Source organism: Carettochelys insculpta, chromosome 13 (assembly GCF_033958435.1).
Source record: "Carettochelys insculpta isolate YL-2023 chromosome 13, ASM3395843v1, whole genome shotgun sequence".
In the NCBI taxonomy this organism is placed as follows: Eukaryota; Metazoa; Chordata; order Testudines; family Carettochelyidae; genus Carettochelys; species Carettochelys insculpta.
This window is the reverse complement of record NC_134149.1, coordinates 2,706,718-2,950,510: the sequence shown is the minus strand read 5'-3', so window position 1 is coordinate 2,950,510 and position 243,793 is coordinate 2,706,718. Positions and strand designations below refer to the sequence as shown.

Here is a 243,793-nt window from a genome sequence, read left to right as displayed (position 1 = left end):
CTCTTGACAAAACAATGCTCTTCCTCTCCCCTGTGCTAGATTTATCACAAATATTCAAGCTCATATTCCGACAATCTGAAAATGTCTTGTTTGGGAACTTTTGTCCAATAAAATTTAGAAAAGTAGTAGAGTGATTAACAAAACTGCAAATAATTGATGGATAAATCAAAAATCAGCCAAACATGGGATTTCTCACAGTAAGCAGACTAATGAAATCTGGGTTAGTCTCCCTACAGATTCCTCACCAGGCCACCACATCGTTTTTTATAAAATTGTGCAAATGAAAAACAAGCCTTTTGCTAGAAGGCTGATATGACCAAAAGCCAGGGAGAAGTAACTGCACCAAGTATATTAAAACAGCCAGCTCCCCTGTGGAGGTGCCCATCACCTGAAGCGGAGAAGTCTACTCAATACCTACCTATGTATTTTGTTTATACCGTTCGGCACTTCATTTTATGTGTGCCCTTTTAAAGTGCGTTTGTTGGTTCTGTGCATTATAGTTGGGAGCATCAAATAAAATATTTTTTAGTAACAGTTTTTGTTGGTTCGTGCATCAGGCAGTAACCAGGTTGATGGCCAGGCATATTATTCAGCCATTACTCTCAATGAAAGGGCTATAAAAGCTTTTACGGTTGTAACCCCAGAGGCACTGAGACCAGTAGTAGGGAGAGTGAAGTCTCTGCTCTACAGCCTTGGCTGAGAGCCAGCTGGCCTTTATCTCATGTGGTAGAGCACAGGTCTTTAGCCTTAATGATAGCAGGTTCAATCCCTTCTGCCGATGACCCAGGTCTATTGGTGTTGCACTCTGAAGAGTGATGGACCAATGTTAGGAAAGAGGGATGCCTTGGGGACAATGAATTCTGTTGTTGTGAGAAGAGTTGACATGTCTGTCTGAAACACACAGCTTTGGTTTTATCTGAGTACTAGATTCGAAGATCACAACCACTAGGATAAGTATCAGAGGGGGAGCCAAGTTAGACTGTATCTTCAAAAACAGCCTTATAGACTAAAAGATATTTTGGAACAGAAGTTTTCGTGGGCAAAGACCTGCTTAGCCTTATGAGTCTGTATTCTAACAAAACAAACCAGCAGTCATACAGCACTTTAAAGACTAACAAAATCATCTATTAGGTGATGAGCTTGTGTGGAACAGACCCACTTCCTCGGATCACTAGGATGTTTCAGAACCAGATCCAGAGTCATGCTTTTCGCTGGTTTTCCCTGCTTCCTTCATGGGCTAACCCAGACCTTCAGCTTCAGTCAACTCTGCCTTTTAAAAACTTGGTCTGAACCCATCACTAATTAGAATGTTTTGTGTTTCTTCATAAGTGTGTGTGTATCACACTGGGTTTTCTGATCACTTAGTACATTTCATTGTAAACAATTTCATCAGTCATTTGATAATGTAATAAGCTTAGGGAATTTGCACACAGTGCAAATGTTCTTGTTGGGGAAAGGCTCAGAAGGTTATTTCTGATTTCGGCTAATCCTTAATGGGGTTTTTGCCTTGTATAATTCTATAACAGTTGATATGAAACTGGGTTATTATTGTTTTAGGCTCATGTTTGAAATGATCAGTTCCATTACTAATTATGTATGAAACAAAACTATTATGTAGAACCACTTTGAAGTTTTTATAACTCTGTCTTAGAGAGAGAATAATAATAGCCTAATATTTCCCCTTACTTTGAAGTTATTAAATCAACATCTAATTATGAAGTGATTAAGACTATAATTCACCATTTTATCTCCCTTTACAATGTATCTTTCAAGCAAAATAAATATGTACAAAACATAAATTATAAACTTAGATGTTTGATGCAGTGTGAACACTGAGAAACTATAGGTTGCTTTTCAGTGAATGAAAACCATGTGAAACACCAGAACCAAATACTTTTTATTGTGGAAAAGAAAGCCCTGCCTTCTTTATAAGGAAAAATCAGTGACAAAAAGGGCACCATCTTAATTGCTTTTGCCCAAAACATTTTTTCCATTTTATTAGTCATTAATTTATATTTTGTAGGCTTAATAGACATTCTGCTTTTAAAATGGGCTTCCAGGGACAGACCAAGGTCAACAATTTCATTTTTATTTTCATTGTGATTCTTCAATTATTGAAAGTTAAAGCAGTTAATGATCACTCAGAAAGAGAGAGAACATAATAGATTTTGGTGGAGGCTTGATTTTAAAATACTTGCTTTGAATAACAATTGTTCATCCTTACCATATAAACATTGTTAAGCAAACAATAAATGGATTATGTTAAATTATACCTAACTCTGGTCAGCTTTCTCGAATATAAACTGCATTAGTATAATTCTAAAACTGCAGGCATGTCCTGCACAGGGAGAAAATGAACAGCACTGTGAATTTTTATTTCTCTGTATTAGTGCTCACTCTGTGATCCAGCTACCTCAGGAGCCACTGAGCCAGATCAAGTCAATTGTCCAGTGCCTGACTAGCTGGAGGGGAGACTTCACCTATTTTTGCATCCTGTTATAGCTACTAAGGTATCACATTAAAACATGGATAGCGCATAGTTTGTCACTTGGGTTGGACTTCAGAGTATAGCCGAAGTTCTTTTGTTGCAGCATTTACCTTTCTCTGTAATGATGAGTATCAAAAAGGAAACTGCTGGGCAAAACTTTTGTAGCAATCCTTGGATTGCAAACGGTCATGAAATGGGCTGTACCTGCTAAGCCTCCGACTGGGGAGGGTTTGGTAATTCTGTGTGGAAACCAGAAGGAACCTACTCAAATCCTGCAAAACTTGGGTATCTTGGGGTTTGTTCCAATGAAAGCTGAAAGGGGGAGATGGCCAGCTCAGACAGCCTCCTCTCCCACGCAAGCAACAATCTGCTTCCCACCCTCCCACTGCCATGGGGTGGAGGTCGCTCTTGCAGTCTGTTCTTATGGCCAACCCTGTGAGCTGTCAGGCCAGGATGGTGGGGAAGGGTGTGCAGAGTCCCAGTATGAGAAGGGCTCCCCTTGAAAGCACCATACAGCTGCATCCTTCTCTACTAATGTGGCTTCAGGCCCGGCAACTCTGCCGATCACAGCTGTGAGAAAGCAGCATGAGAGGAGACGTGTCCCAGGCTGTTTAGGAATTTCTAGGCAACAGATCAACAGCTCATAAACGCCGCACAGAGGAACCCAGAGGCAGCCAGTACAGGACCCAGGGGCTGTGTGCTTATGGCAAGAAACTCCACACAGTAAGCCAGCCACGTAAGCTGCATCAACTTCTGTTTCTGTACTGGGTTAACACACATCCCTCTGGGCAGCACGTTGCAGTACCTGAGGTTTGAGGTAACACAGACGTGAATCACAGCAGTACCCCGAAGGGCGAACCCATTTCTAAGCCAGGCAAGGATGAGACAAGCCATCCAGGCCAGTACCACTCTGTTGTAATCCAGTAGCAGCAGGGAAGCCAGCAACAACCCTGGACTGCAGACCCTCTGAACAAGCAATGGGACTTCACTCACAACACAGCTGTGGGACACTAAGTCGATAGAGCCATACTAGCTCGCTGCCGCCTTTCTGAGGATGAGCGCACGACCTCACCGCAAAGCAAGCCTAGCGCGGACACAGCTCTACTGGAGAAGAAGCGCTCCACTCTGATAGCAGAAAGCAGAACAGGGGCCTGCTTTGGTAGCATCACAGCTCCTGCCATGTCGGCTACAGATCACCTCTTCTGTTCCCCCACCCAGTTTGTGATGCCAGGAGTCAGGTGGATTGACCTGGCCCAAGAATGACACACATGGACCAGGCGGTATTTTTCTGGCCGCCCCCAGTCCCGCAGCATGGTGTCACCTCTGTTTTGTTCAGAGTGAGCGTCCTCCCGTACATCCAATCCCCTTTGGAGGGAGGCGGGAATATATGCAAACCCCGTGCTAGAGCAATAGGGGTTACAGAGCGTCTCTGGTCTTAGCAGGCTGCTCCACTGCATGGGAAGCGGAGGCCTGAAAGGGAGAAGCCATGAAAAGGGGAAGCTGTGCCCAGCAAGAGCCAAGTGCCTGTTTGCCCAGGAACATGGTACAAGGCTGGAAGGCTGAAGGGCCCTGGCGTGATAACAGGGCTGGTGCTGCTCTTTATTTCTGGCAGTTTAGTTTTCTTTCCTAGGCTGTGGTAGGAGCTGGATGATGGGATGTGACCCTCGGGCAGACCTCTGCCACCAGAGTGAGTCCCCTGAGGACTAGGGGGCTGGGTTGTAAGTCTAACAGACCAGTGTGTTTATACAGCAGGTCATCAAAGCTCTTGGGAGCGAGACCCCACAAAGCTACCTCATGGCAGAAGGCTGGCTGGTGAACTACCTTGCCACACACCCTGTGACTGCAATGGCCGTGTCAGGTAAGAATGGGGTGGCTGCTATCAGCCCGAGGAAAGTGCAACAAACTGGGGAAGTGTCACCTTTCATTGTGTGGCAAGTCCAGAGGAAGTGGGTCCCCCTCCTGGTGGGGAGTGTGTGTGTGTGTGTCTGACTTTGTAGTGGGCCTTTCCTGGCTGCTCATTGTGGTGTTAGAAGCTAGGACGGGGCCCGTGGTCATTGCAAAGGCAGAGGAAGTGCTTGACTTATATTGGGAGGAAAATGTTACATTAATTACAATAGTTAAATGGTATCTAGACACTGAAGGGATGGTGCCCTATAGATAAATGTAACAGACTATCCTCCTTTATGGGAACTAGGCAGAAAAACTGGCTCTCTTAATGAAATTCTAATCTCTAGTGTTTTCCCAGTCTAATTACTTCTGTCTCTTTCTCTCTGTGAGGAGCGCCTCATGGCCAGCACACAGTTGTAGGCAGTGTGTAAGTAGCACAGGGCGTGTGCCAGATTTACTTTATTAATAGCAAATTTATCTGGTGTTTCTGGGTTGCTTACATCAATAATGCTGTTTTTTGTAGAAAATAGAAGGAAAATGTGAATGTTTTATTTAGATCAATGTATTTCCCAAAATCTGAACCCCCCCACACTCAGCCCCCTGCCCTGAGGCCTTCCTCACCCTTCACCCCGACTCCTGCACCCCAACCCTTTCTTGGGACCCCCCCGCCAGCCCCTTGCCTTGACTCCTGCTCTCCTCCACACACACCCCAGGCTCCTGCCCTCCTCACCCCCAGCTGCTTTCTGTTCCTCTTCCTATCGCTGTGAGTGGTCGAGAGTAAAGGGCACAGATTGCCTGTTCCTGCCCTCCCCAGCCAGAGGGAGAAATGCAGCAAACCGTGCGCTTTTCCCTCGCTCCCTGACAGTGAGGAAGGGAACAGCAAGCAATTAATTGGGGGTGGGTGGGAGAGCTTCTGTCCTCCCCAGCCCAACCAAACCACGACTGTAAGTTATAAGAGGAAACTGTGTACTGAAGAGGGTGGTCCTAGCTCTAATCGTTTGGAAGTTCTTGATCAATTAACTGTGTGAACTGTGGTGCAGACAGACTCCCAAACTCTCTCAAATATACAGTAGATAAGATTCTTATAGGTGCAGTGTCTTTTTTTTTTTTTTATTGCTGTTCTTTTCCTTTTCTTTTTCTCCGTACAAACTCTGGCCAAATATTTGTAAAGGTCTCTGCTATGGTAAATCAATATTTAAACACAAATACTTTTTTGATATTTGCCTTTTCAAAAATCTTCTAACTTCTAGGGAAGGCAAATCCTCCAGGCAAGTGAAAACACCCTAGCTGCATCTACCCTAGGGTGCACTGCGTCCAGGTGTCCTGGAGCCTCAGGGCTGGGGACAGCCACTGACAGATCTCCAAGAAGGTCTGCTGCCTCATCCGGAAATGTCGGAGCCACTGGTCGTTGTCCTGCTCCTCCATGACCAGTTGCTCCCACCACTCGGAGCTAGTGGGTGTAGCTCCAGAGCCGGCAGAGAGCCCGGGGTAGGGGTGTGCCCAGAGGACCCCAGGGTCTGGGGCATCCCCTTCTGCCCCTGGGAGGAGGGGTCCCCTGCTAGGAGCTGCAGGGTGGCCACCACTGCTGTGGCCAGCGTGGTGACCGCGCCACTGGTGGCAGCCAGCAGGGTGTTGAGCTGCTGCTGTTCCAAGTCCGTTTCTGTGGGCACTGTGTCTGTGGGGTTTGTGGGAGCTCTGCAGGCCTCATGCTGTGCAGGCGGAGGGTGTTGGGGAGGGGTCCTTTAAGGGAGCGGCTTGCTGCAGCCCTAAAAGGGCTTGGCCACCCTTCAATCCCATCCACGGCATTTCCTGCCCTGTGCTTTGGAAACAGGGCATTGGTGTGTGTAGATGCTTTCTTTCGATGGCCTGGATGGCCCATTTTGACATGGTGGGTGGCCCTTTTGATGACACTCATTGATGGCCCCAGCCCACGTGTAGAGGCTTCTCCTTTGAAAGGGCGTCTTTCGATTACCCTCTTTTGAAAGAGCTCTGTAGTGTAGATGTAGCTCCTGTGGTTTTTTCTGTGTCAGTTAGTTTTCCTGTTGAGTAGAACAGGGATGATCAGGCACAACTCTCGTAGCAAATGGATTTTTTTTCTGATCCACTTGTTATGGATTCAGTTCAGAGCCATGTTGCTTCTGCAAAGTATTATCAAGATTAAGAGAGGAGCTGTTACCAGCCACCAGACTGGAATGATAAACAAGTCTCATCAGCCGCTTTTCAGGGTTATGGGTTAATAGGATCATAAATCTGGGAGTAATTTCTCAGAAAGCAACTGTCTTCAGTTTAATATGTCAGCTTTATGGTGAATCTACTGCCCGTCTGAGATACAGAGTTATAGGCAATTTGTGCATTGCGCAATAAGGCTAGGGCATGCCCAATAGCATGTATTAAACTTGTGTATAACTTTTTTGCATAATTACTAATGCACATAAGCCACTTTATTCTCATGTACAGCTCCATTTTGGCTGATTGACATTGCTTTGCTAGCCCTGCCAAGAATTATATTGGGTAATATCTTCTGATAGATTTAGTGCGCTGTATCTCTGCAGGGTAGCAGGATCCTTAAAATTTATGACAAAAAGATTGAGGCAATAATAAACAGTAATATCTGTTGGAAATTAAGGTTGTGATTCCAACACTGGCATTTACTCAATGTTATAGTCATGGACATATCATTATCTGTGCCGATCACATAACAGTGATACTGAATGATTGATTACATCACAGCCATTAGACTGTGTTATCTAATTGGATGTGTAAGTGACATACTATTATTGGAATGAAATACTGGTGGCTGGACAACCAGTAGCAGTACACACTTCTAGATGGAATATAACCAAAATATTTCATATCCACTTCTGACACTTCCTTACTGAAAAACAGTTCTATTGTTTTTTGTTTATTTGATTTGACCTTACTTTACAGTGTTTAGCACCATGAAAAATAGAAGTAAACATTATTGAACATCTTGCTATGCACTGTCTTGTTCCTTATAGAAAAGCCAAAATTGTTTCTTAGATATAAACATTACAGCTGCGCAAATGACTTGTTGCTAATTAGCATGAGTGAGCTTTGGTGTTTTTCAGTTTTCACCATGCTTCACAGGCCAGCTGGTGAAGGGTTCATTAGTCCATATCAGCGACACTTCTCAGGACTCACAAAGCCACTGGGCACAGGAACCAGAGGTGCGGGTCAGTATTCCATGTAAGCTGAGCACTTGGGCAGCTGCCCAGAAGAGATCCAAAGGTTGCTCAGTTGATTAGCAGAGTGCCTGCAGTCACCCACAGCCAGCAGCTTGTGTTTCTACTGGTGGTGCCCATCATACATGCATTGATATGTAACAAAATTTATTCCATGCATGATGGAAAAAATTTGCTGGAACACTGGTGGTGCTGGGGAGCGTTGCAGCACCACTGGGCTCCCGGCCACCTTCTCTGTGCTGGGGTTTTGGCTGCTGGTTCTGCTCTGCTGGGGGCTCTGGTTCTAGCCCTGCATGATGGGACTTTTGCTTCTGGCCTCTGCAGAGGTGGAGGGTGGACAGAGCTAAGGGGGCTGGATTTCAGCACCTCCACTCTTAAAAATGTTCCTACATCACCAACAAAGCTACTATGCCTAACTTAGCACTTTCATTGTATTTATGCATAAATAGGGTCTTGGATGGCATCTAAGGAAAGCTGGTGTTATGCTTGTCATGAATATCATTGTGAAATAGATGTACTGATGGTGCATAACATTTGTGTATTTACAGAAAAGAGATCGTGAACATCTGTATCAAGGGCTGAAGCACCAGCATAGAGAAGCTTTCCTGTGGAGACAAGGTATGCATGTCTCATCTGGCTCTGGTATAAATTAAGCACTGTAAAGCCAGCACAAAGGAGCTCCACTTACACGTGAAAGTCGATGGGAAAAGGAGGCCAATGAGGGGGATCTGAGACAAACAAGATCAAGGCTAGATCCCTTGGACCCAGCCTTCCTAGAGGGAAGCTGGAGTGTTACTTTATGTTTGTGGACCAAACAATGAGATTTGGGCAATACAAGGAGAACCCAAAAGATGCTGTAGGAAGCGGGACTGGGGAAGTGAAAAAGAGTATGAACTTTGATGGATCCTGTTTTTTGGGGCTACTTACTCTGGAAGGTTGCTTTGTGCAGGGAACTTCTTGGGACAAAGATTTTATCTGTTCCCGTTAAATTTAGACTTTAAGAAGCACTTTATACCCTTTTGTTTTATTTGTAACCTGTGGTTAGCCTTGCTCGCTTTCTCTTAAATCTTAACCATTGTTGTAAACTTACATGTAGTTTGATCTGTGTAGATGACAGTGCTGGACCAATCTACTTTTTTCCATCCAAGTGCAGAACAAATTTTGTTATGTGAACCAAGGTGTGTGTGGAGATGCACCACCAGCCAAAACACATGCTGCTGGCTGTGAGCGCTGTGGTGTTTAAAGAGCTGGGCCACACTCAAACCTCTCCTGGATGGTCACCCGAATGCACAGTGGCCAGAGAACACGGGTGCTGGAATGTTATCCTGCACCTGATCTGGCACTGTACCAGTCAGGTTGCTCTCTGGGACAGCTCACAGGCTAATTACTTGGTGTCCACGGTATTCTGGGGGGAGTGCAGGGGGTATCCTGGGGGCAGTTTCTGAGGTGTTTGGAATTATGTAATCCGAAGAGTCAACCTGCAAGACAGAACGAGGGATGGCAAAGCTCTGTGGATAGTGCCTGAGGGGCTGGCACTGCCAGGGAGCTGGCGTCCAACTACCACAGAAAAGATGTCCTGCAGCTGGCAGCAGAGGGTGACACAATGACTCAGTCCTGGATGCCTCATGTCAATGTTGCACGTGCGCACCCGTGCTCCAGTAATGATTTCTGTAGATGCACTTGTCAATATCGGAGGAGTTTTGTGAACCAGTCTCAGTATGTGGATTATTTGTAAGTTGTTCATCTCAGCTGTTCTCGCTTTGCTGTGGGGGATGTATAATTTTTCCTCTAATGAGGCTGTTTCCACTCCCTGAGTGGATTTATGACACTTTGAAACAGGAGACAAAAGTTGGTGTGTGTGTGTGTGTGTGTGTGTGTGTGTGTGTGTGTGTAAAATGAATAATAGACTGGGGTGGGTGTGTGTAAAATGAATAATAGACAGACTGTTATGAATTTTTAGATGAATAATCATTTCTGCTCAAATTTGTTATATCACATGAGGTCCATCTCCTATGATGCACTGTGTTCATATGGTTCCCATGATGCATCGAATCAGTTCAGCCAGCGGGGCGACCAATGTGCGCCATGAGAGATGGAGCCTGGCCAGTAGAGAGGAATGGGTGCCCGAGGAGCTGAAACTCCAGCTCCTGTGAGGCACTGCAGGAACATGGATTAAAGCCTCGCTGACCTGAAATAAAACCTTCGATTTGGCTTGACAAACCAAAGTGTTTCTCTTCAGACCAATGCAACCCCAAATGACATCTCAAGTTTCAATTTTCCAAATTAAGATTTCTCAGGCGAAGCTAACTTTCCGTAGGAAAATTGTTAAAAGGAAAATTTGCACCATCCACAGCTAGTGACAAGGGCAAGTGGGGCAGCAAATGTATCAGAGGGGTAGCCCTGTTAGTCTGTATCTTCATAAAACAAAGCAAGCAGTCCTGTAGCCCCTTAAAGACTAACACTTTTATTTAACGGGTAGCAAGCTGTTGTGGGTACTCCTGAAAGTTCATTACCTGTTAAATAAAATCGTTAGTGTTTAAGGGCTACAGGACTGCTTGCTTTCATTCAAAATGATTAGCCTGACGCAGAGAGATTCAGTGACAATATCTGATTGTTAGACTGAGTCCTTGTCAATCTAATCTATGTGACTTCAGCTATGCAAATAGCATGGCTAAAGTTGAAGTACTCCCTGCTGTGTCTTCTCTGCCATAAGGTTGGTGGGGGCTGTTCTCCCATCAATACCAGCCATTCTTCTCGTCCTGGTGAAGTACTGGTATCGATGGGAGAGTGCTAAGAGATCGATCTAAGCAGATGCAATAAATCAGTGGTTGGTGGATGAATCACTGCAGCGTCGATCCAGCACATAATGGAGACAAACCCCAACTTCACCTGTAATGACATTTCCAAGGAGTGCCGAAACACTTTTGTCTGTTAGCTCACATTCCCTTTTGTTGGTGGTTTCAAGTCATGCGCTAAAGACATCAAACCGGCATGATGGATCCCTTTGGGACTAGAAACTTCATCTGCTTTTCTGCTTTAAAATGAGGGCTGGTGGGGAGACATGGACATCTCTGCTTTGAACTACTCATGGTTTGTGGAGAGGAGACATTCCTTCTCTCCGCCTGCCTTATTAGCAGGCTGAGAGCCTGCTTAGACGATGTCTTTAAATAGGCCCTTCTTCCATCCGCATCCTGTGCTGTACACTCACATTGAATAAGGGGCTGGGTTACCAAGCAGCTGACAAAGAGCCCCACCTAGTTAGGGGACTGCACCCAGTGTTCCTCCTTGCCGGGATCAATGCATCGCTACTGGGCAGCTCTCCACAAACAGGCTAGAGAAGGGTCAAGGACAAAATGAGGTAGGAGTCAACTATCCTATATTAACTCCAGTACAAGAACAAACAGAGGTTCTCAGAGCCCTGCAGCTTTTTCCTCTTCAGAATCAGAAAGTCCCTGTTTCCTTATGGCTATAATGGAAAGGTGTAAAGCAAAGAAAAACCTACTTGTTGTTTTCTCCTGAAAGCCAGGTTCATCTCACAGCCTGACAAGAGCACTAGCGCTGCAGGATGTGAGAAGAATTTTATTTATTTATTATTAAGAGGTTATTTTCCTCCTCCTTCCTTAGAAATGTGTTCGTCTGTTGTCATGGTAACCTGTGAATCTTACGTGTGGAGCGGTTTTAGTCACGTACAATGGCAACGACAAATTAACCATTAGTAGCCTGAATTTAAGGGGCTCTTATTTTAGTTCTTAGTCATGTTTTGTTAAAAAACAAACACACAAACAAACAAAAACCTCCCCCGAGTGCCGGTGTCCTCAAGTGTGTGTGTCTGCTCCTCTAAGTACCCGGCATTGCAGTGAGAGATTCAGGTGCTGCCCAGCTGATTAGCGGAGCGCCCATAGTTGGCAGTGTGTATTTCTGGTGGTGGTGCACAGCTGCACATGCCTCAGTGCACAGGAAAAATTTATTCTGCCCATGGGTGGAAAAGATTAGATGGAACATCGGTCGTGACATTGGCAAATGGAGGTGTTACCAAATGAAGAGCCGTGCATTTCCCGTCTCATCTGTATTCTTGCTCTTTTGGTGCTTTTTCCTCAGTTATTTTATCCTTAGCGGGTTTCTTTTAATCTGCATCTCTGACTTTTACGTCTCTGCCATGACTTAAGGCACAACCTTTACTACTTCTAACTTGGCATCGTGGCTGTGATGCAAAAGCCTTCAAAGTCTCCCAGTGCCGTGATGCACAAATCTCATTCCTTTCCCTTTTTGCTTGCCCCTTTGTGTCAGCCACCCAAAGGCAGGGCACTGCACAACCTCTCTGAAGGCTGGAGCTGGCCCCATCAGATGCCCACAGTCCTGGAGTCCTGGTTCACTGGGAAGATCACGCTGTCTCTTCTGAGACTCCGTCTGTTGGCTGGGCCCCTTCCCTTGCAAGCACTCTGCCAAATAAGGTAGGGAGCTGCTCAGCTCCTTCCCTGCAGGGCCACCTTAGCCAGCTCTAGGTATTGCAATAGTCTCCCGCTGGGCTCCAGGGAATCCACCACCAGCCCCTGAAGCTCCCTGCTCAATTAAAAGCCCCACAAGCACTCAGCATCAGTTTCTGGCTTTCTAGCAGAAGTTCCTGGCCTGTGTTATGATTATAAGAAGCACATGGGATCTTTTTCAGGGGAAAAGGCAATACACCTTGTTTATTGAGAACACAGTAGAGAAGCTGTTCGCATATGCTTTATAAAGACACACACACACACACACACACACACACACACACACACACACACACACACACACACACACACATATATATATCCTGCAGATGGCACATAGTTACCAGTCCATGGTGGCTCAAGTCAGTCTTGCTGGCCAGGCAAAGCTGACTGAGTCAGGGATCCTCTCGGACTCCTCCCAGGCTTGGCTTGCAGGAGTGAACCCCGAGTCCCATGGCAACAGCTTCTCTTCTTACACACTTAGGTTTCCATTTGAGTTTGAGTTTTGCAGTGTCTTGCTGCAGTCACCCACCCTTACGAGGTGTTCATCTGTGTTTTTCAGAGTTCTCTTTGATGGTGGGGGTCAGGCTGCCCACCCTTGCCTCTCACTCTTGCGGGTTTTCTGCCTGTTTCTAGTGTTCGTCTATGCTGCTAATTTGATTTAGCATCAAGACACAGTGTATGTTTCCTGTTATTTTCAAAGTTTCTTCCTGTTGTCTTTAAAGTTTCCACTTCTTGATCACCTGAGCATCTGTGATGGCTTTTACTCAGACATTCTTCACTCATGCCAAACAACTGCATAGAGTTTCAGACAAGATCGGTAATTACTAGAGCACACAACTTAGTTTGTGATGTAGACAAAAGATAGAACTCAGTTTGTAATGCTAACAGGGAGAAATACAGTAAACATTATCTAAACACGAGAGACAGAGAAATAGAAGGTACAGAACTTATAAGCAAGTTCATAATACATGAAATTATACATCATACTTAGTTTTACAACAAATATTAACAGAGATGTAGCCATGTTAGTCTGTATTCTAACAAAACAAACCAGCAGTCATGTAGCACTTTAAAGACTAACAATAATTTATCAGGTGACGATCTTTCGTGGGACAGACCCACTTCTTCAGATCAAACAAATACGAAGTAAGATGCACATGTTTTGCTGCACCTGGATAGAGCACCAATGACAATCTGGCTCCTCTATCCAGCCAACTGAGTATAAGTGAAACAAACTTCATTCCCCACAGGCAGTCAGGGAACCAAAGCAGACAAAAATAATTTGCTAACCTCTGAAGTGGGATAAGGGTCCTGCACCACTTGCTGGGTGGCAGACAGCAGGTAAAGATGAGCAAAAAATCTGACACCCTGGAGTCAGCCATTTCCTGGCTTGTCCATTTTGCTTGTCTACCCAGCTCTGATACTTGCTTGTTTTTATTTATGTTATGTTTTCCTTCTGTTAATGCCAGTCAAACCCCTCTCTTAAGAGGTGCTTCCTCAGCTGTCTCAAATTGACATTTGTGCAAAGCAACACTCTTTCCAAATGAGTGGGTGACATTTCTCTTCCCATCCCCATCCCCTCCGTATGATCCTTCATTAGCACAGTTGGACTAGACTCTTATGCTGCAATCAAAAGCCCATTATGTAGCTAACAAATATCTTCTGTGTAGACTCTGTATGAACTTTAACCAGGCTGTGAGTGTATTTAAAAACAAGTTTCTCAAGTAAATAAATAGGAGATAGCATGTCACCCCAGTAAATGTAATTCTTTGCTGGCAGTAACTCAGTCTTTTGCACATAGATAATCCAGAAAGAACAAAGAACCTTTTGCCCCTGCAATTTCTGATCCCACTGAATATTGCGAGTACCATGATGGAATACCAGCTGAACAAAAGCACTCTTGGCCAAATCCTGCAATTACATTTCTTGCCTTGCTCTTGCTAAGTGAAGATGTATTAAACAGTCCCTAGCATGCCTGCTTAACCTGTGCTGTCAATGTCTTATTAGTTCTATAAAATGATGGGGCTGGAGTTTCAGAAGGAAAGTGATCAAAGCCTGTAAATTCTAAAAGTCTGAGGAAAGGAAGTGCAACTGCAGCTATTTTCAAGATTTCCCCTGATGCTTACATGGCAAAGCAAAAGAACTGCAGAACAAGTCATTTGTTAAATAGGGAAAATTATAGTAAGATGGCTCCTCCTAACCCCAGAACCCATACATACTGAATCAGCTGTCAGTCCACCCTTTTTCCCCCTTACAGCTGTGCCATTTATCAAGTTAACAGGGTCATAATAAGTAATGGATTATAATGGATGGCCAATCTTCCTGCATCTCGCTTGGGCACAGCACAATCCAAGCTGGAGTTCAGCACCTTGTGCCACATTAATAGCACCCCTAACGTAGTCTGTCATTTTCAGAGTATGGTTCTGTATTTTTCTTAAGTGGCTTTACATAAATACATACTGTGTGTACACAAACCTTGTAAGTGCTGGGTATTGCTTGGTTTTATTTTACAATTTTATATTTATTAGATTAAATGCAAATGAACTAGGTAAAGCTATTTTATTGTGATCATTTAATATTTGTTCTCTAACCAAAATGAAAATGTTGGGGTTAAGAGAATAGTGGGACAAAACTTCCAAGCACATTCATTAAAATTCAAAAATCTGCTGTGACTTGACAATGCAAATGGATCAGTTTTGAATTCACTTTCTATGAGCATTTGTGTGTTTAAACTCTGCTATCCTGAATACTCAAACAATCCCATGTTAACTATTTACAAGAAGTCTCTGCAGGACAGTTGTCTTAGTCTGTAGCTTCACAAAAAAACAAGCAGTCACCTAGCCCCTTAAAGACTACAGGTTGAACCCCTCTCATCTGGCACCCTCAAGATCTGACCAGAGCCAGAAGAAACAATATGCCAGACAACAGAAAGTTAATATTTTCTCGCACATTACCAAAACTTCCACTGCTTACTGGGCTCTTAAAAGATATTTAGGGGTAAATCACAGCTAAATAATATCACAGAACAGAGGGAGCCAGGACTGGTGATTGTAAATAAATTATATGGGACCATGGAAAACTTGGGCACACCCACGATAAATGGTTGTCCGGCTGATTAAAATCATGCCAGATTATGGAGTTTGCTGGATGAGAGAGTTCTGGACTAGAGAGGTTCAACCTGTAATTCATTTATTTATTAGGTATTTATTAGGTAGAAAATTATTAATTCTGAAAAAGTGGGTCTTACCCATGAAAGCTCATTACCTAATAAATAAATCTGTTAGTTTTTAAGGTGCTACATGTTTGTTTGCTTGCTTGCTTGCTTACCAAAAGTGACTCTGGACTTCTGTATTTCCCTGCAAAATTGAATTGTTTAGTTACATAAGGCATCCAGAGAACAGAAGTAATCCCACATGACTTCTGTAACTCCCAAAGCACAACATGGAAATATTTGCAGTTCGCCATATGTGGATGCTCAGAATACCACTAAATATCTGACAAAATCTGCACAAATTAAGGATTTGTAAATAGAAAGCTTACATGACAGCAAAAACAGAGAAAATTATCAAACATCATCTTGTTGCAAGTCATTTTTCCTCAGCTTTTGAAATACCACTGCCAGCAAAGAGCTGAGAGATTACCCCGAACAAGAGCATTCTGATCATTGTGTTGTTCAGTTAGTATCTGGATGGAGGAATGTGCTTCATGCAGCTGCCGGCTGATATCTTTGTCTGCTTAACACTTGAGGCAAGATTTTGCCATTAATTTGCAGTTCAATTAGGGGTGTTGCATTATTGTTCACTGAGAATTGCATTATTTCCTTGTTTACATGTAATAGGAAGGCACTGAACAACTTAGTCTAAACTCATCTTCAGATATCTCTGGGAGTCCCTAACATCTGCAGCCTGCTTACCTTCCTTACATTCGCCGTGCAATGTGCACACCACATCACCCAGGAGGTACTAGGTCATTCCTTTTTGGCTTTTTATTGCCTCAAATGGTTCTCCTTTATTGCACACGTCAGTTTCAATTAATGAAAAATTAAGGCTATCATACACAACCTGGGTGCACAGCTTTACAAGTTGGATTGATAAAGAAAATGGAGTTGACGTAATAGACTTCTGAGAGGCACTTAATTTAGTCCTACTTGGCATTCTGCTTTTTGGTTTTCAAAAAACACTATACAAAATTCATGTGACCCATATTAATTGGATTTAAAATGGATGAAGTAGTCAATTGCAAAAGGTACTGTAGCTGAAAACGAGAAAATGTCATCCAACAGAGGTATTTCTAGTGCTTAGGGGTGTCCCCTGGGATCTGTTCTTGGCCTGAGGCCATTTAATATCTTTGCTGATGATATGGAAGAAAATATAAAATCATCAGTGGTAAAATAAGCAGACAACCACAAACCTGATGGAGCTGGGAGCAATGGCAAGGAAGGGTCATTTACAGAGTTGAACCTGATAGGATGTACTTTAAACCAAATTGGGGTCTTTAATACAGGCAAAAGTAGGGTCACACATCTCAATAGGGCTCATCCTTACAGGATGGGAAGCTGTTTCCTGCAACGTAGTGACTCCTGAAACACCTAGTAAGTCACGGCACCCCAACTGTTTGAGCTGCTGGGATGCTGTAGCTAAGGGAGTGACTGCAGCCCTTGAATTTAGAAATGGAAATATCAAGTAGGGGCATGAGGTGATGGTACCTTTGTCCACAGCATTAGTGAAACCATGGCAGAAATTCAGAGTTCAGTTCTGGGGTGCACACCTCAAAAGGGCATATGCTGCATGGGGCTCAAGATCATTGGGGCTTTAATGAGCATGACAACTCCCGTGGTAGCAGGTCATTATCTTTTACCTAGAACCACCCCACATAGTGTCAAGCTCCATCAAGGCCATATGTCTGCCTTGGTGCTTAGAAGGATCAGTGGAGACTTAACTGATCTTTTAACTTAAACACCTGATTGGTGTTCTGGAGCTGTAGATTTGCCCCACTTCAAATCAGAACTAATGCATTTGGTAGATAAAACTTTCCATGCTTATTTTGATCCATCCTGGAAATAGGGAGGTGTCTGCAAATGCTAAAAGAATTTTCTGTGTGATGATCTATATAGCTGCCCTCCAAGTGTGGGTGGGTGCGTGGAACCCCCCCTACCCACATTCAGCTTTTAAGTACACTCTGTTCAATCCAGTGCGGTATTGCTATATGAGAACAGTCGAGAAACAAAGCTATAGCTCATTAAATGCAGAGGGTTGTTGTGTAGGAAATGTTTATGCATATCTTACTTTGTGTATCTGATCTATTACTTGTGTGTAAGAAAGTCTAAGGGATGGGAGAAGTTGTGTCCATTGAAATTTCTGATCTCCTTTGCTCCACAACCTTGCCTGTATCTTGCAGTCTTTTTTCCAAAAGCCAAGGAAAAGACAGTGGTGTGATTTTTAAGCAGCATCTGTCTACAGTAGGCTGCAGTCCCTTGTTGTCTCCTTAGCGTTCTGTGAAGTCAGCTAGTGTCAGAGTATTTTTTTCGAACTCTGTATTTTATTGCGAGGACTAGTGCATAGGCAGTCCCCATAGCCTGTCTTTGGAGCCAGCATCTTGTAGAGCCTGTAGGCCAGTGATGTGATCAATAATATATCAAAATATATTTGTAGAACACAGCTATGCTGTTCCCTTCATCACATGCTCGAGGGAATGGCCTAATGACTTTAGAGAACACAAAACACTGCCAAGGTCTCTCTTTGATGCATTGTTGTGGTTGGCAGAGAAACTAAAAGGAGTAAGTGAATAATGAGGAATGATAAAACAATAGCAGGAGCGACATACAATTCTGCCTAGAATCATAGGACCAGATAGGATTTCCAGAGATCTAGTCCAGTCTCCTGCACTCATGGAAGGACCCACCAACTAGCCTATCCCTGACAGACATCTGTCTAACCTGTGCCACCGATGGACGTTCCACATCCTTCCTGGGTAATTTTACTCCAGTGTTTAACCACCCTGAGAGTTAGGAAGATTTGCCCAATGTCCAACCTGAACCTCCCTTGCTGCAGTTTAAGCCCATTGTTCCTTGTCCTATTAGAGGCTAAGGAAAGCAATTTTCTCCCTCCTTGTAAAAACCTTTTATATTGTCTTGTGCCCTCAGTCTTCTCTTCCCCAGACTAAACAACCCCAATTCTTTCAATCTTCCCTCACAGGCCCTAGTTTAATTTGCACACATCTTTACTGAAAGGTGTCCCCCAGAACTGGACAGAATACTTCAGCTGAGGCCTAATCAGTGTGGGGTAGAGAGGAAGCATTACTTGTTTCTTCCATACAACAATTTTGACAATACATCCTAGAACTGTTTTTTGCAGTAGTTTTACACTGTTGATCGTATTTAGCTTGTGGTCCACTATGACCCCCAGGCCCTTTTCCGCAGTGCTCCTTCCTAGGCAGTCACTCCCCAGTTTGTATATGTGAAATGGATTGTGGAGCACTTTGCATTTGTTCTTGTTGAATTTCATCCTACTTACCTCAGACCGTTTCTCCAGACAATTCTGAATTCTGTGAAAGCTGTTAGAGGGTATGGCACACGTGGTATCATAATCATGAAGCTCCATGTGTGTCTCTGTGTCTGACCTGGCATGTTGACCACTACAGTCTCTTGAAGTCCCTGGAAGCTCACAGCCTTCCATCAGCGCAGGGGGGAAAAAAAAAACCCCTGCTGAAGGAGCCTGGTCATGTGCCTATGATCCACCACTATGGCTGGGAAGAGTTGAGTTCTAATTCTAGCTGTGCCACGTATCCCCTGTGGAGCTTGGAAGGATCTCATTCTCCCATCATAAAATAGGGACAATAGTGTTCCTGCAGGTGTGAATTCAGAGGTGAACACCTGATGGTAGATTTCTTACTATGGGCCACAGAACACTGGCCAGCCTGGGTCCTTGATCTAACTTTAGGCCTGTGGCTGCTACTATAACAGAGATGATAATAAAGGAACAAAGGCCCCTGTAAATGTTCTGGCAACATCCTCTAGGTTGCAGTCCAGGCTGATCCCTCCAGGTTGAGATGCCTGAATTAAAAAGTATAATTTCTGGAAGTGAGAAGCCCTCTAGCCCCCTGGTCCACAGGCTCTGCTCACCTCCCTTCAAAATCACTCATCTTGGATATTTCTCTCAATGTCTCGTTAGCATTTTATTATTTATTTTTGAGTTTTGCTAGAAATCCAATTTCATCCCAATACATCTTGCTGGGTGATTCCAAAATCATTAGATGCTCATTAAAATGGAGTTGGCGTACATGGACACAAAAATCGATCTTAATGCTATACCTCTCGTGCCCAATGTGAGGCATACTAAAGTATCTACACTTTAAATAGTGATTTGCTATTGATTATAAAAAGAAGCCCTCTCCTTGAGCATCTTTTGAATGACTGAAAAGCCCCTAGCATCTACCATAGCTAGTGGGACAAGTTTCAGTAAGCTCCCTATTGGTAGTCCTCATTTGTTTTCCTATGAATATATTGAAATTTTAATTCAATTTATTACTCCAATGAACATCACAGTGGTAACTAAGTGCTTTATAATGCTTAAGTGATAGTTATGATCTTAATAAGAAATACCAAATATGCTGCCATGCTTTAAAAAGAACAAATGAGGAAACCAAAACTTTAGTCATATAGGAAGACAGATTTTTTTTTAAACATGCTGTAATGGTTTACTAGTTATTTACAATGATAAAATATGATTCCGGCCCTGTGCTAGACCTGGGAAGATGATGTACATGGAAATATTTTGGCTGTGGAGTCTAACAACTGCATGTCTAATAATGTGGTTTAATAACAGAAGATATGTACCATAAGTGTATGATATCGAAAAGGCATCAGATGCTTGCGGCATACCTGCAAGTTGTTCACAGAACACCAGTGTTCAGGAGAACATAGTTTAAGAAACATTGTTATAGTGAACTAATCACATTATTCTGGAAATATATGTATTGCTCATGCCAACTATCCACACTCAACTGGCCAAATAGCCACATGTGGCTGTTGCCAAGTGTGCTGGGCACTACAGTTTTAAAGAAACCCCTGGTTTCTGCGCTGGTTTCATTAGTTGCTGGAAACAGTTCAGTAGAAACAGGATCAAGTGTCATGAGTGTGGCAAAACAAGTCTTGCTTTGCTAAATTCTGGTTCTTATGTAAGTTTGTTTTGTCAGGGCTGTTGTCAGACCTGGGAGAACACAGTAGCGCTGCTGAGATCCAGAGGGCAGATTAAGCCACTTTCCTTTCAATGCATGTTTGCCTCACATCTTTCCACGGCTCGTGCATTTTGTTATTGTGCACTTTCTAATGAGCTGCATTATGAGACAGGCCTGGTGGCAGCTTGGGCCATGTCTGTTGTAGGTTTGCGTAATCACCACCCTGAGGTAGCAGGCAGGGTCACATAGAACTAATGTGGGGAACTGTGTAGCCTTGGGAGTTGCTAGGGCTTTTAAAGGGAGTCCAGCATTTTATTACATTTGTGTGTTGTGACAGTCAGGCTGGAAGGCAACAGGAGAGTGATAGAAGGGAAAGATATTAATCCCAGATTAAACAGGTCACTGTTCCCAGGGTAAACTAACAGAGGCTAATATAGAACTAATGGGACCTTTCCAGAATCAGTCAGGCAATCAACCCAATTAAAGCACCTCGGGCCAATCAGGGGGTTTCCAGAGGCAAGTGAGTCAGACTATTTAGAATACTTGGGCCCAATTAAGAACCAGTTGAGACTGGTTAAAAAGGGTTCCTCTGCTGGTGGCTCAGTGCACACAAGGAGCTGAGGAGAGAAGGTGCAGTGGAGGATCTGGGAGGAGCAAACACAAGCAGGTACCAGAGAGAAGACCCTGTGGGTAAGGAAGGTTCTGGGGAGGGTGTGGGTAAGTGGGTCAGGGAATTGTAGCTGTCATATGACTGTTACTGGAGGCATTTGCAGGCAGCTGCTTTCACAGGGTCCTTGGGTTGGAGTCTGTAGAATGGGGTGGGCCTAGGTGCCACCTACCTCCCCCACCCCATTACAGTTTGGAAATAGGACTAGTCTGGTAAAGGGGTGTGTCCTGCCCTGTACCACTTGAAGGGGCCACAGGGACTTACATTTGGTTCCCCTCTTTTCCCCATGCTGGCCAATGGTGAGAGTAACTCAACATGCAGCAAGCTGATGCCCTAGAGAATGTGCCTGAACTGAGGGCTGTGGTGAACCTCTGCGTGAACAAGCCACCTAAAAGCACGAGACTCAACAACAGTGAGGAGGATCTTTACCCTAGTGTTTGCTCAAAGGTATTTGGATTTCATGGAGGGCGGAGGGACAGCTCATGTGAGCACCGTCTTTGTACAGCGATGGCCTGAGTATTAACAAACTCCTTCCACTGCTCTCACTGAACGCGGGGGTAAAACCATCATGGGCTTCAGTGGGGGCAAGGTAGGGTTGGCGTTCAACTGCCCTCGAACACCAGTCCGGAGCTGGGTTCGACTCCACTGCCTAAACGAGTGAGCTGTCAGACTACTTCTCAGAGGCTTTGGCTATTTATGACCTAGACCTCTGGGACTGATTCTGCAGGTTAGTTTAAGTCAGTATACATCACCTGAGGGGTATGCATCAAGCTGTGAAGTCTGCTGTGGGCTCTTGCTAAAACATTGGCCGGGGGCTTCATCAGCTCAGACTTTTCTCTGTATTTTGGTCTCTCCAGCAGCTGGCTAGTAGAATGCCACACACCAAAGAAAGGCTGTGACAATGCAGTGACTGGATCCACTCACAATGGACTGGTGAACACAAGGTGTGAGACTGGGCCAGTTTGTAACCATAACAATACATTTTCACCCCGTGATTACATGGTGCACTGTATCAGGGCCTAGCATGAGCATTAGGGATCGCTATCCGGCGCCTCCAGGTCTGGGTATATTAGCATCAAAGTTCCTCCTCTGTAGAAAGGAGGCTAATGTTTTCCAGGCTATTGTGAGACTGCCCCTCCCAGGGAGTCAGTTTGGTTTTTTTTTCAATTTTTTCCATTAATCAGAATCACACCCACCCTCCTTTTTCCCTTCTAGAAACAGGAGTATTTTCTTCTTCTTCTTAACTTAGTGCATTTCTTAAGGCCACCTACATCCTCTGTAATTGTCTGTTTAAATTATTGTTCATTCATTTTGACAAGCTTACATCATATTCCAATAGAATCATGCGCTCCTCCACCTTCCTGATACAGATATTCTCTTTCTTCTGCTCTTGCCTTATGGAAGTGTCTGCCAAGGGGTGTTCACCATCAAAGAACCTATTTATTTGCATAGCATGGCATGGAACAGAAATAAGCGTACTGTACATCTCGTCTTACGAGTAACCGCAGCCTGAGGCTTTAACTCCTGATTTCTTGCTCCTCACTGGCAGTCCAGTCCAGTCCAGTCCATTAATGGACCCTCCTCTCCCGCCCCCTCAAAAAATGGAGAATTGAAGCCTTGGTTTATAAATAATATTGCTACTTCATTAAAGTGTGTGTGTGTGTGTGTGTGTGTGTGTGGGCATGCGCACATGCAAACTGCAATTCCACCCATATACTAGAGGTAATACATGTTTTGGCACCTTCACTTAGTGACAACATAGGATGTCCACTGTTAATAAACAAACCGTGTGTTGTCAGCACTATGGATGAGTGATAAAACCCACACAGCCAGGCAGAGCTGCTACCACAGGTTTCCTGTTTCCGTCAGTAGAGATTGATAGCAAGCCTGATGGAAAGGTAATTCTTCTGTGATTCCTAATCAACAATCAACCCACCAGCTGCTGAATATATATGAAAAATGATACACCATCTGCATGCAGATTCAGACAGCCTCTTTTGCATTATGGATCTATAAAATATGGTCTATTTAGATGATAGTGTCTGTACCTAATATGGGACCAATGTGTGAAATTATTACTACTGGGTGTAAAGGTTTCCTGAGGGAGCACTTCTATTCTTTCAAGGAGAATTTTTATCTGAGTAAAGTTACATGTGGGATTTTAAACCATAAAATTATTAATGCAATCATGCATAGTCTAATGTTTTTGCAGCACCAAACACTATTTATTTTCCATAAATAATCATGATAAAACTTGAATGTACCGAACAACCAAAAAACAATTAAAGGCAATAATTCATCACAGAAAATAAGGGTCATTGTTCAAAGGTTTCATGTAACTTTTGTTGACATGAAAGTTTCAGGCTATCTGAATTACTTGTCTACCAAGCACCGATTTCAGTAAATGACCCCCCTCCCTTTTTTTTTTTAAATGACCTCTTGGTTAAAAACAAATGAACAAAGAATATCACACTGGAAAAAAATCCATTTGGAAGCCAACTCAATGAAACCTGCATTTTTTTCAGAAATTCTCCTTTCATTTTTTGACCAGCTCTGCTCATTTAAAACTACACCGCAGGGAACAAATGAAATCAGATAGTGATTGCACAAGGAGTGCTGCTTCTAGCAATGCTCTCCATAGGAGTTGGATTCTTCCCCCCCCCGTCCCCCCAGTAAGCATTGTTAAAGAGTGGTGATGAATTTGAGGTAGTGATCTCAGTCACATGCTTCCTCTGAATAATTTGTTGGTAACAAGGCCTTTAGTACATAGGGGTCCTGTCAGTCTTCCTAGCGGCAGGACTTTAGCTCTTTCTTAGCAGCTTGAATAGAAGGTGTTTGTTCCCAATGAAATCATCACACTCTATCTTAACATGTTACCACACTTACTAATGTACATACTGAGATGAATGCTAGAGAGCTTCAGGCCCCTCCGAGAGGCCCAACGAATACTGTAATAAAATGCTTTACCCCCCCAACTAAGAGCCTTTCACGTGGCTGGCTCTCAGGAAGCTGTAATTTCTGGATCAATTAAAAAGCTGAGTTGTGAAATAGGAGCTCACGGGAGCATAGGTTTGCCAGCTCTGACTGAAGCTACTCTAGAAGATTTTTTTTCCCCTTAACATGATGTAATGCCATTTTCTTAAAATATCCTATTCAAATCTCTGGGATGGCTTTCAATAGTCTCTGGGATATGGAGGCCAATTCAGCGATTAAATTTCTTGATGCCTTAAATGACTGCTTCTTGGAGCAGCTAGTACAGGAACCCACAAGGGGAGAGTCGATTCTCGATCTAGTCTTGACTGGAACGCAGGATCTGGTCCAAGAGGTAACTGTTACTGGACCGCTTGGAAATAGTGACCACAATATAATAACTTTTAATATTCCTGTGTTGGGAAGAACACCGCAGCGGTCAAACACTCTGGCATTTAATTTCAAAAAGGGGAATTACACTAAAATGAGGAAGCTAGTTAAACAGAAACTAAAAGGTAGAGTAATTAAACTAAAATCCCTGGAAGCTGCATGGAAACTGTTTAAAGACACCATACTAGAGGCCCAACTTAAATGTATACCCCAAATAAAAAAACACAGTAAGAGACCTAACAAAGAACCACCATGGCTAAACAGCCATGTTAAAAAGGCAGTGAGAGAGAAAAGGGCAGCTTTTAAAAAGTGGAAGTCAAATCCTAGTGAGGAAAATAGAAAGGAACATAAACACTCCCAAATTAACTGTCATAATGTAGTAAGAAAAGCCAAAAAAGAGTTTGAGGAACAGCTAGCCAAAAATTCAAAAAACAATAGTAAAATGTTTTTTAAATACATTAGAAGCAGGAAGCCTGCTAAAAAAGCAGTGGGGCCCTTGGATGATAAAGATATAAAAGGAGCAATCAAGGAAGACAGTGCCATTGCGGAGCGATTAAATGATTTCTTTGCTTCAGTCTTCACGGCTGAAGATGTTACAGAGGTTCCTAAATCTGAGCCAGCCTTTTTAGGCGACAAATCTGAGGAACTCACTCAGATTGAAGTGACATTAGAGGAGGTTTTGGAATTAATTGATAAGCTGAATAGTAACAAGTCTCCAGGACCAGATGGCATTCACCCAAGGGTTCTGAAAGAACTCAAATGTGAAATTGCGGAGTTATTAACAGTGGTTTGTAACCTATCCTTTAAATCCACTTTGGTACCAAATGACTGGAAGACGGCCAATATAACACCAATATTTAAAAAAGGCTCTAGAGGAGATCCTGGCAATTATAGACCGATAAGTTTAACATCAGTACCAGGTAAATTAGTAGAAACACTAGTAAAGAGTAAAATTGCAAGGCACATAGAAGAGCACGAATTGTTGGGCAAAAGTCAGCATGGTTTCTGCAGAGGGAAGTCGTGTCTGTCTAATCTATTAGAATTCTTTGAAGGGGTTAATAAACATGCGGACAAGGGGCACCCAGTGGACATAATATACCTAGATTTCCAGAAAGCCTTTGACACGGTCCCACACCAAAGGCTTTTATGTAAATTAGGTGGTCATGGGATAGGAGGAAAGGTCCTTTCATGGATCGGGAATTGGTTAAAAGACAGAAAACAAAGGGTGGGAATAAATGGTAAATTTTCACAATGGAGGGGGGTAACTAGTGGTGTTCCCCAGGGCTCAGTCCTGGGACCGATCCTGTTCAACTTGTTCATCAATGATCTAGAAAATGAGGTAAGCAGTGAGGTGGCAAAGTTTGCAGATGACACCAAGTTGTTCAGGACAGTCAAAAGCAAAAGGGATTGTGAAGAACTACAAAAAGATCTCAGCAAACTGAGTGAGTGGGCAGCAAAATGGCAAATGAAATTTAATGTGGGTAAGTGTAAGGTAATGCATGTTGGAAAAAATAACCCAAATTACACGTACTACATGATGGGGTCAAATTTAGCTACGACAGATCAGGAAAGGGATCTTGGAGTTATAGTGGATAGTTCTCTGAAGACATCCACGCAGTGTGCAGCGGCAGTTAGTAAGGCAAATAGGATGTTAGGAATTATTAAAAAAGGGATCGATAATAAGACAAAAGATATCATACTTCCCCTATATAAAACGATGGTACGCCCACATCTCGAGTACTGCGTGCAGATGTGGTCTCCTCACCTCAAAAAAGATATATTGGCATTAGAAAAGGTTCAGAAAAGGGCGACTAAGATGATTAGGGGCTTGGAAAGGGTCCCATATGGGGAGAGGCTAGAGAGACTGGGACTTTTCAGTTTGGAAAAGAGGCGATTGAGGGGCGATATGATAGAGGTATATAAAATCATGAATGGTGTGGAGAAAGTGAATATAGAAAAATTATTTACCTTTTCCCATAATACAAGAACTAGGGGACACCAAATGAAATTGATGGGTAGTAGGTTCAAAACTAATAAAAGGAAATTTTTCTTCACACAGCGCACAGTCAACCTGTGGAACTCCTTGCCCGAGGAGGCTGTGAAGGCCAGGACTCTATTAGGGTTTAAAAAAGAGCTTGATAAATTTTTGCAGGTCAGGTCCATAAATGGCTATTAGCCAGGGATAAAGTATGGTGCCCTAGCCTTCATAACAAGGGCAGGAGATGGATGGCAGGAGATAAATCACTTGTCTTCTGTTCTCCTTCTCTGGGGCACCTGGCATTGGCCACCGTCGGCAGATGGGATGCTGGGCTTGATGGACCTTTGGTCTGACCCAGTATGGCCATTCTTATGTTCTTATGTTCTTATGAGACTCCTGGAGCTTTTTCGTCAGACCCTGATTTATAGCAGCTGTTAGGTGAGTGCAAGTACTGTACCAGGTGTTTGAAGCCGTGACCTGCTCCAGAGTGCTGGGGACCTGCAAGATGACACCAATGCTAACAGCAGGAAATCTCACCCAGGTCTTGCCTTACTGAAGTGTCTGACTGGGCACAAGCTGCTGCGATTATCACCTAGTGTTTTTCATCCAGGTCCCCGGAGGGGCCGCAAGCTGGTTTCAGGAGGCCACCAACCATTGCTGGCGTTAGACTCACAAGGGGCCAAGACAGAAAGCCAAAGTCCACCCATGCAGGATTGCAGCCTGGGGCTCTGAGCCAGGCCACCCAGGACTGAAGCCAAAGCCTGAGCAATTAGCTTTGCAGTGCAATGGTGAGGGGCACCGAGCAGTTGTCCTGCTTGCTAGCCCCTCAGGTCTGTCCTGGCTTTTACATACAGAAGGATGGTGGTTGTGGGAGGTGAGGTTTTGGAGCATGCTGGGGGGAGCGGAGGTCTCAGAAAGAAAATGGTTGAGAATCCATGATGCAGCAGCGCAGCGCAGCACAGCACAACCAGGACACAGGTGTGTGCTTTTTCCTTTGCGTGTGTGGCTATGCACGTGGCTGTAGACACACGGGCACTCCTCCTCCTCCTCCTCCTCATGGGGAACTGCCCAGGACAGGCCCTGAGAATCCTCTTCAGCCTCAGTCACCCCCCACAACAATTCTCCATCTCCTTCACACCCCCACCCCCCAACACTCGTTGCATCTTCCAGCAAGAAAAGACCTTAGTGTTGTTTTCAGTCCAGAATCAGATTCCCCACTTGCTGCTGGAGACAGGTATAGTACCAGCAGTAGCCAGCCCTGCACCCTCCAGCAGGCTCCCTGCTCTTCCATCCATGCTGTCTGCTTACAGGTATCTGCTAGGACTCCCAGCTGGGGACGGGGGTACTGACCCCTTCCCAACCCCCTCAGTGGCAGCTCTATTCAATTAATTCACACCCTGGCTCAACTCCCTGCCTTCCAGCTAGCAGCCAGTTGTTATGCCCAGGTGGTAAGCTGAGCAGCAGAGACCCCAGTGAGTTCTGGATTCAGTATGTCCCTTTTCCACAGACCCAGAGCAGTTTCTGTACATGCTGGATCTCTGTGATAAGGATGCCTGCTGCAACCCAACAGCCTGCCTGCGTGTGGCTGGGTCAGGTGCCACTTCCTATAGCTGCCTTGCAATGAGCTGATTTAACCACATGCTAGTGAGCAGCAATGATTGCTGCTTAATTGGGACAGCGTTAATGATTGTTCCACTTAGGGAGGATTCATTCAGCCAGGGCTGAGTCATTAAGGAGTGGTTAACCATGTGTTAAATAGGCCTGAAATTCTGTGTGTCCATCATTTAGCACGGATGTTGCTAAATAAAGATGACAAGACAGGATAAAGATCAAGGAGAGATGAAATACGCTGAGTGTTGTTCTCAGGCTGGCTTCTTAATGCTGAATGTTACTATTGCACAAAGTCTTTGACTGTGTTTTGCCATGGCCACTTTCTCTTCTTCTAGCTACTCAGCTGCTCTTGGGCATGCCAGGTGAGGCTGCTGCAATGCCTTTTTTCGTCCCTTAGGCAAATGTTTGAGGTAGCACAAGCTCTCCTGGGTAGGCTGAGCTGAGGGCAGAGGAGCTGTGCTTTCCAGGGTTGGGCTAGAGAATATTCTGTGGCAGTAACAAAGCAATGCTCTTTGGAAGAGATGATTGAAGCCCCTTCGGTGGGTATGGATGTGGCCCTCCCAGTGAGAAATCTGCTCTGGGGACAAAAGTAAGTGGAAAACTCAATGGCTTTTGGCTTTGTGCTCACAAACATTCTACTGCATCATGCATGGAAACCACAGCCTGAGCAGCCATCTCTCTTGAGAGCCGCTGGGTAACATCTGCACACAGCCCCAGCCTGGTGTCCCCCTCTGGCTGCAGGGCCCCATCTAGCTAGCAAGATACAGGGACAAGTTATCTCCGCGCAAGTGAAGTAAGCATAGAGCAGAGCATTAGGTGCATCCATCAGAGGCAGGGAATTCACCACAATTTCCCTGCATTTTGTGGCAGGGTTTTAATATGGTAGGTCTGATGTCTTGTTTCTCACCGCAGCAACTGGCTGGGGTAGTGCCAGCCAGGTCAGTCACACTCTGTGTCAGGCTCTGAGACAGTCCAACAGGTGGAAACCCCTGGGGCAACGATCACTTTCAGAGGGATGGAAAAGGAGGGACTCCAGCGAAAGGATTTGACCCTTCTATTCCAGCACCTTGTGCAGCCAGCTGGGCTGTCTGGGAAGATGAGTCACATTCCCTGCTTATTGATGCAGTTCATACCATTTAAACTCAGGGTCACCAATGTTTTGTTCACCAACTCTCCCCCAAGCTGTCCATCTCTCGCAGGGGGCCAAATTCCCAGCCCTTTACTCTTTCTTTCCTGGTTGTGCGGGCGGTTCCCCTTGTCTGTTTATTCATTAGCATTTTATGTCATCTGACACCTCATCAGGATGAGGGCCTGTTTGCTGTACGCAAATAATACTTGAGTTATGCATGAATAATTACACATTTGCACTTCAGATTCCTGAGCTGGCATATTGCCATATAGAATTAGCTTCACTTGAAAGAGAACACAGGAAGAAGCAGACACCATCAAACAGGGAAGCCAAGGAAGCCTGAGATGTACAAAGGCATTAAGCCATCACTGGGAACAGGGGGAGGGTGAAGGATATGGTCTGACAGGTGCAGGCATAGGCTAAGATCAGCACAGAATACGTGTCATGGAAGAGGTTAGCTCTCACTATGCAAAGCCATTTCTGCCTCTACCTCCCTGCCCCACCCTTCCCCATTCCTTGCACTGTTCATGTTCAGAATTGGTTCCCATTATTCACATTCATGCAAATGGTTTTATTTAAACAAAAAAGCAGTCAAGTAGCACTTTGAAGGCTAACAAAATAATTTATTAGGTGATGAGCTTTCGTGGGACAGACCCACTTCTTCAGACCATAGCCAGACCAGAACAGACTCAATATTTAAGGCATATTTACTGTTTTTGGTTCTCTATGCCTTGAATATTGAGTCTGTTCTGGTCTGGCTACAGCCTGAAGAAGTGGGTCTGTCCCACGAAAGCTCATCACCTAATAAATTATTTTGTTAGTCTTTAAAGTGCTACTTGACTGCTTTTTGTTTTGATAGTATATAGACTAGCTCGGCTCCCTCTCTGGTTTTATTTAAGGATGACAGACCCCACCTTAGACTGGTCTGTCATTGGGTGACGTGCTGTACAAATAATAAAAAACAGCTCTTGTGTCTGAGCATACAGTTAAAACGGGCAAGAGTGGAGAAGGGCTGTTAGCCCTGATGAGCTGAAAGAGAGAGTGAGAACAATTTGCCCAACACCACCAACGTGGCAGTGGAGTTTATGGGCATAGAAACCAGATTGTCTGGGGTGCCTGGCCATAGCTATAAGGCCAGCTTTCCTCAGCATGAGTGTGAGAGTCATTGCTCCATATGCAAGGAATTGCCTTCGCCATAGAAGAGTTCTGGAAAGGTCCTAAAAATGGAAGCAGAGAATCACTTCAATTATCAGCATTTGAATTCAAATCTTTCCCTATGGCTTTGTTCAGGTCATGGCCCCAGGCTGGAAACACGTCTCATCTGGGTCCCAGGTTGGTGATGCTGAAGGATTCCAGGCACAGCAGTTACTGGAGTGTGTATGTTCTATGGACTCTGTGGCAGACCACTGGCTGCAGGCTGCAAAGTCCTGATGGAAGACAGATATATGCGGAGTTGGATTAATGCTTTTCTGTTCCCTAACTAAGTCCAATTAGAGCAGGCAGATGTGGCTTCATTAGGAGCCAGCCTGCAACAGGGGCTAATCAAGCACCTGAGGCCAGCTAAAGTCTTTGGACTTCCTATAAAAGGCTTCCCTTCAGCCAGCAGGAAAAGAGAACTGGGAGGTGCACCAGGAGAAGGCGGCTGGAGGATGCAGAGCAGAGCAGCAAGGTACCAGAGGGACATTGGGGGTGAAATGGCCCAGGGAGTGAAGGCTACGCTGGGGCAGGGGCAAGAGCCCCACTAACTGCCTCCCTGTTCTAGAGACTCTTGGCCGGAATTCAGAGTAGTGGGCAGGTTCTGGACTCTCCTTCCCCCATCCCCTGGAAAGTCGCCCTGCTGGACCAACAGGAGCAGCCTGAAGCCTGTAGAGAGGATCCACCTCACCCACACTCAGGACTTGTCTGTGATGAGGATGGCTTGGTAAGCAGAGGGCCCGAACAACAAAGGGGCCACTGCGGGTCTCTAAGGCGCACAAGAAAACTGCCAGGAAGAGCAGAAAGCCCAAGGGGGCCACCAGGGAACCTGTCACAACTCACACAAATATGTGGTGGGCCAGGGTGTGTGTGTGTGTGTGTGTGTGTGTGTGTGTGTGTGTGTGTGTGTGTGTGTGTGAATAAACCATGGGCTAAATAACAGCAGAACCCAAAGATGTGCTGCTTTAGTGGACAAAGGCTTTTTAAAACAGGAATTATTTACATTCCACTTCCCTGCCATTACAGTGGGCTGCAAAATCTAATCCTGTATCTTTGTACATCTGTGAGTCCGTTTGTTCAAGAACTCCTCCTAAAAGGGAAGAGCTAGGACCACCAAACTGGATATGCAGCTCCCTCTTCTTATAACTTAAAGCAAGGTCAGGATTTGGTTATGCTGGGACAATGGGATGTGCATGGAATCCAAGTGTTTCTCAGCAAGGGGAAAGAAAGGGGTGAGAGAGCAGAGACCTTCAGAGACTGCATAACCAAAGGGGGCAGCAAGCTCCCCAGTGATCACTCACTGGCCAGCAGCATGGACCAGCCATGCTGTGAGCTGGCCATGGGGTGCACTGGCAGGTGGTTTCTGTGTCCCCTGCCACTTCTGGGCTGTCCCTGGGGAGCGCTGGTGGTGGGGGTCTGTGAGGCTCCCCCTGCCCTGGGCTGGCCCCAGAGAGAAGCTGGTGGGTGGTGTGTACAGTACACCCTGGTTCCAGGCCCACTCTAGAAAGAAGCCACAGGGCAGAGTGTACAGCCTTCAATCCTTCCCCCCATGCCCAGACCTGGACCAAGGCAATGCTGGGTAAGCCTGCTAATTGTAAATAACCAGTCTCTGCTTGGCTAGATAAATCCACCTGTATAAAGTATTTAAAAAGCCAAAAGCTCTGGTTTTCTCTAGTAGTAGGAAAATATATCCTAAAGCCACTGACATTACTGTCTAAAACTCCATTGTTGAGAAAGCTTTGAGAGACTGGCTTGCGGTAAAGGGACAATGAGAGAAGGGTATGTTTTTGCAGAGGCTTCACATAAGTGCACAAGAGCTGAAGCTCTTCTTTGCATTTCTTCTCCTACATCATGGGCTACGTTTGGGGGAGTTGGAAGAAACTGATATTCAGTCTTTGTTGCTGTTGCTTTATTTCCCAAAGCCATCGCTGAGAAAGACTCCCCCTCCCCCCAGCACTTTCAGAGCACTACGCATCACGAGATTCACACTCTTCTTCCCCCTGCCCCACTCCCGTGTGCAAATCTGGAATGCTGCAAATCAGCTGTTTGCGACTGTTCCAGATCTGAGGGTGGGAGTGGTAGGAGCGGGGACGTGCGGAGGTTCATCACCATATTGTGTGAGCAGTGCATGGGAAAGGGAAACAGATAGGGTGTCTGCGGGCTGCAGGTGGTACCCCAGGGGGCTGCTGCACCCCACTCACTCTTACCTGGTGCAGAACCTGGGCTATAGTGATCAAAAAGATTGCCCTCCCCATTTTCAGTTTGCTGGCAAACACCTCCCTTTCGCATAAAATCCATTAACTCCTGTAATCACACCCGTTATTATCCTAACAGGCTTGTCGTTCATTAAGCATGACCAGTCTAATCATCACCTTCCATTTAAAAAACAAAAAAGGCCAGTAGGGAATGGATATACTTTTATTACTTTTGATGCGAGTCTGGCTTCTCAGCAAATGGAGCTGTTAGGCGTGCTTTGTCTCCCTTGCCTATTGAAATAGCATTTCATCAGAAGCCAGTGATGTCTGCAAAAGTTTAACTGTCCATTGCAGAACCCAGCAAGTATTAAAGACAACTTTACATGGATCTGAATGAATCCAAATCAGCGGGGAAAGGGACAGGAGAGTTTATCCACGAAACTTGCAGGACCAGCCCTGATATACCTCATGTGATATTTCCTTAACCTATATTTATTCTCCCACCAGTTTTAATGATCAGGATATTTCAGCTGGATGGCTACTTTTACCTCTGTTCATACTCCCCTGCTTCCATCTTGCTTCCTCATTGCCCATCTTTTTATTCAGTGTTTTTTCCAATGCTGAGCACCCTCAGGTCCAAATCCAGTGCCAGGGCTCCTATGTGCTTCTGCAACACAAATAATGAATGTCAAAGTCAGTGATGCTATCTTCTGTGTAATCTCTCTCAGCCTCCTCTTAGCCCTCAAAACCCATTCTTGCTCCGCTGCATGTTAGCTTACTTGATGATGTGTATAAATCATTCCTGCGGATGATTGTGTTTTCTCAACCACTCTTGGGCTGGGAGCTGCTTGCAACACAGACCCACCTCCCTTTTGGATACTGTAGGTGCTGTGCTGAATAACATTGACTCTGCAGTTACCTTCAGGAGGTACCTTCAAGGTGACAACGAGAGTTAGCTTCACGTGAGTAAACCACCACGGGTCTCTCATGCTGTGTTCTGAGCCTGCTGCTCAATGAGTCGGTTAAAACGAGCTGCTTGACTGGGAGAGATGACAGAGCTGGAAGCAGAAGCTCATGGAACAGCTCTGGAGATGGAAAGACCCGGTGGCTGCAAGGAAGAAAAGAAAAATGTGGCATTCAGTTGGATGACTCAGGCAATAGGGGGAAGAGCATTAGTAGCCAGTCACTGGGGAACCTAACTCAAGCCAGTGGTGACCAAAGGCTCTCTGGTGGCTAATTAGCATCTGTGTAGGAAGAGCTGCCATTCTCTGTTGCATCGCAAGAAGCTACATCAGGCAGAACCATGGGGATTCAGAATGGCATGCTCAATGGAGATGGTTGAACATGTGCATTCCTGGATACAAGGTCAGATTCTGATCTCCATCAGACGGGTGTTCCGCAGCAACTTTGCTGAAGACAAGGGGGGAAGGCAGCATGAAGTCTTTGTAGCTGAGGACACAACCTGGCTCCTAACTCCTTCACAACAGAGAACAAGAGGATTGGTGGGTCACGTAGGGGGCACAGTGGCCAACATTGCATTTTGGCTGTGCTTAACTAGCAGAACCTGTCTATCTTGGGGGACCTCAGCCTGGAATCCAGAGCAAGCATGACATTTGCCAAGCTAAACAACCCGGAAAACACCAGAGAGTTTGGTGATCTTGTGATCAGAAGGGTTATGGAACTGTACTGCCTTAGAGAGGTGGCTGCTTTCTATAACTGAACAGGACTACAGGACTCAAACATTAGCAGAGGGGAGCACTGACAGAGAAACTAAAGTGCCCATTTGCATAATAGCTCATTCTGCCTTTATTGTTACTAGGGTCTGTTCCTGCCTCTGGGCATACACACTGCTTCCTCCTTGTAAGTACCTGTCTCCCGCCTAAGCCCTCGAGCAACCCATAATCCAGACCATGGGGTTTGTCTGCCTGACTTGTGATGTGGTCCCTGAGCTGGGAGGTGGGCTCAGATGCCACCAACTAGATCGGGTCCCTAGCGGTGAGAGACCCACACTCCAGCCCCTCCCAGGTGCAATGGCCATTTTCTTAGTTATCCAAAGTGGACTGGCTTCCCCAGAAAAGACTGGGACCCCCGCATCAGGCTATCTCAAAGCTCAGCCATTAGTACACTCACCTGGGAGGTGGAAGGATTTGAATCGGGAGCCTTATCTTTTGAGGCAGAAGAGCAGATTGAATCAAGGTCCCTCATGTCCCAGGTGTGTGCACTAACCACTGGGCTAAAAGGCAGAAGGTGGGTCCAGGCCTCAACCCCACCCCACTGCTGTGCACACTCAGGAAGGCTCTAACTCATTTGCCCAAGAAACACCTTGACACCTCAGCCACCTCCCTGGTGCGGAGGGTTCCCGGCTGTGGGTCACTAGCGGACAAAGGCAGCTGCGTCTGTCAGAAGAGTGGGATTCGCCGAACTTTCCTCTCCTGATACTCTCCTTCTGGCCATCTTTGGCAGCTCCCAACCTTGGTGCTGGCATCTTAGCTCACGCTAGGTGGGGCCTATCTTGCACCAGCTATTGGCAAGGGTGCCCGCATGCCTAACCTAGTCTTTGTGGATTGCAGTGTTATCCCAGTGACATGTTTTTTGTTTTAGGCACCTAAAAGATTGGTTTCTTGATGTCTTGGTCCCTTGGTGGGTCTGGGTTTTGCAACTCCGTACCTGAGTTACAACAGAGCAAAGAGCACAGCCCTACTTCATACGGGTGATGCGTGAGATGCTCTAATGCTATAGTAAAGGAGACTGTAAGCCCCTTAGATTCTGCTGTGGCTCTCATGGGGAGCAGTCCCCATTTCCATAGCACAAACGTTAAGATGGGCCAGAAAAACGTGTAGGAACGTTGATTTCAGGAGGAGGAAGAAGAGATGTATGCTCTGTGCTAATTTACATTACAATTAAACATTGGTTTGGTGCATAGGAACAGCTCCTCATCTGATGTGAGCACACACTGCACTGGCCCACAGACTGCTGGTGGAGAAATAAGGAAAACAAACAGCCATTTGAGCTTTTCTGAAAACTCGAGAGGTTTTTCAGAACCAAAATATTCAGCCTATTCTGCTACTCCTTAATCTCTCTATATTTTCTAAACTTTTCGTAGGCTGTCTCTTACTCTCATCCTGACAATAAAAAGCATGGCACCAGCAATGCTGCTCTAATGGAGCATCAGATAAAAGAGTAAAGAGCATGCAAATAAACTACCATAATCACTTAGAAGCCACTGTTTCTATTAAATATAAGCACTTTCCATCTCAGCTCTAAAATGTGGGTGGATTCTATTAAATTTAATCATCTTTCCATGAGGATTGTAGGGTAAAAGCACATGGTAGATGTGCAGTTTGTAAAGGATGGTCACTTCTTAAAATTGCTAGGGAAAAGTGCAGCTGATAACTATGTATCTGAAAAAGGCACACTGGTATTGCCTCAGTCCATTTTATCTCTTTTTTTGAAAATGGTCCTCCCTTGAACTGGCTTTTCTCCAGTTTCCAGGTCCTCTCAGCTGCTAAAAATGTTTCAAAAGTAACTGCAGGGGTTATATTAACATTTCCTGATTCGTTCCCTGCTCAACCCAGGAACCAGCTGTACCTCCTGCCTGTTGGCCCAAGCCAGGTCTCACTGAACTAGCACTTTCCAGGGTTTGAGCCAGCACTAGTGAACGTTTCCCAAGCCCGCTTCTCTAGGTAGCTCAGCCACTCCGGAGTCACTCATTGTTTTCCCTCAAAGCAAAAAAGCAGTCCAGTCGCACTTTAAAGACTAACAAAATAATTTATTCGGTGATGAGCTTTTGTGGGACAAAGCTTTAAAGTGCGACTGGGCTGCTTTTTTGTTTTGATAGCTGTGCTAGTCCACATACTATCTCTACTATTGTTTTCCCTCCTCACCCTATGGTAAAGGACTCATTATTAGTTCATTCTTCTCTTTCAGTTCCTTCCCTCACCTCAGTTAACTCCCTCCTTTGTTCAGTTACTTGACCCTCTTCTTTTCCAGTAGATCTGACATTTTTCTCTCTGCCTTTATTGACCAAATGCTGGTCTTTGCATTGCTGGTTTTCAGAGGGATTGTAACAGGCTGTGCCTTTATTATAGTATCTTGACAATTTACTAGTTGTCTTACATGTGACTGTATTTCATTCTAGTCATTAAAGTTATGATTTCTCCACATATGTGTTTTCTGCAATCCAGTATGGTTATAGCCATGTTCAGGGCTTTTTTCGTGCCAGTGCAGGATGGTATGCTGTACCAGCACCTCGGCGGCCCCAGCCAGGATCTGTGGCAGGGGGACCCTGCCAGCCCTGTGGCTGGGAGCTGGTGAGGGCACAGAGCCCTGCTGGCAGCCCCAGCCCTGGGGAACCATGTAGAGGGCAGGGGTCCCCAGCAGCCCCCCCAGCAGGGAGTTAGCTGGGGCACAGAGCCCTGTGGGCACCCTGGGGAGGGGACAGGGTTGGGGAGGGAGCGGGGAGCTGGCTGTGTAACTGTTGACTTGTATGTGATTGTAAACCCATTCTACACTAGGGTGAATTCAAATAGCTCACAGATTTAAACTTGTTGATGGATTTCCACATAAATAATATCCATACATGGCTGTACGTGTTACTAATTAGGCTGGATTGATTAAGCAGACTCTAAAGTGTTGCATTTATATTGAACTAAGAAGATCCAGCATCTAACTTAATTTTGTGCCAGTCAAGCTGGTTGTCGTTTTCGTAGGGAAGCCATTGTAAATGTTATCTCATATGCACTGATGCATATAATCAGGTTTGCATTAGCCCTGTGAAACCATACATATGCACTCTTAACTGAAAGATGTGCTCTAGCAGACACAGATACAAAATGACTGGAAAAATCTGTCAGTCATAATTACCATCAAACTATGTCTTACCTGAAAAAATATCAGGGACAACACTTATTTTTAGCCTTAGTTTTTACATTGGTCTGATAGTGGTTTATAAAATCCTGACTGGTGTGGAAGAAGTGAATAAAGAAGAGTTGTTTTCCTCTTTCCCATAGTACAAGAACCAGGAGTCACCAAACAAAATTAATAGGAAGCAGGCTTAAAACAAACAAAGGGAAGTATTTCTTTGCACAATGCCCAATTATCTTGTGGAACCGCCTGCCAGAAGATGATGTGAAATCCAAGACTATAACAGCATTAAAAAAGAGCTAAAGTCATGTAGGACAGGTGTATCAACACTTATTAGCTAGAATGGGAAGGATGGGGTCCCCAGCCTCTGTTAGAGGTTGGACATGTGTGATGGGGTGGGATCACTTGATGATTACCCACTCTGTTCATTCAGTCTGGGGCACCTGGCATTGGCCACTGTCAGAAGACAAGATATTGGGCTAGATGGACCTTTGGTCTGACCCAGTGTGCCTGTTATGTTCTTATACAATCTTATGTTACTTGCCAGTAACTCAAGACACATTTTGTATGGGTGTTAAAATGTGACTCTGTTATTCAGATCATAGTGGTATCTCAGTGCTTCACAGCAGCACATGCCACAGCACTCAGCTAGCTGCAAACTCTTCAGAGGAATGTGGGTGTGGCAGACGGTCCCCAAGAAAGGATCATTGGCCCTAGTGGGCTCAGGCTGAGTGGATGGTGGCTGGCACTGTGAGTAGCACCGGCTCTACTGTTGACAGCCGGCGCCGTGTGGAGGAGAGGTGCAATACACTACAGAACACACTGCAAAACGCAGATGTCCCATGGTGTGCAGGCAGTGGAATCCTGGAGGTTCGCCACCTGGTTACGTGGCAGTTCAAGTGTGTGGGAGTTCCAGGGCTCTGAAAGCTGTTCTCTGCCTGCCTGGTCAGTGGTCAGGCGCTGTGCAGCACAGGCAGGGGAAGAAGTTGCAGTGAGTCTGGTGGCCACATTTTGGCGAAATACTGAAATCTCAGCAAAGCAAAAGGCTTTGCCCAAAGTAATGAAAACCAGCTAGTGACTGAGAGCTCCATGGAGGCACTCTGAGGAGACTGGGTTTTTTTCACAGAGTGGGTGCTCAGCCCCTTGGAGGCCCCTCACATCGGACACCTGAAATCACTAGTCACTTCTGAATACCTGGACGTTTCTCCTCGTCTCTCTCTCATGTTCCCTTTAGCCCTGGGCACTATAGACAAAAGCCACAGGCCTGACTGTCCTCTCCTCTGGCTGTTGTGAGCCTGCAGCAACTGCTGAAATTCGTGAAGTTACAGTGGCTCCCAAACCTGGCCCGGTAATGGGCAAAGGAAGCAGTTGCCCCAGGGCCCAGTGATTCAAAAGAAGTGCTCTGGTTGGCTCTGAGGGTGGTGGTGCTGACTGTTGGTTGCCTGCAGCCCTGCCCCTTCTGCCCAAGGTCCTTCCCCTTCTCTGAGTGCGCAGCTGATGCCCCCCTCACCTTGCACAGGGGTAAGCATAGCTGGCTGCAACCCTATTTTAATGGGGTCACCAGAGCTGGCTTAGACTTGCTGGGTGCTGGGGGGCTGAAGCAGAAGCCACAGGCCAGTGGTGCTCAGGTTACAGGCCCCCTGCCTGGGGCTGAAGACTTCAAGCATTGATCCCCTGCTCAGAGCAGTGTGACTCGGCAGGGATCAGGTTTTGATCCCTGTCCTGGGTCTGTGTAGTAGTCATCAGGAGGAGGTCTCAGTGCAGCAAGGTTTGAGAATTGCTGTTATGCTGGTGGAGAACAGGTGTCTGTGATAGGAGGCTCATGCCCCATCTTGCCTTTAACGCATTTGTAAAGCACTTAAGAGAACATAAGGAATTTCCACCGCTTTATAGTGAAAATGGAGGGATCCCTCATCTTGAGGACTACAGGGACTATAACAGGCGTCCATCTGGGTATATAAAGGTATGAGGAGAGCTGTCAGGGGTGCTTCCAAGTTTACCATAACTGATCTCATTTCTGCTGAGTGAACAAGTGAGTATTCCAAGGGGACTTTTTCTAGGGCAGGAGGTAACACTTTCTTTTGTCTTTGGGGTTCATCCAGACCTTTTCTCTTGGGCAGTCAGTAGTGCGAGGTCAGTGTATTTTATTGGGGGATATGCTGCAATTTGCACTGTTGTATGTGTATATAGTTTTCATTCTAAGCAAAGCCAAGGTACTCCTGAATGATTTCCGAGGAAGTTTGTAACTATTTTACCAAAACACCAATAGCACCTGGTTGTTTCCTAGAGGACCCACACCCTGCTAATGACCTTTGCCTATTGTTTTGCCCAATAACAGATGGCCAGATGCTGCTGCCGCTCTACCCTATGGAGATAAATTCAGTTTAGTTATCAGTGCCTGAGGCACTAACTGTTCTCGATATCCAAAATGCTGCTCCATGTCTCAAAATATAATTCATGGCAGAAACACCCATTTCAATAGCTTTTAATTTTCAGCTTAGACACAACCTTTCTTCTGGGGTGTGGCTCAGTCCATCTTGGAGAGATTGTTTAACTTTCAGTTTTGTTGTAAGAGTCTGTAACAAAATGGCCTTATTCCTGGCTGCTTTGTCCTGTTAGCAGAGTTCAGAATTTCAACCACACTGTGAAGCCTTGATCAGCCACAGTGTCCTGGGTGTAATCCAGGAATGATGTAACCTGTGCCATAAAGGAGGTTGGACTTGATCATAATTGTCCTTAACTGTACACTGTAAAATAAGGCCTGCTTTTTCTTACACACACACACACACACACACACACACACACACTGAGGCCACCTTACATATCAGAAAGTGTAAAAATATCAAACTCCTACCTAGAGATTATCAACTCAGCTCTTACGTTGAGCTTCACTGGAGATGCTACAAGCTGGTTGTGATAAAGAACGACTAACATGGTCAATGTCTTCTGCATCTCCGATCTGAAGACACTTCAGCAAAGCTCAGTTAACCAAAGATCTGTTAGAAAAAAGCTCTGGGACAACTTTCCGTTCAGTAAACAAGAACATATATGGGGATGTGGTGGTGCCCTTTGAAAGGACCGTCTGATGGAAGAACCCTGTAAGTCTGATGTAAGCTAAGCTTTCAGTGTGCCAGGATGTTCAAAAGGTTATCAACTGATAGATGTGATAAGTGGGGTGGGGACAGCAAGAGCCGTATTAAATATATGTAGCATAGACACACAGAAAAAGTACCAGTGCAGCCCGTTGAAACACATAATCATTAAACTTTAAAGGATTAATTCTGCAACCCTGACACTGAGTATTACTTAAGGACATGTATTGAATTCCATGGGACTGTATGCATGAGTGCTAGGTAAGAGCTAGAATTGCAGAACTGGGGCCTAAGGCAAAAGAACGGTAAAACGACAGAATTTTGGTATGAGGAGGCTATGTAAGAGGTATCCAGTTGTATTGGAGCTGACTTATTAGTAGCAGGGCCCTCCTGGGTGGGGGCAACCCCCTACCTGCCCCCTGCACTGCAGGCCTGTCCCTTCCCTGCTCTGCCCATATCCCCTTACCCGCTCCCCCACCAGCCTGGCCGGGGATTACCTGGGGCAGGGCGTGATTGTGGCTGGTGGCGGCAGCATCAGCAGCAGATGGTTGCCTCCCTTCTCACTTCCCCTGCACTCACCATGTGCCACGAATGGCAGCCTGCTCTGCTCCATTGTGGCCTCCCGGCCTTTGCCTCAGGTGGCAGGGAGTGGTGGCCTCTAGCATGGTGAAGCCAAGCTTGGCGGGCCAGGAGGCCATGGCAGAGAGGAGCAGGCTGCCTCTTGTGCCAGGTGGGTACTGTGTGTGTGTGGGGGGTCGGCGGGGGGGAGAGGTCAGGACAAAAGAGGGGAGATGATCCCCTGCTGTTGCTGCTGGCTTCCGCTGTGCACCCCCTGCCCCAGGTAATCCTCCCACTTCCTGTCTGGAGGATGGCGTGGGTGGCCACCATGGCACCTCAGAAGAGCAGGGTCTGGGGCGGATGACCCACCTCACCCTATGGATGGGACAGCTCCGATGAGTAGCTTGTTCTATACCACCATATTCAGGCTTTTGGATCAACTCCAGCTACCCTCTGGGCAGGTTCTCTGGGCCCACTTGAGCAAAGCAATGCATTTTTGTGAGTGTAATCAGCCCACACAGTTTGTTAATGTTCACCTATCCAGCTTGCTCAGCCTTGTCAGCTTAATTGGCACTGTTAAGCTTCCAAGGATGAGGAGGCCTCTGACAATAATGCAAATATGGAGATATAAACATCCTTCAAATATTTAGAAGTACATCAATTTGCCTTTGAATGAGATGTGTTAGTAAAGCATATGGCCCACATAATGTAAGCTCTCATTACTTTCAGCAGATAGTGCCAGAGGAACTGCATGAATGGAGAAGATATGAATTTTTAGTATTGCTTTTGCTTATGTTTATTGCTTTTTTTGTCTGTAGAAATATCACAATGTTTTAATTTTGCTATCTATAAAGCTTATCTCATTTGAAAACTAGCGATCTCTTTGTTTAGACCTTGCAATGAACAGACCAGATATTTATAGGTGTTCTGTGTTCCTCTGACTCTTACAGCTATATTTACAAATGTGAAAGAGCACATCATTTTGCCTGAGTCATAAGACAACTGCTGAAAGCTGTTTGTTATTAGCATGGCTATACATAACCATACAGCAAGTCAAAGAATGCTCACATGGTCCTTTCTGCATGAGCTCTGCCCTCTTCTATGACACATTGCGCTCATAGCGTGATCTGAAGACCACAACATACACTGCCGGAGCCATGGCTGACTGGGTCAATAAAACAAGAGACTGGAGAGTGGTTACACAATGCTCACAGCTATTACTAAAACTAACAATAGGCATATTGATGTTTGGCAAATAGTCTCAGCAGTTTCCATATTCTTCCTCACAAGGTGACTCCCTAGAAGCCATATAATCAAGAGCTGAAACTTGTAGTCAATGGTATTGCCAGACAGGCTGCTACCTTAAAATCAAAACAATCACAAAGGACTGCTATAGAAAGTGGAAACTAGGTCAAAGTGAAAAGGATGAATGTGTGCGCTTAAAAAAAAAAAAACCTACAAATATATAGGGGCAAAATTAGAAAGGTGAGCTCATTTTGTGCCTTCAATCTAGCTAGAGACAATAAAGAGAAACAAGAAAACATACTACAAATGTATTAGAAGCAAGAGGAAAACCAAGAACTAAGGAGGTCCATTGCTCAACGAAGAGGTGAAAAAGAGTAACAGAAAATGTGGAAATGGCAAAGGTGCTTAACTACTCTGTTTCAGTTTTCATTAAGAAGCTTGGTGGTGATTAGATGCCTACAATAGCGAATGCTGGAGGAAAGGAGGTAGGTTTGGCCGTTAAAATAGAAGAAGAACAAGTTAAAATTACTTTGAGAAGTGAGATGTCTTCAGGTCACCAAGGCCTGATGAAATGCATCCTATAATACTCAAGGAGCGACTGAGGAAGTATCTGAGCCGTTAGCTATCATCTTTGAAAAGTCATGGAATACAGGATAGATTCCAAAAGAATGCAACAGCACAAATATCGTGCCCATGTATAAAAAGGGAAATAAGGACAAACCAGAAAACTACAGACCAGTCATCTTAACTTCTATGCCAGGAAAGGTTATGAAGCAGATAATTAAGGAATCCATCTGCAAACATCTGGACTATAATAAGGTGATAAATAACAGCATGGATTTCTCAAGAACAAATTATGTCAAAGTAACATCTTTCTTTGATAGCTAACAAACCTTGTGGATAAGGAGGAAGTGGTAAAGGTGGTATACCTAGACTTTAGTAAAGCATTTGATAGTGTGGAGAAGGTCCAGAGAAGAGTAATAGTAATGACTGAAGGCTTAGAAAACATGACCTATGAGGGACAATTGAAAGAATTAGATTTGTTTAGTATGGAAAGGAGAGGGCTGAGAGGGGACATAAAAAGGTGTTACAAGGAGGAGGGAAAAATTATTCTCATTAACCTCTGATGACTGGACAAGAAGCAATGTGCTTAAATTGCTGCAAAGGAAGTTTAGGTTGGACATTTGGAAAAAGCTTCCTAACTGTCAGGGTGGTTAAGAACTAGAATAAACTGCCAAGGGAGGTTGTGGAATCTCCATCGCTGGAGATATTTAAGAGCAGGTTAGATAGACATGTACCAGGGATGGTTTAGATGGTGCTTGGTCCTGCCGTGAGTGCAGGACACTGGAATCAATGACCTCTTGAGGTCCCTTTCAGTTCTATATGATTCTACGACCAATGCCTTTCTCAGCTTGAGACTAAAACCCCTATTGCTACTATGCAAACTTTTGCCTATATCTGGCACCATTAAGGCCCCTCCAACTATCTCAAGGCACAGCCCAGCTACCAGCTTTGCTCTTCCTTTCTTTCATCCCTAAACATGCACTTGGATCTATGAGAGGGCAATATGGAGAGGAATGCTGTAAGTGCTTTCTCAGTAGTGGAAGAGACGCCAGGGCTCAAACATAAGTAATGGTGCCACTGTTCTGCTTAATGAGCCCTGGCATAAATTAAACTCTGAATAGTGTCTATTAACATATAGTTATACATACACATTATGTTATGTGTACACCTTGCATATCCTGAATCTCTGCGCTGGGCTCTGCATCTAATTCAGACTGAAACGTGGTGGGCATGATCTGTTCCAACATGCACTGTTGTGGAGTTCCTCTGGGTTTGCAGAAATCCCCTTCAGCATGCTGAAGTGGATCTCTTTCAGTGGCTATGTCTGCCCTAATCCAGAAGATCAACTCACTCAGGGTTGATCTTGCAGGGTTCGATTTTGCACATCTGGTAGAGACGTGCAAAACTGACCTATCTGGGGTCAGCATTGACCCCTGTACTCCCTGCAATATGCGAGGAGTAAGGGAGGTTGATGGGAGAAACTCTCCTGTTGACCTTCTTCAGGTCAAGTAAGCAGATATGTTGATTCTAGCTACGGAATTGCTATAGTTAGAATTGCATATCTGCAGTCGACTTATTTTTCTGTATTGCAGACGCAGCCAGCATATGCACAGCACTCAGTGTAGCACTTGACTCTCCCTAGTGTGCATTCTCTATGATGGTACAGTTTACTACCCTTTTACAAATGGAAGAGTTCTGAGTGGAAGGGAATCAATGGATATATGCTTGTCTTTGTTGGTGAAGGTTTTACCAAAAAAGGTGGGATGTGTGGTCACAGCTCGTTGTGTGAGCACGCTAACAAGGCTCAGTAAATCATTATGCTCACAGGGTTTTCTAGATTAAAGAATGATATTTAGTTTGGAAAGTCATGTCCTTGAAAGTTAGGAAATGCCAGATTTATAGCGGCCTCCGCAGCCTCTTGTATGCCACCCTGTGTATCGTGTGAGGTAGGCTTCTGATGGGGAGTATAGCATGTGATCATGTAATTTAAAACCCTAACATAATGCACTGCCTACCAGCCTAAAGACTGCAGGCCACAGTGAACCTAGATCTTTGTCACATCGCAGTATAGCTTTGAAAATATATGAACTCATAGGCTTCTTTAAAATACTTTGACATGTTTCCTCTTACCCCCTTTCTCTCACCTCATGTTTAAAATGCCAAATCTGTGAAAGACATTTTCCTTGTTTTGGAAAATGTCCACCTCTTTGAGGAAGAAAGCAAGGAAAGAGGTTTTCAGGTCATTGGCTGTCTACACCAGCACCCCCCTTTCAAAAGTGCGATGCTAATGAGACACTTTGGGATATGCTAATGAGGTGCTGCAATAAATATGTAGTGCCTTATTAGCATAATAGCAGCCATGGCACTTTGAAAGGATCCAGCACTCTTCAAAACCCCACTTGTGCCTATTTGGTTATGCATTGCAGCACCTCATTAGCATATCCTGAAGTGTCTCATTAGCACCCCCCTTTCGAAAGGGGGATGCTAGCACAGACACAGCCTCCATGCCTGTATCTGGTTTTTGCTTTTTTGCAGAACCCAACTACTTTTGTGATCATATTTTTTTTCTTTATAGGTCTGGAAATATCAACATGCACAAGGCACATCTTTATCTATGTATCTGCCTGTATCTATAGATATGGCTAGATATAAAATCAGTTTTAATATAGCTAGAGTCAAAAGTGAAAGGTAATGCTTTCAACATTTGCACTTTTCATTCATTCCAGTCTTAGTAATGTGATTTATTATAAGGCTGATAACCATCCTAAATTTCCTCCTTTTACAGCTTTTTATTATAGTTCTCTCTACCAGGCTGATGACGACATACAAATATATTAAGATTACTTTAAGCATTTTTAGTTGATTCTTATGATACAAAACTCTACTTATCGTTTGTAATATGCACTTTTTCATGAGTTTACTCTTTGATGCCCTAAATAAAAAACCAATACAATGACCCTCTTGCTCCCCAAAAGTGCTGCCATGACTGAACAGCAGAGTGAAAGAGATGGTTAGAGCATCCGTTTAAACAGTGGTTCCCAAACTTTTCAGCATCACGCCCCCCTTTGGATTTCTGAGAAACTCTCACACCCTCCCTCTCTTTTTTACCACTGGCCTGCCACCTCCGAGCCCCTCCCCACCTCCAAAGCCAGGCACCGCCAGCCCCTCATCTAACTCCATCCTCCTCCCCCAAAACCCACACTAACTCACCTTTGCAGGAGGCAGCTAGCTCCACATGAGCCTTCGCTGGCTGCCCGCTTTTTATAGCGGCTGCGCCAGGTCGCCCACGTGAAATGGCAGGGGCTGAGAACTGGAAGCAAGGGACTGGCTTTTTCTTCAGGTGTGGGGAATGATGGGGGTGGGGGCTGGGTTCATGCCCCCCTGGGGGACACACCCCCCAGTTTGTGAAACTATGCTTTAAAGATTGGAGGTCAGATTCTCCTAAGGAAAGCAGAAGAGACCACTGCGAACTTTCTAAAGCGTATTTGCAGCCTATTGGTGATGCATATTAATATTGATTTGATGGGGACATAACTCTTCAGTAGATTTTATTTTCTTTGGCTTTTGCAATCACATGCCTTGACACAATCAGTAATACACACTTTTTACTGCCATCTAATAATCTTTAAAATGTAATTAAAACACCAATTATAAAAGCTGCTTACCCAAACAGACAAATCAGTCTCTCTCATGTTTATGGGTGTAGGTTTTAGATTATTGCCCACATTTACTTGAGCTGTTTTCAGCAGCTGAACCCACAGCACATCATCTACTTATTATGTATATTTGAGTAGTTGCCATGTGTTTCCAAAGTTAGTCCACTAGTGATTGTGTATCGGCTGGTGGGTGTGTGGGGGGAGAGGTGGAGGGCTAAGTCTACACTACGGCAATCTTTTGAAAGAGTGCGTCCACATGCAAGAAAGTGGATCAAAAGAGTGATCTGCTCCTTTGAAAGAGAGGATCCACAAAGCCCCTGTTATTTCAAAAGAACAGGCCAGGGATCGAAAAATCAGGCCCTCTGAAGACTGCTCTTTTGAAAAAAGGGCCTGTGGAGCACTTACACACGTTTTCTTTCTGAAGAGGCTTTTGAAAGCAGGTGCTGTTCCGGAAATGGGACAGGAAGAGAGATTTTTGAAAGGAGCACCACATTCTTTCGATTTACCTTAGAAACAGTGCTTTTTGTGTGTAAAAAGAACTTGCTAGTGTACATGCAGGCTGTGTGTGTGTGTGTGTAACACGGTCCTCCGCTGGATGGAATACCTGGACTCCTACACTGACAATCTAGTGACTTGCACATATTTGGGACACAGACAGCTAAATAAAGGGGAAGTTGAAAGTCTGTCAAGTCTTGTCACAAAAGTGACATTTTCAGCCTGTGAATGTCTTGTTTAGTCATATGGAAAGTCATCAGCACCTATTGGCATACTGACATTTCATTGCTGTAAAACCCTTTATTCAATGCCTTACACCATCTACTGCAACCAAATGAATAGTCTCTCCCTCTTGTTGCCCATGGAAAGGTCAGCTGTATTTGTCTATTCAACAAGAGGAAGTCTACGTGAAGTAAAGTAACAGAAATAGTGTTCTCCCTTTTCACGCTCTCTGTACTCTCAAGCATTTGCATTCTGTTTCTTAAGCAAATAAGTTTTGTCAGTTTTGTCCTCTGTTTTCATGGGCCGGCAGAGCCTACAGAAATCTATTAAAAGGGACCCACAAAACTCTGCAGGGCCTCCAGCAATGTGCATGACCTGGCTCAGTGCAGCTGAGAGGTGTTACAAACTGGAGTTTACAAGGTACACGTCAGCACTTTGCTGGAAAGCACTGTACTGCTGCAACAGGACTGGGTTCAGCTCATTGTATTTTAACACGCAGACTCGGCACACTGGCTTACTTGATGTAAAATATATGAGAAGACCCCACATTGTCAAGAAGACATTTTTTGGTGTCATTTGCTTCAATAAAGAACCACCGAGTTCTTCTGCCAACACTGAAATCGTGCCTAAGATAAATCCCCTGTTCCAATGGCTTCCAGAGAAAAAAGTCCATGAGCCCTGTTCTTACAAATGCTAATTTCCTTTAAGGCACCTCAGCCATGGTTAGCCTCCTCTATTTGCTCTTTCTTAGAACAGACTGAAGTTTTCAACGTTGCCACTATATAATTCATAAATGTGAAAATGTTTGCCTACATTTTCAGATGTGAGTAACTAACATTGGCACCTAAATCCATATTCAGGCACCTAACTGAAGTCATTGGGATTTGCAGGTACTTACCCCCCTGTGAAGACTGGATATCTTAGGTCCCTAAGAATGGATTTGGGCATCTTACTTTGGATAGCCATGATGGACAATTATAACTGTAGGAACCAGGCGAGATTTGTCTTAACTTCTCTTTAAGTATATTTTATTTTCCTTTTTTCTTAAGGGTATCCTTGATCATAATAACTATATTGTACACAATGAAGATGAAAACGGAATGCCATCTTTCAGGCTGCATCTACACTTACAAGTTCTTTCAGAAAATCAGGCCTATTGTTTGAAAGAACACACAGAGTCCACATAGAAGAGCTCCTCCAGGCCCTTTTTGTCAAAAAAGCAGTCCTCATGGGCTCCGGATTTTTTGATCCCAGGCCTATTCTTTTGAAATAGCTCTACAGATTAAATTTCGGTTAGAAGAAATGACAACGGAAACACCCTTTACTATTACAATTTCTTTTTACAATGTACTCATTCCAGCAGAACTACTCAGTATTCACCAGTCTAGCAAATATTATGTTTGTAGGCACAGGAGAGTCATTTAGGGCAAAATAAAAGCTGATGTAAGGTGCTAAATAAACTTAACAGGTCCTTTACAATTAAATTTTACCTCAAACTAATGGATATACTTGTAAATTTCTGGACAATTAATTCAGGACTCAAAGAATAAGTACTGCAATTATGAGTGAGAATTTGCTCTATATTTAATTAATGATGATAATAATAATGAGACAATCCTAGGTGCTGGAACCAGGGTTTCAGGGGTGTGTGATCACACCCTGGCTTGCAGTGGTTTCCAGCATTCTGAGGTTACAGCATGGTACAATGGCTCTCAGCTCAGCACCCCCAACAATACACATTGTTTCAGCATCCCTGGATTGAATCCAATCATTAAATACAAATCTTGACTCATTTATAGCTATGCAGTCATGATGGGATCCTCCATCAAAAAGGCATCATAATATTTTCATTATTATTATTATTATTATTATTATTCTCCATCTTTTTTATGTCTCCTAACATCATCTTTGCTGTTTTTAACCCCTGCTTTACATTGAGCTGAAATTTCATACGAAAGCAGAATATCAAAACTGTTAACGCATTTTTATCATGTCATCGAATGGAAAAATCCTTACTTCTGCACCTTTGGATTTACATAAGCATCTAAATGTTGTCAGAAGTTCATTAAAATTATGCATATAGTTTAATAATATGTATGCATATGTTTCCTCATTTTGGCTTGCTTATTATTATGTAGATTTTCCTACAGTAAAACCATTCTATCGCTATTAGTTTAATTCCACATTGTCATAAATTAAATGTATGTTCTTATTGAAACACAAGGAAATACAGATAGGTCTGTGGATTCACTTAACTATAAATCTGAACTGGTCATTCTCATTATCAACTGATATCTGTAGTTTCCTTGAGGAAATTTACTAGCTTACAATCACATCACCTACAGGGATATATCCTTTTTTGCAGAATTAAGGGATCTAATATTAATGCCATTGTACTGACAGAATCAAGCAGAGTTGGAAGATAGCTCCTTATGAGATAACTGTAATGATGTCTGTGTAACTGATGCACTGCATACAGATTTCAGGTCCATATTGCAGTACTCTGGAGTGGGCGATTAATTTTAATGTGAGCACTGTCTTGGAATCAGTTTACTGACAATGAAATAATGACAGGAATATTTAGGACACACTGATTGTAGAATCCATAACACAATGTTGCAGCTGTTGGAAATGGCATTTCAAATATGTCTCTTCACATATAGATAATAAAACTATAATGTATGCTATACTATTATATTAATAAATGTTTAACTTTTGCTTTTATTTTTTTGCTATGCCTGTCCACTGGGCAGCATATAGATCAGGTGTGAGAGTTCTTACTGAATTCAAAACTCAAGACTATTTGGCTGCGTCTACATTAGCAAGTTCATATGAAAAAAAATGGGCCTTTTCTGAAAGAACCCACGGATTGTCTACACACACAATGCTCTCTTTCGATCTGAAATCGGAAGAGCGCAGCACATTTTCTGGTGGCCCTCTTCCTCTCCCAGAGGAGGAAGAGCACCGTTTTTTTGAAAGGTTCTTTCAGAAAAAAAATGTGTGTAGATGCCCCTGGGGCCCTTTTTCCGAAAGAGCAGTCCTCATGAAGCCAGGTATTTCGATCCCCGCACTGTTCTTCCAACAGAGTGGGGGCTGTGTGTGGATGGTCTCTATTGAAAGCATGGATTGTGGGGTTATTTTTTTTTAATCTGCTTTTTTGTGTGTGATCTCAATCTTTTGAAAGACATTTTTGCGGAAGAGATCTTTTGGAAGAACTTCTCTTGAAAGATTGCTATAATGTAGATGTAGCCTTTGAGTTGCTGTCTCAGTGTTTTCAAACTCAATCCCTTCTTTGCGAATGCATTGGTTGTCTGAAAAGGTTCGAAGAACAGCAGAAGTGAGCCCGGGGTGAGTGACAGATTATTTACAAGGCACACAGTGTGGGTATTTTATATTCAAATTCCCAAATAGGACAACCAAGAAATGCAGTGAGCTGCTCACAAGCATTGTACATCAGATACGTACATTAACATCGGAGTAATGACTTTGCCTTTGGATACATGCTGGCAACCGAACCACACCGATAGGTCTTAATTCGCAAGTGAGAACAGGCATCAGTTAGACCAAATCAAACAGAAGCTTTTAATGGTCATGAATAGACTTGATCATGCCCTGCTCCTCCAGGATTCCACTGGCTAGAGTAGCTGGCGGTTTTGTTTCCCAGGTTCAGCATATCTCCTGTAAAACATGATCAGTATCCTTCCACAACTGTAAGGATTTTTCTGACTGTTTTTCTCCCCCAGGGCTGCTGAGAGTGGAGGGAGTATGTGACCCAATAGATCTGGAGCCACAATGAAGCGTTAACTGTTTGCTTATCTAATATGTGTCTGGCTGCCGTGTAGTCTATAAGGATACGTTAGCCTACATGACATATAAGCTTAGGCTACAAGAATAAGATATTATATATCTGCCGCTATCTGCTGTTTCCTTCACCTTTCACTATTTTATTCCATTTTAGCAGTAGTGCAAGAGGCCTACAGGGTCATTCTCTCTAAGACCATAGTTTGAGCTGGGGGGTGTGGGCAGCTGAGCAGTTCCACACAGATGCGGGAGAGTGCCTCAGCATTCTCAGGCTGCAGGTTAGCTCATACACAGCATTTTTTAAATCTTATGCAGTGCCAGGAAATTATGGCCCTGTCAGATCAATCGCCCTGTTCATTGCAAGGTGAAGTTGAGCTCACTGAGGCTGGTAGGGTGGTATCTTGCACCAAATGCCCATTTTCGAGGTTGTTAATGAGGCTGGAATGTGACAATAAGAGACTGTTTAAGCAGTGGAGGATTCCTAGGCTGCAGAAATGCACTGACCCCATCTTTTCCCCAGGACGAAGCCTTACCCTAGGGCTCTGGGGGGGATTGGCTGGACCCCTTAGCCTACAGGCATAACCGTGCTTCCCACCTGGTCCCCACCTAGTGGATTCCACTGACATAGGACCAGTCTGGAGGCGACCCGTTCACCTGTCTCGGCAGTCTCTGTGTTAGAATGGGACAGGTGTGACAGCAACCATCTTGGCTACCACACTGGGGACTGTCAGCAACGTGAAGCATGAGTCTCTTTACTGCTCAAGGTAGGCTCTGCGTCGGGGAGATGTCACTTACTTGTAGCATCTGTGTTTTGGGCACAAAAGGGAGTTGTAACTCTCACACTGGTGGGTTACACATGGGAATCTATCTTCCCTCCTCCTGCTGCTTATCTGGCAGCATCAATGCCCCTTCCCTAATCTCATTCTATGGAGCCATGTCCTACCTTTAACAAACTGTAATGGAGGGTTTGCAGTGTGTCCAAATGAGCAATACAAAACCCACCATCATTTCTTAAACATGGAAGGCCCTGGGCAGAAAAATGAGGTTTCAGGCTTCTCTGACTATTCCAGAGGAAAGGAATTATCTTTGTCTAAATGACAAAACAATGTGAGCTGCTAATTGAGTAGGCTATTAGGTAACCAGTGAAATTCACACGGTATCTCTTACTCTGCTACTTGAGCTGAGAATAAATGTAAGTCTTGTGAAACGAGGTGCAAAGACATTCTCCAGTGCCCCGTTAGCCCTTTTACAAGAAGCTACAGAACGTAAGACACTGTGTGTGCAGGGAATTAAAATTCTGGCTAAATGAGGCTCAGTAGGTGTTTGTTCAGCAGATTGTTTAGTCTTTAATCACGGTTAAATCGCTTAGTTAGATAATTGTTCTGTCATCCAATAATATGAATTGTATTGAAGAACAATGAGCTAAGCCAACTTGTGCCAAAAGAATCAATGACATCAGTTCTGAATCCTCTTGGGTGTACGCTGCCTCTACGTCCATGCACCAGATTGTATTTTTCATTAATGAGCTTTAGACTAATGCCTTAATAGCCGTGTCTACACGTGCACGCTACTTCGAAGTAGCGGCACTAACTTCGAAATAGCGCCCGTCACGGCTACATGTGTTGGGCGCTATTTCGATGTTAACATCGACGTTGGGCGGCAAGACGTCGAAGCCGCTAACCCCATGAGGGGATGGGAATAGCGCCCTACTTCGACGTTGAACGTCGAAGTAGGGACCGTGTAGTCATTGCGCGTCCCGCAACTTCGAAATAGTGGGGTCCGCCATGGCGGCCATCAGCTGAGGGGTTGAGAGACGCTCTCTCTCCAGCCCCTGTGGGGCTCTATGGTCACCGTGTGCAGCAGCCCTTAGCCCAGGGCTTCTGGCTGCTGCTGCTGCAGCTGGGGATCCATGCTGCATGCACAGGGTCTGCAACCAGTTGTCGGCTCTGTGGATCTTGTGTTGTTTAGTGCAACTGTGTCTGGGAGGGGCCCTTTAAGGGAGCGGCTTGCTGTTGAGTCCGCCCTGTGACCCTGTCTGCAGCTGTGCCTGGCACCCTTATTTCGATGTGTGCTACTTTGGCGTGTAGACGTTCCCTCGCAGCGCCTATTTCGATGTGGTGCTGTGCAACGTCGATGTTGAACGTCGACGTTGCCAGCCCTGGAGGACGTGTAGACGTTATTCATCGAAATAGCCTATTTCGATGTTGCCACATCGAAATAGGCTACTTCGATGTAGGCTTCACTTGTAGACGTAGCCAATTTCTTATAAAAGCCCCAGGAATACACATTTTTGAGGCTTACCTTCAGTTCATGGCTAAAAATCATTATAACCAAATGCCTCGAGAGAATCCAGTGGATAAGGGTCAAAAGTTTAGGTTCCATTCCCAGCTTGTACCGCTGTTTTCACCACATGAGCTTAAGCAAACCACTTACTATTGCTGTGCCTCAACTTCCCATCTGACACATGGGGGTCAGACTGCTTCTATTGTCACAGAAGTGCTTTGAGATCTAACCTGAGGAGCATTAGGTGTTGGAGCATCACGAGTATTCCTTTACCAACACACTACAACCAAGATGCGTTTCTATTTTTAAAATCATTGTAATAATATATGGTGGCTGGTTATAATGCAAAATCATTCAAGCAATGTCATTGTACTGTCACCTCTTTTTTGATTAAATGCAGTCAGCCATATCAGCTCCTTTAGAGCACACGGTCTCTTCCTATCAGGGTGAATGTTACTCTTTATGCCATACTATGTTATATTACATTGTTCGTGTCTTATAACCTGAGTTGTCCAGTGAGAGGCAAATGATACTATTGGTACACAACACAGTGCTTAGGATTCAGGAAGTTTAGACTTTGGTGGCCTGTGCTGAAGCATGTAGAGCATCATATTGAAAACGCTAACCAATTGGTGACATTATTTTTTTCCATGCAAACCCACATATAAAATACTAAAGTGAGCGGAAATCAAAGTACTCTCATCACAACCCTTACACACTAGTGCCTTATGTTGCAAGTGAAACCTCCATTTTCATTCATTGGTCTCCTGAGGTTTCTTTAGTTTGTCTCTGGCTTGCAGAGTGGGCGGGGGAGGGGGTGTCCTGGAAAAAGATTTGAGGATTATTTAAAAACTTTGATTATCACCCATACCTGTCTGAGGCCAGGACTCTCTCAGGGCCTGCTCTTCCATGCAACTGGGATTGGCCGTAAATCTGAGAGAAACATGACAGTAGGACAAATATAACAGAGAGAAGGAAACCCAATAAAAGGGAGGTGGGAAGTTAAGGAGGTGACTATGGGGGGTGTGAGTGTGTGTTACATGCCTCTGAGGAAATAATGGAGACACCAGTTTCATTCTGTGGCACTGACGATTGTGGCGAAGAGCATTTGTCATCAGCATGTCAGTGCTGGGTTAAGAGGTGTCCACCCATGGGGCAGTGGGTAACACAGGCAGGGGAAGGCCAGGCCTTTCCAAATGGCCAGGTGTGGCCCAGCCCACACTCTGCCATCAGATACCACCCTTACAGTACGGGTCCCTCCAGTCTCATGGGGCTGCTAAGGCTTCAGATGCTCTGACCTACAGCTGTCCACCTTGCTCATGCTCTGGTACCAGGGAGGCTGGCTGGGGGCGGTGGAGAGGCTTGGGGGCCTGCCCCTAGAGTATGGAGGGCCTCAGGTGGAAAGGGAGGGACAGGGAGCTTGCCTCCCCCAGCCCTACGTTCACCCACCGCCCATTTGCCCACCAATGAAAATCCCACTTCCTTCCGCTTTATCAAAACCTTCCTGGGCTTGTTTCATAAATTCTGCACAGGTTGAGAAGGTGGGGACAGCACTTACCCAAGTGCAAATGCCTCTTGCTGTCACTCTGGTGTTTGATTTGGTCTGTCGTTGACCGGTTAGGCCTATGATGAGCCCCGTGAGCTGCTTTGGAATCCCCGTGGCTGCCAGGATCCTCAAGAGATGGTCAGGTCGACAGCAGCCAGAGCTTTGGAGTAGACATTGAAACTTATCATTCATACATTGTATCAATCAATACGTCATTGTCCAATGATCTGCTCAGTACTGCCAGTTTGACTAGTGTGCCTCAGGCCTCAGCCCATTGGGGTAGGCATTCTATTCATTGCATGTGACCCAGAAGTACATAGAGCTGCGTCTGGGGGCAATATCAGATAGAGGGTACAATCGTTACCTTGTTGGACCCCCCCCCCCAGGTCAGATAAGCATGTGCAGGCTTCATTTGGGGTTAATTCCTGTCCTCCTCCCACAGACCCATGAAAGGGAATCAATGCACTTGGGCTGAGCAGCCGGCAAGTAGAGTTCTTTCAAGCATGCAGCTTGCAATTTGGAATCTATTTAAGAAACTTGGGGGTGTCCCCTTCCCAGGTGAGTGCATGAGACAGAAACACCTGTGGACAGGACAGGAAGCCACTAAAGTAAAGATTAAAAAGACTGGGACTTTTTAGCTTAGAAAAGAGGAGACGAAGTGGGGACTGGTGTTGAGAAAAGGAAAAGTTATGTACATGTTCCCATAACATTAGAAGTAGGGGAATACGTTAATAAGTAGCAGGGTTGAAACAAACAAAAGGAAATATTTCTTCATGCAGCACACAGTCTACCTGTGGAACTCCTTGTTAGAGGATGTTGTGAAGACCAGGAAATTAACAGGGTTCAAAAAAGAACTAGATAAATTCATGAAGGACTTGTCCATCAATACTTACTAGCCAGTATGCGTAGGAATGGTATCTCTCGCCTCAATTTGTCAGAGGCTAATAATTGGTGACAGGGAAGGGATCACTTGAAGATTACTTATTCTGTTCAATCCCTCTGGGTCATCTGCCATTGGCCGCTGTTGGAAGACAGGATACTGGACTAGATGGACCTTTGGTTGGACCCAGTATGGCCATTCTTGTGTTCTTACCAGTAGGCCTCTCTGAGAGCCCCTCTTCTCATCCATTAGCATCCCTAATGACAAGATATCCTCCTTATTCACTGTGCACATTCTCATCCTCTGCAAGAGCTGCACAGACCCCACTGACTTCTGCTGTGGCACTGCACCTAGGGCCTCCCTGGTTGAACTTGCTGTGCAGGAGGGTGGCACAAGCTCCTTTGTCATGATGTCCTGATTTAGCTGAGTAAATGGTGGCACTTGGGCTTCAATCCTCAAAGGGATCCAGGCACCTCCATTTCTAAATCTGGTTTTGGATGGGTGCCTAGCTACCCCTGAGGATCTGAGAGACTCAGCAGGAGAGGGAATACCGTTTATTGGACCGTCACCTATTGGTGGGGGAGACAAGCTTTTGGAGCACACTGATGCAATCCTGCATTTCCCCAGATTTATTACCTAATGATGTCAAAATCCATTAAAGACACAGCTTGGGAGGTGAACATCCAATTGGATGGGTGGTTTGTTTGCCAATCTGAATTTTTATGCCAGTCTGATTTCAAATGGCTGTGATAATACAAATCCAGATGGAATTGCTAATGGAAACATTGTCTGAATTTAGCTAATGCAGTGCTGCAATAGTCTATCATGATCCTCATCCTCATTATTAATAATAATGTGAGTTCCAGATCACTTTAAATTCAAACATCCTCATCCTCTGAATTCTTAATTCCATCTCTCCTGTGCAAAGCAAGGTAGCCAGTTTCTGTAAGCGCAGTATGCATCAGGCTGGCAGTCTGATGCAGAGTATAACTATAAGTTAAACATAAGAAACCTGAGTGCCCCATATGGTCTTTTCTCTGACCAGTTTGTAGTCTTAATAGAGCTAATAGAGAGAATTTTAAAAAGGAGCAGGGAGCAAATCAAGAAGCTGGTAATGAACATAAAATTACTAATTGACTATGCTTGTGTCAGCTAATTTCAAACCTATGCAGTTGTGATTCTTCAACAAAACTTTTTTTTCTTTTTGCCATGCTGGCCAATAAAACACTGTGGTGCATGATGCTACAATAAAATTAATTGCTTACCTCAGGAGAGCACTTCATTTTGCATGTTTGGCTCTTATAGCACAGCACATTCAATTAAACATAGCATTCGTTAGGTGGTGAGCAGATGCAGTCGGCAGTACTGTACAGAGAAAGGGACCTGAGCAGGTGTAACCTACACTTTCTTCTGGCTTCTGCCACAGGATGTTAGGAACTGCCACACCACCAAAGGGTGTTGGTGCATCATTGACTCAGCCCCATTAGCAGAAGTCAGGGATGTTCCTGAAACTGCTGTGGTCTGGTGGCTGACCACCAAGCGTCCTGACTAACATGCAAGTGGCAACAGGTTCAGATTCTGGCTAATCTTGCTCACGAGAGGCTGCTGATGCCAGTAAGTCCTCACAGGATGAGAGGCAAAGTGTTGTCATGAATCAGAAATTGAATGAGAATCGGAAAGCAAAGAGTAGGATTAAATAGTTGTTTAGGTGAAAAGGTTAACGCTGGTCTGGGGACCTCACAGTTTTAGTGATGGTTTAACACATTGGTTTGGAAAGGCGGATGAGCAGACAGGTAGCAAAATTTGCAGATGACAAAGCTGAGAGTTGTCAAAACCAGAGCGGGTTCCACAGAACACCCAAGAGACCTAACTGGGTGTATGAATTGGCCATATGATGGCAAATGAAATTCAGTGTCAATAAATGCAAAGTAACACATGCTAGAGGGAAAATTTTAGCAATTATACATTTGCAAAGTCCCACAGTACGGGTATCCACTCAGCAAAGGGATATGGGCATCTCTATGGACAAACCAATGAAGGCCTCTGCTCCTTCTCCAGCTGCAGTTCAAAAAGCTTACCAAAAGTTACATTGCAAAAGGAACAGGATGGTGAATACAGAAGACATGTCAATGCTATTATATAAATGAGTGGTGTGACCTCACCTGGGTAGTGAGTGTGCTACTGGTGGTTGTATGCAGAGAAGGATTTTGGCAAATTAGAGAGGATTGAAAAACATGATGGAAAGAGTGAGAGGCCTGGAAAATTTTGGGCCCTAAGTGAGCTTGGTGAAAGAGAACTTGCCAAAAATGATGACTAGGGAGAGGCATGATAAAAGTACGTAAAATAATTTGTGCCACACACAATGTAGATCAGGAGCCTCTCTGTCCCTGTCTTATAACACAAGACTAAGATGCCAGTCAATGACATTCAGCTGAACCAGGCCACCATTGAGCTGCAGGAGCTGATTTCACTGAAGAAGAACCTCTACCGCTAGCAGGCCTGGTCGAGCCAATTTCATTGCCCCAGGTCCTGGCAGCTTCAGACCTGGTGGAGTGGCTTTCAGGGAACACAAGCTGGCAGTCTCAGATGAAAACAGGGCCTGGTGACACGGACTTCAGGGGACAGGAGCAGGCAGACTGACCAGAGCTGCCATTTAGTGTCCATTTGGTCTTGCAAATAATTACACACACGCTTAAATTTCTGCATGTGAGTAATCGTGTCAGTTACTCATGTACATGAAGTTAAGCACAGCCATATATGTGTTCTGCATCAGGGTCTTAATCTGGGAAAAATGGGCTTGAGAAATTCTTGCCCGTACACTCTAGGTGTAAATGAATGTCCAGTCCACCAATATCTAGAATGGGGTTGTGGGGGTTAGGAATGGGGATGTGTGCCTATGCAAAAAATTTCAGTCTTCCCCTTGATTTTCCTGTGCTGAATTTTATAGCCTTTCCTTTTTTTTCCACCCCCTTTTTCACTTTTGAATTTTAAATGCATCTTTCCATTTCCAGGTTTTAAAACTTTAAATTATTTTATTTTTCAAAAATGAGACAGTGAGTGAGAGCACTGGCTTTGCCCTATGAAAGTAAAGAGACAATCAGTGAAACATCAGACGGCAAGTATGCACCACACCCATAAGGCCCTGAAAGGGAAAATTACTTCTGTTGCATATGATGATTGACTTGACTGAAATATTTAGTATCTTTTTTTATTTTTATATGAATATTTACATAATCATGAATATAACAAGAAGGAAGTTCAGATTTCTTTCTTTCTTTTGTTGCTTGTTGTTGAGTAGAAAATTTGAATTAGCCCCATCAAAAGCTTAGCTATTTTTGCTTTTGATAAGTAGCATGTGTCACCTTGGTAGACTGGAAATTTGTACAGATGCTGGAGCATGGCTGTGAGTGGCTTCATGCAAAAAAAAATCCTGTTAAATGGACAGCCAGAGGCAGCTGTATTCAGCTCTTGCTGCAGTTTGAGTATCCTATTGAGTCAGGAGCCCTGTCAGGAGCCTATTGGAATAATGTTTTCTGGAGAGGAGTACCACATTTGAAAGCAAATCAGCAAAGCGGTGGCAAGTACATGCCCAACCAGTCTCATGCAAGTTGCAAGAGTTCTGCAAACAACTCATTCTGCTGCAATCTAGTTTACAATGTGTTGCCACATTTACTTTAAGTGTGATGGGTGACCTTGATCTCTTTTGGGAAGAAGGGTACTTTCAAAATCAGGGCACCATTTGGAAGGAACCCTGGCTACATGGCTATTTTTAGTTCGAAGTCAGCACTTTCGATGGCCCAGGTGTCTGCCATTATGCAAATGAGGTGCTGAATATTCATACCAGCCCCGCACTTGTATTTTCAAACGGCTGCATTTATATGCCCCTTCCGAAAGGGAGCGGTAGTGTAGCCACAGCCTTGGAGTTCTTGTGAAAAGGGAACCTCTGTTGCTTCAGGCTGCCCAAAGAGGGTTCATTAAGTTTCCCCAGGTTTCTGGAGTAGTTGAGCTGGGTTAGGTCTTTGTCAAGAAGGAGAGAGGCATGTTGAGCCCAGCCCTTCTTACTGTTGGTTACCACCTGGAAGAGGCGTTATATGGATTGTGATGGTATCGATGGCCTGAGAACATAGACCACATGCTAGGGAGCCCTGAGTGTGTAAGAAATCCTCTACTCATGCTACAGAATAGAGCTCATCTGCTCCACTGCCACTGCTGAAGCACACTGAGGTTGGTACAGATTGCCTTAGCAGCATAAGTCTTCAGACTGCAAATAGTCACATGAGTGACTTACAGGGCCCCTCATTCACTGAGTGTAGTGGTTGGGGAGGGTGGCTTTGTTTGCACTCGTAACGTTGCAGCATGTTAGTAGGGAGAGCAAGCATTGAGAGGCATCACCTAGAGCACAAAGACTTGGAGAGTGACAGATGAAAAAGCATCACATAAGTGCACTATACTCGGAGGGAGGTTTCCAGAACAACCGACATAGCAGGGCACCTGATGTTTGTGACTGCTGTCCTGCTAAAATCCAGTTATTGCCTTGGGCCTGTACTGAGAAATAGCTTCTGTAGAAGACAAGCCAACAAAGGAGCCTGCCTAGAAGAAAACCAAAAATCTGGATTATAGCAATGATTCATTCTAAGACTGTGCTCTGGGGAACAAAAACCCCTCAGTGCAGAGGAGGCCTGCTTTTGGTACAGCTGTCCTGCACAAATGAACTGTCAAGCCTGTTTCTAAAGTCAGTAATAGAGCAGACGCTTCCTTACATCCCTATTGATCTGGTGTGTATGTTTAGACAATATTATGTGAACATATCGGCTCTTGTAGTCAATAGTTCGCAAAGCTCGCTGATGTCTCTTGCCCCATTTAACTCCGATGAAATTGATGGCAGACAATGGGAAACAAGGGAGGAAATGGGAGAGAAGCTCATGGGCGAAAACTAAAATAGTCGATGACGACATTCAAATGAAACAAAAATGCATAGTGTTGTCCTGTTCTAGTCAGAGCCCACTGAGTTCAGGAGGGCTGGCCATTCAGCTTTTGTAGCAAGACAGTTGTATGTGGTATCTGGGAGTGTTCCATTAACTCATTCAACCTGCCCTATTTACCTTTAGCCCCTTGCCAGGGCCCTGCAAGCTTTGCCTCTGCTGATTTCTGTGATGCAAATGTGGGGAGAAGTGAAGTCACTGGCTGGACTGCGGTGAGAACATAGCCCATGGGAAGTAAACAAGAGTGAAAGGGCGATGGTAATTAGAGCCAGACATTCCATGTGCCTCCAGACTGTTCTGAGCTTGCCCTGGCCGGTGGATGACAGAGGCTGTGCATTACTAGCCAGAGACGAGAAAAGGACCCTTTGTGACATCTTTGTACTTACCAATCAGCAGAGGCGCTGATTTTAACTGGCAGCGTGCTGGGAGGAGCAGGTGTTGATGCTGGGGATAGGGCCCAAAAGGGGGTGGTGAGGCCTTAGTGTTCTGTGCACAATGAAAGTGCCAGAGAGAGCAGGGTTAAGAGGGAGAGTAAATTGGGGTTACCTGTGAGCTGTGTGGGGAGAGGGCAGATTGTTCAGAACTGGTTGACTGATGGCCTGCGCTCTGGACTGAGGCCGGCTATTTCCACCCTTTATGCAGAGTTGGTGTAGCCATGTCAGTCCCATGATATTAGAGACCGGGTGGGTGAGGTCATGTCTTTTACTGGAGTATTTTCTGTTGATGAGAGAGACAAGCTTTAAAGCTACACAGAGGTCGTCTTCTCCACGTCCAGGCTCTATTTCTAAATGGAGCTTGGGGAAAGGTGTAACTTTTGGTAGCTAAAAATATGCATGACTAGTTTTGGTGGGAAACAATGATTCTTTTCTGAGCTGGTTTTAAATATAGGTTGAACCTCTCTGATTCAGAACTCTGTCATAAGGCGACATCTGTGGTCTGGCATGACTCTAGTTTGCTGGATGACCACTTATTATGGAACAGCAACGAAGGGTCCTGTGGCACCTTATAGACTAACAGAAAAGTTTTGAGCATGAGCTTTCGTGCTCAGGAAAGCTCATGCTCAAAACTTTTCTGTTAGTCTGTAAGGTGCCACAGGACCCTTCATTGCTGTTACAGATCCAGACTAACACGGCTACCCCTCGGATACTTGACACTTATTATGGGTGTATCCAAGTTTCCCACGGTGCCAGAAAGTTTGTTTCCAGCCACCAGTCCAGGCTCTGTGTATTCTGTGTTGTTGTTTATCTATAATTTACCCCTAAATGTGTTCTAAGAGCCCAGTGAGCAGTGGTAGTGTTGGTAAAGCTGCTAGACAATATTGACCTCCCATGGTCTGGCAAATTCTCTCACCCTGCCCCAGGCAGGTCCCAAGAGTGCCAGAGAAGAGAGGTTCAACCTGGAGTTTTTGACATTTTTGAAATTGTTTCAACATTTTTGTCTTTTCTTCAGTCAATATTCAGGTTTTGTTCGTTTGTTTTGGTGAGAAAAATCAAAAGAATGGAGTTTTGTTTAGAAATTAGGTGAATTTTCCTTGGGTTTTCATGGTGGCCTATAAACTGAAAAATCAATTATTTGCTCAGCTCTATTCCTAAATTCATAATCCAAAGCCCATGCTCAGAGCTGATACTTCCTCTTGAAACTTTGGGTCAAGCCCAGTAGGTCTCAAGCCTGTGTCTGGAGAAGTTGCCAGGTAGCAAACACTACCTATATTGCTCACACTCCCCTGCCCAAAGCCCATTGTGGGCACAGATCCCACAGAAGTCTCACCTCAACGGGTTTGACGGACAGCAGCCTCCTGGCACCTGATTGGCTCCCCACCCAATGTAACCCAAAAGATATTCCAGAGAACCTCCAGGCAGCAATGTAGATCACTAACTAGCTGCCATGCCCATCCTAAATTCCCTGTTCCTGAGCTTCTGGCAGCGACCTTTGACTGGTCCTTGAGTCTTGCTGGAACGCCAAAACATCTACACATGCCCTGATACTTAGTGTTAACCCTTGGCCTGATTCTCAGCCAGTCTCCAGGTCTGCTCTAGAGCCTCACCCTCTGTTTGACCATCAACCTGACTAGACTCTGGACCCTAGTGGCTGCCCCAGCCACTTAGCTTCTGCTACTAGTCCTGCCTACCTTTGCCTGGGATCTGCCCTCTGGATCTGGAAATCCCCTCCCCACATGTGTTAGTATTCCTGAGACTTTGGGGAATGGTGTTTGCAACTTATGAGGATTAGCTTTCGTTCACCTTGGTAGCTATCGGCTGTTTTTCTTTCTTTTTTCCCTGGTGCTGTATTCACAAACACAAAAGCCCGAAGAGCCAATTTATTTACTCCCCTTTTATTTGCATGCAGAATAAAATATCACTTTTCTATAAGGGACAGGTGTTTGCAAACTGTATTTCTCATTCTGGAGCCATCAGATTACGGGAAATGGAAGTGAAAACTTTAAAAAAAAAAAAAACAAAAACAAAAAACAAAATCAGAAGTGAAATGAATATTTGCAAACCGTAATTAAATATTTATTTTCTATTATCAGGGAACACCATGCTGGTTATAATGGCACATAAATGACCCCTATCTGCCTTCTCAAAACACAGGAAATGCTACTGACAAGCAGCACCCGGGGGAGTTAATTGCTCAACAACATTTAACTTCTGTCAGGAATGAGTTACCTGCTGTTCAGGGTTAGGTTTTTCTCAATAACCAATTTTCCACCAGAATATTATTAGACAATGAACTCAGGTGAGTGGGAGTGATTTGTGCAATTAGCAGGTAATTGAGGCATCTACAGCTGGTGTAAATGAGATAATAAACTCAAACCTGACAATAAATGGCCTGGAACTGGCACCTCTACAGATTGATAACAATACTACTCTCTTACAACCTAACAACTCAATGTTCATTTCTCTTTTTATTGGCTTTATCATGAGACAGAAGTCTGTGTTAAAATATTTAAAAAGAAGTAGTGTAATCAATTAAGTATAGGCAATCAAATAATTTATACTGAATATGGACCATGTTTCCTATCCGAGCCAAAGTGTGGGTCCTGTTAAATGGATTGTGATGACTGCTTTTGTGCTTTGGGATAATCTAAACACACAACATTTGTGTGTTAATTGCTCAATCAAAAAAAAATGGAATTTAGTTGTTTCGTTTCTTAAAGCCCAGCATATTATTTAACTCTATTTCTGTGCTATGCACGCAAGTTTCTTTAAACTCGTCATCTAGTTGTCAGATGTAGTGAAGAATCTTTTCAGAGGGCTTATTATTAAAAATGGCAATTTTTGGATGCTTTCTCAGGAGCTACCATCTGTCAATTAATTACTTTTGAAGTTGATTACGTTTTTTTTAATTTTATTTTAGCTCCACTTAATCCCATCTTCCAGAGCTGGTGACATTTTTGAAATAGTTTCTTGTGAGGGTTAAAAATGATTTCAAAATAGAACCAACCAACCAAAAATAAATAAAATAAATTCAAGAAATAGGGCCCACTTGTTTTTGCTAAATAAGTTTTCCTATATTCAACTTCCCATTTAATTTATTATAGTTGTGAATAAGAATCTGAGTGACTGAGTAGGATTAATCTGATTTATGTACAAATCACACTTTTTCATCCAGATATAGTCTGAAAGTAATTCCCTCTCCCACCACTTTATTTCAACACACATTCTCCTACTTTGTCATCTAATCAAGGTGCAATTTTTTCAAATTAGTATCTAGAAGCGTTTTTTTCTTTTTTTTTGGTTTGGTTATGGACCTATTTCCAGAAGCATCATGAAAGATGGAATGTGAAGACAGTCAACCAATCATTTTCGTTTACATGGGGTTTTTAATGTCAAGGGCCTCTGACTGTTCTAAAATAATAAAAATGAAATGTCAAGCAAATAAGGTCTAATTAAAAGCACAACCAAAAAGAATTAATTTAGTCCTTAAAACAGCCCAGGATACATTCAGCACAGCAAAGAATTTCCCTAACATGCAGCATAAAGCACTACCAGCTTGGGGGTGCAGGTGTCACCCCGAGGCACTTGGCAATTTTCAGTACCCCAGACAAAGGCAAACACCGAGGGTATCATACAAAGGGAGTTTGGGGAAACAGCAAGGCAGGCAACAGAGAAAGAGAGACATTGAAATGTTGCAAAAGATTAATACTTTTAAATCAACAGAGAGTAAGTGAGAGGGCAGACGTGTTCTAAAGTAATATAGGAATTAAAGGCCAGACCCCACTGCTACAGAAATGGATGGAAAGACTCATGTTGCTGCTTCTTCTAAGCTTAACCCAAAGACACTCAACTAGCTTTTCTCCCTCCATATACTGGAGCACTGAGCATTCATGCTGCTCTCTTACAGCGCATCTCCTCCTCCTTTTCTCCCCTGCCTGTCCTTCCTGAACAGCTTATACCCTTCCATGACTGTGCACCAGTTATGGGAGTCGTCCCACCAAGTCTCCATTATTCCAAACGCTTCATATTCCTTTGACTGCCAGGGCCTCTAATTCTTCCTGTTTGTTTCCTAGGCACCTTGCATTTGTGTACAAACACCTTACATAATTAGCTGATTGGCCTACTTTCTCCTTTTGAACCAGGAGTCCTCCTTTGTTATTCCTTCTTCCTTCCCCACTTACCTCAGGACTTGTCACCATCCCCCAGCGAACCTAGTTTAAAGCCCTCCTCACTAGGTTTGCAAGCCTGCCCACAAAGATGTTCTTTCCTCTGTTTGTTAGGTGGATCTTGTCACTTCCTAGCAATCCTTGTTCTCAAAACAGAATCCCATGGTCAAAGAAACCAAATCCTTCTCTCCAACACCACCTGTGCAACCAGGCATTTATTTCCAAGATTCGATGATCTCTACCTAGACCCTTTCCTTCAACAGGGAAGGTGGACAGGAACACCACTTGCGCTCCATATTCCTTGATCTTCCTTCCTAAAGTTACATAATCCACAGTGATCTGCTGAAGGTCATTCTTTGCTGTGTCATTATTTCCTACATCTAGATCTATGAATGATGCTGCCCAGAACGAACAGCTATGGTTAATGGATATGCTAGAGGAGATGTTTTGGGGCAATTCTCTGACCTGTGCTACATAGAGGAGGATTGGGGGTCAGAATAGATGATCACAATGGTGCCTTTCTTGCCATCCAAGCTATGAAGGTGGAGATCCGCTCTTAGTGCTGAAAGAACTGCGGCCCAGGAGAACCCAGGATTCAACTGCAATTTTATGCAACTATCATTTCTGCTGAGCAAATACCAAAGAACATGTTCTCAAAGGGGCCATTCACAACAGTGCTATGAATTAATTCATTTCCATGGTGAGATGTGTAGGGGATAGAACTAGCAATCACTTTGTCTGGGAGAGTGGACAGTATGTGGTAGCACTAAACAGTAATCTACTTTTTTGAAGGCATAGAGAAACAGGAGAGAAAAATAAATGGGGGAATTAAGTGAAGTCAGATAAGAAGTGTACTGTAGTAGTACATCTACTCCCTGGGCACCCACAATTCCATATGAAGTCAAATAGAAGAACATTTAACAAGAAAACATTAGGTAAAAATGGATGTCAATCTGGTGTGTGCTAAAACCAGGACCTCTGTATTTACACACAGAATTTCACCCTTCTCACATTCAATGACTTGTCTACATGTAAGCTGTGCAAATTTAACTTAAGTTGGGTTGAAAATCAAATTTGTTAAAGTGGTGTGACTCTCTGCATGGCCACTCTTTGTTAGTATAAAGCTGCCTTGCATCTGTTTAACTAGTGCCTGGAAAATGCATGCCAGAAGCAAAACAGCTATAATCTCGGTTTATATCAATACTAACATGTCCACAGGGGTTTGCACCATTCTGTTAATTGGTTTGAAATCACAGGTTTGGTTAAATGGGTGCTGCTTTGTGCATAGACCAGGTGTAATTATGAACAGATATTGCAGTGAGTTGTGTGCCATCTTATCCCCAGGTCTCTTCTTTCCACAATTCACTCCTTCAATAGTACATGAAGGCTGGTTTGCTGGCAAGATGTTATAATGCAACTCTGTTTAGATTCTCATTTTCTTCATTGGCTGACTGCCTTATTCAATTTATATGCTACAGCAATTCTCTTTTCATGTGGGCCTGCTATAAATTCCAGAAAAAAAAATTCTGGCATCTTTGGCATGTCAGAACCTGTGGGTGTGTGATGTTCCATTAGACAGCTGGATTGCCTGAATGCCGTTTCCTTTTAACTTGACTGAGTTTCCTAGAACTGATGTGAGTATGATCTGCTATACAAGCATGCACTTTTAAGTATGTTGTTCATACGCAGACTTTGCATGGAGTCATGGGTGTGTCAGCTTACAGGTGTGTCTGTCTGTTTGCTTGGAAAGCTGAGGTGGTCATGCTGCTTTTGTTCCAGCTGAGCCTATCAGTATTGGGTCTGGAGTGAGTTGGGTTGCCATATTTGAACTTTCAAAAAAAAAGGGCACCCCTGGGAAGCCAGTTTCTGTCAGCAGTCTTATGCTTGGGGCTTTATTCAGCCTCCTGATGGTACAAACAAGTATGTGACTTAATGAGGCTTCTGTATGCTATGCACAGTGCTTTTTGTTTTCTGTTTTTGTCCCGCCTCTCTCCCATGTTCATCTCTTCTAGCCACTGTTGGGTCCTGTCACAAAACTAGCTTATGGGGCAATTGCTGGTGTTTGTGTTGTCTTACCCAAAATCTAACCCAATGTAACACAATCCTTTATTTGTACCCCTGGGTGGGACTTTTACCAAAAAATAAATAATAATAGTGAAGATGATTTGCATTCCTCGCTTATTTTATGCTAAATGAGAGAATCTAACATCTTAAGGTGAATTAGCAGGGGAAGCTATTAAATCCAGTTCCACGTTAACTGGATTTATATAAGGTGTTCTTTACCTTTGACCTGTTCAAGTTGGAGTGCGTTGATATCACATTGTGTTTTACTGGGTTTCAGAATGACTGATTGGAATAACATTAATTCATCCCTCTTAAGTGGCAGTAAAGGGTTAATCGTTTCCAGTATGCTAGGCACCCTCTCCAACTCCGTCTGTACAATTCTGAAGCTTAGCTGGTTGGATGAGAACTGGCTACGTACAGCACATGTCAGGTTATGTCTCTAGAAACCTTCTAATTTTAGGCTTTAGTAATATAATGACTGGGTTAAAAACTGTCACTGATTAAATTAAATGCTCTCTCTCTGAGCTGACCTAATTTGGAGGGTCAAATCATGCAGCTGAGGCTGAGCTGTCTTTGTCATACTTGGAGATAAGAGAGAAAATCAGTGTCATCAAGAAGGTAGGCTTCATCCTGGTAGGGGACTTTGTTTTCAGAAATAATAATATGACCAAAATAGCAGCATGGAAGACCCTTAAGGAATCAATCGTGGTTATGCCAAGCTCACAGAGTGTGTCGCTGCTGGACGTGTTATTTGCAAATTTGTGAATGGCCATGGTGTTATCTTTCATTTGGATAAAAATGGGACAGAAGCTGAGATTATGTGTAGGCCAGGAAGCCAGCTGTATAAACTCATCTTTGATTGACGTGAGTGCTCTGCCTTTGCATGTCCCCTGATCTGAATGTCACCTGTTAACAAGGAATCAGAATCTTGCTCATGCTGATAATGAGCAGGCGGGAGATTCTCACCACAGGGCCTGCGCAGCGTGCCTTCTCAAGGACGCCCTGGGAGTGGGCAGGCTTGTAACTAATACAAAGACCTCAGGCCAGATTCTTCTCTCTCATGTGCCCAGGGTAAATCCATTGACCTTAAATGGAGTTGCTTCCAGTTTACACTCTTGTCAGCCACAGGAGACAAGCCCCCACTTCTAGTTAACCTATGTGGCTGTGGTCTTTTACTTCCTTCCTTAAACCCTTGCATTCCGAGTGGCACATAGCTCATCTACAAGTCTCCTCCACTTCACCCTGTGCTCTGTAAAGCTATTCCGTTCTGCATGGGGAAAGGGAATTCAGATTCTCCCTTACCGAGTGGATTCTCTTTCATTCATTGCAGGGTTCGCTTACCCGCCTGTGGAAGGAACGAGGCCAGTTGGTGCAGTAGTTTATTTTTGTGACGTATGGTTTGAGTTGTTGAAATGTCCACTTGTCTTTGGGACTGGACTTGGAAACGCTCCATGGATGGAGTCAAATTGGCATATGAATTCCAGCTCAGCAGATTCATGCTACCATCTGTTTGTGAAGTTTTTTTTGCTCAAGAATGGCAACTTTCCAGTCTGTAGTTGTGTGTTTCCAGGGAGGCCCACTGGCTTTTGTATGTTCGTGTTCTTGATGTCTGATTGGTTTTCATTTATTTTTCTACCTAGAACCTGTCTGGTTTGTCCAATGTGCATGGCAGATGGGCATTGCTGGCCATTGATGGCACATATCACATTAGTGAAGGTGCAGGTGAATGAGCCCCTGATGGTGTGGCTGATGTGGTTAGGTCCTGTGTTGGTGTCCCTTGGGTAGATGTGTGGACAGAATTGGCAGTGCGGTTTATTGCATGAAATGGTTCCTGGGTTAGTGTTTCTGTTGTGGTGCGTAAGGTTGTTGTTGGTGTTTCAGGCTGGGGAGCTGTCTGTAAGTGAGGACTGGCCTGGCCACCGAGATTTGCAAGAGCAGGGGATCATTATCTGGGATAGATTGTAGATCCTTGATGTGTTGGGGAGACGTTAGTTGGGGGCTATCGGTAATGGCGAATGGCATTCTGTTGCTTTCCTTGTTGGGGTCTGGCCTGTAGTAGGTGATTTCTGGGTATCCACCTGCCTCCGTCAATCTGTTTCTTCACTTTCCCAAGTGGATATTCTAGTTTTATGATGGCTTCATAGAGATCATTTAGGTGTTTGTCTCTGTCTGATAGACTGGAGCAAATAGGGTTGTGTCTTAGGGGTTGGCTGTAGAAATGGATTGTAGGTGACATGTGGAGGGAGCACAGGCAGCCACAAACTCATCCCAGTGTCACCCCCCTCCACATTCACCATCAGCACTACACCAGTTCCAATGAGGGCAGGTTACTGCCCTGGAGTGGAGAAGCCTGAGACCAGTGTGAGCTTCCCAACTCATGCTGCTCCAGGGGCACGTGGGGTGCGTGTAGGGGGGACTGTCCCACACTCACTGGAAGCAGCGGGTGGGGGTGGAGCATGGGCAGAGCAGGGGAAGGTGAGGGAGGGGCTTGGGCAGAGGAGGGGCAGGGGCAGGTGCCCCCCAACATAGTCCCTGCACCAGTCACCTGCAACGGCTCATGCAATGTGTTCTGGCTACAAGCTGGAGGCGTAGGAGTAAGTTATGCTGTTCGCAGATGACACTACTGTCATGTCACACACACAAGACCAGCTTCAGAAGCTGCTGGATCGGTTCTCCAAAGCATGCAAGGACTTCGGGCTTTCCATCAGCCTAAAGAAGACAAATGTACTTGCTCAGGACGTTGCTGATTCTCCATCAATCAGCATTGACAACTATACGTTAGAGGTCGTCCACGAGTTTGTTTACCTCAGGTCCACCATCACTGACACCCTGTCCTTGGAGACTGAGTTAAATAGGAGGATCGGTAAAGCAGCCACAACTCTGTCCAGACTCAGCAACAGAGTGTGGAAGAACAACAAGCTGTACACTCACACCAAAATGCAAGTCTACAGAGCCTGCATCCTCAGCACCCTCCTTTACAGCAGCGAGACTTGGACCCTGTACGCCTGCCAGGAAAAGAGGCTGAGCGTCTTCCACTTGCACTGTCTCAGGTGCATCCTTGGAATATCATGGAAGGACAGAGTGACCAACGCTACCGTCCTTAAGCAAGCTGGAATCCCAACTATGCACACCCTCCTCAGGCAGTGGAGGCTCCGCTGGCTTGGCCATGTCCACAGGATGACTGATGGAAGGATCCCAAAAGACATCCTGTATGGCGAGCTAGCCTCTGGCAAAAGACCTCCCGGATGCCCCCAGCTGAGCTACAAAGATGTTTGCAAGAGAGACCTCAGGGAAGCAGACATCAGGCCAGACAGCTGGGAGGAGCTGTGAGACGATCACAGCAGATGGACGCAGGAACTATACAAGGGCCTTCAGAAGGGTGAGTTGAGGATCAGACAGCTAGCAAAGGAGAAGCAAGCCCACAGAAAGCACAGCAAGGACCTGCCAGACACCCATGACATATGCAACAGATGCAGCAAGGACTGTCACTCTCGTGTGGGTCTTCACAGTCACAGCCAATGCTGCAAATGAGGATGCCAAATGGAACTACGAAGGGCGTGATCCATAGTCTACGTAGACTGAAGGATGCTACTACTACTACTACTAGGAGTAAGTCGAGTGGTCAGCAGGTTTCTGGCATGGAGCAGTGTTTTTTGCGATTGCTTCTTTGCATTGGAGTGTCCAGGAAGTGACTCCCTCGTGTGGACTGGTTGAGGCTGAGACTGATGGTGGGGTGGGAATTATTGAAGTCCTGGTGGATTTCTTCAAGGGCCTCCTTTCTGTGGGTCCAGATGAGGAAGATGTCATCAATATAGCACAAGTAGAGGAAGGGCGTTTGGGGGATGAGAGCTGAGGAAATGTTATTCTGTCAGCTGTAAAAATGTTGGCCTGTTGTAAGGCCATGCGGGTGCCCATAGAAGTGCCATTGCCTTGACCAATTCAGATGACCTCTCACTTGTCTCCCGTGACTGATCCAGAGCATTGCATCATCCATCCTCAAGGCAGGAGGGCCGAGTCCTGCAAGTCGGATGTGGTCATTGGTGCTCACTCAGCTGGGGGCATCTTTCCTGGCTGTTGAACAGTCATGAGCATCCACTGTGAATTAGTGCCCAATTCTCCTGTATTTTATAGGGGCCAGTTACGTTGTTTGTTCTTCTCTTTCCCGCCTGGGCTACTCGCCTCTACTCATTTCAGGACTCATCACTAATACTGTTGTTGGTGCTGTCTCCTGGGCTCTCAGCTGAATATCAGAAGGTCTCAATGCTGACTGTGGCTTATACTGCTTTCAGATTTATTGGTGCAATTTGCATATGGTTAATATTTGTTCCTCACTGATGTAATACTTCAGTTGTGACTGGCCTTTATTAGCATTTTTGTGGAGGCCATTAGATTTCTTTATGGAGATGTTTAAAATCTGCAGAACTTGACGTGGATGTTTTCACTGCATGCATAAAACATGTCAGTGATATCGGAGTAAAGCTTACCGAGTACATAGTACATATCCCCCTGTTCTAAGGATATTGATGACGTGTGGTGCATTTGCTGATGAAGGATTCATGCTTCAAGGAACACTTTTCCATTAGTCACCGCGTGGCTCATATGTGACACAGCCTATGTGCCTGCTATTCATCTTGATGGGTAACATGATGTGCTGGGGGGCCTGCAGCCCGTGGGCCAGTATGCACCATGAGTGAGCTCAGCTCAGCACAGCTGATCCGGAATGGAAAGGGGAAATGCACTGAACCAGGAAAAGGGCAAGGCAAGTCACTGATTTCATGCTAGCACTGGGAGTCAAGCTTCAGTCCCTGTTCTACTTCCTAACTGAACAGCCACCTTCTCAGCCCTGTACTCAGGTCACTTGGAAGGTGCCAGCCTAGCCTCATAACAGCAGGGGAAAAGGAAATCAAACACAACGTTTCTGCTCCCCACAATGTTCTGCCTGTGATATTCTCCCTTTTATTAGAGATGTTAAATAATTCTTCTTCTGCCTCTATTTAATGGCAACTAAAGGGAAACCACACAGAGACATTAAATAGTGAAGGCAAGTTCTTTCTTTCTTTTTCTTTCACACCTTGTGAAATGAGGAGAGGATGTACAAAGACACAGAAGAGCCATGGGAAAACATTTACCTCTGGCAAATGCTATATAGCCAGCTGAACTGACCCATGACTTCCACGTGTTAGGGACTTAATTGCATGCAAAGCAATCTCACTGAGCCCAGTGGGGTTACTTGGGATGTGGGCATTCAGCTTGCTGAGTTCTGACTGGTAGGCCAAGGATGTGATTATTCTAGTGGTCAGTCCAAGATTACATGAAAAGCAGCAGAGCCAGGAACAGGCCCTCTGTTCTTACTGTGTCCCATGGGGTGGAAATCTGGAAAATCTTTGTAGGGTTGCAACACAGCAGTACTTGGGTGGGACCTGCGGTCATTCTTCTGCAACTCTTATCAGGTAAACATGCAAGAGGGATGCTGTCAGCTATTCATCTGCCTTTCCATGGAGCCTATGGGCCTGATCCAAAGCCCAGCCGACATCAATGGAAAGGCATCCATTGACTTGAATATGTTTCAGATCAGCCTTTAAAAGCCTGTCTGGTCTGGGTGGAGTAGAGCCATGGGTTAAGGAAAAGACAAAACCAGAGGGGGAAGGTACAAACTGGACCAGCAGGAGTCAGCAGGGAAAAGGGAAAAAGCAAAAGAAGGAAAATCCTGGGACAACTCACCCCCCAGACCAGCACTGCCAGACCCTGAGGTGCAGCAACCAGCATCCAGAGACTGACTGTGACAGGGGAAGTCTGCCTGCCTTGATCAGGACTGGTGAGCATCACACTGTGTGCTGAGCATGTATTCTGCTTTCTTCGCAACTGTAAATAAATAGAGAATAAGAATGTTACTGTGTAAGGCTTTTTCAGTGGCACAGATCCTGCAGACCTGAAGGAATTACGCCCTGAGCCCTAGGCATTGGGTAAGGGTGGGAATTTAAATGAACAGGATCACACCTTGAGCCCTATGGATTGGGTAAAGGTGTGTGTGTCCTTGAAGTGTGGAAGGGATAAAGACATTTGTGTTGGTAACAGTCCTGCCAACCTGTTTAGGGGCAGTGTCACGGCAGGGTGCCATAATCTGGGAGAGTATGTGCTTTCCTGTGTGAGTCTTGCACTGAACAGCAATGAGGATTTAGCCCTTAATCTGTGTATACCTGGCTCTCCTGTGAAGTTCTTCTTTAATCAAGTCAGATGGGAACAATCACAAATACAATGGGCCAATCACATTTGATTTTCAGTGGGCTGGGTTGTAACTCAGAATAAAGCCATGATATTCTGACAGTTTAATGTTTCCTTCAGGCTTTGAATTCAGCAGGAAGGGAATGGCTGTATTTATTTTATAATCTCTGAAATGTGAAACGCTGTTAATGTTCAAGGCGAGAAGGGACCATTGTGATCATTTAGTCTGACTTCCTGCATAACAGACCACAGAACATCTCCCTAACAAATTCCCAGAGCAGATCTTTTAGAAGAATTTTCAGTGTTGATTCAAAAATTGTGATTGATTGGAGAACCTACCACAACTGTCAGTAAATAGTTCTCATGGTTAATTGCGCTCAAGATCAAAAATGTACACGTTACTTTCCAATCTTCTTAAGGCACATCAAAAAATAACACACAAATTTATTGCCCATATATCTGATATGTCATGGAGTCAAGTAATTCAGGATAGCTCTACCACCCAAAAGAAATGATCAGTCAATTTAAATTGAGCTTGCACATTGTTAAAATATTAAGAAAATATTGTCTATTATTTCATGTTTCCATCCATTGGAAAGCTCTGTTAAGGACACAGCTTGGAATAAAATACATAAGGAAGGTTCCATTTGCAGTATGCCCATTTTTTCACTAAGTAATAATAGTTCCCTTTGCTTGGATATTTGCTGTACACAGTATTATGTGCCTGCATCTTTCACTTCTGTGTGTTACTCATTTTGCAGCCAGTTACCTGTCTGCTGAGAAAAAGGATTGGTGCCTGAAGAGGGATTTTCGCAGAAAACTAGAGGTTACTCTGCAAGTGGACAGTGCTGATAAATGATAAAAACTTAAAAAAATTAAAACCTTGGACATCCATGTCCTGTACAATCACCTGCTGTAATTGTGTCACAAAATAAATAAAATACAATAACTGGAGTATGGGCCTGTTGCACTTTGTCATTTGGATTAGATATAACTCTGAATAGAAGCTCTCTCTTTTTGAAGAAGGGCTATTCTCTTGGCTTGTGTTTGTACAGCATCGTGAATGTGGGGCTGTTAAGCAGTACCGTGATACTAATAACGGGGGCTCGTTGGACTTAAACCAAAACCCTTAATTCAAACATTCCCATTGTTTTTGGAAATTACAATTTTGCAGTTCAGTTATTTGGCTTGGCCACATCTGGTATTTGAGTGATATGAGCATTGTCAAGCATAGCAGGTTTGTATTTCTAGCAGTTCCCAATCTGGGCCATTTCTGTTGATATCAATGGAAAGTTTTTGTTACAAATTTTTGATAGAACCCAGCACTTGGATATAGGGTTTTGTGGGTATTTGAAAGTTGGTGAAACTGAGCTGTTTTCTGGTCTCAATCTAATTGCCTCCTTGGGAATGAATATGCGTATAGTGTAACGGTAACAAAATGTCTGATGTGTGTATCCCTGAGGGTCCTCTCACTACACCAGTCCAATCAAATATTAACTATTTTACTTGATTTCGCTATTGACATGAGACAAACTGATGGGCATGAATGAAGAGCAAGCCTCACTTTTTTATGTGAAATGACTTTGGGCATAAGCTATGCGCTGCTCAGTGCAGGGTGCAGGTTCTTTTAGCTTTCTGAGTCCTGCTACTCCGAAACACCCGTGCGACTGAGAACATTTCAAGTGTCATTTGCTTCATTGGCCAGTTCTCTTTTCCCTTGTTAACAGGCTCAGAGAGCATTGGAAGCAGAGGGAGAATGGGCAGTCTCCCAAAGGAAGCACTTGAGTAAATGTCAAGCATGAAATTCGGGCAATGTAGGCTGTCTCGTAATGAAGAGCTTATTTTGAATGGGAATTTGCCAAATAGTCACAGTATGGATAGAGAATGGGTAGATGATGTAGTAGATTGGTAGGGAGCTAGTCTACAGAAACTAAGCCGCTCTGCACTGGACAGGGAAGGATGGAAGGAAATAGTGAGAGAGGCAGCAGACACCAACGGGCGCTGAGCCCCCGGTTATTAATAAAAGAAAGAAAGTTTTTCTTCACACAGCGCACAGTCAACCTGTGGAACTCCTTGCCAGAGGATACTGTGAAGGCCAGGACTCTAACAGAGTTTAAAAAAGAGCTCAACAAATATTTGGAGGGTAGGTCCATAGATGGCTATTAGCAAGGGGGAAGGTATGGTGCCCAGCCTTTTGTTGAAGGCGGGCGATGGATGGCAGGAAACAAATCACTTGATCATTGTCTTCGGTTCACTTCCTCTGGGACACCTGGCAATGGCTACTGTTGACACACAGGGTACTGGGCTAGATGGACCTTTGGTCTGACCCAGTATGGCCGTTCTTATGATGATGATGATGATGATTTATACTACAGTTGTAAGACTGAGTCTTTTTGATTCCTCTTCCATGGATTCTACACTAATAAATGTAGCACTATTTTGGGGTCTGACCACTCTTTTTTTTTTTTTTACAGCTAGACCAAAAAAAAAAAAAAATCCAGATTGTTTACTTCACTCAGTAGCTTTAATTCTTTCAGGTATCCGAAAGGGGTATTTTCACTGAACCTTGATGGTGTCTAAACAGAGGTGCCCTTGAGATATTTAATCCCAGATATGTTTTAATGATATTCAAAGGCTACACAAGCAGTATTCAGGCTGACATGCTCTGGGAGCTATGTATAGTCACTAAAAAATAAAATAGGACTGGGGAGGGGACTATATATCTTAGTCAATCTCAGATCTACGAGTTCAAAATGTGCTCATGAAACTGAAGTGTTTTAGTCAGGAAAAGTTTGTAACATAGTCTGACTGTAACCTAGTATTTGGCTGTGAAAACACTCCACTATAAAGGTTAATTTTCACTGGTACCAGCCCTCCAGAGACAGAAAGGCAGGAGTGGTGCAGAAGAAGGAATCATTTGGAAGATAAAAAAGGATGGAGAGAAGGAGCTAGAGAGGTGCAGTGAGCATGGGGTAGGTGAAGAGAACAGTCATTAAGTGAAAGAGAGGCACAGAGAAAGGAAGTGGGGCAGGATAACCGAGTACCATGGTGAGTCAGGGAGGCACGGACAGAGAGAGACAGGTCATCGGAAGTCTAATAAAATGAGTGTCCGTATGGGATCTAGTTCTTGGGGTGAAATCCAAGCCACAAGTTTTGCCACTGCCTTCAGTTTCAGATTGGTCTTCTAAGTTGCCCTTTTTATAATAGGAAGTGAGACACTTTTCTTCTGGGCCACAGTAACTGGTTAAAGGTTTCTTTTCAGTGTTTTTCCTCTCTGTGATGGGATTTAGGTTTAGAGGCCCCCCTGCTGAAGGTCTTGCGTCCTACCCTACCCTCACTGGAGAGAGAGTGGAGTGGAAGAGCGCCTGCCAGCTGGCCTAGGGTGGCTAAGAGGATGCAGCCAATCCGAGAGAGGCTGCAGATAGCAGCCAGTCAGACTCCGGCAGGCTCCTATAAAAGCATCTGCTGTACAGAGCAGCGTCAGTTGCTGGCTGGAGCTGGAGGACTGAGGATGATTCTTGGCTGGTTGCAGTATCTTGACAAAATTTTGCCGGCTGGGACTGGTGGAGCAAGGAAAGTGCTCCCGGCTGACTTCAGGGACCCTGAGATCAGGATAGAGATGAAGGGCTGTGGGGAAATGACCCAGGGAACTGTTGCTTTAGGGACACAGAAGATGGCTGCTGTCCATAGGCTCTGTGGATTGGGACCCAGAGTAATGGGCAAGCCTGGGTCCCCTCCATTTCAAAAACCCCATAGAAAGGGAGTGTAATCAGTCCCAAGGAGCAGTCTGAAGACTGAGGAGGACAAGTATTTGTGGACTTTGATACCTCTCCCACCCCTGGAAGAGGACTGGACTGGACTAGTGGTCCAGCTGGAGAACTGGGACCACTCAGGCTCACTAATGAGCAAAGAGTCTCCAGGGAGCATTGCTCCATTCCAGTGCATTCTCCACGCCTTTGGAGAAAGCCCAGAAAAGGTTTGAAGCAGGGTACCATGACAGGCCCTATGGACTGGCTAAGGCTTGAACCCGGGGCTGCAGTTAAAGAGACTGTACCTACACCACAGAGAGAGGCCCTGTTGGACTAGTGCCTGGGAGGGAACTGTTGTGTTTCACACAATGATACTGTGCATGACTTGGCCGGGGGGCTGAGGCACTGAAAACCCAGCAGAGAAGTTAATTGCCAGCAGAGATAATGGTAAGCAATGCAACACAGAAACACAGAAAATGTGCAGGTGCAGGTGTGTCTGATTGGTAGGGGCAGCCACATGAGGTGAACAGGTCAAATCAGACTCTCCCATCCTTAAAAGCAAAGGCCTAATCTCTGTTCTAATCTCTTCCAGGACATTCTGATTTATGCCAGAGCTACAAATAGAATTCCACAGTGTCCCTCTGGAATATGCTTGGATACCTCGGGAGCAGCTTTTCACTGGTTCTAAATCAGCTGACCCCACATTTTATGAGTTAGATGGTTAAGCAGAGTACTTGAATGGTGACATGTGTTAGGGTTATTTGGTTATTTAAATATTGTGTTGTGATTTTAGAGCTGGTTAGGGGTAGCTCAGTAATTTGAGCATTGGCCTGCTAAAGCCAGGGTTGTGAGTACAGTCCTTGAAGAGGTCAGTCAGGGATCTGGGGCAAATAGATTAAAACAAAAAATCTGTCAGGGATGGTGCTTGGTCCTGGCAGGAGACTGGATTAAATGACCTCCTAAGGTCCCTTCCAGCTCTATGAGATGTGTAGCACTGTATTTTTTTTAAACTATGTTTTGCAAAGGTTTTTTAATCAAACACTGGCTTTTTTAAGAATAAAATGTAATTAACAGCTATATTTGTTCATGCAAAAATTATAGATGTAAAAGTTTTATGATTAATATAGCATGCTACTTTTATTGATACCACTCTTAAACTCTCAGTGAAATAATAGAAAAGTTTTCTATAGCAAATTCGGAAGAAAACCATGGAAAATGTCAATGACAAATTGGTCCATATTGAGGTATGCAAAACAAAAACAACTTTGGAAATTCAAAATGTTTCAGTTTCTAACCAGCTCTAGCTACTTTCTATTTTAGTATTTTTTATTATACATTTCTCTTTGGAAAACATTTGCAGAATATGCACTTGTTAAAAAGAGAAGAAAGGAATAGCAAGAAATAAAAGGGGGCTGTCTGTGCTTTGGTCATGGGCTGCAGAACATGCCCAGGCTTTTAATGACACTAATGGGGTTTACTGGGTCACTCTTGAGATCTGGTTTTGCTTGCATAATTAACCTTTTGGCTACTTTTCTTTCCAAAGAAGAGTGATTGTATCTGTGTATACCCAAGAGACCTTACTAAAATTAGTGGCACACTTCGGAGTTATAGTTGGGAGTTAAGTTGTTTGCAGATTGCATACCTAGAATCAACTTATCTGCAATTGATTTACTTGGCCATCTTCAGAGAGGGATGCTGACGGGAGAAACTCTCCCCTTGACCTCCCTTACTCCTGGCGATATTGAGGAGTACAGGGGTTGATTGCTGACCCTGATAGTTCGATTTTGTGTCTCTCTACCAGGTGCATGAAATCAAACTCCAGAAGATCAACCCAGACTGGGTCCATCTTCCCACTAGTGTAGTCGTACCTTGAGATGGATAAATATTTAGGAATGGTGAGTGTGTGTTAGGTATATAAGTAAAGCAAGATTGAAATAGGAGACCTACAGGGGGAGGGGACCTCTAGGATTTTCATTTAGCCACACAAGGCTAAAGGCAGCTTGATAGAAGTGAGTGACCTATGCCAATAAAGTCATAAGATCCCTGGAAGGAGTGTGCCAATAGGTGATGTACCAGAAATAGGTTGTCATGCACCTGTCAGGCAGCAGGCACCTGACTGTAACATCCTAGAATGTTCTGAGCTGACTGCAAGTTACCATGGGAACGTGTGTGTGTAAATGCAAGTGAGGTGCTAATAAGAAAAAGGGGAACAAAGAGAAGAACTTGGGAAAATGGGAGCACCCAGAAATTTAAGGGAGGACTAAGAGGCTGGACCTTCCTGAATATGCGTAGGGTGTGAGGTGTGCTCAGGAGAAGCTCGAGGAGGTGCTCTGGATGGGCTACAGCAGGAGGACTCTGGGGGAAGGACTAATTGGGAAGACCCCTCCCCTACTCCCAGGAACTGCCCTTCTGTCAGTGACCGCCTGTGGACTCTGTACTCCTGCTGGGAATGTGAGGATGAATATGGCATTGGCTATTGGCTAGGCTCTCTGTGGTTGCATAGGTGGGCCTGTGAGTGTAACATATAATGCAAATGAGATTTGTTTTTTGACTTGTGCCTGTGTTTGCGGTCACTGTATTCCTCCTTGGTGTGTACCCAAGAGTCTCCAAATCCAAGAGATTCTTGAAGGCTCACTCAACCCACTGATCTTTAACTCTGGCTGCTGGGGAGTCAAGCTCCTGCCCTGGGGACACCTAATTTAACACAGGCTATCAATCAATTTGAAAAGGCTCGAGGTTCCCAATGTGTGTTCTTGGCAAATAGGACCAGATGTATATCTATGCCCATACATTTGGTTGGGTGCCCCTTTGGTTTCCCCACAAACTAACACAAGTGTTGTTCACCTTACAGCAGGCAACAGGGTTTATAACTGACCTTTTCAGCTTTCCACCCGTTCAGGACAAACAAACAAAAAAATAGAGGGTTCACCTGAAATGCAAAGCATTTGATGTTTTTGGCTAAATAAAGTAAATTTCAAAATGAAAATATGGTTGTAAGAGAAAAATCAAATTCTTTCTAGCTTTTAAAAAAAATGTTTTTCTCCCCAAATTGAAACACTTTGCTAAATTTGACATGTATTTGAATTTTTTCAGTTGAAATTAATCTGCATTTTTCAGCAAAAAAGCAAAAGGTGGAGGGGAAGCTTTAGTGAGCAAGATTAGAATTATGGGGAAAATGCAAAATCTTATGCTGAAATTACAAGCCCCAAATCTGCCATAGACATAGCTGGAGCAGAAAATGTATTGCTGCCTCGAAACTTTCTGAATTCTTCTTACCTTATGTAGGGCTCTTTTAATAACAAATGGCTGACAGCTCAGCAGCACTAGGGAGCCAATCAATATGGATTGCACCGTTTCACTGCTAACCCTGCGTCAATTAGAGGCCTGTGGTATACCTTGCTGTTTAAACTAAAGACATTTCCCGGGATGGCTTTTTTGCTATATTTCCCTGGGCAAACCAGAACGTGACATGCTGTTTATTGCACTTAGTTGCACAAGCTGTTGAAACATCCGCTCATTAAGCTTCCCTCATATATACCTCCAGGTGAATATAAAGAAATAATTTATTTCCTCTGTGTTAGTATGAATTGTACTGGGTTTATTTATCAAACCACCTTAATTACTTTTGGGCCTCTGACCCAGCTATAAAATCTCTTGGAAGGAGAGTGATCCCTCCTTTGCTTGATGCCATGCAGTGTGTGACAAAACCAGCTCAGATCCCAGCGTGCCGCCTGGGACGAAACCCAGGGCAGGATCAGATGAAAGATGGGAAGACTTGGAAGCAGACAGAGAGCTCTTACCCACCTGCTTGTCTCAGAAGCTAGCTAGCTGCTGCTTATGCTAGAAATTGAATAAAACTGCTGATATTCCCTAAAAGTGCCTAAACTCCCCTTGGCTTTGGTGGGGGTACCCACAAAACTGATGATTAGAGCCAACCACTTCCTTCCTGTTCTTTGGGCAAACATAACCCTGACTGCTGGGTTCCAAAGATGCACAGGGAACATGCTACAACTGCGAAAAATGAAATTTTCCTGCAAGTTTCTGGGAAGCTTTAGAAAACTCACTTTGGCCCCACTCTTGCCTATTATGTCAGTGAGGTGTATGGCTTTGTACATGGCCAGAGCTAGTTGCTAGATCCAATCCTAGTGTACAAGAATGTGCAGCTTTGTTTCTGGGCTTTGTGAAACAAGAAACTTACTGTGCATTTCACTCTCCCATCCCTCTCCACCCCCGACAAAGGCTGGCCACAGGTACAGTTCTTGAGCAAGGTTGTGTGCATGGACGGCTCCTAGTCAGTGCAACTTGCAACGCAGCTAACCCCAAATGGAGGTCACAGAGAGCTGGGGGACACGGAGACAAGTCAATGGGACATACTCAGGGGCTTTAAAGGGAAGCGCGTGCTGAAGTGTGGTCCTGAACTAGGGACGTGGTCTGACATAGGAGACTCTCACTGCAGGTAGCTTTTGTTCAAGCAAACTGTTGTTTCTATCTGTGGATGTGCAGCTCTTGTTTGGCTATTCAATGTTGATGTATTTCAGTTCTCTGGATTCTATAGAGGAGAATATTTTCTTTCAGAAGGGGAGACAGGCATTGTCTGAGCTGTGCCTTCCAAAAACTCCTAGCAGAGCCATGTTTCTTTACACAGCATGGAAGGAATTTTTCTTTGACACAAGTTTATCTGAATGTAAAGGTTAATTGATAGCTTGCAGGGCACTTGTGTTTTCCAGGCTGTTGTTTTTGCTCCGAGCAAAAATTTACTCAGCTGATGAGAATATTTTGACAATTCTGCCCATGCGCATTCAGGAACTGCAGTTCAGTGTGAATTTTCTGGGTGCATTGACCCACTTTTAAAAGCTAAAAGGAACATGCTCCACATAAATATGACAATACTGTACTTGGTGAAATAAAACCAAGATAGGGAATAAACAAATGTACATTGCAGAAACATGTAGCAGAATTTGCTAATCAGGTGCTAAATTATCTTGTCCTCACACTTTTGTCCTTTCATTTATTCCAGGAGCTACGATTGTTTTCTTTTTTTCAGATGTTCCATTTGACTTGTAGAGATTAATATTTTGACCCAGTTGTATCAGCAACAGTAGTATATTTTTCAGCAAATTACCCTAGTTGTAAACAAACACAAATAAAAATGAATGTGCCAAATCAAATAGAATTACTTTGCAAGAGAGGAAATATGCTGCTTTGTTTTTCCTTTGTGTTCCTGGAAATAATAAATGCCCCATTTAGAATTCTCTCTCATTCATATGTAGGGGGGTTGGTATTTATTGGTGTATGTAGGCTTATTTGTTGGTAAATGAGGGACTGTATTTTAGGAGTAAAATTTGCTGGTTTTGGGTGTTAAAGTATTGGTTTCTTTGGGTTTACAACATAAATTAGCTTCTTCCAGTTTCATGCTCCTGGGATTAAGCTCCCAGCAAGCATGGAATTTGTTACCAGAACTCTATGAAGAGTTCTAGTCTAAAAGTGGTGTATTTCTACAGGTATTGTGTGTATACACAGGTGTTGTGGGTTGGCTGGGTAGACCAGTGCAGGTACTGTGCTGTCTAGGACTCTCCTACTCTGTCCAAAAACATTTTCTAATGCTACAAACATTGTTCATGTTGCTATATGTTTTGTACCTTACACACACAGGAACTGGTGAAAGCATTTAAAGAGGTCCCTGACAGTAGTAATGTCAACGGGCATGAGAGAATTTATTACTGTTACCCACAAAACCATAAGGAACTGTTCTCTGTCTTGGTGTTGTATTGTGCTCCACTATTTGACTATAAATAAAAATGCAGCTACCTAATAGGAAAAATATTCCCTAACCCCACCATCAACCTTGGAAGTAAAACCAGCTGAGTTGATAGGCCATGAAAGCCCAGCTATAAAGGAACACAACCAAATCAACCATGAAGCTCTGTACTCCTCCAGGAAGTGTTGTTTCCCAGCCTACATTGTTGCACTGCCTTGGTCGGGTCAGTTGTTATGCGTGGGTTACCTGTACTCTAGTCTCGTCACTGAATGAGAATTTGAGCCTGATAATTCTTCACTCAGTTATCTGGGGAGGGAGCAGACAAATGTGTATCTCTCTTCCTTGGAGCCTGAGTATTACGCACAACTCCAGAGAATGCAGAATCTTAATGGAGAAATTCTCAGAGCAATGGGATAAGCCTAGCTGCGCTGGTTTCTGTGAGATGGGGCTGTACTCAGATAAGCTGTTGTTGATTGGGACAGACACTTCTCACAATGAAAACTACCGAGAAAGTTGCTTTCTGACCTACGAACTAATTGTTACAGGATGTGTTGTAACTATCAATCCCTGCTACTCCCACTGCATTGGAGATGACTCTGCTCAAGCCAAAAGCCTCCGTTCTCTGTGGAACTCCCTTTAGATTGGAGTGAAATTGGGTTTCCAGGTGTAGTCTGTCTGCCAGTGTTTGTTTCTGGGATGAGGCACAGGTTGTATATAGAGGCGCTGAAGAATGCTGACACAAAGTGCTTGCCAGGCTCCTGCATTCTGATGAATAACTCTCTGATGAGTTCAGTTTGGCCCGCGAAGTTGGCTGTTAATCCCATGAGTTTTCACAATGGAGTGGGAGCCTACAAAGGCAAAGGAGTAACACTGGCAACTGAAGCTGCTCAAACACGCTGTGTGTACTACGTGTGGGCGTCAGCTGAGCTCCTGCAAATAACTGTGCCGTGCAGAAACCGGTTACTGAGTGAGGAGCATGTTTCAGATGCGCTTGCAAGGAAAGAGACTGACAGTGCTCTTGGTTTTTTTCTAAAAGTTTAATGAGGAGGACTGGCAGGACAGAGGGACTGAGGAGCTCAGCTGGTAAATGTTCTAGGCAGAAGCTATCGGAAACGTTCCTCTGCTTTGGGAGAGAGATACTACAGAAGAGAGATTTATAAAAGAGAGATTTAAATCTGTACTGGTCATGATGGCCAGAAAAAGCTATTGGCGTGCTACAGGTGTGCTTAGGGGCAGACTTTGTCAGGAAAATAACATCTCAGTGTGCTTGTTTGGGGACAGTCCGTTGCACCTCCAGCACTGCAGCCTTTAGAGAAAGGTGTTTTCTCTGCTGGTGTGGTGTCAGTACAACAGCCCTGCCTGGCTGTGGATGTCAAAGAGCAGACAGATTTTTCGCTCTGGTCAGTTACTGTTCTGGCTTTTGTTTTTAAAGCACAGTAGCCAAGTCAGTCTCGGTTAGGGGAAAATCAGGTTCCTTCAGCACTACAAGGTACGTGGTAAACACAAAACTCCACCAGATCTTCTTCACTTTGCCTCTCTTCAGAGCAGCCTGGTAGCATGTCTGGGTGGTAATGAGAGCAGGCCGGTTCTAGAACGGTCATTCCAAACCTCTTGGAATTTCAAGGCAGGAGATGTTTGGGTTTGGACTCCAGAATTTGTTCCTGTCTCCCTGGCTTCCTTTTTAAGGTCTGCGTCAAAACTACGTGGGCCTAATTTACTGGTTCTGGTTCCTATTCAATCACTACCTTATGTGAGCCGTGCCCACAGAATTTCAAACCCAAGACAGTACGGGTGACCTGAAACCAGATAATCTCAGGGCTTTTCCGCCATTCACCCTGGCAGAATTTTTTTTTTTTTTTGAGGCTGAAATCTCATGGAGAGATTTCAACACTGCCCCAATTAAATCTGAATCTGGCTCCAATTTGGCCTCGCAGTCCTCAACTCAAATCTAACCCTAAATGTGATACGCAGCGGGAGGTGCAGATGAGCCAGCCCTGGTCTCAAATTTCCACGTTTTAGTTTGGATCCAAATTGTTATCAGCTGTTGACTTTGGGCTGAAGAGTAGAACTCCTTAAAAAAACTCCATCTGCTTTGTAGATGGCAGAATTTTTAGTATTTACACTATTTAAAATTGTATTATATATGAACATTGGCGCCTGTTCTGCTGTCCGTAATGAAGCACAACTCCCATGAAACAAACAGGAGTTGTACTACTGTACCTCTCTGTGGCAGTAATAGATTTGGTGAGAAAACATCCCCTGCTCTCCCCACCCCGAAAATGATGATGAAAATCTCCAAGACCAGATCTGAAAATATTAGTTTAATAACTGAAAATTTAAAGTTTTGTTCTAAAAGTTTTCAACAAAAATGTCATTTTTTACAGGGATCAGACCCTTTGTAGAAGATGTAGTCCTTCAGAAACCCAAATCCCAGGGAAAAACTGTTATGAAGGAGTCATAGGGCTGGATTGAGACCTTTAAGCTCAAGACAGCTGACATGGCCTAGCCATGGGTGTGTAATTGCAGTTTAGACAGACCTGTTGGTACAGAGAGAAGGCAGCTGGTCTCCATAAAGAGGAAAAGAGTGGTGAGAGAAAGCTGGAGCAGAGACTGCAGAAGAGCTGTAGTGAGCAAGAGACCCATGATCTGAGACAGGGTCTGGGCCTGGGAGCAGAGAACTGAGGAAAGCAGCCTCTTGGTGGGAAGAAAAGAACATTCCAGCATGGGAGGGCTGGACAGGATTTACTAAAAGCAGGGAAATTAGTTGAACTTCATAAACTTTGAGATTTTAGTTCAATTTTGATGGTAACACGCCCAGAACCAAAGACTGAGTGTTCAGTCAAAGGCTGCATGTGGAGATCATTGAGGATCCCAGTGAGGGGAAACTGAGCCCAGGTGCCCCAGCACAATGCCAGAGCATGAGGTGGAACTCGGGGGGTAACCGACTTTCTCCAAAACTTTTCAGCCTGCCTCATTCATTAGACAAACCTCTGAATTCACTACACAGTGGCTCCAAGTCAATGCTGAAAATATTTTAAGATGCTGAAAGTTATGTATTTTAACCTATCATTTGACTGTCACACAGAAAAAGTCATACCAGCTGGAAAAACCCTGAGTTTATTGTGCTAAACATGGGAAATATTTCTTTAGGCTTCTTACAGAACAGTTGAGATTTAAGCCACAGTTAGATTTTGCTTTTGTTTTCTATTATGAGTAGTGCCTACGTCAGTATTTCTCCACTAGAGCCCATCCATAAATAATTCATGGACTTTTTAAATAAGTTGCAGCTTTCTTTCCAGTTGGCTTGGGAGCAGCTGTTCTTTGCTAGATCACTGCGTGCAGTTGTAGGAGCTTCTGGTTTTGGATTTGTTTATGATTCATTCAGAACGCACCAGTAAATCAAATTACAACAAATGTAACAGCCGGAAGTTTAATTAGGTGATAATCATAGTTCTGCATTTTTCTAAACTAAAGTATCTTATTTGTATCCTCATCTGATATGAATATGTTTCAGAGGAAGTGACATATAGAAAATATTTATAGATTGGTCCTTATCGAATGTAATTGCTCCTAGGAAGCCATCCTGAGCCTTCTGGAGAACTGTGCAACTCACCTGCAATGTGGCCATACTCAGAAATGGGAGAGGGAACCATTCATATTCATTTTCCCAGATTCCAGAGATCTTAAGGCAGAAGGGTTCATTGTGGTCACCTCATATCAAAAAGATATTGTGGCATTGGAAGAAGTTCAGAAAGTGGCAACAGAAATGGTAAGGGGTTTGGAACAGGTGTCGTGAAGAAAGATTAAAAAGACTGGGAATTTTTCAACTTAGAAAAGAGGTGACTAAGGGAGGACATGCTAGAGGTCTATAAAATCATGAATGGTGGGGGAAAAAGTGAGTATAAATTCATGGAGGTCAGGTCCACCAATAGCTACTAGCTAGATGGGTAGGAACGGTGTCCCTGGCCTCTGTTTGTCAGAAGCTGGAAATGGATGACACCTGATAATTTCCTGTTCCGTTCACTCCCTCTGGGTTGTCTGGCACTGGCCACTATCAGAAGACAGGACACTGGGCAAGATGGGCCTTTAGTATGGCCCAGTATGGCTGTACTTGTATTCTTATATGAGGGGCAACATCATAATATAAAGGTTTACTAATGCTGCCCCATCCTGCCTAGGACAGGCCATGGAACTCTTCTCAGACATCCTAGTGTGAAGCCCAACAAGCAGTGGATGCACAAAGACATCTAGTCTTGGTTTAGTAACAGAGAGGGAGCCGTGCTAGTCTATATACTAACAAAATAATTTATTAGGTGATGAGCTTTCGTGGGACAGACCCACTTCTTCAGACCATTGCCAGACCAGTACAGACTCAACATTTAAGGCATAGAGAACCAAAAGTGGTAATCAAGGTTGACAAATCAGAAAAATATTATCAAAGTGAGCAAACCAGAGAGCAGAGGGGCAGAAGGGGGCAGGGAGTCAAGAATTAGATTAAGCCAAGTATGCAAAGAGCCCCTATAATGACCTAGAAAATTCACATCCTGGTTTAAACCATGTGTTAATGTGTCGAATTTGAATATAAAAGAGAGTTCAGCAGCTTCTCTTTCCAATCTGCTGTGAAAATTCCTCTTCAGTAAGCTGCAAACTTTCAGGTCGTTAACAGAATGGCCCACTCTATTAAAATGCTGACTGACCAGTTTGCGGATCAGGAGTGTTTTTATGTCTGTTTTGTGCCCATTAATTCTTTGTCAAAGAGTTTGAAGTCTGTCCAGTATACAAAGCAATGATGCCCAGATGCTTTGTATATTGGACAGACTTCAGCCTCTCTTAGGCTGGTCTACACTAGCCCAAAACTTCGAAATGGCCATGCAAATACATGTATATAGTCATACGCCTCATTAGCATGCAGGCAGCTGCGGCACTTCAAAATTGCTGCGGCTCATCCAGACAGAAGTCCTTTTCGAAAGGACCCCTCCAACTTCAAAATCCCCTTATTACTGTCTGCTCTTAGGAATAAGGGGATTTCAAAGTTGCCGGGGTCCTTTCGAAAAGGAGCCCCATCTGGACGAGCCTCGTGGCGGAGAGCCACAGCAATTTCAAAGTGCCGTCATTGCCCGCATGCTAATGAGGCGCTGAATATGTATTTCAGCGCTTCATTAGTAAACTTCGAAATGGCCATTTTCACGGCCATTTCGAAGTTTTGGGCTAGTGTAGACGTAGCCTTAGACAAAGAATTAATGGCCACAAAACAGACACATTAGCATGTGGTTTGAACCAGCATGGGAATTTTCTAGGTCATTATAGGGACTCTTTTGCATACTTGGCTTAATCTAATTCTTGACTCCCTATTCCCTTCTGCCCCTCAAGTCTCTGATTTGCTCACCTTGATAATATTTTTCTAATTTGTCAACCTGGATTACTATTTTTGGTTCTCTATGCCTTAAATATTGAGTCTGTTCTGGTATGGCTGATCTGAAGAAGTGGATCTGTCCCACAAAAGTGCATCACCTAATAAATTATTTGGTTAGTCTTTAAAGTGCTACTGGACTGCTTTTTTGTTTTGATAGTCTTGATTTAAAGACTTGGAGTGATGGAGTGTTTACTTTATCACTTGGTAATTCATTTCCATGGGTAATGACCCTCAATTTTAAAACTATCTCATTTTCTGTTTGAGCTTTATTGACTTCAACTTCTGTTATTTCCATGGATCCACTTTAACTTGCCTTGCTGTTGTTGATTCTACAGTATTTTTAACATTATAATGAATGTGACAGAAGCAGCTCATCCTTTTCTTTCTCTGTATTCACTGACGAGGCTGTGGCTAGGCTGTGGGGAACTGTCATAGATTTTGCTGACAGTTGTGTTGGGAGAGGCTTTTCCAACATTTGTCCCATTGACACGGGGCCAAATGCCAGAAAAAACTCCACTGTTCAGACTTCCCTTCTTCCTCATGGAACAAGGTGTACAGGTATGTTGACATAATGCTCTCCACCGACAGATCTCTTCTGTGAGACCTGCAGTCTGGATGTGTGCTCCAGTTTTGTCGACAGAAGCCTACAGTCTAGACATAGCCTGAGAGACACCACCCTTTCATTAAGCTCAGGCTGAGCTGCCAAGCTAGTGAAAAATCATCATAATCCCCATGGAACTGTCCCCTAGAAATGTGAATGACGCCAAAAGTCCAAACAACCTGTAAAATCTCATGCAGTTGAGGAACACCAGGAAGGGTGCAAAGATTTATAATGTCTGAGACTTGAGTCTGCCTAGAGCTCAGTGTGGCCATCTCTCTAAATGTACAGTTGACCCCCACCTTGCTGCTTGAGCCCCAGCTGGTACGGGGTCATCAGTTTCACCCCCATGGTAGCTCTGCAAAGATCAGTGGGGAGGGGAAATTAACAAAATCTCCCTGCACACTTGGACAGCCCTCATGGCACACCGGTGTATCATGGTGCGAAACCACTGATCCAGAGCATTCGGGAATCCAAGAGGGAAAGCAGCTCACTTAGTTTTATGAAAGGAAAATCACTATTGTTTCTGAGGCAACAGCCCGGCGTTGGCAGGAGGAAGAGGTGGGAAGAGTTTAGCAGAACATGAAGTCGTTGCTAGGAATGCCACATGAGAGAATATGCTTCAAGGTCAGCAAGTGCAGTCTGGAGGAGGGAGCAAGTTAGCAAGATGAAGACTCCTTGGGGATGAATGAAGACAAACCATAATTGCAAGTGAACAGGACTGGGGTGGAAGAAAGTGATTTGAATGCTGCCGTTTAGGAGCAGTGGCTGGTGGGCTCATTTTCTCATTGTATTTCACTGACTTGGACAGGCAAGTCTGCAGCAAAGCTAAAAATGTGCAGGTGGTGCAAAACTGAGGGAAATAATATTCAGAACAATAGAAACATCAGTGGATAAAAGGGTCAGACAACTCACACATGAGAATGGGGAATGGTCATAACTGAGAGGAATGTGTACTCCACCCTGCTACTGCAAAGCACACGGCTCCAGAGGTGTCCAAATCTCTCTCTCTCTCTCTCTCTGTCTCTGTCTCTGTGTGTGTGTGTCTTGTTCCCAGTACTCCTCCTAAGAGAGACAACATGACAATTAGAAATCAGCTCAGCTCCTTTGCATGTTGGGATCATTGTTCCCTGTAAGCTGAGCGCTTGGGCAGCCGCCCAGGAGAGAATCAGGTACTGCCCAGCTGGTTAGCACAGTGCCCGCAGCCACGCACAGCTGGCAGAGTGTGTTTCTATTGGTGGTGCACTTCTGCACACCTTTGCACGTCTGTGATGCCTTGGTGCACACAGCAAAATTTATTCTGCCCATGGATGGAAAGAAATAGAGGAAACACTGGCTGGGGTTCCCCATCTGGGTTCTGCACAGATCACTATGGAATTTATATATATAAAAATAGCAAATTAGAAACTCTCTCTCTGTCAGACACTGATACCTGGACACTCTCAAGGCATCTCTTTTCTTACACTGAAGTCTCCCATCAGGTCCCACGAGTCCATGTGAAGAAGCATAGACTGGAGAGCCAGGATGATGATGGTTTAAAAGTCAAATGCAAACGAATGAAAAGCAACTATGAATGACTTTGGTCTGAGTCCATTTTTGACAGATGGAGCCGCATTTGCATTTAACTATTTGGTTTTGTTTTGTTTTTTGCCTTGTCTTCTATCATGGCAGGCATAATAAGCACCATCCAACTCCTTCTCTAGTCATAGGAGTGCTGTTTAATTATCTCACAGATCCAGAATCAGCACCTGCCCCAACCACTAGCAGAGCTACCAGCCTGACCCAGATGAGAGATGCTGAGCCTGACTGGTGACCTTCTGATTCCAGGCAGCTTTCCAGCAAAGGTCTCTCTCTACCAAAGGGGAATGAAGCCTTCCAAGATGCTATGCAACTATTCCCTTTCAGAGATCTATCAGAGAGTTTAAGGCCAGAGAGGACCACCATTTAGTTTGTCCTCCTGTGGATCATGGGCCCAAGTATTCCCTGTACTCTGAGTACATGGGTGGCCACCCAGGAGAGAGTCAAATGCTGCCCAGCTGATTGGCAGAGAGCAGTGTGTGTTTCTACTGGTGGTACACATACTACATGCCTTGGTGCACGTAACAAAAATTTATTTCACACAGGGATGGAAAAAATTAGAGGGAACCCTGCAGGTCACCTCCACACCCAGGCCCACAAAGAATTACACCCTGAAAGCAAAGAACTGGAGAGACTCAGTTGTCACCAGTGCACAAAAATCTTCTATCTGGGACCCAGTCCAGCATTCCTTGCACACTCCAAATGCTAAAGTCATTAAGCTGCACATACACAATGCAGGTTTGGGACTGGGCAGAGATGAACTCCAGCCATCACATATGAAAATGGATTTTAGCCCTCCAAGTTCAGAGGGGATAGAATCTGGGTTCTGGGGTGAGTCCTATGCAAAGATGGAGACATTTTGAAATCAGGACGGTGGGCTGGGGTGGACAGTTGAATCCCCTCCTTAAACCATGTGGGGAGCTTGGACAGAGCCAGGCACACACTATGTTACACGTGTGTTAACCTGTTGCCTTAGGGGAGTAAAACCTTAAGGACACACTTCAAGAGAAACCTATTGAGTTATCTGAGCCCGGAGGTTTGCTGGGGTTTGATTTGTTTGGCAGAAAACGTGCAGTCTGCTGGGAGGAGGATTTCACCAGACTCTGGGTTGGGAAGCTGACAGTGATTTGTTATATTTTTCACGGAGCTGAAACGATTGCTTTCATGTGAAACAGTTGTTTGACTAGCTCCATTTCAGGGGGAACAATATGGCTTTTATCTCTGCTGGGACATTGTAGGCACCTGGCTTGTGCAATTCTGGTGGTGCCTAGGAAAGGTCCAAGCAGAGCTGCCCGTGCTTCGTGCAGATACGGGAACAGAGGTGGAGTAGGGCCCGGTGACTCGCTGCTGCTCGTGCCAGGCCCCCAGTCAGCCCCCAGGGTGCCCTGGACTCCACATCCCCTGAAAGTGGGGGGCTCCCCAGAACAGGGGGCCCCGGGTAGTTGTCTCAGTCCACCCCAGGGACGGGATGGTACTGGAAATATAACTCAGACGTTGGTGATGGGACCTGCTTTTCTGTAGGTTGGCTGAGCAGAGGCACCACATACAACTCACCCCCTGAGCAGGATGTCACTGCTGACCGGGTGGTTGTGCAGTGCTGGGTTTGCTTTCAGGATGTGAGATTAGCAGTTGCTTTCTGGCTATTTGTCCCAATCTGAATGACAGGGGGTTGCTGAGAAGCAGCTCTGAAGGGCAGGCCTCACACCCGGTGCTCACAGCTACAGCTTGTGGCTGTGCTGCTGTCAGGTGGGGTTTTGTGGACTGTGCCTTTAAATCCCTACTTGTTGGCTGGAGCCAGTTGGCACTTTGAGTTCTGTCTGGAAAGGGCCCAGTTCGTGCATGCCCCTTGGACACTGTACACCAGCATAGGCCCAGAGTGGGCATAGCCACCCAGCAGGTCCTTGGGAAAGAGGGAGGGGCCTGGCTCCATGCTCTCAGAAGGGGTGGGGCCTTGGGCTGAAGGGTGGGGCTAGAGGCAGCCAGTTCTCAGCGCCACCCAGAACTTGGTGCGCCCTCCCTTCCAGGCAGTGATTTGAAGGGCTGAGGCTCCAACTGCTGCTGGAGCTGGGGTAGAGGTGGCAGTGGCCAGAGCCCAGGCCCTTTTGAATTGCTGAGCCCTGGGGCAACTGCCCCATTTGCCCCTCCCCCTCCCCCTCCCCCTCCCCCTCCCCGGCATGCCTGTAGTCACCCTTCTGCTGTGCCCCATTGCAGAAACTGCTGCCAATGGAGGAGTTACAAGGGCGTTCCCTGCAGGAAGAAGCTATGGAGAGGTGCCTATGTGCTGGCTATTCCTGAGTGTCAGGCTGGCTCTTACGGCAGCTGGGCACCAGCTGGGAGAGCCTCAGTATCAGGGGTGAACTTGTCCCTGCAGGACTGGGTTCCTCTCCTTGGTTTCTAGGGCAAACCCATCTGCTTCCCCTCCTCTGGAGGTGGGAGAACCTCTCCGACTTTGTTGCACTCCTCAGTTTAAATGTGCTGTTTAGTCTGCACCCTTTGGGTATGGAAAGATATCAGCTTCTCTCGCTTGCGTGACGCAGCCTGAGTTTAATCTCCAGGACACAGAGCAAAGATCATGTTTGTTCCTGATGTGCCTGAAGTCAGAGATGTACATTTCTGTTTACTGGAGCCAGTCTCGTTAGCTGACAATTGTTAACCTTTTCCGGTGGTGTTTTAACATACGTTCCTGCATCAAAAATATTTTGCAAGTGGAGAAGTTTCCCACTCCACAATCCCCCCTGCCATGTCATTAAAGGGAAAAGAAATCTGCAGACTTTCAAAGCAAGTGCTGCAGAGCCGGAAATATTTCAATTCAGCAGTGTTTGTAGATGGCATAATTAGAGACCAGAAACCCTGATTTTTCTTAAGCAGCTGGGTACTGCAGCATGTTGGAAGGCAGGGAGCAGCACAGTGCATGGCTGGATGCAGTTTACAAGCAGCAAGCTCTCACTGCTATGTTATGGTACCTACCATTTATTTCAGCAGCTTTGTCTGTCTGTTGTCTGTAAGGCAGTGTGTTCAAGGACTCCTCCTAAATGGTAAGAGCTAGGACTAGCAAATTGGTTTGCAGCTCCCTCTTGTTATAGCTTAAAGCAAGGAATGGATTTGGTTGCACCAGGGCAATGGGATGTTCCTGGAATTCCACTGGAGATCATCAAATAGAAAGGAAGGGGTCTGGTAAGAGGAACAGTTATACTGCAGAATGACCACAGGGGGCCAGAGGTGGAGAAACAGACAGTTATCTACTGTGTTCTTCAGCGAGTTTGTGTGTCTGTATCCCTCCCCTCGCTGTGCCTGCTGTAGCTGCAGTAGCCAGGGAGGGTGCTTCTCACCTGGCTCCAAGCTTTTGTGGTGGGAGAGAGGGCTGGGGTACTCCTCTCTCCCTGGGCTGCCACATACTTAACTCCTCATCCCCATCCCCATCCCAGAGCAAGGATTTAAATGAAGAAAAACAACCCTTAACTGAGTCAAGGACCCAAGCAAAGCGGAGTAAATATTCTAGTGTTTCGCTAGTGGGCTAGTGTAATTGTCAAATAACATATATCTGTGCAAAAACAACACACTGATGAACAACACTCAGAGTTGCCTCCAACTTTTTCCATCCATGGAGGAATAAATTTTGTTTTGTTGTGCAGATGTGCACCACTCTAGAAAGACATGCTGCCAGCTGTGGGTGGCTATGGGTGCTCTGGTGATTAGCTGGGTGTTACCTGAATCTCCCTTGCACGCTGACAAGGTGGAAGAAAGTACATGGAAAGGAGCCTCAGGAAAATTGCCAGATTAAAAACCAGAGAGCCATCAAATGCATCAACAGCAAGTGCTATAGGTCCTGTACCTGGAGCTGTACACCAGTGCTAGACCTTGACTGGCCTCTCGAGCGTGACTTTCTTTACCTCACAACACCTTAGATTACTAATCAGGAGAGACTGGTGTTCCCTTGCCTTGGATAATATGACTGCTCAGCCCTTTTGTTTGCTTGCGCTCACAGGACACGAATGCACTGCTGCAAAGCTGGAGTTAGAGTCTGCAGAAAAATGTTGTTCCAAAAGAAACTGTTTCCAATAGAATTTGCTTTCAGCATTAATGGAAACATTTTTATTGCAGGGAGGTTTTTAAAAAGGGCTATATTGCTTTCAACATCTTTAAATAAAATGTAAATTGATCTCTAAACTTGAACTGACAACATTTCATTAAATCCTCCCAAATCAAAATTCAAATAATCGTTATTCTCTGAGTCTGCCCCTACCAGGAGGAGCATATTGTCTTGAGTGACAAAGTTCTCTTTCCTTTACTTTATTTCTGGGTTGAATTCAGGGTGGAGCTGCTCAAATCTAGAGGATGCTGACGAGTTAGCGAACACGTGGAAATCTGACATTTGGCTTAATAGTGTGCTGCCATTTCCAACACGATGTAAAATGTTCATGTGAGCGTGGCCGTTCTGATTGATTTATTTGTGTTACAGAAATGAAATCAAGGCCCCGTTGCGTTAGGTGCGGCACATACAAATAGTGAGGGAATGCTCGTTCCTTGCCGGAGAACCTACACTTTCAATGAACAGGCAGAAGGAGCGAGAGAGGAAATATTATCGCGATGGAAAACTGAGCCAGAGAGTGATTAGGGGTCTTGCCTGAGGTTTCACAAGGAATTTGAGCAGAGTTGGGACCTGAATCCAGGTCTCTGAAATCCCAGCCAAGTGCTTTGAGCACTAATCCTCTTTTCTCTTGTAGACTATCTTGCTGGTAGCGCCTCCAGCAGCTGTCCATACAAAAATCTCGTGGGCTGAATTTTAATGAGTGTGTCTGCTTAGCTGGTTGGGGCTTTATTTTATTTTTTAAAGGACTACAATAGTCACACACTGAAAACAATCTTGTGTCTAAATGCTGGGCAGAAAGGCTGACGTTCAAAAGGAGCCTGAGCACTCAGATAAATAGGCCAGGCCCGCCCATGAGCAGTGTGATCTGCTCCGACAGTTCCCTTCCGAATGAATCCCAGTGCCTGGGGGTCTGGTCATGCTTTCTTATTGCAAGGGTGCTTTTCTGAACATCCCAAAGCTTTTTGCAGAGTCAGTTCTGTTTCCTTTCCCTTCATGCATATGATCGCAGGGTAACCACCTCTTCCAGGCTCGTCAGGGCTGGTAAGGGGTGGTGTCTTTGAGTGAGTTTATAGATTTTTCTCCTGCAGTGGTGGTGGGGGAGAGGGGTGTCCCTCAGTGCTTTTACCACTGTTCTCTGCTGGAGCTGACTGGAGAATGATGGTTGGCTGGACTGTAGCCAGCTGACTCTGTAAGACTCCCTGCCCTGGCTGGCCTGGGAGCTGGGGACACAGCTTTGGTCCTTTGGTTCTTAATGTAAATGCCATTTGCCAGTTCAGTGCATGGCAGGTGCTTGTGTGCATGGCTGGTCTGCCCAGCTCCCTGTGAATGGCAATGGGAGGGTGCTACTGGGATCTGCGGCTGTACATAAACAGCAGTAAGGGTCAGGGAAAAGGCCCAAAGGAGAAATGGGCCCTGGAGGAATCTGCAAGAATCTATTTGCAAGTGGCTTGGGTATGGCGCATTTTCTCCTTTTGCTCCTGAGTGTAATTCCTGCAGCCGGTGCTGACAACAAGGGCCCCCACTGCCGTTCTCTCTTGCTGCTGTCCCACAGCTTTCAGCCAGGTCGTGCTCACCCTCAGCCCCTCCTCCTTCCACGGAAGCAGTTTTGTGATGGATTTCACAGGGCTGTTGGAGGCTTCCATGTCCGGAACCAGGCATAGCCCCTTAGCCGTAGTCAAACAGGAGATAAAAATGCTCCGCTGTCCTCGTCTGCTGGGGGGATTAACCTCTCCTGGAGGCAGGGTCCCAGCTGACTGGGTAGTGTCATGGGGTTTTCTCCCCTGACCCCCGGGATTGAATGGCTCAGAAGGAGTGACTGGACAGGACAGCTGCACTGGGGTGAAGTGTGGGCTGGATAGACAGCACTAACTGAAGCTGAAGCCAGCAGGGCAGGCTGAGGTTGGGCTGGTATAAGGCCAGGGAGGTGAGAGCAGAAAGGTGCTGCCCTAAGGGCAGAGGGCTGGCCGTGTCTCCGAGGGTTGAGGGAAAGGAATAGGAAGAAGCCTGGAGAAAACAGACGCAAGGGTGAGCCCCCTGGATGTTAGCTGCTGAATGTAGGGTCTCTAGGATGGAACCCAGAGCAATGGGCTCAGGCCTGGGCTGTCCGGCTAGCCGCTGGGGAGGGGCAGAAGACACGACAAAGCGGACTTTGAAGCCTGCCAGCAGCAGTTTGAAGAGAGAGCACAGCAGCTCGTGCGCCATAAGAGAGGCAGCAGAGTGAGAGGTCGGGATAACGGCCAGAGACACTGCAAGAGGATGCGTCAAACCAGGGGTGATTTACTCCCTGGATGTGCCACCGCACGGAATGCAGGAAGGCAGAACACAAAGAGCTCCTGGCAATCACCCGCCCAGGAAGATGGTGATTATGCGCAAAAGAAATGTCTCCCCACAGCCACTGGGGTTTGAGAAAGGCCTATGGAAGGGAATATACCGCAGTTCTTTGTACCATGGGGTTGGGGACAGAAGGGGTGACTAGGTCCTCATGTCACAGTTCTGTTGCACTGGCCTAAACTGAGGCAAGATACTTGCATATCAAGGATGGCCCAGTGCAAACATATCCCTGCAGGGCTCCTGTCCCTGAATCCCTGGGGTTCGGAAGGACTACAGACTTCCTACAGCACAGCTCATGCCTGAGTCTGCTCAGCCTCTGCAGGAGGCTATATGAGCTTGTGTCAGACTCAAGAACAAGGGGTCATGATCCTTTTGTCCCTGGCCCCATAGGCAGCAGACAGGACACACCTACAAGCAGACAGACTCCCTGAGACTGGTTATTGTCTGTGTGCTGGGAGCTGGTTCTGGCCCCTTGATTCTCTGCTCTTGCTACCTGTTCTTTCACAGACTCCAAGGCCAGTAGAGATCACAGTGACCATCTGGTCGGCCTTCCTGCAGCACTCAGATAATCCCTAGATTGTCCCTAAACAATCCTCAGCGCAGAGAAAAACACCCAGTCTTGATTTAAGTACGGCCAGTGATGGAGAACCCAGTGTGGCCTTGGATGAGCCATTCCAATACTCAGTTATTGTCCTGGTTCAAAATGTGCAACTTATTTCCCATCTGACTGGGTCTAGCTCCAACTTCCAAACACTTGATTGTCTTACAACTTTGGCTGCTAGATTGCAGAGCCCATTGTTATCCATGTAGATCTTTGTCGTGCCCCTGCCCCCTTAATCTTCTCCTGGATAAAACTGCTGGAGCTCCGTCATGCTAGGGCAGATGTTCTAACCCTTTCATTGTTCTCAGGACTCTTCTCTGAACCTTCTTCAGTTTATCAACAGCCTGCTTGAATTGTGGCCACTGGAACCGGGCACCGGATCTCCGCAGCGGTTGCACCAGTGCCAAACCCAGAGGTAAAACACCCTCTCTGTGCCTACCTGAGATCCCCTGGTTATGCCTCCAAGTACTGCATTCACTCTTCTGGCCATGCTGTTGTGGTCAGCTCATTATCCACCACGACCCACAAATCTATCTCTGTCACTGCTTCTCGAAATGCAGCCTGCATTTAAGCATGGCCTATATTGTTTGTTCCTAGCAGTACACTTTTGCACTTGGCCTGGTTAAAATGCATCGTATTTGCTTGTGGCCAGTCTATGAAGCTGAACCTGTCCACTTCAACCCTGTGTTTAGACCTACCACTTAGCCAATTTTTAAATGCATTTAACTTGTGCCTTGTTAATTTTATATGAGTCTTGTTTTTTAGTCAAAATGTTAGGGTGTTACTAAGTCAAATGCCTTACAGATGTTTAAGTGGATTACACCGGCACTATTGTTTTATTTACTAAAGTTGTAATCTGATAAAAAGAATCTTGGTAGTTTGACAAGATACATTTTCCAGAAACCCATGTTGATTTACATCATTTATATTACTCTCCTTTAATTCTTTATTATCTATGTCTCATATGAGCGACTCTGTTATCTTGCCTGGGATCAGTGTCAGGCTGACATGCCTGTATTATCCTTGTCTTCCTATTTATTCTATTGAAAAACTGGCCCAACCTTAGCTTTCATGATGGCTTCTCCAACTCCCCTAGTGCACCAAGACTCTGAACTGTCCAGCCAACGCTTTTGAAGTTTATGGATGCAAGTTATCAGAACCTGCTGATTTAAAAATGTCTAACTCCAGTAACTGCTGTTTAACATATGACATGACTCATAATACCCATAATTTTCTGCTCAAAATGCTGAAGTGCCCAATAAATATTTCTGCTCTATATTATTATTATTATTATTATTATTATTATTATTATTATTATTAAATAATTAATTTTCATCTAGTAATGGAGCAATACCATTGTCAGGAATCTTTTTGTTCCTAATATATTTTAAAAAATACCCTAATTCTGCTGGCCAAAGAGCCTGCCTTGTGTCCATTGACTTCCCTTAGCAATTTATTACTGTTCTTAAATTATGATTTATATCCTATATTAATTATCAGCTTTAAACTGCACCAGTTGGCTATGTTCCCTTGCAGCCTGAGCAAGCTGACGATTTCCAGTGTCTATTATGCACACCCACTTCCTCCTCTGCCACTGACATTTCCTTAGCAGGGAAGGAGACAAAGGAGTTGCTTTGCACCTCCACACCAAGATACCTTCTGCGCCAGAACATCAGGAGATTTCCAAATTTTTTCGCTGTCTGTACAGCACAAAAGGAACAGACCAAGACAGAGAATCGGTTTCCTTCATCCCTTTTCCACACAAAGGCAGTTTTTTGGTACCTTTGCAAAACACAGTTAAAAACCAATATTAAATATGCTGCATACTGTGAGTTCGTTCCAACTTCAGTTAAAACATGGCACTTCTCAAGGTGTACTTTATTGCTCTGTATACATTTAAATATCATTCAACAGGGTAAAAGCTTATCCTCATCAATTATAAAGGCTTATGTTGGCAGCCACTTAGTTCCTATGGTTACATCTCTAAGAAATTGTAAAATAGGCCCTTCAAGGCTCTGGGCAACAAATTGACTGTTATTGAATCCATGACTGCTAACAACTCATTTACTTATAATGCTAATGAATAATTGCTCTAAAATAATTTACTGCAGACTTAGAGTGGATTGGGTATTGAAAGGTCAGGGCTGTTGTTAACTCTCTGTTACAGCCCTAATTTGAAAATAATGCATCGTAGATATCAATTAAAAATGCTTCAGGCTAGTCACTTTGTAAATGTGTGATCTAGCCATTCCATAATGTTAAACCAGGTGTGTGCTCGCTAGCCCCCAGCATCCACTTGCTAAGTCACATATTGGTAAGTTACTGAAAAACCCTGATTTTTACAAATCTTATGGAGGTACCAGTAGGAAAAGCAGGTGCTGCCTTACTACATCAGATGGGTCCCACTACTCCCAGTGATCAGCACCCGATGATGATGGTGGTGTCACCGCTCTAGATACATGTTTAATAACCTGTCCCTAGGAAAGTGTTTCTTCCTAATTCCCATGTGAAGAGCTGGAGGCTGTTTGATATCGGAGGGCTCTTGGGGTGTATCTGTGTCATGCTGCAAGACTGCATGTTGGATGTGGGGTTTTCCACCACCTGTGTTCTGAGACAGTCCAGTCAATAGAGGGTCATTGACTTAAGAACTCACTCACTGACATGGAATCCCTCTAATTCCAGGATAAGCTGGCTCCTGCTCAGGAAGGTGGTGTATGGGGGGTGGGAGAGGTGATCACCAAGCAATGACCGTCACTTGGGAAGCATCTGGCATCCCCGGAAGAGGGATCTGGGGGTCACTTAACCAAGAGATGATGGGCTAGAAAGGGCTTCAGTCGAGAAGACAAAGAGCCACATAGGCAGGACAGGGGAAGGGGACAGATCAGCCAAGGGCAGGGGAGGCAGGCAGGTGGGGTAGGGGAGAGAAGGCACCGTGTTTCAGAGCCACAGCAGAATGAGCCTAATGGCCTAGCCCCTAGTGCAGACAAGGCTCTGAAGTGGTGAAGAAATGGAGGCAGGAAAGTGCAAGTAGCATTTATTATTTTTATTCCCCTCTGTATATTTCTCATGCTATGAGAAAAGGGCACAAGCGTGTTAGAATCCTGTGCACAGACTACCTGCCGTGTGAGACACCTACCACATGCCCCAGCAGAGGTAAACCGGAAGGTGTGCCTCTTTGGTGGGGTTCTGGGAGGGGGCCAGCATTGGTTCTAGGGGCTGGGCAGTGGAAGATCAGTACCCCAAGAGTGGGACCAGAGAGATGGGTGCAGTGCCTGCACTTTGTTCAGATTTTGGAGACTTAAAACAGGCACTGGGGAGGCTCAGGGGCTGGCTTGGTGAGCACCAAGAGAGGATGCTCAGTGAGTAGGCAGCACGGAGCCTGAGCCCTGCACCCCCCCGTGGTGTTTAGTTCTGTAGAACGTAATGGCGACTGTTCTTGTGAGCACATTCTTCTGAACGTTCTGCGGGGTCCACCAGGGCCTTGTGGCAGGAAGGGCCACACGTAATTCATTTATTAGGGCAAAATGTTTTCCTCTGATCCACTTGCAGGGTGCTAGCTTTTCATTTCCTTGCTCAGCCTCCTCCTCCTGTGTTAGAAGGAAAGGTGAATAGATGCACCATTTTCCTTCTCAAGGCCGTTGCCTATTATATGCTGTCGTCATATTCTCTCGCATTTCTTCTTTCTGTATCCCTAACTCTCAGACCCTTCCTGCTCACACATCTGTTTCCGTGACTGTGATCACATTCATTTCCTGTTTCTGGCATTTCCCTTTGGAGGTGGCTCTCCACAGCAGAACATGGTATTCAAGGTGTCAGAACCTCAGCCACACATAGGACTGTGTTTATAATGATGTCAGTATTCCCTATCTGGGGACTTATATATCGGGACATTTTACTTACTTTATAGACTGCTTATGAGCGTGGAGCAAAGGTTTTCACTGAGCAATTTCATAATGCTGCCCAGCAGCTGCAGTTAATGCAGAACCCAACAACAGGTGTAGGAATGGGTAATTTGAACCTTCCCAATTCCCGTAATAAGGTGAATCAAAAAACATAAACCAGATGGTTGGGTGACAAATCAGTGGCTATTTTTCTCATCATAAAGTAGCGATTTCGTGTCTATACCAAATAATGTGTTCCACTAAAGCATGAAGCAGAATAAGATTACCCAGTTGTCAGTGACTTGCATAACAAAAACTAATAAACAAATGCAACTCTCAGCAGCTTAAGTGTAAGGGGATGACATTTATTAAAACCTGCTGCCTCAGTGCTGTGAAATCTGTGACAATGCTGGAATCTGGAAACATAATATAATGGAGGTGCTGTAGCTACAGAGACAATAACAAAGCCTGGATACAAACACTGAATTCTGCCTGGGTTCCAAAAGTTCAGTTCCCTGGCTCAGGTTCATTTATGGCTATTACTGTCTCAAGACTGGAAGAAAAAAAAAAGAATTGGACATACATTCATAAATATTCATAGATTTAATGTTACTCACCCTAACGTTTGACTTTGTTCACAAAGTTTTTACTCTAGTGTGACAAAGCTTCTCCTCTGGCTTGGTGGGTCCCGCACTTTTTGGCAGATTATTTACCTCGGAGGCTCACAGCAGCCCTCAGGTTAGACACCCACTAGCTGTTTCGTGACCTACTCTCATCATTGGCTGGCACAGGGAAAAGAGGGGAGAGTGAACACCATAACCTCTTCTGCCCCTCCAAGTGCTTCAGGCAGGGCAAATCCACAGCTGGCCAGTGCACTGGTAGCGGATAAGTAGGGCTCAGCCCATTCCTGCCAGCTGCACAGGAGAGGGAGTAGCCAGGCCCGCTCAGAAGTCCAGAGAGACCTGGCTGCTTCCAGCTCTGGAGCCCCCTGGCCATAGTACAAATAAAAAATGAGAACATACATAAGAACATAAGAATGGCCATACTGGGTCAGACCAAAGGTCCATCCAGCCCAGCATCCCATCTGCTGACGGTGGCCAATGCCAGGTGCCCCAGAGAAGGAGAACAGAAGACAATGATCAAATGATTTATCTCCTGCCATCCATCTCCTGCCCTTGTACTGAAGGCTAGGGCACCATACTTTACCCCTGGCTAATAGCCTTTTATGGACCTAACCTGCAAAAATTTATCAAGCTCTTTTTTAAACCCTAATAGAGTCCTGGCCTTCACAGCCTCCTCCGGCAAGGAGTTCCACAGGTTGACTGTGCACTGTGTGAAGAAAAATTTCCTTTTATTAGTTTTGAACCTACTACCCATCAATTTAATTTGGTGTCCCCTAGTTCTTGTATTATGGGAAAAGGTAAATAATTTTTCTATATTCACTTTCTCCACACCGTTCATGATTTTATATACCTCTATCATATCGCCCCTCAATCGCCTCTTTTCCAAACTGAAAAGTCCCAGTCTCTCTAGCCTCTCCCCATATGGGACCCGTTCCAAGCCCCTAATCATCTTAGTCGCCCTTTTCTGAACCTTTTCTAATGCCAATATATCTTTTTTGAGGTGAGGAGACCACATCTGCACGCAGTACTCAAGATGTGGGCGTACCATAGTTTTATATAGGGGAAGTATGATATCTTTTGTCTTATCATCTATCCCTTTTTTAATAATTCCTAACATCCTATTTGCTTTACTAACTGCCGCTGCACACTGCGTGGATGTCTTCAGAGAACTATCCACTATAACTCCAAGATCCCTTTCCTGACCTGTCGTAGCTAAATTTGACCCCATCATGTAGTACGTGTAATTTGGGTTATTTTTTCCAACATGTATTACCTTACACTTACCCACATTAAATTTCATTTGCCATTTTGCTGCCCAATCACTCAGTTTGCTGAGATCTTTTTGTAGTTCTTCACAATCTGTTTTGGTTTTGACTGTCCTGAACAACTTGGTGTCATCTGCAAACTTTGCCACCTCACTGCTTACCTCATTTTCTAGATCATTGATGAACAAGTTGAACAGGATCGGTCCCAGGACTGACCCCTGGGGAACACCACTAGTTACTCTCCTCCATTGTGAAAATTTACCATTTATTCCCACCCTTTGTTTTCTGTCTTTTAACCAATTCCCGATCCATGAAAGGATCTTTCCTCCTATCCCATGACCGCCTAATTTACATAAAAGCCTTTGGTGTGGGACCGTGTCAAAGGCTTTCTGGAAATCTAGGTATATTATGTCCACTGGGTGCCCCTTGTCCGCATGTTTATTAACCCCTTCAAAGAATTCTAATAGATTAGTTAGACACGACTTCCCTCTGCAGAAACCATGCTGACTTTTGCCCAACAATTCGTGCTCTTCTACGTGCCTTGCAATTTTATTCTTTACTATTGTTTCTACTAATTTTCCTGGTACTGATGTTAAACTTATTGGTCTATAATTGCCAGGGTCTCCTCTAGAGCCTTTTTTAAATATTGGCGTTATATTGGTTGTCTTCCAGTCATTTGGTACCAAAGTGGATTTAAAGGATAGGTTACAAACCACTGTTAATAACTCCGCAATTTCACATTTGAGTTCTTTCAGAACCCTTGGGTGAATACCGTCTGGTCCTGGAGACTTGTTACTATTCAGCTTATCAATTAACTCCAAAACCTCCTCTAATGTCACTTCAATCTGAGTGAGTTCCTCAGATTTGTCACCTAAAAAGGCTGGCTCAGATTTAGGAACCTCTGTAACATCCTCAGCCGTGAAGACTGAAGCAAAGAAATCATTTAATCGCTCCGCAATGGCACTGTCTTCCTTGATCGCTCCTTTTATATCTTTATCGTCCAAGGGCCCCACTGCTTTTTTAGCGGGCTTCCTGCTTCTAATGTATTTAAAAAACATTTTACTATCGTTTTTTGAATTTTTGGCTAGCTGTTCCTCAAAATCTTTTTTGGCTTTTCTTATTACATTATGACACTTAATTTGGGAGTGTTTATGTTCCTTTCTATTTTCCTCACTAGGATTTGACTTCCACTTTTTAAAAGATGCCCTTTTCTCTCTCACTGCCTTTTTAACATGGCTGTTTAGCCATGGTGGTTCTTTGTTAGGTTTGTTAGGCTTTGTGAGGATATATGAAAACAAGCTAAGGCACCAGAAGACATTATTTAAACATTTTGTATTTAACAAATGCTTTTCTAGCCTTTTCCAGTGCAAATGCACTAACTGTGGCAGGAAAATCTAGTTTCTGTGTGATGACATGGTTGATATTAAGCATAGTGAGCCTGTTCAAACACACTTGTCCCGGAGTTGAATGGGGATGGTTCTTTACCTGCTTCAACATGCTGATGCTGCGAAACATATCAAATGCCAAAAACTTAACCAGGGTCTAAATTTGAGGCCCCTTTTGAGCTTGAGGCCAAGGGAGTAGCAGACCTACAAACCAGCCTCCCCACCTTGTGCCCCTGCACTGCCTGCACAGAGAGGCATTAGAAGTTAGATAGAGTTTGCAGCACGAGCAAGGGCTTGTGGCTATGGCATGACTCGGGGCAGCAGGAGATGCTGGGTCAGCTACAACCCCCCCAAGGGGCTCAGTTTCTTTATGCCACAGTATCCTCCTCTGTGAAATGGGGCTATGCCCTTCTCCTTTGCCAGGGCGTTGTGGAGTGTGATTCCCTGAGATCCCCTGGGGATCATAGCTATAGAATCATAGAACACTAGAACTGGAAAGGACCTTGGGAGGTCATCAAGTCCAGTCCCCTGCCGTCACAGCAGGACCAAGCACCTCTAGCCCATCCCTGATAGCTGTCTGTCTAACCTGCTCTTACATATCACCAGTGATGGAGATTCCACAACCTGCCTATGCCTGTGGAGAGGGTCTTTGAGAAATTCCCCTCTTCTGATCTTTATTGGCAGGGTCTGGTAGCCTCTCCTCCTGGGCTCTGAGGCTGCCATTGGCACTGCCACCTGCCCTGGGCTGTAGCCCTAGAAAGTACAGCAGTGTATGCTGGGATCCCTTGCACTCCTTTGTCCTGGCTGGCTGTACACCCATGGCCTCCACAGGCTGCCCCACAACAAGCTAGCCATGCAAGTGGTTTAACAGCCAACACTGCTTTGCCCTGCAGGGTTATCTCCAGCAAAGCAGCTGGAGTCTGTAAATGACAATAATTCTAGACACAATTTGTTTAGTGGAAAAATGGCATTTAAAGAGGTGGAAAAACTAGAAGTTGGGGACACACCAGAGTGGTGGTTGGTCAGAGGGACTATTGCAGCCCCACAGGCTTTCTGTTGTTTTTTGTCTTCCACTTCTCTCTTTATATGCTAACATTGGCCAATAGGTTTATAATTTGGCCCAAATGGGATGTGACCTTATTCCTTATGTCGCTTCCAGCATTAGCAGAATAAAGAATAGTATTTGCTCCGCTTAAATTTAAAAGACACTAAACCATGAATCAAACTTACAGTGACATTTACCCCTAGCTGATGTTTGTGAGTGGTTGGAGGGACTAATGAATACAGTTGTTTTCATGTGGCAGACACAGTTCTTGGTATTTCCTGACAGTTCATAAATATGTTACTTCTTCTGGTGCTAATTTCTACGTGGAGCTTTTGAAAAAATGCATTTTTTTCGGGGGGGGGAGGGGGTTGACATTTGGCAAGTATTCTGATGGCAATAAATTGAAGTAAGAACTGAGATGCGGTTGCCATGGTTTTCTTGCCCTGTGCTGTACACGGGTATAGGAGATTGTGGTGTTTTCATTCAAGTACTAATCCCTTGTTTCTTCTGCTGTTTTTAGCACAATAAAAATCCACAAGATTGTATTAAATTATTCTCCCCTGCCCCCAGCTCTTTGACTTTCAGATCATTCTCTGAGGCCATCATGGATTCTCTCTCAGCTCCACAGGAAGTCCCAGGGCTAGCTGAGGAAATGGTGCAGCCTTCTCCACCTCCAGTCTGTATCCCTGGATCTTGAGTCTGAAAAAGGCTTTCAGCTGGTGCCAGCTCTACAAGGAGCTGCAAAGCACGTCATAGCAGGCCATTGTGAAACGGGCCTGGAGCCAGTGTTCCCCAGAGGGAATAGTGCCGGTGAGGGAGTTCTTGGGGCACGTGGCCTGCCGGCACCAACCCTTGGAGGCAGGAAGTGACGGCGCTGGCTGTGCCTAATTCGCAGTCTAGCTCCGCATTGCCCTTGTTTAATTTCATGTGTTTATTAATTTTGCATCGTGTCAGCAACGTTCCTTGTAATTTTTCCATCTGTGTGCAGAATAAATTTTGTTGTGTGCACAAATGCATGTGTTGATGTGCACCACCCATAGAAACACAGGCTGCTGGCTTTGGGCACTCTGCTAAACTGCTGGGCAGCATTTGATTCTCTACTAAGTGGCTGCCCCAGAACTCAGCTTACAGGGAACACTGCATGTCAGGCACTTGATAGACCAAAAAGCAAACATCGGGCCTTGCCCTGGCAGTTGATGTGTGCATTGTTGGTCAATTGCCCTTTAAGGGCATGTACAAAAAAAAGTGATTTAAAAAGTATTATCCAAAATACAGTCACTGTGGCCACTGCTTCCTGTGTGCTGTTCTGCCTGGAAAAACAAGTCGGATTTGTCACTCAGGTTTCCAACTTGCACCGGGGCTCACCTTTGTTGCTGCATTCAACACCAGCCTTGTGCGGTGAAAGTGACAATTAGGGCCCTTGCCTTGGCTGTGAACTTGCTCTGCGTGGTACTTCCCTGCTGCTTTAACAGCCGTGATGGGCATCGCCAAAAGCAGGTGCATCTCTCAGACAAGTGCTTTCAACACGTCCCTGACCTGGTCTGATCTGTGGCACTGAGATGTGTTCCTGCCATGTTCTGAGCACTCAGAGCTCCCACTGAAGTCAGTGCTTTCAGGATTGTGCCCTTTAGTGCAAACTGATGGGAAAAATCATTGGGGCCCAATTCAAATCCCTGGGAATTCCATGGGTATCTTTGTGTTGACTTAGGGGGTACACTGGCACAATCCATGGATACCCCAAAATGTGTAGAGTACCAGTGGCTATCAATATGAGCTGTGTTATAGTAGCTGAAAGCTGTGCTGTGTGATAAACATCTGTGCAAAGGGGTTTGAGTCCATACCTGTGGTAAAGAATCAGGGCCACAGTGAGACAGTCCAAGTCTGTGACCAAGAGGCAAAGGGCAGGAACATGAGATGTAAGGTATAAGCAAACTGATTAAAGTGGTTATACATGTATGCCAATTAGTATATTTTTATGGACATTTGTTGCCATCTTCTTAAATGTCATTTAGAATTTCTCTTCCCTGTTCTAACCTCATTTTTAAAAAAATATGTCTGTAACGGTCCTGGCATATTTGGCTTTATATTGTAGCAACCATTTTTCATTGCACAAGTACCAAATCACATTCTAGCTCCTTCCTTCAAAACAACCAAATCACATTTTAGCTCCTTCCTTCAAAACGCTTAACCTTTTCGCCACATTCAGCTGCTGCCCTCTCTCCTGTTTTGCCCCAATGAGGTATTTTTTACTCAAGTATAAAGTTTTTTTTTTCCATACCATTAATTCCCTGGGCATCATGCCATTTCCTAGGTATTGTGCTCAAAAATTTTACATTGCTCTGTCTTAAAAATGTTCAGAATAGTCTTAGCAAAAATAATAGGGAAACATAATTCACATCAGAATAGCTGAGGTCTCTGCATATTTTCATGATAAAATTATATTTTCAGCAGGATCTATATTGCTGGGACACTATACACTGCCATGGACATTTTCAGCTTGCAGGAGTGAATTTATTTTTAGCAACTGGGTCAAAGAAATTGGTTTGGCTGGAGCAACTCTAAAATGGCTCCATTTCAAAACAGACGTTTTGACAGTGACTCATCAATCTAGAACAATACAGGGCCCTTCGCTATTTCCCAAACTAGGTGTGGGGGTGGAACTTCCATGAGTTGAGTGAGCTTTTAAAGCCAAAACATAAATGTGGGATAAATAAGCAAGAATCAAAAAGTCCAAAGCAGTGAACAAATGAATGAAGAGACTTCCAGAACATGTTCTTCACAGTATAGTCAGTGTCGCACATTTAATGTGGTGACGGCCGTTCCTCAAACGTTATGTACATCTCAAGTGGTTTAGTTGGAATGATGGCCCTAGCCCACATAGGATGGGTCCCTTTGCTCCCATGGATCCCCAATGTAGTCAGTAGGCTCTGCCTGGGCAGAAGCAGCTTTCTTGGTGTTTTGATGGGAGGCTCAGGATCTCAAATCAACAAATAAACACTGTAATCCAAATAAAGGCACTGCTTGTCCCTTAGCCATTTCTGCTCATTCCCCTCCCCCTGTTCAGATCCCCCAAGTCTTTCCAGAGATGTTGGACCTCGATGGGGGTCCTGTGACTCCAAAAAGCCTCCTGGACCTGTCCTGCTCCAGGGTGGTGATGACGCTGTGCTGTGAGGTACCTTCCAAGCAGTCACTGTCCCTGGCTCACCCTTTTATAGCCAGAAGGAACCATCTCTTGGGGTGGGGGAAATGAAAGGTTCTGGCAATAGCGATGCTGGGAGCTTCTGTCGCTCTCCCTGTCTTGAAGGGGTTTCTGTCATATCCAGGATTTAGAGTTTGGCTCAATGGCTCTCAGCAGTGGCACCCCACTACACAATTCTTCCAATATCCCTGGGGAAACTGTGCAGAACAATGCTGGTGCCATCAGCAGCAACTTACATTAAAGTTGGGCAAAAGGTAACCACCCTTTCAAAAAGGAGACTCCCCATTTACAGGTAACATTTTCAAATGGACTTACAGTACTTCCACTTACTTCAGCCTAACCACTTGTAGCCTTATATTTTTATTGAAAGTAAATCTAGTGATGTTGTAGTGCAGAATTTGTGGGCTCACCTCTACCACCTCATGTTCGACTGCATTATCTCTGCCCGTTTTAGCCTGGATGCTCATAGGAAAACGTGAAGGCCAAGAGAAGCAACACAGACAATCACACATTACCACCAGTGACAGAGAGATAGAATAACAGAACACCACTTGTCATTACCTACAGCCCCCATCTCAAACCACTGGCATCACTGAAGACCTACAACCTACCCTAAATCATGATGCCATGCTTCAGAAGGCCCCAGGTGACAGGCCTGTTCTTTCCTATAGGCAACCTCGCAACCATATGAGGATTTTCACTAGCAACCACAGGCTATACAGTACCACACTAATACTAATCCTGGAACTTTTCCTTGCAACAAACCCCCATTGCCAACTTTGTCCACATATCTAGTCGGGAAATACCATCATTGGAACTAACCATGTTAATTACAGAATCACGGGCACATTCTCCTGTTCCTCAACTAACATCATATATGCCATCATGTACCAACAATGCCCACCCACCATGAACATAGGAGAGAATGTAATGCTCTTCACCAAAGAATGAATGGACATAGACCAGACATCAAAAAATCTCCAAATATGCGCACCTGTCAGCCAGCTCTTTAACTGAGTGGGCCATTCTGTCAAAGACCTGAAAGTTTGTGGTCTACTGAAAAGAGACTTTAACAACCGTCTATAGAGGGAATGCTCAGAAGTAACATTCATATTCAAATTCAACACATTAACACCTGGTTTGAACGGGGACAGCAATTACCTGACCCATTAGAAGGACTCTTTTACATACTTTGATGTTTTATCTAACTCTTAACTTCCCCACTCTATATCCCCACCCCTCCTCCCTCTGCTCTTCTGATTTGCCAACCTTGATAACAATTTTTCTGATTTGTCAACCGGATGAGATTTCCCAAAACCAGATGGGAAGAAGGGGCTTTCAAGATCAGGGGGCCATTTCAAAAGGCCCCTGGCCACATGGGCAGCGTGCATTTGGAAACCGGCAGTTTTGAAGCGTGTGCGGCTGTCATTATGCTAATGAGGCACTGCATATTCATAGAGGTGCCTCATTAGAATATCTCGAAGAGCCACATTACCATAGTCCTTCTGAAAGGAGGGGCTAGTGTGGCCACCGCCAAAATGTATGTTGAAATAGCATTTCCGGACACATAGCACTATTTTGAAATAGTGCCATTGGAGCCCATTATGGCTTATTTCAAAATAGTGCTATTCCGTATCTTAATAGTGCCTATTTCAAAACAGCAGTTTTGAAATAGGCATTATTCCTCCTGCACTGAGGGTTGCCAAGTTCAAAATAATGCACCTGCTATTTTGATTTTGTTTCGAAACAGTGTGCGCGTAGTGCAGACACTGGCAAAGTTATGTCAAAAGAACTCTGTAGTGTGGATGTAGCCTAAGAGCCCACTTCTGAGCGAAGCCCCGCGCGTTTCCTGTGCTTTGCCGCGTACTACCTGGCTCCTCCACCCAACACTCACAACTACTTTTGAATGCAGAAGGAAAACCAAGATGTGATTCCAGGGCTGCTTTTATAGCATCACCTAACCCCCCCTGCTTCGACTTGGACTGAGGAACAAGGCCGTGAGCTGAACGAGAGCTTTCCAAATGCACTGGGGACTCAGCTGGCACCTGCCACCTGGGAACAGAATGTTCAGAGGTGGCTTAAAGCAGAACAGACTGTAAGCCAGAGTGCTCCTTGTGCTTCCATTGAGAGTGACACAAAGCACTTGCTCTTGACTCGCATTCTGTTTTATAGCACTAACTCTCTGTGTCAGGGCAGGCTGGCAAAAGCCTGCCGAGGTGGGTGTAAATGTGGCAGTGCCTTTCAGCTGCCCCAGAATGCCTAAGGGGGCATAAGGAACCATAGGCTTGCAGCTGGCAAGCCAGCAATGCCAGGCCACTGTTCCATCCCCTCTCCCTACTGCCCACCCCACCCTGCCTCCTCGCTAGCATAGTGGAGCTCTCTTGGAGGGGGTAGAAATCTACAGCAGCAAAAGGCCCTGTGTAGACTCACTCCCCTGCCCCCGCCCCGGATTTCAGGGGAACAGAGTCTGAGTAGTGGCAGGTTGCTGTAGCTTGGCGTTGGTGGCTAACTCACCCAAAGAAATGCAATACTCAGCATGTGGCCAGTGGCAGCATTAGGGGGCTACTCAGCATTGTGCTCTCCTCTCACGGACAGGGATGCTATGGTGATGCAGTTGTTGTTTTCCTTGTGCTGGGATCCAGTCTCTCGGAAGGCTTGAAGTGACCTGCCACTGGTTCCTTGGCTGGGACTAAGCACAGCCCTGAAATTCGATGTTTCTGAATCTTCCTCACCGGAGGGACATTGATATTTTGTAGAACTGGCAGAACTTGACTTGTATTTTATTTATTATAATTTCTGTGGAAAGTATCAATGATCATTTTTAGGCAGTTTTGCAGGTTTTTAAAATGGATTTTAAGTTTTCAAAGCTGAGTGAAATGATGGATTTTCAGCAGGGTTTTTTTGTTTTTTATCTGTTCAAATTTTCACAGTTGTGGTACATTCTGAGGGGGATGTCAGCCAATAATTATTATTTCCAGATGACAGCATGTTTTATACGCACTAAAGTGGGATGCTAATAAATTCTCAAGAAGCATTTTTTTTATTTTGCTTCTTTGTGAGTTTAGATTACTCCTGACAGAAATATTTTGGTTGGTTTGTGTGTGTGCCGAAAGGAACGTTTCTCAACATTTACTGATGAAAGGCTAATCGCTCTCTCTCTCTCTCTCTTTCTCTCGATTAGCTTTTCAAACATAGTTTTCTATATACAAAGTAAAAATCAGGTGCAAGATGAACCCATGTGCAATGGGCCATCATTGAGCATATAAAATAATGATTAGCTCAAATGGATCAGAAAGCGTACATTAAACAGTGTCTTGGAAAAGGCAATGCAGCTTATATAGAGCAGGAGGTGTCTTCTTATTTTGAATTGTTAAACCTCTACTGTGTAGTTGCCATATATATTTTATGATAAATTTGGCAAGTAAATGGCAAGATCAAGATTGTTATTCCCTGGGTGTAATATTGCTTTATCAAAAGAGGGAATGAAGAACAATATTAAAAAAAAAAAACCAAAATATCAGCATTTAGCACTTTGTTTTGGTCTTGCTGCTCCATAATACTCCATTTTTACACAAAATTTGCTTTGCCTTTTTCAGTAAAAAGAAACTGTGATGCTTTTGATTTGGAGAATTACTTCAGCATGTCGGCCCCAATCCCTAGCCCGCTGACATCAATACAAAGGCATCCTCTGACGGCTGGGACCCTTGCGTTTTGCAAGTAATTCAAGAGATGAATTCAGTAGTGACTCTCGGCTCTGCTTAGAAGCTACCCAGGTGCATTTCTGTTGTTGGGTGAGTGGGGGCAAAGGGGAGAGACCAAAGTGTTTCAAATGTCAGAAATATTTACATATTCTACAGAAAAGAGGAACTGCAGCAGGTGGACAGTGCTCCTGTATCCTGAGGGCTTACAGGGATGCTCAGGGCACTACTTCTCTTGGCACTTTTTTAACTACGGGGTGAAATCTGCCAGTCTCTTTAAAATCTGCTGTAACCTGACACTTGTGTCAGATTTTATCTGGTTACCTGGGTTTGCCTTGGATCAAGTGATGCAATGTAACCAGACATAACCTAGTATTTAGTGACGTGCACAACAGGCGTTATTTGCCTCCATTGCTGGGAAGGGGAGCCGGGGGGTGTCAGATGTCACAAAAAGCAGAATATTCTCAAGTGTGTCCTTCGTATTTTCTTATGCAGGGCAGTGAATCTAAGGGTGTGCAATGAAGTGTACCAGCTGAGCCAGTATTCAGGTACACCTGTTGCTGAGCTTCCTGTATTACTTTGCATGGGCGACAATCACCTCCTACCTTTTGTGAGTAGTCACTTGTGCTTTGTATCTGATGCCAGTGTTTTGGGTTTTCTTGTTTAAGCCAGTCCATTCATCAGCCTTTTCCCCCAAGTCTCGTTAGGGACTGTAGCTGGGCGAGTGCTATGGCAAAGAAAGGGATAAAGCAGACTGGAGGGAGCATGCACAGCTCCCTCAGCCAATGAGTGAAGGGCTCCTTGGAGGAGCCAACCACAGGGCAGCTCTCTGGAGTAGCCCAGTATATAAAGAGCTGCTCCAGCAGAGCTGGGTCAGTTAGGTCCTAGCCAGGGAAGGACCAGCCCCAGCCCCAGCCCCAGCCCCAGCCCCAGCCCCAGCCCCAGCCCCATGTAGAGCAAGCACCACAGTAGAACAGTGCTGGGCAGGCTAAGGGGGCAAGGGAGAGACTCCAGCCAGATGCCTGCCAGACTGCTACCCCTGAAATAGAGGCCCAGGTGGTGCGAGGGGGCTACAGGGGAAGTGGCCCTGGAGCAGGGTACCGAAGGGAAGAGAAGAGGAGGGCAGAACAAGGCTACTGCCAGAAACTCCCTGGGCTGGGACTCAGAGTTGTACTGCACCTAGCCACCCAGAGTGGCCCTAATGGACTGTAGTCCACCCCTGAGGTGAGGGGCCAGACTGAGGCTGCAGTGGACCACAGTGGTGGGTGCCCTGAACTGAACCAAAAGAGCTGGGTCCCCTGGAAGGAGCAAGGGACTAGTAGAGCAGGAAATGCCAGAGGGCAGTGTCCTGAAGATGATGCCACAGGCTAGAGAGCAATGTGGATCCAGAGAGCTGATTGTGGGAGAGAACAGGCAGCCAACAACTGACCCGTCAGAGAGAGGCACTGAGCTGGAGACCAAAATGAGCTAATTCCTCTGTCGACCAGCAGGAGGCACCGTGATGGTGAGATGACCTGGTTACAGGACCTACAAAAGGAATTGTGGGTGGAGTGGGTCATCCCTTCATTTGAGTTTGTCCACTGATAAGGCCCAGGTTCTGATACATCTGTTTTGAGTCACTGATTTCTGGTTCCAACTTTTCTTATTGACTTAACGCAGCCCTTGAATCATAGCTGGAGGCCTTTTGATTTGCACTATTTCCACCTATCTCCTTTTTCTCCCTTTTCCCATCAGCATTTATTGTAATGGTTTATTGTAATATTGGATGAACTTACACTGATATTCAGGAGTTGAACTCACAGTTGGGGTAAATTTGTAGGCCCAGTACTGACCCTTTTTATATCGTCAAAGCTAATTCAGAAATAATGATTGAAATCAAAGAACCATAGAAATGTAGGACTGGAAGGAACCTCAAGAGGTCATCTAGTCCAGTCCCCTCGTCCAGGGAGGCAGGACTAAGGTGTTTGTTTCCAGGTTTTTAAGCACAGGTTAGAGTCTACAACCTCCCTAGGTTGTTTGTTCAAGTGCTTAACTACCCTGACCAGAAGATTTTTCTCTGTCTGTCCTAAATTTCCCTTGCCTCAGTTAAGCCCCTTACTTAGGTCCTGTCCTCAGAGGACAAAGAGAACAATGTATCACTCTCCTTTTAATAATAATCTTTTATGTGCTTAAGTCCTATGTTCTCCCCTCCACACACCTTAGTCCTCTCTTCTCCAGACTAAACAACCCCATTTTTAAAATTTTTCCTTGCAGATCAGGTTTTCTGGATCTTTATTAATTTTTGTTGCTCTCCTCTGGACTTTCTCCAGTTTGCCCACATTTTTTCACAAAGGGCCATGCCCAGAACTGGACGTAGTATTCCAGCTGAGGCCTTTATCAACCCTAAGTGAAGCAGAAGAATTGCTGTCTTGCCTACAACAACAGACAAGAACTGCTTTCTTTTCAACAGTGTTATGCTGTTGACTTATTTTAGTTTGTGATCCACTGGAATCTCAGATCCTTTTCTTCCATATGCCTTTCCAGGCATCCATTTCCCATTTTCTATTTGTGCAGTTAATTATCCCTTCTTAACTGTAGTACTTTGCCTTTGTCCTTATTGAATTTCACCCTAATTTTTTCACACCGTTTCTCCAATTTGTCCAGATCATTTCCAAATCTAATCCTGCCCTCCAAAGCACCACCTTCTCTATAGTGCTGCAGGCCCTTGTGGACCACAAGGGCCACTTCACAGACATTAATGTGGGATGGTCAGGAAAGGCTCATGATGCACACATCTTTTGGAACTCCTGCCTCTTCTGGAAGACCCATACTAGCATCTTCTTCCCTGACCACACCATCAAGGTCAGGGAGGTGGACATGCCCATCGTCCTTCTGGGTGACATGGCCTATCCCTTGGTCTCCTGGCTCGTGAAGTCCAAGCCTGAACCCCAGCAAGGAAGACTTCAGTGCTAGGCTGAGCAGGTGCCACATGGTGGTGGAATGTGCAGTGTCTCCTTACCCGCCTGGACTTCAGCAAGTGCAGCATCTCTTTTGTGGTGGCAGCCTGTTGTGTGCTCCCCAACTTGTGTGAGAGTAGGGGAAGCTTTGCTTCTAGTGGGTTGGGCTGAGGCATAACATGTGGCCAGGCTCTATGAACAGCTGGACACCAGTGCTATATGCAGAGCACCTCAAGGGGCTGTGCTTATCAGGGAGGCCTTGAAGGATGGTCTCCTGCATGGCTACTTCTGAGACTCTCCCAGGTGCCTCTCCACAAGGAGCCTCTGCTATCACGTGTGCTTTTCATTCCCCATCCCTCCCTTCCCCTACACTCTCTTCCCACCATCCCCCACTCCCTGTAGAACAAAATAAAAACACTTCCTGCAAGAAAACAGAGTGTTCATTGTGAGGGATATGCAACAGGGAAGGGAAGGGGACAGGAAACTAGAAAGAAGGATGCAGGGGGGAATGAAGGAGGTAAGAGGGCTCAGGGATGGGTCTGGCAATGCTGCCTGCCTCCAAGTGGTGGGGAGGCTGCAGCTGCCTGGGGGGTTCCACTGCCCCATCTTCTGGGGCCCCTGTGGAGATTGGCATGGTAAAGAGGCATGGAGGTGCAGGGATGTGGCTGGTGGCACCAGGCACTCCACTGCTGTGGCTGCTGGCATATCAGGTAGTTCCAAGCAGTCTGGCAATGCTCCTGCTCTGCCCCCTCCTCCTCCAGGCCCTCCATGATGGTCTGTAGGCAGGTCATCTGCTCCTGGAGTAGCTCATCCAGGGAGTGCTTCCTCCTGCAGGTCTATCATCACAGAAGACCCCTGACACTGAAGCCCTTGCTCCAGATGCCAGTGTTGTGCTTTGAACATGGCCATAGGTTGCCCAGAGGGCAGGCATTGTCTAGTGGGGGCACAGATGTCCCAGGGAGCATTACAGCACTCACAGTCTGGGCATGAACAGGCATGGGAATGAGCCAGCCAGGCCATGGGCCTGCAAGTCGCACACATCCAAGGTCTGGTACTCCATGTGCAATGGAGGGGGCAGTACATGTGAACGGCAGACACTGCTGGCTGGGGAATTGGCCACCGGGTTCTCATCCTTGGCCTCTCCATCCCCAGTAGGTTCCTCCGTATGACGTCAGTCTCCCCCACAGCACCATGCTACACTCAGAGCAAGTGCTGCCTGTGTGTGGGCTCGACCCTGGGCCATGAGCAGCACTGCTATGTGGGTCATTGATCTCGGATAACATGGTGGCTTGTTGTGGGAAGGTGTCCTACCACAGAGGCCAGAATAAGGCAGGCCTCTTCAGGACCTTGTGAGACGGATTCTGGAGTCCCTGTGGGAGCATGGTGGAGCTGATTGCTCTGGACTGGCAGGCCACATGCAGACAGGTGACTGAGCTGTTCTGCAACTCCCAGGCTGTGTAGGCCACAAAAGGGTTGCACCACCCTGGCTGCTGCCAGCCCGCTAGGAGATAGAGAAAGGTTTCTAACTCAAATGGAGTGTTCTTGCCAGGATCCTGGGGGATGTCCTAGGAGTGGGGGACCAGTTCTGGGGTCAGCAGGACCTCCTGGCTGGCAGGCATGGCAGCGTAGCTGGCCTCCTTCTGCTCCTCCTCCTCTTTATTGTCATCCTAGGGCACCTCAAGTGTGATGTTGGGCATATCCTGGCTGGCCTGCACAACTGCAGGGGAGGAGAGCGATGCACCCTCCCCTCCCAATGGCATCCGGCTGTTCATAAAAGTAGCACCTGTGAGGTGCCACTCCAGGGTGGCTCAACTCCTCTAGGGCCTTGTGGTAGTCCTGGTGCAGCTCCTTCATCTTGTGCCAGCACTGCGCCAGGGTCCTGGTATGCCCCTTCTCTGCCAGGCCAGCAGGGGTCTAACGTAGACCTCGGCATTTTGCCACCTGGTGTGGCGATCCTGGAGAGTTCTCTTCTCTCCCCAAATCCCTATGAGGTCCAGCATCTCCAAACCAGGACAATGCTCACTTGAGACCTGGGGCGCTAGGTGATGTGGGAGGACTTCCGATGGTGCTGTCAACCATCTGGGGCTTGCCTGGAGCTCTGGCCTGGTTCATGGGTCCCTCTGATTACCCTGCATTGCATCTCAGGGCTTCAGGACAGGCCATGTGCAGCCAGCCCTTCTCCCTGTGGCCAGTGCTTTAAGGCTCAGCAGGGGAGTCAGCAGCAGAGTCGGCTTCAGGTGTGCCTAGAGTGGTCAGATCTGAAGCTGTGCCAGGCCCCTGGAGGCCAATTACTTTGAAATAACCTCTTCAGCCTATGCACACTGGCTCTATAACTAAACAGGTATTTCAGCGTAGGTGTTTACGCCTTTCAAAACCAGGACTACATTATTCTGCATTAACTCTCTATTATTTCAAAATAATAGGTTGTCTACTGTGCACCAACAAACTGTTATTTTAAAATAACCCCTCTAGTGTAGACCAAAGAGAGGCTTGGGCTGATGTGGCTGTATTTATGGACCATTCTTTGTGCTGCTTTTGTAATTTGCAATTCCTGGGATAGGTGCCTAAAAATGGGGTGGCATTTAGAGTTGCATATTAAATATGGAAATACATGAAAAACTAAACAGCTATAATTGAAAAAATTAAATTGCAACACAAACGTGTGGTGTGTGTATGAAATAAATTAAGTGGAATTTGTGGAATAAAATAGTTTCTATTTTTGACCTGCTGTAGCTGTGACTACAACAAGAAGTCCTGTGGCGCCTTACAGACTAACAAGTTATGGCAGAATAAGCTTTCATGGACAAAGACTCACTTTGTCAGAACTGTAGGGTGCATGAGAACCAGGCCCCTGATATTTACGGTCTGACAGGCTGTTTCTTACACCACAGTTCAGCAGCACAGAGAGATCATAATTCTCTCCTAATTGAGCAGCTGAGAATTTTCCTGGAGTGAAGGAATTCCCAATTGGCATAAAACTAAACAAATGGGTGTAAGGGGCACAGGCAAACTGTCCTATGCTCTTGCCGTCCGAGGAATAGTTTAATGGGCCTTGGCAGATCATCACAATACCTTCAGAAATTTACAGCTGCCCTGAGCTTGCTGTAAGTTTCATGGTGAGTGAATTAGCCTCCAACTGCTCTGAATAACTAGAAATGATTTTTCTCCTCTTGTGTTGGAATGTGCTTACTGATGGCGTGTATCATATTTGTTTTGCTTTTACCACAATCACAAATACACGATTGCATGGTCTCGGTTCTTCCAACCATATCATCACTTCAAAGTGTTATTAAAAGGGTCATCAGGTGTTCTGTTGGTGGAAAACAAGCTAGAGTATCATAATTGTAATGAAGCTTCTCTTCTGAATTCTGAACTGCATTGCCCTGTCTTTATGAGATGAATTTTGACACCCTGAACCTCTTGTTTCAGAGTTTGCGTAGACTGACAGCATCCCACTTCTGGCACAGATGACAGGGCCAATGGGAGAATGCTCTCACAGCAGATATTACTCATAAAGTAACAAACACTAGGCTTCCAATTGTCTAATAGGAAAAAAAAAAACATTTGAGCTTCATAGATTTGGTGCTGGAATTGCAGCAAGCAAATGTGCATCCTTTATGGAAGATCACCTCATTTCCCTCCTTCCTAGAACTTCCAGTGAAATTCCAATAGCTTGAAATTTGCTCAGATGTAATAATCATGTCCCTGTAGTTATGGAGAATTTGAGAACCGGTCTCTGCCAGAGACGCTGATAAAATACCATGCTATTGCTGCCAGGAGAATTCATAGTAAATGGAAGCCCATTGACTGCATCAAGTCCAAAAGTACGTGGCTTTGCAAAATAATAAAAAGCCACCTCTTCTTCCATTCTGCATTGCTCCTCACAGAGACCTGAAATACCTGATTGTGGTATCACGCCAGAAAAAAAGGCACCTCATCAACCAGCTAAATCCATTGCTGAATGCACCACCAAGGAGACAATTTCAAGGTTCCATGGGTCCCAAAGATGAAAAGCAGAGCAATGGAATGGCCATATCTAGTACTCTGCTCAGCATATGATCATGGATATTTCTCATTAAAGTTAATGTGTACTGTTGTCATAGGAGTTCTCCTGAGCATGTTCATCTGCGAAACACCTGGCCTGCCTTCATAAATATTAAATGGTACATTCCTAGTCTCATTATGGGAGTCTAATCAATGGAAGGCTTTATAATTGATTTTATAAACCAATAGGTGGGAATATTGTTTTCTGACTTCCATGGGTTTTTCATGTACAGACAGCTTCAAGATTCAAGCTCCAAATGTGTCATTCCATTCAACCCAATGACAAGAGAAGGACACAGAATTATTTATCACCAGACAAGACAAATGTTTAGTTCACAATGTGAGGTCTGATCCTGCAGGCTTTGTTTGCTTAATTAAGTCTTAGTTAAGTGAGTCGTCTCATGGGTTTACTAAGGGTAATTGTGCAGGTAATATTTTCTCCCAGGAATAAAGATTTGCAGGATTGGGATCGAGGTTACCAAGGGCCCAATCCAACTCCCACCGATGTCAGTGGTGCCACACATATTGACTTCAAAGACAGTCTGATCAGCTCCAGGTGTCTGTTACCTTCTGAAAGGTGCTACAGAGTACCTCACTTCTTACTGACTTACTGCAATACTGTAGCTATGTTCTGACCAGTGAGCCAACAATGACAATAAAAAGGAATAACATCAACAATAAAAAGACCGTGTTGCAACACTAGTTAGCTTTGGAGAAAAGTTTTCATGGTCATGGTATGTCTTTATATACATAATAAGCTATGAAATCTTACTTATAGTAGGCCACTGGCATTTCTATTTGCAATTAATAACCCCAAAGTCTTTTTCTTTCAAAGTTGATTAAATGAGTTACGTAATGGCTCTAGGTCAATAGCAATAATTAAAAGCAATAAGAAAAGCCGCCCACCATTCTTTGGTATGTGCACAGCAGTTTGAAACATAATCATCTACATCTGCTAAAGTGAGGGTTTAGCTCATGTAACATTTCTAAATTACCTTCATGATAGAGTGTCAATGTCACTGACAGAACTTTGCAGGGTCTAGTATGTGTAGAAAGGGCAATACCTAGAGACATCAACTCTTCCAGGCTGTGGCATTAACTCTGGATACTGCTCTAACTAAACCAGGTAGCCAGGTTGTCTCATTAGATGGTATGGCAGAGAGCAATGGGGAGCAAATTAGAAAACAAGGAAACTACATTTCAAGCTCTGTATTTATAACCACTAACTGTTGCTAGTTTGGGGATATGATAAGCAACTTGCAAGGTGGAAACACCTTGCCTGTCCCCTCCATAGACTTTTGTAAGTTCTCCGGGTGGCAAATGGCGGGGAAAGGTGTTTATTCTGTCTATTGGTGGCTCTCAGGGGGCCCCCTGAGATCAAGGTTCCCTTGTGCAGAGTGACTAGGTCTGCACTACGAGTGAGGAGGAGTGAGTCCCAGCTCACACTGTATTCGCTCTCATTGACTTAGCAGGCTACAAATAGTGATGTGATCAGTGTAAACTGGGAAGAGCGGTGGTACAGGCCGGTTCCCCCAAGTACATACCTATGGAGTTCAAGTGTATTTGTACTTGGCCTGGGTATCCTGTGCCACTCCATTCCTGTACTGCCCTGGCTACCCTGCTCCCTAGTGCAAGTATCTCCATGCAAGCTGGGAATTTTCCCACCAGCTCCAGGGGGAGTTATACCTCCCGAGAGTGAGCAACTCCCTGCCCCAAAGCATTTGCAATCTGAAGTGAGAAGAGGGAGGAAAGTTTAAAGATGGAGACAGGAGTGAAGAGCTCCTGTTCTTCAGAGGAATTCAGACTCCCAGTGGTCTTGAGGCTCTGGGCCCAGAGGACTAGATGAAAGTTCCCAGCCCTGAAGGGACATGGCAGATCCAGGGAATGAACTTGGCATCCCAGGCCAATGTTATCGCACAGGGCCCGAGACCGCTCCTGTTTCACTTGGCGGAAGTTGTAACGAAGCAGAATTACTGGTACATCCTTTTGCACCTTCGCTAGGCACAACCCTGTGAGGAAAATATTCCCAGTTGGCAGTGCTGTCCCCTTTTAGTCCCACTCTCTGCTTTATCCAGTTCTGAATTTTTCTGGTACCTCAATTATGGAACAAGTACCATGCTTTCATTCTAGCAGGTATCATCACTAAATGTTTCTCTGCTTTCAGGTGCCCTTTTCCACTCAAGGTTGACTATTACCTTTTACAGTATGGTGGCCAATACATATCAGTTAGTTGTACTGTACACAACATTAATGGGTGTTATGCACACAGTACAGGTTGAACCTCTTCTGTCCAGTACCCTTGGGACCTGACCGGTGCTGGATGAGAGAATTTGCCGGACCCCGGGAGGTCAATATTGTCTAGTACATTACTGACACGTCCACTGCTTACTGGACTTTTAGAAGACATTTGGGGTAAGTTACAGCTAAATAGCAGCTCAGAACACTGAGAGCCAGGACTGGTGGCCGGAAACAAACTTTATGGGAGTGTGGGAATTTTGGCCACACCCAGGATACATGCTCGTCTGGCTAACTGAAATCATGCTGGAGCATGGATGACAGTGTTCAGGATTAGTGAGGTTCCACCTGTAATACTGTACGATGCATTACTTATCTGTAAGTGTTAGGAGGCTGGGTTAACTGACTCTGTGTTCTCCCCACAGCTCTGTATAGCCATGCCACGTGTGCCAGTACGTTTTGTTATGCTGAAGTCCCTTTTGGGATTAGGTGCTAGGCAGCCTGCCAAAGGTACAGTGCACGCATGGTTTGCCTTTGCACAGGCTGGGCTGCGGCTCTACGCCCCACTGGTGTGCAAAACAGAATATCAAACCAGGGCCCTGGAACAAATGGGGCCCTGGTCTTATCACTTGGAAAACTGGGGGAAAGAGGAGCGTGGCCTTAAGGCAGAGGGGCAGCAAGAGTGCAGGACCTCAAGTAGAAGAGGTGCCGCAGGGGCAGAGCCTTGAGGGGAAGGGGTGACACAGGATGGGGCCCCAGTTTGGACACTGGTGAGCCCCCCCCCCCATTTTTAGGCTACTTCTGTCTCTCCTGTTTAAAACAAAGGTAAGAAACAGAACAAAACCACAAGGAGGGTTTTTTAATCAGGGTTCCAAAAGGAACTAGATAAATCCAGAGACGTCAGGTCCATCAATGGCTAGTAGCCAGGACAGGTAGGAATGGTGTCCCTGGCCTATGTTTGTCAGAGTCTGGAAAAGGATGTCAGGAGAGGGATCACTTGAAGAGTACCTGTTCTGCTCACAGAGGATACTGGGCTGGATGGACCTTTGGTCTGTCCCAGTGAGGCCCGGCTTCTGTGAGGCGCTGTTATGAATGGCGGGGTTGGGTGTCAGTGCTCTGGAAAGGCTTTTGTAACTTGTAAAATCACACTACAAATGTGACTTGGCTGAAGTGCGTCTCTCTGAAGCTCTGCTTCTGTGTAAGGTGAACATGTGGCAAGATACGAGTTGCTTCCTGGGAGGCAGGGGTATGTATAGCTCCTTGCCTCTGCGCTGCTTTCTCTTTAGGGGGTAAATTAGGCAAAGTTCAGTTATTTGGTCTCTTACGCATTTTTTAAGAATGAATCAGGAGCGTAGTGAAACAAATGGTTGTACATTTCAATCACCAAATAGTCAGTGATCAATTTTTATGCATCTGTCACTTTTTCATCAACTTACAAGTGTCATTACAAGCACAGTTGTGATATTTAATTAATGCAAAGTGCAGGAACTGCGCCATTTTTTGTATAAGGCATTGCTCAAGCTGCTAACATTTGAAGAGACATTTCATTAGCCTCAGGGCTCAGTGGTTTTCAATAGGTCTTTTCTCTCTTTTTCTTTTCTCCGGAGACTGACTTTCTGTCCCTAAAGACCTTACAGTTCCACTCCACTCAAATAGTTTGTGATGTCTTGCTCAGATCATCTCGAACTGTCTTAGGACTCTACCAGTCTGGACCATGCCTGACAGTTATCAATAAATAAGCCCCAATTCCTAGGTTCCCCAGAGGGGTCTTTTTGCAGTTTTCAGTCCCTCTCATTGGACAGCCACAGATGGTACTGAGTTTGCTGCCTCCACAGAGGCAGAGCTCTTCCATTGACTTAATTACTTCAGCCCCACAAGTGCTGGTAGCAGTGTGATTCGGAGACACTCTCCTGGGGATGGAGCCTGTGTCTGTACCAGTGTCTTGTATGGCTTATGTTGTTTGTGGGGATGTGTGTGATGTACACACACCCCTGAGTGACATAACTTATACTACTGTATGCTGCGGTATATACATCACCTAAATTGTTGTCTACCTAACTTCCTCACTTGTAGTCAGTCAGTTTGTTGGTTTTCAGGCCAGGAGAACCCACTTTTCATGACCTCAAAAAGCTCTGCTCACCCAGGCTACATCTACACGGCACCCTAAACTCAAAATAAGATACGCAATTTTATTTTGAAATAGGCTATTTCGAAGTATCCTGTACTCCTCCTGCTATGAAGACTACAAGAATGCCAAACCAGCACGCCCATTATTTCGAAAAATATTTCAGAATAATGGGCGCATTTCAAAGACGCAGAGTGGCTATTTTGGGATAGTTCTGCTGTGTAGCCATAGCCCCATTGTTCCCAAGAGAAGGAGTGCCAGCACATCTGTCTGCCTTTGCTCCTATCTTCTATTATCTCTGTTTCAAGAATCAGGAAGGCTTCTTTGGAGTGCAGGCTCCACCTGCTGTCATCGTCACTCCACAGTCTTTCCACCACTTGGTTAGCTTTGTTCACTTTATACGTAGATACACTTTTCAGAGTCCACTGGGATATTACTGGGCTCAGTGCACACTGGAGAAACAGGAAAATGGATGAAACAAGATTCGTTTTTGTTGCAGTGCAAGTGTGTGGTAAGCAGTGCATAAACCCAATCTGGTCTAGAAGAACGAATGTTGTTTCACCTATTCCCATTTATTGAATACTGCAGTAGTGTGTCCAGTTCTGGGCCCCCCCAGTATAGAAATGATTTGGATGCATAGGAGAGGGTCCAGTGGAGGGGAACAAAAATGATTAGGGGCTGGAGCACATGACCTTTGAGGAGAGGCTGAGGGATTTGGGCTTATTTAGTTTGCAGAGAAGAGTGAGTGGTGACTTGATAGCAGCCTTCACCTTCCCGAAGGGGCATTGGAGAGAGGCTGTTGTCTGTAGTGACTGATGGCAAAACGAGTAGCAATGGTCTCAAATTACAGTGTGAGAGGTCTAGGTTAGATATTAGGAAAAATGATCTCACTAGGAAGGTGGTGAAGCACTGGAATGCGTTGCCCAGACAGCGGGTGAAATCCCCATCCCTAGGTATCTTTATGTCCTAGCTTGACAAAGTCCTGGCTGGGCTAATTTAGTTGGGGTTGGTCCTGCTTTGGGCAGGGGCCTGGACTTGATGACCTCCTGAGGTCTCTTCCAGCCCTAGGTTTCTATGAAACACCTTTTAAGAATTTATTTCCAGCACACATTTACAATACCTTACACATGTCCCATACACACTTCATGAGCTAATATTAATGACCAGTAAGAGAACAATGTGTTGGGGCAATGAATATGCTAGGGCATAGTCTGCCCTCTGCCAGCTGGCACTATGGGCTTCCTGGGTCTCACAGTCCTGCACAAATACCTGCCTACATCCTGCAATATCACTGTGGTGAACTGTTTGGTGCATTACTAAATGACTGAGCGGAACGGTCTCCTGCGCTTTCTAGTTACTGAGAAATGGTCATCTTTGCAAGCCACATGGGAAAATAAATCTCGTGTATTTAGGAAGGGGTTGGGTTTAGCACATGATCTGAGGCAGCATTTTGAAATTGCAGGCAGTGAGCTTTGCTGGGAAAGGAACTGAGAAAAGCATAATGTGCTATGTGCTCAATTGTTTATTTAGCAATATTTTGCTAATTGTGGCACAATTGTTCTGACCAGGCATGCCATTTCTTAAGACTGGATGCGTACAGCTCTTTGAAACCCCTCACCCTCACGCCTGTCTCCTTTGGGGGACTAGCCAACCAAAGAGCAGCTAATGAAGTCACAAGTCTATAGCGTCACTTAGCCAAAGTTCAGGGTCTAGTTTTTTATGGTAATGAAATGAGCTTTTCTAAAGGAAGGGGCAGAGTTCTTCTCACACACACCATTTTTCATGAGGGTTAATTTTACATTAGGGTTAACTGCGCCTCCATTTTGGGTGCTCCAGCAGTAAACAAAGCTCAAAGGCAAAGCAGAGCCAAGTTGGAGCCTGCTCTCCCATTGACACTAATTTCTGATTTATATATTTATGAAGTCAGTTGTAATAAGTGCACATTTATAAGTGTTAACTTTTCAATTCAAGCATTAGATTCACTGGGGGGCAAAATCTATCTAAATTAACCCCACAAGGCAGGGAAAAGTTGCCAGCTGATGACTCAGCTTGTAACACAGTGACTGCCATTAAGAACCAAAATTTAACAGCAGTTACCCCTGGAGCTATTGCAGTTATTCACTATTCTAAGTGAAATAAAACTGAAGAATTGCAAAAGACACTAAGTGATAATTGTGGGCAAATGTTGTGTTTCCAGTGGCCATCAGCCTATCTAGGTATTGCAGCTGAAAGGATGTATAACAAGAGTATTGTGAGAAAGACACACACAGTTGTTCTTCTGCTCTGCTCTGTATTGATTAGGACTCACTTGGAGTACTGTGCCCAGTTCTGGCACCACATTTCAAGGAAGATGTGGAGACATTGTAGAAGGTCCAGAGAAGAGCAACAAGATTGATTAAAGGTCAGAGAACATGAGCTAGGAGGGAAACCTGAAAGAATTGGTCTTGTTTAGTTTAGAAAAGAGCCTAAGAGGGGATATGATAGTGGTTTTCAGCTAAAAGAGTGTCACAAGGAGGAGGGAGAAAAATTGTTCTTGTCTTCCTATGCTAGGACAAGAAGCCAGGGGCTTGAACTGCAGGAAGGGAGATTTGTGCTGGACATTAAGAAAAATTTCTTAACTGTCAGGGTGGTCAAACACTGGAATAAATTACCTCGGGAGGCTGTGGAATCTCCATCACTGGAGCTATTTAAGAGCAGGTTAGGTAGACACCTATCAGAGATTGTCTAAATGGAGACTAGTCCTTCCATGAGGGCAGGGGACTGGACTTGATGACTTCTCAAGGTCCCTTCCAGGTCTAGTGTTCTGTGATTTTACGATTCTGTGCAATCCCATGCTCTTTCGTTCAAGACAGTGACTGGGATTCGGAATAGTCCTGTTTCCTGCCCTGCATGTTTAATAAACAACTTTTCACATGCAGCAAAGTTCTGTGCAAGAAGGGCAGCCTGAGGACCTAAAGAGGAGTGAAGCACACAGCAGGTGGACAAGGTAATGTGCTCTACAGTGTAATGGAGTTTGCGAAAATTGACATCAAGTCAGCATAAAGCATGTGAGTGAGAAGACATTGGGACAAGATGGCCTTTAGGACTGATATTTAGGAACAGACCAGGAGTGACCAGGCTTGCCAATCGGGATGGCAGGAGCAAAGGGGGTGGTTGAGCCTGGCATTTCAAAAGGGCCCTAAGCTCTGGCTGCAACACATGGTAATGTAACTGTGACAGTGACTGGAGCTACAGGCCCCTTTGAAGCACCCTGGCAGCACTGTGTTGCTGTTCCACACTCCATGAGCGAGTGTGGGGAGGGGACCAATGGCTGACAGCCCTAAGCCCTGTCCCTTCAGCCTTTGGCCCTGCCCATGCTGGGGGTGGGGATCCAGCCCTCCCACCTTATCTGCTGGTCTGCAGTAGCTCTCAGTGCGACTAGGGATGACAATCACTTCAGAGAGTGCTGCAGAGACAAGGGGACCCCACACACTGCTCAGGAGTCTGGCAAACTCAGTTCTCCCCCAGGTGACCAAAAGCGTCTTGTTCCTCTTGGGGGCGAGCATTCCAGGCTCATCCCCTCTCCAGATTCCAAAATGAAAGTGTTCTCACCTCCGCCTTCCTGGAATTACCACCTCTTCCCCTGAAATAATCACACTGTCTGCCTTAGACACTGACTGCAACTTGCAGCATTATTACAACTTGTCCCTTGTCTGCTCAGTCATTCTCAGAGCCTGAGAATAGCAGTTAAAAGTGTCATCTCAGGTTTGAACCTGCAACTGAACACGAGTTTTGGAACTTTGGTTTCGGGTCAAGCCATCCCTGATTTTTGACCCTGGAATAGGAGTGCACACAGCTTGATTGTAGGAAATGCATGCACTTGCTTGTTTTTATCTATGTAGGGAGTCAAGGCTGAGAAGGAATTTGAATGCACATAGGTTGAGATTTCCCAAGCTAAGTGATGATTTAGACACAGCTGCACAGCTAAGAGCTTTCAGAAACATCTTTGTCTTGTAATTAAAGATGGCCCAAACCTCCCACCTTGAATCTAGCTTCAGGTTCAGATTTGGGGCTGCCACTCTAACATATCTGGAAGCTGCTGCCACTTAACCTTTCAGCGACAGCAGACTCCAGAGCCCTAAGAGGAGTCAGCAGTGGCAGTGCTCAGGCCACAAGTGGGTCTTTAAAGAGCGGCATACGGCTCTGAGCTGTGACCCCCCAGGAAGACATCTGTGACCCCCTTGGGGGTCACGACCCACAGGTTGCAGGCCACTGTGCCACATGACTGCTCTTTAGTTTTGTGAAGATACAGACTAACATGGCTACTTCTCTGTGACTATTCCTCAGTAAATGGGCAGTTCATTAGGTACCTAATGGCTGGTGGTTTGTTTCCATTGTTCTCTCTCTTCTAGGCAGACACAACCGAATGGGGATGGCAAGTTAGCTGGGAAATGCGCTTTGACTCACAGTGTAAAGCAGAGGTCAGCAACCCTCAGCACGAGTGCCAAGAGTGGCGCATGAGCCGATTTTCATCAGCACGTGAGGTGGGAACTCGGCTCCACTCCTTCTCACTCATGCAGCTGGGAGCTTGCTCAAAGCCAGGCCACCTGTGGATTTACAAAAGAGCAGCTAATGCTGCGAACCACCACCTAACCGGTAAAGCTCTGCCTCTTTATTTATTAATGAAGTAGGACTGTCAGTGACTTTAAAAAGGATCATTGGTGCTCGGACTGTACAAGGAGGTCAAAAGGTCAAATTTCAGCGCTCCACCTCAGAAGGTGGTGACCCCTGGTGTAAAGGAAGCATAGAGTGGTGCCCCAATTCTAAGCAAACCTGTGGAGCGCAGGTTGGTGGTGAAGTCTGGTGGCTTATGTGAAAGGAGTCTTTGGGTCTTTAGCCAGGATGCCCCGCAGCCAAAGGTGTCCCTGTTACCTTCTAGGCAGAGACTCAAAGGGTTTGTGTGCATGGCACAGAAAACTCCGGAGCATGGAAATCCCAGAGTCTGTATTAGTGGACTCAGGCTTCTGGGGCTAAAAATAGCTGCATAGGTGGTCCCCCTCAGGCTGGAGCGGGGGGCCTGAAACCTGGCTGTGGTGGGTAGGTCTTGGAGCCTGGGCTGCAGCCCAAATGGGAAGGTCCCTACTGCAGCCTGAGCCCCACAAATCCAAGTCAATGGGCCTGGGTTGTTTGACTTAGTACTGTGCATTTTTCTTTGTATCTGGATACACCCGAATTGCTCCCTTTGGTTAGCTTTTTCTACAGAAGGTTAGAAGGAACAAAAATGGGATAATAACAGAGGTCTCCTCAGACTAGCAGACAAAGGTGGACCAAGATCCAGTGGCTGGGAATTAAAGCTAGAGAAGTTCAGATAGGACTAAGGTCTAAATCTTTAACGGGGGGCAGGGCAGGGCCCAGTGGGAGGGTCTGGCTCCAACCCCCTGGGAGAGGCAGAGCCTGAGGCAGAAGGGGCGTGGCTGAGGACTAGACTCCCCCAGCCAGGTTTTCAGCACTGCCAGACGCGTGCCTCTGGGGGTCCAGCAGCCATTTTAAGGGGTTGGCACTTTGACTGCTGCTCAGGTAGTGGTGGTGGCGGCCTGGAGCCCTGGGTCCTTTTAAATCACCCGGCCCCAAGGCAGGCACCTTTGAGCCCACTGGCAGCATCATTAACCATTCCAACAACCTACCAAGAGCTGCAGGGAATTTGAGATCACTGAACATTTTAAAACCACAGTGGAGTGTTCCTCAAATTCTGCTCTAATTCTCACAGGCATGAATGGGGGACGTCTTATTGTGCTGTAACTGTTTTCAATTACTCTTTTCAGAGAATTGTTACTGTGGGTTACAAAACCAAAATGGGAGACCTAAATTAACCTGGTAGCATCCTCTTAAAATAGTGAGAACAGTCAGACAATTAAACCATCTGCCAAGGGGACTTGTAGGATTGCTCTAATTGGCTATAATGATAATCCTGTGCTAGCGATGCTTTGGGAATAAGAAATCAATGAGACAGGGACTGAAATGACCCCCAAGAACTCTCTGACTCCAGTGATTCAGTCATATGATGTATTTACATGAAAATTCATTTCATTTCATTTAACGTTGCAGCTGCATTAAAAAACGGCTTGAGGCCCAAAGCACAACCTGCCCAAATGAATTTTCTGATGTTACTTTTATTTGCTTATCATAGTAAATTTCAACCGTTTGTCTCCTTTCTTTTCTAAGCATTATGTTAAGGCATTTTGAAAACAAGTTCCTTATAAAGTCTGAGCTTTTTTGGCTGGCCTTTTAAAAGATCAGTTAATTGGGGAAAGAGAATAAAATAGAAATATGTAATAAACTAACCAATAGAACATTTAAAGCCAAGTTTTCAAGTGGTTCATCTGAAAGTTAATGGCTGCCTGGAGTAGCAAAAAAGAAAAAAAAATTCCTTCCTTTGAGATGCATTTACATTTCCCTTTCTTCTTTTGCACAAAGAAGAACCTTTTTGATCCTGAACTTTGCAAAGTGAATCTGAGTCAGGTTATATATAAAGATCCCTGTCAGAAAGCACTTGGTTTTGACAAGCCTGACAGAATTCCCTGTTGCTTGCAACGGCAGAGAAATGAACAGGGCTGGGAAAATGAATAAAGCATCTTTTAGTGACATGAATCATAACTTATCCATTGGCGGGTCTGGCAACGTCTGTACTGATTACAGGGGACCTGGGAAGTTGTCATAGACACAAATATGATTATCTGTGTCTTGCTAAATATGGGCATCATAATAAGCCTGAGTCTTCAGCATTCAAATGCACATCTGCCCCACTGAATCCAAGGGGAGCTGCAGTTGGCTCTGTGGGTTTGAAATGCAATTTTAATAAGCTGCCTAAATATGGACCTTGTGGCCTCACTTTGGGCAACTGTTTGTGAAATTCTTGGCCATCTGTGTTTTGCACTGGTGCACGATGTACCCAATAGCAGGTGTTCAAGGGTCTCAAAAGCATGTAACTGGGAGGGCGCACCAGGCATTTTTCAAACTACACCCTGGCTGCTGGGTGTAGGCAACAGCTGTGGGCAATGAATCATTTCACCTTCCTTTTATTTGAAGTGGGGGTTTCTGTTTGTTTTTCCAGTGCTGGCAAAGATTTGCTTTTCCACTTCCTGTCCTTGTCTGTCCCTTGTTCTGTTCCATCTTTGGCTGCTGAAAAGGAAAGGCTTTGTTTCTACCCTTTGGCTGCTTTATGGTGTACAGAACTAGCTGTTACCCACACAAAATTCTGTCATTCACACACTCTAGGGACATCCATGCTTACCTGTGCCTAGGGCACAGGCATAACCTTCTCAACAGAGGCATCAGCCTCACCCCTTTGTAGACTCAGACAACCATCTCGCTATGGCTGTGTCTACATGTGCCACTTTTTCCGGAAGTGGCATGATTTCAGGGCCCTCTTTGTTCTTCAACAGCTGCAAGCCTGGTGGGACGGTAGCATCCTCACACACTGCCTCCACCCCCGCATAATCCCATCGGTTGGTTCCTGGCTAATGGGAGCTTCCTGTTTGAAGCACTCTTTCCCCTCCCCTCTGGCTCGCAGCTATTCAAAGGTGCACATGTCAAATAGATTATCTATCTATCTATCTAATCATACGCACGTACTCACACACATACACACACAAATCTAATTGAAACTTTTCTCCGGCTGGAAATAGGACTAATTGCTCATGATAAACAGAAAAAAATCCATATTTATTAGGGTCATCCCATTGCTCTGATTTCTCCTGTTTTGGTTCCAAGCTGGGTATGTGATAGGAATCTTTGTTGGTGTATGTGATACCTTTAAAAAGCTGGATGACAGAGAAGCCAGAGAAAGGAAATTTTCCAGTTATCACTTGTAGCCACAGTACATCAGCTCCCTAATAATTAATACAATTAGTGTTATAAGATCAGTGATACAAAAATGTACTTTTGAGAGTTGATTGCAATGTTTTCGGGCGTGCAGTCATGGGAGGAGCATAGGTTCAATTATTTGAAATGACAAAAATCAGATAATACGCTCATAACTGTTAACCGATATGCAGATGGCTAGATGTTATTTTACTTTTTGTTTGAGAAGATCTACAAACTGAACAGAAATAGTGAAAACAGAAAATATTGTTAATCAATGGACATAGGACCCAGACTTTAAGCCTGATCCTGGATAGCATGACATACAGTTCATACCTTAAGGTAAAACAAGTAACATTGTCAGTTACTGAAATAACATAAGCATCTGATTGCCAGAACAGAAGAGCAGAAGCGCTGTACTAGACAGAAAAAAACCAAAATTCTTTAACACCCTGTGTTGGGGGGCATGGAGATGAACTATGTTGAGTTTCTAAAGTGGGCTGCCTGTGCCAAACATCCTTCCTGTTGGAGGACAGTATTTGCATTTGACATTTGTTGAAGGTGCTACATCAAAGCTTTCTTTATTCACTCATGAAAGGCTATAATTAGGACTGTGATATTTGTATTTTTTCAAGATTAGCTGGCTCTTAGGACATCAGGTAAATGCACAGCTTCTCTGAGATGTGCAATACAGTTACAAAATCCTCCCAATAGCCCTTCAGGGCTCACTTTTATACACATTAACACAACCTATTGAACACAGAGCCCTGTTAGCGTGTTCCCAGCTCTCAGCACAGGCTGGTCTGTTATACACAGAGTTGAAAACTTCCAGGCAGAACCTGCCACTTTACATGTGGTAGATTTTGCCCAAGAGATTGGCTCAGACATTCACTTAAATAGTCACAAAGAAAAGTCAGTGGCACGAACAAGGGGCACACTGGGGGCTGTGTGGAGGTGGATTTAGCAGACATCATTTACAGCTGTGGGGAACCATTTGTCATGCTGGTCACATTGTTTGCAACCAGATTTGTTTATGAATGAAGGTCCTAATCCTTCTCCAGTAGTAACCTGTGAGTGAAACTAGCATTTAACAGATCATGATTCTGAGAACTGGTGAGGAACTTTTATTAACTAGACCCAAGAGTGAAGATCATTCCTGGCCTTGCAAGAGCTGAGGTTAATCAGCTTTACTTATGTAATGCAGTCAGCAGAAGAGATTGAACCTGTGACCAGAGGGATAAAGCCCTGTGCTCTACCGCATGAGCTAAAGGCCAGTCAGCTCTCAGCCAGGGCTGTAGAGACTTACTCAGTGGTCTCAGTGCCTCTATGGCTACACTGAGATAGGGAATGAGAGCCAAATTGCAACTTCTTAGCAGCCACCACAAAGAATTGCACATTGCAGAGAACTGAGCCAGTTCGCAGGTAACCCATGGCATTGTCTCACACCTGCAGTCTGCTAAGGCACGTCTTGCTGGGAGCTCTTTCATATTCCATGTGAGAATTAGCAAAGGGTTCACCCTGTGCAGTTCAGACAAGGGTGAAGGCCTCAACCCAATCAGTGATCCATCTTTAGCTGCTTCTATGCGATTCTACTTCATGTTCAGCGCAAAGGGCGGGAAGCTGCCTTACATCACCACGGAGAGGTATTCCATTCAGTTAATCAGCACATATTACTTGGCAGATGCTGGTGTTTCCACTTAATTCTCTGGGTGATGACTCTTTTGAAGACCAAGGGGCAGACACTTTGGTCCTCCTTGACTTTAAGAAACCCAGTGATGCCAGTGTGGGGTTTGCTGGGACATGACCCTTCACTAGCTCACGAGTAGAAAGAAGTTTGCTGGTCTGATTCTCATGGCCTCTTGGGGGGAATGGGAAGGATTTTTGAGAGTACTTAGCCTTGGCCTAGCTTTGCGCCAGCTTCTCAAAAGGCATTTCTGTGTCTTGCAGGCTTGACAGGCCCACTAAGTACCTTAAGCCTCTGGGGGCCCTGCTGTCACTGAGAGGCAGGTGCCCCAACCTGTTCCAGGCCCTCTAGCTCCCACTAGGTGCCTTGTATCATTGGGTGGCTAAAGGGATTTGACAGCCTGGCCTTCTGCTCCCCTTGTAGTCAGTGGCAAAATTCCCATTTAGTTCAATGGGAGCAGAGTTAGGACAACAAGAAACCCCAGAGCTTACATTCCACAGAAACCAGGGCCCAGTTCATCAGGGAGTGCAGTGCCCTGGCATAGGTCTGGTGGCTCCTTCCCACTCCTGTGCCATCTGCAGCACCCTGATATGTAAAGGTCACATGTGCACAGTGATTTCCAATGGGCAAGCAGGGCTTCCTCAGACCCCACACAATGTAAATGTTCCGAGGGGGCGTTCCTGGGTACCATGGAACTTGGAAAAGGACAATGAAGCCAATGACTTGAATATAGAGGCCCTAATCTCTCCTTGGTGTATCTCTCCAGCTCTCTACAGCTAAATCTGGGAAAGACTTTTCCTTTCCCTTCACATTTAAATATTAAAAACTGTATGCAGCCATTTGGCAGCATGAATTTCATTCATTGCCTTGGTGCCTGTGCTCCATAGCTTCTGCACAATATTTACCAGGGACAAAGAACCCTGAAGTGCTGGCTTTGGTGCTGTTAAGCTCGCAGCAGTTCAGAGGTTTTCTCTGTACTGCTTAAAAACAAAAAAGCGGTCCAGTAGCACTTTAAAGACTAACAAAATAATTTATTAGGCAATGAGCTTTCGTGGGACAGACCCACTTCTTCAGACCATAGCCAGACCAGAACAGACTTAATATTTAAGGCACAGAGAACCAAAAACAGTTATCAAGGTTGACAGATCACAAAAATTGTAATCAAGGTGGGCAAATCAGAAGAGCAGAGGGGCAGTAGGAGTTGGGGGAAGTCAAGAGTCAGATACAAGAAAGTATGTAAAAGAGTCATATAATGACTCAGATAATTGGTGTCCTGGTTCAAACCATATGTTAATGTGTCAAATTTGAATATAAAAGAGAGCTCAGCACTCTCTCTTTGCAGCCAATTTGATAACTATTTCTGGTTATCTAGACTAGCACGGCTTCCTCTCTGTTACTATTCAACATGCAAGGCACTACATTCAGCCGCTTGGAATGGAGATCCATCAATTATTTTTGGTTCTCTGTGCCTTAAATATTGAGTCTGTTTTGGTATGGCCATGGTCTGAAGAAGTGGGTTTATCCCATGAAAGCTAGTGGGCCCAGTCAGAAGAAGATTAACTATGTCCTGAGATAAGAACAACTGTTTAGGGTAAGAATTTTCATCTAACAATTGTATTAAAATTAGCTGGGCTCTTTTGCATATTTTAACTTAGAAACACACTTTGATCTCTCTGTTTTCACTCGCGGTCACTTAAATTGTACTGTGGCTTATTATCAAACCCAGCAAAAATAATTGCTGTCTGGGGAGTAAGGGCACAACCAATGTGCACATCTCTCTGTCACTGATAAAAGGAGGTGAATATCATTATGGGCTTTCTCACGGTAGAAGTTTTACAGGGGCTACGACATTTCTATGTGGGGTTTTGGTCCCTTTTGCGGGGTTGTTTGCTGGATGCTGTCAATGGCCTGATGGCTAAACCCGCCCGGAGCTGAGCTGGTTCAGACTGTGTGTTGCTTCGCAGGCGTGGGAGGGTGGGGGTCGTAACCCTGACTGTGTATCCGGGGGGAGACCAGAAGGACTGGCCCAGCAGGACAGCATTGTGGAGTGCCTCAAGAGGCAAGAAAGCTGGCATCAGTGGCTTGATCAGCACACTGGGGGACAACCTCAAGGGGATTTCTGTGATCCAACCCATCACACTGATCTCAGAGGAGGAATGGTTGGGGCTGGAGGTAGACACCTTCAGCAGTCAGGTTATTTATTTTTAAACAGGCTGCCTCTATGGCTGAAGATCACATGAATAAAGAACAAAAAATTGAATGGCTAATATGGGACTTGATTAATAAAGAAGTATGAGAAAGTAATATAGTTAATGGCAATCAGTGTGGGTTTATGGAAAATGTATCTTGTCTAATTAATTTGATGTTGTTGGTAAAGGTAATTATAATTATGTAATTTACTTTGACTTCTATGAGGCATTTGACCAGGTACTGCATGACGTTTTGATTAAAAAACTACATCTATACAAAATCAATACATCCCGTATGCAATGGATTAAAACTGCCTAACAATCATTCTCATGATGTAATTGCAAACAGGAAACCATTGTCAAGTGGGTCTGCTTCCAGTGGGGCCTGTTGAGATTGGTTCTTGGGCCTCTGCTATTGAATATTTTTATCAGGAGTCAAGTATCGGAGGGGTAGCCGTGTTAGTCTGGATCTGTAACAGCAACGAAGGGTCCTGTGGCACATATAAGGTGCCACAGGACCCTTCGTTGCTTTATCAGGAGTGTGAAAGAAACCCTCAAGTCATCACTGATAAAGTTTGCACACAACACCAGAGGCTGGGGGGGAGCTAAATAATGGAGAGGCCAGTTCACTGACACAGCAATCTGGGCTGGTAAGCTGGGTATATGTTTCAGTATGGCCAAATCTAAAGGAACGAATAACAAAGACCGTCAGCCATCATACAGAATGGGGAACGCTATATTTGGAAGCAGCAATGATAAAGAAAACTTGGCTGTCTGGGAGGAGAACCAGCTGAATAGGTGGCCAAAAGGCTAAGGTGACCCTTGGTTGTAGAAATAGGGCACTCTTGAGTAGGAGCAGGGAGGTCACAGGACCACTCTTCCTCCTCCTTTTGCTCTGTTACACCCCCTCCCTGCCACCACTGGGTGTGCTAACACTGGGGCAATAGGGCCCAAGCATATATGAGTCTTGACATCAAGCTTAGGGGTGCTGCTGCCTGCTGGGGGAGTGATTCTACTTCCCTTGCTGTAAATTTTCTTTGCTTTTTGAAGCTTTTTAAAACAGAGTCATTGCAAAGTTTCACTGCTTTGCCCTGCGCCTGGCCGAGATGCAATGAGGTACTCTGCCTGAATCCTCCGTCCCTCGTAAATCTCCACATGCCCTGCAAGTAAGCTGGGGTCTGTCATCTGAAATGACATGGTTGGGACTATCATAAGTGCTGACAGGGCTTCATGGCTCTGTCTGGGCTGGTCACTGCGATAGTGTATAACAGTTCAGCTAGTCCCCAGAAGCTGGAACAACCAGCTGTTATCATACGGCAGTTTGCCAGGAGAAGATCTATCCCTGCTTTGCTCGCAGGGGGAGGGTGCGTGTTTTCACTGCCTCGTTGTGCTGTTTACCCTGAATTTGCCTTGTGTACTCCAGCTGCTTGCCAGGTCTCTGGTCCCCTTACGCCTGCTTTTCCAGCACACAGGGTCTCTCGCAGTCTGGAGACAGGCTTCTATTCCAGAATGGCCCCAAGCTATGCCTGCAGCAGGGCCCACAGCCACCATGGGTCCTGGGGCAAGGAGGGAGTGGGGCCCAGCTCTGCGCCCCTGAAAGGAGCAGAGCCAAGGGCCAAAGGGGTGGGACCAAGGGCCGAAGGGGCAGGGCCAATAGCGGTAAGCCCTTAGCACCACTCAGATCACAGTGCTGGCCCCCGACTCCCTGCCCATAGAGCCCCACAGAGTGGCAGAGCAGGGCTGCCGCAACACTCCACAGGGGCACAGAGCAAGGGCCCGCCTTAATGCTGGCACATCACTGGCCTGGCTGATGCTTCTGCACCCTCCTGAGTTCTCCATACAGTGAGCCAGCAGAGGGTCTCCTAGTCTTGTCCAGTTTCTCTGTTTTCACGCTCCAGGACTGTTCTGGGTGAGACGCCAGCTGCGTACATTCTCATCCCTTTCTTGTACTGTACATGTAAAGTCACAGCACTACGTTTTCAGTAGCATGCACTGATGGCATCTTAGGGGCACTAGCAATGCCTTTTTGAAAATGCTCTCTAGCTGGCTGTGGTCCCTCTCTCTCCCACACTTGACAATATCCCTCCCACTTTTACACGCGAATGCCATTGCCAGACATTCCCTGTCAATTTGGACATATGTTTAGTCCATTGGCAGCAGAGATCTTGAAGTGAAAATCACTGCCTATCCCCAGGGTAGGAAAGATGCCCTGAACCCCATCTCACTGCATAAGGTTGCCTCTTTGTTCACATCACAGGTTTTCAGGCTGAGCTCACTGGTCACCAGCTTCTTGATACATGTGTAGACGGCTGCATCATGCTAAGAGGACAATGTCCCCACTGATTATTTGTCCAGTGGTCGCTCAGGGATCACACACATTAGAGAGGCTTGGAAGCAAGTGTATCAGACAGCCCTAAGAGTCTCTGAATGACTTTTAATATATGGCCCTGTGCAGCGTTGCTCTTCCTGGTCTGGAGTCAGGTTGTTGCCTTGGGCAGGTGTTCCATGTATGGTGGTGTAGTCTCTTGCAATTTCATTTTGTTTTTATTTAATTTTTGGTGAACTACCCTAGCTCCTGCTGTCTCTGCATCTGTATACATGTGTCCTCCTTTGTGAGGCTCATCCTGGTGAGTCCTGTCAGTGTATGTTGCTGGTGATGCTGATAATCTTCCCTGGCAGTTCTGACGCCATGAGGCATTCTCAACTGCTATCTGCCGGTGGCCACAAAGTGCCTAGGTAGCTGCTTTCCTCACCCAGGAGCATGTACCAAAATCTATCTTTGGCAGCGAGTGCTGAGGGTATTTCTGCCTTTGCCAAGTTAAGTTATAGGTCATATTTCTTCTGCTGCAGGCATTTGGCAGTGAACTCTTCCTAGTGCTCAGTTTTGGTTGCCTGGGTCTATGCAAACACACAACTTCTTAATGGCTGTCATGCTGTTTACTCAGCTTCCCATTTTCTTCTGTTTTATTCCTCTCAGCCCCTCCTTTGCCTTCAAGTAATGGGCACCCTGTGCGGCAGACACTGCACATACTGCTGGGATTGTTTTATTTGTGTCCAGGGGACACGTCAGTCCTCCGAAAACCTCATGGTAATCTTTCTGTGGCTTTGCTATCGGCATGCGCCATGCAATGGCCACTGTGGGTGTGTTTTTCATTTTGCTCATTTGTCCGTTGGATGGCTTGTTTGTCCCAGAATCAGTGCCATGAGGTTCACAGATTTATTCGTGTTAGCTGAGAGCAGCCTTCCTGTTTTTGTGTGACTTGACATTTCAGCCGATGTGCTTTTCCTTGGCATTCTGCTAGTAAGTTGCATTGGCCTATGATATAACAATCAGGTCATCATGTAATTTTCATGTAGCTTTGTTTGCTTGACATTTCATTTTTATCTCTTGGCTATGGTGGAGAAGGTCTTTGTATCCTAGCGCATTCACTGCCTTGTTTGGTGGTTGGTTTCCAGTTTGTGTGTTCCTGTTTTATGGTGGCATCATGTGCTAAGCTGCGCTTTGCAAACCATTTTATTTTGCATAGCATTAATGTCACACACAGGCAAAAAGCACATCCTCTGAGTCAGCATGATTCCTGCAAGTGGCACATTTTTCTTTGCTTTTCTTTTTTGGAAGCTTTGACACAAGGACATATTTTGTCAAATATTGCAGATCTCCTGATATCACAGCATTCCCCATTGTCATGTTTTTCTCCACTGTACCCACAGATCTTCCTCTGTATTTTATCTCCTCTGCTTTTTACATGTGTATTTAAATTTTACACAAATTTTGATGTAATTTTCATTACGTTTTTATACTTTCTCTGTGCTACTTGGCGAATTAGCTCTATATCCCAGTTCTGCTCTGCATTTAGATGTGAACTTGTTTATAACCTTTTCGTATGTCTTGAGCTCTTGGTGTTGGTGTGGGCTCCCTGTGAATTCTCATTTGTATTCCTGCAACCTTTGTTCTTAGAACTAATTTACCACAGATTAATTAACCTTTTAAGATGTGATAATCACAGAAGCCAGATATTCTGTCCTGTCTGGCATCATGCTGATCTATGATTTTTCCAGGTTCTTAATTACATTTATTGGAAAAGCTACCTTTCTTATACAACATTTTTTGTAGGACAAGAATTCTTTTGGAGCATTTTCTAGGATTTTTCATGGATCCTGCAGTCGGCGGCTGACAAAGCCAGATGCAATTGGACCATATGGCAGGTTTGCCCATTACAAAGAATAACACAGTTGCTTTTATTTTGTTTTTCTATTTTCACCCCTATTGCAATTTCCAGTTTTCCCACTGTGAGCTATATACTGTCCAATTGATAAAGAGGTGCTCTTGCTTGTCCGTCTGCTCAGGGATAGAAACCAGATTTGCTGCCATGACTGCTGTTTGCTCTTTGTGTGTTTTTGCAAGAGTCCTAATTTCTGTTGAGCTTCTGACACCATAGTCGAAGGGTCAGGAACCCCTGGCATGGGTGCCAAGAGTGGCGTGCAAGCCTATTTTCATCGGCATGTGAGGTGGGAGCTCAGCCCTACCTCTCCACCCACATGCAGCTGGGAGCTTGTTCAAAGCCATGCCGCCTATGGATTAACAAAAGAGCAGCTAATGCTACCAACCACCACCTCAACGGTGAAGCTCTGCAGCTTCATTTATTTATTAATGAAGCTGCTGTAGGTAGCACTATTAGTGACTTTAAAAAGTATCGCCAGCACTCAGCCTGCACATGGAGGTCAAAAGGTCAAATATCAGCACTCTGCCTCGGAAGGGTTGCTGACCCCTGCCATACTCCATGTTTGACCTGGGGAGGAGACAGAACAAAGATGAGCAACATGCAGGTGTTACTCCTTCCTCTGCATGGCTCTCCTACCTGAAAGACCAGTCCTCTGAGTGCCTGTAAATACGTTCTTAGTTGGGAAACTATTGTAACATGAAAGACAATAGAGTATGACTGTGTGGGACATCAGAGAAGCAGAGATGACTTTAAATTCTTTTGAATGTGCAGCTCATGGGAAGAGGTTTGAAAAACCAATCCAGTGCTCCAGGGAGATCAAGAAAATAATCCTTTCAAAACGGGCTGCAGAAGAGCAGCCCCTTCAATCTGTGCCACAGTCACACAGGGCGAGAGAGACACTTTTCCTTCCTTCTTGGATGAGAGAGAAACTACATGCTAGGAAGAGGGCAGTGAGCCTCAGGCCAAGTGTCTGGGAGTGGCGGGGCTAAGAGAACTGTGTGGTACGGAGGACAGAGGGAAAAGAAACAGAATACACAATGTTGTACGTTGATTATGACCCCCACGGCCTCCAGGCTGAATTCCAGCTGCTCACCCAAAGTGAATGGGGACTGGAAGATCCAGACACTGCCTCCTTAGCTAGTCTCTGCACAGAACATGGTGGCTTTTCACATGGCATCCATCTCCCACTGGTCATGGGAAATTTGATGGGGACTCAGAGATGGAAAGGAAGCAGAGATCTAGCACCGGCAGAAGAAATGATTCTGTCATGTAAAAGTATTGGCCTGACAATTAGACTCGTTCTCCTGGTGAAATATGCAAGAGGTGATTTACCAATGTAAAATTATATTAGCTGCTTTTTAAAATAGAACCTGTTCTATTCATGTCCTGGTCCATCTGCAACAAAGCTCATCTACAGCAGCAGGTGCTTTCATTAGGGTAGTTTGACAGGTTATTGCATTACGGTCAAATTCTGCCCACAGAAAATTGTGAGAAATGACTTATCTTTTCAAATGTACTTGGCACTGGACTGATTTTACTTGCCTGGACATCAATGATAAAATTCCCATAGAATTGGAAGGAACCGCAAAAGGTCAGCAGATCCAGTCCCCTGCTCTCATGGCAGGCCCAAGAGCATCTCGCATGCTTTTGAAAGCTTCTATAATTTCTTTCTACACTAGTGTTTTCACAGAGCTGGTCCAATAATGACACAGTTTTCCTGGAATAACTTATCTGACAATGAATACAAAGGCAAAATTCAATAGGGAAACTGGTGACAAAGAATAATTTTAGCAGTTTGGGGGCTGTAATGTGTATATACATATAGCTAGATATAGATATAGGTATAATAGGAAATCAATTGTTGTAGCAACCAGCTTGGAACTCAGAGCTAGGAGCAGTGGATGCAGGAGGGAAGAGGATGGAAAGGCACCAGACAGCCAGTCTGTGTGCATATGGTTGGGATGTTAGCTGCAGTTGCACTTGCTCTGAAAATAGTTTTCTGAATAAAGATCCAGTTTGAGGAACAAGGAGGCCTCTCATGTTATTACCCAGCACACAGTATCCAAAATACTCATCATGGGGCGGATTCAAAGGCATTTGAGTCAATGAAAAGACTCACCTTGTTTTTGGAACTTTTGGATCAGATATTAGCAGAATTTCTCAGGCCTTTTGCAGTTCTAGCAACGAACTGCCATGGAATAAGGAAACTTTTAACAGTTCAACTATTTATATTTACTTCCTTATCTCTACTGGCTGCCTCCAGCTCAAATATTGACAGCATAAATGATCTCCCTGATATTCACTGACATGCAAGTATTACATTGTTGGGTAACATCATAAACTGGCTAAGCTAGGTTTCATTAAGAAAGAAACCTGATCTTGATTGTATGGGGCTTAATCTGTCTGACTTATAACCTCTAGAATCAGTGCCAACATCTACAACAATACTTTGAAATTGTGTGATCATCAAATTATTATTTCATATGGGGATGCATTGAATTTGCCAAGTGTTCTTCAGGATGTACGGAAATCAGTGATGGTTTAGATTTCATAAAGCTCGTAACGAGAATCATGTGGGAACATTAACCTTGAAAGATTTTATAGCCAAGCAAGATGTTAATAGTCTTGTAATACTCCTTGGCTGGTATAGCTGAGCCCATATACTTCTCTTTTGGAGTGAAACCTTTCAAATAATCTAATAAATACATGGCTCTAAAAATATTCTCAGATCACTGCAGACATGAGGTCTCATTCTGTTTTAAGAGCCGTTTGGATCCCGTGTTATGAAAATTGCATGCTATTTTTTTTTAACCATGTGTGGTTGTTTCCAGTGAAATTCACGCTAGTGATTACAGGAGATGAAATGTAGATTGACATGTAGCTCATTATCGCAACAAACCACCCCAATTATCTTCTTCAGGACAGGCATTTTTCGTATTGCCCAAGTCTCCTCCCAAAAGGAGTGTGGAATGGTGACTCATCAACTCCCTGTCCCCCAGCCCCTGCCCTATCCTGGTGAAAGTGAGTGATGGTGCAGGAGAGAGGGACGGGGGGTGGCGTGACAGGGCAGGGCCGCAGAGAAGGAGTGGGGCAGAGGCAGGGCAAGAGTCTTTGGGTGTATGCACTTAGAGTTGGCAACCCACCTAAGCAGTGGCCATGTCTGCCTTTGTGACAGTGACAAGCGGTCCCCAAGCTGTTCGGGGGTCAATGAGTTGGAGGGATACCAGAAGGCAATGGACAATGCTCCCATGCAGAGTGCTTTGACCTGAGCGGATGTTTGCTCACAGACTAAAGAGGTGTGTGGGGAGGGAGGGAGGATGTGCCTGGGATGAGGCTCTGATGGGCTCAGAGGTGTGTGGGGATGTTTTGTGCAGGAGTAATGGGTATGTGGGAGGATAGAGAGCGAGAGATGTGCAAATGTGGGCCATCCCCGGCAGCTCCTCTGAGCAGGACAGGCTGGTCTCTGTCCCCAGCACCGGCAGCCTTAGGTTCTGAGCCATGACTGAGTGGGCAGGCCCGGCCTCAGTGCAAGGGGAACAAGGCGGTTACCTTGGTCTTCTCACCTTCAGGGCTCCAGCTGACTAAAACATCCACTGCCCACCAGCTGGGCCCTGCTGTCAGCTTGTCTCCTTGGGCTCTGCTCGCCGGCCAGGCCTTGCTGGGCTGGCTGTGTGTGTGGTGGGGGAAAGGTTCAGACCCCAGTCTCCCTCTATCAAGCATTCTTGGGAAGGGGCTGGGCCACAGTCCTTCTCTGGCCACTTTTTGGCAACTGTAACGGCTGCAGCCCTGAAGACCATCTGCTGAGTGCAGGGTTGGGGCTCTGGCCCTGTCAGACCACAGCTCTGTAGTCTGTGTTGAGACACACACATTGCAGAGCCCAGCCAGACCCCTCTCCTGACCTTCTGTGCAAGGGGCAACTTGGTGATGTTGCCTCTTACCACCCAGGCCAAGCCCATCCCCAAGACTGGAAGCATGTCCATTGCCCCACAGTGAGGGGCCAGGCCTCTCAGCCCAGCCCTGTGATGGGGGCTGCGGGAGAAGGTGCACTGGGGCCCCCAGAGGAGATGTGAGCAGCATGGGTCGGTTTTGTGCAGTGGACACAGGATCACTGTGTGCTTGTGTGTATGCAGCATTCTTGGCGCTCCATAAGCCCCAGAAGAATGTCGTAGCAAATCCTGGGACATGGCATTCATGGCCTCCAGCCGTTCAGCATCTGGGTGTGCAGGGTGAAGAGGGCACGATACTGAGGCCAGCCATGCTGCTGCTCTGCTTGTGGATCTTCTGCCGGTGATGGTGCAGAGCCCAAGGCCCCAGCATGCAGTCAGATGACGTTAGCCCCCTCCCTGATGGTCCCCCGCATTGTCACAACATTGGGTGGCAACACATTTATCCCAGCAGTGAATGTGTGAAGTGAGGGACAGTTCGCCCGCCGCTAACAGGAGCGTTAGTAGAAGGAGTACACAACGGTGGCAGAAAGCTGGCTTAGTCCAACCAACAAGGGAGAGGGCTGCAGCCCAGGGGCCATGACTGATAAGCATAGGGAGGGTAGAACAGGAGAGCTACGGACCAAAACTGGTGGGCTGGAAAGTCCGCTGAGCTGGTGACCGTGGTAACGAGGGGGTGGCCTGTTCCAGCCACCATCCTTCTTTGGGTTCTGTACAAGGAAAGCGATGGCTGGACCGCTGGGATTGTCTGGGCCCAGGGTGACAGGCCTCAGCTTTGTTCCAGAGACTGTGGCACTCACTGGTGATCCAGATCATCGCAGGCGTGTGGCCAGCATGGACCCTCCTTCCACCCTGCAAGCTGATACAGGTGAGCTGCTTCTTTGGCTCCCCTCCTGCTGCTCCTTTCTATCCTCTGCTGGCTTCCTCCTGTTCCCCAGCCCTTCTCTTGGCCTTTTCACCTGAGTCTGAGACCAGCTGCCCTGCATGGCACCAGGCTGATAAGCCAAGAAGGCACATGCAGCTCTGTACAGCCTGAGAGGGCCTCATGGACCTGGCTAGTCATGCCAGGCGGTGTCCCAAGAGGTGGGGCAGGACCCAGAGCAAAAGCAGTCATGGCTGCCCAGCCAGTCCAGAGCAGCTGTCTGTCACTGCCCATTACAGCGACCATCTGTCCCATATTGGGTGGGACGGTTCCATATTTGGGACACCAAAAAGGCGTCCCGACTTATTTCTGAAAAGGGACCAGGCCCCCATGTGTTGATGGCTAAGGTACTTTATACACAAGAGGGTTGAAAGGATGCAGCCGAGGCGCTCGCTTTAGTTGTGATGAAGGCATGCATGTTTCTGTCTGTGTGAGGGCTATGGAAAAGGAGCTGAGTTTTATTTATACACTGGCTTCTGCAGTGTCATGGTAGATTACCCTGCAAGGCAGCGATACGACATTCTTGTCTCCACAGTTTTACAGAACTGGATTGTGACTCATCAGCCAGCGTAAATTTCAGCTGTGAAAACTAGCAGCTTCATGGTGGGAGTGCAAATCCGATTTTCCTGTTGGACTCACTCAGCACTGTAAGTGTGTGGTGCTTGCCGAATGCAGAAAGGACAAGATTCAGCACCGAGGATAACAGCTGTAAAAATATACCTCTATCCAGGACAACGTTACCAGCGAGATGCATGTCAGTTTCTTTTGCAGAGATGCTGAGTGCTGCAGCAGAAGAATTTTTCTTGCACTGAGAGAGACTTCACTGTTTCCTGATCAGCAAACTGCAGTGTGCTCAGCAGCTTCACTGAAGGGAAAGACAGGCAGATGGCATCACACGGGTCTTTAGCTGCATCCCGGGATACCACCTTGCAAACAGTGCACTAATGAAGGTTCGGGCTGCTCAAAAAGAGGACGCAATGCTTTCCCCCCCATTGGCATTTCTGTCAGGGCCTGTTTACAACGGCGGACGCAGAGGGACTCCAGAATGCAAGGACTGCATGAAAAATAGCATTGACCACCACACTGGCATGATGGCTGGAAGGGCCATGACCCAGGTGCTGTTGGTTTCATGGCAGTGGTTCTTAGGTGTCAGCTGGGGCGGTTTCAATGTGGCCTTGTTTTGCAGCATACACACAAGTTTCCAGAGGTTTCAGGGACTTACAGAGAATTCAGAAAGTGGTGTGCCTGAGGTGACACAACCAAAGCAGGAGTGAATCAGGGGTGTGGTTCTTGGTGAAGTCCTGAACCATCCCAACCCCATACCAGCTGAGAAAGCCGGGCTGACAGCACAGGGCCTGCTGGTTGGTACTTCCACTGTGGCTTTGGGCATAGTGCCTCAGTCAGGCTCGGGAGTTCCATAGGCTTCTACTGAAGCAATGCGGCTTCATTCACTGTAGCCGGGTGATGGTATTACAGTTTTCATCCGGGTCATTGCAGATGCAGTGTGCTGGGTTTTTTAGCCAGTTCTTGAAAGCCCCAGCCTATGGCGGGATTCTGTGCAGTCAGTTTGAAATAAGAAGCCACACTGAATGCCAGACCCTGCCTGTACTGCTCGTTGTTCTAAGGTCCAGTCTCACTTACTATTAGATGGGAGATTTGTGTCTGGGCGAGAATTTCACCAGCAGTAGCACCCCACGGAGGGCGTCACCACTGGCTCCAGCAGCTGTAAAAGCAAGTGAGGCTAGCCTACCTTCTGCACCAAGTAATGGTTTTGCAAGCCTGTCTGGCTGCACATAATGCTCTTCCAGATGTCAGGCATTAGTGAAATGGGCCAGAGTTCCAAGGCAGCCACCACATCACTCAGAGAACAGAACAAGCTGTCATAGGCGCTGAACTCCTATGATGCCATCCCACACTCACATGACATCAAGCAATTAAGGAGCAACGTTCCTGGTAGCGCATACGAGCCATAAACAGCTTCGGAAGGTGATTAAACACCACAGCAGCCGTTTGTCTTGGCTAGATGAGTGTGTGGACCTTGGCTGCAGCTGCCCCACATCCTTGGGGTAAGGTGAGAGTTGTATGTGGGGCCGGGGGATGATTTCATGGCAGTGGACTTACTCATTGGGGCTTGAAAGTTGGCCTCAAAAGTCAAGTGAAAAAAGGAGCAGAGAGAAGAAAAATTGAATGGCAAAGAGACATATGGGTATAAGCAATTGACTTGCAGGCGTCTCAGCTCTGGAGGGAACCCAGCCTTCTATCCTTAATATCTATAACAATCTTGCTGCTAGTTATGACAATATATGTTGTTTAAATGTAATCACCCAGGAGTTTGAAAAACACCCATCGGGCAAGAAGGGAAATCATCATGAATTCAAGCTAGTTTTTTACAAGCCCATAAAAAGTAGTTCATGAGATTTGCACAACCTCAAATTCCCTCCCCAGTGGTAACTGTTGAAGCAGAATTTAAAAGGAGCCTGAGCAACAGTAAATTCCAGGGCTAGACACAATATTAAGGGCTGAAGCAAAACGCCAGAGAACTGTGAAAGCGGAGAATCTGGAGAGGAAAAGCAGAGGCCTGGAGGTGGGAGGGGATTTGAGATGGAGAAGGTGGGCAGGTGATCCGGGTGCCTTGGATTTGGCACAGCCTTTTCAAGGGTCATTAAAGGGTCCTTTGCTTTATTTGAGGCCGGTGGCTTTCAAAGGAAATGTAACTTTACCAAAATATTTTGAACTCCACATAGGAGCCTGTGCTGGGCCAACAAGTGGGATCCCAGTTTTAAAGACACTCCTTCTGGGCTGGCAGGGGAACAGCAGGCTTGAAAAATGTGTTAGCTCCTCAGTTCCACTTTTCCCCAGTCAAACACAACTCCAGTCTCAGAGGTGTCTGTGTGGTGCGCAGTGCCAGAACGTCAGAGGGACGACAACGTCGCACTCTCCTCTCAGCTAACATGGCAGTTCAGCTACCGCCTCTTCCATAGTGCTCTTCGAGGGCCATTTGCGATGGCAGGTTTTAAAGAAGCCATTGGTGTGAAAAGCAAAGATTGCTTTCCCTGCAGGGAGAAGAGCGAAGGGTCAGTGGAGACTCACCCACTGGCACCTGGCTGAGCGGTGCAACATTCTGGGTAGATTCTGACCATGCCAAAATGAGTTCTCCCATCTGCACAAAAAAAGATCTGGAGACAGGGCTCAGGACAAATCCATGACGTGGAGGAGGAAGAGGCTGATTCTACTTCTCTGGACTTGTGCAGACTTATGTAAGGCCAGGCCCATGGAGAGCAGCACAGCAATGTAACGTGGGCTAGTGAGAGCATAAGAGAGCCATGACCATGAGGAAAGGCAGCAACAAGGTGCATGGCGGACTCCAGGTGAGGTGAGGGATATCTCGTACACCCAGCGCACTGCTGCTTTGCTTTGCACAATCCATGTCTGCCCCTTGCAGGAACTCTGACTGCCAGCTGGTTGCAGTCTCTGATGTCTGGAAATGCAAGTGTTCACATTCAGCTCTATTGAATATCCAAGAGGAGTTTTGGTGAGGCAGAGAGAAAAAAAATATACAACCCTATGCAGCAGAAGGAGGAGTCTGCTGGCTTACAAAGGCTGCAGCTCTGCTAACATGTGGGCTTATTTCTTACCCACATGGACTAGTTGCAACCCTTCCACTAGCCCTACTACGGTGGGACTGCTTCCTGCACCTGTGCAACCTGTGTTTCTCTGAAAACATCTGGGCAGTGTGCAGCAGCAGTCAAAAGTCAAACAGCATGTTAGAGTCATTAAAAATGGGATAGAGAATAAGTGGGAGAGTATCTTATTGGCCTTATATAAAATCATGGTACACCCACATCTTGAATTCTGCATGCAGATGTGGTCTCCTCATCTCCAAAAATATATATATTGGCGTTAGAAAAGGTTCAGAAGAGGGCAAATAAAATGCTTAGGGATTTGCAACGGGTCCCCTGTGAAGAGAGATTAAAGAGACTAAGACTTTTCATCTTAGAAAAGAGGAGACTAAGGGGGAATATGATAGAGGTGGTCTGTAAAATTACAAGCAGTGTGGAGAAAGTGAACAAGGAAAAGTTATTTACTTGTTCTCATAATATAAGAACTAGGTGACACCAGATGAAATGAATGGGCAGCAGGTTTAAAACAAATAGAAGGAAATTCTTCTTCACACGGCACACAGCCAACCTGTGGAACTCTTTGCCAGGGGAGGCTGTGAAGGCTGGGACTGTAACAGGGTTTAAAAAAGAGCTAGATAAATACATGGAGGTTAGGTCCATTAATGGCTATTAGCCAGGATGGGTAGGGAATGGTGTCCCTGGCTTGTATTTGTCAGAGGCTGGAGGTGGATGGCAGGAGAGAAATTGCTTGATTGTTACCTGCTTTGGTCCACTCCCTCTGGGGCACTTGGCATTGGCCACTGTCCAAAGACAGGATACTGGGCTGGATGTATCTTTACTCTGACTCAGTATGTCCAGTCTTATGTGGTAACACTTAATAAAGTGAAGGTGTACAAGCCTAGAACATAAGGATTCTTCCTTTCATTCCACAGTGAACACACTCACCTCATTGTTTTCCCCATGAAATCAATGATTTTGCTTTCTATTGATCCAGAATTATGTTTCCTTGCTTGAGAGTTTTAAACCTTTCATTCTGCTAGACTGGCGCATACCTATTCTATTCTGCTGCAAAAAGACATTTAGTTGTTTGCTAAGGTGCTTGGTTGTTACATCAGCTCCTCCTGACCTATCAGTTTCTAGCCATGCACCTGCATGTGTATTATTTGCACTGGGATGGGAGTAAGAAAGAATCTATAATACCCTCTGCTTCAGTAGTGTTCAGCAGGAGTCAGGGCAAATACCAGCTCCGTGACTGAAATGCATTCTGTCAGTTAATAGACTTGTTGGCCAGAGTGAAAAGCTTGCCAACTTCTGAGATTTTTGGAAGGAAAAACTAATCAAGCTTCAGCGCATGCAAATAGGGAGTGGCAGAACTGGTGAAATCAGATGAATGCAGGGGGTCTATGCTCCAAAACGACTCCAAAATGAAAAAGGAGGGCATGTTTCTTTTTTTTCGCAAGGGCTCGGCAGCACAAATCATTCAATAAGACAAACAAGAAACTTTGCAAACTGCTCAAGTTGGTTGGAATAGCCCCAGACACATTCTGACTCGCCGCTTGCATTCAAAAGGCAAGGCTGCTGTGCATTGCTAGCGTAATAACACCCACACAGTTTCCTCCTCAAAATGCTAAATCATTAAATTTTACATAGTCTATTGTGCTGTGAAACCTGGATGGTTTCCAGGTGCAAGTGATTTGAAAGTAAAAATGGGTCTGTTCAATAAAATGAAATGACTTGAAGAAGTCTGAGTTTATTGCTCTATAAGTCTTAATTGGCTTTGCGAGTATCGGAGGTGACCTTGGCCTGCTCAGCTTAGCTATTACGGCTGTATGCTGGGTTATTACAAGATAATGACAGAGTTGTGTTAATCATAGTGCTTTCAGCCATGCAGAAAAAATGGACACAGACTAAATCAGCACTAGTGGCAGCAGAGAGGAGACAGTGACGAGAATAGCCAGCTCTGCTCCTGAAAGGACGTGGAGAAATGTCCCAGTGAGATGTGAAGATTGAAACTCTCTCAGCCCTGCGTGGTCACTGTTTAGAATGCACGAAGCATTCCCCCTCGTGCTTTGGGTGTCTCACTTTCTGAGGTGTGCCTGGCTTGATAAGTTCACATCTCTCCCCACCTGGCTTTTCTGGCTCACAATAGAGATGCAGTAAATCCAGCAGGCTGGTCACTTTGCTGCAGCTTCCCAATTCCTGGGCTCTTTACACTCTGAGCCCTGCTTTTCCTCGCTCGTTTCTGGCGTGCACCAAAACCCATCTTTCTGAAACCACCAGTTTGCACCCTTTGCCCTTGACACCTCTCCCAGCTCCTGCTGCTTTGTACCGCAGCCCTTGCACTCAGCCGCCAAGGGTGGAGCCAGACTTTGATTGTATAGCTCAGCATAGCCTGCTCCGGACTCAGCAAGCCACCAGCAGGCTTGTTCTCTTTCCTCCTCCTGCTCGGTACGTGCCACCACCTATTCGCCATCACGTTCACTCTTTCTACAAAGTCAGATGGTAATGTTCTCGCAGGGCCAATTGACAGGGGAGGCCCATTTGGCCTTGGCCTTGAGCTCAAAGGGGCCCTCAAATTTAGACACTTCTTAATTTGTTGGTATTTGGTATGTTTTGAAATGTCAACATGTTGAAGAAGGTAAAGAATGATCACTGTTCAACCATAGGACAAGAGCGTTTGAATGGGCTCACCATGCTTAATGTTAAGCCGTCCTGGATCATCTTAGCAACAGACAAATGAATTAGGTCATAAGCTCCCATAGGTAAAGGAAGTGGGTTTTACCCTCGAAAGCTCATGACCTAATACATTGTTAGTCTCTAAGGTGCTACAGGACTGCTTGTTATTTGTGATGCTACAGGCTAATATGGCGACCCCTCTGAGACTATTTACCATGCTTAATATCAAATGTGACATTGCACAAGAGCTAAATTTTCCTTCAATAATTAGTGCATGTGCCCTGAAAAAGGCTAGGAAAGCGTTTGTTAAATAACAAGGGTTCAGATGATGTCTCTCTCTTTTTGGCGCCTTGTTTTGTTTTCATGGGTCATCATTTTTTATTTTGATTGTGCCTAGGAGACTCCTCCAAAGCTGGAAACGGCCTGAGCCTCCGACGACCTGTGCAAGGGACTGGTGCTGAGTCACCCAGCCCCACAAATCTATTCCTTAGTCACCAGTACAGCTGCATGACACTCGGAGAGTTCTGTTTGCAGGGATTCTCAAACTCCAGCATTACCACTGAAACTCAGCCAGAAACCAGCAAGGTCTCACTTGAAATCTGGGTTAGGTTCACCTCTGAATCATCATAGGTTTGCCTGTGACATAGACTGGGTTCACCTAAAGACAGCCTAACGTTCTGCTAAATTTGCCCTATACTCAATGTCTAATAGGCTGTAATGCTAATCAGCCTGACCTGCTGCCGTAGCAGGCTTGTGTCTGGCAAGTTCCCAAATGCATCAGTTCTCTGATCTCATTCCCTGGCTCACTTCACATTTTAGTAAATCCATTTGAGTTTGTGATTTCCATTATTGTTCACTTGCTGATGCAGGAGATCTGCAAAAATTTGATCATTTCAAGTCTGCAATAAGAAAAACAATAATGCACAATATTATTTGTCAACAATAGCCAGCTACTTATAAGAAAAGGGCAACTGTCGATCGAAAAAATGGCACCATTTAAACCATGTTTTCCCAAACTGAGTAGCATGCCTCCCTGGGGAAGGCGTGAAGAAATTCCAGGGGAGGCACAAGGCAACCCCGCCCCCCGCAGTCATTCTCCACCCCCGAAGAAAAAGCTGGCTCTTGCTTCTGGCTCTCAGCCCCTGCCATTTCATGTGGGTGACTGGTGCAGCTGCTATAAAAAGCAGGCAGCCAGCAAAGGCTCACACGGAGCTAGCTGCCTCCTGCACGGGTGAGTGAGTGTGGATTGTTGGGGTAGGAGGAGGATGTGTTTAGATGAGGGGCTGGCGGTGCCTGGCTTTGAGGGAGTGAAGGGGCTCAGGCAGGTGGCTGGGGTGGCTGGCCCACAGTAAAAAAGAGGGTCAGCAGTGTGAGGGTTTCTCAAAATCAAAAGGGGGGGGCGTGATGCCAAAAAGTTTGGGAACCACTGATTTAAATAGTCAAGTTAAGCAAAGCACAAATGAAACACATCTCACTGGATTCCAACCTTCAAGCATTTAATCTAAAACTCAGTGATTTTATTCACTGTCTCGAGACATCAGGGTTAAATATCCAGACTAATTAATTTCTTTCCAGGAAGGGAATAGCCACTGGATGTTTGTAGTAAATTGGCCAGTGCAGGTAGTCCATAAAGGTTTGGTGATCACAGTGGTATTTTATAATAAAATAACGAGCCTACTAAGGTGAACCCAGCCTGACACTCCCTTGTCATTTCAAGAACTTAGGCAGGAGAACTGAAAGGACTAGACTTCATGGCAGCCTTCTCTGAGATGCCTCCAGTGCTCCGTGCAGGACCAGGTAGCCAGGCAGGATTGTGGCGTTTCAATGAATGGAAGAGACAGTGGTGTGGGGAGGAGTATTTTAGGTTTATTAGGAACTGGGGAACCTTTTGGGAAAGGAGGAGCCTGTACCCAGCTAAACCAAAAAGGAACCAGATTGCTGGCTTGTACAACTAAAGGTTGTAGAGGCATTTTTAAGGGCTGGGGAAAGCCAACAGTCACAGAGGAGCACGGGGTGCGGACAGAGACCCAGCAGCTTAGGCTGCTAGTGCCTGTGCAGGCAGGGAGTACAGGGAGAGCCAGCTAGAAGGGTAGGAAGGGGGTACCTGGGCATACACTCTGTAGCAATTAAAAAATTGGCAGGGGCACGGGGTGATGCACATCCTGAGCAGGGTTCCCTTTAAACTGAGCACCAGGGCAGCTGCCCAGGAGAGATTTAGGTGCTGCCCAACTGATCAGCAGAGTACCCACAGCCAGCAGCATGTGTTTCTATGTGTGGTGCACCTCTGCACAGGCCTTGGTGCACAGAACAAAGGGTATTCCACCCATGGATGGAAAAAAGAAGAGGGAACCTGCTCCTGAGGGCTACCGTGAGTCACCTGTGCCGGTGAGGATCTAGTAACCAGGCTTCTCTATAGCCTAGCAAAGAGAAGGCAGAAGCTGATGAGGTACATGCAGGAACTGAAGAGAAACAGCTAAATGAAAGCGTCCCATCCAATTACATCGCATGGAAGCAGACAACTACAAAGTGACACATTTTGCAAGTGTCTGTAAACAAGCACAGGAAGTCTAAATACTGAAGGTACAACTTCATTACCGGGAAGAGGGTTGCGGCCACGGTCGATTTTCCAGAGTTCAGTTTAGTGTGCGTGGTGGACATGCGCTAAATTAAACTAACAGTGTGCCCCTTTCCCCCACCATTGGCACTGCTCGTCCTGCTGCTTGTTAGGAGCAAGGGAAGTCAATGGGTGCATTCGCTCCCCTCAACCGCCCACAGTGGAGGTGGAGGGGAAGTGCAGATTAAGGTACTTCAGCTCCAGCTACGCAATTAACATCATGGGAGTTGCATATCTTAATGTGACCTCCCCCTGTCATGTAGCTCTGGTCTAAGTGGGGTGAATTTTTATGCCAGTTATTAAATGAGGACATTGACGTAATGGTATATGGGAATGACAGCCATAGGTTGTGCTGGCAGGGAAGTGGCACTATGCATGAAAGGACAAATAGTCAAATGTAGGAGAAATCTTAAATGGATCAAACTGTGCCATAGAACTTCTCTGGGTGGAAATTCCTTGCCTGAATAATGAGTATAGCAGTCGGGATATATTACAGACTGACCATGTGACCAGGATGGTGACAGGGATACTGAAATGCTCCAGGAGGTCAGAAAGAAAACTGTAGGGATGTCAATTAATCACAGTTAACTCATGATTAACTCAAAACATTAACAGTGATTACAATTGATTAATTATTTTATTACATATATTTGCATTGTACAAACAATAAACAAAAGAAATCGTGTTTTTCAGTTCACCTCCTACAGGTACTGTGATGCAAGCTCTTTATCACAAATGCCCAAGTACAGAGCACACTATTCTCCCACAAGGAGTTCAGTCAACATGTAATTTATGCATTTTTTTTAATGAGGTTCATCAGCCTGGATGCAAGTTCTTTGGACTGGTGGCTGAAGCATGAAAGAAAGTGAATCTTTAGCACAGCTGGCATTTAACTATCTTGCAATGCTGGCTACAACAATGTCATGTGAACATCTCTTCTCACTTTCTGGTGACATTGTAAACAAGAGGTAAGTGGTTCTGCTTCCCTACAGCGCTAGCTAAGATCCACCAAGCTTTGTGCCACCCAAAGTTACCAGCTCTCCACCACTTGCAACTTTGCAGTTCTTATGCCAGAGAAACTTTCCTTTGGCTCCCACTTGACCCCCGGCTGGGAGTTTGAAATGCCTTGTCATGTTTGACTCGGCCTTGCTCTGTTGAGGTGTGCCTGATGGTGCTTTGTTGTAAGTTGGTGCTTCTGGGATGGTCAGGCACTAGATGTCAGCATTCTGTGCATGGAGCACTTGCAGGTTCATAGCCTATAGCAGCTGTGCTCTCTTCTGACACAGGCTAGCAGTTCTTAAAAAGCAACAGTTGTCCTATGTATTGCCCTGAAAATTCATTTGGTGCCTTCCTCAGCTTGGAAGCGCGTTCGGCACCTATCCGTGCCTGTCACTCTACTGTGTGCTGAGAGTCTAGGCTCCCCAGCCAGACTAGGGCATCTCTTCAGCTTTGAAGAAACACTCTACTAAGTTGACAGATAAGAGCCATCCCAAAGGAGGACTGGAATAATCAGACTAGTGTAAGTGATGAGGGCATGTTGAGTTCCAATGCAGTCTGCTCAGAAATAATTTCCTGCATCTTCCAGTAAAACTACAGTAGATGTTCTCTTGTGTTAGCCTGCTAGAACTGTAGGCAGGGAAACATTGTCAGAGGCTGGTGGGTAATTGCTAGCAGCCCCCAGACACATTCCCCTGTTATTAGGTGCTTTGTTTCTATGAACAAAGACTTAGCAGTGTGTTCCTACTGAGAATTGTTGGAGAAGTTGCAGCTCTGTGGAGCCCAAATGCCTATTTCCGTTACGTTTCACAAGAAATACTCAAATCACGCAATTTTTTACAAGTAACCAAAATCTCTTCCCAGTGCTTGCTTGTGTGCACCATCACTGCACAAGTAAAATGGGCTCCTCTAACAGTGCAGGCATTGGCAGATTGTAAAGGCGCCAGCCATGATTTTCTTTGTACATTCTGAACAAGCTGAGAACCTATTTTATCCTCAGTAGGGTTCCCGGATGTGTTCTTCATGGAATTTCCTTCCAGGGTTTTCTCTCTTCTACTCCCTCCCACCTCCCTGCTATCTGTGATGGAGATAACAGGTTGTCCCTGGCACTCTGGGGCTAAAATTCTGCCCCCTAAAATCATAGCTTGTTACTGCATCACAAATAGATTTTTTCTGTACGTACCCTGAGCTATTCGAAGAAAGTTCCCTGAGGGATTTATTGTGCAGATCTCCAAGGCCTGCGCTGCAGCTGGATTGACACAGTACTAACTTTCATTGGCTCAGTGAGCCAAATATTGAGAGTTCCCTGAGTATCTCTTGACACGGGCTGCTGCACTGTCTCTGAAGGAGCTGTTTCACTCCCCTGTGTCAAGCCCCTCTATAATTCTTTGCAGGGCTCTGACAGTCCAACAGCTTATTGACCCATAACCCAAAATCTCTCTCAATAGGTTTTGCTGGGACAGACCTTCTGTGCTGTGGAAAGGCTTTGAGTATTGCTCATTCCAGCTGGAGATTTTGGATGAAAAACTACTAGACCTGCACAGAGGCAGGCTCTGCACAGACACCTGACTCACAAGTCCACTCCTGCATTCAGTGGTGTTTATGATGTGAATAAGTCCCCCATTAGGGCGACGCATGAGACAATACAAACCGATTTTCATTTGCAAATGGAGCCTGGCAATCCAGGAGAGGGAAACACCACAGAAATGGATTAAAATCCTGCTCCCAGCCCGAGCAGTTTGGGAACTCCAAGGGAAGCAGTCAGTCCCTGCCCCTAGGGCATGCAGCAGCACTCCAGCTGTTACCCTGGTTTCATAAGGACAACAGCCTCCAAAGCCCTCATGACTATCTCTGTAGATGTCAGTTACAACCCAGGGTTGAAGAGCCATTGTGAGGTGAGCACCAGCCTGTCCAAGATGAGGCAATGAATGATCCAGGGCCCAGGGGCAACCCTGAGCCTCTGCACAGTCGCTTTTGTATTTGGGCAGCTGGCAATGCTGAAAGATACCCGAAAGACTTTCCAAGAACACATAAGCAGCTTGAAGCTGTAAGTCCCATCCTGTCCTGCAGCTCTCATCTCAGACAAACGGAACACTTATCTTATCCGGTCAACACTCTGCATGGATCCCATAGGCCTCTTCTAGGCAGCTCTGCTGCCCCTGCAGTACTGACCCAGACTCTGCCCTGGCTCACACTGGTGCAAATCCAGTCACTCGTGATGGAACTTCCATTGAGCTACTTCACCCACATGAAGAAACCAGGCTGTGGCAGCCCCCTTCACTCCCCCTGCTACTGCCAACCCCTGACAACCCACAATTGTCCCTACCTAGTGATACCTTCTTGCCACCCTGCTTTGGTGTCCTTGACTGATGGTGAAACGTGTCCCCTGCCTAGTGTCTTTGGAAACTTAGCTGCTCCCAACAAGGCTGACAAAACCTTTTTCCGTCACTCCTGAGTGGAATGTGTGGAAGCATTGTCATATTCCCACCATGTTATGTTATATGGCACAATTCATATAGTTTTCATTTTCTTCAATGCGACAATAGCATTGCTATGAAATTTGTAGGCTCTGGGAGCACTCAACCACCTAGGAAGGAGTGGAGTTTATTTATTTATTTAGTTAGTTGTTAGTTATTTTTGCTTGAATTTTCATGCCTTCACTTCTGCAGAGCTCTAGATACAAGTCCATAAATCTCCAGTGAAGCAGTGGTAACTAACAGCAGCCCATAGGGTCAATTCCAGAACATTATCTTGTGATAACTAGTCTCACCTTCCTATCATGTATTTATTGTTTTAGCAGGGTCACCATTACAGCCCACCAAGAAGGCTTTTATGGTTTTCACTTCCTGTTCACCTGCGGAGTAGCTGGAAGAGCTCTCTTCGTCCTGCTACGTGTCCCTCTCTGAAGTATGATATAATTATTTCTCATGTTCATCTCCACACAAGCTATAACTTTTCATGAGCAAAGATGGATGTGGTGAGTAAATCCCAGGCAACAGCAACATTTATCTCAATTTAGCCTGGGCAGAAAAAGTATCTGCGGATGCCATGCTGAAAGCAAAGCTCAAATGAATTTACAACAGATAATAAAATACAGTAGGGGAGAGAATTTACTGCAAGGGGATGCAATAAGGTACTGTGTCACTACTTTCCTTAAAAACTATGCTAATTATTATTTTTTTGTGAATTACAATGATATTTGTAAGCCAACTGGCTGCTGTCATCTGGCTCTGAACGAAGCCCTTCTTCATTTCTTCCACGTGCGGCTAATGATGGCATTTGGTGTGTCTAAGGGCTGGGCTTGACAGCAGCTTTCTGCCTTCGAAGTGGGATTTGTGCCCCTCCAGATGTGTTCATGGCCAACAGACAGCTCCATTGCTGGCAATCTTATGGCAACAGCACAGAACTGTGAGGTCATAATAGCCTCAGTTGTTCCCATGAGGCCCTGGACACGCACTTCGGCCCAACTCACCACGCTCTAGACCCGGTGCAGATTCCCTGTTCTCTCTGCAGTCTCCCCAGTAGGCCCATGAGGCTGTTCTGAGACCCTTTTCTGACAGCACATGCTGCAAGCTACCGTGGTACCGCCGGGTAACTGAATGGAGTCTGTAGTAGGGACACTCCATCAGACCATGGTAGCTGGGACACAGTGGGGGCAAGATGCTCTCTGACTCATTTAGCACTGGTTTCTGCTGTGCCTACCAAGGCACCAATCCAACAGGCCTTGCGCAGATTGTTTGAGTCCAGCTCTTTGGAATTCTGTCTAACAGCCATTGGCCTTTCTATAGCAGCCTCCAGCTGAGGATGTCAAAGCACTTCACACGAAGGGGTGTGGGGTGGGGACACTGTTTAGGACCTGAAGGGAGACGGGAGGAAAGGAGAAGGGATACCAGCGAGGAAGGGGTGTGACTGGGAGCTAGTAAGTGCCGTTATCAATGGAGAACTGCTGCAAAATGTGGAGCACTTCCCAGATCTTCGAAGCTACAGTCAACATTGGTGCTTTCGCTTACCCGAGACAAAGGTTCTTCGAGAGCTGGGCATCTATCCCAAGACAAAGCTTCTTGTATACCATGCAGTGGTTGCGCCAGTGCTACTGTATGCATGTGAAACCAGGACAATGTCCAAATGCCATTTGAAGGCACTTGAACAGTGTCATCAATGCTACCTCAGGAGAATCCTAAACATCTGTTGGGAGCACAGGTGCACAAACACGCGCGTCCTGGAAGAGTCGAACATGACCAGCTTTGAAGCCATCATCGTTCATCAACAACAGCTTTGTTGGGGGCCAGCGAAAGTGATATGAGGACATGCTGAAGGCACACATGAAAAAGTGCAGCATCGGTGTCGACACTCGGGAGAACCTTGCCAAGACCATGACCAGAGGTATCCATGAGGTGGGGGTGGCGCAATTTGAGAGGTCCTGTCGCAGTGCAGATGAGGACAGGGGGAGGAGGGGAAAAGTGTGTCAAAAACTGCCCCGCATTCCTCCAACAGCTAATAACACCTGTCCCCTCTGTGATAACATCTGCAGCTTGAGAATCAGGCGGATCAGCCATCAACAGACTCACAAATAGGAGGATGACATGAGGATTCCAACTCATTATCACATGACCACCAAGAAGAAGGAAAGTACCATTGTCCTCAGGAGTTTGTCTGAAGGCTGAGGGAGAGGACATGACTTATCCAGCTCCTGGAGGAAAGTCTAGCTCAGAGACAGGAAAAACACTTTATTTCTGAGCCTTCCCTGCTGTCCAGCCTGCTCCCAACACAGCAGACTCCTAACAGTGCTCCAAATGCTGCAGTTAGTTGAGCAATCTCGCATTGTGTCATCTGAAAACAATGGAGGGCTTTTTTTAGCATGAGTTAAAAAGGGAACAATTTTGCATAATCAGCAACAGCCTTTAGGTTCTTCCTATGCTTCTCTCTCTCTCTCTCTCTCAATCTGTTTTTCTCCTCCCCCCTCCAGTTTGGAATGACACCTCCGGCAGCCGTGAGAATGCACCAGATACAGGACAGCCGTAAACTATTTTGGTTTTGGTACTTTGTTGTTTTTCTTTATGGAGGAGAGACATCAGATGGCTGCAGTTATCCCATGGTTTTTAGGCAGGCTGGTAAGTGCACTCTTCCAAGCAGAGCTGTGCCGGGTGCCAACACTTCTAAATGGACAGAAAAAGATCACAATCTGAAATCAAAATGCCCAGTGGAAATACAACCTAAATTCCTGTTCCTGAGCCTGGCCAGTTGCACTGGTTGATGATCCGCAGAGGATAGTCTTCCCACATCAGAAAGAGAGCACTGGAGGCAGCAAACTCTGCTTCTCACTCAACGTGCTCTGTTTACCGCTCCCCAAAGGGCTCAGGAGACTAATGTGTTCACCAGTGATTAAATTAAATCGTGTCCTTGAAATAGACACTGGGCCAAGTCCCTTCCTCATAGAATTTCAGGGACACCCGGGGAGCTGCACCAGGGAGCAGCCTTTCCATCTGCAGGGCCTGTTTGCTCCTGCTGTGCATTCTCAGGCATCTCCACCCTAGCACCAGCCTGGCTGGCTGAGCTGGAGAAGGAAAGGCTTTCCCCAAGCCCTGGAGCAGAAGCAGAGCCCCTCCACAGAGCTTGGCCTCCTGAGAGCTAGTGCCATCCCACCTTCCTTCAGAGGCCTCTCCAACCCTGCCTCTTCCCAGCCTGCCTGCCTGCTAGGCACCCACTGCCCAGGTACAGCCAGAGAGGGAAGGTCAGGGTTGGCTCTTAGAGAAGGACTAGAAAGAGAGAAGTGCCTGGCTCACCATTGTCCCAGGCAACCATTTACACCATGCAAAGGTCCTCAAGATCTAGTTCTTCTGAATATTTTATATTTGTGTGGGTTTGCAGCACAGCTGGTCTAACATAATGTTGCTTTCAGCTATACCAGAGCAGATCCAGAGTGACTGCACTAGAAGCCAGGAAGTCAGCGGAGAAAACGAAAGCAGAATTTGGCTCCAAGAATCTTTTCATGAGAGCAGAGGAGAGAGGGGGCTAGGGAAAGGGAGATCACAGAGCACATGGAGGGTAAGAACAGAAGTGAAGAGTCTATCCCTGAGGGATGGGCAGGGAGAGAATGGAAGGTTTTTGGTCTGAGAAAGAGGGGCTGGTCAATGTTCTTTCATCTCTTGACCTTTCACATTAGTTGCACCTTGGAATTACTTCCATCCCCAACAGGCGCAATCCAGCAGCAGGGTCCACTGCTGAAAAGAAGTTATTTGGTGACTGAGCCAGAAGAAATATTGAGTTGGGTGAAGTCCAAATAGAAAGAGCCCTTCAAAGCATAGCGGTGAAAATTCTCAGCCGGGGAAGCATGCTAGTACCCCACGATGGGCCAATGGGATAGCAGGAAGAGCTCCTTAGCAGAGCATTTTCCCTCTTTCCTATCAAGGTGAGTTACAGGAGAAATTGCCTATGGTTATTCCAGTGCAAGAGCATCTAAAGAAACACCATATTGTCGCAGGTCTTTGCTACCACACCAAACTAATGAGTTTCTGCAGACGTCAAAATGATGGCCCTCACCTGTGGGCTTGATGGAGCTGCTCCCAGGGCAGGACCCCAGGACTTGGTCAGGGTCTACACTAGGAGAAGATGCCAATACTGGAGGGCTTTTTAACTGGTCAGAACAAAATCCTGTGGCTGAAAGTGGAAGCTGGACAAATTCAAATTGGAAATCAAGCCTGTTTTTAACAGTGAGGGAAAACTTACCAGGGACAGGATGGACTCCACATCCCTTGAGCTCCTTAAAGAAAGATCATGGCCTTCTGAAAGATCTGGTCTAACGCAACCAGGCTATACGGATGTAAGGCAGAAGTTGAATTCGCAGGAGATCAAATGTGATGATCACAATGCTGCCTTCTGCCTTTAAATTCAATCAGATATTGAAAGAGCAGCCTCCAGGTTGCTGTCAGTGACGTATTTCTCATGAGCTTTGTATGGAGCGTCACACCCCAGATGTTCAGCCTTAAATTCAGTTCCTTTGGCTCTGGGAGCACTCCCCGCATGGGTCAGAGACTGAGAGTGATGTTACTTTCAGATTCCCTGAGCCTTTATCTCTGCACGGTTCTTAACGTTCAAGTAACTCTGCATTTTAAAGAAGCACATTAGCTCACTCCTAGCAATGACTGCTTGGCAGACATTAGAGATTACAAAGTGCAGCTCCAGAATTTTCAAGTTGGATGAGGCTACACACCATCATGACTTAAATATGCACCCCCACAGGGAGAGGAGTTGCACACATGTAACTAATGGCAGAACATGGAACCCCAGTCTCAGCCTGCTTGGATAACACAGCAGCAACAATGGGAGTTTGGGAGAGTAGAACCATGCCTCAAATTTGTTCCTGATGTAAGGCCACTGAGCCAAGAACAATGACATTGGGAGCTCCAGCCAGAGGTTTATCTTCTGCTCAACCCCTATCTTCTGCTGTTAAACAATAGGAACAAAGAATGGGAATAAGGGGTTGATTTTCAGAAAGGACAGAGGGAATCGAGTGGTGTCCCCAAAGGGTCTGTGCTGGGTCCAGTGCTATTCAGTATTTTCATAAATGATCTGGAAAAAAGGGTAAAACTGAGGTGGGAAATTACTCACAAAATTACTCATGCTTGTTGGATCCAAAGCAGACAGCAAAGAGTTTCAAGGGTACTTCAGTCATCTTACGTAACTGACGGAAGAAACGGCAGATGAAAGTCAGCATTGGTAGGTGCAAAGTGATGCACATTAAATAACATAATCTCACTGTATAGATCAGACGATGGGAGCTAAATTAGCTGTTACCACTCAAGAGAGAGATCTTGGAGTCACTGTGGATAGTTGTCTGAAAATATCTGTGCGCAGAAGCAGCAGTCAAAGAAGAAAACAGAACGTTAGGAACTACTAGGAGAGGGATGTGCCTTGAATGTTGTTTACAGAGAATGGCAGGTCAAATACATAGGGGTATAGAATGGCTCCTGTGTGAGGGGCGATTAAGAAGACTGGGACTTTTCTGTGCCTGAGACCTCCTCTGGGGTGAGTGAAGTTTCTGCTCTACACAGTCTTAACTGGTGTGTAGAAATGTTATTTGCTCCTTCACACAATAGAAGAACTAGGTTCTCCCAAGGGCATTAATAGGCATCAGTTTTAAAATGAAAGGAAGTTACAGGTGACCCTCTCTGGTCCAGACTCTCTGGTCCAGCAACATCTGTGACCCAGCATGATATGTGGTTAGATGGATGTCCAGTTATCATGGGTGCGGCCAAGTTTCCCATGGTCCCATAAAGTTTCTTTACAGCCACCAGTCCTGACTCCCACTGTTCTGTGCTGTTAGTCGTAAGTTACCCCAACTGTATTTTAAAAGCCTAGTAAGCAGTGGAAGTGTCGGTAACACTGCTAGGCAACGTTGCCCTCCGGTAGTTTGGCAAATTCTCTGGTTTGGCACTGGTCAGGTCCAAAAGGTGCTGGATTAGGAAGGTTCAGCCTACGCTGCTTCTCCCAAAACACAGCTGACCTGTTGAACACTTTGTCAGGTGATGGTGTGAAGACCAACCATATAGCAGGCTTTGAAAAAGAGAGCTAGATAAGTTCTTGGAGGATAGGTCCTTCAGTGTCTATTGGCCTGGCTAGGCAGGGATGCAAGGGCTGTGTTTCTAGCCACTGGCTGCCAGAAGCTAAGGATGAACATTAGGGGATGGATCATCTGATTTCCTGTTCTATTTATTCCCTATGAAGTTCACCCCCTTGGCATTAGGCCACTGTCAGAAGACAAGATGCTAGGTAAAATGAACCATTGGTCTGACCCACTGTGGCTGTTCTTGTGATGATCCAATCTAGCCTAAGGGGTTTATTTTAATGTCCATTGTCCAAATCCAGATGCCACTGAAGTCCATGACAAAATTTCCACTGATTTCAAGGGGACTAGGATTTGGCCCAATGAGGGTTAATAGAATTTCAAGATCATAATATACATTGAATGTAGAGCCCTTCCCTGGCTTAGCCTAATTCTAGATCCTGCTTACTCTCCATCATATGTTCTAATCACTGCTCTTTTCATTTAACACTCCCCATCAAAGAGGAAACATCTTTATAGATTATCTTAGTAGAAAATTTAATTGCTGATAATTCGTTTAACAACAAAAAGAGTAATTTGCACATTAGCTTTGAAGATGATAAAATTGAGCTGTGTTGTGAATGAGAGAGAGGATGGTAATACCATGGAAACCTGTTCTTGACAGGAGCAACAATACCACCGAGCTGTAGTTTACCAGTGTGTTAAAAAGTCCATTATTCAAACTGCCTGCAAGGGTGGCAGAGAACAAAAGGCCCAGTCCATGGGCTGATAACGTGGTTTGCTTCAGTTTCAATGTCAGCTGTATAAAGATTTCTAAAACTGACATCCTGCACTGCACTGAAGGTGGAAAAGCAGGATGTGCGCTCCATAAACCACTACATAGTTCTGAAATAACAACCCCCTCAAAGCTGTTCTCATGGGAGCACTTATTTAGTTGAAATAAATACTAACAGCTTACTTCTTTCCCAAGCATTGTTGCTCACCAACATCAACATCAACAGTAGTTCTAATGCCAGGCGCTTTCCGCAATGATCCCAGTAACAAGATATCACTTCATTCTAGTGTGGGGTGCAGATTTCGTTCCTGGCATAGTTCAAAGAAACTCTACTGGCTGGTTTGTTGCCTGCCAGCCAGAGGACTGACAGGAAGCGCAGCTGAATTCACCTCTAGCTGGATTCCTCTTCAAGCTGAACGCTACAGGCCAGGGACAGTGCTTGCTGTAAACATAGACAACAGAAGGATTCCAACTGGCTTCAGCAGGACTTTGGCCCAGGCCTGTAGGATTACAACTCCACAGCTGCACCAGTGGAAGTGGGCACACACACAAAGCAGGCCACAGGCCCCCATAGCAGCAGGTTTTCCTGGAGCAGTTTGAGGTGCACAGAGCATACAGCCCCCTCTTTGCCAGAGACCGTCCAAGTGTGCTGACCTAGCAGCTCTTCTGGGAGGTGGCTGGTGGGCTCCCATGAAGTAAAGATACCTGCCCACTCCAGGGCCACTGCTTATGCTAGTGCCACATGGTGTGTTTGACCCATGGGGCCCAGGTCCATGAGGTGCTGCACACATTCTAGGGCAGGGTCCACCCTCCAATTACCAGGAGGATGGTCACTGGCCCATAGTGCTCACCGCTGTGCAGGATCAGGCGCTATAACATTTAAGCCTCTTCTTGGGGGACCGCAGGACGCTCTCAGTTTTAGTTGCAGGCACAAGACGGAATCCACGATCACACGAGCAAGTCACATGCCCTTTTGTGCTTTGGGGACTCACAGTAGCAGCCATTATCTATATTCTGGCTAAAGCACCCACAGGGAGGCTCACAGGGCAGACACAAGCTTCTATGGGCCCTTGAGAGAGAGCAGCATTACTCAGTGGGCCATCAACTTGACAGGTCTATTCAAAATGGCTCGCTAGACTGGAAGTAAACGGCTTTGTGAGTGTGGCCCAGGAACACAGTGCATAGCTAGGGTGGCGGTCAATATTTATAACTTCAGAGACAGAGCTGATGCGTGCATGTAAACAGGACAATCACAGACTCGCTAGCTTGTCACTTTTCCATTGATGCCTTCCATGATGTACTTCCTAAAAACGTTGCCGTTGTCTGCACTGGCACTGTTAGTGACATGAATGACTATGTTCCGATCACACCGCGTCACAAAGTTCCATTAAAGTCAAGCCCACTGCTGCAGCCACATAGTCACATGGACTGACAACAGCTGAGGACCTGGCGCTTCAGCTCCTAAACTAACATGCCAAGCACACATCCAGACCATTAGGGGCCTGGATGCCCCTTTGGAGCCTGGCCTGGAGTAAGGGGCAGTGTGAAGCTGCCCCTCATCTCACAAAGAGTTGGAAGGCATTTGGGTAGAAGAGGTCTGGAACGCCTGGTAAAGCCTGGCAGGATGCCCCCTGCTCACACACCTCAGGGAGGGTTAGACTATTACTCTGCTTACATATGGCCATTAGGACCATGACCCTATTTCCTCCACATCTGCCCTGAGGTTCCATGTGCAAATGGAGATGGAGTTATCTGCACACAGGGACTGGAATCCTCCCCGGCCCATCTGGGAACCACGCAAAGGGGCAGGATCTCCTCCACACTTGCGTCCCACACAGACATGAGCACTGCACTAAGTAGCAGGCAAAAATGGCTGAAATAGCAGGAGGAACCAAAGAGAAACTCAGGAAGTTGTTTGACCTAGGAAACAGGACTATGATCCCATAATTATCCCCCACTTCGAGGTCAGACTAGCAGCCACAGGCATGGCCAGCTTTGTGTACAATATCTATTTTAACGACAAGGTCAGTTTATTTTACACTTTATTTGTGCCTTAATTGGCAGGACATGCATTAACAGGACACATGAATTAAGGGCATTATTTATAATCCATCTCATTATTAAACACAGCTTGACATTTCATACAGCCGTTAATTCTTTTAACCAATTTCCTGTGTTGGAAATAAAACCAGAGTGCTTCATCTGTGATTCGTTGGAAGGGGGTCTCATTTGTTTTAATTTTAAAAGCACCTTTCAAAGGAAGGCTCTATGCTTGCATGCCGTGACTAACTTGAATTAGAGTCTTGACTATGAAAATGTTGCTGTTGAATGTGATGTATGTGATGAACAAATTACATGCTTGATTCATTTGCCTTGTCTTACTTTTGATCTCTAGTATTAGATTGTTATAACTCTGTGTGCGTGCCTCATGTGTATATTATTGATTGTGTTGCTACAGAAAATTTGAAATTTCGCTCATTGGTTTAAAAAGAATGTTTCCCTCTTAGCTCTTTCATAACAAATGTTTTTATAACAAATGTTTATTATTTTTAAAATCAATGTAATGCATAGACCTCTCCCTTCAAAGCAACTGCCGTTGTATTACTTCCCTGTCATATGCTTCTCTTTTGAAGGTGACACTGAGCTGAAAATGAATTGCCGGCCAGGGCCATAGTAGTTGTATGAGCTTCAAAGGTTCTAAAGCCGAACTCTGATGCAAAGGTTTTTATTTCAAATTTGGCAACTTTGGTATAACTGTGTTTCATCAGAAGGTGAGAAAAGAAACAAAATGGACTATGATAAACAGTGACATTTGAGTCTCTCGCTCTGGTTATGTCCACACTACTAGATAAACTCAAGGGTATTAACATTAATTTTATAACGCTGGGTTTTTTACAGCTGAGTGGAGAACTAGCTCAGTAGTTTGCGCATTGGCCTGCTAAACCCTGGATTGTGAGCTCAGCCCTTGAGGGGACCATGTATGAATCAGGGCAAATAGATTTAAAAAAAGAAATCAGTCAGGGCTGGTGCTTGGCTTTGCTGAGAGGGCAGGTGACTGGGCCCAATAACCTCTCAAGGTGTCTGCCAGTTCTATGACACAGGCATATCTCCATATAAAATTACATGATGCCAGTGAAATCGCTGACACTGAACTTAGAACGGAAACAGGGATCCAAACTGTCCAGCCACCCACTGTCCCCTGCATTTTTCAGAGGACCAAGCCACGAAGAAAGAGAATGGGAAGAATTAGGGAAAAGATTTGGTAACTGAAATATCAAAGATTTTGCAAAGTGCAGCAGGTGTCTGCAATGGGCAGCAGGTCCCTGAAAATATTTTTGCTGGCGTGTGGGGGGGGCGGTCTGGGGTCTGTGGCTTCAGAGCTGGTTCAAATGTTCTCTCACCCCTGAAAATCTTTGCTGCTGGGGGAGACTTCCCCCCCCGCCGCCAGTGGCAGCAAGATCCCGAATGCATATTTGGGGGAGGCGGGTCTGTGGCTGCAGAGACAGTTGAAGGGGTTCCTGTGGCATCTGCAAGGCCCTGCAAGTCTTAACCACCAGGGGAGACCCCCCCCTTGGAAGCTTCCCCCCGAATGTATATTTAGGGTGGAAGGAGGGGGTCAGTTGAAGAGGTCCCCCTGGGCAGCAGCAAGCCCCCAGAAATCTATCTCACCCTTGGAGCCCTCAACATGCGCAAGCCAGGACATGGTGCTGCCTGGCAGCATGGTGCGCGCTGAACAGCAGGCACGTCCTTTTAGCAGTCAGGGGCTCGCCACGTGATGTGGTTGTGCGTGGGAAAGACCCCGACTGCATGGCCCTTGTGGGGGAGGGGAGGGAACCCTGAACAAATGTAAAGGGCAGAAAGGAAGTTTCTCAGCACAACCCCTGCAGGAAAAAAAACAAAAATGAAAAAACAAGCGCTCAGCTTGCAGAGGCAGAGACAGAACCAGAGCTGAACTAATCGTACAGACAGGAAGACGTTTCCCAGCCTCTCCTTCAAACATGATCCCACAGCCATGGGCTTCCTGGGGCTGAACCCATTCGCGGGCTTCCTGTTACCTAATTCCTGCGCACCTGGAGAGCAGCGGAGATGGAAGTGGACAGTGCGAAGCACCGTGGGGCATTGTGGGATACATACGGGACACCTCTGGAGGCTAATGAATTTGGTTTTAAGACATAGCGCTTCCATACTGGCCTTCATTCAGACTTTTAAACTGGAACTTGACTCCACACCCAGCGGGTGCCAATGATGTTATGATATCGATATTAGTGCTCCCTAAGGCACGAATGGTATTTACAATAAAGACAGTCACATTTTAATAATCGAGCTAACTGCCTTAAATTCGAATTTATCTTGTAGTGTAAATGAAGCCTCTCTCCTCCTGGCCCCACCCTATCAGCGTTCCATCTCCACTTATTGCCAGCCTGGGGCAGCAGTGGAAGGAACCAGCCCACCATAACAGGAGTACAGTGGGAGAGGGATGAATCCCTTCCTGACCCCTACAGGTAGCCCTGACACATGAGCATCTGGAAGATAAGGCATGAACCAGAAGGACAGGACTGCCAGGTCCTGCCACCTACAAGCAGCTGTGTCTCACTAGCCCAGTCCTCAGTTCATCCAGTTCTCTCTCCCCTCTTTAAGTTGTTTGCCCCAACAACTCCATTTGGGGGCTGTTCCAGATGCTCACCCCACCTTCTGATTTCCGGCTTGAATTTATTCATGGCTGGTATATAGCCATTCCACCTTGTGCCAGCATCGTCCTGCAACTTAAACAGCTCCTCAGCCACAGCCCACCTTACCCCCGGGATGTGTTTATGGAGAGCAAGCACCGCTTTTCTCTGCCTTCTTTTTTCCGGGATCACACACCAAGTTCCTCGAATCCCCCTAGCCAGCCTAGACGCATTTCCGTGGGCCTGCTCTAATTCGCAGCCCTCTTTCTCACACATGCAGGATGAAAACGGTACTCAGAATTCCATCTCGGGGCCTAAGACTGGCCAGACTGGGTCAGACCAAAGGTCCAGCTCAGCCACCTTGTCTGCCTCAATGGCCAATGCCAAATGTTTCACACCGAATTAAAAGAACAGGACAATTATCAGGTGATTCATCCAGGCCAGCATCTGGCAGCCCAAGGCTAGGGACACTCAGAGCAGCCCCGACTATCTTGGCTAAAAGCCATTGCTGGACCTATCATCCATGAACTCAGCTCATTCTTTATGAACCCAATTAAAATTGTGGCCTCAACAACATCCACAGGCCGACTGTGCCTTGTATGAAGAAGGACTCGCTTTGGTTTGTCTGAAACCTGCTGCCTATTAATGTTCACGGCTGCATCCCAGTTCTTGTGTTATATGAAGGAAGGGGTAAAGAACACGTGTTAATTTTTTCCACACCAGTCCTGATTTTATTGACCTCTTTTTCAGGGGACCCCCTTAGCCGCTTCTTTCCTAAATACACCCATTCCAGTCTCTTTACTCCCTCCTCTGTGGGCACTGGTCCAGATCCCTCATCATTTTTATGGCCCTGTCCCAGGTTTAATATTTCTGAGCAGAGCCTGACACGATGGCTTTCCTACTTCTCTCTCTGTACTGGGTATGCCTGGCCTGATCCATCCTAGGACCACATTCATCTTTTTAACAGCCACACGATGGTGGCAGCTCCTCCTCTTACTGTCATTGGCCAGCACACCCAGGTCTCTTTCCTCTGCTGAGCTTGCAGCAGAAAGTTGCTGAGGGCACCTCGGCAGCTGTTGCTTTGATTTCAATGGGATCATGTCCAAGGGGAAGGTATTATTCATAGTGTGCAAATACAGGCGGAACCTCTCTTAGCCAGCACCCTCAGGACCTGACCCTAGCTGGATAAGAGAATTTTCCCAATGAGGGAAAGTCATCTTCCCTCAGCCCCGCAGCTCACTCCTCACTGAGGGTGCAGGTCCTGGCAGCCAGGTCCCAGCTTCTGGCTGCCCCTGGGTCCAGCAGCCACCGCCCACCGTAGCTCCACAGGTCCTGGCACACTCCAGCTGTTCACAGCCACCAACCCTGGTTCCCTGAGGTCTGCCCCCTCAGCTCCCCACAGCTCCGCACCACCCGCCAGCCCCCTGTAGCTCCCCATGCCTCCCTGCCACCCACCATCCCCCGGTGGCTCCCTGCCACCCATGGGTCCCATCAACTAGCTGCTGACAGCAGGCACAGGCGTTTGGGACCCTCAGGTGGTAGGGAGCCCAGGCGGGTGGCTGACAGAAAGTGCAGCTTCTTGGGGGCTGCTGCACCAGGGATGCTGCTGGATAAGAGAACTCTGGTTAAGGGAGGTAGAACCTGTACTCCTGCACCTGCATCTGAGGATTGGTCCTGCTTTGGGCAGGGGTCTGGACTCAGTGACCTCCTGAGGTCTCTTCCAGCCCTAGGGTTCTATGATTCTATTATTCCAACTGATTAGGGGAAAGACAGTCATGGCCATGTCCAACTGTGCAAAGAGCAGAGCTGTGTGCTGATGAAAGCTTCCCTTCACCAATGAGCAATGAGTGCCCTGCGACTAAGAAAATACTCAAGGGGAATCAATTAGCTCAGAATAGAAGTGCAAATGCAGTGGCTGGGAGATGCAGCCATTGTTCTAATGGTGCTAATGGAAAGGAAGTGATTACAACATATGGTAATGCTAATGGAGATCCTTCTCCAGAGGGTTCACGCACTGGCAAGTGCCATAAACAGGACACCTTTTCCCATACCTTAATTTATTTTCCTACATGACTGAAGGCCAAGTCAGCAGTTTGCATGCCCGAGACATGCTAAGGTAGAGTAGAAAAGGAGTGCAGAGTGGGCTGCGTGCCTAGAAAGATGGCCAAAGCTGGAATGTTCCCAAGGAGCCACATCCAGCTCCTGGGAAAGACAAAAAGCTCTTTGAACTCCTAGAGCTCCTGCTATTTTGAAGGAACCTGAGAGCACCAATCAGCTGTTTCTCATTGACTAGCAGAGACTCACTCCACTAGGTAGGTTTGCACTTACTTGCTTTTACCAGTTAGGCCTTAGATCTGTCACTGCAAAGCAGAGGAAAGCACAACAGCCGTGATGTGTAATCTCATGGTTTTCCTAACAAGCAAAGGTTGAAATAGGCAGGTGCCAAGAAGTAGCTGCCGGGAATTCCCCAGCCCTGCCACACGGCCAGCCAGCGGCTCTCTACAAAGCCCTGTGGTGAAATAGGCTGACACTGGCTGGCTAACCCTCAGCAGTCTTTGTTTCTTCTTGAGCCCCCTCTTTAAGCAGCCTGCTAGCTAACTTGGGGCAGAGCCGACAAAGAGATCCTTCTCCAGTACTTGATCCCTGCGTGCTCCGCCACTAGGAAACCCTCAGGGCACTCTGCCGTAAGCAGCTACTAGGGGAGGGGGCTTTAACAAAACCCTGGACTCTGATGCTGAACTGTTTCAGGTTAATAAATGAAAGGAGCCTGTTACTAAGGCTCCCTCTAACTTTTCCATCTATGTGCAGAATAAATTTTGTTAAGTCCACCAAAACACGTGCAGAGGTTCACCTTTGCTAAGCAGCTGGATGGCACCTGAAGCTGTCCTGGGCGTCCACCCATGCACTCAGCTTCCAGGGAACACTGCCTGCTGCAGTTGCTCCATTTGAGATGCCGGAACGCTGGCAATACTCCACGTGGTTATAAAGGGGGCTTAGGTCCCAGTGGGACTGGCTATATGTCTCTTCCGCTCATAATTCTTTGCTGTGAGATAATCTTTCACTTCGGTATGACCAGAGGAGAAGCTGCAAAGTATGAACTGATCACACTTCATTCACTAGCCACACGACAGGGTATAGGCTTTACTGGTTTGGTGGAGATAAGCCATTTAGACACATTTATCACTCCTCTTCCTCCTGCCTCCAGATGGCCCATACTCTCCTCCTGACAATGGCTCTGTCTCTGATTAGCCACGAAACAACGTTGGGTAGTTTAGGAGGTGCTGAGGCCATGAGGAGCACTGCCTCCAGAAGGAAAACCAAAGGGTTTCTTACCCCAGTGTATTTGTGTATGGAACAGAAATGTTTGCTACATGCTGGCAGCTGAGGTACCACCAAGGTATTCTCATCACATCCAAAGTACCATCCCAGCTAGAGGTGATGCCTCAGAATAGGGCCCTGCACTCAGAGCTATCTGGTTGTTTTAAAAGCATTCACCGTCTTAAATAACCTGAATTACAACCTCCTTCTTCCAGGGAAATGTTTGCAGTGGATACAATGTCTTGCTTCTTGAACATAATCTTCACAGGCTTTCTCCCTGGCATGTCCTGTCTGGTAAATAAACAGTTACAGAGAGATTAGTTCTTTGTGTCTACCTCACAGCCCTCCTAACAACAAAATTCTTATCCTGCTCCAAGTAGTGATTACCAGCTGAGAAGCTAATTAGCGTGCTGCTCTCTCCAAGAGTGCAGAGATATACTTGAGGAGAACCGTAATTTTACGTGACATAACGAGTCTGGTTGTTAATAATTAAATCTCAGACAGCTACGGTAATGTTAGGGGCATGATGTCATCATGGAGCCCAGGAAATGCAGGGTTAATGTTGAAAAGACACATTCTACTGCTACCTAAACATTGAGGAGCAAATATTCCACCCCTGGGGTTGTCTCCAAGTGAGCCTTGGCAGGTGGCGATTCACCTCCTGGGTCTCTGAGGTTTTGTGTGGTGTTACTCTGGAAAGTGACTCTGCCAGGTTACAACCACTCCCAACTGAGTGGCTCTGTTCTGAGGGCATTTTCAGAGCCCATCAGCTGACTCTGGTGATTAAGGCAAGCAATGATTCCTCACAAAGTCAGCCCAGCAAAGGCCTGAGCTGGAATCACTCCTTCCTTGTGCACGGACAACACAGTCATTTGCTCTGGTCCAACCAGCTACCCCTGTGCAAGCCTAATGGCGGTGCAGCAAAATCTGCACTGCACAGTCTTTGTTATCAAAGAGGCGATATCAGACGGGGGTTGGAGGGTTAAATTAAAGAGCCTGGCCCCTGCTTTGCACAGAGCCTCCAAACCTCCTTGTGTTGTGTTAGCCTGTCCCTGCCTTGCTCACTCCCCACTCACCTGTTGGTCTCTTCCTCTCATGTATCCTCTCTCCCTTGGAGCAAGGAGGACTGCTTGTGAGATGGTTGTGCTGCACCTTGCACAATGAGGCCTTGCCTTTCTTGGCCTCTCGGTGACACTGCTCCATTGGTTCCTCATTCCCAGCTGTTACGTCTCTTGGTTGGGGACCTGTCTTTCTCTCTCCCTTCTGACTGGCCTGCACAGCTCCTTGCCTTACACTGTGATATCCCCAGCAAGCCAGACTGCCTGAAGGCCAGCCCCATGCTTAGCTTTCTCTTGCCTAGACTACAAGGAGGGCATTGCCAGAGGCTGCAGCTTACCACTGGGCTCTTTCTGAACAAGCACCTTGATTCCTAAGGCAAAGGTATTGCAGAGCAACTAATAGCAGTGCCTGTCCACATGCTAATAGCTTACCAGAGATAACCCATCAGGCTGATGGGGTTCTGGCAGGCCAGTGCCCCGACCCGCCTGGGTCTGCCACCTCACCACTGCCAGTGCGTCCAATCCCCCTGGGTCTGCCAGCACACCCATAGCCAGTGCTCCTAATCCCTCTGGGTCTCCCACCATACCCACAGCCAGTGCTCCCAGGGCTTTGTTGCTAGAGCTGAAATTGACCCATGCAGCACACCAGAGAAAGGCGTGATACCACATGGAACAAACAGCATCATGTCAGGTACCCAAGGTAAGCCCCACATCCTGTGGGCCAGGAGCCTGGCTCGGAGAAGCCCTGGAAGAGATGGGAAAACCCATTAATCCATATGGCCAGCGGGGTCACTTTGGCCTGGGTGGCCTGCTGAGGCCCCAAGTGGTGCTAGAAAGGTCAGCTGCTCCCCAGCCCCCCAGAGTTCCTCCCCAGAAGGAGGGACTCGCCCAGACAGCACACTGATGACATAGAAAGTTCGCACAGAGCCATTCATGTCCCCACTCTCCGTCCACAGGTCCTGCTCAGTGTTCCTTGCGAGCTGTGTGCTTGTTCAGCTGCTCAGGAGAGCTTCAAATGCCACAGCTGGGCTTTGTATTTCTATAGGTGGTGCACTCTAGCACATGCCTTGGTGCACAGAGAAATTTATTTTGCACATGGAAGGAAAAAAATCTGTGTGTGGATGGAGAAGATGAGGGAGAATCTGGGTCCTGCTGCACCTTCCTAGGTGCAGATCTGTACAGCCCCAATAAGAACATTCATCGATTGTGATCAAATTTCCCCCTCCCCTGTGCCGACTCCTCTTTCATAAGCTAAACAAACTGAGCTCCTTGAATCTATCACTATAGGGCACTTTGCCCGTTTCTTTATCAACTCCATTGATATGTTAATACCAGCACTGGGCACAGTGCTGCAGAAGTGGTCCCAGCAGTGACAGATAATCAAAAATGTTTTTAAAGTATCCGTGAATTACTTCATGTCCTGGATACCTGTTATTAACTGGAAAAACACAGGTTTGGTAAATGATAAAATATATATAATGAATTTTTAAAAACATTTTAATTAAACGTTGGTAAAAAGTATCGTGAGAAAGTTCATTTGCTGTGGATCTATTTGGGAACTATTTCAGTTGTAGTACCAGGGCTGACACTAATACGTACTTTAGCTGATAGCACTGTTCAAAGCCCTTAATCTGTATGAGTTGTTTTCTCTTAGCAAATTCTCTGCATCTTTTAGGATTGTTCCCTACTACTGGATGTTTCATCTTTGGAAACATAGCCCTTTTGATGAAACTAACCGGTGTGAAATAGCAAAGCAAATCCATTGGCTACGATTGGAAATGGCTGGATTTGTTAACTATGTGTTTTGGTGCTCGCTGAGATACACGGCCAATACCGCTGAAATTGATGGTGTCATCTAAAAATAACAATAACCACTGAGGATCTGCCCATGTACATAATTTATTTCTAAGGCTCTTGCTGGGCTAAATAAAGCGGTTCAAAACATCACGCTCAACATCTCTGCATCCAGCTTGCTCAAACTCCCACAATTAACTCAGAAGTAGCACCAGGAATAAGATGTGGACAATTATTTTGCTCAAAAAGTATAATGATATGCATTGAGCAAAACCAATACGCAATTCCCGTTTGCCGAGTTCTCTTTGAAGTTCCCCTGGGCTTCATACTTGTGGTTTGTTGTGTTGTGCAGTAAGCTACATCGACACTAGAGATTTTGTCCACAATGCATTTTGTCGACAATCTGTCAACAAAACCCAGCACTCCCTCTGGCTGCATTCTGCCTCGCTGCAATGAGGAATAACACCTTTGTTGACAGTTTCTGTGGACAAAAAAGCTGTGTAGATACTCCACTGGGCCTTCTTTTGATAACCTGGGCTTCTGGTTCACTGGGAAGCCCTGTTTGCTGAGCTTCCAGTTGGCCATTCTGTCAAACGAGCGTCTAGGCAGTTTGGCTGCTCTCTGTCAACAGAGTTGATCATTTTTCTGATCCACTCTTGTGCGTGGAAGTAACCTGTTGACAGAAGTTTTGCCTGAAGATCTCTTCTGACAGTAACTTCTGTCAACAGATTGCTGTAGTACAGATGTAGCCTAAGAAGGCTGAGATGGAGGAAATGTCAGTGATCATTATCACTCTGCGTTTTTCACTCTTTGTCTGTATTCATTAGCATGTTGTGTAGGAAGGTGCCTGTGTAAAATATATGTGCGGGACAGAACATGGCATATTCCTCCATTGATGATGATGATGATGGAGTCTTCTGCTGAGTTCCATAGATCTATTTCAGCAACAAGGGAGTTATCCTGACCCATGCTTAGTTGCTGGCCTCCATTCTTTGCCTCTGATATTTTTGTCACCTAAGTTGATATTTATATTTTTCCCTTTCTTGGTAGATGGATTAAAAATGCAAACTATGAACAAACATTGTTCTCATGCATTGAATAGTTCTGCTGTGAGAGTTCAGTAGCTTTCATCTGAAAAACTGGATTCTGCCTCTGAGTCTGGTAAAAAGTTGTGGTTTTTGCTTTCCTTGGGTAATGTGCTTCCAGCACCTACAGATTCAGGTCAGAGCTGACTTCCTTATGAAAGTTTGATGGCATTCTCATGTGGAAAGCTGACAAGACACTGAATTCCAGATTCAGGAAACGTTCAGCTCTATGATGTGTTTATAATTAAATTTATTTCCTTTGAATGCAGCTGTGAGTCTCCCTGGCTTATTGTGCTAGGCAGCCACATGTAAAGGCTTATGCCTGTGGAATCAAATAGATTGAGGACATGATTTAGGAGCGAGCAGGAAAGATTAATAGAATTAAATGTAACTCACACTATTTGCCCTAATCTTCATAAGGAAGCCTGGCTGAATTCACACCTTAGCTATGCTCCAAAACCATGTTTTTTTTAGAAAAGATTGTTTTTATGTAGTTTATTCAGAGCCTTAAATATGCAGTACATTACTCCTCTTTGCAGTGTAGGTCTGCACCATTTATTGTCTCATCCCTGTCTTGTCTAGTATGTTACTCACTTCACTGGACTATTAATGAGCAGAGTCATGAGCCTCTGAACGTTCAGCAAACACAGCTGACTCCAGCCAAAAAGGAACAGAAGGCAGCTGGGATTCCACATTGAGTTACGCTGTTAACTCTTGCATTGGATGTGCCTTTGCAATACGGCACAGACCATGAGCCCAGATAAAGTAGCATTGTGCAGACAGGTAGAGGGGGGAGAGGCCCCTCTGTGTAGCTGAGGCCTCTACTCAGGGCAAAGAATGGAAGAGGGCTCTGAAGTGACTTAGATGTCTCCCTTGGCACATGTGTCCCTCTTGGAGTCACAATCATGTGAGGATGGAGTTTGGCCCTGGTTTCTGAGCAGTCAGTTAAGTTCCATTCAGCTGTGTGAAGTGACTGGTAAACTAGTCTCAGACTCAGAGGCAGGCACTTGCCTTTTTGAGATTGATATCCTGCCAATCCATTATGGAGCCTTTTTGACTTTCCTCACCAAGCCATGCCCCCTGGTGGAAAGAGTCTGGCCCATGCAATAGACAATGCAATGAAACGTTTATAGACACCAACAGCGAAGTCCTGGCTCTGCTGAAGCCATTGGGAAATTCCCATGAACTTCCAGAGAAGCCAAATTTCATCCCCACTGGAAATCTATCATGTGGTGGGTTACAATTTCCTCTTGCAAGATAAAGTCACGCGTATGTTCCAATCAAACAGTGCATCTAAAACCTTCCGGATGTTACCTAGGCTATAAATATTTCATCTAACTTCTAAAGCAGCTCAAAAGCCATTATTCATCAATTTATCCAGAGCCTTTCAAAACTACCTGGCTGCTTTATAGAACTACAGATATCAACAAGTCTGTAGCTCTACAGCTGAGTCCACCTCCTTATGCTAGAATTCAATTTGGCTCACACTGAATGCAAGGACACAGGAATTCATCAGCTGTATCAGCCTCATGGACTATGTCTCTGACAGGGCCAGCACAAGACACTTCACAAATTTTACATTAGGCAGATGTAGGCTATTGTACCCCCCTGTGCAGGAATCACTTCACCACTGCTGAAGTGTTCTGCACAGAGCTGCTGGGTTTATGTTTAATGAGGCAGAGAAGTTGATTACACACTGTCATAAAGATATCATAAAATACAATGCATTCTCATTGGCTATCGCCAAAGATGCAGCACATCATAACAACAGTTTGCATTATTAACCTTCACGGTGTAGTTTCACGCTACCTCTGTTACACCTTTGTAACTGGTCATTCTATGTCTTGTTTCTTCTTTCTTGGAGGTCAATCAATAATGAGTAGGACATCTTCATGTCACCCTCCTAGGTGTGAGTCCATTGATAGCTGATCAGCCTAGTTCTGGAGCCCCAGCTATTATCACAGAGAGGGAAGAGTTTGGTAACTGTTGGAGGGATGCAGGGCAGTTTTTGGCACTCTTTTCTTCTTCTCCACCTCTCTTTATCTGCACTGTGATGGGACCTATCTAATTGTGCCACCTCCTCACAGATTGCTGCGCTGCACTGGGGACAGTCTTGGGCAAGGATCTGCCCAGTGTCAACACCGATGCTGCACTTTTTCATGTGCGCCTTCAGCACATCCTTATATTGCTTCCACTGGCCCCTCAATGCTCCTCTGTCTTTCCTCCAACTCGGAAAAGAGAATCTGTTTTGGGAGGCGCTGATCAGCCATCCAAACCACATGACCAATCCAACGAAGTTGTTGATGACCGATGATGGCTTCAATGCTAGTCATGTTCAGCTCTTCCAGGATGCTAGTGTTCATGCACCTTGCCTCCCAAGAGATATTTGGGATTCTCCCGAGGCAGCACTGATGATATTGTTCAAGTGCCTTCAAATGATCTTTTATGTTGTCCAGGTTTCACATTCATATAGTACCGTTGGAACAACCACTGTACAGTATACAAGGAGATTTGTCTTGAGATAGATGTCCCAGTTCTCAAAGACCCTTTAATCTCAGGCAGGTAAAAGCAGAGCTTGCACCACTCAGACGATGCTGGATTTCTGTGTCACTGTCGACTTTAGCAGAAAGATGATGAAGGTTTCACCAGTGAGTTCACCAGTGAGTAGTGCCACAGAAGGAAAAGGGTTTATTCCAGATTTACACTGAAAGCAGAATTTGACCCATTGCCTCTATAAGACACAACAGCTCTCAATGAAATTGTGTCTAATGTATTTTGTAGCCAAGCCAACTAATTTGGAAACAACATGCTGAAGCTCAAGTTCACCAGGGTGAGCAGACAGACCAGCTGATGAAGCAAAAATTTTTTTCAATATTAAATTAAGAAAATCGAAAAAGCCTAAGACTTGGCACAGCTTATGAAACATGTATTTCATAGGAGACAAACCTGAACTTAGCTACAAGGCTTATGTTGATCTTAGGAGACTTGCCTCAGAACAATGAGCTAGCCAAAGCCATTGTACTTTGGGTGGGACTAACAATAGGGGAACAAAATTCCTGTGCATCATCAAGCCATCACAGGCTGCCCTTCCTTTGGCACGGTAGAACTGGAGCAAAGAAACAAAGTCCATTTCTGAATGGAGTGTATTTGGAGATCTCCCTGCTGCCAGATCTGAATTTTCTGTTAGGCCCTGCCTTGAGAATGACTGATCACACCAAAGCCCTGGAGCCAAATGTCCCTGAACTTCAGCCTTTGTGAAGCCCAGCTCAGAACTGAGCAGTTGGAGACATCCCCGGATTCGACTTTGTGTAGGAAAGTAAGTCCAACGATTACGTTGCAAAGTATTAAGGAGAAGAATTTTCAGTCGTGTGTAAGGCATGCGTGGATGGCCTTGAGCAGCTTTTCCTTCTGCAGCCTCTTGGATTGTAAACATTTCTTTCGACAATGTAATACAAATTCTGAAACCAAGCATTTGTAACCAGGGATTGTACAGAGATTTTTTTTTTTTATTCTAAACTGCAGTTGCCAACAGCAGAATTTAGCGCTATATCCTGCAGAGCCGAAAGGAGGAACTTACACTGCACAGCTCCAGGCATGATCTGGCTCCCAGCTTGATCTTGCCCACGGTGCGGGATAGGGCTTTCCCCCTGCAATGGGGTGAGCTGACACTTGCACTCCAGCCCCACAGTGAGCCTCTGAGCCTCAGCGCCCCTTCCCCCATGGCTGGAGCGTGAAGGGAACCCTGGCACCCCCAGTGGCATGTGGTGAATGTCTCTTTTTCTCCCTCTCACATCAGAGCCTTATCAATGAAGGGAGCTTTTTTATTCTTACATGTGACCCCCCCCCCGTGATTTTTCTGTGGGTCGGTGACCCCCCACCATGATGTAAAGCTTTGGCCGGCACGGGGAGCCACATGACTTGACTGGGAACGCAGAATTTCTGAGGGACAAAGGAGTTGGTGGTGTGATCCAGGCACATCTCAATGTGTATTTGGTAGGAATTTAGCTACTCCATCCTAAAAGGTGCTAGTCCAGTTTATGCCAGTATAAGCTGACTCCCAAGGCTGAGCAGTTTATTCGGCTGAATGAACTAAACAATAACCAAGGAGAACTGGTCACTGGGTCTCCAGGAGCCACTGCTCTACAAAGGGCATTCCCGTTGCGCTCTCTGTTGGTACCTGGCCTGGGCCCAAAATGCTAATGACCCATCCAGCAGTTCTAGTGACGAGCCTCGGTCATGTCCACCTGGGGCACGTTGGGCACAGGCGAAGGAGAAAGCTGCCCTATGGCAAATGAGCTACAAGCCTCTGCTCCTGGACCTGGCTCAGGCGAGTGTGTGTGTGTGTGTGAGGGAGAGAGAGAGAGCGTGAATGCATCTCCCCTACTCTCACTTCCCCCACCACGCCAGCTGCTCCTGGGTGCTGCTTTCATGTCTCTGCTGAGCGCTGCAGGGTAACCAGGAGGGGGGCTGCAAACTGCATGCACTGAACCTGTACATGAAAGGCTGTGAAACCAGCAGCAGCTGCGCCAGCAGGCACACTGAGAAGTGATTAGTTTAATCATAACTAGGGCCCTAGCAAATTCATGGCCATGAAAAACACATCAAGGACCATGAAATCTGGTCTTCCCCTTTGAAATCTGGTGGTTTGTGTGCTTTGACACTGTACTACATGGATTTCACAGGAGAGACCAGCATTTCTCAGACTGGGGCTCCTGACCCTTTGGGGGTTGCAGGGGGTCACAAGGTTATTTCAGACAGGATAGCAGTATTGCCACCCTTACTTCTGTGCTACCTTCAGAGCTGGGCTTCAGGCCAGCAGCCACCTCTCTCCAGCTGCCCAGCTCAGAAGGCAGCACTGCCGCTGGTAGCAGCATAGAAATAAGAATAGCAATACCACAACCTCATCTACAATAACCTTGCGACCCACCCCTCCCGCCGACCCCCACAACTCCTTTTCAGTCAGGACCCTACAATAACACCACAGTGAAATTTCAGATTTAAAAAGCTGAAAGCATGAAATTCACAATTTTAAAAATCCTATGACCAAGAAGATCACAAACATGGACTGTGAATTTGGTACACCCCTAGACATACCTGAGAAGTTTTCCCCATCTGACCTCAACAGACAGTGAACAGGTTAATGAGTTTGGAGACAGCCTTGTCCAGATGACAGTTCCAGTCAGGCAATGGCACCAGTAGCTCAGGGTGCCCTGATGCCCCATACCTCCAGGTGCTGCTGCATATTCTCACTGTCATCAGTCACTTGGGCTCCCCAAATCCTAGTTCATGAGCTCCTCCAAATGGAGGAGCTACAGGGTTGTGCATGGGGTGTGCAGGGGAAAGGGGAAAACTCCCTGTCCCAGACAGAATCTGGCCCCTTATTTGAATAAAATGTGTTTTTCTCCCCCCTCCAACCCCATCCATTCACAGCATCAAACCCAATAACATCCCCCTGTCCCCTCACCAGTGGTCTGTTCCCCATGGTTTTCATTCTAGCAGTCATGGTAATGTTAACAGAGATGTTTACAGTTTCACTGCATTGTTGGAGCACCCTTGGTTCAATGGACATATGTTCCAGTGTTGTTTTCATCTGTAGGAACATGGCTTTGTTTTTTCTACAGGGGCTGCGGAAGCTCCCAGTACACAAACAGCGGTTCTGATTAAAATACCAAATCAAACCCAAATTAAAATGGATAGGTTTCTGTTGAAATCTATGCCCGTAAGACAGAAAATGACTTCCCAAAGATCTATTTGTACTCCTCTGGCATCTGTCTCAGCAAACACAACCAAACCAAAGGTAGCAAACCATTCTTTGCCCTTGATTTAGATGTACAAATCTTGCAGTATGGGTCAGCACAATACTCTAAAATGGGAAGATGCAGAGGCAGCCTTTGCAGAATTGCAGGTCTGGTGAGTAACCTCTCTTTTGGCTACAACAACACAGAGACAGTAGACCTAACCAAAGCCTGGCCCATTGTTCAGTGCAGCTGGTAAGGACCCAAACCTGTTGGGATAAAGACTTGCCCTTCTGACTGTGGGAATTGTCAAAGGCTTTCTGAAAGTCCAAGTACACTGTGTCCATGGAATCACCCTTATCCACATGCAACCTTGTGGGCAACCTCAGAATTCTAATAGATTGGTGAGGCATGATTTTCCCTTTACAAAAGTCATGTAGGATCTTCCCCAACATACTGTGCTCAGGAATGTATCTGCCAATTCTGTTCTGTACTGTACAGTTTGTCTGGTACTGAAGTCAGGCTTCCCAGCCTATCATTGTCAGGATTGCCGCTGCAGCCTTTTTTCAAAAATCAGCATAACATTAGCTATCCTCCAGTCATCTTGTACACAGGAAAATGTATCTATTTATTCCAAAACCTCCTGAACTGGCAGCTCAATGTAGAACATGGCCTCAGGTTTGTCACCTAAAAAGAACAGTTCCAGTGTGAAATTCTCCCTCAGAACCTCTGCAGGAAAGATCAGTGGAACGAATTCATTTAGCTTTTCTACAGTGTTGTTGTTGTTGTCAGGTTTTGAGTATTTACTTGTTGCTCTTGAAATTCTTTTTTGATTGGCCTGAGTTTAGAATTGCCATAGAGTTAATGTTCCTTTCTGTTTTCCTCAGTAGGCTGGTTCTAGTCTCACTTCAGCTCCAGTCATGCTGGAATGTAACAGACTCGTAGCACAATTGCAGCCATTCAAATGGCTCCCTTTTTTCAAAGCTACAACAGCAGGGCCCTGCACCAGTTCGGGCGGAGGCGGATTGCCACAGGCTGTATTTTGGCTTCAGTTGGAATGCTGTGAACCTTTTAGGGCTATGTTTTAAAATGTGCGCTGGGCCTATATTTGGGAGCTCAACCACTGTTCAGGCACCTTAAGAAGTGTTCAGACTTTCAAGAGAGCTGGGTTAGCACCCTGAGGATCCATCTCTCTTAAAAAGGGGTCACAGTGGGAACTGAGCTTTTTGGAGAATCCAGGCCTTATGTTGGTACTAAAAAGCAGTAAGGAGTGCTAAGAAGTCTGGCCCCTTCATGACACCATCACTAGTAGGGGATAAAAGAAATCAAAATCTCCCCTGGGAATTTCACCCGGACCTGGCCTTGTAACATAGAGAAAGGTTATTTGATTTATGCAGAACCTTGGGTTTTTCACCCTGCTCTCTGAGCCCTGGCAATTTCTCTGATGAAGATACCCCTGGCAGCAAAAGTGGCATGTCCGACTCAAATAAAACCATCCTGCCAGCTAAGTGCACTTAGTCTTTAATTGGCTACAGCAGAATACAACATTTTAAATTACGCACGTTAAACATACGGGTGCTAGCAGGACTGCAGATGGTCACTGGCACAACAATCGGTGATTCTGAAGGTCAAGTACCATCTCGTGCTTTACCACCCATGGCTCCTCTGGCCCCAGTGCTGCCCACCTCCTCTCAGTGTGGCGTGAGAGAAACTAGATGTAGCAGAACTGCTGCGGTTGTGCCCCGTGGTAGGTGCCGTGCCGGGGAGGCAGGGCAGGAGACAGGAGACTCTGTGCTTCCTGGGACTGTGTTTCATGCCCACTGTTTGCGCAGTGCATTGTGGGAGGTCTGGGCATGATCAGGTGTCTGAGCAAGTGGAACGATGGGCTGCCGTAAGGACGGCAGTGGAACCTGGGGGCCACTTCTGTTCACGAGCAGGAAGAGTTACAAGGGATCAGCTGCAGGGAGGCTTTGGCCCGAGCCAGGACAAGGCCAACTGGCAAAGGGGAGGGGAGAGAATTCCCTAACCCTTTCCCACTTGTACATGCCCTGTGTGCAGCTTCTTTCCAGGGGCTTTGCGAGAGGCAGAGAGGCAGCCTTCAGCCTCAAACTTCCTGCATTGTCATAAGCAGTTTTTCAGGAAACATACAAAATATTTTATAAATTCCAAATACAATGAAATTAAAGAGTGAGGCCTGTAAGTGACAAGTACCCTGTGTTCTGCGAGCCAGACAAAGGGATGCCAACACCCTTTTCTGCTGCTTTACCTGTTCAGGGCCTGGCCATCTACTTTTTTTTTTAATTTGGTCAGCAGAAAGCCCTATGCATCCTCTTGTACAGGTTACACATCCTGCAGGAGCCCTGGAATACAGGGACTATCACTTGTTCCCTGACCTGGGACAACACATTATAGTATATTTGCCCCCCATTGGCCACCTACATACACTGCAGAATCTATAGAAAGCTGGAGTGGCAAGTCACAGTAATGCCAGAGACTAAAATAGTGTTTTGGAGATTAATCACATCGTCCAGTGAGCAGCAAGAACTGGATACTGCCCTGTTGTGACTGACTGCACCTCTCCATTCACACCCGACACTAGTAATAATCAGGGTACAAAATATGCCTTGTGATGGATCATTTGAGAATAGTGCCGAGGCGATATGTGCGTAGCAACATTCTGATGTACGGTGAGGAAGATAAGCTGAAATTAGGACTGAAACTGTTCACCAGACAAGCTAATGTCCCTCTGCAGGTGTCAAAGTTGATTGGCAATCAGCTGGTAATGCCGTTTTTGGCAACAGGGTTGGGGGTGCAGAAGAAGATCATTTTCCATTTTAACAACTACCCACATGGGACAGCAGGGCCAGGTGTGGCGGCAGCTCCCTTCGTGCCCTGCAAGGGGCAGAGCCACAGGCAGAGGGGATGGGGCCAAGGGCAGTCAGCCACGCGAGTGGTGGAGTGACTCTCCTGCAGCATTTCAAAGGGGCCCAGTGATTTCAGACATCACCACAGCTACTGCAGCAGCAGCCAAGAACTCTGGGCCCCTTTGAAATGTTGGGGCCATATGCAGACCCCCCTTCACTGCTGCCCCCCCATCGGTGGGCCTGACATGGGATCTCTTTCACCTCAAGACCCCATGTCTTCCCCTCCTAGTGAGAAGAAACGTAATCCAGGGGAAACCCTCAGGAAATGCATTTCAAGGGGTGACTGGATGATAAATGCAAGGGGAAAACCAGCTCAGGTGTTCTGTTGCTTTCTCCCCCTCTTTCTTTCACCTAAGAAAGCCAGAGAACCAACCCTTTGACTTTGGGAAGGGGCACCCTGACCTGAGCATGGGGTCAGAAATGTTGCTGGGAGTATGTGATAAGGCTTTGACCATGAACCAAGTGTAGTTTAAGTTTTAGCTACTAGAAACCTTGTTAGCTCTACTTCTCCTGCAGCCACTTTAGATTTTGTTGCCTTTTACTTGTAGTCACATAAAACTGCTTTGTTGTAAAATAAACCTATTTTTGTTCTTTAGTCAACCCTGATCCAGTGTTGTGTTCAAACAGAAGGAGTTGGTAACTCCCATTAAAGCAGCCCCCTTTGAGGGACTGCAGACTGCTAGTATCTGGCTAGTACAGGGTAGAGCTGAGAGGGAATGCCCAGGTTCAGGAACACCACCCCAGGAGTGATAACCAAGGCTGGCAGGAGGTGCAAAGGGACTGGAGTGTGCTGGACCTGGGCTGCAGCAATACATAGCACTAGTATTACGTATTTGTTAGTAGGAGAAAGTGTATCAGTGAGAAAATCAGGACCCTCTTTATTTAGGAGGGTTGTGAGAATCATTAAATACAGCTTTGGTGGAGAAAACAACCGCCTGTGTGCCCCCCAGCACAGAAGTTCAGAGCAATGGGCATTTATTCCAGTTGGCACTACACTCCCTTACACCAGGGCTGCGTTTGGGCCCCGTGTTCTGAAGGAGCCTGTAGCTGCAGGGATCTTTCTGCAGCATTTCACCTTTAGAGAATAAATGGCCCTGAGAAATTTGACATTAAATCAACACAAAACGTTGTGCTGAAAATACATCATCCCCAGCTAACAAGCAGTAGCAGCACCTGTAATCACACTTGCCTCTTCATCAAGGAGTCACAGCTCTAAAAAGCTTCAGAACAACCTTGGTCTTTTCAGTGCCCTTCATGTTGCATCATTTTGAAGCCCATATTACGGACAACCTTTTAGCTGTCAGCTTCCTATTGTAACACTTACATTAACACAGCTGCACTTCACAGCTTCTTACCACACTGCAGCAGGAAGGGATTTCTTGTACGCATAACATCTTGCGCTTTTTTCCTAGAGCCGTGCATAAAGGGAAGGGGATACTGCATAGACCATAAAACACCAAGCAAAGAAGAAGGTGTACCACAAAACTGGGGCATCCCTTTTGGAAGAAGGCATCTGTATGAAAGGTTTGTTTACAACCCTGGAATGACAGAAGAGTACAAGGGTAAAGCAGGACTCTAGCTGGAAGATTGCATTACTGACCCATCCCTAACGATCCCACAGCTCAGCTGCCCAGCAGGGCGCCTGTTGAGTCCACAGAACTGGAAGGCCCTCAAGAGGTCATTGAGACCAGTCTTTAGCACTGGCTGCAGGACCTAGCACCATTTAGATCATCTCTGACAGATGTTTTTCCAACATGCTGCCAGCCAGCTTGAGACAATAGTACAGGGCCAAATTCAAGGTGTGTGCTCTATTTTGCAACAGTGTCACACTGTTGATTATTATTTAGCTTGTGGTCCACTGTGACCGCCAGATCCCGTTCTGCAGTACTGCTTCCTAGGCAGTCCCTTCCCGTTTTGCGTGGGCGAAATGGGTTGTCCCCACCCCAGGGGAGTGTTTTGCATTTTTCCTTGTTGAGTTTCATCTTATCATTTGAGAAGGACCATTTCTTCAGTTTGTCCTGATGATTTTCAATTATAATCCCATCTTCCAAAGCACTTGCAACCCCTCCCAGCTTGGCATCATGCACAAACTTTATGTGTACACTTTATATCGTTATCGAAATTGTTGATGAAGCCACGGAACAGAACCAGTCCCAAAACTGATCCCTGCAGAACCCACTTACTGTGCCCTCCTAGAATTACTGCAAACCTCTGAAAATGACTCTCTGAAAACAGTTATCCAACCAGGTATGCGTCTGCCTTATAGTAGTAGCTGCAGCTAAGTTGTATTTCCCTAGTTCATTTATAAGAAAAGTCATGTGAGAAAGTATCAAATGGTTTACTAAGGTCTAGGTGTACCGCAACTACGGCTTGTCCCTTATCCAAAAGGCTTGTTATGCAATAACGGAAGGGTATCGGTTTGGTTTGACATGTTTTGTTCTTTACAAATCCAGGCTGACTGTTACCTTGCAGATGTTTGTAAATGGATTCCTGAATTATTTGCTCCATTATCTTTCCAGGCACAGAAGTTAAGCTGACTCGTCTGTAGATTCCTGGGTTGTCCTTATTTCCCTTTTTATATATGGGCACAACATTTGCCCTTTTCCAGTCTTCTGGAGAATATCCTGTATTCCAGGACTTTGCAAAGATGATAGTTAATGGCTGAGATATATTTAATCTGTCAGCTCCTTGAATATTGTAGGATGTATTTCATCAGGCTTTGGCCACTTGAAGACATTTAATTTGACTAAGTAATTTTTAATTTGTTCTTTTCCTGTGTTAACTTCTGAATATACCTAATTTTTTCTGGCATTCACTCTGCTAGGTGTCCAATCACCACCAATATTCTCAGTGAAAACTGAAACAAAAAAGTAAATGATTTCCCACTTGGCAATGCTTCTCTCCTGACTGGGTTTCAGAGCCAATACTTTCATACTTACTGTGCAAACAAATGTTACCCTGTGACCTGGGCTAGAGAGCTCATCGGTGAGCTGAATGCAGGCAATAACCCTCAGGCATTTCATGAAGCCTGAGGACTAAACACATTGCTATCAATCGAATACCAATTCCCACCCATGCATTTATCAGTGTTTGGGGAGGTCTAAGCCTGGGTCTGCCAACATCACAATATGTATATAGAAGTGTAACAAATAAAGCAAGGAAAAATAGCTCCTCCATCGTTCCATATGACAACAGCAAGTTTCCTATTCCCCTCACAGAATTCACCGCCACCACACGAAGCTTGAATTCATACTCACCGTACAGCCTGGGAGTCAGAGAAAAGCACCTCCCAAAGATATGACACAATGAGCCCCTCAATGCCCTATAGCCAGCTGTGGCAGCACAAACAGGCATTGCAAGGCCAAGGGCAAGGTGGGAGGGGCCCAGCTCCCTGCGTGGAAGGGGTGGGGCTTAGGACAGTCATCCTGGCCCCGCCCCCACAACCTCAGCATCATCTCAGCACTTCACAGTGGCTATAACGATTGTGGCATCGGCTAGAGCTCATGGCCACTTGGAAATACTGGGCCCAGGAGCAACTGCCCCCTTTCGCCCCACCCCCACCCCCCCCCGTCAGTGCGCCTGGCCAGCTGCTTTCTTAACCAGGGGGCGTTGTATAGCTTGTGCTTCCTGAAAGGCATCCCAAGTGCAGTTCTGGTCATATTAGAATCCCCTTTGTCAAATGCTGAAAACGTTTATGCCTGTTGTATTACATTATGGATTTCTAGTTCTAAAGAGTAATGAGTTCTGACATTACACTGGGCATGATAATTGAACCTAAGGGCCTGTCCTGTTGTAGCTGCTACTCTCATGGGCCTCTGTACCAGGGGAGGCTTACTTCGGGTTAGAATAACCTCCAGATGGCATTAGAATTATTCAAAAGAAAAAACTTTGAGTTGTAGACTGAGGAGGCACCAAGGGAGAGGTCTAATTACAAACCCACTCTGCTTTACACTGCATTGCATGCACTGATTTTAAATGGATTCTAAGAGAAATACTGAGCTAGAGGATTCCTCTCTATCAACTGCACCTCTGTAAGCACTCAGAGCAAGGTGCTACTTGACGTGAGCAAAGACGGCAGAACCGTATCCTGCAGTTTGATTCTGGACCTTTTTGTCCTTTATTTGTTGAAATTTAAGCTCTGAAAAACTTTAAACATCTCACCTACATTCTTGGCATTTAGTATGAAATGATCCTGTATTCAGCACTAAACCATGTATCGAAGGGCGGCTGTGCTGATCTTTAAGCTTGAGAAACGATCCTTTCATTTTAGAATATGTCAATAAACAATAGGCGGAAGCCTTGCACATTTAACAGCATCTCCCAAACATTTTCCCTTAACAACTTGTCAGCTTTCTTGAAAGAGTGCATAAAAAAAAATCATCTCTGCTCATCACATTTAGCAGAAAAGTGGAATTGCTGCTAACTCATTTCGGGAGCCAAAATAGTATCTCAGCTAACAACAACAATAGATTACGGAGCTTAAAATGATGTCTTTCTTGTGCAAGGAGATGAAATATAAAAACCCTTGTCTGACAAAGACGCACTCTCTCAGCCATGCTATGAAGCTGTAATGCAGGGCATGACGGATGGGAGGGCTTCGAGCCCTTTTCGAGGCATTCCAGGAGTCAGTTAACCAAACTGCCTGTAAAGGAATAAACCCAGAGGTCCCTGAAAATCTCAGGGAGTGTTGGCAAGGATGCAGGTGAGCCAATGGGAAGAAAGAGAGGGATTTTTGAACTGACACAGTGATTTGCCAGGTTGGTTCTTTGCGTGGCCAGAGAAAAGACAGAGAGATGGATTAAGTCTGGAACCAGGAATGGAAGTTTTCGGGGGTTTCTGTAACTTTTAAATCCCAGGGAAGTAATTCTCTGTGCTTATATCTTCCTTTCTGAAGTTGTTCTATAATACCTATCAGCAAAGTATACTTACCAAGTACGTCATCTTTGTTTTGTTAATAAAATCCCCTTTTAAGACTATGGACTGACTCCTGTGCCCTGGAAAGCAGGAGGTTCTGGTGCAGTACCTGTGACTGAAGGGTCAGCTGTTAAGAAATTGCAGATTGTTTTCAAGCTTCCTCCCGAGGGTGGGCTAAGAGCTTGGGGTTACCCCACAGGGAGACATCCCAAGTGCATCTTTCTGGGCTCAACAAGAGGTTTTTGAAGTGGGTGATGGCAGTGTATCTCCTAGGGTAAGGGAATCTCTGAGCTGGGGGAGCTTTTCTAAGCAGAAGCCTTTAGCATCTGTGTACTTAAAAAATTCCTGCAGGCCCCCATCTTCCAAGCACCAGAGTGAGGATCAGCCGTGACACATGGTTTCTCCAAAGAAGAGATAATACAAGCAGAGAACAGCAGCAGATAGTAATGTAAGGAACCTGCAAATCAGAATAGTGATCAGATCACACCCAGGGACTATTTAATGCAGTCACTTATGACTTACAATGGTGACAGTGACATAAGGAACTGGAGCGCACTGAAATAGCATTGAGTCCACTGAATTTCCTAAGAACATTTTACAGTAAAACAATATTCTAGCAGCATACAGAGGTGGGAAAGTACCCAAAAAGTACAGCTGCTTTCACCTCTGGAGACCTGGGTACAACCTAGATGTGATGTGTGTGCGTGCGCGCAGGTGCACACGTGTGTGTACTTTTACTCGAGTAGTTTTCCAGAGGCACACCAGTGGCTTGTACTTAAGTACACCCCCCCAAGCAGCTGCGTTTTTACTCAAGTAACTTTTTGGGTACCTCTCCCACCTCTGATAGCATATTGCCTTATGGATAAGGGAAATCCTGGAGTTACAAATGCTCAGTAACACAGACCCGGTAATTTCACAGAATGAAATTAGAAATTAAGACTTTTTGGGAGCTGGGTATTAAATTAAAAAAAAAAAAATTAAATTAAGAAAAAAATAAACTTTAAAGACAATCAAAAATTTTAAGGACACATCCCAGACGGGCGCTTAGTAAAAAGAAAAGCTCATGTTACAAGAACTGGGACACTTAATTTAGCAGCTACAAGACTAAGGCTGTGTCTACACTACCACCTTCCTTTGGAGGAAGGATGGTGATGAGGCTGATCAGAGTTTACTAATGAAGTGCTGCCGTGCATAGGCAGCACTCCATTAAGCAAAGTCCTCCCTGTGGCAACTCCATGCTGGCACTTCGAAGTTTAGAACTTTGGAGTTGCCACGGGGGGAGAATTTGCTTAATGAAGTGCTGCCTATGCACGGCAGCGCTTCATTAGTAAACTCTGATCAGCCTCATCACCATCCTTCCTCCGAAGGACGGTGGTAGTGTAGACACAGCCTAAGAGAAGGTAAACAATTGCAAATACATTACCGCTTTTTATTTAGTAACACACACACACTCCTTTCATGCTAGAATCATTTTCTGAATTCTCACCAGTGGTTGGCTTTGAAATATTTCAGTCTTGTTAAATATTCTAACACTGCATAGCTTGCAGATATCCATCTCACAGAGAGAAAACTTGCAGATGTGAAACTTGCACAAACTTTGAACAGATGGTATGCTGGAGGATTTCTAAACACTGACAGGCCTGTAAAGTAAAAGGGAACTTTTATGAGCCCACTGACAAGCATCTGTGGGCACAGTTAATTCCAGGTACCAGAGTTCATTATAAATAGAGTGATGCGCTTGTTAAAAACAGCCACATGCCGTGGTTTTGTACAGCTGGACAGCAGAGGGCTTTAGCTTCTATCCCTACAAAGTATCGGAGGGGTAGCCGTGTTAGTCTGGATGTGCAACAGCAACGAAGGGTCCTGTGGCACCTCATAGACTAACAGAAAAGTTTTGAGCATGAGCTTCCGTGAGCACAGACTGTGCTATCCCTACAAAGGAAACCAAAAAGAGCGGAACTGTCTTGCCTGGGGTGGGCGCACTTGCCTCATTTGCTCTTCTTAGTCCCGCATGGTGGAGTCAGTCCATGTGAAACTATCCTCAGGTGACAATGAGCTTCATCTGTGGGCAAAAACACAGAATGGGACCTCCAGCATGATGGTTCCCAGCCCCTATAGCACTGCTGAACACAAAGAAGGAGCTCAGGGTCTGGATGGCTTGGTGGGACCTCAGCCTCCTTCCACAAATACCTCCCTGTAGGGGGATCATTTCTCCTCAGTCCCTGGAGCCAAAAAAGCAGAAGAGTCTTCTCAGGCCAGAGGCTATTAGAAGAAAGTCCAAGATTTCCCTCCAGATCTTTGGCCCCATCAACCTGCAAGGGGACAAGATCTTTTCGAGGGAGGTTAAGAGGGTCCCTTGGCCAGGTGCCTGGTATCCTGTCTGATTCCCACTCCTCCCAGAAGGAGGATGGCCAGTCCACCAAGGTTGTCCCCCTATGCTCCCTCTCTAACTACACATCAGATGAAAAGAGTGACAGCAGTCAAAGCTCCTCCACAGGTTGAGAAGAAGAGGGAGGGATCATCTAGCAGAGAGAAGAATCCTTATTCTAAACCAGAACAGAAAAGCACAAGGCAAAGGCTGGAGAGCTTCTCGGGGCCTCCTCGTCTTCTATGAGCTCCAGAACCTCCTTGCAAAAGGGGAAGGGAGGGAAGGGAAGAGCTTCCATCTTCTGACTAACTGTTTGGCAACTCCAAGACAGAAACAAGAGAGGGTCTTGACTGCCTGTTCTCTCTGAGACCATTCAAGCCTAATAACGCAAGCCAAGGAGCCCCAGCTGTGTAAAGAGGAAGGAGGGTTTAAACCCAGCGTTAAATGAATCCCGTCCCAGCTCAAGGCAGAACTCATAATCCCTTGCCAGGCCTGCTTTCAGGAAGTCACTGAGCATGTACAGGAGACTCCCGCTTAAGAGGAGATGGCTAACATTTAATATAGGTTTGGACCCATCTCAGAAAGGGCACAATTATCCCCATAGAGAGGGGTTGCTTCTTCTTTCCTTCATCCCAGTCAGAAATGTGAGGCCCCTGTGGTATCATGGGATTAAAATACAATGCAGGTTATTGTTGTTACCACTGTTGTATAATTATAAACCTTATACCAAGTGTGTTAAGTAAGGTGTCAATGCAAAAGCTAAGGTTTGCTGAAAATGATTGTCATATTTATATGCATACATCATTTTTGTATCTGAAAATAAAGCAGACCATCTGACCAAAGCTTAATGCACTAAGAAACTGGTTACATGTAATCTCTCTTACTACGAGCTGTTCTAATAGGCTTCATCCACAGACTGGGAAGCCTTCCGCCTGGGCCCCATTCTCCCTCCAGTTCATTCGGAGATACTTCCAGCAGTTATTTTTCAGGGTTTGGGGGCGGGGGGAGCCAGAAAGAACTGATGACCTCACTCTCATCCTTAAATAGGTGTTGAACAAAGTAGAAATACTTTGTGTTCAGTCTTAAAAGTTCCACTGCTCTTGTGGAGAAACACAACATCCAAGATGGACCCTAGCATCAGGTGACATGGCAACGTGTCTGGGTAGAGAACACCATAGCCCCTCCTCCCAAGATTATGAGAAAAACAAATCTATTCACAGATCATTGCCCTGAATATGGGGCGATGAAATTCTTTGAGTATTACTAATGGCCCTCACCAAGCATGACTAAATTAGTGGCCATAGGGTTATACTTCATATTGCTAACTTCAAATACAGAAATGTTACATGCCTACAAATGAGATAATCCTATTGAGTTGATTAGAAGCTTTCCAATGAATTCTCACAAGAAGTATCTCGCATGAAGCAAAGTCCAGTTACGTTTTACTCATAAGCATATTCTCATGCAGACAATGGAATGCCTCATCACACTCAGCTGGTCACTTATCTCCTTCGTGCCAGTTCACTCCTGCCCAGCATATAGCAGGCCTCCAGAGAATGGTGCTGAACTTTTACTCTACAGTGAGGTCATTAACTCCAAAAGCATTTTGTTTCTGGCCTGTGTATATTAAGGAGTGAATCAGCCAAATGATGGTTTTATTTTAAATGTCTGTTGGAAAAGACTTTGCATACATTAATAAAGGTATCATTATTGCCTTACTGTAATTGCCTCTTACATATTCATACGTTTGGAGCATGCTGAAAGTAGGAAATCTACAGCATTAGTTCCTTTCCCAATGTAGCACATGTACAAATGGGGATTTATGAACCTTACCAAATTATTGAACAAATTCAATCCATATTTCATAACATCCCTTAGCAAGCTCCCTGCCTTGCTTACATCAAAGCAATAAAATAAATGCACTAGTGCTGTTAGTTTTATATCAGTTGTGTCATCAAACGGCATGGGTACCACACTTGCTTTACTTCGATTAGTTCGAGTCCCCAAGGAAACAAAAGTAAATTAGACTCATGAAATGTTACTTAAGATATGACATCAGGATATCTAGAACAGTGGCAAGTACTTAGCATAGTTAACTCTGGAACAGAAATAGACTTTAACAACAGAATATACCAGCTAGAAGTCTGCTACATTTATTATCTTTCAGTCAAGCAAACAGGTAAATTATCATAATGTCCTTCCATTCCAATTTTAAATGGTTATTTATTCTGTGCAAAGTCACATGTAATGCTGTGCAGCCATTAAATAACATTCTGATATGGCATTTATTCTGATTGCTGGGCTCCACATTACCTTGAACAAACACACAATATTCTCAAAGCACTAAGCACCTTGAATTTTCAAAGTTACCAATTGGAATACAAGCAAAATTTCATTTTTCTTTTTGCACCTCTGTTGCTTTTCCTAACCAAGAAGATCTGAAATGCTAAAATGGGAAAAGGAAAAAAATAAAATAAAATAAAATAAATGAAAGGGAAAGGGGCATATATATTATGTGGCAAAAAAGGAGAGAAAAAAAAGGAAAAAACAAAAAAATCAAAATGAAATTAATTTATTTGTTTCATTTCCTGCTGAAATTTTTCAATACAAATAACTGAGAAATGTCAGCAAAAATTAAATTTTCAGTAGCACTCCATTTTTTCAGTAGAAAAGTTTTTCAGCCAAAAAAAAAAAACAAAAAAACCCCCAAAAACCCCAAAACAATCAGCCAATCAGCCAGCTGCATTTACAAGCCAATGTTTTAAAAATATATTATTTGCTCATATTTCAGGACAAATACCAAGAACAAATTAACCAATGTGATGAGTAAGACACCTAAACTAATAAAAACAGTCACTATTTCTGAGATGAAGACAAAGGAATGCCAATGGACACATCTCCTGCTTCAGGTTTTAAGCTCCTTTTTGAGTTTGTTTAAATTTTGAAAGCAGAAACGGCAAGCACAAAATGAAAAAATCAGTGTGTGCTATGCATGAATGTCATCTGAAAAAGATGATTGATTAATGACAGCTGTGGTAGCATGTCCCTTAAATCAGGCTGTGGTTTCCTAAGCCCTCCCTCTCCTCTCAACCATATTAATCAAAAACACAACAAAATGAATTTCTGAGGAATAACACTATCTCGATTTTTCCACCCTTCAGTGTTCTGTATGAACTCATTTTCCAATCCCCCCAATTCTCATATTATTTCTAATCAGAAATTCTATCCATCTCATCATCAACCCAACCCCTCCGCTTTCCTACTGAAAACCAGCTTGTTAGATGAAAAGTTTCACTAGTGATATTGGAAATGGGTTTGACAAAATTTTACACTAATTTTGGTTTTTAAAATAAGACAGCTTTCAAAGAGGAGCAGTACTGATAATATTGATGTTTTTCCTGAAAAGTTTCTTGTTAAGGAAAAAAAAGGTTTACTAGCTTTGGCCTTGGCCTTCTCCCTGCCGTGCTCCCTGTTTACATGGGAGATGTCGCTGATGTGCATTACTTGGACAGCCTAGTCCTATGATCACCCCTTGTCTCAAAATTATTTTTGTGGCTTCATTCAGGGTCTCCTGGCAGAACATCTACCTCCAATTAACCAGACCTTTGGGCTTGTCTTCACTTACTGGGAGACTGATGCTATGGAGTCTGATCTCCTAGGAGTTAATTTAATGGGTCTAGTAAGGACTTGCTAAATTGACTGCTGATGACACCTCCGTTGATGCAGGGACTCCTGAGTCACATATCTTAGGTCAAGTGTCAGGGGGTAGCCGCGTTAGTTTGGATCTGTGACAGCAACGAAGGGTCCTGTGGCACCTTATAGACTAACAGAAAAGTTTTGAGCATGAGCTTCAGTGAGCAAAGATCACTTCACCATACCTTAGGTCGACTTTCTTGGGTAGCATAGACCTGGCTGTTGAAAGTGCCCTTCAGTCTTCACGGGCAGATTCAGTAGGAACACCTGTCTCATCCTGCATTTCTTAGCAACACATGCCACAAGGTGGGCAGCAAACTGACTGAGGATTCTCTGAGCTATGGCAAGACAGCCATTAAATATTGTGAGGTTGAACCAAGTCCTTCCGTCCTTACACAGGGGTGGCCGTGGGGTGGGGGAAAGACACAAACCCCGTTAAAATCAATGGGAAATTCTTACGGTTAGAGCCTATGTTGAAAAATTATAAAAGAAACGGCTAGTCTAACCTCTGTACTGACTTCCTAATTCACCTATCCAGTACAGATATGAACTGGAATCCTATAGGTTATAATTATATTGCTAACCATGTGACAGCATTAGATTGTATTCTGGTACCTTGCATGGTTGCTTCCAAGATCAATACCAATTGAGACTCAAAACAACAGGCACTCATCTCTCTCCCAGCTGCTTCTTTAAATACATCTAATTAGCTAATTAATATTAAAATATTATGTATTACAGTCAATATCTTAATTAGATGAAAGAGTTCACAGTACTGAGACAATCAAATCAAACAGCCTTCATTTGATAAGAGACTGAACAAATACTACGCATTTCAATGCCTGTTTTAAAATTCCCTAATTAAGTTAGCCCTGTCTAATGCTTTGGAGAACAACAGTACTTCCACACTGCATATGGTGAGTTATCCAAGTCCTTAGAACCACTAAGAATTCATCTCTAACACCTTGTCAGATCAAAACCTTGTGAAATTCTAAATAACTAGAATTGGGTATTCCCGCTGCAAGACAACTAGCACCTGTAGATCACAGAAGCTAAACAAACATTTCCTCTGTGTCTCAACAACCCTTATGTGAAAATCTTTGTAGCAGCAAACTAATTCATCACATAATCACTGTTTGCTCGTTATCTTTCAGCAGCTGTCAGTTTTCTTTTCACAAGGAAGGTGGACATTCCTTGATATGGGGCATTGTTATTTCTTTGATAATGAGGTCATGTATACAGGCTGACATGGGAGACTACTGAGCACCTCACCAACTGGAGTCACTACCCAGTAATTGGTGAGGCTATTTCTATTAGTTAGTTAGGGTACTCCTAAAGCGGCGTGCCAGTTTCCTTTGAGGACTAGAACTGATTGATCGGTTACAGAAGTGATCATGCTTGGAATAGCGTTTGTACATGGGGACACTGTAGCTGATCTAGCTCAAAAGGAAATACACACAACCCCTTAGAAAAGGTGGGGCTTGGGACTCTGCTCATAACACTGCTGGACACCAAAAGCCAGGGACTTAACTGGTTTTATGGCTCATTACAACAATTTGTCCCACACCCTACTGGCTTCTGCCCTTTGTCCACTTCAAACCTCTTGTGGAAAACAATATAAGCCCCTGTTGTCCACACCATTTCAAGGAACCTCCTCCAACATGTGTTTCCTCTTCTGTAGAACAATGTGTCCTAACCTGTTTGAGGCACACACACTCTGCTTCCTTCCCTAGCTCCAAAGAAGAGCTAGTTGTGGCTCAAAAGCATGTACCTTCCACCAGCAGAAATGGAGCCCATAAAACATATTGCCTCACCTGCCTTGTCTCTCGCTTCACTACAAGAGCACTGGAAACGTGTTAGAACCTGTGCTGCAACCAAACCAAGCCCTGTGGCTCTCTGAGACCACGTGAACAGCCTGTATTACATTTTTTGCTAGTGAGGCAAATCAGGTTATCTTTACACTACTACTTCTTAATACTACAGCTGTCTTGGCACATCTACTGCTATACCGCCTTAATTTGCCTAGGCTAGAGCCACACTATCCTGGAAGTTCAACCATCTGAGGATCAATCTTCTGAGGTTATGTTGCAGAGGGTTTCTTAGTGAGTGGCAACTGCCAATGGTACACAATGTAGCAATTTAGTTAATGAGAAACTGAAGGTGCAATTTCCTCCTCAAAGCAACTCAAGAGTCCAAAGCTCTCTCCTGTACCCTTTTTTTATGATTAATGGCTTGGGCTGGGACCCTGGATGGAGGGATGTGTGTTTGTTTCGTTTAAAGGGCAGAGTGCATCATCCCTTATTTAATCTGCAAGCAGCAATCAAGTGAGCGTCAGGTCAGGCAGAAAGGCCATGCATATGAAACTGTGGAATATGGTTGAGAACCAAACAACTGGAAGGTAAAAGATCCCAGTGATGATTGAACCTGGTGATACTCAACTTAAAAAAGCTTTCAACCATGTAATGGCTGTTTCCATCACTCCACATTGAGCCACTGGCAACTCTCGGCTTCAATGTGAGCTTTGGGTTATTGTGCATGGTAGTTGTGTTGCTCTGTGTCTGTAAAGGGCTGTGCTGGGAGATCTGTGTTGATGCGCACAGGGTTACGCTCAGCCGCAAGGGGTAGGGAGTGGTTGAGGTGCGTTTAACGTTACAGTGTGTGCTGGTTAGGGGGATCACTTTGTTGAGCTGTGGTGGCTTCTCTCACACAGCCAATGAAATTGTTGAGTGGAAATTAGCTGTGGTGTATGAGTGGTTAGTGACTGTTACCTCTGATGTCACAATGGCCTGGCCCAGATTCCTGCCTTAGTCATTACCATGCACAGCCTGAGTACAAGTTAGAGGTTCAAATGGGTTGAGAACTTACAAACTGGACTGCATAACAGCGTGACAGTTCCTCCTGGGGATATTTTGAACAGAAACAGTGATCCGCCATATTTGTGGCTGCGTCCATCACTTCACTCTGACACAGACATTTTAGGTTTTTTCATGTCACCCTGAGAGACATCCCTGGAATCTTATGACCTAGCCTGCATGTCCTACCTTTCCTGCTCTACCAGCATCCTGGTATGAGAGCCCTGCCCTCTTTCACTTTACCTGTTTTATGGTTCCTTAACATCAGCTGCAACTTCTGCTCTTTGAGCTGGTCCAATAAGTTGTGTGACACAAATGGTTAGCCTGATTTGTTGCTATTTGGAGAGGCAGGAGGGTCACATAATCAAAGGTTCTTGAGTCTTCCAAGATTACAAAGAAGTGTAACAGAGAGGTCACCGTGTTAGTCAGTATTCTAACAAAACAAACCAGCAGGCCTGTTGCACTTTAAAGACTAATAAAATAATTTATGAGGTCTGAAGAAGTGGGTCCATCCCACAAAAGCTCATCACCTAATAACTTATTTTGTTAGTTTTTAAAGTGTTACAGGCCTGCTGGTTTGTTTTGTTACAAAGAAGTGGTTATGGATCTAAGTTTTGTGATTGTTTACCAGAAATCCTATTGGATGCACATTAGGAATTTGCATGCATTATTCATTTTTTTGTAAATTCATGGCTTGAAAAGTTTGCTACCCTAACTGCAAATGATCTGAGCAGATGAAAACTAAAACCAGAAGAAATCTTTATTTGCTCTGTCAGCAATCACCACAAAGCAGAACTTTTCTATCTTCCACCATCACTACACATAGGCTATTTCGTGAGCAGCAGAGAAGACCGTGATTCTCTTTTTCACCTAGTTATGCTAGCTATGCATACTACCTACCCTGCTTTTTCAGCACGATTTCAGAGCCCGGACATAACCAGGTCTCCTATCCTTCCTCTCTTTCCTAGGCTGGCATTCTGCTCTGCCTCTCTCTCAGCAAAGGCTGCTCCAGTTGGTAAGTTCCTGGATCCACACTGGGCTGTTTCAATAAAGTTTAACTTTCTGTAAGGGTTCTTTCCCTGAGACAAACATGTGCACCACACTGCCCTTGAATGGCCACACAGAATTAGAACTGTTCTGGCATTGGAAAAGAGTAGGCCTACAGCCAAGCTCTCCTGAAGCTCTGCGTGAGTCTGAATGCCACTCACACGAGTCATATGGCCCAGGTACTGCAGGCCGAGCACAGCCGGCACTCAGTGGCTGTTCTGGCAATACTTGCATTAGCCTTAACAGCCCCTCCTGAGCATGCAAGGGTCAGTCAAGCACAGCACAAAGAATTCCTACGGGAGGTACCCAAGGGCAATAGATCCACAGGTCCTTCCCCTCTGATGGATAGGCTTTACTCTGTCCCTCAAACCCAGGTGCATGGGGTATAGGTCGAGCTCACATGGCTTTGGGCAACACGGCAGGCAGGGGCTGAAGACTGCTCATGGAGCCCTTTGTATGCTCCTTCTCCAGCAGGGAGCTGAGCATATGTCGACCGGGGTGGGGCAAAGATTTACTCGATAGGTGCTGGGCATTTTGCCCAATGAGATCAGAGTAATAGGAAGGGGATGGAATGGGAGTTATGAAGCAGCCTGGAGGTGTGCCAGATTCCTGGGAGCACTTCATTCCTTCCATACCTTCTCCTTGGTGCACTTTCAGTGCGGGGGTCCCCTTTCACCAAGTCCATCTGCCCATTTCCAGGAGGGATCTCTAAGCAGTCCGAGGGTGGGTGAGTTTCATTCCCGGAGGCATTGCTAGGAAATTACCTCTGGCTCTGCCAGCTGCTGAGAGGGCCTTGTCCCCAGATGCCAGGTTAATTTAGGAGATAACTCTGAAATTGATGTCGACAGGAGCTGACAAATGCTTCGTGCCCTGAGGAGGCAGCTCCCTACCTTGCTTTGTATCTCACGAGCAAACTCATCCATTTTTCATATTCAATATTTTGTGACTTTCAGCATTTATATTTGAGTTACCAACATCTATTACTATTGAAAAAAGAAAGGCAGATATGTCACTTTAGTTGCTAGGGAACCTTAGAATGTAAATAATCTATTCCTTGGGCATAGACATTACTGTCAGGCCTGCTTTGCAGACAATTAAATTGCAAAGGAGTGAAATATTTGGCCACATGCTGGCCCATTGCCGATATCCACTAGGGGAAGGTTGGCCTCAGGAAAACCCCAGGGCAGCAGCGATCATGTCTGGATATATAAGGACTCCACAGTTTCAGACAGATAGATTTCCTCAGCAAGCTGATTTTCAGTAATACGGGGATTGAGATGGACAAATGCTTTGCTCTAGCTCTTTCCATTATAGACCAATGGTTTTAATTTGGCAAACCTTATTAAATATTAAAGCCCTCCCCGAACCCTTGTTGTGAAGCAGTTCAGTTCCCCCACCCCCACCCACTCACGTATCCCCGACAAACTCACAAACACGAGGGAAAGTAAGACGTAAATCACCTACAGTGGGGCTAGTAGCCCCACCAGGTCCCTGAGCAAGGTGCGGGGGGTGGCTCTGTTTCCCCAAATGGGGAGGGGCTGGGGCTAGCTTCTCCCAGACGACCTCAGCACTGCCCATAGCATGCTGTGCCTACCCTAGGCAGCCCTCAGTGTTATCTGGGGCACACTGCGTCGGGCCCTAACGGCAATCCAAAGAGCCCAGGGCTCCAGCCACCTCCACTCTTGCTACTATGATGTCAGCTGGAAGCCCCATGCTCTTTTGAATCACTGGGCACCAGGACAGTTGACCCCTTTGCCTTGCCCAGAGGTGGGCCTGGACTTCTAACATTATATACCTTCTATTACTCCACCCACAGGACGCCGGTGAAAGCCAACATGTGTTTTAATACAGCCAAGGGCACACCTAGGGGAAGAGATCACACACTCCATGGGAGGCACTCAAATGCAGTGACACCAAAAAGGACTGCAGGGTCTTGGTGGAACGCCAGCGGACCTTGAGCTCCCAACATGATCATGCAGCCAGTGCTGGACGGCTAAGCAGCAGGATTAGCAAGGAGAAGTGTGGAGTGGTGTGTCACCTCTGTCTAGCATTACTGAGGGTGACTGGAATACCAGGGACAGGTCTGGTGTACCATGCTCATTTTATATTGCTTAAGGGCTACTTCTACACTAGCCAAAAACTTCGAAATGGCCATTTGTTTACTAATGAGGCACTGAAATACACATTCAGCACCTCATTAGCATGCACACGGCCGCGGCACTTCGAAATTGACGCGCCTTGCCACCATGCGGCTCGTCCCGATGGGGCTCCTTTTCAAAAGGACCCCGCCTACTTCAAAGTCCCCTTATTCCTATCTGCCCACAGGAGTAAGGGGACTGTGAAGTAGGCAGGGTCCTTTCAAAAAGGAGCCCCGTCGGGACGAGCTGCGTCAATTTTGAAGTGCCGCGGCGGCCCGCATGCTAATGAGGTGCTGAATATGTATTTCGCTGCTTCATTAGTAAACTTCGAAATGGCCATTTTCATGGCCATTTCGAAGTTTTGGGCTAGTGTAGACACAGCCAAGGTGTTTTAATCAAAAAAGCGTCCTGAGGTACGAGCTGAAACATCTTAAAAAAGTCTAAGTACCTTTCGGCAACACTCTTACCTTCCTCACCCCCAATGAGTAGCCTCATCTCGGGCTAGTTTCACCTTCCTCTGCAGCATAAAGTGCAGGTCACTTGGCGTCTTTCACTTAAACATTTCCCCGCTATTGTGGTGCGCTCCAGGCACGGTGCACCTTGGTCCCTCCTTTCCTCTGCCTGTGGTCCATAATAGCTTCACCCTCTGTGGGCTGCAAGACACTGGCCTCACTTTTTTTGCTGAATTGAATGGGGTAGATTGCACGGGTGGCCTATGAAGTGCAGAAGGTCACACTAAGGGAGCTGGTGTTTAGTTCTGGACCAGCCTGTGACCGCTACCGGCCAGACAAAGAGGAAAGTGGCCCTGTCTAAGGTCAGGACTGCTGATGTGGGTGCAAGGGGGCAATTGCCCTGGGCCTGGCATTTCAAAGGGTCCATTTGAATTGCTGCAGCAGCACTGTTGCATGTGGCTGTGGCTATGGGGGAACCAGTGCTGCAGTCCAGGTGGTGCTGAAGGCTGAATGCACTTGGCCCCACCCCTTCTGCCCTTGGCTCCACCTCTTCTGCCTTGGGGGCCTGTGGCCGCTGCTGGCACAGCTGTCCAAAGTCCCTGAGAATCATTCCTTGCTCTGACCAGCCTCAGCACTTGCAGGAGCTGGGTCTTGTAGCCTGCGCCTAGCTTAGTTTAGTTATAGTATATGGTTTAGGTCAGACATTAAGAAGCCATGATAGTCTAGCTAACTGCAGCCTAGAAGGATTTACGCCTACCTATTGTTTTTGTTAGCAGTAATGCAAGGGGGTCTGCCTGTTACACAAGGCATGAGGGGGGAAGCTTGAGCAAAATAACTTTTTGTATGTAGGTTTAAGGTCAGGTTAGTAATGGTGTGTATATCGGTCTGTGCCATTTAAAAATACCGTTTAGACACCAAAATACACCCAAACGTTTTCTTACTTGAAGGAAATAACGTAAGATTATTTGATAAATGTAGGTAAAGGGGCCCAGGCGGGAGTTTTTTTCTTGAGCTTTTTTTGGACCAACAGGATGGATAGAATAAGATCATTGAAAACATGGGGGGGTCTCAGCAGGTATTTAAGATGTGATGAGATTAGACCCTAATTTAGTTAACATGACGGAAGAGGGTATAAAACCCTTTGGGAGAGACAGACGAGCCGTAGAATGCTCAACGTGATGCGAGTTAAGTTGTGCCAGACAGATTTGCACCAGTGGGGTGCGTATCACCCCAGGTTTCTTTCTTTCTTTTTTTCCTCTCTTTTTTGTTATTTCCTACTCTTGCTATTTTCCTAGAACTCTCTGCTAACTTCTTCCTTTTCTCAACTATTGCAATCACTCCTTTCTGACAGGCAGAAGTGAGCTGGTCTCAACTTCTAAAGAGCTCAAAAGGAGTCAGTGAGTATTGCATCCTGTTTACCTAGCAGAGGTTTAAACCATAAGTGCAGTTCGCAAAACAATAGGTATAGTTTAGAAATATTGTTAAGTAAAAGCTTTTAATTGTAATGCAGTTGCTAACTGCAATATAGCTAGAGAGAGAGTAGTGTGTGTTGGTTAAGTACTGCATATATACCACTGTGCTGTTAAATAAACAACCTGTAAGTGCTGCTAAAATCATTGTCTGTGTACTTAATGGAAATCCCGAAAACTCACCTCCGGCTTGAGCCTGAGGCTCTGCCTCATACTTTACCGTTAACTCAGGGGAGGTGCGAACCTATAATCTTCAATTTTAAGTCAGATTGGCGAGCCTGCCCAAATTCGTATATCCATATATCTTGCTGCCTTTCACCTCAGTTAACATTCTTCAGTTACCAGCAGGCTGAGACACCACCTTACGGCTGGAAGGGAGACTATGGCCCTTGGGCTGGAGATCTGTGGAAGAGCCCAAAGCCTCTGTATTTTCTTGTTAGCATGTTTCTTACTGGAAATAGGATTTTCGAGTAGCCTAAGCCTCTGACAGTAGCCTGTGGAGCTGAGTTTATTCATTTATCTGAGACTAAAATGATGTGAAAACTCAGCACAAGCCTGTGCTATTGTTGCTCATTAATCCAAGGTAACTTTGGCATGGATGATGGGGCATGGGGTGCTTGTTGTTACCCAAAAGCATGTTCAATATACCCAGGAATGGCTTTAAAATCCAGTGAAAAGACACACGTTCCTGAGTGCCTGCGTCAGTTTATGTGAGGGACAGACAGCTTTCTGAGAAGCACAGACTGCAGTGAAACAACGAGGAAATCCATCTCTAGACATTGTGGATCATGCTCAGCTGGAATACCAATGAGGGTGTGGGGATCACCATTGCCCGGCGGCGAGGTGAGCGCAGCGGCTGGGAGTACAGCCGGAAGTTGTGCTTCCTGACGGAAGTCAGACTTGGACTCAGGGACCAGCGTCTGACTGCATTCGTCCGACCTCCTGAAGGACACACACTCTAGGCCGTCCCTGAATGAGGGCAGAACCTGGAGAAAGCCTCAGCTCTGGATTTAGAAATTGCCCCAGGATGATGAACCCACCAGGAGCCTTAGGACGTTGTTCCAGTTGTCCGCTATGCAGGGAAACATGACAAAGTCGTGCAGGCTTCAGCCCACATTACGCAGGACCAGAGGGGTTAGGGAAGGAATTACGGTCAATGCCGGGCAGATGCACCAGAGGACTCACTGCTCCCAAGTGTGCTGGTCCCAGGAAAGCCACAAAAAGCAAGACTAAGTCACAGGAAGACCCCTCTCTCTTGGGCTCGGTGGGAGGCTGTGTTGCTACAGTTCAGCCTTGTCAAGGGCGACCCTTGGGGTGGAGTAGGTTCCATACAGCGCAGGCTGGAGAAGGGATGTGGAGATCACTAACCCAGACCTGGCTCAGCATTCTCTTGAGCAGGGACAAGGGCACAGAGGAGGGCAAACACTCCTCCAGCATCAACCTCTACCAGGACCTTCCAGGCCGGAATGGTGCTGTACAGTGCATTCGCTTGTGTTTCCTTGGCTATACAGGGCTCCCACATGGCCTCTTAGCAAACTGCATTGAGGAGCACAGAGGGGAGTGACTTGGCAGCCAGCATCAATGTTCCTGCTAATCTTTTTCATCCATGTGCGGAATAAAGTTTACATGCACCAAGGCATGTGTAATGTGCACCACCCATAGAATCCAAAAACCTAGCTGCTGGTGTTCTCCCAAATCAGCGGGGCAGCATTTAACGGTCTCCTGAATGGGCGCATGAGTGTACAGCTTACGGACAACACTGGCCAGCCCTGATTCAACTTGGCATGTGCCCAGAGCACAAGGTCAGACACCAACGTGTGCACAGGTGCGTCAGCCCCAGACTGCAGCGGATCTGCATTTGTCTGAGGCAGGGCTGTGATGGGGCCTCTAGTTTTCCAGTCCCTTCACAGGCCCTTCAGGGCCTGCACCTGCTGTCAATGAAGTCCATGGTGCATGGTAACGAAAACGAAATCCACACCCACTTAGCCCTTGCGCCGGCTCTGGGAAACAAACGGCAAGAGGAGATTTCTCCTCTTCCCGCTGCGCAGCTGGTGGAATGATGAGCATGGCAGAATATCTATGGCTGTGTCACCGGGCAAGATCTGTCTTGCATAATAAAGCGTAAAACACATGCCCAGAGAACAGGCACCGACACCAGAAACATGGGTTCCAGGGATCAAATAAATTCATTAACTGACTATTTAACTGCTCCAACTCCATTTACAGTCATCCGCTGTAAGACAAAGAGTCCTTTCTGCTGCCAGTAAATGCATTTACCAGGGCAGGTCACAGCAGGGAGAAGGCAGCCCAGAGAGAGCAAAAGACTTACTAATCAGAGGTGGAGTGCTGCAGCACAATCACAAGCAGCTGGCAGGGAGCTGTCCCAGGCAGACTGGGGCTGGCTGACTCCACTTCAGACCTGCCAGGGTCCTTTGAAAGCCTCTCCAGTTAGACAGGAGACGCAGCAGCAGCTAGACACGTAGGAAATACCAACAGCTATAGGGCTAGAGACCACAGGGGAGGGAGTCCCAGTAGGAGTGGCTGGACTCGTCACCCCAGAAACCAGCTGTGAGCCTGAACCCATTGGCAAAGGGGAAGGCTGCCAGCCCAAACTCTGGTCGGGGAAGGGGGCCCTTGCCACGCTAGCCAGAGGAATGGGCCAGGCCTGTTCTAAGCCTGCAGGGATGGGATCTTGAAATGGTTCAAACAAGGAGCTTCACCCTGGCAAAAGCTAATCAGGTTTTTATTCCATCAGGCCCAGGTGTACATGGCTCTGTACAAACACAAAAAAGGCAACTCTTGCCCTCCTTTACACTGCCCCTAATACCAAGATGTTCCGAGGGTCCATCCTCTTCCATTAGCATATTCAGTTCAACAACAGAGGTTAATTAGGCTTACGTATGATTTTATGGGTCAGCTAAAACCATGAGAAAACATAAGTGTTTCCTCTCTTAATCAATTCAGGGTGTCAGGAATATGTTTTACAGTGGGGGCAGGAAGGAGAAGAGAATACCAAGGTCAGAAATTCCTAATAGCTTCCAAGTTCCCTGTGTCACTGATCAGTACAGTCTGTGTGTTCACTCAGGGCTGACAGCTTTCATTTGAAGTGTAATAACTACTTCATGGGTGAGCAAACGGAAGTGAACTTTTAATGCTATGTAAGTCTGGTACAGACTCCCAGAGCTCATGGAAATTGTAAAGTTTCTCATGCTAATCCTGCTCATTCAGATTAATACATGGCAGACCACTATTAGCCTGATCAAAATGTAGGCCAGTCTTGAGGATTTTTCTTTAAAAGGTGTATCATCAGATTGCATCATCACTAGAACATGAATTTACTCGAGGCAGCTGGACTTAAAGACATCCTGAGACTGTTTAACCAATCATGGGATAACATCAGGCAGAATACATCAGAAATTAATCTAGTATTTTGTAGGAATTGTAGCAGAGGGAAGTTAGGAGTCATTCCAGCTACAGGGTCTGAGCTAATCAGAAAAGTATTAAGAGCCTGGATTAGTTCTGAAGGGACAAAAATATGTTAAATGCACCAGTGAGAAGAAATCACTTCACAGGAGAAATTAAAGGTGCAGCTTAGGTTTTCTTCACGTCACTTACTTTGATGAAAGTCCTCCAAAGCTAGGTGGTCTGATATCTGAAGATGCAATTAGCAGCAGTCAGTTATGAAACAGAAGCAGGGGTGGGGAGGATCTCTTTTTCCAGGGGAAAAACAAAAGAAATGGTGACTTAGAAATAACTGAAGTTCTGAAAAAGGTGAAACAAGAAAGAACTAAAAAGCAAGACTCATCGGCTTTTCTTTTACACAGTTACATGGGAGCACAAGCACCAGCTGAAATGGTTCTAGTTCTTAGTCTTGGGAGATGCTCATATGTTAAGGAAACAGAATGTTTTTGTGGCTTCCCTCATCTCCCGCACCCTAAGCAACAGATATGTTACAAAATGAATAAATGTCCCACTTGCTTTTCAGTTCGCTTCTGTCACGGTGCTAAGTCTTTTAATGATTTGGAGCAGAAGTAAACAAGACATTTCCCCCAATGGTGTATTGAAGGGGGCGGGATGTGGAAAAAGACGTTCTTCTGCCTGGGTCCCAGAATGGGGAGTGAGGGCTGAAAGAATGGGCACGTTTCAGAGAACTGCTCCACAAATTTGGTGTCTGCTCTCTCTAAAATTCAGCCCTTTTATGCCTCCTTCTCCTCAGCTGATTTTCACATGACTTAAATCTGGCCCATCTCACACCTCCAGAAGACAAAAAATGGCAGAGATTTTGTCTGCGTCAGAGGCATTTCTATGAACTGTTTTGAACCATTAATTTTTTAAAAGAAATTAATTTGCTGACAAATGTTTTCAGCTGAGACCAGATTTGGGAGGATGTGCAAAGCTGCCTATTTGCTTTAGCAAAGATTCTGTTGATGCCTTAGGTTTAGGTGGTTACTTTAGGCAAAGCACAGAGCAAGTTCTGGGTCAGCTGCACAGGGTGCCAGGCAGATCTTGCCCTGCCTTGTGCAGATGCATGATCCAAGTCTCCCCTGAGTCCCTAATTCTCGAAGAGCTGAATTGAGGTGGTTTGAGGGGATGGGTGTCTCTCCCATGGCCACAAATGGTGCAGAGACCATAAAGGACCAAGGTTCCTTTTGAGCATGAGGAGCCTGATCCAAAGCCCACTGAAGGCAGCAGGAAGACCCATATCAACTTCACCGGTTTGAAGCAAACCTTATGCTACTGTCATCGATTAGTGTTCCAAGTGGCCATCATTGCTCCAGAAGAGACACAACCAGGCACACTAGAGGACTGGCCAGTTCCATACCCACTTGTGCACCTGCTGATGCACAGATAACTGCAGGTATGTGGACTGTATTCTCCCTTTTCTGTAGGGAGGTGTAAGTGACACTGCTCAGCATGCTTCTCAGAGCCTCAATGACAGCCTGCTGTTGGACTTGACCCTGCAAAGCTGTGGAAGTGTCTGGCGAGTCAAGCAAGAGTAACAGATGTTGGGTACGGTGCTTGATGACTTGGCTTTGTCTACATAACGTCTCAGGGCCAGGAAATCCTTTTGGTGTTCAGAGCTCGGCAAAAAATACAGAGAGCGTTTCATGTGCATGAACGTGAACTGCACATCAAATTCACGTCTGATACATTGATGCCTTTTTGCATTTGTCTTCTATCAGTGTGACTGGGTTTTACAAACATTTTACAAGATGTTTGGAGAAGTTGATTTAAAGAATGCACGCAAGAGTTGCACCAGAGCTGGTTTACAAGAGTAGCACTCATCCCATCATTGATGGAAAAATAGCATGCAACGTACCTAACCAGTCACAGCCGCATGACACAGTCTGGCTTCCAAATGAGTCAGAACATTTAAAATAGATCTGGAAAAAATTTTCAGCAGCTAATTGGCAGTGATGGATAACATAGGAAAAATGTGGCAGTTGCTGGCACGGGTGCTGGAAAACAAGGGGTGCTGCTGCAATCCCTGGCATAGAGTGGTTTCCATCAGTATGTGGTCTGGTCCATAGCTCTCAGTCCCCTGGGTATCCCTAAGAGGGAATTCACTGAATCAATTGTTCGATACAAAATATTCGCTCATTTATATCAGTGGTCTACTTGCTTAGATGCCTAACTTTACACAGCTGCATCCCTCATATAATCTTGTCTCTAGCCTTTGTTTCCTTTTGCAATCTTTTACTCCTGCACCTTAATCTGACTAATGAGCCTAAACGTTTTTGCAGAAGTGTAATGCACATCAAGGAGACTTATTAGCACTCAGTTGCACACAGCAGAAATTCACGTGGCCAATTGCACAGACAATAAGAGGTTTTCCTTCATCCTTTGGACTTCCCTTGTAACTTTCAAGATATGCCTAGGTGCCCAAATATCTCTATTTTGTATGTAAGCAGCTCCTAACTGGGGGGAAAAAATCATCAATTCACCAACACAAAAACGAAACCAAGATGTTTCAAAGTATTTGTATGTCTTACATTTGCTGTGCTTAAGGCAACACAAAAGATGTCTGCTAAATTGGGAATCCAAAGACAGGCCTAAACTGTAGTTAATTACTCTGTGAAATTACACTAGACCCTGCATTAGGATAGTCTAAAATAGTTAGCCCCTTGTTTCCAGCAACTGCTTCAAAGCAGTCCCTAGATTTTCTGTATAATGGTGTCTGAGTTGCAAAGACCACTTCTGCCTGGGGTTCGTTTTTGGTGGTACTTGCATTGATAACTTGCAATAGCTGTCACTGTATTTAAGCCAGTTCACAGAAAAGAACTACAGAAGCTGTACAGCATTCAGAAAAGGTCATTTTTACGTGATAGCAAGAACGTGCATCGAGGTTGTGCGTGAGAAACTAAAACAAATTTAACAGCATTGAGGAAAAAGAGTCATCTAATCAAGTACTGGATTTTTATTGGTTGATTTCCATTTTTAAAGGGACGGAAAGATTTGTGTACTTACGGAGCCTTACACAGTCAGTTCAATCTGTCCCATGTATTTATTTCACTCCAAGGGAAGAGGAACTCAGTAGCAACATGTTTTTAAAGTTACCACAAACAAGTGAAAAGCAAGATGTCAGGCCTTGTCTTGCTTAGCCAGTGGGGAAGAGAACACTCCTTAATGAGATTTTCATTAAGTAGGTTGGAAAGGGTGGGGGACGTGTTATGCAAAACAATAAATTGAGGCTAAAAGGAATCATACCTCAACTTCTGGGCCCTCCAGAATGTACCTTCCACCTACATTACAGGCATCATAATGATTCTGTGCCTAGATATGACTGACTAATTTTCAAAGGTTCCAACGGCCTGCTCAACATTTAAAAAAAAAAAAGTTTGGCTTATTATAGGTGCCAAAACGAGTTTACTTTTGACCCCTACACCTGCTCTCTCCAGCTTATGGACAGATTAGACTGGCCTCTTCCCACCCTAGATTTTCTGATGGACAGTAAATGGATGTTTGAGTTGGCTATTACTGTCTCTCAAGTTAATAGCACCACAGAACGCTCCAAACCACAGTGAAAGGGGCAGGTCATGCTGCTTGTATGGCATGTGATGACGACAATGAAGCTGTTCTACATGCACAGAGACAGCAGGAAGAGGGTGAGGGTGCTTGGGACAGCCACCCGTTAAGAGACAGCACACTCTTTCTTCACCTTACCAACCTTACAGGGAGTCAGTTTCTATTCAGCTCTCAGTCCCTACGAGCACAACCCTGACCCTGCTGTTGCTCCCAGAGCTCAGACAAGTGCACAGCTTTAAAGTCACCCAAAGAACGTTCTGGGTAATGTACAAAAATGTGTTGCAAGCATGAGGTGGGCACTGACTGGGGGTATGGGATGTTTCTGTCTGCTGGTGAAACTCTGGAGGTGGAAGGCTGTCATGTGTTGGCCTCTGCATCTTCATCATCATGCATCTGACGAAGCAGGTCTTTGCCCATGAAAGCTTATGCTCCAAAGTATCTGTTAGTCTATAAGGTGCCACAGGACTTCTTTTCGCATCATCAGGTAGATCTTACCCTGTGCTGATCCTGGATCCAGTCTCTCAGACAATAATCTCTGGTGAATAATGCTGCTAAAAGAATGGCAGAGACCGTGGGCTTTTTGGTGGGGCAAGCTGACTCTTCCAGCTCACCCACTGGGGAATGGTAGGTCTCACCTGAAGAATCTTGCAGATGGAGCAGTTTGAAAACTGTTTTTCACTTTCCCTAAAACCACATTTTCTGATGCACCAACAGTGTTCCCAATTCTTCTGCTAACTGTGGGATTCAGCAGCCAAGCACGTTAAATACTCAGCGTGCTGCCCCACTTACACACAGGCAGGACTCAGGAGGCAAACAGTCGTCCGGTTTACGTTTTATTCTCCTTTGCAGAAGAACTCTGCAAAGCACACATTCCAACTCCTTAAGCAGGGAGGGGTTGGGAATTCAGGAGACAACACTGAGTTACAAGAGATCCCTCCTTTGACTCTGGGGAGCAGACTCCTTGCCCAGACTGTGACATCTCAAGTGCTGCAGTGCTTTGTGGGCAGTGTCCCTGGCCATCGGCTGGGTGTTCAATATTACTGTGGCACTAGATGTAATTGTATTTCTCTCCAGCATCCCAAATAGGTGGTAGCAGTGACTTCCTGGGACAGACACCCTCTTCTAAACACCACACTGAGCAGAGAAGACAAGCTGTTAAGTTTAATGAGTTAGTTTGCAGAGCAAGAGCAGCTAAGAAAGATGCTTACACAAGAACTCTGGGTAAGTTACACTCTAAAGACCTCAAAGTTTTATCTGAGCCATAAAGCTTAATGGATCCTCCTGATTCCTGGTCTTTTTTTGGCCCTCAATTCCAGCCTCTACCAAGAGGGAAAGATCAGGAAGCTCTGGTATCACCTAATTAGAGTGCGTTTCTCTTTGTGGTGACACATTTAAAGGTGTCGTTAATATTATAATTAGGAGTGATGCTATTGCTCGAAACAAATATTGCTGCAGCTAGAGAAGAACACAAAAGGAGATCAAAACGAAAAGGAAAAAAATTAAGAAACTGCGAGCAAGCTTGGTGTTATGCTGCTGCATAATCAGGACCATAAATCTGCAATATATAAATAAACACTTCCTTATGTAAACAATAAATCGCAACTGCGGAAGCTTATTTCAGCAAACACAGCACTTCTGAAGGGAGCAGCTCAAAAGGCATCTGTCCAGCTAACAAAATGGCTGCTAGCTTCGGGCATCCCAGCTAATGGGAAGTCCTGAGAGAGTTATGACAGGCTGGTTAATTATATTGTTCCCATTCCATAGCAAACCCTCACGCTTCTCTGCCATTTTAGTGCCAGGCAGGTCACAGAAGGAGCCAGGTAAGGAACATACAGTTTCACCAGCCCTGCTGGTGTCAAGGGCCGAGGTTTCATGCTCTCGAGAGAAGAGGGGAGACCAGCACTTTTTTTTTGTTTAAAATACTCGACACTTGGTTGGCTCCCAACACATGGCCAGTTACCTGTGCCCACAGGTAGCCCACTGAGCAAATGTGACATTTGGTCTCTTCCTCCCTGCAGCCAAACTGCCCCTTTGCAAGTGGGAGAGGAGCAGGCTGAGCTGTGCAGAGGGGTTGCCATGTCAGCTCTTTGTTCACTGCAAAAGAGGTGCTTCGCCATTGGTCTAAACGATGCGTAGAGTCCCAGTCAGGTGGGGGGGCGGGGGAAAGGTGCACGTGCATGGATGGAGGAGGGTTGCTCATTTGAATAATCTTGTCTACCCAGTGTGCCTGCAGGGGATTAGGGCACCGCCCCCTCACAGTGAGTAAGCAGCAGCATTCCAGACGTTACCTGCTGGCCAATCATCTCCAGCCAACTCTCGGAGTGTGACACTGCCACCGCGAATACGGATTTCGTAGCATGATACTTGTAGGGGGAAACTAGACAAGCGCCCAAATCTGGCAGGATATCAAATACTAAAGACATCAGCAGGAGTTGGTCAGGTAGCTGTTTTAATCCATGTCTAACAGTGAGCCAGAAGGACAGAGCCGCAGGGACAGGAAGCAGTGCAAAGAATGGGCCCTCTGCTGCAGGACAACGTGTGCCTGTGGATTCCCATTTTCCCAGTCCCTCATGAACTCTGAGCCAGCAGATGGGGCACGCTGGCTTGGACAGAGAACTTAGATGTTCTGGGGGTGCAGCAGTCTACCAGGCTTTTTCTGGGAACTCTCTACCAGGGCTCCCTCTCATTTTACCTGTTTGAGTGCAGAATAAATTTTATTCTGTGCACCCAGCCATGTACAGATGTGCAACACCAATAGAAACACATGTTGGCTTCTGTGTGCTAATCCACTGGGTGGCACCTGAATCTCTCCTGGGCAGCCACCTAGGCATTCAGCTTCCAGGGAACACTGGTGTCTACTCTCTGGACACAAAGGCTATGTCTACCCTGCAGCATTATTTCAAAGTAGCCTATTCCGGAAGAGATTTTGAAATTGGTTGTCTACACAAAATGCCTATCAATATAGCACTCAGCTATTTCCCAGTAGACCGTCTGTTTCAGATTAAAGCCCTCGGTACTCCGGCTTATTTCAGAATAGATCCTTTTCCCTGTCTACATAGCCTCTGTTCCAAAACACCTATTTCAGAATAGGCCCTATTCCTCATAGAATGAGGTTTACCAAAATTCAAAATACACCAGCCCCTATTTTGAAATAGCAGTTGTGTTGTGTGGACACACGCAAAATTATTTCAGAATAGTGGCCATTATTCCAAAATAACTTTGCTGTGTAGACACACCCCAAGGTAGAACAGTCCAGCTGCATAAATGAGGGAGAAATTAATTGCTTGTGAAGAATTTGTCCAGAAGCAGAAAGCAGTAAATGCCAGGATCTGGCAGAGGGCTGAGGACATGAACAAAGTGGCAGGCTGATTTCTAAAATGACAGATCATGTTAAAGAGATTCTTACCATTCTCTTCAGCTGCAGTGCAGTGTTTGCATATCAATTCCTGTCCATTGAAAATGTTCTCAATGTTCTGAAGATGCCAGAGTAGCTGTCAGCTGAGGACATGCAAGGGAAAAGCCAGAAGGGTTCACTTTTGGGTGACTGATCAAATACTGTGTCTTAAGTTGAACATCAAGAGAAAATGAAGTTTAGTGGCATAACCAGGCCAAAACTACTCCAAGCTTCTGGCTGGAAAACTCTGTGATAACTTCATCCATGCTCCCTGAATCACAAGCAGCAGGGAGACAGCTCCAGCTGTGGAGTTGCAGGAGTATTTGCAGTGGCTTGCATCTCATCCAGGTACTGTGGGCCAATCTCAGCAGTCCCACCAGTTATAATCTCCACAGGGACAGGAGTAAAAGGAGAGGATTCAAAATGATCAAGAACCTTATCAGAGACGTCCTGAGTTAGTTTCTAGAGTCTCTGGTATCTATCAGGTCCCAGGGTACAGTGCTGGAGAATTAAGTCCTTTATGTATTTGCAGAACAGGCAACAGTGACCCCGTGGCCAACTCTGGAGGTGAGAAATTCATTCAGCCTCGCTCCTTGGCTTCTAGTTTGGAACTGCCAGCAAGTGTGTCCATTGGTGTCAGCTCCTGTGGGAGGAGTTTCACAGTACACAGAGGGCTAAGATGAGGCCATCAGCTTCATTCACATAGTTTTAAACCAACACAGATGCTGCTTTGAGACCCACATTGGGATGGTATATTTATAGTGAGGGGAGCTTTGTGAGCAGCAGATTACCATGGGGAAGCCAGCATGGAGAGATCTGCTCAAGGTCCCTGGCTGGTCTGTGGGAGAATCAGGAATAGAAGAAGGTGGCTCTCCTAACACACAATCCTTTGGCCTAACCACCAGCTATACCAGTCCCTGCAAAAGCATCAGAACTGCCAGTGGTGTGTTTCGGTATTAAATCGGTAATGTGCAGACGAAGGCTGGAGCTGAAAGGCTCTGCCATTGACTTCTTCCCAAGTCTAGTGCCAGAGCACCTGGCTAGGGAGCTGCTGATCCTGCTGTGATACACAGCACTTTCTATTCCCAGTAACCCTTGGATGCACTCTGCAGTGCAGCTTGGGAAGCAGAATGGACTTTGCCACATGTTGAGCCAGCGAAGATGAAATTTAGGCTCACTTCTTGGTCTGGGTTTAACTAGTTTACCATATCATAAAGCATAATGTACTAGGCCAGACCAAAGGTCTATCGAGCCCAGTGCCCAGTCTTCTGACAATGGCCAAGGCCAGATGCCCCAGAGGGAGTGAACTGAAAAGGTAATTGTCGAGTGATCCATTCCCAGCTTCTGACAGGGAAGGGACACCATTCCTCCCATCCTGGCTCGTAAGTTTTGATGGACTTGACCTCCATGAATTTATCTAGTTCTTTTTGGACCCCTAATAACGTCTTGGTCTTCACAACATCCTTTGACAAGGAGTTCCACAGGCTGACCACACACTGTGTGAAGAAGTATAGTGTGGGGTCTACAGTAGATTTTTAAGGTAGTCATTAGAACACACGAAAACACCTTTACACATTGGTCTAGATAAACCTGAAGGGAGCCCAGGAGACCAGCACAATTCAGTCTCCTCTTTGCTCTTCACCTCCCAACTTTCCTTTCCATAGTTCTCGGTTTCTCACGGCTTCTCCTGATGTTGAAAGTTGGATGTAGAGTTAGTGCCCTGGGCGAATGCTGCTGTTGTATGTAACTGGTTTGGCTTCTTATTAGCTCTTTTCTTCTTTTAACCTTCTCAACATTGTTAACATGATCTCCTTCCAGATGCAACAAGTTAGCTCTATATCTCCTTGATGACATAAGAGAGTGATACTATTGCTAAGTAACCATTTCAGGAAAAACTTAATTTGAACCTGCATAGTCAGTCATTCTGAGAGGATATGCATTGACCCAAATGTTATGATTCTGGTATGATAGAAGAGACAGTGAAGTGAACCTGCTCCTCATATGGTAGCTGAAGCTAATCAAGGAGAAAGTTCCAAAGAATCAGTTCAATAGCTGGAGCAATCAATCAACGAGACACAGACTAGAAATCCTCAGTAGAAGAGAAGGCAGGAGAGACCTTTTAGTCATGGTCAGCTCTTGGAAACGAACAAAAATCAGAGCCAATGTCCACCTAAGCAAGACAAGCCAGCTCTGGGTGTGTGAGCTAACTGAAGCTAACCTAGTAGAGCTATCAAGATTAAGGGAAAGTTTAACGTCTACACACACTAAAGTCCCAGAAGCGGGAACCTTCCCTGCAGCACCAGTTGGATAGCTAGCCCCATCCTAATCTAGCCAGTTCAGCCAAAATAATTACGCTGCAGAGCAAAACGTTACTCCTGTACGAAGAGAACACTTCTAAAAAGAAAGTACATTGCAGGCCACTCTGCTTTGCACCCCACACCACTCCATTCAAATCATGAGGTGCAGAGGAAGAGTGGGCAGAGTTCAGCCTGGCTGAGTTGTGTTTTTAGAAGAGTATGAGGGAAAGATGGTCAGAACTGGGCTGGCTTCTTGCTGCAGGGGAGATCCTGGAACATCTCTAAAGGAAGAGCCTCTTAAAAAGGGCAACTGACAACTGCCCAAACTACAGAGACTAGGGTACTAACATCCCATTGGCCAGTGCTGGTACGTCAACAGGCTTTCTCCCCAGAGACGCTGCTCCATTTGCATGGTACATATGAAAAACCCCAAGAATGGGTACCAGTTGGAAATTTAATAAAATGTTCCTTGTATGCACATGCACACACAAATTTGGTCCTCTTCATTAAAATGGGAAATTTTGCTGGAGTTAGACGTGACTACTCTTCATCCACTTTCATTAGCTTGCTGGTTAGGATTTTATTCATCATCGTCAACGGAATGTTGGATACAGCAATCTTGGTGTACAGATTAATTCCAGCCATTCCAGGTTCCATTGGAACTAGATTTGGCCCATCATTTCTATGGGGCTCATGCTTAAACAGTCAAAGTGCAATGAACAGAGTATGATCTGATTCTGATTATTGTTTAAGGTCCCTAATTTGGCTTAACAGAAAAAAGTCCAGCTACTTTAGCTTCAAACAGTTGTGACTCTGAAAAATAATGGTCCTCAGTTCCAGGCTATCAGCTGAGATTTTTTGATCCTAAGACACAGAATTTCCTTAAAGTGTAACAAACGAAACTTCTCTTACATTACCGCCTTTGTCAAGTGATACATTTTGAAGGGCTGAATGAGGCATTTAAATAATGCAAGTAATCACACCCAGATGTCAAAATGTATCTGAATTGGATGGGTGAGAGGAGTATAACTGAAGCCAACAAAAGCCCTTTGAGCAGGAAATCGGAAGGGTACTTTGAGCTGGTGCACAACAGGAAGTTGTCACGGACAGGTCAGTAAACTTCCAGGAGGAGAAATCCATGCTTAAAGGATTCGGTTAGAGTTCCCTCACAGAAGAGTGATCCATGTTCAAATATATCTTACATGACAGGGCAATCATGACATTAGTAGCAGCCATGCTCTGCCCCTGGGGGATAAAAGGATGCAGGTGCTAAATACTAAGTTTTAACCAAACAGCAGCATGCTGCAGGCCCAGAGGTTCTCAATGAAGTCCCTGCACTGCTTCTGGACTTCTCAGATTGTCATCATTGGCATTCTGAGGGCTTTGAGTTCCCTCAGCTAAGTAAAAGGACCCTGAGAAACCTAGAAACCTTGTGAGTCCCCAGGTCCAAGTTTGTAGAGTGCTGCACTAGTGATGTCAGATTCCACAAGAAGTCTGGTCCTAAAGCCCCAGATTGCTGGGTGTGCTCCATATTGGAGGAATCCTGCTCCTATAAACTGCACGGTCAAGCCCAGATTCAGGACTCAGGCTCCTCCAAAATGTCCTGGTAGCGATTTTAAAAGCATCATTTTTAAACAAATTGTGGGCCTTTGCCCTCCACCATCTCATCTTCTAGGCTTTCATATTCAGTGTCACTACAAAGGCTAGAAACTTAATTTATTTGTCTTAATGAGAGTGGTGATTCTCTAAGTATACGACTGTGGGAGCTGGGTTTCATGACAAACCTCATGTGTCATGGTACATGCAGCGAAGCAGGGGGGGACTGGTAACACTATTTAAGAGACTAATGAGCCATGTGGATAAGCTGCACCACAGTTTGCTGGAATGTGTAACATGTTCATTTCTAATAAGGCCCGTACCCTGCAGCCTACCTGCTATGTCCTGCAAGATAATTGATGATTATTTGAATTAACCTTTTTGTTTTTAAATACTAATGGAGTTTAAGGGACACATTCTCCACCTGGAACTTGGCCACAGAGAAGAAGGGCTCCAGCTGCCAGCTACAGCTCCCTGGCCCCCATCTCCCAAGCACCAATGCAAGCTAAAGGTACAAGCATGCTGGAGGTGAGGGGTGAAGCTGATATAGGAGCCTACTCCAGCTGGGAGTTACCCTCTAAAGAGAGAGTTTTCCAATTTTTGCTGCATTAACTAGGAGATGGGAGAATTATGGTCCTACCCACCATAGGGTTACAGCATGGACATGTCACTGGGTCTGAGAACTGCAGTTCCACCTGTCACTAGTTCAGCAGAGCTAGGCCTGGACCACTTAAAGGGTCCCTGTACCAGAACCAGAAGAAACTAGAGGTTCTTCTACCAGCCCACGGAGGAAGGTGGAGCATAGCTCTGCTCCCCACCCTGCCCATTACAAGAGATAAAAACCTGTTGAATCCCATGATACCAGGAGTTAGTACTAGTGAGTCTGAACTCAGACAGATGGTCCAACAAGCCATGAATCTCCATTGCCAAGGCAAGTGTCTGCTGCTGCCCTCTCCCTCCCTCCCATTGCTAGGGCACCCTCCCAGCCCCAAATCTCACCCCCATCCATGGCCATCTTCCCCTGCTTCGACAGACTGTGGTGTTCTCAGATTATAACAGGACCATAAAAAACCATAGTTGATACCACTGTTACACAGTTGTCACATATCTTGTGCCGAGAAGAGCACATGGCCAGAAATGACTAAACAGTCCCAGGCCAAATGACCCAGAGTTAACCTGGCGAGACAAATGAGCCAAATGTGCGAATGGTAAATAAGGCCATTGACTGTTAGTTAGGATAGACCTGTGCAGTGCAAACCTGTATGGTAAGAAATGAGAGATAACCGTAGGAAGATGTGGTTACCGATTGCTGCCATGACAACATAATCTTCCCTGCAGGGGAAGCCAAGGCATAAGGACTGAGATCCTAGTTCTAAGCTGATACACCCTGAGTAGGACATCTGGATTCTGAATTCTAACCAGGGGCTAAATTCTAAAAGAACTCTTTGCAGCCACAAGAGCATCACCTCTATTCTATATCCGAACCTCAAGCACTAAATTCATATGTGGACACATATAGATCTTTTAACCAGTACGCTCTTTTATTTAGCAAGTTCTAGTTTAGTTAACAAGCATTGACTGAATGCATTTATTTGGGGTAAGTTCTGAAAGAGTTATTGATCTGGGAGGTTGTGTGTCTGACCCTGTGGGGTTGGTAGAACTCTGACTTAGGTGTCTGGGTGGAAGACTAAGGCTCGATTGCTTTAAGGAGACTGTGTTGTTGGCTTCTGGGCTCCCTGGAGGTATCAGAGGCTGTTCCATGCTGGGTTGGTAAATCCAAGTATGGGAGTAACCACCAAGTTTGGAGTTTAGCTGTCCCAGTATTTTCAGTACACTGTGAGTGACCTGAGCCTTGTTCCCCTGGGATCCCAGTTATCACACACGCTACTGTATCGATTCCAGCTGCACCCCCTTACTAACAGCTTCTGCCTATGTTTCACCCCCACAGATGTCACTGCAAAGACATCACCTTCTGAGCCCCAGGCTCCTCTGCCTGAAGAGCCTCCCTGACAACACACATGGAGCTAATGAGACCATAGCCCATTAGATGTCAAGAGTTGGATGGTAACGTTCTGCAGGGTTCCACACTAGTTAACTGGCTGGAATAAGAGTGGGACCTTCTCCCCCTTACAGGTCTGCTTCTATTTGCTTTATCATTTCTTCAGTGCACTTAGAAGAATGACCACATATCAAAATAACCTTCAGGCACACTTAGTGCTGCGGGTAGGAAAGTGAGTGGCAGATGGTCAGAGGGGAATTGTCGCATGAGCCCAAGTGACATCAAATGTTAACATCACAATCAAATGAGGATGGTGCAGGAGGTTGCATTAGAAGCATCTCAGAAGAGCTGGAAAAGTAGTACCAGGCTCCAACAAGTAACAGACAGAGCACCTGAGATGAAGAGCCGCAGCAGTGAAGATCAAGAAAGGTGCATGAGCTGGCCCAACTCCCTTCAGCTCCTGTTAGAGTTTGTGATAGTTTGCAGCAGGAACACAGGAGTAAAATGTTCATCAGTTCAGAGAAGCCTGTACAAGAGGCCACCCCTCTTAGGACTCCTTCACAACGTACCTGAGGGCATAAAGCACACATTTGCTCCATCTGTCCTTGAAGCCCACCGCTATTAGTCAGCCAACCGTGGCTTGTCACTCCCTGAGGTGCTCAACCGAGACTCATTTCACTGGGTGCCCAATCAACCAAGAGAATGTGGTTTATAACTCAGCCATCAGTTGTCCATTTTCTCCAGTGCAGAGCCAATCTGGGCACCTCTCGGGCATTGTGGGTCACTGAAAAATCCTGGATCAATGTGGATGGCCTACCGTTTCCCCACAATTCTTCACATCTCTCAGGTTGGCAGATCGCGTGCACCAGACTGAGACTGTGTTTTCATATGGTGCTCGTTAGTTCTATTCCAGACTCAGAACCAATTTAGTTTTAGCCCTGGTGTGCAATAAATGCTTCCTGTTTCTCCTCACACATGCCACTCGTAATCCTGAAGAGCTCATTACAAGTCCATCAGCGGACACTTGCTTAATGAGTCTAGGTCCAGATGTGTTGGACAGCAGTTTGAGATGGCGCCGTTTTGATGCGGGGAGTGGTGGAGTAGTGGATGACTTTCTGATACGGTAGCCTTTGAAAGGTCTAGTTTAGTCTATGGCATGTGTGTCTCCCAGATGTGCCAGCCCCTGCTGAGAATGCTACCTGTTGCCATACAGTAACCTTTTGTGTACGTATATACTGCTTCCTACCCATCAATTGGGCATTCCCTCACTTCCCCTACGGAAGCCACACAGGCCCTGTAAGGCCAGGTAATGTTGCTGTTGTTTTTCCAGCACCTGTGCTGGACTGACTGAAACGCTCATCTGCACTTGGCGTAACTCCTGAGAATTTCACAACCTTTGTAAACACTGAACAAATTCCTGCTTTGTTTACAGGTTATTTCAGGTGCTGCCCTACAGCTTGTACTCAAGTAAAACTCCCTTCGACAGTGGACTGGATTATTTCAGAACCCTGTGTGATGGGTTGGATCACAGAGATGCCATTAAGCCTGTCATCTGATGTGTTGAGCACACCCTTGAGCTGGTGTGCCTGCCCTCTGGGGCACCCAGCACCCTATCCTGCTGGGCCAGATGTGCTAGTTTCTTCCAGCAAATGCCCAGAGTAACAGATGCTGGTAACAGCTCAGGGCTGGGAAGGCTCCCCTGGAGGGACTTGTCAGGCCCCATGAGTACAGCCCCAAAGAGGACGGAAACCACAAATATATCTGTCTTACTCTGTAGAAACGTTTTACAAAAAGAAAGTGCATAAGTTCAGCCTCTATCAATGAAAGAGAGATGCCAGGTGGAAAACCCCATTCTTTGCCTCTCATCCCTTAAATAGAATTTCCCTAGAGTTTGTTCTGTTCTCCCCAGTCCATGCATTCAGGGGACCACAGGCTCTTGACTGAAAGGTTGGTTACCCCATTTTGCATAAAGCATATTTTAGTTATTCATATTCAAACATTTCCATAAAAATATGGGGACGTAACATCACACCCTGTTCCCAAGTCCTTGTGCTCTCTAGATTAATTCTGTATTGCCATGAGAAGTTGTGAGCACACTGATTTAAGAAAATGTTTTGCAACATCTCATAACTGTCTCCATTTACACGCAGTCAGTCAACGGATGCACTTGTCCTTGCATAGCTGAGGCTAAATCAAAAGGAAAAACAGGCAAAGTGTAATGCATGCAAAATGGTTGCCATTACCTGATGCAGCATGAAGAAAAACCTGACGAATACGCCACTGCTTATTATTTCAAGCACAGGCATCTTTTAAGAAAGAACTGATTAATCAGGGCTTGCCCACTGTGCACCGTGGAAGTGTTTCCTCTAGAGAGATACAAAAGCTTGCTTTGTTGAGGCCACCACTCCAGAAAGTGGCAGCACAAAATTGGCGGATGTGTCTTTGCAAAATGTTGTATTTATTTTTGCAGATGAAGAAGTCTCTTATTAAATTCAAGCATGGGTTTATAGAGTAATAAATAATGAAAGAATCGCAGGTCTTCAGGAACATCTCAGCATTACAAGCAGCGTGCCCAGTTCCAAACCACAGCCCCTGCTGTGAGCTTTAAATGTTTCATTGAAAAGGAGCTCAAAGTGCGCAGTCAGAGAAAGCTGAGTGCTCGTCTCTTCTCAAGTAATGCTTAGTTCTTAATGAGTAAAAGTTAGAAGAAAGTTTAAAGATGGTTGGCAGATTCTATTGCTCTGCTTTGTGTCTGTTTTCAGGAAAAAGACAAAACAAAGACACCACAACCAACTTGTTTGCTTGTGTTTAAATTGAGCTTTTAAAGGGGCAGACACCTTTTGAGGAGGACTTTCCAGTTTTCTCCTAGTCTCTCAGGCTACAGATACACTACACGGTTATTTCACCATAACAGCCATTATTGCAAAATAACTTCACTAGCATCTAGGCTATGCACACACTAACAAAGAAAATCAAAAGAGCTGCTTCGTTATTTTGAAATTGGGAACCCTCAAAGTGAGAAGAATAATGCCTATTGTGAAATTGCTAAGACTCAAAATAAGCCACAATGAGCTCCGAAGGCACCCTTCCCTTTCATAATAGTGCTATGTGTCCAGAAACGCTATTTCGGAATATGTTTTGTGAGCAGTTGTGTTCTTTCAAAATAAGGCTGCAGTGTAGTCGTAGCCTCACTGTGAGATCAGCACTTCACTTTCTGTTTATACAAGGGGACTTACAAATTAGAAATGCTTCACCCCAGGTTTCCTTCCACTCACTTAGCAGAAATGCATCTGCAGATAGGACATGGGTCAGCTCCTGAAGTGGTGGCCTGTTGTCATTGTACTTGTCCCAGCAATATCAATTTATCCAGTGAAAAGGAGTCTTAAATGGAGGAGCTCAACAGGAGAATATTGCGAGCTGACAGACACGGCCATCCAATACTTGTAAATTCAGGCTGTGCCCATGGCCAGGGCCAGGGACTAGCTACACTCATTCCACAAGCACCAAGTGACCTAAATTCCAGCACAGGTGTTTTCACAGGATTGTTGTGTAATGTTTCCAGAGATGTAACCATGTGTAGTTTTGCTTGCTTTGTATGGAGCTGCTGCACCCTGAACTGTGGTCTTCTCTCCCCTCTGCCTCTGGCAAGGGTTGCACCTCTCCCCATCAGCTGAACATCTGACCAACAAGCTTCAGGTGAAATCCCAGCTCACGTGAAGTCAGTGATCAAACTCACATGGGCTCCGGAGAAGTCAAGACTTCTCCATTCAACTCTAATCAGAGTTTAAACATGGACTGTTTGGCCTTTAGAAGTTGCCCATGTGAGAGACTCTGAAGTTCCACAGGTAGCTTCAGTCCCTCACAAGAGGAGCTTTGGGTGGATTTATTTTCCTCCTGGGTCTCTGGATTTGTTCAGTGCTGGAACAGATGCCAAAAATGCAACTGAGTGGAGCAAGATTAAGGTGGTAGAATACAACTGCTTTAACATGGTCTCAACACACCAGCCATTTTGAGCGCTCATTTAATCCATAACAGCCTTTGCTTATCCTTGTGTAGGAGGTACACTGTGACACATGAGGGAGAGCTCAGCGGCTTGAGCATTGGCCTGCTAAACCTTGGGTTGTGAGCTCAGTCCTTGAGGAGGCCATGTAGGGATTGGGGCAAATAGATGTCAGGGATGGTGCTTGGTCCTGCCAAGAGGGCAGGGGACTGGACTAGATGACCTCCCCGGGTCCCCCATCCAGTTCTAGGAGATGTGTATCTCCCAAAAAAAAGGAAAAAATCTTCATGCATCTGTATGTACAATGCATCAGTATTGGTGATACCTGTGCAATGCAGTTAGCTAGAAGTTAAGGGTGGGGCAACACATGATTCAGGCAGTCAGCATTATTTACAAGTACATATAATGCTGTTTGCTCAGCCATCTGCCTCTTAGGGCACGTCTATTCTCCACACACAGGGCAGGGCATCTCAGCTACAAATGACAGGCTGTGCTATGGGGCTAGCATTTCCACTGATAATCAGAAGTGTGGCTCTCCAAAAATGCCTTTGATTTCCTCCCTCAACTCCTAGAAGATGGGGGCGGGAGGCAGGGAGAGAACGGAACTGACAGACCCTGACATTCTAGATCTCTGACCAACTTCAGACAGACACTATTTAAAAAACACTGAGCCACTAGCATGAGCTTCTTCCCCAGCCGCACCTGCCATTCCTGGGATTGCCAACTTTGTAAGCGCAGAAAACTGAACACCCTCAACCAGCCCTCGCCAGACTGGGGTGCAGGAGGTGGGTGAAGCGCCGATTGCAGGTGTGGGGTCTGGGATGGGGCTGAGGGATTTGGAATACGACAGGGGCTACGGGGTGAGGCCAAGAGGCTCGGGGTGTGTGAGGACGTTGGGGTCTGGGCTCCAGGTGCTGCTTTCATCAGGCGGCCCCTGCAAGCAGCTGGCATGCTCCTGCAGCTCCACACGTAGCTCCACAGCTCCCTTTGGATATGGTTCCCACCAATGCGTGCTACGGAGCCAGTGCTCAGGGCAAGGGAGTAAGTAGGTGAAATTAGCAGAATAATCTTTGTCTTGTGATGTCTGAATAAAAACTGTAAATCTTGTTCACTTCTGTCCTTTTCAGCCATCTGTACATCACATTAGAATGGGTCTGTAAAAAGTCTGGTTGCCATTTTTCCTGCGCTGTCCATTTTCAGGTATTAGCACCACTGCTGCAGGGCTAGTAACAGAGGTGCTGTGCTACTGGACAGAGATGCAGCTCTGTGTATTTATGAGGCACACACAGCTCTTGCTTCTAGGCTTAGGTAACTCAGAGATTTTGCAGGAGGAACACCACACCTGAAAAGGCCCAATCCCTGTCATTAGCTGTTGTGAGTCAGCCAACCAGCAATGCTCAGCTCTGTCTGAATACCCATGAGAGAATGACTCCTCCACACACAGATACTAGATAGAGCAGCATCTGCAAGGAGGGGATTCCAGCAGTGACAAAAAGCAGCTGAAACCTCTGTTCCTTTGGGGGCAGCCTGGCACAGGCTGGGGGACAGGGTAGGACACAGAGGCTGGCTTTCAGAGATCAAGGCAACCGCGTCTTCCCCTCCATGCTGCAGCAAGAGTTTCTACTTTTGTGTTTCTCGCTCCAAGCCATCCATGCTTAGGGGCAGAGACCTGTGTCTCTCCCGTACCTGACTGTGCTTTTTCCAGGCTCCAAAGCTCCCTGCCTGTGCTGAACTTCTTAGCAAGTCAGACTACTTCAGCAGGCTCTTCTCACAGGCTATAACCAGCTCATTCCCCACAGTTACAAGCCACCACACAGCCCTGTCTAAGCAAGCACAGTTATTCTTAAGGTGCAGCATGCAAGAGAAGATGCATTAAAACTAATATAAGAACCCACCCACTAATAAGCCTACTAACAATCACCCCCATGTACACCAAGACCTCTGGCACCACAGCCAGGAGGCTTTCTGTGGATACAAGTTCCCTCACAGCTTCTGCTCAGAATGAGTCCTTTATACAGCTGGGTTTGATTCAGCCCTTCTGGGAGCAGGCAGTGAGTAGATAACGTGCCTCTGAATGTGTAGCTTCAAAACAGCTGGGGTTTAACATAACTGGAGATGGGGAAAGGTACCTTTACATTAACTCCCCACCCTTGAGATTTCCTAGACATCCCGCATAACCAAGGTCCATTCTTCTCTGGCAGATTTTTTTCTGCACAAAGTTGTTTGACACTCATAATGCTGAGACAGCTGGAGCAATTCTTCCCCACACCAATGCAGGTTTTGTCCAGGGGCTGTGCACCCTCAGTGCATTGGGGTCAATGGTGGATCATTTATAATCCTGTGCGGGATGGCCCTGGACGCTGGTGTGTCCAAACACACACCAATGTGTGTGTCATGTATCTTGTGTGTGATCTGGTTCGTTATTTTTTTTGGAGTTCCGTGCTGGCTTGTTTGGACTTTTGAATGCTTGAGATCTGCCATACTCTGGAGTGTTTTAAATTCATTCTTAGCGCTATTTTAGGCTGTTAGACTGTCATGGAAGACTCTGGGACACTGGAACTCACACTTCAAAGGGCGAAATCAAACTTAGAGGAAAGCCCTAGAGTTAGGAAAAGGTGATAAACAGTAGATGTCCATAGACAGCGCAAGCCTGAGCAAGAATCAGGTGGTTTTGACCAAGGGCAAGTACTTCCTCTATATGCCTGGAGGTTGTTCACCCATCTCTCACTACCAGTCTGCAGGACTGCACACTGACCACAGCTCCCTGTCCAAACACTGGTCTAAAGCTTTCTTCCTGTGTGCTAACTATGATGCAGAGAACTGAGCAGTAACATGAGAGTAATGTCAGCATTCTAGGCACCATGACAGTTCTGTTTTGAGCTGTCTGGAGCTGACACTAGTGATAAATTTAAAAGTGGTTTTTAACCAAAACATTCCCATCCATCACCTGTAAAAACTCCATCCAGTTATTTCCATTGCTCTGCAAAACCTTGCCTGATACCTCCGGATCCAGGCATTTTCCCTCTTCCTGCCTGCTTTGACAGCAGTTCTTAGCCCATTCCCTGCATCTTAACTGGAGCCAGGAGAGTCCTTGAGCTTTGTAAATTGCAGCAGTAGGTTATTAGGTTGAGTATTGCCTTAGAACTAAGATCTGTTTTAAATGGGAAACTTCATCTTACTGAAATATGAACCTGTGTTTGCAGCAAGACATTCTTGCAGAGAAAGCCAGGTGCAGAAAGAGGGACATGCAAATCAAATGTAACAACCCTTCCCATTACCTACAAAGATAAAGAGATGTTCTCCAACACCCACTGGAATCAATTGCAGTCCGTGTGTGTCCCCTAAGTTTTACAGTTGATTTTGTTGTTTAGCTGCTCCTCTAGAAAGTAGCTGGTAGATGGATGGCTAACCTGTTTCCATTTTGATTTTAGTGGGTATGTGATAAAAGTTTTTATTTTTTAATGACTGAGCTGTTAAGCATTGAATAGCAGACATCATTTTTGTTACTGTCATCATAACAGCTTGATGTTGTTGCTAGGAATTATAGTTTTTATCTCCCTCAACAAAATATGCACGTAAGTAATCTAAGTTTATTTATGAAACAACATCAAATTAAACTGTTTCTGTTTGTATAATGACTTCAAACTGGTTATCACTCCACAGCATATCATCTGCTTAGCCGCACCACTGGGAGCAAGGTTCCCAAAGCAAAGGAGAAAACAAACGCACCTCGCAAACCCATCATATTCTCTTCTGCCTGCGGTAGTATGGCCCTGCTCTGTGGGGCATGACGTTAGGGGTTTCTACCAGCCAATGGAAGAGAAACTTCAAAAACATTTCCACCCAGCTCACTTGAGGGTTCCACAGCAAAACTGTCAGAATGAGCTCAGGGGTTGGGGTGATGGTGGGGGTGGTATTTTAGAGGGATGGGGAGGAAAGAAAGCAAAGGTACAAACATGTTTCACACTGAGGCTACATCTACACTGTAGGTTTTTTCCCCCATGTTATGTATTTTGATGTTCTAAGGTCTAAATAAGCGATGTTGGAAAAATCGCATTCACACAGACCGAACGCTGCAAAAGGAGGGTTCTCACTTCCGGCCATCGTTCCCAGCCCCAGCACCACAAAAGGAGCATTCTCATTCCCAGATCCCTGTTCCCAAACTTTCACCTTTTCTTTTCTGGAGTGTGAGGTTGAATTTTGTGTCACTTTTGCTCAGGGCCTCCCTAGGAGCTTGTTTCCACTGAAAACCCTTAAAGAGCAATAGATGAGGCGTTGGCAGCCTTTGTACGGCAGCTGGGTGTTCTGAGGCCTTCATTTGCCGAGATGACTCAAGAGACACAGCTTTCACTTACTATTTGTATTGTTGCAGCGTAGAGTAACCCTTTTGCCAGGTGGAACCAGCAGCCGCCAGGGCCGGGTTCAATTTCTTCAGGTTCCTCACCATCCACTCCACACAGAACTGGCTTGAGCTCCCCTCCAGTAACCTGGGACATGCACACACTGCCCCTGGGTGCCTTGGATGGGCAACGCTCCTCCGCTCACAGGCACGGAGCCTGAGTGTAGAAAAAAAAGCTTTTAATAGAAGCAGGGCAGTGACGGGACATTAGCCTGGAGAACACCAGAGAGAGGGTTCATACCAAACCCTGAGTAAAAGTCCGACCCGGGGAGGTTGAGCAATGTTCTCTTCCTCTTCTGCTCTTAAGTCCAGGAACCCAAACGTGCCCTTCCCCTGCCCGACACTTTCTGCACCCCTCTCATGGTTGCTGCCCTTGGTCAGGCAGACCCAGCACTCAGGGCTTCCTCTGCAGGGTTCATTTCCCAGCCTGAATAGGGGAGGTAAGGCAGCAGCTTACTGCACCAGCCACCTGCTCCCTGCTCATTGCACCGCTGCTGTCGTGCTGCTCCCACTGAGCCACTGCTCACTGCTTCCCCTGGCTTGTGGTGGGCTTGGCGCTGGGCTAAGCCCAGTCATTTCAGCTCTTGGCTCCCAGCACAGTCCAGCCACAAGATGTCTCCAGCACCCACTGGAGTAAAGTTAAAATACCAAAAGAGACTCCCCATGGAACCTGTTTTAGCTCTGCCATTGACCGGGGGGGGGCAGAAAACAGCTTGAGCCAGTCTTACAGCTCAGGCCTGGAGGACACATGGCCTCAGAGCCCTGCTCGCCTCCTCTTTTGGCACAGACGTCTACCAAGGGTCCCTTCTGCTTCCAAGTCCGTTTAAACTGACCGTGTCTCCCTCCTTTTGAAAACACAGTCTGCTCCCAGCTCCCCAAAGCAGCCGCATGCTACCTGAGCAGTTGGAGCTGGTGCGGACCCAGGACTCCCACTCAGAAGCCAGAAGGAAGTTGCTGGCGGGCAACAGATCCAGCTTTTCAGGAAACATGATGGCTGTTTGGGGAGAGGAAGTAGAGCACATGCTGCCTGAGGCCCCAGACCTGGCGCGCAGCTGTGGGACCCCAAGGTAGCAGCTGAGCTGTCTCCTCCCCTTGCCCAGGCTGCCATGAAACTGAAATCTCCAGTGGCAGAAAGCAGCAGTAGCTTCCCTCCTCCGAGGCCCATGTTCTGGGAAGAAGGTATATCTAGGGCACTTCTGGTGAGTGCTGGAACAGCCCTGCTGGCTGGGGACTTGCCAGTGTGTTACAGCAGCTGCCAACAAAGCTTAGCAGCCGGACCTGATGGCTACATAGCATGTGAGCAAGAATCATCAGCTGTTCCTCTGGCAGCAGTCTCACACCAGCCACAGCTCAGCCCTCTGGAGGGTCTGCAGTGCTCTTTGGTTATTCTCCCTCCTGTCCTCACTGGGTAGAGTTTGGGATCAACTGGACTCTGGTGTCACTAGTGACACACAGGAGAAACACAAGACGAGGCGGGGTGAACCTAAGCAAGCCGAGTGACCGCTCTTTCCTCCTCGGAGGTGCAATCAGAGCCAAAGGGATGGCTTCTGCATGAGGGAGCTTGAAAGCCAGGTGAACAGAGAGTAGGATGCCCTGTCTCTCCAGCTGACAGCATCATAATTTTACTGAGCCAGTATAGAAGCAATACCCGGCCGGCTCTCCCTTTCTGGGGCTGTTCACTGACACATTGATGTGAAATTTCATATTCTTTTTTTTATTATGCAACCCGAGCACAGCACCAACAGGAGCTGTCCTGCATTTAGAGCTGGCAGGTTCAAGTTTTCATTCATCACAGCCACGGCCTTAATAAAAGCTAAGGAACTTGTGTTCAGAACGTTAAATCTACACTTAGAGGCTTTTTGACAGACAAGCAAAAAATAGAATCCAGTGCTCTGGCATGATTTCAGCCTTAAGGAACAAGTAGCCTGCTGCCACAAAGGAAGGGAAGAAAGTTGATAAGACCCTAATTTCAAGCCATTAGTAAGATATGCCAAGATCTCAGCACAAGAGCTTTACAGATGTGTTTTTGAGAGTCACTGATGAAATATCTAGGGGAGGTGCAGCCGGGGCTGGGGAGGGGGGGGGCTTTTTCTGCAGCAGGCAGTGGTTGTAGGACCTGCAAATTACCCTGTGAAAACCCACTGAATATCTCCATTATTACAAGTACTTCAATATAAAATCTTGCATGAATAAATTTTCCCATTTGGGTTGCAACGTAGGAGGTGTTGTAGCTTTTATACCAAGCATTATGCAAACCTGCCTTTAGCATCACCCTGGGTTAACAATCACCCTGCAGTCTGTTAAAGTTATTACAGTCACTGAGGGAATGTTTGGATTAAGTTAACTCAGTAGCTGGGTGACGCAATCTCTGGAAAGTTATCATTATATAAAAAGAGAAATAGAGAGCAGGGGAGCCCAGTTCCTCTCTCTAGAGGCTCAAAAGCCAACAGATTGAAGCTGGCGCAGGAGAAAGTAGAAACAGATCTTTTATAGGAAACTACTGTGTGTTTGTCACTGACTATTTTGAAACAAAAAGCAGTCAAGTAGCACTTTAAAGACTAGCAAAATAATTTATTAGGTGAGCTTTCATGGGACTGTTTTGAGCGTTGCACCTGCGGCTTAAGTCGAGGCTCTGTAAGTGGGTATCTAAGTGACCAAGCTTCTGGAAAACTTTGTCATACAAGCGTGAGAGGTAGGGCTGTTAACTTACCTCTCAGGCAAGGAGGTCGTGCAGTCCAGGCTGGGGTGAGGCCCTTTGCTGACATAGGGGAGTACTGTTCCATGAAGGTCAGGGGAGCCATGCACACTGATGCCAGTTGATGCTGTCTGGTCTCTGTGCCCCGGGGCTGATTTATGTCTGTGGGATATGCTGGGCAAGCAGCCCCCATGCTCCCCAGCTGGAGGTATTGCAGAGAACCCCAACACTTGTGCAGTGCGTGAACACAAGCACTCGCTGCACACTTCCAGTGGCTCGGTGAAAAGCTGCCCCTAGTGAGCTGGTGCCTGAGCAGCTTTGGCATGAGTAGGCAGTGGGGCACATTTCCTCCCAATTGTATACATGTGCTTTGGGCAACAGTCAGTGGAACACAATGGGGAATAAGGCTGAGGACCATAGCTAGTGATTTCAACTCGTACATGTGTCCTACTACAGACTAGCAGGCTCCCGGACAGTCCACGTGCAATGTTTAAGAAGCTACCAGCAGCATCTCTAGCACGGCAGCAGGAGTCCCTCAGCACCCTGCCCATCTGTGAGGCAGGATCGCCACTACAGAATTAGAGCCATTTAACTACATTGGTTGGGGTGTGACAAATCCACAGCAGCATCACGCTGACCTCAGTCCCCCAGTAGGCAGAGCTAGGTCCAAGGAACAAGACTTCCATCCACCTCACTACCACCTCCTGGGCCGGTGGGTTGGCTATCCCTCTGGGCAGCCCACAACTACCCCTTTATAAGGGTGAACCCCAGGCACACAAAGCCCGTCCGTTTGCACTGAGGGCCAGCATGGTCACAAGTGAGCTTGCTTTCCTCTGTAGCTCAGAGATTTACCTACTGGCTCCGCTTCTTGCACAAGACCTGCATTTTTCTAGTGGACAACTGCAGTAAAACTGCTTTATGTTCTGTGTAGCCAATTTGAAAAGCAGCCAGGCAGTGGCTTTAAACATGCTGTTTTACATCAGCCAGGCAGGGTTCCCTTCAGCAGTTGTGCTCTGTGAGGGGGAACACAAATAGGTCAGTACAGTGGTTAGCCGGCACCTGAGGCTGCCAGATGTGATTGATGATCTGCAGAGAGCACACAAGATAGCATCACTTCAGCCCCACGCTTTCAGGCACGCCCTTTCCTCTCTGTGAAATTGCTTCATATCGGAGAACATGTAAAGAGTCAGGTCCTGAAAGGCAAACAACCAAACCAGACCCCACGCAGCTGAAACAGAGAGACCCGGCAATGCGAATAGCTTGCAAATGTCCAGTCAGACACTGAAAAGCATTGGGCGCTCCTAGGCTACGTCCACAGTACAGAGTTATTTCTAAATCACTTTGTGAGCCTCTACACTACACATGTTATTTCCAAATAGCGGGTGTGTCATTTCGAAACCACTGACCTCACTGCAGGAGGAATAATACTATTTCAAAGTAGGTGCTGTTAGGACACAGAATAGCGCTATATCGAAATAAGCCAGAATGGGCTCCAACCCACTATTTTGAGATAGACACTATGTGTCCAACATGCTATTTCAAAATACCTGGATGCTGTTTCGAAATGCATTTTAGTGTGTAGCTGTGGTACTTTGAAATAAACTCTTCCAGAATAGCTTATTTTAGTGACCTAGGGCTGCAGTGTACATGTAGCCTTAGTGATAACTGACGTTATCAACAGGGCTCATCAGCTTGGGGGAACAGGCCCTCTTTTTGGTACCTGAAGTACTATATGTCACTGCCTAATGCTCATACACATTGATTAAGGTCCCAATCCATTTGAGCAAATTCAAGCACCAATATTGCCACTGAAGTCAAGGAGGCTGCTTGTGCGTAAAGCTGAGTGTTATTTTCCAGCATACACTGAAACATACTGAATGCAGAAAGAAAAAAAAATACCCACAAATGTCGTATTATGTTTGTCTGTTTAAGAAAAGCAGCGAACCAGGGGGTGGCCATCCAAAAGCAGACCTCGGGAAAGCAGTGCCTGCTCAGTCTGAGTGCGTGTAGCTCGCCTTTGGGGTGGCTGGTTTTCTGGCTAGGAGTGTACTGTAGCTACTGTTGCTATAATGTCAGGGTTCGCTTCTTTCCTCTTCGAGCATGTGAGCTGTAGTGCACCAATCAACGAGTTGGTCTCAAAGTGCCTGGCAGCCCTTGTTTATATACCAGGGATACAGAGCGCAGGAACAGTTTGTACAGCGAGGAGGGTGGGGTGGGGAGAAGCATTGAGCTAAACCATACAGCCTGGCAGGAGTGAAACCACTTCATGAGCAGCGCAAGCTCCCCTGGCCCCAGCACACAGGTGTGTGTGCCTTTGCCCAGACAGCACATGAAGCTTTTTACCCCCAAGATACTGTATCCCCTTTGACACGTAGATGGGCTTTGTAAGGACAGGCTGGGAAACCTGTCGCACCATTAGGTCACGTTCTCTGCTTGGCATGCGGAAGCGTTCCCAAGCTGTGTTGGTCTGGGTGAGGACGAGCTGACACAGTGAAAGAGAAGAGAAATCGGAGGGGGGGGGTGTGAGCTGACCCCTTATCACTTCCTTTCCCCTTCCTCAGCTCTGTTGCCACCCAAGTGCCCCGCCATGCTTTGTCTTGCTCTGATTTCCCTGGCTCGGGGAGCTGGCACCTGCCTGTATTTAAGCTAACACTATACTGCCAATGAGTGTTCTGCTATGGATATGTTCACATGGCAGACTCATCACCAAGGGAGTTCCCAACACACACCAGGTGATGAAAGCTGAACCAGCATAGCTCGCTTCTGCATTACAGGCTACAGCCACGACCTCCTGCTCCCCTCCTCTAGCCTCCAGCCAATCCCAAATCCCCTCACCTTCCCATGCAAACCCCCAAGTCAAACAACACCTCCAGCAAGCCGGCCTGCGTCTCCTTGCCTCTGGCCTCTGCACCATCTCCCACACTGGTGGAGCAGAGAGAAAGGGGGTTTCCTGCCCATCCTTGCTCAGCACCAGTCCCAGGCTCACAGCCAGAGAGCCAGCACTGAGCTGATGCCCCAGACCCTCTGCTCTCTCTTTGCCTAAGATCGCTGCCTTCCCTCAGTCAGCCACTTGACTTCCCACTCCCAGGAGAAGGCTCTTGCTGGCTCTCCAGCCTCACACCAGCCCTCTTCATGTAATCCAACATCCCCTCATGCTGAAGCTCAGAACACTCCCTACCTTTCTGCCCATCTGACCTCTTCCAGCTCCAAGCCCCTGCACAAAGCAGACACCTCTTGCTCACTTGCTCTCTCTTGTACTACACCACAAGGAGCTTTATATATGGCTGCCCCTTTTCCCAGCATGCAACTGAGCCGGTGCTAGAAACAACCGCTCCCAGAATCCCACTCTTCTGGGTGGCACCTGGGAACACAGCAAAAATGAGTGGAAAGAATTTTTCAGGGAGCCGAGCCCAACCCGCATGTGACAAAAGACTGAGACAACCTGGACAAAACGCACCACAGACGGCTTTTGCCGGCGATGAGGGGAATTGCGCCATCTCGCAGCTCATAGCCTGCAGCCCTGGCCTCATCCAGAAGGTGGTAAAAGCCATGGAGCAATGTGCCACCGAAAGTCTGTTGCATGTCTCTCATCCTGCCTAGTCCAATGGGTCAGAGTGTGGCCTGTTAAACTAACAATACCACCGTTCAGTGCACAGGAGGGGGAGCTGCCTCCACAGATCCCCAACTTCACGCTCTGCATGGAAGGGGGCAGAGGCACCTCCCCGCTCCAGGCAGCATCTCTGCCCCAGCACAACAGCCGCCGTGTGCAGGGCAGGGCTTAGAGGCAATGCAGGGCTCTAGTGTGCCTGAGCACAGGAAGGCGGAGAGGGAGTCTTTGATCTGCAGCTGCTGGCCTGGGCTCATCCAGCTGTAGCACAACTAGATGTTGCATTTGAGCTCTGCCAGGTTGAGACAGGTTAGCCTGCTAGTAAAAGCCTGGCCTCAAAGCCAGGGAACTGGGGTTCTAAGCCCCCTTCTACCATTTGGAGATGTGGGAGGAGATTACATCCCTCTCCATATGTGGGGTACCTCCCTGCATTCACAATGGGTTTCATGTGCCTGGGACTTATTAGTGTTATGACTCAGGATCTAGCCCCTGGCCTGGGGAGAGTGTAGCTCCCAAGCCCTGACTTAGGCTGAGGAAGTGTAGTGTAGTCCTGCCTCTCTGCGTCAGGCTGACAGCAAGGTTCTTGGCACTTCTAGGAGAAGGCTGTGCTGCACCACAGGAGGAACGTGCCCCGGGGCTGGAGCGATTTTATTTTCTTGTGTGTTTGTGTTTATATCCGCCGATGGGGAATGCTGCCAGTCACTGGCTAGCTGTGCATGTTTGCTCTGTGGCGGCCCTGTGACCAGGCACTGGGAAATCATATTTCTGGGCATGATCGTTTTTGCAGGTATCTTTTTGTTCGATTTTGCTCGAGATAGCCGGCATGAGCCGTCAGGAGCAAACCCGCCTCGCTGAAGAGAAACAGCTTGTTTCTGTGCTTTGCAGTGTCGGGCTCAAGCAGCCGGTTGGTAGCTGCTCTGCATTAAGGCGTTAAGAAAAGGAGCGCAGCATCCCATGCAGCTGTGCATTGCAGGGCGGAATCCTGCTCCACCCTCATGGAAGAGCCACAGGAGGCCTGAAAGGCAATAAACCCACTGCCCCGTCTCTGCGCAGGATGGCAAGGAGCAGGGAGAAAGCCCAGTAGCAAGTGTGTGACACTCTGCACCCTGCCTCCCTCAGGGCTCTGCTCCACTTGCAGTCGGGTGGTCCCTTGTCTGGTGGGCGGGTGGATGGTCTGTCGCTCCATGATTAAGGAAACTTCACCAGGCCCAGGGGATGGGGGTGGGGCACAGCTGTCAGTGCACCTCGACAGTGCTGGTGCCCCACACAGCAGCTTCGCATCGCAGGAGAGTAGGAGATTCCATCTGCACCCTGTGCCAAGCCTTTTATTCTGGGCTGGAGATTTGATCCTGGCTAAGAAAGCAGAGGGTGCAGCTCCTTGGGACCTGTGTGCAGAGCCCATTGGTTCACGTGAAGTCTCTCTCACTTCGTTACCTGCGCTCTTTTGGATTCTTTTTCATTTTGCCTCTCTCTGATTGCGAAGCTGTGTGCAATTGTGAGGCCTTGACTCCTTACCCAGCACTGCTGAATAATCAGAGGGCTGCAGCACTCTCAGGGCGAAAGCTCGTCACCTAATAAATCATTTAGTTAGTCTTTAAAGTGCTACTGGGCTGCTTTTTTGTTTTGATAATTTACCCAGGCGTCAACCCGCAATAATCCTGCTGTCGTCATTTTGGAGAAGATCAGATTTCCATACAATTAGAAAAAGGCAATAAGAGATATTTACTTATCTCATTTCTAATTAACACGTCCCTCTTATTACCAAACATGAATGGCTAGAAGGGAGCTGTTAGAGTGATAACCAGTATCTTGCACAATACACACTTTTGTAGTTTCACTGGGCAACTCTTGAACTTCTAAACGTTCCTTTATTTCTGGCTAACATCCTCTTCACAACTCTTAGAAAGGGAATTGCTCGCCTGTAATTTCAAGCTACATTTAGGAGTCTGATTTAAGCCATCCTTAGCTCTGCCTGTCTTGCTTTGTTATTCATGTTCATTTGATGTAAAGTTACCTGCTGAGTGGGGACTCCTGCAAACACAATGTCACCTGCAGGAGTGTACAGAGATCCTGGGTTTCCTTGCTTTAAAGGCTTGAGCTAGTCTCTTAATGTAATTTTTAATAGTATTCTGGGGTTTCACTGTCTTTGGGAGAGCACTGAGTTAATGGGAGCATGGCAACCTCAGTGGAATAGCCTTGAAATCAGTGCTGTAGCATTCACTGCAGGACAATTCTTAGACAATGATAAAACAGCTGACAGCTAGGAGTTACGGATAATGATGAGTGCAATTTGCAGTATGCCAGGTGAGTTATGTTTGTGTAATGTGTATTGTGGAACCAGCAGTGAGGACCTCTGGAAATGACTGTATTTAGTATGTGACTAATTCAGAGGGCCATTTCTGCCTTCATCTGGTTATATATAGTGTCTCAAAATTACTCCTCTATGAATTAGGCATATATCACAACTGTGGCCCATGAAGCCTGTGCGTCTCTTCCTATCCTGCTGGGCCAGCTTCTCCTACCCTTTCTCCCACTGACTAGAAATTCAATCCGTTAGTATTTGTATTGCCAGCAGACCCACTCGTTGCCCAGGACCTCATTCTGCTGTACAAACGACGAGCCGGGAGAGGAAATCAGTGGGCGTATCCACGTCACAGTGACCCTTCGCTGAGCGAGATTCTAAACTGCTTGAGAGGCAAGTCAGAATCTGGCCCTATGATTTCCCCTTAGGCCTTTCTCTCTGTGCAAGGCAATGGGCATCTTTCAGAGCACTTGGCCAGACGTATGGTGCACAGCCTTGTGGTAGCCTGCGGTGCACGCACTGTCCATGAGGGCCCCGTTGCTGCACATGCAAGGTTCACAGGGTGCTTTGCTCTACTCGCTTTGAAAGAGGAGTAGCTGAAAGCATGCTAGGGAACTATCTGCGAAGTAGGAGGGACCACACAGACAGAGTGTGTATGTGGTTGGCTGGGGAGAGCCTGGCTTGCTGCATGTTACTAGTCTGAGACACAAGCCGTGTGAGGGCCCAGACCAGAGATGGAGTTGGCCAAACCATCTAAACCTGGCTGTTGACATCCCACAAAAAGCAAGCAAACCAAACATTCTAGCAGGGCTTTGGCTCTCTTCTCGAGTGGCTGTCCCCACTCACATGCTGGGCGTGGTCTGATCCTGATCTGAAAACCTATTAATCAGTCCAGCAGACCCCACCAAGAGCCAATGGGCATTAAACTCTTATCAAATGAAATAGCAGCAAAGATAACGTTCACTAAGCGAAAAAGCAGTCCAGGAGCGCTTTAAAGACTTACAGAATAATTTATTAGGTGGTGAACTTACGTGGGATAGACCCACTTCTTCAGACCATCGCCATGAAGAAGTGGGTCTGTCCCACGAAAGTTCACCACCTAATAAATTATTTTGTTAGTCTTTAAAGTGCTATTGGACTGTTTTTTTGTTTTGATAGTATATAGACTAGCACGGCTCCCTGTCTGTTAGTAAGGTTTAAATGGGTGATGGATGTATAACAATGAGAGGTAGACATGTTAGTCTGTAGCTTTAAAAACAAGCCGTCTGTGGCTCCTTAAAGACTAACCCACAAAAGCTCATGGCCTCAGAAGCTTGTTAAGCTCCAAGGTGCCACAGGATGGCTTGTTGTATATGTGTGTTTAGTGTTTAGAATTTATCGAATGCTTGTACAGTGCCGCATGTCTTAATCTCACTTATCTTTTCCACAGGCTATAATGGAAGATTTAAGTTTTTGCTTTGCAACTGTAAAAAATATTTGCTCTGAAACTGTGATCCCATCATGAGGGACCCTTTCCTTCCCATCAAGAAGGCCTATCAAAATTAAATCAGCCATTGTGAGACATCACAATCCAAAGACTTTATTAATTGCCCCGTTACATCCAGACTAGTTCTTCTGTGCACATATGCCTGCTGCTTTGATCCTGTAAGAACACCTAGTTCTTTCTTAATTAATTAATCCTTAGATAGTTTACTATAGGACTGGTTACAACTGTTGTCTTTGATGTGAAATCTAAGGTACAGTTTTTGCTGGGTAAGTGACTGGAATGGAAGTACAGTACCTTGAATATTGCTGTGACCTTTGGTCTAAGAAGTGACCGTCTATCACTCTGTCCAGCTGGCCTGGGTGGCGAGATAAATGGAATGATTTTGGGACAGGTTTATAAAGGGAGTCAGGAGCCTGAAGAGTACACGGTTGTCTAACAACCCCTTAGCAGGTTAGGTATCTGACACCCATTGAAATCAATAACCCATTTTATATTCAGTGCGAAGGCATAATTCTGTCATCGTCCTTGAGGTGTGTATGAGAGTTGGGATGAATGCTGCACACTGTGTGAAACAAACAAAAAAGCAGATCGGGGAACAGCTAAATTATAGCACTTGGACAGCAGAAGCAGGAAAAGAAAGCAGCATGTTATATTAAGCCACAGTCAATATATATCATCATTTACCACTGGCACTGTAGATGCCTGGTGGTAGTGTCCTCTGCTGCTAGTTAAAAAACCTTAAACCCTTTCAAGTATAACATCTATTTGTAACAGTTCTTTAGATGCTGATGTGTTTTGATTTTAACTAATGGAGCCTGATTCTGCAGGCAGCTGAAGCAAGGAAAAGCTGTAGCCTCAAAGCTTTGTTCAAATACTCATTACAAAAAGGATTTTAGTAACTCAAAATCAAAAGGAAGAATTCCAGAGGAAGTGACAGCTGCTGGGACTGAGGTCCCGCAATTCCCTGGCAACAGCTTAGACAAGGACATCCCAAACTTCTCTCCCGCAAACCTTCCTTCCCAAATGGCCTCATGCTCGCCCTCTGTACAGGCTCCTCTGCTGAATTACAACAGCTGCCTCCAAAATAATTCAGCACTCTTGGTGCGGGAAGTCATCCAGGAAGTGCCAGTATCAGCACGAACCTGGCTGGCACATAAACCCCTAGCAGTGGAAGGCTGAGTAGTGCTATAGGAACAGGGAAATGACAATGTTACTTCTTCATTGCTATTCTATCTGGTTAAATTACTCCATTTGGGTTTCGTTGTATATGTTTCTGTTTGGTTGTTTGTTTCGAGTTTGGTTTTTTTTTTGTTTTGTTTTTCTTTGTTGCCTTTTTTAGTCTTTTTGGTCTGACAACAGTTTTTTGTAAAGAAAATTTTCGTAGGTGTTCTGCGTGAAAAATATTGTTTGTTGTTCTGTGGTCTCATAGGCTACGTCTACACGTGCACCCAACTTCGAAATAGCTTATTTCGATGTTGCGACATCGAAATAGGCTATTTCGATGAATAACGTCTACACGTCCTCCAGGGCTGGCAACGTCGATGTTCAACTTCGACGTTGCTCAGCCCAACATCGAAATAGGCACAACGAGGGAACGTCTACACGGCAAAGTAGCACACATCGAAATAAGGGAGCCAGGCACAGCTGCAGACAGGGTCACGGGGCGGACTCAACAGCAAGCCGCTCCCTTAAAGGGCCCCTCCCAGACACACTTTCATTAAACAGTGCAAGATACACAGAGCCAACAACTAGTTGCAGACCCTGTATATGCAGCACGGACCCCCAGCTGCAGCAGCAGCAGCCAGAAGCCCTGGGCTAAGGGCTGCTGCCCACGGTGACCACAGAGCCCCGCAAGGGCTGGAGAGAGAGTATCTCTCAACCCCCCAGCTGATGGCCGCCATGGAGGACCCCGCTATTTCGATGTTGCGGGACGCGGATCGTCTACACGTCCCTACTTCGATGTTGAACGTCGAAGTAGGGCGCTATTCCCATCCGCTCATGGGGATAGCGACTTCGACGTCTCGCCGCCTAACGTCGATTTCAACTTCGAAATAGCGCCCAACACGTGTAGACGTGATGGGCGCTATTTCGAAGTTACTGCCGCTACTTCGAAGTAGCGTGCACGTGTAGACGCAGCCAAAAGGTTTAAGAAACACTGAGCTAAAGGAGAAAGGACCTGGAAACTAACACATCAAAATTGGCCTATCTGGTGGACAAAATATCAAGGGGAGGGGCTGTCCCACCAATCACACCCTTCTGGGGTGCTTAAAAAGAGACTCGGGGGGGCAACTGGTGGCCGGAAAGGAATGTGGGTTGGTATCATGGCTGCAGCACAGGAACTCTATTGCTGTCTCCTGGGCCATCAGGACTCGCTGCTGGGCTTTGTGGTCCTGATCCTGAAGACTGGGCTGGACTGGGCCAAAGTGACAGACTTAGATGGTCTCACCACCTCCCTGGGCTTAAATCCTGAAGAGCACCTGGAATATGATTCTGGACTTCCTGCTGTCACCCACTCCCTTGTGTCATTTCCTTCCCTGCCGTATTTCTTCCCTGTTTTCTTTCTTTGTGCTTCCCATGGGTAAGAGCCAGGCTTAGCTGGCCAAAACTGCACCATTATGACCAAAGAAGCAACTGATATCAATGCCCTGAACAGTACAAGGCTGATACAAATTTACCAGGGCTTGGAGTAGCTGATAAGACCAAGCCCTGGGCTAGAGCAGTGGGGTGCGAGTGAGTGTCACCACCAGACTGAAGATGCAGGTTTTCCTCTTTGCTGGTCTTTGCCCTGGTGTGTGTGTTTGTCTAAAGGGGAGCAGGATCAGACAGCAGCAGTCCTTCTCCCCTACTTTTTTCTCCTTCTTCCTCCCCCTCCCTGCAAAATGGATGGTAATTGCCATCTCTAAAGCTGTCTAAAACCTGTCAAGGGAGATGGAGTTCTCCTAGCCCAAGTTCACATTTTCCTTCATTTTCTTCATGCAGAATTTTAGAGTTGTTGTTGCCATGGAACTAAGCAAATTGATGTGTCTGCATTCAAAACCCTTACCCACGTTTCACAGATTAGAGTTGGACAGCAGCCGTGGCATGTGAAGGCCTCTGGCTCGGAGGCCCACTTATTCCATTAAAATTAACTCAGCCCTAGGATTTTCAAAAGTACCTGTTGTTGGCCTAATGTGCTCCCACTGACGTCAGAATTAGCCCAATACCAAGCGATTTTGAAAATCCTCCTCAGTGTTTCTGGTTATATTTAGCATATTCTTGCTCTTGGCCATCACTCGATAACAAGTAGGATGTCTTCATGTCACCCTCCTATTATCAGTCCACTGATGGCTGATCAGCCCAGTTCTGGAGCTCCAGCTCATATCACAGACAGGGCAGGGTTTGGTAGCTGCTGGAGGGGCACATGGCAGTTTTTGGCATTCTTTTCTTCTTCTCCACCACTCCTTGTCTGCACTGCAGCAGGACCTCTCAAATTGTGCCACCCCCTCATGGATCACTGTTCTCCACTTGGCGTGGTCTTGGGCAACGTTCTCCAAAGTGTCGACACCAATGCTGCACTTTTTTGTGTGTGCCTTCAGCATGTCCTTATACGGCTTCTTCTGGCCCCCAGCGCTCCTCTGTCCTTCCTCCAACTCAGAAACAGAATCTGTTTTGGGAGGTGCTGATCAGACATCCGAACCATGTGACCAGTCCAAAAAAGTTGCTGATGAATAAGAATGGCTTTAGTGCTTGCCAAGTTTGACTCTTCTAGGACTCTAGTGTTCATGCGCCTGTCCTCCCAAGAGATATTTAGGATTCTGCTGAGGCAGCATTGATTATATTGTTCAAGTGCCTTCAAATGATGCCTGTATGTTGTCCAGGTTTCACATGTGTACGGCAGCATTAGAACAACCACAGTATAGTATGTAAGGAGCTTTGTCTTGAGCCAGATGTCCCAGTTCATGAAGACCCTTTGTCTCAGGCAGCTGAAAGCAGAGCTGGCATGGTTCAGACAATGCTGGATTTCCAAGTCAATGCTGACTTTAGTGGAAAGACGACTTCCAAGTATGGGAAGTGCTCCACAGTTTCCAGCAGGTCTCCACTGACTTCACTAGAAGGTGCCTGAGATTGTCCTATCAGCAAGGGTTGGTGGAACACCTGGGTCTTTTTGATGTTCAGTGTGAGGCTGAGATTCTCGTATGCTTTGGAGAAGGCACTTAAGGCGGTCTGAAGGGCTGTGGGAGAAAGAGCAGCAACCATGCTGTCGTCTGCATACTGATCTCCACGATCGAGGTTATGGAGGCTTTGCTTTTAGCCTTTTGTCTCCTGAGATTGCAAAGGCTCCTGTTCGTTCTGCAGGCAAGCTGCACACCATCTGGAAGCTGCCATCCATGAGGTGAAGGGCCATGGTGATGAAGATGCAGAAGAGTGATGGGGAAATGACACAGCCTTGTTTGACTCCCGTTTTGACTCAGCGGAGTTGTTTTGGGATCCATTGTTGCTCATAGCTGCTGTGTGTGCATATCCACTGTGCTTTCCATCCTGTGATCTCCAAACATTTATAAATAGGAGTGCATTCAGCTTCAAAAATGCCAAATCCGGTGAGTATTCCTAGCCCTGTTGTACAGCTCCATAGACATGGGCACAGAGAAGTTAAGGCACTTGTCTACAGAATGCCTGTAACCAAACCAAGATCTCTAGCACCCTCCGTCTTAGCTACAAGACAGTCTTTTCTCTTTTTGTCCACAGGGGGAGAGAGACTGACAGTGCAGATGGTAAATACTTAAAAACCTAATAATAACTCCCATCTAATAAGAACTCCGACATCGCCTTTAAAAAGGGCTGTGGGGTTTAGAGGATAACGTTTAAACAATAGAGACAGGAGAACCTGAAATGTGGAGGGTTTGCTTGTTATACGTGCAGGTTACTGCATTAATTAGAGACTTTTCATCAGAGGATTTCAAAGGACTTGACAACAGCGAAAAGAACCCAATTTAAACAGGTAGCATCACCACCCGTGATTACCAGAGCAGTTAACACAATAATGTCCTCTAGTGGCATTTGTAATTACTACACTATAATGACTACAAAGGACGCGGCATTATCCTGGGCCAAGACTCTCTCATTAAGGGCAGAGATCAAGTCAGACATTGACTCGCATGGTTGTTTTCAGAATATTCTACATAAAAAAATGAATCCTCCTGTAACTAGTCCCTGTGGATGGCTATGCAGATGCATAGTTCACTTATTATTAGAGCCGCATGAATCATGGACCTTTTACTAGCAATTCCCCACAAAACAGGGAACCCTAACGGCTTTGCCTCAGTTTTCTTGACTCTTGTATTGCAGGAGCTTCTTGGGTTAGCCAACAGAGCTCTGGTCTAGTTCAGGTGGATCTCAGCATCAGCTTTTACCTGTGAATCCCCCAGCTATTGCATTTAGAGAGATGAGGG

General features: G+C 45.8%; 1 long non-coding RNA gene across 2 annotated transcripts; it reads left to right on the top strand.

Moving 5' to 3' along the window:
• Window positions 1-8,137: 8,137 nt before the first annotated feature.
• On the top strand, window positions 8,138-113,264 carry LOC142020322 (uncharacterized). 2 transcript variants are annotated; one of them, XR_012647360.1, is made up of 3 exons: window positions 8,138-8,196; window positions 112,563-112,757; window positions 113,160-113,264. It is a non-coding gene; the product is annotated as an uncharacterized LOC142020322 (long non-coding RNA). The 2 variants fall into 2 exon arrangements; XR_012647359.1 differs by lacking the exon at window positions 8,138-8,196 and adding an exon at window positions 97,875-97,983.
• The last annotated feature ends 130,529 nt before the right edge of the window (window positions 113,265-243,793 follow it).